The sequence below is a fragment of the Rattus norvegicus genome, chromosome 5 (genome assembly GCF_021556685.1).
Source record: "Rattus norvegicus strain SHRSP/BbbUtx chromosome 5, alternate assembly SHRSP_T2T, whole genome shotgun sequence".
Taxonomy (NCBI): domain Eukaryota; kingdom Metazoa; phylum Chordata; class Mammalia; order Rodentia; family Muridae; genus Rattus; species Rattus norvegicus.
In genome coordinates, this window is record NC_141538.1 from 139945594 (window position 1) to 140230000 (window position 284407).

The following is a 284407-nucleotide window of genomic DNA, read 5'->3' on the forward strand; positions in this document are numbered from 1 at the left end:
TTTTAAAGATTATGGGCCTTGCAAATACATAACATTTTACTGCCTTGCAGACGTAATTCATTGTGTGTGTGGGAGCTCACGTAAATAGATAGGTAAATAGATAACGGAGTAGGAGACAGAGGGCGCTGGAGGGAGAGAGAATCTATGATCCAAAGGCACTCACATCCCAGCTTAAATAATCACCTTCAGGAGGAGGGGCCAGACAGACGCCTGTCTCTTCTGGGGGCAACTGCTATGCCAAATCCTTCATTCCTGGGTAATGTGTTGTAGCCTGTACTGCCTGGGCCTGTTCAGGGCATTAGACCCCGTGTTTCACTCAGGTGACCAGAGGTGCAAACTGGGGCATGATGTGGGAAAGTGTGGGGTAAGGAATCAAGGGTCCATGTTCCAAACCCAGCCTCACCCATCTCTGAGCCACATCTCTTAAGAACAAAGCAAGGGGGTTAAGTGAGCTAAAGCACCAGCGCCTGGGGTCCCCACTCTACCCTATAAATGGTAGGACATTTTGCCTCACATAAATCAGGATCTAGCTCACCAGAGAGAGAAGGGACTTGGGGTTGGGGATTTAGCTCAGTGGTAGAGCGCTTGCCTAGGAAGCGCAAGGCCCTGGGTTCAGTCCCCAGCTCCGGGGAAAAAAAAGAGAGAGAAGGGACTGCTGGCTTCGTATCTACAGCATCTCGCATGAGTGGCAAGATACAAAAATGTCGTCTGGTCCAAGTACACTGTTCCTTCAGCAGCCCTACTGTGTGGACACAGGCCTGCATCACCAAGGGTCTCTCTGCTCTCTTCTCCTTCTTACAAAGTAAATTCATTGCAATAATGGAGACCCCTCCACTCCCACCTCCAAAATACATCCTTACTAGCCCGAGGAAATTAGAAATTGTGACATCAGATAAATTTGAGGATCAGATTTGTGGAGAAAACCTGAGTAATGGCATCAGTGTGGAAGGAACTGGCTAACGAGGTGTATGTTGTCCTTCCAAAAGAACCTTGGAGACACTCCAAGTGCCAGGAACAGAGAGCAGGCCACAGAGCAGACACTGGGTAAAGAACAAGCATGGAGGCAACCCTGCCCCTTCCTGTCCTACAAACACAGAATGCCTGGCTGAGGCTCTTGTCTCTCATGTTGGAAACCAGTGACTGGGCAGGATCACCTCAGAGATGTGGTAAACTGAGGCAATGAGTCACTTCTCTTGCTGTCCACCTGCTTGTGGGTGCCCTGCACCTCAACTCAGTACCATGTTACTTGCTCTAGCCAATGGGTATTGGCAAGGGCAATACAAGCAGAGCCCAGATAAGTACTTAAACCGGGGCTTGTCTGCCCCCTGGAAGTCAGCTGCAGCACTGAAAGAAAGTCCATCCTAGCCTTCCAGAGGAGTCTCTGGAGAACAAAACAATACAAAAACAAACAACAAAACCATGTGGAGAAAGAGGCCAGCTAGTGGGAAAATGAGGTGTCTACGCTGAATGTCAGCCACCAAGACCCCAGACTGTAAGGACACCATCTTGGGACTCGCCATGCAACCTATTCAGCTGCTGACCTGAGTCCATGGAAAGCAAGAAATGGTTGCACATTGATGTAATTCCAGCGCTCCTTCCGTGAAATGGAGAGTGGAGACAGGCAAATCCCCAGAAGCTCATAGTCCAGGTAGCTTTATGTGCACAGTGGCAGATAAGAAGAAACCCTGCTTCAAATGAGATGGGAGGGGAAGACCAACACCTGAGGATGCCCTTTGACCCCCACACAAACACAGTGGCATGGACACATCTGAACTCACTCACATGAATCCATACATACACAGTACACCCACAACCTACACACACGTGCAAGGGATCTGAGTATGAGAAAGACCAAAACCCAAAATGATTCATCCCAGCGTCGGTGGAGATAATGTAGAGAAGAGTGAGGAACATTAAGGAACCCAAAGAGATCCAAAAGCCATTTGCTTTTACAAAATAAGAAGAGATTGCTATTGGGAAGGAACAAAGAGGAAATCATCCTTGAACACTAAAAGCAAGAAAATAAAGTCAAAGAATTCTCCCGGAAGGTACAACGATGGCACAGAAAATTCAAAGTAAGAAAAGATATAAGACCCAATATTTACCTTATAGGAGCTAGCAACAAAAATGACAAAGACTAGAGGTGATGAAATAATTTAAAATATGATTTTAAAGTATTTCCCAAAATCTAGAGAAAGATCTGAGTTCTCAAACTATAAAAAGACCTACCAAATGCTAAGCAGAAAGTACTAAAAAGACACGCATCCTGTGACATTTCTAAGTTACAAAATAAAAACAAAAATTTCAACGCTTCTGGATTTTTTTTGAACGTGCAATTCTACATCAGCCAAGCTATCAAGCATGAAAAACAAATCTGAGATATTTTCAGATAATAAAGGACAAAGAAAATTTACTACCCATTCACTCTTGCTGAAAAAATAATTATGCACTTCAGAAAAACAAAAAAGGAACTCAAGAAAGAGAATGTCACAGGAGCACAAAATTTTAAGAAGCCAATACATACCCAAGAGTCTAAATAATAAATAAAAATGCATCTGTAAGAGTTCACATGGTTTTTAAGAAACGACTTCTTTTGAAAGTATAGAAACAAAGTAAAGCCACAATACTTGGATCTAAAGTTTTAACAGAATGTGGGAGGTGGTAGGAGGTTTAAGACATTATTGGAAGGGAAAAATGTTTAAATAAATTTATCTAAAATGTAAGGAACTAACAAATGGCACGTAAAACTTGCCAATAAATACAAAAAAAAAAAAGGAAAACCTGATCAAACAAGTGAAAAGCAGAGGGAAATGCAAACATCTCAGAAATAATAATAAATATGAATAGATTAGAACAGCCTACTAAACTACAGAGACTATCAGCAACTGTATGCATCCCTACCAACAATGCTATTCTTATGAGATTGACACTCTGCTCACCGTGGTAACAAGGCACCTCATAGAGTCCCATTTAATACAACACAACACAGGAAAGATTAAAAAAAAACAAAACAATGGAAAATTGGTGTGTGATAACAAAACAAAAACGAAGTATACACACATTAGTATCAGATTAAATAGAAATGAAAATAAAAGCATTGCCTGGAACAAACAGAACACTTTATAAAAGGTACAATCCACCAAGAAAATATGAGAATAAAAGTTTTATATTAAACAATGGGATACTAGAATAGACGAGGAAATAGCTTTTAAATGGCAAAGACAAGGATTCAAAGTTGCAATAATACTTAACTTTTACCTACTTCTCCAGCAACTGATAGGTAGAGTGGTCAAAAGTAAGTAAAGCTACAGGATAATTGAGTAATATAAATCAATTTAAGATTTATATAAGAAAGCTTATGGAAATGATGATGCTATGATTTTTTTTTTCTATTGGGGCCTTTCAAAGAAACGTGATTTTACAGGTTCAATGTTGAGTGATGGGACTTTTAAGAAGTGATAAGGTGGGGCTGGAGAGATGGGCTCGGTGGTTAAGAGCACTTGTTACTCTTGAAACAAACCTGAACTTGATTCCCAGCACCCATATAGTGGCTCATAACCACCTGTAACTCGAGTTCTAGGGGATCTGACACCCTTTTCTGATCTCTTCGGGTACAAGGCATGTGTGTGGTGCACACATAGACATGTAGGCGACATTCGTACGCATAAAGTATAGAAATTACAAAACAACAACGATAAAATAAAAAACAGCTGAGAAGAGGAGGACCCAGAGATAAGTCAGCAGCGCGAGGTCCTGTTGACTTGATTTGTTGATTGGTTAGCAAAAGAGTGAGTTTGGCCCCATTGCTCCACCACGCCGTGACACCTCTTGCCATGTAAATTTTGTTTTACATTAGGACATTAATAAAACTTTTTATTGATTCTTTGTGAATTTCCCATCATGCATCCCAGTCCCACTCATCTCCCTGTCCTCTGGTATTCACCCCGTGCCCTTGCGCCTCCCCCCAAAAAGAAAACAAAAAACACTAACGAGAACACAACAAAGCATAGAAAACATTGTGTTGTGGAAGCTGTAGTGTGTCACATCGTGTCCCACAGTATATCCCTCTGTCCACACATCTTTACTTGCAATGAGTCATTGGTCCGATTTGAGGTCTCTGGCTTCTATGACACCATCAATATTAGATCCTCTCTGGGACTCCTTCCAGTTATCCTTTTGCTGCCCTGTGCCTTGGAGATCCTGCAGCTTTGGGACAACAGAAGTGACCCTTTCATGCATTCCAACAGTTCACAAATGATGTAGATTTTGGGGTGGGCCAACTCAAAGCCCTGGATTTGGACCCGCGGGGTAGCTGAGCTGGTCAGCCTGGTGCCCCTTCCCCATTTTGCACCATCAGAGTGAGTTTCCAACGCTGTTCCAGCTGGGACACCCAATGCCACCGCTGACAGGAAGCAGAGTCAGCTCTCTTGTTCTCATGCCCCCAGGGCTGGCTCACCCACACCCATGCCTCCAGAGCCAGCTCCGATGTGCTGCCCAGTCAAGGTGCTGGGCTCTCTCTCCAAGTGTTGCAGCTGGGCCAGCTCTCCTGCTCTTGGGCTGGCTCACCCATGTCCCATTCATCTGGGACAGCTCTCCTGAGTGCTACAGCTAGTGAGGGGGCAGGGCTAGCTCACTGGTTTCCTGATTGCCCCAGGTGGCAAGAGGGAAAGGGCATCACCCCCAATGCCTCAACACTTTAAGGCAGACTGTTAGGGCCAGCCCTCCCTTGCTCTCACCCTCAGGGTCGACTTATCAGTGCCCTACCACCAGGGAAGTTTTCTTTTTCTCTTGTTTTACAGTTATTATTTGCTTGGTTTTTGGGGGGGGCAGATATTGGTGATTTTTTTTTTATTTGAGACAGTTTCCTTATGTAACCCAAGCTGAACATCGACTACATCCTCTTCCCTCCTAAATCCTGGAGTACAGGTTTGTGGCACCATTTTAATGTTTTTTTTTTAAAAGATCTATTAATTTATTTTATATGTGAGTACCCTGTAGCTGTCTTCAGACACACCAGAAGAGGGCATCAGATCTCATTACAGATGGTTGTGAGCCACCATGTTGTTGCTGGGAATTGAACTCAGGACCTCTGGAAGAGCAGTCAGTGCTCTTAACCGTTGGGCCATCTCTCCAGCCCCTTTAATATTTTTTTTAAGCATGAGTGTATGCCTGTTCACATTCAAGGGTGCATGCACATATGTGAATGCACTTGTGTGCAAGTGGAAGGCAGAGGTTGATGGCAGGAATCCTCCTCAGGTACTCTCTGCCTTATATATCAAGGTAGAATCTCCTACTTGAACAGAACTTTCCGATAAGCCAGTCTAGCTAGTCAGCTTGTTCCAGGGATCCTGAGTCCTCTTCCACAACACTGGGATATAAATGGCTGTTGAGCTCCCCTGGCGTTTACATGGATTCCAAGGATTAGAACTCTGTTCCTCACATTTGTATGGTAAGCGCTTTATCATAGCGCCTCCTCCAGCCCCTGCCATGTTTTGATGTGGCAAGAAGGCGTTTACAGATGCAACCTCTTAGTCTCCCATCACCCAGCCTCGAGAACCACGAACCAAATAAATCAGTATATTATAAATTACCCACTCTGCTGTATTCTACTATAGTAACAGAAAATAATGGAGAACACATTTAAAATATACATTTAAAATATGTATGGGTTAGTTACAGAATAGCCAATTCTTAAAGTTGATTACAAGTTTAAAAAAAAAAAAAACAACATTATGATATCCAAAAAAGTAGGAAGCACACAGACTACATTTTCTGACTACAATGTGAAAAGAAATGGTCTCAATGAGAGAAGAGAGACAAAAACCCAGCTCTCAGAAACTTAAAACACTGTAGAACACTCGAGAGTGAAATGACTGATTATTTCAAAAATGAATGGCACTGAGGGCGTCAGGAAATGAAACTGATTGTCAAGGTCGGTGCGGTGCTTATAGAAAAATGTATAGCCTTGAACACGTTTGTTAGAGGGGAAGAGAGAAAACAATGCAAGCGGCTCGGGAAGAGAAAACCTGAGGGTAAAAATTCTAAAAAAGAAGAGATGAATAGACAAAAGCAGAGATTAATAAAACGAGAAGCAAACGTGGATGTGGAAAGCGAAACCAAATGCTAACTGTTCTGTTTACTCATTCACTTACGGGCTCAGGAAGGGGTGAAGACGGTAATCGCCACAGATGATTTAAGATGAGCTTCCGAAAATGGCATCAGGCCTAGAATGAGTTAAAGGAGACATTCAAGGAACAAGTAATTTCTATTCAATTCCATTCTGTTACAATGTTAAAGGTGGGAGCCTTCCCAAGGCCCTGCGCATCTGCTACGCCCTCCTGACTTTGCCTCTACAACTCGCTGTGGCTGCGTCCATCCAGAAATGTGTACACCATCTCTGGTTCCAGCACCAGGCCAGGCTTCCTCAGCCTTCACTTCCTCACACCCACTGTGAATGACTCTAGGAAGAGCGTGGGATTCTAACCAAAGACAGCAAAAAGAAAGACATTTTTCAGGGACTTCTGGAAAGAAGTGGCTGTTGACCTTGAGGCCACAGTACTCTGGGCAGACACTTGCCTGCCACATAGAGTAGGACAGGAGGGTAAACTCAGGGAAGCAAAGCAGGTGATCTCTGGTTACAGAGGCCCTCAGGCAGCCATGCCTCGAATGCGCCTCCCCTCAGCTTACCGAGCCAGTCTTTAAATCAACCAAGGCTGTCATTATCAGCTGAAGCCACTGACCCTGAGATGCCAAAGCCAAACAAAGACAACACACACAAGGGCATTCAGCCCAATCAGTTACTCAGCTGTAAATAAAATAGCAGCCATCTTAACTTCTCTCATAAGCAAATAGGTTTATCTAACCCACTCTCCATTTCAACATCATGAGCTAAATGATGATTTTGTTCACTAGTGACATATTGAAGAACACGTAGGTATCCCCTCTATGGATGACTGAAGATAACATTGTAGGAAACTAACTTAATGGATGGAGGTGTGGCCCATTGCTAGAGGGCTTGCCTACCATGCCCGAGGCCCTGAGCTCTATCCCAGCAATGTTAAAAAATAATAATAGGGGTTGGGGATTTAGCTCAGTGGTGGAGCACTTGCCTAGCAAGCACAAGGCCCTGGGTTCGGTCCCCAGCTCTGAAAAAAAGAAAAAAAAAATAATAATAAAGAAAAGAAAGAGGCCATGTTAACCAGACAAAGGACCAGAGCTAACTGGTTGTGTGTGTCTGGATGGTATGTATGGTCCTAGTTACTCAATCAGACATCATGTGTGATTGTAGGTGTTACTGTGGGTTTTCAGTGGCTGTGATTAGAGTTCATAAGTCCCTTTAATTAAAAGAAACCATACTTAATAATCTGGGAGGACCATGCTCAGTCACTGGCTTTAGGAGCAGAACCAAGACTGTTCAGAGATGCCATCTCCAATGCCAGATTCCAGCTCAGGACTTTTCAGACAGCTGCTCTGTAGGTTTAAATGGGCCTCCCCAGCTCCACAACCACACAAGCCAATTCGTTGTAGGAATCTCCTAGGAGTTTTGTTTCTACAACTGGAACCTGAGTGACACAGGGTTCCAATGGCAGCAAACTCATATACACTTGAGCTCCAGGAAGCATTGCTTCCCAGAAGACTGAAGCATGAGGACTGCTCTGCTCACCCCCTCCACCCCCTTTCTGAGACACTGTAAGGACTACCATCTGGGTTAGCCTGGAACTTATTGTGTAGACCAGGCCGACCTCAAAGTCATACTGATCCTTCTGCCTCTGCCCCCAAGTGTTTGTATTACAAGTGTGAACCACCATGTCGAGCCCATTCCCCACTAAAAGGGTAGTTAGGAAAGTCAATGGCCCTCCCCAGAGCATCCATGTTCTAGTCTCTGGAATCTACGCATGCTGTCCTCACAGGAAAAAGACAATACCCGAGCTGTGCGTTCGCATAGCACATGCTTGGCAATTTTACAAAAATTTTAACGAGAACTAGTACCTGAGGGCTTTCTGCTGTGGGTGTTTCCTTTCAGGTACTGGGGTGACCTGAAGTGTGTGCATGCCAGAGAGGAGGCACCGTTTTGCTTGGGTTCTGGAGAGTATATTAGTGTAGTCCGTGGTTCCTTCCGTGTTATGGGAAGTTATCACCAGCTTTCCTGGAGCAAGAATGGTTTCCAGAAACCCTCCTCCCACCCACTCTGCTGCGGTACCCTAGAACTTGACGTGAGAGATTTAATTGAGTGTTGTCATCTGGCAAAAGTTTTTAAAATTAGTCACTGCCTAAGGAAACTTGAAAAACTCAAGACATCTTACTGCTCCCATATAAAAGACATTTTGACGGATCTTCAGCAAATGAGACGATTCCAAAGTTTCCTCCCCTTGAGTAATAACAAGTGGGGAGGAGACAGGGAGATGTTCTAAAGGGTTAGAAATACTAATGCATTTTAACTAGTCACAGGAGAGGGCATAGTTATATTCTTTCTATTGAAAATGTCATTGCAAACAAAATCCTATAAACAAGTGACCAAAATTATAAAGCCCCCAAAAGATACCACACCCTTTCTGTCCAAGACTCAGCAATCATTGGAGAAGAAGGGATGGGAAAGCATAAGGTGGTGGTAGAGGACACCAAGGAAAGAGTGTCTTCTGGTCACAGCAGGACAGCTGCACCTATGGACTCACACAACTGTGACAGCATACACAGAACCTGTGTGGTCCCAAGCCAGACCAAACCCAAGCTGGGAGAGAGGCGGTGGGCATGAGGAAGTTCCACCCCTAGCCACAGAGATATTGACAACGGTTAGCTGACGGAAGAATGGGAGTCAGTTTTCTCTAAAAGTGCAGCCCCTGGGAATCCGACCTTGTCCCAGTGGAAGGCCATGCCTCTAATAATATTTGGGCAGCACAAACTGGTCTTCATGGCTTAAAAAAAAAAAAGGACATAAAATTGAGTGGCTAGGAGGATCTTGAGTTGGGGAGAGAAGAGGAATATGATCAACTTATAAAATAATTAGGGGTTGGGGATTTAGCTCAGTGGTAGAGCGCTTGCCTAGCAAGCACAAGGCCCTGGGTTCGGAAAAAAAAAAAAGAACCAAAATAATTAAAGAACTTGTAAGTTTTTTAGAAATATTAATTTTGCCAAGGATTGGCAAGCTGCAAAATAAACTACAGCTTCATCAAAAACAAAAGGGAAAAGTAACATGGTGGGCAACTACTGAAAACCACCGCTGGAAGTGAGCTGGAGAAACGGCTCAGGGGTTAAGAGCACCGACTGCTCTCCCAGAGGGCCCAAGCTCACTGCTGGTTCTCCTGGACTCTATTTTAGATGTTTGTTTTGTTTTTGTTTTCCTTGTTGTTGCTGTTTTCCATTTCTTTTGAAAGAGGGTGTCCTGGAACTCACTACTGTAGCTTATGTTGGCCTTGAACTTCCAGCAGTCCTCCTGCCTCAGACTCCCGACTGCTGAGCTTACAGGTGTGAGCCACCACATCCACTTATTTATTTGCTTACAAAATGGTATAATCTGTCACGCCCTCTCATCCTAAATGCTCACATTTATATACTTGATTTCCTGTTTTTAACCCTTCACGTTGTTCTTAATGAGAACCTTTGTAAGCGTCTGTGCTTTAGTTCCTACGAAAACTCAAGTAAGTTCCAGAAGGGAGCAGAACATGGATGAGAACAAGGGTCATTTGCTGTCCTTAGCATTTTCGTTGAGATCCATTGCTCATCCTTCTGCAGGCCACCCTCCGTGGCAGGGGAGTGAGCCTGTGCCCATTTCCCAAGGATCCTGTTAGTTGCCTTCTGACAGGACCTGACCAATGACAGGACAGGGCAGTAAGAGGCAGCCACTCGGGTTGGGGATTTAGCTCAGTGGTAGAGCGCTTGCCTAGCAAGTGCAAGGCCCTGGATTCAGTCCCCAGCTCCGGGGGGGGGGGGGGGGGAAGAAAAGAAAAAAAAAAGAGGCAGCCACTCTACTTCCTCTGCCTGCTGCCCCAGTACCTGCCAAGCAAGCCAGCCTGGGTCCTGGTTTCTTCCCAGGCAGCTGTAGCTCCAGTGTTAATAATGCTACCCGTCACCTCTACAGTCCAGGGGGCTTGTAATGTCCTGTTCCTGATGACTGCTGCACTGCCTTCCTGCTCCCCACTGGCCCCTGGCTTCCCACCTTCCCTTACAGAATGATACTGTCCCAGGGTTGATACCAGTGGAAAGATGAGAGTGAGGTGCCAACAGGACCTGTGTTGGCACCAGTGTGGTACCCAGGTGAAAAAATAAAGGCAGCACATTCCAAAGTAGTGGTACTGATTGTGACGAGAAAAAGTAGAAGCAGAGGTGGATTACACTCTGGGAGGAAGGGGAAGAGACAATGCAAACACACACACACACACACACACACACACACACACACACACACACAAAAAAAAAACAGTTGCAAGGTATGTGGTCCAAGCACCTGAGAACACAGTAAAGAGGTACAGCTTTAAGGAAGCAGGAGGGGACAGGGAGCTTGTTTGGGGACATGTTCAGTTTGAGGTGCTTATTAAACATTCAAACATAGCAAGTTGGCAGTTGGATATAGAGTCCCTGTCAGGAAAGAGCTTTGATATGCAAATATAAATTATCAATGCATGAATAGAAGCTCTGTGAACGTCGATGGGTGCCAGTGGGGTAACTGCAGATGTAGAACAGATGTTTAGAGGCCAGGGGTGTGAGGACTGGTGGGGGAGCCTGAGAACAGGTCCCCCGAGAGATAGAAAGCTAAGGTTTGGCTCTCAGTGTTTCCCCATGGCCTGTGTGTTAATAATGATAAGCTGTCGCAAGGCAGTCGAAACGTTAGGAAGCAGGGCCTGATGGGAGGAAATGAGGTCACTGGCTATGCGCCCTCAAAGAAGATGCTGAAACATTGCACCTTCTCTGTCATCGTTTCCTGCCTGGCACAAGGTCTTCACATGCTCTTGCCCTGATATGTAGTGCCACCCCAGCCCCAAAGCAACATGCAGTGATCACGGACTTCTGAGATCACAAGCCAAAGCAAACCTTTCCTCCCTTTGATTAGATTAGCTCAGGTATGTTGTCAGAGCAACAGAAAGCTGACTAACAAATGGGACGGAAATCACAAATGTCAAGTGAAGGAAGTCTGCCTAAGGGTCCTATATGTCAAACTCTGCTCCTAGATAAAGCCCAATATAAAACTGTTTCCAGCTTGTTGGGTTTTGCTACATGGCTATTGGTGACTCTGACAAGAACAATTTCAGGGGAATATAGGGCTCTAAAAAAAATCTGAGACCAAGACTCTAAACCGCGTTTTGCAATTTTGGTTGTAAAGTAAAAGAGATAAATATGTAAAACCATGAGTAGTTCAGAATGAAAGTAGGATCAAGAGAATATTATATACATATGTGTACATGTACATGTATATACATAGAAAATTACATGCATGTGTACATGTATATATACACACAGATAACTTTTGGTTAGAGTATAACATATATTCAGAGGAGTGCACATATTCTAAATATATGCTCACAGTTTTCAGAAGTGTTTATCTGTCAGTGAGACCACTGTCTGGATGAGGAAAGAGAACATTGCCAGGGCTTAGAGCCCTCTGCCCCCAGCCCCTTCAGTTTCCCCTCTTTTGTCCCCAAGCACAAACTACCCTAAGCAATAAGTTGCCTTTGTCTGTTTCTGGAAATGAGGTAGTAAGCCATTCACTGTGACCTCTTTCACTCCACACCGTGAGCCAATGGCAGCGATGACCTCTTTCTTCCCATTGTCATCTAGAATGTTCTTCTCTGGCCACTTCACAATTGTGTCCATCCTATCCCTGATGGATGGACAGTCAGAGGTTTTTGTTGGTGCCTTTGTATTTACTGTCGCCATGAGCGTGCCTTAATGTGCCTTTGAAATAAAAATGCCTGCATCTCTGTTTGGTGGAAAGAGCATTGGAACTGCTGGGTCCTGGGATGAGTGTTCCTTCATCGTTAGTAGAGATTGTCCAACAGTTTTCCAGAGTGCTGCACCAATCTATGCCACCACTGCCGAGAGGCGCACTTGGCACCACCACAGGCATTTTTAATTTTATCCACTCTGGTGGGTGTGCCATGGTTCCCCACTACAGTTTTCCTTTCTTCCCCCTGGTGCTTGGGAGTGAACTACAACCTAATACACGCTAGGCAAGTGCTGGACCACTGAGCTGTATCCCACCCATGGCTTTAATGCTCGTTCTTTGGACAATGAATAAAGCTCAGTACCTTTTTGTGCTCTTAAAGCCATTTGGATGCTTTCTTTACAAAGTGGCTTGGGTCTTTAGAGGAGTGAGGACAAGGTGTTGAGTGGGAGAGCAGGGTAGTGAGTGGTCAAGAACCATTCTCTTTCCCTGTAACCACCACAGGACCACAGGACCACCTGAGCCTGGAGAAAATTAATTTCATAGGAGACTGGCCAGCTTGCTATGGTTCCCACCCCCTCCGATTCATTTAGCTGCACAACAGTTAATGGGGGGCTAACAGAAAAAAAACAGGGGCCTCTGGACAGCTGGAATGAGCCAAGGATGAGAGTCAATGGGTGAGTATGAAGACATCGTGAGGGGCACAGGAGCTGGGGGGGGGGTGCGAGGAGAGGCACTGATGATGAACCACAGAACGAGAACTGGGCAGGGTGGAAGATAAGGAGGGTGAATCTAGATGGTCACTGGATGGTAGGCCCTGGTGGGTTGGTCACTGGATGGTAGGCCCTGGTGGGTTGGTCACTGGATGGTAGGCCCTGGTGGGTTAGTCACTGGATGGTAGGCCCTGGTGGGTTGGTCACTGGATGGTGGGCCCTGGTGGGGTGGTCACTGGATGATGGGCCCTGGTGGGGTGGTCACTGGATGGTGGGCCCTGGTGGGTTGGTCACTGGATGTTATAAGTCCTTGTGGGTTGGTCACTGGATGGTAGGTCCTGGTGTGTTGGTCACTGGATGGTGGGTCCTGGTGTGTTGGTCACTGGATGGTGGGTCCTGGTGTGTCAGTCACTGGATGATATAGGCCCTGGTGGGTTAGTCACTGGATGGTAGGTCCTGGTGTGTTGGTCACTGGATGGTGGGCCCTGGTGGGTTGGTCACTGGATGTTATAAGTCCTTGTGGGTTGGTCACTGGATGGTAGGTCCTGGTGTGTTGGTCACTGGATGGTGGGTCCTGGTGTGTTGGTCACTGGATGGTGGGTCCTGGTGTGTTGGTCACTGGATGGTAGGCCCTGGTGGGTTGGTCACTGGATGGTAGGTCCTGGTGTGTTAGTCACTGGATGATATAGGTCCTGGTGTGTCAGTCACTGGATGGTATAGGTCCTGGTGAGTTAGTCACTGGATGGTAGGCCCTGGTGTGTCAGTCACTGGATGGTAGGTCCTGGTGTGTTGGTCACTGGATGGTAGGTCCTGGTGTGTTGGTCACTGGATGGTATAGCTCCTGGTGAGTTAGTCACTGGATGGTAGGTCCTGGTGTGTTGGTCACTGGATGGTAGGTCCTGGTGAGTTAGTCACTGGATGGTAGGTCCTGGTGTGTCCGTCACTGGATGGTAGGTCCTCGTGGGTTGAAGGTGTCTCAGAGTAGATGAACAAAAAGAACTGACAGGAAGATGAAAGCTGGTGTCCTAACAGGTGAATTGCTTAAAGAACTCAGAAATGTTGGTTGAGTCAGGTCTATAGTCTGAGGAGAGATTTGAGTGGAGGAAGGGGGGTGAAAGCACAGATTACAGTGGAGAGGAAGTCAAAGGAGCAAAGGGCACAGTGTCTGAATCCATTGTTGTCTGCACAGAGCACCTGTCTCTGAGGGACTTAAAACAGATATTTATTGGTCTATGTTCCGAAGGCTGGGAAGTCCCAGGTGAAGGTACCAGCATTCAGGAGGGGCCTTGCTGCAGCCTCACAGGGCAAAAGGCAAAAGTTCAGCAGAGAGCCCACCCCCTTCTCCAGCCCACATTAACAGCAGTGTCAGTCCATGCAGTGACCTTGTAACGTTTGCTTTTACATTGTAACTTCTTTTTTAATTTTTACACTTATTTATCTTATTAGTTCACATGTATGGGTGTTTGGCCTTCATGCATATGTGTACACCATGTATGTGCCTGGTGCTTGGCAGGCAGAGGAAGTTACTGAATCCCCTGAGTCTGGAGTTAGAAAAGGTTGTGAGCTGCCATGTGGGTACTGGGTATTGAACCCAGGTCCTCTGCAAAAGATAAAAGTGCTCTTAACCACTGAGCCAACTCCCCAGCACTGCTAATTATTACCTTTTAAATGTTCTACCTTCCAACACTTTCACACAGGATTAGTGTGAGGATTCCCAGCTCCACCAATATACTTCAGGAGGTACACAAACTCTCAAACCATCGAGGTGTCCGAAAGAGAATCTATTTGAACATGAAGTCTCCAAGAATTATGACCAGATTAGAATTAACAAAAATCATAATCACTTGCCAGTGGAAAGTAAGAAGGAAGAAAGAAATATTGCAAGGATTTAGCCAAAGTAGAGAAGTACCCCTACATGGGAATTCACTACTTAGAAAAGACAATTCATGAAATTAGAACAGAGAGGGTGGAGTGTTCCATAAATAACATTGAACAACTGTCTATCCATTTGGAAAACAATAAAAGGTGACCCCTGACTCACACTGCCTACATTAACTTTCAAACAAACTGAAAAGAAAAAACTGAACATTAGTTACTTAAAGAAAATGAACTAGAATATTCTGTAATATTGGGGTGACTTTTCCCCCTAAGTTAGAAATAAAATCATGGGCAATTATTAATTTATTGTGTGGGGTCAGATGTAGGTTATCCGTGTAAGAGCTTTTTAATGTGTGTGTATTTGGGCTAAAGAGATGGCGCAGAGGTTAAGAGAACTCACTGCTCTTGCAAAAGACTTGGGTTTGGTTCCTAGGACTTGGGTTCAGTTCCTAGCACCTCCTCACATGATGGCTCACAATCATCTGTAACTCCAGTTCCAACACCCAACACCCTCCTTAGTCTCCGGGCTCCTACACACACATGGGGCACATAAGTTCACATAGGTACGTACACAGAAATTAAATAAATAAATAAATAAATAAATAAATAAATAAATAAATAAATAAATAAAAACTTTTAAATTAAAAATATTTATTTTTATGCATGTCTATGTGTGTGTGCGTGCCTGCATGTGAACCACATACATGTGCTCCCCACTGAAGACGTCTGACCCCTTGGAAATGGAGTTACAGATGATTGTGAGCCATTATTTGGGTGCTGGGAACTGAACTTGGGTCTTTTGAAGAGCAGTAAGTACTTTTGACCACTGAATCCCCAATAAAATTCTTTTTTAAAAAAATACTTAATATATATGTAGCCACTTAATCCACTGGGAAGTTATTCTTCAGTTTTGCATAAGGGAACTGGGCACACAATGATGATGTAGCCTGCTCAGGCCACACAGCTAACTCTAGAACACAAACTGTCAATTGTCACATACGTATAGAACTTCTACATGTCTTTAATAAGGTTTAGGGATGAACAATGTGAGAGGAGATATATGAACTGTAAAATTTTAACTTTTTTTATAAAAAGAACGCCTTTATTGAGGTGTGATTGACATACAATAAACTATACATATTTAAGTACAAAATTTGATGAGTTTTGACATAAGCACACACCTGTGAAACAGCCACAATCAAAAATGAATATCTCCATCATAAAAGTTATTTATAACTCTCCAGCCGACGATTTCCATGTCATACATACACAAGGAGTTCCTACACACCAATAAAGCAAGAATATAAAAGAAAAAAATTGACAGAAAAGTGTGCACACTTTTAATTTTAGCACTAGGGAAGCAGAAGCAAGTGGATCTCTGTGAGTTCAAGGCCAGCCTGGTCTACATAATGAGTTCCAGGACAGCTAGAGTTACATAGTGAGACCTTGAAAAAGAAAAAGAACCTAAAAGTGGGCAGAGGGTAGCACTGTGAGGTCCCAGTTCAAGAGATACAAAAACAGATCATATAATGTGTGCAGTCATAGTGATGGTGTCGGGGAGGCACATCAGCATGATGAGACAGGATATGAGTGTAAGACTTGGGGAGGGATTGCTTTTCCACGGTGAGGGTGTAGACAAACAATTTCTCATACCCTGTGGTAACAGGTATTTCCATGCATCTTTGTTGTTGTTTTGAGACACAGTCTCACTCTGTAGCCCTGGTTTACCTAGATCCCACTATGTAGATCAGGTTGGCCTCCAACTCACAGAGATCTGCCTGCCTCTGCCTCTCAAGTGCTGGGATTAAAGGCTACATTGCCATGCCTAGCCTCTGTGTCTTTTTGGAATATAGTAGATAGACTTTATGTCTAGGATACACAAACTTCCTTCTTAACGGCTCAGTTTTCTAGGCCTCTGTCCAGCAATTATAACACAATTATGCCAATGTCTAGTGCCACATTTTAATTAAGGCAACACTGAAACATTGATGTTGGGGGCTCCCCAAATTTTCATCAAGGACTGATTTATGTTTAAAATGGCGTGAATATATTCTGGGCCATCATCTATTGCTCTAGTTTCATTTCTGTTGCTGTGATAAATTACCCCAATAAAAAGCAACTTAGGGGAGAATAGCTATTTAGCTCACAATTTCAGGTTACAATCCATCATTATAGAGAAGTCAAGGCAGGAGCTTGAGACAGCTGGTCACATCATATTCACATGAAGAATGCATATATAGTCTGTGCTTGATTGCTTGTGCTTGTGTAAATTCAGGACCACCTGCCTAGGGAATGGTGCTGCCCACAGTGGGCTCCCCACATCAGTTAACCTAAGATAATCCCCACAGTTATGCCCATATGTCAATCCAATATAGACAATCTTTCACTGAAACTCTCTTTTCAGTAATGGTAGGTTGTGCCAATTAATGATTAAAGCTTACCCTCACACCTGCCTATTAAAAATAATAAGGAAGATTTTTATGTACTAACAGAGAAAAGCAGAGTCTAGCTTTTATTTTTTTAAACTATGCATGTGAAAGATTTTTTTATCTTTTACTCTTTGAACTTTTGAATTATTTCAATATTAACAAGGAGTTTAAAAATACATGAAAATGAAAGAAATATCGCATGCTTGTGGGTAAACAAATTCATGCAATATAAGACCAAAGAAGCTGTGCACATCCTTGCCTCGTTTACTAATTCATGAAACGAGCTAAGTGCTAATGTGGGCCAGACATGATCAAAATACTGTCTCCATCCCCATAGAGCTTGCCCTCTATTTAAGAAGACAAAGCAAGCCAGGTGTGGTGGTCCATGCCTTTAACCCCAGCACTTGGGAAGCAGAGGCAGGAGGATCTTTGTGAGTCCGAGGCCAGCCTGGTCTAGAGTGAGCTCCAGGACAGCTAGTATTATATAGAGAGAGCCTGTCTCAAAAAAGGAAAAAGAAAAGAAAAGCATTGATGAGGCAGGAGTTGGGAAGTCGTCTGATGGAAAGTGAAGTTTGGAAGGGTTAACAAGGTGGCAGGTACAGCCGAGGTAACAAGGGGAAAGTGTGCTCCTGAAGGCTGTGGTGGGTAGGATAGGTGTGTGGTACACAGGCTATCTAGAAAGAACAACAGGAATGGAATGTGGCTTGGAGATTGGCTATATGTAAGAAGACAAGTGGGGAAAGGAGGTGCCTGGATTTTCAAACTCAGGTAGCCTTAGAGCTGTATGATTTCTGGTCAGGAAAAGTCATCCTTGTTAGGTAGACAGTTTGATGTATTTAAAAAATGTGTAGTTATGAGACCACAACCACTGTCAAGCCATAGGGCATTTCTATGACCCCAGAATGTTTCCTTGCCCTCATCCGTGCCAGTGCTCACAGCCACTGCTCATTACTGCTGCTGCTATAATGTGTGTCATCTACAGCCTTCGAAGATGTTCTCCTCACTCTACAAAAAGAAAGCTTTCGAGATTAACTCAAGCAGATATATCTGTTGGTGTCATAATCAGTGTTCTATTGCTGTGAAGAGACGCCGTGATCAAGGTAACTCTTATAAAAGGAAGCATTTAATTGGGGCTGGCATACAGTTTCAGAAGTTATTGTTCCCACCATTGTTATCATGGTGGGAAGCCTGGCAGCGTGAAGGCAGACATGGTGCTGGGGAAGGAGCTGAGAATTGTATGTCCAGATCCATAGGCAGCAGGAAGAGACGGAGCCTCTAGGCCTGACTTGAGCCCTTAAAACCTCAAAGCCCACACCCACTGACACATTTCTTCTAATAAGGCCATACCTCCTAATCGTTTCAAACAGTGCCATTCCCTGGTGACCAGGCATTCAGTCTAGGAGCCTACTGGACCTTTCTTCAAACCACCACAGTTGGTATCTTTGGTGATTAATGGCAAATTTGACGAGGTGTAGAATAATCATGGAACTATGTCTGGACCTATCTATGAGGTTGCCTCTAGAAAAAAAAACTGAATGGAAAAGGGGAGACCTATCATCGCCTCCTGGACTGGGGTCCTTGGCTGAGTGGGGGAAGAGCAGCTGACAGCAGCCCCCAGCTGTCTGCTTCCTGACCACCTCATGCTCAGGCTGTAAGCCTTCCCCACCACGATGGGCTCTGTCTCTGCTTAACCCGAGTCTCGATAGCCTGGTAGGAAAAACTAAGACCGTGCACGCTGGCTGAGATGTGTTCCCCTGCATCACAAATAATGAAGCCGGTGACACAGCTGGATTTCTTGGTTGGTCTGTTTTCAGTTTGGGACTGTGATGGAAGCTTGTGGGGACATTATGTACCTGTCTTCCTATGAAAGTGTCGTTTCATTTCTCCGGAGCAGATACCTGGCAGAGGAATTGTTAGATCAGATATAAAGTGTGGAAGGAGCTGCCGTGCTGACTTTTTAAGTGATTGGGCCATATTGCACCCCACAGGGCAGAGTGTGCAAATTCCAACTGTTCTTACTCTTACTAGCACTTGATGACATCAGTTTAAAAACCCGATCTTCAGTTTTATTTTGCATTTATTTACTTGTTTGTTTGTTTAGTCTCCGTACATGGGCATGCACGCATATACCATCAAGTGACTCTCGAAGTCAGAGGATAACCTACAGGCTTTAGCTCCCTCCTTTTACCCTGTGAGATTCTAGAATCAAACTCAGACCACCAGGCTTGGTGGCAAGTGCCTTTAGCACTGAGCCAAATCACCAGCCTTAGAACTCATCCTTATTTTAATCATGCTAGCAGGTGTGTAATAATACCTCATTGAGATTGTGTTTGCTTTTCTCTAGTGATTAATGTTGAGCATATTTCTATCTGTAACTCTTCTTTAGTGAGGTGAGCCTTAGGGCTTTTAATTTACATGAAATTATTTGTAAAACTCCCAAATCTTAAGTCATAATCAAGATCTGTTTTTGAAAGTTGGGGACTAATAGTTATAGCTGCTCAGAGCCCTTCATTGGCATCTCCTTTGTGTTCCAAACTCTGACCTTTGAGAAACTGATTAGTCCATGATTTGCTAGTATAACAAGATATCTAAGGCAGTCTACTGTGTATGTATGTGTATATGAGAGAGAAACAGAAAGAGAGAGACTAGTTCATAATTCTGCAAGTTGAAAGGTATCACTCCAGCATCAACATGGCTTCAACGAGAACCTTATGACCTATGATGTCACAACTGCAGGAAATACTTGATAAGGAAGTAGGAGTCCAGTGGGACCAGACACAATCTTCTCCTAGATCTGGTCTCCCACTTCACATCCTCTTTGAAAAATATCCCCCTTAGTCCAGTTTGAGCTATACATGAGTACAGAGCCATCCATTGGTGCATGGTCACCTGACTAGGTCCACACCCTTAAAGGAAAACAATGCTCCTTCTCCTAGTGGCTGTTGGCAGCTTCTTGGGGTGGGGCTCATAAGCCCCTCCCCTCCATGCTAGCTGCCAACTGGCTTGATCTTGTGCAAGCCTCATGCAGGCGATCACAACTGCTGTGAGTTCATGAATGCAATGGTCCTGTTGTATCTGGAAAACACTGTTTTGCTTTGGTCCTTCCTGATCTCTGAATCTTACAATCTTTCTGCCCCCTCATCCATGATGTTCACCAGGCTCAGACTTTTCTAACCTCTCCAGAGAAGCAACCATGGTGCTGTAAGAAATACCTTATTGTCCTTCCAAAGGAACAACCCTCTCTGAACTCTCACTAGCTTTCACCCCCAGAAATCTCTACACCATCTCCTAATCCTAACACCTTGAAACCCATGCCCAAACATCTGAACCTTTGGGTGGCCACACCCAATCATTTCCAAACCCTAGCAAGAGTCCTCTGTGGGATGGTGTTCCGATCGTAGACTACCACTTTGCCGACCACCAGCTGCCAGTCTCCAGGGATAGCACCCACACAGACTCTGGACTGATGCTGGATAAAACACAGCAGGGCTGTGACTTGAACTGAGTCAGGATATACAGAGCTCCCTCTTTGACCCTTAAGCAGGCTCTGGAGCCTAGTTCTCAACCTGTGGGCTGCCTATCAGATATTTACTTTTGGATTCATAACACTAACAAAATTACAGTTATGAAGTAGCAACAGAGTAATTTTATGGTTGGCGGGGGTCGCCATAACACGAGGAACTGTATTAAAGGGTCACAGCATTTGGAAAGTTGAGAACCAATGAGTCTAGGAGAAACCAGCTGCCAGTTAAAAAGCCCAGCTGTGCTAAGACCATTCTGCAATGAAAGAGCCCACACATAGCCTTGCAGAGACATTTCATGGAGAGTTAGCCCATGTTATTCCGACTGTTGCGACCAGCCTCCTGATGTGAGAGAGGGGAAAGAAATGGAAGCCATCTTAACTATCCATTCCCATGCCACCTTTGGAGGTACTAGCTCCAGTTTTTCACAAACCACAGACTTAACAGGGTCCTCAAAATCAACCCCAGAGCCATAATAAATTGTTGTCCTAAATCCCTACATTTAAGAGAGTTCTGTGACATCCCCATAGTAACCAGGACTGAGATGTATAACGGTATGGCTTGGGGCCTTCTGACTTGGGAAGATGGCTGCTCATTCTTGAGATTGAGAACAAGACAGGGGGCTGCTGTATGCTGTCACGTTCCTTCTACATTCAGATTCCCCATCCTTGCATGATCTGTGCCAGAATCGTGGGTGGCTACGAGCAATCGGAGACTGGCAAGAAACAGGAACTGGGAAAGTCAAAGCAGATGCCAGGCCCAGGAATGAGCCCAACTCCAACAAGATAATGAGAACCGTGATTCCTTGCAGCCCACGGTCCTTCGCGGTTTCTAGAGCACCTTAAAAGGCGCTCTCTTATTTGACCTACCAGCCAGATGAGAGGCACATGATGACTCCATTTAACTAGAAAAAGAAGGCCCAGCGAGAGCTTAGGGTAGGACTTGTAGAGAGCCCAGTCCAGGCTCCCAGAGCACTGAGAGGAGAGACTGGCTCAGTCCTGGCTTGGGTCTGGGCTGGGGTTTTAAGTTGCTTTGTGTAAGGAGCTGGTGTGTGACTCAGTATTGGAGGATTTGCCTGGCATATCCAGACCCTGTGTGTGATTCTCAGCACAGATAGTTGGGATTGGTAAAGAAAAGGCCCGAGGCTATTGGCTATGCATCTGATAGTAGACCAAGTCTTTAGACCTGAACCTTTAAGTAGGTTTGATTATTATCATTTTACAACAGGCCTCCATGCCAATATTCATTACATACTGGTACCAATGCTCTGGATGCCGCCTCTGTGGGTAGGCCTAGTGCCTGAAGATGAGCATAAATTCTTAGTTGGCTGTATGAGGCCTGTGCTTCAGGGCAACAGGTCTTGGGCCCACCCACAAGTCTAGATCCCGTAGCAGGTCCTGACCAGCATGCATAGACAGCCTCCTCCCATTCCCCTTTGCCATTTATTAGTTTGGGGATAGGCATGTAGCAAGGAGTTTGTTGGACAAGGCTGTGAGGAGGATTTCTCACTCCAAAAAGATACCTAAAAGGAGTGTGTTTTCTTTCTACTGGATATGTGCTGTTTTTTTGTTTGTTTATTTGTTTTTGTTTTGTTTTTAGATGAGATACTTGGGTCTGAGTACCCTGAAGACAAAGTTAACTGTTGATCAAATCGCTTCCCAGGGGATGACATTAACAATGTATTCCTTTCCTCCTAAGATTTCAATGACAAAACAAGATGAGACTCCAAGAACATTCATTCTGGGGAACCAGTGAATTTATGGGGGAGGGGGGAGGTCGTGTGCTCCTTCCACAAAAAGCTGCACCAGAAAGTCTTTATCCAACAGGGCTGATGGTGTCTCCACAGCTACATTGATGGAGTACACCTATCTCGTGCCACCATTCCAGACCCCTTGCCACCAGAGGACTTGTGTAGGTTTCAAAGTTACTTAGCAAACCGCCTAGTCTCTCACAGGAGTCTTTCTAGCCACGAGTCCAGTCCGTTCCGTTGATTTAAGTAAACTCTATGTGCAGACCCTCTCCTGAGCCCAACACTAGAAATGTCTCCTTGAGACAATGGGCCTACCTTCTGAGAAGAGCAGATTGCCTAGCTATCTGGGCCCCGAGTCTTACAAGACACTGACCCACACCCATCCTGAAAGCCACCACATTGTCTCTGCCCTCTGCATTGTCCTTTCCTTATGACTGCCTTGGGCATTCATGCTCACTAGAAAGTTCTCTCCACTCTCACCATTGGGTACCTTTTAGGCCACTCTAGCTCCCTAGGAAATCCCCCTCACCTCCCTGAATTCTCACTAGCCATAGCTAGCATAACTTCAGACATCTTCTCTACTTTCAGAGGGTGTGTGTGTGTGTGTGTGTGTGTGTGTGTGTGTGTGTGTGTGTGTGGTGTGTGTGGTGTGTGTGTGTGGGTGTGTGTGTGTGTGGTGTGTGTGTGTGGTGTGTGTGTGGTATGTGTGTGTGTGGTATGTGTATGTGGTGTGTGTGTGTGTGGTGTGTGTGTGGTGTGTGTGTGGGTGTGTGTGTGGTGTGTGTGTGTGTGGTGTGTGTGTGTGTGTGTGTGTGTGTGTGTGTGTGTGTGTGTGTGTGTTGCTAAACCCTACCTCTTCCAATGCATTATCCTTTGGTCATGTGGAAGACTGTCTCTACCCAACCCCCAGTCTAGACTTTGCCTTTACTCTCCATCTCTCTCTTTTGACTTGTCTCCTCTTAATGTTCTGTCCAGATCTTAGACTTATACCCCAAACTTTCCTTCTCAAATCTGCTCTTCTTTTTTCCCCCCCTGTTGGAGGATGTAACCAAACCACCCAGACATATAACTTAGGAGCCCACAACAGATTCCCCAGCCAACACATGGAAACTGCAGCCTAGCCACATATAGATTTCACTGATTCCACAGCTCCCACATCTTAATCCCTCGGCAGACACACTAGACACCTATGACCTGATGCTCACACTAGACACCTATGACCTAATGCTCACACTAGACACCGATGACCTGATGCTCACACTAGACACCTATGACCTGATGCTCACACTAGACACCTATGACCTGATGCTCACACTAGACACCGATGACCTGATGCTCACACTAGACACCTATGACCTGATGCTCACACTAGACACCGATGACCTGATGCTCACACTAGACACCGATGACCTGATGCTCACACTAGACACCTATGACCTGATGCTCACACTAGACACCTATGACCTGATGCTCACACTAGACACTGATGACCTGATGCTCACACTAGACACTGATGACCTGATGCTCACACTAGACACCTATGACCTGATGCTCACACTAGACACCTATGACCTGATGCTCACACTAGACACCGATGACCTGATGCTCACACTCCCACAAAGCCCCTGCACAATGCAGAGGATTGCTCAGACGCACAGACCACACAGCCCTAGAGAGGCATACAGAGCCCACGGTCTGCAGCATCCTAGCAAGTCACATGGGATGATAAATGCATGTGTACACTCATGCACACACGGTGCTATGACATGCTCTGAACAAGGGGTGTGTCCTGGGGAAATGAAACATCATAAAATCCAATCATCTCGAACCCAGACCTGAGAGCTGAGCCCATTAATCTTGCTGGGGAGAAAGGCTGGAGTTGCCTCTCCCTATTCCCGATAGCCTGTGATTTGTGCCTGCTCTGTAGGCCCCAGTGCCATAATTTATCCTTGGTGCCCACAGGATGACTGCCCAGCCTGGCATTCTTCCTGACACAGACTCCAGGCTTGTCCACTCCTGTCATTCTAGCTTTCAGGGCGTCCAGCCACTGTACAAAGACTGCATGTGCAAGCTTGTGGTGGACCTCAGAGATGCTCACATCAACTGATACCTCTTCCAGGATCCCCTGTGCTGAGCATTTGTCCAGGGAACTCCTAGATGACCTGCTTTGTAAGTCACTCCATCAAGGTAGAATCCAAGCCACCTTAAACAAACTGGCACAGAGGATCCAGTGGTCACAGCCAGGACACTGATTGTAAGATTCCAGCTGCTCCCAGCACAGGTGACCCAGAATCTAGTGCTGACAAAGCACAGCTTCCTTCCCCACAAGTGCTAACATACTTCATACACACTGGCTGTGGTGGCTCTGGCTGAAGGGCATAGGTCTCCAAACCATGCCTGAGACCAGAGCTTACTCCCAGCAGTAGCAGTATGATTGAGCGTGGCCAGATGGCTCATTTATACGTTATTGTGGTATTATGGAGATCTTGAGGGAGAGTGGCTACCTGAGTAACGATGGTGAGGTCTCAAGTTACAAGGCAATAGGCTCTTGACACCAAAAGCAGACACAGTTGGACCTTGACTGCTAAGACCTAGCTGCAAGGCTCCCACCACACGTAGCTCTTTCTGGGAGGGGCTTTAAAATGATTTATTCTTAAATCTTTATTTAAATTATGTGTATGGATATGTGTGGGGGTATGCACACTTGAATGTAAATGCTGAGAGAAGTCAATGATGTTGGAAGCCACTGGAACTGGAGTTATGGGTGGTTATGAACTGCCTGACGTGGTACTGGGACTTGAACTCCAGTCCTCTAAAAGAGAGGCACATGCATTTAACTGTTGAGCCATCTCTCCAGCCCCTCTGGGAAGGGAGTTTGGCAATAGTACTGGGTGTGGCCCAGTTCCACCAACAACTCTGCACAGGCAGGAGAAGCAGGATCACCAGGAGGAAGGACCCTTGGGGACTCCCATTCAGAACTGCTCTTCTCACCTACGGACTCCCCTTTCTCTCATGGAACAGTACTTATACACCTTTCTCCCCTCTCTGGTCTTCACTGGGGCTCAAGTCCAATGAACAAATGTTCACCTGACCCTTGACAACTTCCATAGTCAACTCTATGCCCCTGGGAATTGAGAAATCACCTTCATCTGGTTAGCACGGGGGTATTTCCAAGATGAATGAGAACCCAGCCCATTTTGGTTGGTTCCATCCCTAGGCATGTGGGCCTGGGCTGTACTTGAAAGGTAGCTGATCTCGTAAGCCTGGAAGCAATGTAGTATCCGCAGTGTTCTCCACTGGTTTCTGCTTCAAGCTCCAGCCTTGAATTCCTGCCTTGGCTTCTCTTGATAACGGACTGTAGTCTGTAAGCCAATTTCCGCCCCAGTTTTCTTTTGGTTGCAGCATTTTCCCCAGAAACAGAAAGCAAACTAGAACACTGACCAATCGTTTGAAAAAACGATAATGCTGGAACCATGCCTTGCTCTTTGCACCAAAATAAGCTCAAAAGGGTAAAAGTGTGGAGTGTAAAAAGCAAAGAGTGACCGTGGACAAGCGCACTAAAGCAAAGTGTGCGTCCACAGTTTAGAAAAGAGGTCTCTCTCTCTCTCTCTCTCTCTCTCTCTCTCTCTCTCTCTCTCTCTCTCTCTAACACAACATGAAATGCAAAAGTTACAAAGAGAAAAAGCCTGGCAGACTTCACCACATAAAAAAATATCAAGTACTTATGAAGGACAAGAAATAAATAAGGTTGAAAGTCAGGATGAAGAAGAAAAAGATTAGAGATATGATCTCTAATATGCAAAACAGCTCCCAGGAATAAGAAAAAAGACAAATGCTCCAGTGGAGAAGTGGGCCAAGCACATGACCAGATGCCTCAGGGATACCATGTGAATGTCTGCTGAGACCTGAGTTCAAGTCCACATGCTGGTTCACTGCTGATCAAAGAAAACAAACAGGAAAGGGAGGTCCACTGTCACCTAACGAATGCAGAAGCCTGCCTTTGTTTTCAAAGGGGCAAGGGTATTTTTTGATCGGCAATAGCACAAAGGAAGAAGCTGTCCCCCACACTGCTGGCACTACGGAGGGAAAGACATATGCAGGTTCGGTGCTTCTGAGGATCAGCCATCCACTCCACCCATGCAGGCAAATACATGCCACCCTCACTATGCAGTGGACAGCTTTCTATATGTTTTGCATGCAGCTGTCTACTTAATCCTAATATTAAACCCACGAATAAGTCTTTATCAGGCACCATGTCACACGTATGTATAGAAGCCAGGACAATTTACAGGAGTTGGTTCTCTCCTGCCATCATGCAGGGTTCCAGGGACCAAACTCTGGTCACCAGTCTTGGTGGCACGTTCCTTTATCTGCTAAGCCATCTCGCCAAGCCCTATATCATCCCCATTTTAGAGATAAGAAAACTGAAACCCACAGACACAATTCACTCGAGACCTTGGCTAAGGAGTGGTAACATTGGCTTTGAAATCTCAGGCACCTGGCTCTATGAGCCTTTTCTATGGCAAAAAATAAACTATGCCAACCCTTTGTCTAGAAATTTTATTTCTGGAAATGAATCTTAAGGAGTTAACTAGGCAAGAGCACAGAGATAAAGATGTGAGAATGTTGCCCTCTGTGTCAAATATGTCCGTGATAAGATGGGAACATTTTCAAAGCTCATCGATAAGAGATCCATTGACTAAATTATGTTATTTCCATAAGACAGAATGCTACGCAACCATTAAAAAGCCTGATGTATATTTATATTCGCTGATATGGAAAGATTTCCACAACATATTGTTGAGTGGAAAAGCAGGTTGCAAAACAGCATGCCTAGTATGATCCCATTTAGGTAAAATTATATATATATCACTCAAGATCGGAGACGATGCTCACCAAAACGCGAAAGGTTATTATCTTGACGGGAATTTCAGGGAATTTGTATTTTTCCTTTTCTTCCTTTCTTATGTTGTTTGGATTTTGTACAGCGAGCATATATTATCTTTGTAAACAGAAAAGGCAATTTTAAAAAATAAGCCTCCTGGGACTGGCGGCTCCTCCCTCGGTTCCCTCCGTGCTTTGTTCTGCAGCCTAGAAGGTGAACCTACTGTGTGTGGGGCCTGCAGTATAGGACAAAAGGAGAAACAGGCACCTAGAAGACATGTGTAGAGGCAAGATCACAGCAGGAAACACAGGGAGAGAGACTGTACATTTGCAGATGTGGGTGGTGACAGGCAATGGGCCCTGGCAGGGAGGCAGGGAGGTAGGGAGGGAGGGAGGGAGTCAGGGAGGGAGTCAGGGAGGGAGTCAGGGAGGCAGGGAGGCAGGGAGGCAGGGATGGAGGCAGGGAGGCAGGGAGGGAGGCAGGGATGGAGGCAGGGAGGCAGGCAGGGAGGCAGGGAGGCAGGCAGGGAGGCAGGGAGGCAGGCAGGGAGGCAGGCAGGGAGGCAGGGAGGCAGGCAGGGAGGCAGGGAGGCAGGCAAGGAGGCAGGGAGGCAGGGAGGCAGGGAGGCAGGCAGGGAGGCAGGGAGGCAGGCAGGGAGGCAGGCAGGGAGGCAGGCAGGGAGGCAGGGAGGCAGGCAGGGAGGCAGGCAGGGAGGCAGGGAGGCAGGCAGGGAGGCAGGGAGGCAGGGAGGCAGGCAGGGAGGCAGGGAGGCAGGGAGGCAGGCAGGGAGGCAGGGAGGCAGGGAGGCAGGGAGACAGGGAGGCAGGGAGACAGGGAGACAGGGAGACAGGGAGACAGGGAGACAGGGAGACAGGGAGACAGGGAGACAAGGAGACAGGGAGGGAGGCAGGGAGGCAGGGAGGCAGGGAGATGAGGGGGGCTGGACTAGCCAGGAGCAAAGACCAGAATGTGCAGACACAGGTACTTGGTATGGGTGCCATGTCCTGGCTCCCAGGTTGGCTAATGCTGTCCTGTTAATGAAGTGAGTGATTAATAGCCAGGGGGATAGAGAGCTGGTGTATGAGATTAATCCCAGCTAATGAATCCATTGTTAACGGCATTAAATAGCAGCAGGGGGGGAGGGGAGGCGGCCTCCTCGCTCTTCTCGGCACTCCAGGCCTCAGGGGGAAGACTGCTCCTGGCAGGAGAAGAGAAAGGGGCATGCAGAGCCTGCCTACGGTGAGCCCCAAAGCTTCCTCACACCCTCACTTGCATCACATCGCTCAGCTTCTGTGTCTGCAGACAAGGCAGCTTGCCCCTGTTCCCAAGGCTGTGCCCCAAGAATGTGATGCCAAGCCAGGCTGAGTGGCTATGCCTCAGGAGATGGGCTTCAGGGCCAGAGTGTACAGGGAAGCTGTCATTGGTCATTGAAGACAAGAGACCAGGGACAAGAACGTGAGTTAGAGGGAAGGTAACAATGACAGCAAAAGAGCTTAGAAGGCCTTGGGGTAGTCACCAGGAATACACTGTCTCTCTTGTGTCCTAATGCCAGGCATCCTGAGGCAAGCAAGGCTCCAGAATGGAGGTCATTTCTATCTTTCTTCCACCTGATCACCTGGAGCCCCGTGAGCCTGAAGAGGACTGGACCATCCCTGCCTGCCCAGAAGTGCTGCAGGCATTCAGCGACATTTTCTTACCCAACCTGTCTGGGAACTTGTCCAGAATGACTGAAGATGTGGCTTACTTGTCTTCATAATGACCTCAGGCACTCAGAGAGACTGTTCCCATTATACAGATAGGGACACTGAGGCTTGAAAGCCATCACTATCTGATCCACGATCACACAGCAAGTTAATGCTTAGACTCGAAGCCAATTTGAGCTGATTCTAAAGTCCAGGGTCTTTTTGCAGATCCTTTCTGCTTCTTACCCTGTAGATGGGGAGAGGGCAATAAAATGTCTGTGTTCACAGTGGCACTACCAGGCAACCTGCTAGATGTGGAACCTTTGTTGTAGAGGGCTCGGTGGTTAAAGCACTTGCCATGTAACTATGAAGAGCAGAGTTCGGATACCCAGAACTCAGGCAAATGTCAGGCGGACGTGGTGACTAGCTTACAACTCCAGCCTTGGAAGGCAAAAACAGGAGCAAGCTGGCCAGTGAGCCTGGCTGCATCAGCATCCTCTAGGTCTGAATAAAAGACACTGCCTCAAAAGAATAAGGTGGAAGAGATAGAGGAAGATTCCTGACAGCAACCTCTGGCTTCCATATGTGTGTGTGCACACACACGCACACACACACTTGCACATACATGTGGGCCCACACACATGTGAACATGCATACATACACACAAACGCATGAGAAGAAGAGGAGAAAAGAAATACAATTCTTACACTAGGAATGTGGCTCAGTTTGTAGGGGTGCTTGCTTAGCACGCACAAAGCTCTGGGTCTGCTCTCTAGACAACACTAGATGGGCCTGGCGGTGCACATCAATAATCTTGATGACACTCAGGAGGTGGAGCAAGGTCAGAAGTTCAAGATCATTCTTGATTACATAGCAGATTTGAGTCCAGCCTGGGGTACTTGATGTTCCATATGTATCTTCCTGTCTCAAGAAGAGAAGGAGGTAGAGATGCAGTGGAGGAGGGGGGGGGAAGGACAGAGAGGAGGAGGGGGAGGAGGGGGAGGAAGGAGAGGAGGGGGAGGAGGGGGAGGAGGGGAAGGAGAGGAAGAAAGGGAGGGAGAGGACAGGGAGGAGGGGGAAGGAGGGGAAGGAGGGGAGGAGGAGGGAAAGGAGGGGAAGGAGAGGAGGAAGGGGAAGGAAAGGAGGAGGGGGAGGGAAAGGAGGGAGAGGAGGGGGAAGAAGAGGAGGAGGAGGGAGAGGAGGGGGAAGGAAAGAAGGAGGGGGAGGAGAGAGAGAAGGGGGAGAGGACGGGGAAGGAGAGAAGGAGGGGGAGGGAAAGGGGGAGGGGGAGGGAGAGGAGGGGGAAGAAGAGGAGGAGGAGGGAGAGGAGGGGGAGGGAAAGGGGTAGGGGGAGGGAGAGGAGGAGGAGGGAGAGGAGGGGGAAGGAGAGGAGGAGGGAGAGGAGGGGGAAGGAGAGGAGGAGGGGAAGGGAAAGGAGGAGGGGGAGGGAAAGGAGGGAGAGGAGGGGAAGGAGAGAAGGAGGGGGAGGAAGAGGAAAGGAATGCATGCAGCTCTGGGGTCTTGCCTAGCCAGCCTGCATTAACAAGCCTGAGTGATTCTGCACTCACCATCACGGTACTTGGTGCTGCCTTCCTCTGGTAGCAGAAGACCTTCCAGGGAAGGCCTCTGGCCCTGCTCACCTACACTACCCAAGCTGAAGCTCTTGTGCAGCCTATCCTGCCTGCAGTGATATCACCCCACCCCGTGGCTTTCAACAACACTTTACACTGACAGCTCCCCAATTTATATCCTCAGTCCTGACATCTCGCCTGAACTCCCATCTCATGCATCCCGCTGCCTGGCTGACACTCCTGCTTAGATGTCTGAAGCCGGCTCAAAATTAAAGTCAACCCTCATTGTCCCCAAACCTGTCCTCCCTTTCAGCTTCGTCTTAGCAAACAGCACCCATAGACACTGTGTCCTGGAGTCACAGAGTCAGCCTTGGCTTCTCTCTTGGTCTCACAGGAAATGCTCTTGTCACTGTCTTTGAAATACACCTCAGTGCTGACTTCTGTTTACAACCCGAGGCTCCCACTGTGCTCCATGCTGCCACTCCCCTCTCACAGGGCTTGTACAGTGGCTTCCCGTTTAACCCTTTACCTCCACTTTTACCACCCATGACTTGATCCACAACTGTGGAACTGAGCTCCTCTCCCAGTCGAGCCAACACCATGTAGAATCACTTTCACAGCTTCCGAAAGCCTTCCAGGCCCTCCCGGCCTCATCCATTCCTCACCCACCACCACAACCATCTTCTTGTCAGTCTTGATCAGAGCAGGCAGCCTCCCACCCCAGGGCCTTTGCTTGCCTCTGCTCGGAATAGGCCCCATCATTTCTCCATTGAATTGTCTGACTAAAAATCAGAGCACCTAGTCTCTTTGTTTGGCTTCTTTTCTGCACAGCATTCGTTACTCAACGTGATTAGGCTTTGAGCATCTCACTTCCAGACTGTGTCCTCCATGAAACCAGGATTTTTCAACCACTTGGCAACTAGAATAGTGTCTACCATGGAAGATGCCCAATAAGTATTCACTGAGGGGATGGATGGGTGGCTGGCTGGCTGGCTGGATGGATGGCTGGATGAATGGATGGATGGCTGGATGGATGGATGGATGGATGGCTGGATGGCTGGATGAATGGATGGATGGATGGATGGATGGATGGATGGACAGATGGATGAATGGATGGATGGATGGATGGATGGATGGATGGATGGACAGATGGATAGGGATATGGATAGAAAGATTGGTGGGTGGTAGATGAGTGAATGATGAATGGAAGGGTGAATGGATGGATGGATGATTAAGTGGATGGGATGGCTGTGTAAGTGGATGAGTGTGTGAATGGATGTATGGATAGATGGCTGAGTGATGAATGGGCGGGCAGGTGGGTGAATGAATTTCCCGAACTTCTCTTTCCTCCCCATAAATGTAGGCATATCTATCTCTTAAAATATCCGTGAAGACTAGATGAACACATTAAAACACCTAGCTCATGACTGGCATAGTATGAGTCGTAGGTAAAGATTTTTGGCTTGTTTTGCTTTTTATAATAGTGTCTCTTGTAGCCGAGGCTAGCCTACATGGCCAACTTGTCGTTTGTTTTTATCTAACTTTCCTTTGCTGTGTCAGAATCTCTCCTCTGTCAGTGTCACCTGCCACCTCACACAGGAGACTTGACCTGGCTTGGCTGACTAGTTTACTAAGGGATGGCGCACAGCAAGACCATTGTCAAATCTGCTGTCTCCTTGTCCCTGTGTCAATGTGCTCTGGCTTCCTCTACATTGCTGTCAGTCTCCACACCCATCCAGTAAGCTATGCATCCTCTGAATGGGACACTAATGATGAATGTGTGCACAGGGCATGCCCATGAAGGGAGTCAGCCACCTGTCCTCTGCTGCCTCTTCTCGGCTCATCCTCCTATGTCGGGACCCTGTTCATGCAGTTCACCTCCTCACTTCTGAACACCCACTTGTGCCCAGTTGCCCATCTCTCCAGTCTGTTCTTCCTTTACTTGGCAATGCGTCTTTGAGGTTATGCATGTGTTCTCCTCTTTACGATCTCCGAGACCATGACTGCATGTTTCCTTTACCTTTCTTGGTGGGTAGCGGGATGAAGCCCAGATGTTCTTTATCAGAGAAAACTTTACAACCACTTCTCCTGTGTGCATGCCTGTGAACATGAGCTTCTACAGGAGAGGACACTTGAGGTGCTGAGGTAGCTTAAGGCTCAAGCATTTGGCTAGTGTGCATTCCCTCCTTAGCACCACAAAATAAGTGGAATCCCAGGGAAGAAAGCTGCTGCAAAAATTGCTGAGCGAATTTATACCCTGCCAGTGGCATGACACATTGATCCTGTATGTCATCTTCATGGGAACCAGAGAGGTGGTGGCACTGGTACCTCTTCCAGGTGACGTCTGGAATTCCACCCATCTTGCCACTGTCTGGGGTCCATGCTCAAGTCTAGCCCTTCCTGTAAGAACAAGACAAGTCCCCAGACCCTACAAATAGCAGAATGGGTACATATATGTTAGGGAGTCTCAGAGGACTTGTGATGATAAAAGGAGACTGGGGGGTCTTCAGGGTGAAGGTGGGGAGTCTAGAGGTCAGAACACCTGGTGGGGCTCAAAAGCCTGAAGAAGGGCTTTCTTCCCACTCCTTCCGTGGCTCAGAGGAGCCTGGGCTCAGGCTGAGAAGCAGGGCTGCTATGTTGCCATGGAAACAGAGGGTTCCTCTCTCCCTCACAGCAGGAATCACGGTGATTGGGGGGTGGGGGGCTGGAGGAGGACGTTTCCCTGGCAGCACCAAGGGTTGGGGGTAGGAGGGGCTGGTCACTCCTCTCCCTCCCCTGTCCCTCTCCTTCTCTTTCAACCCCACCGCTGAGATCAGCAGGTTTATGGTAGTGCTGCTGGTATGGACTGGGGAAGTAAGGAGGCAAAATCGGTGGGGGTAGGACGGGGAGTCAGGGGAGTCTGAAGCTGCAGGTCCATTCTCTTAGATATTCCATGCATCAGGGGCATGTATGTACTCCACGTGCTACCCATGCATCAGGGGCATATATGTACTCCACGTGCTACTCAGACACTATTAGAAGACAGGTCTCCTTTCACTGTCACTCAGAGTCACAGTCAGCCTCACACACAAGCCCACCCAAGATGCATGTGCTCAGGAAGTTCGCACATACATGCAAGCAATGCACACACTCACAAACACACGCACATACATGTGTGCATGCACACACATGCATACACCATACACGCATATGCATTCATGCACTGGCATGCTCAAAGACTGGCAGTTTTCACACTCATTCATACACTGACACACCCACCCCAGACACACACACACACACACACGCGCTGCATACACCTGCTACCTGATGCACACATGCGATTCCACAGTCACGCTCACATGCAAACAAGTACACTCCCTCTGTCTTTGTGAATGACTGTCAGTCTCTGAAAGCACTCTTTCTCCCTCCTCCTATCTCCTCCTACTCCCACACCCTCCTCTGTGTCTCTACCCTCAGTCCTCAGCCTGTCCTTGTTGGGAGTCCTGCCCTCTGGGCTGAGCCCTAGAAGGAGAGGCTGTCATTTCTGAGAGGGCAGATTATCGGGCACAGACAGCATTCGGCCTTGAGGAAGGGCTAAGGTTGGAGATTTTAATGCACCCCCCACCACACACACACACACACACGCACACAGATGAAACACTGTCAGATCTTATGCTGGATTTAACAGCAGCAAAACTTGCCCCCTCCCCAAACAAAAACCTCCTACATGCTTGCCACAGTGAATATCCAACTCAGCCTAATCATAAGCAGCAGCTGAGAGCTGTTTGCTGAGGGTTTGAGCATTAGGTGCTGTGCTGAGTAGCTGTTTGCTGAGAGTTTGAGCACTAGGTGCTGTGCTGAGTAGCTGTTTGCTGAGGGTTTGAGCACTAGGTGCTGTGCTGAGTAGCTGTTTGCTGAGGGTTTGAGCACTAGGTGCTGTGCTGAGTAGCTGTATGCTGAGGGTTTGAGCACTAGGTGCTGTGCTGAGTAGCTGTTTGCTGAGGGTTTGAGCACTAGGTGCTGTGCTGAGTAGCTGTTTGCTGAGGGTTTGAGCACTAGGTGCTGTGCTGAGTAGCTGTTTACTGAGGGTTTGAGAACTAGGTGCTGTGCTGGGTCCTCCAACCCTCTTACTTCCTCTGTCAGCCTCCCACCAGGAAGACCAAATCTGTTCCATAGAAAAGGAAATCAGATCTTGCACAGTGCCAAGACCTCCAAGTGACAGAGCTGGGTCTTGAAGTGAGGTCTGCCAGTTTGCACAGCTAAAGGTACATCCAGAGAGGGCTCACAGACATCCACTGTATCAGCAGATGCTGGAAAAGACACCTGCCAATCATAGCTAGTTACCGGCCATTATTTCCCTTAAAATTCTTGGGTCATTCTCTCTCTGCCTCCCACTTGGGGACCTTTGCAGATAGTCTTTGGGTCTCTAACATTTCTGTTTCCAAATTACCTACCCGCCCATTCTGCCAAGTCCCCTGCTACAAATTAAGTCTGTTAAAGGAACTATTCTGGTTTTGTCTGCCTCTTGCTCACTCCAGCCAGGCCTAGGTATCAAGTGTTTGCTGCAAACACAATGGCTCATTAAGGTGTTGTGTTAGACATGCTTAAAAAAGAGGAATTCTTTTCTTAAATATCGTTGTTTTTTTCTCTCTCTCTCTACTTTATGCTAAAAGTATATCCTTCTACATTTTAGAAGGTAAAATATTCTCTTTTGAGACATAGCTCATGTAGCCCAGGCTGGCTTCAAACTTGCTACGTAGCCCAAGATGACCTTCAACTTCTGATTCTTCACCTCCCATCTCCAAAGTGCTAGCTGGGATTATAGACACGCATCGCCATGATTGGGGATTGAACCCAAGTCTTAGCGGACGATAAGCAAGCACTCCACCAATTGAGCTAGATACCCAGTCCACAAAATGTTCTTTTTAGTAAACTTGAGAAGAAGAGAAAACCTCAAGTTACAGATTCTCTGGTTTCAGTGCCCGTCTCTCCCCATTTCTCAGTAAGAGGGTCTGAGAGCCGCTGGTTACCAATGCAGCTAACCCACCGCTCTCGGCCTGCTCACCGTCACCCCCACAGTGGTCACATATCAGATAGTCTACATATCAGATGTTTACGTTATTATTCACAACACTAGCAAACTAGCAGTTATGAAGTAGCAATGAAAGATTCTATGGCTGTGGGTCACCACAACATGCACTGAATTAAAGAGTTGCAGCATTAGGAAGGTTGAGAACCACTGACCTAATCCTAACCCCCATTGCTACAAGATGAAGAAATAGATGTGAGAGAAGCCTAGCTCGTCCGAGAAGTAGCTTTCCCTATGGAGTGCATAGACTTTGGGATCAAACACTTGCTTCAAAGCCAATCAAGCTACTGTGTGATCGCAAGTAGGTAAATCCCTGGGTTTGTGCGAGCCTCGGTCTCCTCGTTTGACTATTGATTGGTCTGAGAATGAATCAAGACGTTGATTTGATTATCATTTGGAAACTGTAAAGAGTGAGTTGCCACAATCTGTTAGCTGTCTTGGCCCATGACCTGTTATGCCTCCCTGGTTCCTGTGTTCCAAGGGGACAAGAGTGGTCTATGGAACAATCACGGTTACACAATGTGGTCCTTTGAGACTCATCTTCAGAGAGCAAGAGGGCACAGAAGTTCATCTGCGGTTGACAGCAAGCTATGAGCTACTATACAGAGAGGACCGTAGAGTAGTGAGCACGTGGCTGACTGATGAAAAGTGGCCACTCTTTCCCTTCCCTCACATCCTTTTCCTCTGGCACTGTTCTCTGAATTTCTTCAGTGGTAACCGTTTCCTTCTTGAAAGTTTGATTTTGGAAAAAGCCCAAGATCAGAGGGTCAGAGGGTTAGTAGTGGAACCCAAGAAGGATGCCTACAGGGGCACAGAAGGGAGGGCTTCTTTTCTGGTGGCTGCAAGCCTTGCATGGCTTCCTCTGGCGAGGTAGGTTTGCATGTCCCTAAATAGGGTAGTCATTGTGGAAGCTCAGAGAGGAGGACTCGGGCCTTGGTGGCTGCCTATCATCTGCGCCAAGCCAGATGTCAGAAACAGGATGACACAGCACCTATTCCACACCCCCCATTCCTCTAAAGAGAGGGAAGTGGAACCCTGCCTGTCTTCTCCCGATTGCTGATGGACATAGAGGAGTTTCAAGGACAACTCAGAAGGTTCAAACTAGACAGTGACCTTGGTAGTATCTAGCCCAATTCCCTCCTCCTGCACTCCCCCTTATCGAAAAGGAGAAAGAAAGCCAGGGGGAGCAAGCAACACCTAAAGCCTCCTGACCCTCACACCATGTCCTAAAACTGCCCTCAGACACAGCTCTGCATAAGAGGAACAAATAACTCCTCTCACAGGATTTCCTGGGACGGCATGGATAAGAAGGAAAGAGAGTAAGCCTAAGAAGAGATAGAGAGTGGAGGGAAGGCCACCAGCTAAGAGAAATGGGCAAATCAAGGGATGCTACCCCACACTCGGAGCCCAAGGCCCTGCCTGCTATGGAGCCCTTCCAGCTAGACAGCCACTGTGTCTCTGGCTCCCCAGGTGACCAGGCAAGCCCTTCTGTCTTCAGCATCTTCAGCTATGAAAGAGAGCGAGTACTGGTTCATATCATATCATATCATATCATTCACCCTGCCTGTAAGGGCTATAGCCTCCGGGCTCCCACAGCAGGTCCTGAGAGCCCGAGTGGAAGGGGTGCTTTGTGCCACCGGCTTCCACAGGGTACCAGTGAAGGAGCAGCAAGGATCTCTGACTTAGGGTTTTTGCCTCAATCTACCATTCGATTCACTCTCTGGATCATCTTTGCCTTCCCATTTCCCCCAAACCTTCTAGCTTCCTTTCCCAGTTGCTCAGGGACTGAGCCTAGGAAACTGCGCCACCTAGGGGCCCTTGGCTTTCACTCGTAGCGTGAAGGTAGAAGGAAGTAGGAAGGTAGCAGGCAGGGTTGGCTCCGGGTCTCCATCTGACTTCTGGGCAGTTAAGAAAATTCAAGACCGGCAAGTGATAAGTCAGACAGCAATAACACGGCATAATCCAGACCAGATCTCAGGCCTTCTGATCTAGCAAGCTCCTCCTCCTCCTCCTCCTCCTCCTCCTCCTCCTCCTCCTCCTCCTCCTCCTCCTCCTCCTCCTCCTCCTCCTCCTCCTCCTCCTCCTCCTCCTCCTCCTCCTCTTCTTCTTCTTCTTCTTCTTCTTCTTCTTCTTCTTCTTCTTCTTCTTCTTCTTCTTCTTCTTCTTCTTCTGTTTGTTTCCCTGTTCCAAGGACATCTGGGTAGAGGGACATTCACCCATTAAAAGTAAGACTTAACAATACTCTTTGGTGGCACAGAAGTAATTTTAAATCACTAGGAAATGCTTTCTGCTTGTTTCCATGAAAACTTGGAGTGGACTGGAGTCAGCCGTGGGTGGGAATGACCTGATGGAAACCACAGGGCTTGGAAGGGACAAACCAGGGCCTGGCTTCATCAAGGACTTGGCTGTGTGATCCCAGTTGCTGACCAGGAGAAAGTTCCAGAAAAGTAGCAAAGTGGAATCAACTTCCTTCTGTGTTCTCCTGAATAAAATTTGAAAGCAAGCGTGTGACTCACTTACAAGCAAGCACTGGGGCCACCTGCCCTCCCCCACCAGTCTAGGACCACAGACAAAGTTCTTCCTCCCTCCCTCCCCTGACCTTTGTCCTCCTCCATCCATCCTCCCTTCCCACCCACCGTCCCCCATTTATACCCCCAACTGCTACTGGCCACCTCGCCACTCTTCTAGACCCTAGAGGGAGTTTTTGCTTTGCCCTCTGCCTGCAATACCTTCTGTGTAACCCTCCCTCCCGATTGCCTTCAGGGTTTTAATTAAACGGCACCTCTGGACAGGTCTTCCCTACCTGAAGTTCAGCACCCGCCCTGCTTTCTCAGCCTTAGCATTGTTCCGAATGCACTTTTGTTTATGTCCTTCCTCCATTCAGTGTGGCTTTGCTGAGCTCCGAGCACAGAGTAACACCCATTAAGTGTGTGGATGACTATTCAAGTAGTCATTCTAAAAAAGAAAGTAAAAACAGAATGCTGTCCCACCCCACAAACTGCCCTTGGAAACTCAGAAAACAGTTAACATGCAAATGCTTCATTTGTGAAACTCCTGCCTTTGAGCATTCACTGGTCCCCTGGGCACGTGGAGACAAGGGAAGGCATGGCAGTGCCCCTCACCCCTGTAGATAATGAAGTGGAAGCATCACAGGCTCAGGGGCTGGAGTGGGGCCCACAGCTGGTCCCGGTATTGCTGAGAGCCCAGTCTGTAGGCTCAGCCGCTGCAGAGCCATCTCCTTCCCACGCTGTAGCTTCTGTGGAGTGGGGGACCTGGAAGCACTTACGCCGAAGCACTCTGCTGAAGTATTGTTCTTCGCATAAGCACAGCACTTAAGTGGCCACCCAGTCGGCTTTCAGAGGGCCATCTCAGGGGACAGACAGAGCCTTTCCTAACATGCGTGAAAGCTTATTAGGCACCAACTCCATGGCAGGCTAAGAGACCAGTCCAGGGCTGAGAAGACCAGCTGCTCAAAGCACCAGGGCTGGCTTTCCCAGAGCAGAATCTGTCCTATTGGGGGAGCTGAGGTCAGTGAGTGGACTTGGAGAAAAGTGGGGAGGTATGGGCAGGGGAGTACTTGGGCCAGGCGTAGAGTCTAGGACCGAATCCCAGCTTCTCAGGCACGTGAACTCTATCTCCATTGGCTAATTTCGAGGGGCCAATGTTACCCCTCTTACCTACTGCTCCCTATGGGCTCATCTCTGATGCAGACGCTGTATTAGTATGAGTGCCCCAGGGGAGTTTTGCTTCCAGGGAACAGTTGGCAATGTCTGGGGACAGCCATGTTACTATCCGGAGATAGCAGATGTCAGAGATGCTACAACATTACTATGCTGCACAGCGTCCCTCAAGGATGACCTCGCCTGAAACGTCAGTTGCTGCAAAGTAGAAAAAGCCGCCAGACCAATTCCTAGAGAAGCAGGACTAGCGTGCACACTGGAGTCTCCTTTATACACACACAGTGCCCAGTGTGTTGCCTGGAATTATATCCTTGAGTGCTTACTGATGGATGTGGACCAAACCAGAAAGCCTCAGGGTCTGCCTTGCCCTGGGCCTGTGATTTAAAACCCTCTGGTTTTACCCATCAGAGCTCATAGAACCTTCTGCTCATTGACAGGCTGACAGATCCGGGGTTGGAGGCCAGAAGTGTCCTCAGGAAAGGACTCATGTCCTGCTTGTATGTGTTTCCATTTCTCCCTGAAGTTCCCAGCCCCTGCCATGCCTTTACACATCTCCTCTCAGATGCTGTGGGATTGGCCTGACAACGCTGCAAGCTTAGTTCTCCATATACGCCCTCTTTGAAGAGCTTTAGTGAGTCTCTTTATTCTCCCTTCTCATCTGTAAACTGGCACCATGATCCCTGACCTACCCCCAAAGCTTGTGAGCCCACACTGAGGGCTGAATTGATATGGATGCTATACTAAGCAGGACAAGTTGGATGCTTCAGGCCAGAGGGCACCGCTTACATGACCTGGTCAAAGGTACCCCAGACACAGGGTCCAACCCAAGTCAGCAGCAGGTACCCTGATCTGGGACCCAGGCAGATGTTCAAGGTCTCTGAGTGTGGCCTCTGAGCTGGGCAGTGCTTGGCACATTTGCTTTCTTGTCTCCCTGTTGTGAACACTTGTGGGACATGTCATATCCACTGTTGTCCCCAATGGAGCTCCACCAGGTTTGCACCCTGTCCTAATGTCTTCACAGTCCCACTTGACACTTGTAACAGCCCCTCTTGAAGGAGGATACATTCACAAAGGAACTGAGGCATACCAAGGTAAGGCATCACAGGATTGGAGCCTTCCTACTTAACCACCCTCCCCCCTCCTCCAAGGGTTCAAGGCAAAGACCCTGACACCCAAATGAATCCTATAGGAGGGAAGAAGGGAGCCAAGTAGACAGCTTGCTGAGGCTGTAACAACCTGAGGTACTTAACTGCATGATCCACCAGCCCCACAGCTTTAGGCCTAGGGCCGGGAAGTACAGCATGGCAGGGGTGTGTTCCAGAGCAAAACCACTCACCCCACGACCCAGGCAGCCAATGCAGAGGAGAGAAAGGAGCCAGCGCCCCACAATTCCTGGAGTCAGTCTTCCCATGCTCTGAGAAACACCCATTAGGCTACCCCTCCTCAGGGATTCACAGCACAGCCTAATACCACCATGTAAGAGACCAGGGCTCTGACACATGGGCTTTTGGGAAACATTCAATATGCAAGACGTAGCAGAGTCGATAAACACAGTATTTAGTTGGTTTTGTTTTGAGACAGGGTGTTATTATATAGCCTAGGCTGGCCTTGAACTCTGGGTAGCCAAGGCTGAACTTGAAGTTGTTATTTTCCTACCACCCAAGACCCAAAGCTAAAAGGGTATACTACTATGCCTGGACATATATTTTTAAGTGTGTGAGTGAGTGTGTGTGTGTGTGTGTGTATGGGAGTGTGTGTTTGGGTGTGTGTGTATATGTATGTATATGTGTATGTGTATATATGTGTGTGTGTATGGGAGTGTGGGTGTGGGTGTGTGTGAATATGTGTGTATGGGTGTGTGTGTATGAGTGTGTGGGTGTGTGAGTGTATGTGGGGTATGGGTGGGTGTGAGTGTGTGTGTATGTATGGGTGTGTGTGTATGGGTGTGTGTGTATGGATGTGTGTGTATATGTGTGTGTGCGTATGGGTGTGTGTATAAGTATGTGGGTGTGTGAGTGTATGTGGGGGTGTGTGTATGGGGTTGGGTGTGAATGCGAGTGTGTATGTGTGTGTATATATATGTGTGTGTGTGCATATTAGTGTATGTGCTTAAGCTTTGACAGCCTCCACATTCCTAGTAATCCCTTACTCAGAACAACACTACAGAACTACCCTTCTCTTGGTCCCCATCAGCCATCCACTTCTGGGCTTAGCACATGTTGTTAAAAGCATTTGCAGCCTGCTTTCTATTAGATGTCGAGTTTCACAGGAAAGCCCCTACCTCACACATCCCGTGTGTTCAACACCAGGTCAGAGACGGCACCTGGCAGCCACCCAGCAGGTGTTACTAACTCAGCTGATGCCTCCGAACACAAATAAGGAACAGAGGCCTCTCCTCTGCCTCTACCCTGAGCTGTACAGCAATGTACAAGGCAGAGTGGCTTCTCCTCATGCACCCCCTCAGCACGCCCGTCCTGTGCCAGGCTGGGCATTGTCCTAGGCAGCAGGAATGTCAGCATCTTGGAGAGCAAACATGGCCTCTGCCCCCACAGAGCTCATATCTGACACCCCCAGTCTGTGCTTCTCAGGACACTATGATTCCCTTCTCCCACCCGACTAATGTACCCCTCCCCCGCCCCCAATGCCCAGGACTAGAAAGGAAACCCTACGGCCCAACCTCTTCCCACATGCTCCAGCCCCTCAGGCCCCACTATCTCTCCCACAGGGACTTCCCACCTCTTTCACTGCCCTCCTGGAAGGTGACTACTCCAGCTCCCATGTGCTCATTAATTTCATGCTCTGTCTCCTGTGTGACTGACCTACTTTCTGCTCTTTCCCGTGTGACTGCCCGGCAGCTCTGGGTCTCTCACACACCTGGGACCAGGTCTCCCTCCACCTCTCCCTGTTCCCTGCAGCCATAATGTCCCCTCTGAGGCCTCTGGCCTTCCCCAGCCCCACCTCTGCTGGGAAGTGATCCTGCCAAATCAGGAACTAAGAACTTGTAATGCATAGCCTTGGATTCAAATCCCAGACCCCACTCACCGGTCCCAGGTGCAGTCAAGCCCCTGCCCAAGCCAAGCCTGCCTTGCTTTGTTTGTAGACCTACCCTGTAGGTGGTAGAGAAAGCAGCATCTGAGGAAGAGTGGGAATTGCAGGGACAGATTCAAAATTGTCTCTTGCTCTAGTCTCATCATCTATGGACCACCCCCAACCCCAGCTGAGATTTCTCAGTTATTGAAGAAGGTTGCTATAATGCAGCTCCCTCTGTTCCCAGGGGTGCTCACGCTCCCTGCCAGGCCCTTTCGTCTGCCTCCCTGTCCTCTTTCAAGGCGAAGCACAGGCAGTGGGGTGTGGGGGTGGGGAACTCCTGAGGAGTGCCTCTGGCCACTTTCTTCTTTCCAGGCCTCCTTACAGAGCAGCATGCATTTCTTTATACCTTGTCTCGCTAAGAAACAGACTAAACACAGGGCTTTTAATTGGTGATCCTCATTTGGTATTCATCACATCTGGGCTTTTCTGGGAGAGCCCCAGTGTCAGATACCCTGCATTCTCATTCCCATGAACACAGCTCGAAATAATCAGTGCGATGGCTAGCATTTGCTGTGTGCTATGCCTGGACAGGCACTTTGCTCTGGATTCTGTGAGCGGACTCATGAAGACTCTCGCAAGGACCTGACAGAGCAGATCTTATCACCACTCCTCCTTTCTGAAGAGAAATTGAGACACAAAGAGGAAGTAGGAAAATTGTTCAGGTTAGTAGAGGTGGAATCCTAGCCAAGACAGACTGTCTACCCCCAAATCATCATGGACATAGCCTAAACGATACCCAGACATGGCTTTAAAATCCTTTTGTCAAAAACAATTGCCCAGAGATGTAGCTGAGTGGGAGAGCATGTGGCCAGCATCATGCACTGTTTCAGGTGTGCCCTCTAGCACTAAAGAAACAGAAAGTGCTCCCAATAACTCCCCACAGGCAAATGGGATTATTGGTCTCTTCCCTCCAACAGGAGTGGACGGCAGAGTTGAGGCTTCCTGAAGTCTCCATGGGCTGGCAGTTGAGAGTTCTGAGTCCCAACTAGATATGGAAAGCCTGAAAGAGCATCAGCTCGTGTCTCTAGGTTCCTGCCCTGTTTGAGTTCCTGTCCTGCCTTCCTCTGGTGATGAACAGTATTTTGGAAGCAGAGCCAGTGTAAGGCTGCTTTGTATGGTGCCTGCTTCTAGCCATACAAGGGCCATCCGAAGCATCAACTGTCATTTGAAAGCATGCTCAGAGGGCAGAGATAAGCAGCCATTCCATTTCAGAGCAGAGCATGGATCCATCGGCCCAGCCCCACAGCAGAGGCTGAATTCAAAGCCAAGCGTCTGGACACTCACTCTGCCTCCCAGGGAGTTACTGCCCAAGGAGAGGAGTGGGATCTTTGTGACACCACTCAAGCAGAAAACTGCAGAGGTGACTTCTTATATCTCACAGATCTCATTTAGCTTTAATGATGCATATTCGTTTCCAGCTATAGAGGAAAAATGCTTATGCTAAACATTAAGAAAATGTCGTGTGTACACATGTGTATGTGCAGAGGCCGGAGGAGGATGGCAGCATCCTACTCTGTAACTCTCTGCCTTGTGCATCTCAGACAGGCTCTCTCACTGAACCTCAGTGAGAGAGGCTAGTGACCAGCAAGTCCTTGAAGTCCTACTGTCTCAACTCTCCCTACAACTCAGCACCAGGGTTACAAAACCACAGCTGGCTCTTTTACATGGATGCTGGGATTTGAACTCCCGTCCTTATGCCTCTGTACCAAATATTCTCACCCAATGAGCCATTACCCCAGCCTCAAAAACACTTTAAGCAAGTCATTCATAATCCCACCATCCAGAAACAAGAACGGTTAGCACCGTGGGGCTTTCTGAGTCATTTTCCTACAGTTACGTGCTTGTCTATCACCATTAGGAATCTAACAGTATATGATAAATATTGCCTTATCCCCAAAGCTCTCCAACCATGACTTAGCAGCTGTGCAATATCTGATTCTCTAGGACAGCTCACAGAAATTTAGCCATTTTCTTCTTGTTGGATATTTAGATGCAATCTGGCAGACATCTAGGGAAGTATGGCTAAAGACTGGTTAATCTTTTTTTTTTTAATTTTTTTCCATCCTTATTAACTTGAGTATTTCTTCTTTTTTTTTTTTTTTTTTTTTTTTTGGTTCTTTTTTTTTCGGAGCTGGGGACCGAACCCAGGGCCTTGCGCTTCCTAAGCAAGCGCTCTACCACTGAGCTAAATCCCCAACCCCAACTTGAGTATTTCTTATTTACATTTCGATTGTCATTCTCCTTCCCGGTTTCTGGGCCAACATCCCCCAAACCCCTCCCCCTCCCCTTCTATATGGGTGTTCCCCTCCCCATCCTCCCCCCATTACCACCCTCCACCCAACAATCACGTTCACAGGGGGTTCAGTCTTGGCAGGACCAAGGGCTTCCCCTTCCACTGGTGATCTTACTAGGATAGTCATTGCTACCTATGAGGTCAGAGTCCAGGGTCAGTCCATGTATAGTCTTTGGGTAGTGGCTTAGTCCCTGGAAGCTCTGGTTGCTTGGCATTGTTGTTCATAAGGGGTCTCGAGCTCCTTCAAGCTCTTCGAGTTCTTTCTCTGATTCCTTCAACGGGGGTCCCGTTCTCAGTTCAGTGGTTTGCTGCTGGCATTCGCCTCTGTGTTTGCTGTAAGATTGGTTAATCTTTAGACTGCTCTCTCATGTCCATTCCAAAACTTCAGTAGCCATTGGAGCAGTAGGCCATGCCACCCAGTCTGTATGAATGAAAGAAGAGATAGTTGAATGAACTAGGTTGAGAGTCTAAACAGCCTGAGGAGGGAGACTAGACCCAGAGGAGAAGGCCTGAGCTGGCCATCAGAAAGCTCTGTTTCTTTTCAAGGCAGATGCTGTGACCAATGCCCTGGCTATGGGAGTGTGGGCAAGAGGCCCTCCCTCCCAGGACTGGCCTCAAAGAATGAACTCAACAGGAACCCCAGGGAACTTGTCAACCACGCATCCCTGGTGGCTCAGGACTGAAAGAGGCACTCGCTCTACTTTCCAAAGTATTCAAAGGCAGAGCTGTCAAGAGCAGGCCCCTAAATGTTCATATTGTGTGGGAGAAAGTCTTGGGGAAAGAACGTGAAAGAAGGAGAATCGTGCAAGTGGAGACATGTAACAATCCAGACACAAAACTGTACTCCATGGAGACTGCATTCTGCCATGTTTTGTGGTTTGAGAAAAAGGGAGACTCACTCATAGATACAGATAGAAACACACAGAGCAAGAAAAAGCAGGAGAGGCAGACACAAGAGAGGTGGTGGCAGCCACAGGAGTGCCTGTGAGGAGCATGTTAGGCATAGTGGGGCGAGTAGCATAGCTTTGCGTTTGGCCTGTGTCTGCTGCCTCTTGGCCTGGTCTGCAGAGGGTGAGCACAGCAAGCCCAGGGCCAGTCCTGACACAACTTGCCCAAACAGACCATTTCCTCCTCCGATATGAGGGCTTGGAATGGTTTTCTTTCACTGCTCTGTACAGTGTGTGTGTGGGGGGGGGAGGGTAGCACATGGGGGACCTATGCAATACTTTAATAGTTTGTATACTGATTGCAATAAGGTTTGCACACATCTGTACATGTGATCAAATGACATAAGGCACACACATTGTGTTGATGTTGGGATCCTGGTTTTAATTTGGGCCTTTGGGGAACGAAGCGAAGAGTCAAGGGACCTCTTTGTACATGTTTGACAACTTCCTGTGAATGTATAATTATTTTAAACTAAAAAGTTACCCAAAATAGAACATGTCCTATTTTATAATTGGAAAAGTTATCCTATGATCTTAATCATCACCCAGATGAAAGTTAAAGTTTATTGTGTCATGACCTAAGGGTTACAATCCACACAGAGATTCTCACATTAGCAGAAGTTACCTCAGGAAGAGAAGTTGGAACAGAAACCAGTTGGGGGATTGGGAATGAAAGTGGCTGAAAGGGAAGTGCACTCTGCCTCTTGGCTGTGTTTCTCTGGGCAGGTCATTCTGCCTCTCTGGGTCCAGCGTCCTCATCTGTAAAATGGACTGTTATACACATTAGAAGACACAGCACTTGTGAAGTGTGCTGCGCTCGATAGAGATGAGTCCCAACAGGGCTCCAGATAGTCGTCTGTCGTGACAGTTGCCCTGGCCTGAGAGCACCTTATACTGGCAGAAGAGCCACCTGTGAAGATGGGTGGACATGGCGGGCTGAGGACCCTGGGCAGTGGGGAAACCCTACACTGACTGCTCTCCAAGTTCTAACAGGAGACTCTGAACCTCCAAGCTCGAGGGCAACTCTTTTATTCACAGATGAGAACCCCCCCCCCAACGAGAAGTCTGTGCCCGAGTTCTCAGGCCTTGCTTTTGGAAGTCCAACAGCATGGGGAGCGCAGCCAGCTCTGCAGCTGCCCATCAGCAGGGAGAGCATGACCAGCTCTGGGGCTGCATGGTCTCTGGGAACACTAGTGGCATCTGTGATGGCCTGTCCTGCTGCACCACATGCCTTCATGGAGCTGTTCCCTTTGCTTCTCACTCTTGCTTTAAGCCTCCCTCTGCTGAGCCCCCAGGCTGGAGGAAGGTCAGCTGTCCACCGCTTGAGTTCTCCCAGTGACAGCAGCCCACCCTGTGTTGGACAGCTCCTGTTGTCAAAGGCTCGCCCAGCCAGCCAGGTGTGATGGCTTTGACCCAGCTAACCAACCCCACACACACCCTGTCAGCCTGCCGTTTACATTTCATGCCTGCACATTTGAAAGACGGAAACATACTCTAGAGTCCCTTCTTAAATTGCAAATGACAGCCTAAAGCTCCAGTGAGAGGAGACCTTGAGGTGGAGTGCAGGTAAGAACCCCAGGCTAGGAGCACTCTGTGGAGCCAGGATACAATCAACAGCAAGCCTGGGAATCTGGAGGCTCAAATGCATTCCAGACCTGTCTTCTCAGGTACAAAACAGAGACTTCTAGAAGAAAAAAAGGGGGGCCCTTTGTTCCCTGAATTTGCCTGCCAGCTCCTGGGATAATCCTGCCCTTGGCTACTGATATCTTCCCTGTACAGATTAAGGGGTTCATTTGCAAGATGGCATTGCAAATTCATGTTTGCAGTCCTATGCTCCCCACCCCCTGCACTAACCTAGAGCAACAATGTAAACGACAGACTGAGAGAAGGGAGCGCCCTGCTCAGAACTAGGACGAACCTCTCTGTGGACCAGAAACACAGGGAGAAAACCTTAGCTAGGTTTTCAGTAGCAGGGTACCCTCTGGCCTCTGCTCTCTCAGGGCCAGTGAGGCTACATAAGCCACACATAAGGCTGTGCGAAGCTCACACCTGTTCAGGAGCTGCTGTGTGAAATCCTCACTCTTCAGCCAAGACGAGAGTATTGAGTGGTCCGTTTAAAACCTGATTCTGGGAGAGACCGGAAGAGACCCAGGAGTGCAGAAAGGACTCGAAGTCCACAAAACATTAATTCCACCTCAGAACGTCTGCAAAAGAAAGTTCCAGAACAAAGGGGGAAATAAAACCACTGGCTTGGGAATGACTCTATTGCAGAAAAAAAAAAAAAAAAAGGCAAACCATGGGATTGGATGAAAACAACTTCAAAATAAAGCCAAGAACAGGGATTGTGAGGTGGCTCAATGATGGTGTATAGGGGGCTTGCTGCCAAGCCTGATGACCTGAGTTTGGTCCCCAAGCTCACGTGTGGAAGGACAGAATCAATTCCTACAAACTGTCCTCTGACCTCCACAAGTATGCTATGGCAAACACACACAAACACACACACACACACACACACACACACACACACACACACACATCTAAAAAGTCCATAATAGCAGCCATTCATAATAATAATAGTAGATTATAAATTAAAGATGTGTAAACAGCAAGCACAAACCATTTTAAAACCCTGACAATGATAAATAGGACATATGTGTGCACTACTTAGATAACCTCAGGAGACAGAGTAAATCCGATTGAATATGGTAAACGGTAGAATTAAGTATTTGGAGGGAAGAATTGAAGATTTCACTTTGGATGCAAGAGACAAATTGTAGGGCACAGGAAGTAAAGAGTGTTCTGGGGGAGGTTGGTTTGTATGTCAGTGAGCAGCCTACACCTCCCCCCCCCACCTCCCGAGTGACGTAAGCAGTCATTTAGGACAGTATCTCTGACCACAAAGCCATGCTCAGTTTATAAAGGGAAAGGCAGGGTGCTAAAGCAGGTTGCCCCAGAAAAGCTGCTGGGCCAGCAGAAGATATCAGCTCATGGCTAAATGCTTTGACTTCCTTTGAACTGGTGGAATAGGTAGGTACCCCACTTGGCACTGGGTCCTTTAATGGTCTGAATGAAAACGGTCCTCAAAGGCTCATGGGGATTGGCATTACTTGAAAGGATTAGGATGTGAAGCGTTGCTGGGGTGGGTGTGGCATTGTTAGAGGAAGTGTGTCACTGGGGGTGGGCTTTCAGGTTCCAAGTTCTCAAGCCACGCCCAGTGATCACACTGTCTTTCTGCTGCCTGCTGATCCAACTGTAGAACTTTCAGCTACTTCTCCAGCACCATGTCTGCCTGCAGATTGCCATGCTTCCTGTCATAATGATAATGGATTGTATCTCTGAACCTGTAAGCCAGCCCCCATGAAATGCCTTCCTTTATCAGAGTTGCTGTGGTCATGGTGTCTCTTCACAGCTTTATAGAAACCCTAACTAAGGCAGTTCATATCCTTGTCTTGTCAGGATAAGAGTCAGCTGTATCTGGCAATAACTTGCTCATGGCCCAATCTTTTGTTAGACTTTCCGTCCCGTCCCATGGGACTCTTTAGCTGTGTTTCCTGGGCTCATCCCTTGAGTAAACCACTTGTGTGCAAATCCTTGTTCCAGAGTTTGCTTTGGAAACTGAAATGAAATTGAATAGAAAAAGAACCATAGCTTAACCAAGGTGCAACTTTCTTCCAGAGTGGTCCAGCTCTATGTAGTGTAGGACTAAGACCATTGCATAAAGTCATCCAGTGCTACCCCAACTCCAGCCAGCTCACGCATCTTTCAAATAGAAAGAAATAGGCCACGAGCTAGCATACTCCTTTGCATTAAAGACGTTTCCCCAAGGCTCCTTCCTGGTTGCATTCAGTCTAGAACTATTGAAAGTGTGGCTTTCTTCTAAGAGATCATACGCCTAATTAAAGGATAGATTTTATTTGCTAAGGAAAGTAAGGCTAGGTACTGGGAAGCAAGTAGCATTGTATGGCCCTAGCAGCTCAGAGATGCAGGTTGGCAGGTGCCATGGATGGATTCCAGAACCAAGGGATTGCCAGGGAAGCAAAATTAAAGCAGTAAAGACTACGACGTTTCCAGGATTAAAAGGGGATTTGAAATGCATACTCAAGCATGAACGAGAGAAAGAAAAGTAAATCCGCACTTTGCCTGAAGAAGCAGTTCAGGGCCACACGGCTTCATTCTTCCTGTGGACCCCCTATGCTGAGCCCCTCAGACTGTTGAGCTGAGTTCTCAACCCTGAGCTCTGAGATGTCCTACGGAAGCTTGAAATCAGCCACCACAGGGAGAGAATGCACACCATCCCCAAACGCTACAGCGCTCTCCACTTCCAAGAGCACGAGGCTGTGTTGCAAGAATGAGTCACTGGCTGGAAGGCATGAACTCTCTGGAATGAGTGTGGGATTTGGAAGCAGTGGACTTGGTCGGAGCCAACTCTCAACTCTATCCCTTTGGGAAATGATTTAACTTCTTCCACTCGGTGTGATACAGAGATAGGCCTGGGAGGGTGGCTGTGAATACTAAGTCTGCCAAAAGTGTGCTTCCCCCTTCTCAGAAGCAGGGTGACCTGACCCACAGACCCCAGAGCCCCTCCCATCTTAGAAGCAACAAGAGTGAAACCTCTGACTACAGATTTCCCCAGGTTCCTGGTCTCTCCTCTTCCTGGAAGGTCTCTACCGCCACCTACTGTTCATCATCTGTTTCTGCAGGCCAGCCTTTCCGTGGAGAATTGCATAAAGATCCTGAAATGGCCTTAAGAGCACTCAGCTAGATGAAGCCAAAGAGACACATTAGCTGTCTTGACATTCACTGTCTGGTCTGTCAACAAAGCCTGCTCCCTGTTGCCCTCCAGCTCCCGCTGGGTGCCAGCCTTGCTGTGCATCCTGAAGGCAGAGGGCAGAGTGCAGGGACCTGTGTCATCAACATCCACTCCCCTTCTGGTGCGACCATTCTAATTCAGTCCTTAAGAGGCATGTGCCCTTATTCCTTATCTGGAAAATGGAGGCTGAAACCAGAAAGTGACATTCACTTAAGGTTACTAAGATTACTAGGTTAGCAATCCGGGTAAGATTTGGTTTGAGAACCTCTTTCTACAAGTCCAAGGGTCTAAAAACATCATTTCCTTGCTTGTTTTTTTTTAATTATTATTTATCTTTCTATTGAGTCTGTGGAATGTGTGTGCACATGAGCATATGTGAAGTACATACATGGAGGCCAAAGGACAACTTGAAGAAGTCAATTCCCTCCTATCTTGTGGGCTCTGGGGATTGAACTCGGATTGCCAAGCTCATTAGCAAACATCTTTACCCTCTTACCCTGTGAGCCATCTCTCTGGTCCAAGTCCAAGACTGCTCTTTCCCCCACAAACGCATCTATCACAAACTAGGCATTGAGGTGTTCAGTGGGCAGTTCTATGGATTAGGCTCTTTTAAAATAAGGACGCAATGAGGTCACCGGGCAGGGTCAGCAGATCCACACCCAGGGTCACGTTCTCTCATAAGAACTGGCTGAGTAATCTTAGTGACCCTCATTGGCATTCAGCATCACCAGGAAAAAAAGGATTGGATTAGACAGTCGCAAAGGTTACCACGAACACTCGGCCGTGACCTCCAAAGCTACTGCCAGTCTTTGTTATTTCATAGATGCGCCACCATGGGCAAGTTATTAATCTTGGCATATATTTTCCTGTCTTCAAAAATAAGAATATGAAAGTCTTCACCTTTAAGAACCTCTGCAAACTGTTCGGTTCTTAGTAGGTGGTGTTTTGTGTTCAGTTAAAAGAAAAGGACCTTGAGTCCGCATGCTACCTAGCTCCTTTTGTTAAGCCGCCGAGATTGACCGTGTGGAAGCCTGGCACACTGCAGGCAGGACTGTGTTCATTCCTGCAAGGGAAATCTGCAGCGCCGTCACACACGGAGCCTCAGACAAAGCCGCTGTTGAAGTCATTTGCTTGACATGTACATTCCTCATAAGATCGCCAGGATTTATAATGTCAATAAAATCTGACATTCTTAGGACAAAGTGATCACCGAAGAGCATTGTTCTATCCTAAGTGTCCTGGTTTATGATATCTTCGCTATGCGGAGACCCGAATCCTAAACTGGGCTATTGTAGGGTTCAGTTTGTGAAGCTGGGGACTAGACACAAAGACCCTTGTTGTATGCCTGGTCCTAAGTAGGTTTTCACATAGATAAGTCAAAGTACAGTGTGTGATGGCAATGGGACAGGATACTGTCCCCTCCTGGGTCACAAATGACAGGTATCATGCTGGGGAGATGATTTAATAGGCAAAGTACCTATCTTGAATCCACGAAGACCTAAGCTCCATCCCCAGAACCCAGATAAATGAGAGCTGTGTGATGGCATGTGTTTGTGTGTTTGTAATCCCTGATCTGGGGAGCTGAGATAGGTGGGTGGAGCTCTGGAGCTGCTAGAGAGCTAGCCTGGCCTAGTTGGCCAGTTCAGGCCACTGGGAGTCTCAAAGCACCACTACCACTGATAATACAAGATGAAGAATGAAAAATGAACGGCAGCCTGTGCCTGAAGAGAAATACCTCAGGCTGACCTCTGACCTCCGTGCACACACACGCGCACACACACACACACACACGTACTCACACTCACACTCACACATACACATACAAACACTAACACACACTCACACACACATACACACACACTCACACACACATACACACATATATACACACATACACACATACACACACATACACGCATACACACATACACACAGGCATACACACATACACTCACACACACATACACACATACACTCACACACACATACACACACACTCACACACACATACACACATACACACACATACACACAGACACACACATACACACAGACACACACATACACACATACACACACATACACACATATACACACACATACACAGACATACACACACATACACACATATACACACACATACACACACACATACTCACGCACACACATACACAGACGCACACACACAGACACACACACACACAGACACACATACACACAGACACACACACACACACACACACACACACACACACACACACACACGGTCAGTACCAGTGCTGCAGAATGGTGATCCTCTCTTCCCTATTCTTCGGGGTCTTTTCATAAATGCAGAGGGTGTGGTGGACGCCTTGCCGTGTGTAGGGACACAGCCTCTTTCCTCAGAGTTTCAGGCTCCAGAACAGCTCAGACCAGCGGAACCTCCTTGGATGATGCGAGAGCTGGTGGCTATGCCGCACTGTACAGTGGCCAGGAAGCACCATCGTTCTGGAGCACTTCGACTGTGCTCAGTCTGATTCTATTTGCCTTTAGCTGATTTAAATTTGAATAGTCCCTTATACCTGATGGCCACTGAGCTGCGGACAGCAGCTTTGGAGTCATAAGGTAGACGGCCATCTTCCTACAGAAACCAGAAGGCACCTGAGGCGTGATAAGTAAGACTTGGCTTGCTTGTAGGCATTCCGCGACTCCATCTCCATGACTGCCCTCCTCCCAGCATTGCCATTACAAACTTGGAGATTTTGACTCTACTCTAATATTTTCTTTGCTTAGTAGCCGACCTGACACAGTGTTCTTCAGACCCATACCCACACAGTCATGACATCTGAGATTGCATGGTGAACTCATACTTCAGACACCCTGATCCCCTCCCCCAATCTTAGCAGGGTCTTTCTCCCAAACCATCTTCTGGTAGCATTGTCTAACTAGCTAGGTTGACATAAATACAAGTGCAATGTCATTTGTATCTGTTTTTCACCCCCACTTGGTAAGTATCCTCTAAACACAGACAGGGCTCTCTTCCTCTTGTCTCTAGAACCAAGCACAAAAAGCTGCTCAATAAATGTGTACAGAATTAACCATCAAATGTACCAGAAAAGCACAGGCTTTATACAAATCTAGGCTTGTCGGAGTGGGGAGGAAGGCCCAGCTACTAGGATGCCTGGTTTCTGCTTGTGCCTCAGGTAAAGCTGCTGTGTAACTGTGGGGAAATTGTATCCTCTCCCTGGGCCTGAGACAGTTGGACCAGATCATTACTTATGTCCTTGGTTGTGAGCTTACCCTTTAATGGCTGAGTTCTCTCTCCAGCCTGGACCAGATCATTTCTAACGTAAGCCTCAAGCTCCTCTTGGGGCATGGCCTTGAGTAGCCCTTGCCCCAGGTACTTAGTCTGGCAGAGATAGAGGCAATGCTGGGAGCGGTGGCTGAGACTGGCCATCACCCAAGGGCAGAATGGCTAGATATGAGGCTGAGATGATGAGACTGCACTACTGGGAAATGCAGTGTGTCAGCTACTACTACTGCTGGGCAACTGGGCCAGAAGAGCTCCAGGTACCCAGATCCCTAGTCGGGGAAAGGCTGGGAAAACAGAAAAAGCAATATAGTCCTGAGAAAGCCATTTGCACCAGAAAGCCATTCATCCTAAGTACTTCTTCTCAAGTTTCTCCAGTGAAGGGGCTCTGAGAGCATTAGAAGAAACTGAGGGGTTAGGGACATAGCATTTTCCTAGCAAGTTGGAGACCCAACATTTCCATCCTGTAGCAGGGTAGAAGAAACAGAGGAGGAAAAAAAGAAGGGAGGGGAAGGGTGGAAGGCAAGAAACTGAGGCATAAGGGAGGAGATTCACCTGTTCTCAGTCACATTGAAGGGTCACTAACAAGCCTGCAGCTCAAGACCATCACCCTCTCAAACACCAAAGAACTGTGCTGATGAACAGGTAGGCTTCCCTCACTGCTAGGAATCAAGGCCTGGATAGGGTGTACCAGACCAGCCAGCAACAGCAGAACTCCCAAAGAAGATTATGGTGTTCCTGGACTTACTATTGACATGTCCCCTGACACTGTTTTGTTTGTTTGTTTTTAGATAGGGATTTACTATGTAACTGGCCTGGCCTTAGACTCAACAGAGATTCACCTGCTTCTAGAGAGCTGGGACTAAAAGTGTGCATCACCACACCTGACTAGACACTGCCATTTGTGGAACAGTGTGAATTGGAAAAGCAACTAATCTTTTAACACCCTATTCCATAAAACAGAGACCAAGGTGCCTCCCAGAGCCATTGTGGGGCTGAGATGTGGTGAAGTGTGTAATTGTGCTAAGACCTCAGCTGATGCCATGTGAATGTGGAGAGAAAGGCAGCCATGCCAGTGGTTTGCTGGCCCAGCATTCAGCCAGGCTGTGGGATTCTCCTATGGAATATTCAGGAGTTCACAGAACACCAAGCCAGACAAGACTGTTGTCTTTACAATACAGAGACAAAATATACCACCCTGTAACTGACTGAGTACTGACAGCACTGGTCAAGATCATTAAAAGGATCAAACATCTCCCTCCCCTGAGCAAAAGGATTGTCTCCAGTACTCTACCAATGTCAGCTTCAGCCCTGCTCTGGTCTTCCCTCTCTTAGATAAACATTAAAAAGTCCACTAAGTATAGAGTTACCTCTGCACTCTGCCAGCACAAGCTCCCGTGGTGTACCATGTCCTTTGTACAGTGTGGGATCGTGCAGGTTTGAGTATGGGATGCCTCTCTGAGAAGCCTTGTTGTGAAATATTCGAAAAGATTTAAATGGTAGATGCTCCTCCCTGTACCATATAATAATGGAGGAATAGATAGAAACACACACATATATACTTTTTTTGTCATAGACCTTTTCTTTAAATTATTCAGAATGGGTAACTTACTAATTTGGGAATTAGAGAAACAGAGCCCCTGGTCTAACCAGTCTCCAGCCAAATTTGGGCAGTAACTTCCATGAGCAGGAAACAAAATGAGGACAAGGAGAGAGAACTATTTGTAGGAACCTGTCTGTCTGCCAGCCTTTATCACTTATTCCTCTGTGACTACTCTGGAGTTATAGAACTATATCTGTCTCCCAGCTAGAAGACAAGGAAATAAGTCCACAGAATTAAGTGTGGAGGAGGTATCAAGCAGGACTGCCCCCTCATTCCCTGCCTGCTCTATGCAGGCTGTGAGCACCACCACCTTTCCCAGAAGAGAGAGCTGGCCACCTCAGTCCAGGCAACTCTACTGCCTCACTGCAGGCTCCCTCGGCCTGATACATAGCACACAGGCTAACGTGACATCATTCTGAGGGAAGCACACCGTCCTTCAGGAATTCTCACTTTGTAAAGAAACTGGGCCCAGAGTAAGTGAGGCCCTGCTTCTGTCTGGGTTTCCATCAATGGGGGGTGGGGGGAGCCAGTCCCTTCTCTTTTGCAAGGGGCAAGGACTAGCATCTGGTGTTAAGGGAAGGCCTACCAGTAGCTACATCAGCCTTGGTGTATGACTCTCCACTGCAGATGTCAGCAAATGCTACAGACAGGAATTTTTTCCTTTGTTTCACTTTGGGTTGTTAAAGAGGTTTGATTTTCAAACTTTTGCCAGCGCACCATTGGCTTCTCTCCACGAGGAGAAGGGGTGATAAATATGAGTGGGGATGCTTGGGAACAACTCCTGTCGGAGAACAGGTAAAACTGTGATTTTCTATTAATATTCGTGTGATCTATGACTACTGGGATCAGACCAATCAGAAGATCTTATTGAAAATGTTTGCTGAGCTGTTCTGAGTCAGGAGCTTAGAGGGGAAACCCTGGAATCTGCATTTTCTACCAGATCTTCTAAAATGACACTTTGATCTAAGTTTGGTTGTCGCACCTTTTTTATCCTCTCTGTTACATCGAGGGACACCCCAGCTACACACAGCAAAGGAAGATAAAAATTCTGCCTCTATTTCCTGAATGTCTGCCATATGTTAGTTGAAGGTGGGGAAAGCCAGGGTCTCCATCTTGGTTCTACTCCTCTGAGGTACTGTTAGAAACCCAGTGATACACACACATTGGAAACAGACAGACTCGCACCCACATCACCTCTAGAATTTTTGGGGTGAATTTACCTGCTAGATCTTCTGAAAGGATCTATTAACACGTGGGAATGCATGGGGAACTCTTAGTTGGTAAAACAATTTGAAGTTAGAAGAACTAAGTTAGAGCCAGGACAAATTTTATTACACACACATTATGATGTGTGTAATAAAAGATAAGACCCCCCTAACCTCTCCAGGGCTCTGTTGTCCCCTCTGTAAAACTAGCCTCAGAGGTTTGGGGAAACCAAGCAGGATGCCGTGAAAGCTAACTCGTTCACACAGCACTGGATAGATGTCCTTTCCCCAGCTCGCTCACTCTTACAAGTGTTTCTTCTCAGTGTTATGAGAACTGTCTCCGGGTGTGCTGAAAATTATTAAATATTTCTTGTTGAGCATGAATTTTAAATGTGAGCACTGAATATAAACCCTAAGTGACAGGGTTCTCCAGAGAACAGGACCAATAGGAAAGATGGGTAGATGAACAGCAGGACAGACAGACAGACAGACAGGTAGATAGGCTGAAGAGTCCCACACTCCACTGTGTAATATCTGGAGACCCAGGACTCCTACTGATGTAGCCCACAGTCTTGTAAACCTGAACCCTGGGACAGAGATGTCAGTCCAGACCTTACAGTCTGAGGAACGAGAGCACCCAAGGCAGGAGAACATCAGGGTCTCAGCTCAGAGAGCCAAAGTAATCTTCCTCTGTCTCTCTGCTCTCTTCTGACCCTCAGCAGCACGCATGATGCCCAGACTCTCGGGGCGGGGCGGGGATAGGGTCGGGGTGGTTCTGCTTCAGTCAATCCAAATACAGGTCTCCACTGGAAACACCATTGTAGACCAGAAATAATAGTCAGGTATGTGGGCATTTCATAGGCCGTCAAGTTAATACATATCATTGGCTGTCATAGGCCGGCATGAGCCACGCAAAGAAAACAAAAACAACCCCCCCCCAAAAAAAACAAAAGAAAGAAAGGAAGGAAGGAAGGAAGGAAGGAAGGAAGGAAGGAAGGAAGGAAGGAAGGAAAAAAACCAAAAAACAAAACAAACAAACCAAAAATCCAACACACAGAGATACACACAGCTACTGACTAGAGTTTGCCACAGGGAGGCAGCATGGAGTTATAAACAAACCATTAGGTTGCTAATCAGGAACTGAATGTTCTACAGCAAACAAGCTACCAGAAGCTCAGACACTTAACACACAGGCCCGTGACCTGGGTTTTGTGGGTCAGGAACTGATGGAGGCATTTTCCAGGGCTGTAGACTCCTCTGTGCTTGGCTAGGGAGAGATCTGCTTCCATAGAGCTTGTGGTTTGGGTTCCCCCAAACCACAATTCAGTTCCCCCAATCGCAGGGTTGACAGGTCAGGCTTCTTGTTGGCTGACAGACTGGCCACCTGCAGCTCTGTTCCTTGCCTAGGAGGTCTCCATCACAGGCCGCCCAGCACATGGCAGCTGGCTTCTTCAAAGCCAGCAACGGTGTTAGGACTTTGCAAGACAGGCTCCATGCTTTCATGTGAAGTGACTTTTTATCCCTCCATCCTTCCACCTATGCTGAGTCAAATATGCTTAGTAGTTTTGCCCGTGAAATCCCCTAAAAGGTTTACCTCAGCTTCGGCAGTGAGCAGACCGTTGAGTCAATCACCTATCATCTCACTTCTTTGTTCTGCAGTCGTGGCTTCTATCATTCCTTCCGTGTGTGTGTGTGTGTGTGTGTGTGTGTGTGTGTGTGTCACACATATACATGTCCATGCTCATGTACATGTACATATATATGTTAGTTTGCCTTACTTAGGAGAAAGCCTACAGAGAGTCAGTCAATGGTATTAAGTTGTACTGTCAAGATTAGAATCCAGAATTTCAATTTCCACCACATTCCCACTGCTGCTAAGTCCTGCTTAGTGTCAGGACTCTGGGGATGAAAGACATACACTTAGGTGACCCTTAGAAGCTATAGTTCAGAGGGACTCTGGAATGTCTTTCCGGTATCTACAAAAATCTTAATCCTTAGGAATTCAAGACTCTTGGGTTCCCTGGCCTGACTAAACATCCTTTTCTCTCCTTTTTTTTTTTTTTTTTTTTTGGTTCTTTTTTTCGGAGCTGGGAACCGAACCCAGGGCCTTGCGCTTCCTAGGTAAGCGCTCTACCACTGAGCTAAATCCCCAGCCCCCTTTCTCTCCTTTTGCCATTGCCCCTCAGAGTTGATGTGCCATCAAAGAGGACCATTGGTGCCCCTGGGGAACACTCCCCTCCCTTTGCATGCTCTCCCCGGGAATGCCCTTTTCTTTTCTCTCCTTTGAAAATAAACAAAACTGATTGTCCTTTGGGTCTCAGCTCAGATGTCACCTTCCTCCTGAATATTCCCTTAATTCTCTTAAAAACTACAACTGAACCTCTGATTCTTAGGCAGAATGAATCCCTCCCTCCATTCTGCCCTCAGAGTCTTGTACAGTCTCTATCATAGTTCTTTTCAAACGTGTGACACTTGTTTTTGACTCCTGCTTCTCCTATGACACGAGGACCTTAAAGTGGGGTTGTTGGAAAGATGTGAAATTAATTTAGCTTAAACAAGTCTACCGTGCCAGACAGCCCTGTCAAGAGTACCACAGCCTCCCACTGAGCAGAGACACCAACAAGGCTAGTGAGAGCATTTAGTTTGAAACAGACGTCTCTAGCTCACTGCTAGCCAAGGAAAGGTTAGCTCGATCCCCACCAATTACACCCTCCTTTGTAGCTCCCTGAAAGCTTTGCTGGGTTCAGGAAATCTTTATCGACTGATTGAACAGAATGGGGTTGTCATTCAACAATGATAATTGATATCTACCAAAGGCTGGTTCAGGTTACAGAGATGTCAAGAAAACAAGAAAAGGGCATGAATGACCCCAAGCACATTTTGTAACCCAAAACAGCCTAATTCAAAGCCAGACTCAGTTACTTACTGGCCCTTTGACCTTGATCGAGGCATTTAACTTCACTTTTCTAGTTAAACAGGAAATAACAACAGCTACGCCACGTGGATGATGTGAGATGCACACACCTAGCATTCCGCAGAAGGTCATCAAACTTTAGTGGCCTTTTCCTTTCGAGGAGAATGGAAATCACAGGCACTAGCCATCCTGTGCTGTGATCAATGCTATAACATTCAAAAGTACAAGGAAAGCATTGCAAATGGAGATGTTTGTTCTACCAGAGATGGGGAGGGGCAGCTCCCATCAGAGGAGCTGGCAGGAGTATTCCAGAGTAGCAAGGGAAGCGTAGCACAAAAGCCACATTGTCCTATACCTAGTCTGTGTCTTTGTCTGCTTCCAAATGAGGCAGCTTCTGTGCCCCAAGTTAGCTCAGGGATAAAACAATCTCTCCCTCTGTGACAGATGACTGACATTTTTATTTTCATGCCATACTGGAGAAAATGCTTTCTCTCTCAACCAGAAATATGAACTAATCCTATTTGCAGCTAAGTTAACACTGAGAATTGAAATACATCGAATTCCCAAATTGTGATTCTAAGAAGAATGTCAAGCGAGTCTTGCCCCCAGTGTGTGTGTGACACATCTTGGAAATTCGATAGAAATTAATGCTACAAGACTGAGACACACGCATAACCTAGGAGCCATACAGTTGATGTTGGAACATTTGGGATTATCTGATGTTTATATAGCCAGAGTTTCACGATCTTAATAACTTAGATTCCCAGAATCCCACGTGGTTAGTACTAGAAGATCTCAAAGTTGCATTCTGATGGAGAAATCAAGGTCAAGACACAGCCATGACCCCATTCAGGCCCACAGAGCAAAACCCCTAACTTCCAGCTCTGGAGTGCAGCCCTCTAAGCCCAACCCAGCGTTCTTGCTTCTGTACTATAGTTGCTTCCAAGAGATTGGTAAGTTTACAGTGGATCTTTCCAGATTCTACACAGCAATCATGAATGCTCAGCCAAGCTTTGGTCCAAGATCAACATTAAAATCTCCCAGGTCTTGGCAATCTCCCTAGTATTAGGATCCTGAAGGTGGCAGAAATGGACTCTAAGAGCAAGAAATGCATTTCAGAGATTTATCTCATTCGACTCCCTTTCTACAAAATAAGTACCCTTCTTTCTTTCTAATTAAACAAGCCTTTTTTTTTTTTAGATTTATTCATTTATTATATATAAGTACACTGTAGCTGTCTTCAGATACACCAGAAGAGGGCATCAGATCTCTTTACAGATGGTTGTGAGCCACCATGTTATTGCTGGGAATTGAACTCAGGACCTCTGGAAGAGTAGTCGGGTGCTCTTAACCACTGAGCCATCACTCCAGCCCCAATAAGTACCCTTCTTGAATGTATTCATTAGTGTATTCAGCCCTTCCAAGGGAATGCCTGCCATTATTTGGCCACAATTCTAAGCTTCAATGAGCAGAACGGTCTGATCTGTCTTTTAGACAGAAGGGAATGGAGGGATGAGGCTCACTTACTGAGCTCACACTACTCACTTTGGATAAATCATTTCTTGTGTGGTGGCTAGTTGGTCAATTTGACACAACCTCAAATCATCTAGGAAGTAAGCTTCAGTGAGGAACTGCCTGGGGAAAGGCTGGCCTGTGAGTATATCTGGCAGGAATGGAGAGGCTTGTCTATGAGCATGTCTGGCAGGAGTTATCTGGACTGCCTTATTTAATGTGTGAAGACCCAGCCTGAAGTGGGTAGCATCATCCTCTAGTTCTGAGCCCTGAACCACGTAAGAGCAGAGAAAGCTCACTGAGAACCGTACATACACACATTGGCTTCTCTCCACTCTTGCCTGTGTGTGTGCTATGACCAGCTGCTTCAAGTTTGTGCCTTGACTGCCCCCAAGTAATGGAGTGTGACCTGGAATTGTGAGCTAGCATAAGCCCTTTCTCCATTAAGTTGCTTTTTGTCAAGGTCTTTTATCACAGCAACAAAACCAAAACTAGGACCGCTCACATTGCTTTCATAGAGTGCTTTATAAAGCGGGTGTCTTACAGGCTGAATACCTCTATTCTAAAAGACTTGGGGACAGAAGTCTCAGACTTTTTGCATTTTGGAATATTTTCATGGACTTTCCTGGTTGGGCATCCTTAATCCAAAACTCCAGAATGTGAAACTTTTAAAATATCATGTCGGTGTTCAGAAGCCTGTTTCATCGTTTCAGCTGGGGCATGTTCTCCCCCATATCTCAGTTTATAAGCCAAAATCTCAAAGGGTTTTGAGAGTTTAAAGAACAGGCTCAAGTTCACCTGTGACAAGCACAAGCTTCACTGTGTGTGTTCTCTGTCTTTCCTGTCTCTGGTATGCAGCTCTTTTGTGTGGCCCTGATAGCAGTCTGTGCTAAAGCTTCACTTTTAAAATCAAATATCCTGCCAAACACCTCTGACGGCTCTTGAATACCCACTTGAGGTAAACAGCCCAAGCTGTTTAGTTGAACAACCAAGACCTTTGACACTCTGGGCTCTAAGAAGACTTGACGTGCCCACTTCGCTCCACTCTTCCAGCGTCCCCAGGTTTCCCAAAAGGATACTTTTGTGTCCTTGTGTGTATTGTGCTTTCTGCCTAAAGAAATCATGATTTTCCTTTAAGGCTCCTTCAAATGTCACTTTCCCAGTGAAGCTTGCTCATTCTCCTCTAACAAAATACTCTTTTCTCTACTTTCTCTAGTATGTTCTATGGGTTTCTGCAAGAGCCTCTTTGGCCTTGTCTTGGTCCTTGAGGTCTACAAGCCTCAAGGACAGGTATTGTATTTTACTCTTCTTTGAATCCTCAGTTCCCAGAGCCCAATAGCATCAAGATTTATAGAAGTAAACAGGCATAATTTTTTCCCCACATTTGTTTTTAGGTTTCTTTTTCTTTCTTTCTTTCTTTCTTTCTTTCTTTTTTTTTTTTTTTTGAAGACTTAGGGCCTTGCCCTACTACACTCTTGGTTATGCTGGATAAATAGTCTCAGATATTTCATCTATTTCTTAGCAAGTCTCATGTCCAGATTTCTTAGCTGGTTATTTGCTTGCTGGTACCAACTGGTCACTATTCCTCTTTCTATATATGACACCTAGGTTAACACTTGATGACCCACACATAGCACAGCCAGGAAGAGGAGAGTGTGAGGACTCTGATTGTGACCTAGAGGGAGTACTCCTTATACCATGGCCCTATGGGATCCTGCTCCTGCTTTATTTTCTCTCACTCCTCAACGATTTGGTAAGGTGGGTGTTCTTCCCCCGATTTTAAAGCTGAGAATCCTAGCCATCTGGGTAACATCACAATCCCAGAGCATAGTGAGACTTTAGTCCACTGATAACTGTAGATCATTTTAATACCAACTGCTGTCAAGTTATTCTTTTTTTCCAGTTAGCAGCAGACTTCAGGGCAACCAAGGACAAAAGGGATCACTGTCTTTAGAAGGGTACAAAACTAAAGCACAGAGAAAAGGCATGTTGGATTAATGACCAGCTGCCCAACAGTAACAGCCTTGATCTAAGAGCTTAGGCAGAGCCTGGAGTTTCTCAACCACATAGCTTCCTGGAACTATTTTTATTTGGTATTTTATAATAGGAGAGTGAGAGAGAAGTGTTTTAGATAAACAGTGAGGCCCAGGGCTCAGCTTGTCTCTATAAAGCACTCATGTTATCAGAGTCTGCATATCAAATGGGCTGGTGTTACAGGGTGACATTAAGGAAACTGTTTCTCTGGCCTGCAGCTTGGGAGGGAGAGGGTCCTGCTGTGTCCCTCCATTCCTTAAACATCTACTAAGCAACAGTGCTATTTCGGGTGTGAGGTGCTGGGGACAGAGTGAACAGGAAGCTCTTCCCTGTGAGCATAGCAGAAGACAGAAACAGCAACAGACCACACATTTCAGTTAGGCAATGGGAATATGTGTTCAAGCTACCAGAGCAGGAAGAGGAGAGCCATTTGCCCCCGTCCCTAGGTGAGGATGCAGGAGACAGACACTCGACATTTCCAGAGAAGGCACTCCTCATTCATGAGTAGGCGTCAACGCAGTGAAGACAGCTGAAAGAAGAAAAGTTCCGGGGATGGCAAATGCAAAAGAACAGAGTGAAGTTTGCTTAAGTGTGGGAGGAATTGGAAGCAGCCAGAGGTCGATAGTTCAAGAGTCTGGGGAGGTTTCAGGATCTGGTGTGTGTTAGACCTTGTGGCGAACTTTTGACATGCTTCATTTCCGAGCGTTCCCTTACCATATGACCTTACTGCATTTCTCTGGGCCTCACTGGGAAAATGAAGACTAGTGAGTTCTAATGTACCACTTACTGCATGGTACTCTTGAGTAAAGACATTCTAATCTATGACCTACCATGTTTACTGGTTAACTTCAGTGACGTTTGAGCTTCATGATAGTCTTGTACCCGGAAGTTGTAGGCAGAGTATTAAAGAGGACTCTGTTAGGCTTAAAACCACTTAGCTGTGCCTGTAGGATTTGGGAGAGATAGATTATAACCCCCGACTGCCACATTCGCTGTGATAAAAGCCACTGGAAAGAGTCAGATGGTGAGCTGTGGTCCCTGAGAGCTAGGAGAGAGCCTGGCTGGCTTGGAGGACAGGCCAAGGCTTCTTGAAAGTGCATTGTGGTGGGCTGTGGGATGCATGGTTGTCAGGAGAGAATGATCAGGGCCGTTCCAGGCAAAGGCAACAAGGAGAGCCTGACCAAGTTAACCAAACACCATATACATCAGCCCCCTGCATCTGCCCACCCCACCGCTCACTCATTCTACCTTTGGAATTCCCAGCTGACACTTGAGATTCTCCACAACTAGCCCATGGTTCTAGGTCTCCTCTATGTGGAGCCTCTGTTCTGCCCACATAAACCCACTCGTCGCCTTCTGATCGATGCTTTTAGTTTTGCGTTATTATAAACTCTCCACACCAGGCCCCCACTCCTTAACTCCACCCCAAACCCCTGATCACATTTTCCTCCCAATTGTTGAGGGTCCATTTAAAATCCCGTCTTGTCTTTGAAACCCATCTTGGGTCTCTTCCATCCATAACAGCGTTTTGATTACATTCCTGTTGTGGTACTTAACTTTCCTGTCTTACTTCACAGTCTGTCTCCGCTGGATTCTCAACTGCTGGAAAAATACGTGCTACACTGATATCTTCCCCAAGGGTCTTACACCTAGGGCCACTCAGTAGTAACCAAAAGGATCAGCTCCTCAGTAAACGTGTGGGGTCTGAGCTCCCTAAACTCAGGCATGCAAACCACATCCAGTTCCAGCATGGGAACCCGGTTAGCTTTTGACAGAAGATGTTTCTGCCTGTATCTGATGGGAGCCTGAGGATGAAGCTGGCTGAGCGGTATTGATAGAGAAGCAGGGATGAGACTAAAGGATTTAATGAAAAATAAAATTGGGGTTATGGTAGCACAAGCCTGTACTCTCAGTACTAGGAAGACAGACAGAGGCAGGAGGATCGTTAGTTGAAGGCAACCGAGGCTGCACAGAGAGTTCAAGGGCAGCCTACACAGTGAGATTACTTCAAACAAAACAATCCTTCCCAATGGTCCCGCAAAGAATACTTGAGAGCCACTGCTCGGTCACATTTACTAAATTGTGATGTAGGCACACTGTTCTTACTTTATAGATGAGCAGACAGAGAGAAGCTTGGGGCTTGGAGAGGCATTAACAAGGTACTTGTTCTTGTCGTGTGGTATATCACGGAGTCAGCGCTAATGCATTCTCCACTGTGTTGTCCCTGCCAGGTCACAGCACAGTTTTCTGCGAGGAGACAGTGGGTTCAGAGTTCCTAGTAAACCAGATTTTAAAAATGTCCAGCCCTCCTTCAGGTCCAGATCTGGAAAGCAGATGATAGGTCTAAACTGCCCTTGCAATGACCTCAGCCTCAAAGTAGAAAAGCAGTCACAAAAGCCCCCTAGGAAGCTGTGAGGTGGGCATTATCCAAAGGAGACCGCCACGCTCCTGTCCAGGCCTCTCTTTTCCCGCACTCCCTCTCTTTACGGACCAGAACCAGGCTTTTCTGCCTCTTCTGCCAAGAGCACGAGCAGAGTAAAATGCTGACTTTCAGTTGGCAATAACACAACAGTCACTCCTGTTTGCCATTCTTCTAGAAGGCTCTGCCAGGTTTCATTCTTTAATGTAATATATAATATAGCATGGCTTCCTAGTAATCTTTCTTTGAGAGAGAGAGAGAGAGAGAGAGAGAGAGAGAGAGAGAGAGAGAGAGAGAGAGAGAGCTTGCATCTTGATTATTTTCTCTTATTCCCTCATTCCCCATCGCCTCTGTTCTTATTTATGACCCCAAGGTCACAGCATCTGTCCAATTTCACTCTCCAGCTGCTTCCTGAGCTTAAAGCCCATTGATCTCCTTTTTAAAAAAAAAACAAACATTAAACAATTAATGACATCTCTGATAGCTGTGTCCTGGGATACTAAGTGGAGTATAAATGAAACCCGTGTGTCCAAGGAAACCAGCCTCACTTAAAATACTACAATGTAATACATCTCATATGCTGGTTCTTACTAAGTGCCCACTCAGAGAAGGGAGCAGTGAGCCTCTTTTTTACTTTTGTAAAAAGACATGTCAGAGATGTTTTGAGCTGGATCTGAGGGAAAAGCAGGGAGCGGAAAGGACAAGATGCATTTTTTATTTACTTCTTAGCAAAATTGTACGGAGTCCTCCTTGCCGCTCTGTGAGCACTGGAACTGCGGGTGTGAATGAGGGGCCGGCCTCTCAAGCAGCCTTCAGCCTAGAAAGGGAGGCTACAAACATAGCCAGTTACAGGAGATCAGAGAAATCCAAAAGATGCTGTATGTAAATGTGCGAGAGGCTCTGTGGATGAGTTAAGAGAGCTCATGGCAAGGACCTTAAAGCAGTTCTCAGTTAACAGTGAGCAACGACCACAAAGAAATGAACTCCATCAACACCCCAAAGGATGCTGGAAGCAGACCTTTCTCTTACTGAGGCTCCAGATTCCTTGATTTCAGCCTTGGACGCACTGAGCAGAGAACCCAGTCACACTGGCCTGAGTTCTGACTTCCAGAGCTGATCAGTAGGTTTGAAGTATTGTTTGAAGCTGCTAAGTTTGTGTTCGCTGCTCATGCAGCAACAGCGCTTACACATTTGTTTCCTGACAAGGAGAGCCTCAGATTCAGGCTGTAACTATCCCTTGTAACCTAGGCGCTAGGTACTAACTAAATTTCCACTGACTGAAAGAGTATGTAAGACCCAGAGATGCAGATCAATACCCAGACATATCGTGTCCACTCTGCTTTCCTGAGGATGAGGGTTACTGACACAGAAGGATCCTTGGACAGAGGACAGCACCCGTCCTCCCTCCAGGAGGGTATTCCAGGGCCTGGCCCCAGAGTTAGACAAGTAATCAGCTTTGAGTGCCTCAAGCAGGGGTTAGATGGACCTTTTCCAAGACGCTCTGCTCGGGGAGGCGCCACCTCCCCTGCACGTCTTACGGTACGAGCGAGAGCAGCATGTTTTTAAACCTTTTCTACTTGCAACCTGTTCTTGCCTGAAAAATCTTTATGTGACCTTGGATAAGTCTATAAAATAGGCATATAAACCAAACATCTACATGTAAATAAATTTGTTTTATAGCAATTCTTTGCTAAACATCATTTCATCATTTATCAGAGACAAAAGCAAAATTTGCATGCTAGCAAGGCAGATGTGCTCCTTTTTGGAGAAATAGTTAAATCTCGGCTGAGTATTTGAAGCTCTGTAAAGGTGGGAAGAGAACCAACCCCACCAAGCTGTCTTCTAGCCTCCTCATGCACACTGTTGAACATGTGCGCCACACCCGTCCCACATGCACACCCCGCCCACCCCAGCAGTGCACAACAAAATTGGTTCTGAATGATATTTATGGTGATCTTGGTGGAGCGAGAGCCTCGGGATTTTTATTTCTCCGCAGCACACTGCCTATACATGAAGTCTTTTGTGGTGGCTAAAGCAGAGTCTTTCATTCAAAAGTCGAACTGCATTTATTGATCTCTAGAAATGTGCTATACTGTTTTAACATGAAAAGTATAACTAGACTATTGAAAAAATTCCATCACACGAGCTTCCCAAGTTGTAAAGTTTTACTCTTCCCTTGATTCATTCTGTCTGTCCAGTTGGTTTTTTGAGGCAGACTGGCCTTGACCCAGACAGACAGCCTTGCATCAGATCCTCCTGCCTTTACCTCCCAAGTGTTGGGATAACAGGGCTGTGCCATCGTACCCAAATCTTTTTCCTTTCAACAATTCAAAGTGTAAAAACAAAGCTGGGGGCGTGGTGAACAGGTGGAAGCGTTTCCTGTGCAAGCCTGACAACCTGAATTAATCCCCCCACACCAACGCCCAGTGCTGGATGTGCTGGTGACCTCAGAGAGGCAGGGACGGGGGAGCGAGCTGAAAGTTCTCAAGCCAGCTAGTCTGCAGAATTTTGCAACTGTAACAATAGAAACAAGAGGGCCTGCCTCAAATAGGGTGGAGGGAGAGAACTCCCTAAAAATTGACCTCTGACCTCTACATGTATACTGTGGCACATGTGTACATGTGTGTCTACTCTCTCCTCCTCCTCTTCCTCGCTCACTGCTTCTTCCTCCCGAATAAAGAATGAATAAATAAATAAATAAATGACAAAGTTTCGAAATTTTAAAAGTCAAGCCATCATTTTGAGTTTCTGTCTAAACAGGGGTCAGATTAGGCCCAAGGACAATTGCTCAGAGGTCCTGCTCCAGACCACTTGTTTCTCCTTACTCGTCTTCTACTGTTAGTCATTCATTTAGGAATATTTATGAACTGTCTACCAGCTTCTGTTGCAGATTAGGCACTGGTTAAAAGCATTCTTCTAAGACACTGAATTATGTAGGAAAAAATAAATCATGTGACCCAGAAACGAGACAAAAAGTATTAAACGCCCTTTGAGAAGATCAGAAGACCATGTGGCAGGCCGTGAGAGGAGAGGAGAAAATCATCCAGAATTCAAACAGTGCTTGAGAAAGGATGCTCTAAAACAAGACTGCTCAGGGTCCTTTGTGCGGCCACCACTTACCGGTGTGACCCTGGCACTGGCAGACCCTGGGACTCCTCACTTATTTTGTGCCTCGGTTTTCTTGCCTACGAGGTGTGAATCGTTACACTACTTACAGCACAGGTTTGCTGTGAGAAGCCGACACCCCACAGATGAGTGAGGACAGTTCACGTGAAGCGCCTAATGAGTGCCTGGCTTAGAGTCAGCAATGGAAAATGCTTTGACATTTAACATCATGGAGGACTGCGTGAAGGCAGTATTGAGGTGTTTGAAAGACAGGGGGGACTTAGACACATGGTGATGGACAGAAAAGCATTTTAAGATGGAAAGTTTATGGGGAAGCCTGGAGTACACAGAGGACAGATTAGAAATAAGCAAATCGAAGAAGAAGAAAGAAGGATTGTGGGAAAAAAAAACTTAGAAAGTTATACCATAGAGAGCCTTGAATGCCAGGCTGAGAAGTTTGGGTTGTGGCCCATTGCTAATGAGGGCTTATTAAGTTTTATGAACTAGGACTCATGCTGCCAGGATCTGGCAGCTGTGGGCGGCAAGTTGGAGAGAACACAGTCTGGGTTTAGGTTACATCCCCTATAGCTACTTTATTGGACTAGGATAACGACAGGAAGTCATCTCAAAACCACCACTAGGGTTTGCATCTTAAACATGTCCTAAAAGTTAATGCGCTGAAGGCTTGGTCCTCCGAGTAGCAATGAGGTGGGACATTTTGGAAAGTGACTGGATCATGAAGGATTTAACCTCACAGATAGCTAAATCAACTGACAGATTCATAACTCAGTGGGCCTTTGCTATAAAAATGAGCTCTCTTATTGCTTCCTTACCACACACGTAAAAGTGAATGGGTAGGGACTAGGAAGACGGCCCAGTGGGTAAAGTGCCGGCTGTGAAATCATGGAGCACCTTGGCACAGTTGTTGGCATACATCTCTAGTCCCAACATGGGGATGGGGGAGTGAGGATAGGCAGGTCTCGCAGACTAGCCAGCCGAGCTAATTAGTGAGTTCTAGGCTCAACAGATGAGATGGAAAGCAATAAAGACATTGGATGTCAACCTCTGGCCTCTACAGATTGCTCACAGGCATGTACACATACCTATGAGCACATACATGCATAGAACACACAGTTAGCCAGGGGAAGGGACAGTGCGTGGGAACCTCTGAAAAGACCAAGGGTTCCTTTGATTTCTCTGAGGCCCGCTGTCACTGTGGCAGAAAGGAGACTAACACAGCTTCTATAGTTTTACCCCTCGATGGCTGTCAGTCTGGCAGTGCCCTTGCCCGAAGTGCTGAACTAAGACAGAGAAGGTTTAGGGAAGTTGCTCCTTTTCTTCTTGACCCGTGAGGTGGATGGGCTCGGTACGGAGCTGTGTGGTAGAAGTGGAGCTGAAAATGAACAACAAGTCTGAGCAGAGGGCTGGTGAGAGAAGCCAATGCTTTGAGGTAAGCCTTTCAACAACTGAGAGAGGCATCTGATACTCCCAGAGGGCTCTCTTTGTCTCACTGTTTCATTCTCTCTCTTTTTTTTTTTGTTTTGGTTTTTTTGTTTGTTTGTTTGTTTATTTGTTTGGTGGTTTTTGCTTTTTTTTTTTTGTTTTTTTTTTATGAAGCAGGGTCTATGTAGCCCAGGCTGGATTTGAGCTGGAGATTTTCTGTCTCAAGCTCTCAAGTGTTGGGAACGGAAGGCAGAGATGGCAAGGTCAGCCCCATAGTTTATAACTACCCACTCTGCTTCACTGCTACCATGGCTAGCCTTCTTAGCATTCCAACACAAATAGTCCCCTCAGAATTTTGATCGCAGACTACTCAGTGGGATCCTGGTAAACTTGGATACTGTCCTGCGATGAAATACCATGGTTGAAACAACTTGGGGAGAAAGAGGTTTTCTTTTGCTGTACTTCCAGGTAACAGCCCATTACTGAGGGAGATCAGGGCAGGAACTCAAGCAAGAAAGGGACCAGGAGGCAGGAGCCGATAGAGAGGCCACAGAGGGATGCTGCTTAATGGCTTAACATTTCTGGTTTTCCTGGAGAGCTGTGGGCACAAGAATCTTCACACTGAGCTCCCAACAAAGCATTATTAAGAAAAAGACACCTCAGTTCACTGACCCCTGAAAGGATCTTAGGGAACCTTGAGTCTCAAGGTGCATATTATCATGGACTCAAACCAATTCGAAGCTCTAATCTAGAGTGCAGGGAACTCCTATGCTTTGCCTTCTCTTCCTTCTCCACCATATTCCCAGAGCCTCTCAGACTCCTGGTAGCCATCTCTGCTACATCTTTCCTCTAAGCCTTCCCTTACCCTGAGATGCCTTCCCTTGCAGCTTCCTATTGAATGAGCCTAGGGCCAAGGGCTGCTTTTCCTGGATCCCTCCCGTTCTGGTTTGGGTTCTATACCCGTGATAAAGACCACTACTAAAAGCAACTTGGGAGAGGAAACGGATTATTTGGTTCACACTTTCACAACATTGCCCATCTGAGGGAGGTCAGAGCAGCAACATGGAGACGGAACTGAAGTAGAGGCTGTGGAGGAACACTGCTTTGGGGACTTGCTCTTCTTGGTCTGCTTTCTTTATGCCACCTCGGACCACCTCGGGGTAGCACCTCCCACATCAATCATTAATCATGAAAATGCCCACACAGACTTTGCCTACAGGCCAATCTGATGGAGACAATTCCGCAACTGAGATTCCGTCTTCCGAGATAAGTGTAGATTTGTTTCAAGTTGATAAAAATCAACCAGTTCTTCCCCTAACACCTGACCCTCTGGCTAGAGCACAGCCATCGAAATCGTGTGACCTTGGAGAAGTAACTCTATCTCCTTGTACTTCAGTTTCCGCGAGCTAAAACCTCACGTTCCTGAAACGCAATTGTGTGTGGAGTGGGGGTGCATCACTGGAAGAACCCAGGGTCACCATACCTAGCACACTAAGGTTCAAAGCCCACGCGGGGCAAAAGAGAAGGGCTGCTTTCTTTAGTGCTGTTGTACCCTTTTGGGGCACACTCATTTTCTCCTCAGAGTATTTCTCCTCCCGCCTGCGCACTGGAAAGAGAAAAGGTGCGAAGGAACTCTTTTTAAGGTCACTCACAGTCGGCCACTAGCCGGGTGGGGGCTGAGTGGCCGACGGGATTCGAACTTGGGACCTCAAAGGACGTCACTCGCTTGTGTGGGAGACGCGAGCAATACTGTGGGTCCGGCGCTTAGGGTTGGCGGTCGCGAGGCGGCGGGAAGACGCGAGGGGGGTCGCCCCTTCCCGCCGCCCCGCGCGCGCCAGAGCCCAACCGCCGCGGTGCGCGCCACCTCGCGGCAGGAGTCTCTGACGGGCGGGGCTGGGCAGCTCTCGCCCCCTCTCCCCGCCCCTCGGCCGCCACCTCGGTGGAGCCCCCCGCCGCCCGCCGCCCGCCGCCGCCGCCTCAGCCAAGCCGCTCTCCTTAGCCGCCGCCCGCCCCTGCCGGCGTCCTCGCTCGCTCCCTGCGCAGCGGAAACATGGCGGCTAGAAGGGAGTGAGTGAGCCGCCCGAGCCCCGCGCAGCTGTCGCCCTCAGGTAAGCGCCTCGCTGCCGCCGCCAGCGGGGCCGGTTTCCTGAGGGGCCCGCCCTAGGGTAACGGGCCGGAGCGAGTCCCCGCCCGGTGACCCCGGGGTCTGTGTCCGCGGCCCTCGGCCGCCGTGTCAACCCGGCCCGAACCCCGGCGGCCTGCGTCGCATCCACTCGGGCCCAGTGTCCGGCGGCGGCCTGACGCGCCCGAGTCGGCCGGGGGCGCGGCGCGCGAGTCCCCGCTCAGGGCCCCTTCGGAGCGGGCAGCAGGGCTTGGGGCGGAACCGCGAAGCCTGGCTCGGGCCCAGTGCGGAGGCTCTTTCGGGCTGGGGGGACGCGTCGCCAGCGAGATTCTCCTGGGTCCCAGCAGCGGAGGACCGGGGGTCGTGGGCGCCGTGGGCTTGGAGCTGTCTGCCGGCGTCCCGCGGCTGGGGGGAATTCACGTGTGCCACCTGCCTGGAACCCGGCCAGCACCCGGCCGCTACAGCAGGTTTCGAACCTCAGTTGGGGACGGAGGGCAACCTTGGAGCACAGCAGGGAAAGGGGTTCCCAGGTAGATGGGTGACCCCCCACCCCCCAAATCTCCAGAAGCGAAGAGAACCGAGAGACATCCAGTTTACTCTACTCTCATCCTATTCGGAATGAAAGTATCTTGAAAGATCCCAAATAATATCCCAGTAATTTGGCGAACCTTTTAGGACGGCTCTTCGTTCTAATAAAGTAACCCAGTCCGATCCTGGATGGATTTGGTTATAGGTAGAAAGAAAGAAACGGCTGTCTCCCGTCTTTCTGCTTCGTTTCCCTCGTGGGCAGCTGTTCGGAGTGAAGATAGTAATCGTGTCCCCTGAGTCTTATTTTGGCTAACTCCCAATTCCTTTAGTCTTTCTCTTTACTCTGGTCTTTGACCCGCTCCTTTGATGAGCACTAGTGTGCCCATATTGCCCCCACAGAAGAGGCTATTCTGAACAGAGTGACCAAACTCTATCGTTTCTGAGGGAAGAGCTTTGACCCTAAACGGCTGACCTTAAATAAAAAGTGCTCTCTCTTCCTCATTTTCGTACTGCGTTGAATTAGGGGGTGGGGGTGGGGAGCGGTGAGGGAAAGCTGTCTAGTAGCATGTGTTCACCCAAGTTGAAAGAGATCATCCTGTTTTGTGGTTTCTCGTCCTTTGAAAAATTGAACACTTCATCAAGTGAGGGAATGTATATCAGAAGGTTGTACAGTGTAATATATCATGCAAATAAAAGAGCTTATTATTTTTGCTCTAAAAAGGACTGAGACCTAGATTGGTGCCAAACTGCAATTTAATATTTGTTTGGAGAGAGAACTGCTTTATTACAATGAACTCTGCTTTTTTTCCCTGCCAACAGAAGGCCTCAACTTGTGAAAAACAACACTTTTTGTTGCTCATTAAAAAGCATTCTTTTTTTTTTTTTTTTGGTAGTTTAATTTCTTTTAAGTCACTTAGCCTTGGTGGTACATAGGGTCACAGTACTTAAAAGGATCTTTTATCGGTTTCTTAGACCCTTGCCTAAGCGTCCCTGCAAAGAAGTAATTTCTTAAGCCCATTAGAGAAGTGATGGCCTTGTAGATAAAATGCTAAACTCTGTGTCTGGGACCTTGTTCAAGATCTAGGGAAGTTTCACTGTTTTTATAGTTAAAGCCAACGCATACCAGCAGTCGGAACTGTGTTTATCTTTGCCCTATGTCTTTGTTTCTTGAATAGTTAGTGGTTTTAAAGTTTGTAGCATATATGTAAAAATTTTTTTAAAGGTATTTATTTTTAATTGTGTGTGTGTGTGTGTGTGTGTGTGTGTGTGTGCACTTGAGTGTAGTTACCCCTGGAGGCCAGTGGAATACGCCCTACAGCTGGAGTTACAGGCAGTTGTAAGGTAACAGTTGGGTGCTAAGAGCTGAGCTTGGTTCCTCTGGAGGAGAGATACATGATCTTAAACACTGAGCTATCTCTTCAGCCCCACGAATGTCAGATTTTAATTTCTGGTGTGTTTGTACAAATGTTTCACTTTTGTGTAACTTGTTAAAAGCTTTCTGTGGTACCATTCTGTATAGAACTGTATAGGTACAGAAGTCTCTGAACCCTCCAGTGTAAGAATTCAAACCTGGGAAAACATTGGCATGAACATGAGAATGAAATTTAAACTTGTTGTATTGTACCTTTATACTTATATACTACCATGTGTTAGATATTGTGTTATATATGGTGCTAAGCTGCACACATTTCTTTGGACACAGAGAAGTGAGACATTTCTAATCATTGTGGAGCTGGATCAATGTGGCATGTACACAGGTTATCGTAATAAAAGTTAGATACTGCACATAAAGTGCTCTGGTTGCCTAAGTAAGGGTTTTTGAACAAGCCAGGCTTTGAGGGAAGGCTTTGGGAGGGATGAGCCCAGGCTACCGTGATAAGGGGGCCAAGAGGAGTTGAATATGCCTTAGAGAAAATAGAACAAATGAAAGTGTGAGAAAAGGAGCCGCCCCCACAAAACCCACAGCATTTGTGACTGCCAGTAATGGGACAGTAAAGATAAAATGTAAATTATGATGCTCCAGTCAGGCAGAGGTTGTGTTATGGTGGGCATTATATATATGTAAACAAATGTGAAATTAATTCAGTGGGGGATGTTCTTTAATCACTGAAAGGCTTACTAAAAAAACATAGATATGATTGATGTAACATTAAAAATGGTCACAGAGATGAAAAAGAAATGAATTTGAGAAAGCTTATGAGGTCTTATGTTTATGAGGGAATAATTCCTGTTGTACTCAGGACCTTAGGCTTGGATGAGCATGGGAGGATGGTGTTGTTAATTGAAACAGGAAACACTTGAAGATGGGTTTATTTTATTTCTTATTTTTAGATTTAGGAATTTTTTGAGTTAGACCAGGGGACAAATATAGTGGAAGTAATGTGGAAGAAAACAGGTTGTGGTCAGAACATAAAATATTAGTTTACTATTATAAATAATGAAGTTGTCTGATGTGGAACTGTTCTAGGTGACAACTAGATGTGTATGTAGACATGTGTGTGCGGGGTTGGCTAACTAAAACAACAGAAGCGAAGGTCATGGAAGTGAAGTATGACGGCGCTGTGAGGATAGCAGAGTGATTTAGGATGACGGGATGAGGAAAAGAGGAGGAGTGCGACCCAGGTGCAACAAAGATAAAGGAGTAATTGAGGTGGTAGATGACACAGGAGGCAGTGGGGCAGAGAGTGGTACTGCCAGATGGCACAGACCTCAGAGGGGGACTTTCAAATGCAGGAGTGGGTAAGTCAGGGTTCTTACCTCTTCCCTCTTATAGGCAGGGTTCTGATCTCTTCAGTTTTATTCAGGACTCACATCAATTATTGTTTGCACCAAAGAGTCATTTTTGAGTCTTGACAATAAGGGCAAATACCATATATTGAATCTTTTCTGCCCATATATAACGACAAAGGGATTTTCCTCTGATGCTTATAGGTAGTAAGTAGGGAAACAATTAGATAAAGCAGTGAGTCTAACCTGTGGTTTAGAAAGAGCCTAGGTTTGGATTTAGAAACACCAGGGTTTACATCTAGGCTCTGTTACTTTCCAGCCTTGTGACTGTAAATACCCTGATAAATATAAAATAAATAAATAAAATAAATTCTTATTCCATAGAATTTCACAACGTTTACATAAAACCACAAGAGGCACTAGAAAAGCAATTGGCTCTTTATATAAGTAAAGTAAATGTTAATTTTCTTGTCTCTACTTTTAATGGGCTTATACTCTGCCTACAGAAATGAAGCCCCCCCCAAACACACACACACTTACCAAATTATTAGGCAGAATACAGCAACTGCTCTTTGACCTAAGGGAAGCGAAGGCACAGCAGGGAAGAGCAATCACTTTCAACATTTGGAAATAAGTTTAGTCTTCACATCCAAGATATCTCAGCAGATTAAGTAATAATTATGCCTAGCTACCAAGTGTACTCTATCAAGTATAGAGTATTTTGCTCAAATTATTAGCTTTGACACAAATTCGGGTACTGTGTAGCTAGAGAAATGGACTTGAGCTGTTCTGTGAGAGCCTCGACACTATCACATTTGGGATTGGTTGCAGATATATCAATAATAGTAGGTTGTACCCCAGTTTACCATGTGCTTGTTTATACACATTAATTTAAGTTCAGATTTTTGTTTGAAGTAAATAGATTCCTCTTTGAAAATAAGTCCCTCTGTAGGCCAATCTCAGATTAACAAAGTAACCGTTATGGTTTGTTTTGAAGCTCTAGTTTAATCCTTGCAAGGATCTTATTTGGGAGATAGGCTCAGTCAAATTCTGTATTTTATCAGGAAAAGATCCTCTTTCCCACCATACTAACTTAGAGTTAAGATGAAGCCTAGCTCTCTCAGTGTTGCTGAATGTTAACTGCATGGAGAGCAGTCACTTTGATTCTCAGACACTCCACATCTTTATAAAATGAGGGAAGGGATAGCTGTAAGGTTGAAGAACATTTGAGTAAGTTCTTGGTAGTTATTGGTCACACAAGACACTGGATATTGGGTTCCTTTTTCCTTATCTGAAATTGATACCTTGGTCAAAGTTTTAATGCTACCTCTAGCTATCAAGGACCTTGTACAGCTAGTGTCCAGTTTGGCTTGGAGGTGCTACAGGTCACAGTAGAGAGGTGGAAGCTGTGGGGAAGGGCAGACAATTTTAGCTGCAGAATATTGACAGATGTTGTGTACATCTTTTAAATCTGAAGTCTGTACTAATCCTAATAATGAGATGCCAGGCATTGTCAACAGGATTTTCTGATCAGAAACTGAAGTGCAGTTGGAGAAAACGGTGTGCCCAATTGTGAACAGCTAGGAAGTATCAGGGTGACTCCTCAAAACCAGGACTTACTACACCCTGCTTTGTTCAGCGTGGCTCACTGCCTCTTTTGACCTCTTTCTAAAAACTTGGTATTATTGAACCGCATGGTTGTTCTCCTGATAATCATCATGAATTAATTTTCCTAATTTTTGATGCTTATAAGTGCTGCTGTATTATTTACCCTTGTTATTGATTCTAAGTATTATTCACTTTTTAAAACAGAAGCATATACATGTATTTTCATTTTATCTGCAGTGGGCTTTGTTGCTTGACTTATAGCCACATTCCCAGAAACTTTCTTAGAGTGTTTTATTAGAGTTGCTTTACTCTGTCCTTACTGTACTAGACAGTTTTATGCTCGCTTGACACAACCTAGAGAAAGTCATTTGGGAAGAGGGAACCTCGGTGGAGAAAGTGCTCCCACCAGATTGGCCTGTGAGCAAGCTGATGTTGCATTTTCTTGATTGATGAGCAGTGCCACCCCTGGGTGGGTGGACCTGAGTGGTAAAAGACAGCAGGCTGAACAAACCATAGTGAACAGGCCAACAAGCAGCACCCTCCGTGGCTTTCCATCAGTTCCTGCCTCCAGGTTCCTGCCCTGACTTCCTTTGATAATGGCCCATGATAAGGAAGTGTAGGATGAACTAAACCCTGCCATCCCCAAGTTGCTTTTGATCAGCATATTATCACAGCAGTTGAAATCCTAAGACACACAACCATTGCTCTGGGGCACTCTAACATGGTGGAAATGAGACTGTTTTAACCACTGTGCCCTGTGAAGTATGAGAGAAAACAGAGAGGTCAGTATATTCATTGATAACAAATAATTTAGAGGTTTAGACTTCCAATTCTGATTTTGTAGTATTCCACTGTGCCAGAAAGTTTCCAAATCACATTACATTTGCTTCTTCAAAAATAAAGCAAATTCCAGATCAACCAGGGTTATGTAGAAAATCTCATCCCCCAAAATAAAGTAAAATAAAAAAATTAGGAGTATAAACACTTACATAAAGGCTCATAATACCAAAGTAAGAGAATATGTATTTGAGGTTAGACAAGTTGTTGCTGTTGTTTGCATTTTTACAGACTTTGATTTGTTCATCAGTTCAACAAATATTTATTTGTGTCTAATCAATGTTTGTGTCCAGACTCTGCTATGATCTATTCCCTGTGTCTCAGTCATGGTTACTATTGCTGTGATGAAATGGCATGACCTAATGCAATGTGACGATTATTTTACTCACAGTTCCACATAACAGGAAGTCATCAAAAGCATTGAGGGCAGCGACTCACACCAGTCAGAACAGGGAAGCAGGGACCATAGAGGGGTGCTGCTGACTGGTTTGCTTAACCTGCCTTTTTTTTTTTTTCTTTTTTTTTCTTTTTTTTTAAGAACTCAGGACTACCAGCCTTGGAGTAGTACCACTCACAAAATAAACTGTGTCCTCCTCCATTGATCACTAATTTAAAAAATGCCTTACAGCTGGATCTTAAGGATCCTCTCTGCTAACTCTAGCTTGTGTCAAATTGACATAAAACTAGTAGTATACTATGATAAAGATGGATACTGTAAAAAAATTAAAAGATAAGTCATAGAGTTGAAAAAATATTTGTGGTACACCTAATAGCCAATATTAATACAATAATAAAAATCCCTTTAAGTGAATTAAACCAGACAAATCATTAGACAGATAAGACAGACAAAATGTTTATTAACCATTCGGACAAATTAAATTCTTACAAGATGTCATTTTATACCTATCAAATTGGCAAAAACAAAGCCTTGCAATATCAAAAGTTAGTGGAGATGAAGAGCTAAAGAGCTCTTGGGTACTGTTAGTAAGACTAGTAATTACACAACCACAGCAGAAAAAACAATTTGGCTATACCTGTTGACAGTAAACTGTTACACCCATAAGGCCTCACCAGCATGGCTACCTAAACATGAGTTAAACAAGGGCAACAAGAGACATGCTAAAGTGGCCAGAGGGGTAAGATGGGAAATGAAAGAGTGGGGAAATCCCAAAGACCTCCACCCTACTCAGAGAACTACAGACAATTAAGGAATGCTGAGAATGGAGAAATAGTCTTTCCCAAGGAAGAGGACATCAATTGGCTATCCAATACCGACTGGTTAGCCCTGAAAACATACATATGTGTAACATACAGATTGAGCAGTTGTGTTTATGTGTACATATACATATATGTATGTAGCAAGAATTAATGGAGAATGGATAAGAATTTGAAAGGGAATAAGGAAGGGTAAGTGAGAGGAAAGGGGAAATAATGCAATATTATAACCTCAAAAAATAAATAATTAAAAAAAGAAACATACAAAAATATTCACACATGATTATAACAAAATAATACGACTAAGATCGGGCATGGTGGCACATGCCTTTAATCCTAGCACACAGGAGGCAGAGAGGTAAGTGGATTTCTGTGAGTTTGAGGCCAGCCTGGTCTACATATTGAGCTCCATGACAGCCAGGGCTACAAAGAGAGATCCTGTCTCAAAAAAACAAAGAAAAAACCAACCAACAAAAAAACTGGTTCAAATATCTTTTAACAAAAGGATGAAAATACTGACACTTTACCTAATATAATGACATATGATATTGAAAATGAACTTGTAAATCTCACAAACATTTGACTACAGAGTAAATTTCAAAAAATAGGTATATAAAGCTTAAATTGGATTTCAACTGTGTAGTGAATATATGTATCCACTATACTTAAAAATATGGTCTCACCAGTTGTGTTTTAAATATCAATATAGAGTCCTTTTTATGAGTGTAGTATGGGAAGAAGATAGCAGAAGTATAAAGAGATATAATTAAGTTGAATCATGTAAAATTTCTGGTTTTGTAGGTCTGAAATAGCCTAATACATGGTGTATTAAATTACCTAAACTCCTTGAATCTAGCATAACAAGTGTTTTGGTTGGAATACATTAAAATTACTATCAGAACACAAAGGTGAGAAGAGCAGTCTGCCAAGGCAGAAGAGGAAGAGACCTTTGGTAGCCTCTGTAGTGAGAATGGCATATAAACTCTGAGGAAGAGATGATGAAAAAACAGCTTTCCATAGGAAGAGATAAAGACCCCTTTGAATGGAATAGTGTCAGCCAAAGAAATGCCTTGGAAGAAGGGATTAAGAGGAAGAACAGTACAGCATCGTTTATCTGTATAGCACCAAACAACATAGAACTTAAACAGACTGCTCAAAGTCACGAGGTTGGCTAATTGTAAAACTAAGATTTGAACTCTGGCAGCCTGGGACCAGAGTCTATGTATATAATCAATAAACATATAAACAAATTTGGTAAGAAATAGTGTTTTGAGTAATATTGTTATTGTGTGTCAAGGAGGCAACAATAAGTTAAAAAAGAATAGTCATAGTATGAAAAACAAAAGTAGTCAAAACAAAGATTAAAAAAAAACCAGCATTCACTTAAAGTCATTTGCTTTAAATACAAGACACCAAGACAATAGAGGAACAGGTCTCAGAATACTAATTATTCAACCTACTACCTATTCTCTGGGCTGGTGATTATAACCCCATTAGTTTGAGAAGATGATAGAGTAAGATATAACTCAAAAGAGCTTGGTGTATCAACATGAAGAAAGGAATTTTATCCTTTGAAGACTATAATCGTAGTTTCTCTTAGCTAATCGGGATTGATATTGACAATTTTGTTTACTCTGTATCTGCTGATTTTTAACAAAAATAGAACTTATCCTTATGATTTTAGTGGATTTCAAGACAAAGTAAAGGGCTTCTGGATACTCTAAAGAAACACTTAAACACTTTACAACTGAGAGGATGGAAGAGAACTTTTAAGTAGAATTTAACAATCTGGAAATTGGGGTCAGGAGAAATGGTTCAGTGACTAAGAGTGGGTTTTGCTCTTACAGAGGATCTGAATTCAGTTCCCATCACCTACACACCTACACTGGGTAGATCATAACCTTCTGTAACTTCAGCTCTAGGGGGTTCCATTGCCTTTGATTTCTGAGGGCACCTGCACTTGTGTGCACACCCCCCCCCCCAATCCCACAGATACGTCTAATTAAAAAAAAAGAAAAAGAAAAACCTCAACAATCTGGACATAGTTGTATAACTTGGTGGTTAGAAAGTCCCTCTTCAATCCTAGTCTTCCATTTGCTGGTTTTGTGATTTAGGCAAGGACATTGCAATAGTGATATCTAAGATCTCTTCTAACTCAAGTTCTGGAACTGCTAGATGTTCAGTGACAAAACTTGAGGTCCACTGAAAGAAATAGCTTGGCAAAGGCATGAAAGCTGGAATCTAGCTAGCTCTATTGACTCTTGGCTCACATATCATCAGGTATTTGATTAGCTGCTGTATATCAGGCATGAACTAGTTATATGAGGTAGGGGAGGGGGAAGCATGGGAAATTGCTTCAGAGTTTATCCAGTGTATCAAGGTGGCAACCAGATCTTCTTTATGTGTGTTTATACATATCTTGTCTTATTCTAGAATGTAGCTATATATACCTTTTCCACATAAGGTATTAAACTAAGCAGGAGGGTAACCTTTCTTGAGTAGCTTGGGTATTTTCTAGATACACTGAAACATTAAAACATTTTTGATAACTGCATATAAGTATTATTAATTCTATTTGATATGTTAAAAATAGATGGTGGGACTCAAATATTTGGCCACAATTAAGTAATGCATGTTAGGACACAGTTCCAAACACAGGCCAGCCTAACTTAATGGCATTGCCTTTTCTATTTACTGTGTACACTGTCCCAGGAGTTTCCTATAATTTTAGGACTTTATAAGTTGATTTATGACAGTTAACACATATGTTTACTGAGTATATTTTATTTCATCAAACAGTATAGGCAAACTAGAATCCTGATGCTATAGTTTGAGTCTTAAGTGTCCCTGTAAAAGGCCCATTTGTTAAAGACTTGGTCCCCAGGTTGGTGCTTTTAGATGCTATTGAACCCTTTAAAATATGGGCCTAACAGGAGGTCTCCGGGCTATTAGGGGATGCTCTCAAAAGCAACGTTGGGACATCAGTATCTTCTTTCATTTTTTCCCTGCTTTCTACCAATAGTTAGACAGCTTTGCACTGCTACAATGCTGATCTGCCACAGGCCCAGAATGACAGGGCCAATTGAATATGGGTTGAATTCTCTAAACTTGAGCCAAAATAAATGTTTTCTCTTCATTAGTAGGTTGTCCCAGGTATTTGTTAGACTGACAGAAAATTCATTAGTATCTAAGTAGAAGAATGAAATGCTTCAGTAAATCAATCAAGATCCTTACTGCACGTGGTGGTGCCCATGCAGGTGATATGCATGCGTATGGCGGCCAGAGGAAAACCTCAGGAATACTGCCCACCTTATTTCTGAGACAGGTTTTCATTGATCTGGACCTCCCATGTTAGGCTAGACTGCTGGCACCCTGTGGATCCTCATCTGGTCTTAGCCTTCCAGTGTTAAGGTTACAAGTTCATATTACCATATCTGGTCTTTTTTTTTTTTTTTTTCTTTAAATTGGGTTCTGGGGACTACAGCATGCTTCATGGCAAGCATTCTACCAATAAAGTCATTTCCTCAGCCTGGGGTTGATTTTGAATTTGAGAAAATGTATTTTCCTTTTTTTTTAAAGAGTTAATGCCCATGTTTTAATAAGCTCCAAAATTTCTATACTCTCGCAACCTTTGGTTTGCATCTGCTTTCCCAGCTCAGCCAGTCTCTTACAAACTCTCTAATGACACAAAGAAGGATGAGATGGTTTTTTTCCTTGCTGACTTTATTACCAGTACCCTGGCTGGGGTTCTTTTGGTCTACTAGGTTAGAAACAGTAGTTAGGCAAAACAAAGCCCAAGGGCTAGGCTTTGGCATGGTGCCAGTTAGCATTTGACCCCAGAAGCCATGGCAGTAGGCAGGTGGAGAAGCAGCAGACAGAAAGTACCTTCTAGTGTTACAGTTTTCCTGCAGGCTTCAGGAAGCCAGGCCCTTAGCGCTACAGTATTCCAGCTCCCTCATTGGCCTGAAAAATTGAGATTCCCTAGCCCTTGGCAGTTGTCAATTTTACAGCTCCTGGTCTTGAGTGTCTGAGACCTCTGGTGTGTTCCTAAGAGCTTGTCAGCTCTCAGGAACTCTTCAAGTGATAGGGGGCTGCAGCTTCTCTTCTCAGGTTCCTTATAGTCTTCAGTTCTTTGTCAGACTCAGCTCTCTGTTCTCTTCCTACTTCTGCCATTCTCCTTGTTTCTGCCCTAGATGGCCTCTTGAATTGTTCAGTTCCCTCTTACTACTATGACCTCTTTTCCTAGTTGCTACTGTTCAAGAGGTGACCACTGATGCGTTTCTTTTTTTTTCTTTCTTTTCTTTTTTTCCGGAGCTGGAGACCAAACCCAGGGCCTTGCGCTTGCTAGGCAAGCGCTCTACCACTGAGCTAAATCCCCAACCCCCACTGATGCTCTTCAACCACTATTGTTGCCATCGCTGAGTGTGCTGCATTTGACCACCCGTCTTGTGTATATACAGACAGATCTGCTTCTGCAGCTCTGAGTCCTGGCTGCTCCTCTGTCTGCCTTTCTGCTGTCTTGCTGTCACTGCTATTTTCTCTGCTGCTTCTCTCTTTCTGATACTAGCTCAGTTCCCAACACTAGAAGTAGACAAGAAAAGACCACCCAAGAAGCTTTTACTTGTGCCTAATTTTGCAATGGCAGAGGAGTTGTCTCTCAGCCAAATAACCAAACTCCTTGCTCATAGAGCCAGAAAATGGGTGTTTGCACCAATCATAGCAAACCTGTCATTCAGATGAAGGTTTGTTTTGCACCAATTGCATCAATGTCTTTTTAGTACCTGCCACAGTAGTCCCACCAGGAAAAATGCTCCTTTTACCTTTGTTGGGAATGGTTACAGGGTCATCTGGAGTGTACTGAGGCTTGTAATAGCAAAAAGACAGGTACAAACTGTTGCAAACAGTCCTGGCTAAGGCTGTACCTTCAGGAGCCAGAGCAATCGGCTTTAGTCATTATGAAGTTCTTTCAAAGTATCTATGGAGTGTTGGAAACAGCTAGTGTTCCTTTAAGAGTCCTCTTTCAAACACTCCTCCATTGTTGGTGGGATTGCAGACTGGTAAAACCATTCTGGAAATCAGTCTGGAGGTTCCTCAGAAAATTGGACATTGAATTGCCTGAGGATCCAGCTATACCTCTCTTGGGCATATACCCAAAAGATGCCTCAACATATAAAAGAGACACGTGCTCCACTATGTTCATCGCAGCCTTATTTATAATAGCCAGAAACTGGAAAGAACCCAGATGCCCTTCAACAGAGGAATGGATACAGAAAATGTGGTACATCTACACAATGGAATATTACTCAGCTATCAAAAACAACGAGTTTATGAAATTCGTAGGCAAATGGTTGGAACTGGAAAATATCATCCTGAGTGAGCTAACCCAGTCACAGAAAGACATACATGGTATGCACTCATTGATAAGTGGCTATTAGCCCAAATGCTTGAATTACCCTAGATCCCTAGAACAAACGAAACTCAAGACGGATGATCAAAATGGGAATGCTTCACTCCTTCTTTAAATGAGGAAAAAGAATACCCTTGGCAGGGAAGGGAGAGGCAAAGATTAAAACAGAGACTGAAGGAACACCCATTCAGAGCCTGCCCCACATGTGGCCCATACATATACAGCCACCCAATTAGACAAGATGGATGAAGCAAAGAAGTGCAGACCGACAGGAGCCGGATGTAGATCGCTCCTGAGAGACACAGCCAGAATACAGCAAATACAGAGGCGAATGCCAGCAGCAAACCACTGAACTGGTCCCCTATTGAAGGAATCAGAGAAAGAACTGGAAGAGCTTGAAGGGGCTCGAGACCCCAAAAGTACAACAATGCCAAGCAACCAGAGCTTCCAGGGACTAAGCCACTACCTAAAGACTATACATGGACTGACCCTGGACTCTGACCCCATAGGTAGCAATGAATATCCTAGTAAGAGCACCAGTGGAAGGGGAAGCCCTGGGTCCTGCTAAGACTGAACCCCCAGTGAACTAGTCTATGGGGGGAGGGTGGCAATGGGGGGAGGGTTGGGAGGGGAACACCCATAAGGAAGGGGAGGGGGGAGGGGGATGTTTGCCCGGAAACCGGGAAAGGGAATAACACTCGAAATGTATATAAGAAATACTCAAGTTAATTAAAAAAAAAAAAAAAGGAGAGGGGGGTACAGGAGAGGTGGTAAAGTATATAACATCTGAAATGTAAATACATAACATATCCAAGTAAAATAAAATTTAAAAAAATACAAAAACCTTAACAAAACAAAAATTTTCCTCTTAATAAATGTAAAATGCCAAATTAAAAAAAAAAAAAAGAGTCCTCTTTCAGCAGCCGAAGAAGCAAGAGAGAATTTAACTATAGGGTCACATTGCCCCACCCTTAATATCTTTGTTCATTTACAGTAAAGTGAACATCCATTGGGTATGCTTACAAGATCCTTTTTTAAAATTAATTTTATGTGCGTGGATGTTTCATCTGTGTGTATGTATGTATGTCTGTACCACTTGTGTGCTTGATACCTGCAGATACCAAAGGCATTGGATCCCTTGGAACTAGAGTAGTAGTCCATATGGTTTCTGCGAACTGAACTCCGGTCATCTGGAAAAGCAATTGGTATTCTTAACCACCGGACTTTAGCCCCTGCAGTAAAATCAGAAAGAACTTACCAACACTGATTGTGACTTTAGTAGATATTTTTATGTGTATACCTGTTTAAGTATATGTATTGGAAGATGTGTGTATGTATATAAGTCAGATATTAATTTGTGTGTGTTCTTCAATTGGCCCTTCACCGTATTTTTTGAGACAGTCTCTCACTGAATCTGAAACTTACAGATTTGACTAGACTGGCTTGTCAGCACGCTCTAAGGATTCTCCCCTCTCTATTTTCTCAGCACTGGGATAATAGGTACATGCCACACACACACAGCTTTTACATGTTTGCTGGGCTCAAAGTCAAGAGTCATGCTTCTACAGTAATCACTTTATAGTCTAGGCCATCTTCTTAGTTCCCAGATTTAACAGTACTTTAACAATGCCTGGTATTTTAACAGTTCTTTAACCACACTCTCCTGGTGCTCCAGAGGGAGATGGAGTTTTTTATCTAGGTGAGAGGAATTTTACTTCAGTGTCTTTCCTTAACAAGCCTATAACCCTACTCTCCTCATGACAAGAGCATCAAACAAATACTAGCTGAAGACCAGTCTGAAAAATAGCTATACTCCTCAAAACTTTGTACATGAGTAAGAGGAAAAAAGTCTGAGAGACTTTTCAAGCCAAGCTTAAGCGTAAGAAGATAAGACAACTAAATATATTGTAATCACTTGATCACTTGGGGGTCATCATGGAACAAAGAGTGTGTTAGGTAAAATTGAGAAAACATGTCTCAAGTATTGTCTTTATAATTGATAGGGCATTTGCATTGGTTTATTAACTATAACTGATAATATGCATGTTATTATGATACAAAATATTATAGCCAGCAAAATGAATGAAAAGTACAAAATATCTATGCAATTTCCCATAAATCTAAAACTGTTCAAATAAAGGATTAGATGCTATTTATTTGAAATTTAATTAAAACATATTTCTTCATAATGATATGCCAAATGGTTGACTCATTTTATGGGTCTGACAAACTGCAATCTATAGATAGACTTATGTGCCAGAGTATATGCTAACTGGATGTCAAATAAATTTTTTCATATATATGTCATACATGTAGCTGTCAAAACTGTGCCAAGTGCAGGTCAACAGAAAGCATTCAGACAAATGTAAACAATTCTTACCATATAATATTGTTTCTTAATTGAAAACACAGTGCCATTATTTGACAGAATTGTGAATATGTCCTCACATTGGCTTGTGAACAAAAATGATTTCATATATATATGTGCATTTTTATTTGAATTGTTTGTGTGATGTTTAAAATGTTTTAATAGTTATTACCTTTGTATGTCAATGAGAGTTGAGTAGTTATGATTTTGTCTGTATGAAAAGCATGGGATAAACTTAAAAGACCTATAATTCTTTCAAAAATAAAACCTTTTCAGGGGCTAGGGAGATGCTCAGAAGGTAAAATGCTTTCAATGTAAGCGTGAGGACCTGAGTTTAGATTCACAACACCCATAGGAAAAGCTGGGTGTGGTGGTGCACACTTGTAATCCTGGTCCTGGGAGTCAGAGACAGAGGACTCCAGGGGCTTGCCCAGGTGCAGCCCAATTGATGAGTTCTAGGTCAGTGAGAAACTCTTTGTGAAAAAATGAAGGGGAGCACCGTAGGATAAGGTGTTTGACATCTACCTTTGGCTTGTGCACATACAGGTGCACACATTCCAGTTCACATGTGCACACACATGTGTGCAACCAACCACACATCTCAATAGAGTTTGTAGTTCTACTAAAAGTATTTTCATTGTTAGTTATGATTATATAATAAAAACCACTCATAGAAATTATCTTTCAGGGTATATTCTGTAAATACTTTTAATGACATCAGATGTCCACTTGTTGTAGAAAACAGAAACTGTTGCTAAACAAATATCTATAGAACTAGAAATTATCTTGTCTTTCTTGTTCAAGGACCCATTCACCAAATCCTCCAACTCTGAATTCTCAGATTTCCACCACACCTGCAGCTGACTTAAAGCAAATATGCTGAACAGGGCAAACCCAACTGTTGAACCAATGGGTGGGTGGTGTTGTTTTTTGGTTGACCTTCATACTTAATTGTTACACTAATTTCTTGAGAACTACTAGTTGAATTGTTGAAATGTTTTGTCTTTGCTCTTCTAACTTTATTTTATTTCACTTGTTTAATTTAAAACAAGACAGGGACTATATAGCTTAGTGGTAGAACACTTGTTTAGGATGTATGAGGCCCTGAGTTTGATTTCTAGAATGAATGAATGAATGAATGAATGAATGAATGAATGAAATGAATGGTTGAAATAATATACTAAGTTCAGTGAAAGTTTTGGATACATTTATTTTGAAATGTAAATGTAAAGTAAATCATTTTATTTATTAGCATGCATTTATTTTACACATTGGTGTTTAATGTGATATTTCAATACTGTAACAGTATATAATCAAGTTTAGTCTGCTTCTTTTGTCTAGCTATTCCCCTTCCTCACCCTCTAAAAATCACTATTCTATAATCAAGACTACCATATTTCCTTTTTCTCTTTTTAACCTCGCATAGATGAGAGAGAACATGTGATACTCAAACAGAGAGACCATGAAGGAGTTCTGCTTACTGGCCAGCTTGCTTTCTTACATATTCCAAGACCACTAGCCCAAGGATAGCATTATCCTTCCTGGGCTGGACCCTTAGCATTAACCATCAATCAAGACCCCGACTATCCCCCTCAGCCCCCAGACTTGCCTGCAGACCAAATTGGATAGAGCCAATTCCTTAGTTAAGCTTCCTTCTTCCCAGGTTATGCAATGTAAAATTGATTAAAAACTAGCCAGCACAGATACCATGTTTTCTTGACTCATTCATCTGATGGGCACCCAGCTTGATTCTCCGTCTCTGCTCTTGTGAACAGTACTTCAGTGAGCATAGACATGGAAGTCTCTCTGTGGTATGCTAATCACATTTCTTTGAAATGTTTATTCAGAATTGGGGCAGATGTCTCATATCCCCTCCCTCTGCCCAAATAGAGCTGCTCATATGTTCAGTCCTACCTTTTAAAACTCTAGATTCTGTGAATGAGAGAGAATATGTGATATTTGTCGTTCAGTATCTAGCTTATTTCACTTAGCATGATGAGAGTTTCAGGCTAACCAGGGTGAAATAGTGAGACTCTGTTTCCAAACAAAACAACATAACACAACACAAAACAATCAAACAAACAAACAAACAAACAAAAAACCTGTCCACACATGGAAGAATGAAACTAGATTCCCATTTCTCAACTTCAGATGAATTAAAGACCTTAATATAAGCCCCAAAACTTTGAAACTGTTAGAAGAAAAAGTATAGAAAATATTTCAAGATATTGGCTACAATGTCTGTCAACAGAGGAATGAATAAAGAAAATGTAATATTTAATACATAGTGGAAGTTTTCATCTGTGAAGAATAAGGAAGTTATGTCATTTGACTGTACTCATTTACAACTCATAATGGTTGTGCTTATTTATGTTCCCACCAACAGTGTGCAGTTCCCTTTTCTCCATGTGTGTATGTATGCATGTGCCATAAGTGTGTGTAAGTCAGAAGATAACCTCACATGTTGTTTCTCAGGAACTGTCTGTCCTCCTCTATCCTTTTTGTTTTTGTTTTTGAGACATTCTTTCCTAAATAAAATTCCAAATTTCTACTTCTCATTATTTGAATCTGGGACGAGTAAGCCCCTGGATATGGCCCATCCTGAGACAGTCGACTCTGTGAAACCTAGAAGGCAGGTTACCTGCTTCCAAGACACAGTGACAGGGCAGTCACAGGAGGAGTTCCATCAAAAGGGAGACATAGTTTTAATTGATTCTTTGGGAATTTCACATCATGTAGCTTAGTCCCCCACTCATTTCCCAGTCCTTCCATATCCTCCCTCCATCCTTGTAACCCCCCTCCCATCAAAAGAAAATAAAAATTAAAGAAAAAATTCACCTACTCCTCTAGGCATGACCCCAGGACCTTGGGGATAAAAGTATCACTGGTCTAGAGTAAGTTCACAATTCTGTAGGAGACATTATATTCAATTCTAAGATAATAGTATTTTATGGTTAAATTGTGCCTTCTGAGCTGCTAAAATGCCACTATCCTTTCACCCCAAGATCCACTGGCCTATGTTTCTGTGTCTGTGACTCTGCCTTTGGAATCTATTTATCTTTATAGTGCTCTATTTCTGCTCCTTTGATCCAGTCTGAAGACATTTCTGCTAGTATGAAATTCTCAAAACCTGGTCAGTCTTTCCATGTAATGTACCGGTATCTGAGCCATCCAGTAAGAGACTTTGTGTATTTTTCCTGTCATATATACCTGGCTCTTGCTAAGATGCTTAACTGACCCACACAAATGATTGGCTAGCCTCATTTTTTACCTTGTTTGCAGAGCACACTCTCTAGATGAGCAGAGAATTTTCCAAGTCATCAATTAATGGTTCCTTTTTGCTTTTTCTTGGTTCGTCTTCTACATTTTACTTTTAAGCATCAAGAAGACTCCAGGCCCTTCTACACTTTAATTAGTAATATGAGATAAGCATCCCAGGTAATTACTTTTACTCTCTAGAAAAACCCAGCTGCCAAATACAATTCAAAGTTTTCTGCCACTTTATTATAACAGAGATTTCTCAAAGATGTCCAATAACTTGTATTTTATTTTCTCCCAAGGTCCCACCGGAAATACCTTTAGTGCTCACATTTTATAACCATGTGTCCCATCAAGCCAAGGTTTTTCTTTTTCTTTTTAGGACATTAAGCCTCTTTCAGCTCCTCCTCCTAACTTAATTCCAGGATTAAGTCCTCATTTTTAACTGTTAGAGAGCATTCCGTTTTAGGTATGATCATTCTGCATTTCCTAGGGCTGCTAGAGACAGGCCTGTGTACAGCTTGATCTCAAACATCAGCCTTGTGTCATGATACACTCTAGAGCTGTTACAGAGGATAGCAGCCCTAGGAAAGGCAAATCAGAGTGTCGTCTGGGGTTCTGTACTCACCAGGGCAAGCCAGTGAGCACCACATAGCTGTGTGTTTAGAGGGCTTTCAGCCTTGCAAGTCCTATGATGACAGCCAGGTGCCACTGTGCCTGCTTCCTTTGTCTGTCTTCATGAGGACCTATAGTTTTTGTACTCTTTAAAAAAATTTTTACTACTAACATCAATGTTGAAGATCTCAGACTATTATATAAAAATGATTTTGCATTAAGAAGACTTACCCATGGCACTACTGGTGAGAGGAAGCTCTTAGTAATATGAAATGTTGGTTGCCAGGACTGTCATTTCAATTTATTTTACTTGCATTGAGCACATTAATAAATTGCCACGGTGGTAATATGAAAGTAATGAGCTTTCTAAAGGCCAGCTGGGGTACAGAAGGCTGACAGGGACCTTCAGGGCAACTGCCATTGTTGTCAGGTTTCTGTTTATTCCCTTTGAAACATATGCTTTGCAAAATCCAAATTCTGTCTTAGTATTACGTGCTTTCTAACTTGATAAGAGTGTGCTTTAATTTTACCTAGTTTAAAATTTTATTTTAAAAATTATAATGTGATTTAAATGTTTTAAGTATGAACCAGCTATAAATGTCATATAGAAGAGGAATTGTTTACCAAGAGAAAAGAGTCAGGAAGGCTCAAAGATTTTTAAGTTAAATTGTAAAGAATTTGTAGTTGGCAAGATGTGTTTGGTGTATGAGTCAAAGTGTTATGAATCTTGTAGGGACAACTTGGAGGAAAAAAGGAAAGAGAAGATGAGCTGGAGAAGTATCCTGAAGCAAATTTTAAAACTTTAAGTTTGATGTCCACAAATATACAAATAACTAATACAGATAAGTTAATATGCAAATCTGATGATTGAAAGTTACAAAGGATTTTGAAAATGGATGAGATCTTTATATAGTTGGATTTTGTAAAATGATTTTAGTATCTTTATTATTTAAAGTGCCTCTCAAATATAGTAACTGAGATAGTAACTGTTAGATGCCTTTCAACAGTAAGTGACACAGGAGCTGGAGAGACGGCCCAGCCACCTGAGGCCGGGCTCACAACCAGCGTCACAGAGTAAATGGTAGAGATGGCCGAGGAGCTCATGCTTTCATGCCTGTGTGTAGATTTTGATCTCAAACTTGGCTGACCTTATATTAATTGATATCTGAATAATTTGCCTAAGTTATTCTAAGCCTCAGATGTGTATGTAGGCATGCACAGATGTGCATATATCTGTAGTTGAGATAATATCTAACTTTTAAGGTTTTTGAGAGAGATGGTCATTCTTTATAAATCATGCTCAAGCAAGTGCCCATTCTCTCCTTCAATCTCTGCTTATCCTGAAGACCATTGCATTGTTGATGTCCTTCATTAAGCCTTACAGTGGCAGCTTCAGCAAAACATTTAAACTATTTCTAATGGACACACCATAAGGGAGGAAACTGTCCTCTCCTTGTCATATGTTCACTGCATATTTCCACATAATGAAAGACATTAAGGGCATGGTGCTCAATGGTTTGTGTATTTTTATGCCAGCTTTGATGAAGTAGTCAGGGAGAAATAAAATTAAACAAAGGGGATGAAGTATAATGGTCAGAACTTGGGGGCTTCAGCAGTTAGGGCCAGAAGTTTGTTAGATTTTTCCAGGATTGCTTACCTCCTGGTATAGGAGGTAACTTTTACTATGAGGGTCTTAGGACAGGACTTGTGTTGAGGGAAAGTGAGAAAACCTTCCTTGTTTTTTATGACCAGCTCTGAGGAGAATAGGAAATGTGAGAGTGACTTCTGCTACTTTACTATTCCTATTTTACCTTAAAATATCTTTGGAGCCTGGTGGTGGTGGCACATGCCTTTAATCCCAATACTTGGAAGGCAGAAGCAGGAGGATCTCTGAGTTCAAGACCAGGCCGGTTTACAGAGCTAGTTCTAGGACAGCCAAGGCTACACAGAGAAGTCCTGTCTCAAAAAACAAAAAAAATTTTTTTTTGGAGTCTTGGGTAACTGAAATGATTGTACTTTCTGTAGAACACTTTTAGCTGGTCTTTCGGGGATGTCTCTTTTAGAGTGGGTGTTTTAAATTCTAGTCTTTTCCTTTCTCACTTTAAAGAACTTTTAAAATGGGCTGGAGAGATGGCTCAGCGGTTAAGAGCACTGACTGCTCTTGAGTTCAAATCCCAGCAACCACATGGTGGCTCACAACCATCTGTAACAAGATCTGATGCCCTCTTCTGGTGTGTCTGAAGACAGTGACAGTGTACTCATCATATATAAAATGAATAAATAAAATCTAAAAAAAAAAAAGAACTTTTAAAATGAATAAAAACAGCACTGCACAACTTGGACCTAGTAGCCTAAAGCTCATCTCTGCAGCTATAACTTTCATGCACATGGGTGGGGTGTGAACATGGAGTTGGGAGTCTTAGTTCTTCTCAGCCTCTCTCAGGAAAATTAGACCTTGTAGTGTATCAAGAGATAAACAGGTGGGTTGCTTGGTTATTTGTTTACTGTGTTTGTTCAGAGAGATGCTCAGCTTTGAATGGTTTTCTCCTAAAAGCTATTTATGTTTTATATTACAAAAATCCTTTCAAGTTTCTGGTTCTTTCTCTATTTCCGGTGCTATAAGTAGCTGTAGAATGTATTTTAAAAATCTTTTGTCATTTGAATGCACGGCTTTTAAATGGCTTTTAATGAGCTAGGATTTGCCTTTGTGTCAGGTTGTATAAACCGTATTCAGAAGCCCTGTAAAGCTGAATTATAATCCTTGTTACTCAATTCCTTCTATCATGAAGGTGCCTTTAAACAGTGATCCTATCGAGTTACAGTGCCTTACAGAGAAATGTAAAAGTGTTCATCTTGGTTTTGTTTAATTTTAGGAGGTTTTCTGTAATTGGCTAAACTGCTTTGTGTAACAACAAATTGCATGTGCGCATCTGCCCAAGAGCTATCTGGATCCATGAAAGAAAGAAGCACACACACACACACACACAAACACACACACACACACACACACACACACACACACACACACACACACACGCGCGCGCGCGCGCGCGCGTGCCCTGCACCAGTTAATTTTAATATGCTTTGGCTAGCTCATAGGCTGGGCAGTTCTAATCCTCCCCACAGCTAGCACACATTTCCATCCTGCAATCCTGGCTAATTCTAATCCTCTAATGCTGTATTTTATCTTTGTTGCCCTGGCTTCTTCTGGGTGTCCCCCAGTCTTTGCTGCCCAGACACTTCATGGGCCTCATTTCTCCTCACCTACATTTCGGATGATTTTCCTTCTGCAGCTCTAAGTCTGATGTCTCCCTCTGAATCATGGCAATTCTCACTTTTCCCTCCCTTCTAGTTCCTAGCCCTTGAAAATCTAAAAGTTCCACCTCTCTCTCACCGCCCAGCCATTGGCCATTGGCTCTTTATTAATTGATCTAAAGCCAACTGGGGACAAGGACTTCAGTGTTTGGAAACACAGATTCCCACAGATTTGGGGGGCTGGATTAATTCAAAGCATTAGAACCAATCTTCAACAATTTTCATTAATTATTTTTCTCTCAGAAATCTACTCATGGGTTTTAATTACAATCTTTCCAAGAAAAAACTTAAAAATTCAATCGTGACTACTGTGTTCTTGTCCAATTTTTTAAAAAATTGTACTGTTTTTCCAAGCTATTAGAATACTTTCATTTGACCCCTAAATACTGTTTCCTCTATGCTAGGCATATTCCAGGTGTTGAGATCTAGGGCTAAGTAAATAACAAAGACAAGGCTGTGTTGGGAGAGATACATAAATAGATGTAGAAAATATTAACAGTGTTAATTACTTTGTAGAGAACTAAAGAATAATATAATAGAGATTTGAATGACAGACAACTTTTTTATTGGCTATTTTATTTGTTTACATTTCAAATGTTGTCCCCCCTTCCTGGTTTCTCCTCAGCAAGACTCCTATCCCATCCCTTTCCCCCTGCCTTCTGTGAGGGTGCTCTACCCACCTCCCACCCTAGATCCCCCTATACTGGGGCATTGAGCCTCCACAGGACTAAGGGCCTCCCCTTCCACTGATGCCAGAGAAGGCAATCCTTTGATCCAGCTGTGGGGTTCTTCCGTGTGCACTCTTTGGTTGGTGGCTTAGTCCCTGGGAGCTCTGGGGGATCTGGTTAGTTGATATCATTCTTCCTATGGGGTTGCAATCCCCTTCATCTCCTCAGTCTTTGACCTAACTCTTCCATTAGGGTCCCCATGCTCAGTTTGATAGCTGTCTGCGAGCATCCACATCTATATTTGTCAGGCTCTGGCAGAGCCTCTTGGGACAGCTATACCAGGCTCCAGTCAGTAAGTGCTTCTTAGCATCAGCAATAATGTCGGGGTTTGGTATCTGAAGATGGGATGAATCCCTAGGTCGGGTAGTTTTTTTTTTTTTTTTTTTTTTTTTGGTTCTTTTTTTCCGGAGATGGGGACCGAACCCAGGGCCTTGCGCTTCCTAGGTAAGCGCTCTACCACTGAGCTAAATCCCCAGCCCCAGTCGGGCAGTTTTTGAATGGCCTTTCCTTCAGTCTCTGTTCCATTCTTAGTCCTTGTATTTTCTGTAGACAGGAACAATTCTGGGTTAGAATTTTCGAGATGGGTGGGTGGCACTGTCCCTCTACTGGGGGCTGTGCCTATCCACTGGATGTCAACTTTTGAGAGGTCAGGGAAGGTTTCTTTGAGGAGCTTACATTTAAAGTGAGGCCTGGAAAAAGAAAAGGTTGGCCAAGTGAATAGAGGATGAAACAGTCCTGTAATGCAGAGATTCCTGGCCTCTCAATAGAGACTGGAGCATGGAGTGGATGGTGAGAGCGAGGGGAGGGGTTAAGAGAGGCAGGTAGCTCAGGGCCAGATCACACTGTACTGTGTAGGCCATGGGAAGGTACTTTCATTCAAAATGAAAGGGGTATCATCAAATTACATTAATATAATCCAGACAGGATCTATGAAAAGGTTAATACTGAGAACCTCTCATATGCAAAAGATTGGATTTTCTGTTAAGTAAAACCAAGTATTCTGGTTTTCTTTAAAAACCTTAGAGGTATTTGACCAGATTCTGTTGCTTTTAAGTAAATTAAATTCACCATTAACTGAATGTGTAAACAAATTTTCAGACCTTTTCTACTGTGAAAATAATAGCTCTTGCCTTGTAAAATAGAGATAATTGAACATTTTAATACATGTGAAATGGTTAGATAAAATTTAGTACATGATATATCCTTAATATTTATCCTTTCAAGCTTGAGTGTGATTTCAACTACTGTTTTTTAAACTTAATATAACTTTAAATTAGAAACTAACCTTCATTTAGGTTCTTGGAAAAATTTAAGCATGTTTTGAACAACTTGATATGAGATGTTTTTCAATTATCTTTTTTTTAAAAGATTTATTCATTTATTATATATAAGTACACTGTAGCTGTCTCAGACACACCAGAAGAGGGCATTGGATCTCTTTACAGATGGTTGTGAGCCACCATGTGGTTGCTGGGAATTGAACTCAGGACCTCTGGAAGAGTAGTCAGTGCCCTTAACCACTGAGCCATCTCTCCAGCCCCTTCAATTATCTTAAAAACCAAAATACAGGTCATGATTTTCTGATGAAAATTTTTATTTAAATTGATATGAGCTATATTTATAACCACATACCAAATTTTGAAGACTTATTATGAAAAAGAATGAGTTTTATTAATGATACTTATGTTTACATAAATATTTACTTACGACTGACTGTTGTGGTGGACACCTTTAATCCCAGCACTTGGGAGTTATAGGCAGGCAGAGCTCTCTGAGTTCAAGACCTGCCTGGTCTGCAGAGTGAGTTATAGGACAGCCAGGGCTGCACAGTAAAACCCTGTCTTAAAATTAAAAAAAAAAAATCAGAAATAGAGTTGGAGAGATGGCTCAGCGGTTAGGAGCACTGACTGCTCTTCCAGAGGTCCAGAGTTCAATTCCCAGCAACCACATGGTGGCTCACAACCATCTGTAATGGGATCTGATGCTCTCTTCTGGTGTGGCTGAAGTCAGCTATATAAAATAAATAAGTAAATCTTTTAAAAAATAAGACAATAAAATATTTCCTAAATTTTTATGTGTATGTATGTGAGCCTGTGTAAGTTCAGGTACACTGTGAGTGTGGTGCACAGAGGTCAGAAGAGGACATCAGATCCTTTGGAACTGGAATTACAGGTGGTTTTATGCCACCATATGGGTTCTGGGAGTTCCTAACCACTGAGCCACTTCAGTGATATGTAAAACCACTGACAAGTTAAATGTAGCAAAGACTCTCCCTGGCTTTTCTCCTAACAATTTTACATTTTAGCTCTTAATGAATTTTGAGTTAATTAGCATGTGTGTGTGTGTATGTATGTATGTATGTATGTATGTATGTATGTATGTATGTAATATATGACATAGGTTCAATTTTGCTCTATGGCATTAATTAAAATATTTTTAAATATTCTTTTAGCTGCTTGGGATTTTTAAAAAGATTTCATATACATTAAAAGTCAATATATATTTCTGAGAATCTCATATTTGCATACTCATCACTCACTCATATTGTCCACTATATACATTTTGAAGACTGTGTGTGTGCAAGTGTGTGAAAAGGCCAGAGAGATAAGCATTGGGTATCTTCCTCAATTGTTCTCCATCTTGTCTTTTGAGACAGGCTCTCTCACTCACTTCACCTGGAGCTCACAATTGAGCTAGACTGGCTGGCGCAAGTCTCAGAAACCCTTCACTCTCTGTCTCCCCAGCATTGGGATTATAGACACAGCCATTCACCTGGCTTTGTACATGGGTTCTAGGCTTTGAACTCAGATCTTCATGTGTGAAGACAAACATTTCACTGAGCCCTCCCTCTTGCACTTCCATGTAAATTTTAAGACCACTTTCTCTAGCCGCATGGAAGGCAAAGGAGAAAGATTGAGGTTTTCATAGGAATTTCACTTTGACTGTACATTACCTGGGTAGGATCATAATCCTAACAATACTAGTCTTAGAATTCATGAACACTGATTGTGGCTTCTCTTCCAGAGGTCCTGAGTTCAATTCTCAGCACCCACATGGCAGCTCACAACTGTCTTTAACTTAAGTTCCATATAACCTGGCACCCTCTCACAGACATGCAGGCAGAACACCAACGGGCATAAAAATACATTTTAAAAAGATTCCTATTTTTTATTTTTCATATTATTTTAATCTCCTTTTCAGATTACCCATCATTTACATCCTGAAACTATGCTGAGTTTATTAGTTCCTGTAACTCTTCCATGTGTTCACAGGTGCCCTCGTGTGTGTGTGTGTGTGTGTGTGTGTGTGTGTGTGTGTGTGTGTGTGTGTGTGTGTGTATGTACTTACTAAGGTTTACTATATTGCTCTATCAGCTGCAAAGATTGTTTTGCTGCTTCCTTTCATGTCTGGATGCCTTTAATTACTTTTTCCTACCTAATTGCTCTGGCTAGACTTCAGCACAGTCAGCCCTTATTGTGGGCTCCACATAGGAGTGCTCTATACCTGTCGTATCCAGCCGGTCATAGATTGAAGTTTTTCTTAAAGCCTACCTGTACAGATGTGATAGATGAACTTTTTCCTCTTATTATTTCCTAAGTAGTAAAAAGCAACTATTTAGAAATGGCGTATGGGACATAGATTCTGTCTTTTTCCTAATTTTAAGGGAAATTTTTTTCAAATTTTTTATTTATCCTATTAGCTATGAGTTTTTCATATGTGATGTTTATTATGTTAAAGATATTATTGTTGAGTGCTTTATTATGAAAGTATTGAATTTTGTCAAATGCTTTTTTAACATCAATTGAGATTTTTCAAATTTCTGCCTTTTAAAAATCTTTTTCTGTTTATGGCCTACATTGCATTGTTTGGTTTTCATATGGTGAACCATCTTTGCATTCTGGAAGTATTTTTTTCTGATATTTTGTATGTAATAATCCTTAGACCATGTGGCTGAATTTTGTTTGCTAGTGTTTTGTTGATGATTTTTCTATTAATAGGTATATGGTCTGTTACCTGTTTTTGAATTAAAATATTGGAACACAACCTTGCCCATTAATTTTTGTGCTACTTGTGGCTGCTCTTATACTACAATAGAAGAACTGATGTGTTTGAGCAGATACTACATGGCTCATCTAATTGAAAATATTGAGATTTTTAAAAGATTTTTATTTTATGTATCTGCATATTTTGCTAGCAGTGTAGGCAGTGCCCTTGAAGACCAGAAGAGGGCTTCAGATCCACCATGTAGGTACTGGGAACCAAACTCAGGGTCTCTGCAAAAGCAGCCAGTGTTCCTAACCATTGAGCCATTTCTCCAGATCCCACTACCGTTTTACAGGAAAGCTTTGTCACTGTCTCAACTGCTTCTACTCTCCCGACTCTTCTGGTTTTCATGTTGATTTGGCAGAGGTGTATTGTTAAATTGAACAGTGCTGGTCACTGAAAATTTTAGGATGGTTGGCTTTTAAAAAAATAGTATTATTATTATTGTGGGCAAACATATGTTTTTATTCATAAAAAAATCTACTTTTAACAGCATTAATATTTAGAGTCCGCAAAACTAAGAAGAAAATCCTAGAAACTGGAAACTTAACCAAAATGCTGCTCTTGGGAACGTCTGTCTGGATACCCAGTCTGATGACTTCTGTGAGTTAGAAACCCAGTTTCACCACAAGTCTCTTTTAATCTACATTACTTCACTTTTCTATTTTTTCTCTATGTATGTTTTTGCTTCCAGATTCTTCACAGCTTTCTAAGGAAAATGATTTTCTATTTGGTATAGCTGATGGTGCTATGCAAAATGAGATCCTTGAAAAGGTCAGAGTCTGTATGCATAGGATGGATATAGACTTATTCTCTGTTTAGCTGTGCATGAATGTTTTCTGTTACAAAAACATACTGAATAAAGATTATTCCCTTCTTGCCAGCTCGTTCTGTAGCTTTAACAAAGCCTGTGGACAAACTACATAGGTCTTCATAGTTTGAAAAGTGCTTTCTACATGGTTATCTCCTGTAGTCTTTACACTTTATCCTTCATACAGAATTTCATAAAGTAAATTGTATTTGTTAACCCTGAGTGGTAACAGTGGTGGGCTAAGAGACTTAGACTCTTAATTACAAGGCTTTATCACAGATAGTTTTGCCTCTAAATCTGACCATTCCCAAAACATTGCAAACCATAATCAACATGATTGAGCAAATATTTTTCCAGCTTAATGGACATTAGAAAATGTACATATAAGCTCTATAAAAAGCACTACAACTTTTTTGTAGCTGTAAGATATCACCAACAAATCAGATAGGAACAGAAAAGGCCTGCTTAAAAAGATAGCACAATCTATGAGATGATACTGAAATCCTCCATAAATAACATCTTAATATTTGATGCAAATTAATCTGTTGGTGTCTCCAAGATACACTTCATTCTTTTTTTTTTTTTTGGTTCTTTTTTTTTCGGAGCTGGGGACCGAACCCAGGGCCTTGCGCTTCCTAGGTAAGTGCTCTACCACTGAGCTAAATCCCCAGCCCCTGATACACTTCATTCTTAATAAAAATATTTATTAATTAATATTTAATAAAAGTATCTTCAGTACTATGCATACTATGTAGAGCAAAATAGGCTCACAGTCTCCACTATTTTTTTCTAAACATATGAAGTTATATTGTGGTAGATAAAGGGCATAAAATTGAGCTATGTCCTGCTGCTATTGCTCCTGAGGCTCGTAGGCCCTAAGATAAAGTATGTAAATGCCAGTAAATGAGAGATAAATAAGCAGGAAGCAAAGATGCTGCTGCTGTGTTTGCTGCCCCTGTGTCACATTTCAATAAGCCAACTGAGAAAGCTGCTATTGTGTGTGCATATATAATATGTATTATGCATGTGTGTGCATGTTTAATGTGTATAGACAAGTCCTAATCAGTAGCCTTAAAAATTGATTATAAGTTGAAAATCATTAGTCAAAAATACATTGAAGTATACCTGGCCTACCAAACATATATAGCCTACGTTAGATACACATAGGACACTTTACATTTAACCAACAGTTGAACAGTCATCAAACATAAAACCCAAATTGCGATAAGGCTTAATATCTTGTGTTATTTGTTAAATACTATACTGTGAGTGAAAGTATGGTTGCATTGGGTACTGTGGGTTTGAATAAGAATGGCTCCCATAGGCTCAAATAACTGATACTTGATCTCAGTTGGTAGAAATATTTGGGAAGGGTTCAGAGGTCTGGCCTTGTTAGAGGAGGTATGTCTTGTGGGTGGGCTTTGAGTTTCTCTGCCTCCTTATTTTATCTTAAGATTGGAGCTCTCAGCTATTGCTTCAGTGCCATGCTTGTTTGCCTGCTGCTAAATTTCTCACTATGATGGTTATGGACTCTAATTCTCTGAAACTGGAAGCCTTAAATAAATTCTTTCTTCTATAAACTGGAAGCCCCAAATAAATTCTTTCTTCTGTAATTTGGGTCATGATGTTTTATCATACTAACAGAAAAGTAACTAAGATAAGTGCCCTTTGCATTACTGTAAAAATGAAAAGTCTTAAGTCACCCCCAAAAAAATCACAAATCTACACACAAATATGTGCAAAACTTTAAGTTGTACAGTTATTACTTATAGTCGAAACCAGGACTTAGGTTTAGATTTAGAAAAGACTTTAAAAGCGGTAAGTGTAGTTCCTTTTGAAGTGGAAACTTAAGGTTTCTTGGAAAGTCAGTTGTGTCAGATGGTGTTTTGCCTGGGACAAATGTGAAGGAACATTTCACTGAAGTGGACACAGGTAAATGGCTAAGGCAGACTCATAAAGGAATGTTCCTTTAAAGCAGACACAGGGGAACGATGTTCTGCTAAAGCAAGTACATTGGAGGACATGTGATGAAGGATTCTTTGCTAACAACGACAGGCATGTATTGGTTCATCTTACATTGTGTAGTTGAGCTCCATTTGTTGGGATGCCATAGAGAGAAACACATGGAAAAACTTCTGGTGGTGTGCTGTGGCTTCTTTGGGCTGATTGGCAGAGTGATGTCAGCTGAGACAGACTCACCTTCTGAGGCAAGACACTTGATGTACTGAGGACACTTATGTTTGGACCCAACAGACTGTGACAGAGGCTTGGCCGAGCTTGGCTTGGTTGCATAGCTAAATGCTTCTTGGTCTCCTGTCTTCACTGATCTTCAATTTGCTGAGAGAGGCACAGCTGAGAACTGTTCCTGACGTTTGTTCCTGTTGGCCCTGGTCCTTCTGCTGACTCCTGTGGATTCAGCTGAGGCCTGGGCATTCCTGCTAGGTCATGCCGCCATGTTGTTATCCTGATACTTACCCAACTGGACTGCTGGTATATCTGTGAAGTGTTTGCGAGTGGATTGAGCTGCCACTGGTGACCTGTGAACTGAACTGCTGATTTCCTGACAAGGCAGATGGGATTTGCTCCAAAGAACCATTTCTAAACAGGTCCACTTGTCCTATATCCTTTCTTTCCCACTACCTCTGGTGGGAAAGAAGGGAGGTTAAAGCATTTAAGAACCATGATTAAAAGTAGACTTTGAAAAATTTAGCGTTATACCCTCTTTTATCCAATGAATTAAAACGTCTTGACCAAGAGATTATCTGACTTCTGGGTCTGAACCTTCTGTAATGCTAAATTCATCCTTTCCTTTATAGTGAGCTTATCTCATTTTTGGATACCTTTGACTGCCAAAATTTCTAAGTAATGTGTTCACATCTTCCTATCTGGAACTTCCACCCTCTAGTTGGCAGTTTTCCCCCTGGAGTAATTATTGAACAAGAAAAGGAAACCTCATCCTCCTCTGAATAAGAGTCCTCCACAGAGTTACAAACAGGTTGTGTATTTCTCCCAAGTCTTTTCCTTCCTAACCATCCATAGTTCACAGCCCAGGCTGGAGAGATGGTTCAGGGTTAAAAACCACAGGCTGCTTTCCAGAGGACCCAGATTTTATTTCCAGCACCAACATACTGGCTCATAACCATCTAAAAATCCAGTTTCAGAGGATCCAATGCCATCTTCTGACTTCCAAGGATATTATACACACAGTAGTACATGGATGGGTATGCATGTGGCCAAAGCACCTACACACACACACACACACACACACACACACACACACACACACACACACACACATTCTTAAATCTTAAAAGGAAAACCCTTTTCTGGTTGCTTTGAAATAAGATTATGTGCTTGTAGCACATTCAGGCTTACAGATCTAGATTTGACCGTAAGGGCCTATCTCTGATGTATTCTGACTGACATAGAGTAGAGCATATGGAACTATCATTTCTTTTATTCCAAATAGTAACAAGGTTGAGCTTAGTGATACTCTAAACTGGAGATACTTCAGAAAATTGAACATTTGAAGCTAGTTTGGACTGCATGGTGAGACTTCATGACATCGGGTTCACATTTGTATTCCTGGAAATATAACATGGTAACATTGGAACCACTAACCTTCTGTTCAAGAAGCACGAGCCAGAAGCATTCTAAAGAATATCATGGGAAACCGGGAAGGGAGCTAACATTTGAAATGTGAATAAAATAACCAATAAAAATTATATGTCTGTCTGTCTATCTATCTATCTATCTATCTATCTATCTATCTATCTATCTATCTATCTATCTATCTTTAGGCATATTGATAGGACAAAGAGCATTATTGCCTCTCAGCATTTCCATGAACCCTCCATTGCTAGCTGCCTTTGGTTGTTGAAGAAAATGTTGATGTTCTCTGGGATTCTTGTATGTACACACAGAGATGCATGATTTGTTACAAAGCAAGTGGCAGAAATCTCTTCTTGTTTGCACACATCTGCTATGTAGAGGGAACAGGATTGCCAGGTTTGCCGCCCTTCCTTCTCTTAGAGCACGCCCCAGAGGAACATTAATCTCACTCTTGTCTCCAAATGAAGTATATAAATTAAGAGGCTCTGGAGGCAGACAGTTGCCTGAGAAGCACTAAGAACATCAGCTAGTGGAAGTGACATCAGTCGGATGTCCCATACCAGTTGTCTGTCTATTTCAAACACGTGCTCTATTTCCAGTTCTTACACTCTGAGCTCTGTACATACTGGCACGGAATTATGTTTTATCCCAAACCAAAGGAGTTGTCTTTTCGTAGTGGGTCTTCAGAGGTATATTTGATGCGTCTTTGTTTTCCAGGCTCCTTTTTAGGGGAACGTCCCTCCTTTCCTATTCCTTTGCTCCACTTCCTCACCTCTTTACATTTGTATGTTCTTTCAAACCTATTGTCCTTTTATAGTTTTCAAACTTTATGAGCATTTGAAACATAGTACCATACCTATGAGCATTCTACATTTAATCTAGCATTACATTTTAAAAAGTAATTCACGGGGTTGGGGATTTAGCTCAGTGGTAGAGCGCTTGCCTAGCAAGCACAAGGCCCTGGGTTCGGTCCCCAGCTCCGAAAAAAAAAAAAAAAAAAAAAAGTAATTCACTATGCCACTCTTATTCAGTATCCAGATTGAGGTAACAATAAGCATGTGAGAAGCATTCAAAGGTTTCCTTGTGTCATTTTTGTTGGGTGAGACAGCACAGAGATGGGAGATACTAGAGTCAAACATGGAGGAGTACTGAACTATAACTAAGTGGTCAAGAGCACTGACTACTTTTGCAGAGGACATGAATTTGGCCCCCAGTACTTATATCAGCTCCAAAGTTCCAACACCCTCTTTTGACCTCTACAGGTACCCACACACATATTCATAACACAAACACAGATATACTAAATCAATAAAAATAAAAGCCAGGGCTGGAGAGACTGGCCCAGTGGTTAAGAGCACATACTATTTATTCTTGGAGAGGGCCCAAGTTTACTTCCTGGAATCCATGTTAGGTAGCTCAGACCTCCCTGTAATTCCAGCTCCAGGGACTCTCATGGGTTCTGGCCATTGCAGGCATTTGCACTCTCATATGAATGTAATCCCCCCCAACACACACATAATTGAAGATAAACATTAAAGAAATAAATGGGTTAAGCACCACTTCTTATGATAATGAGATTTTTAAAATAAAAAATTTAAGTTTTTTTAAAGGAAGAATATTGTTTGGGTTCAAATGATTTTTCTAATGAAAGAAAGTTAATTAATCTTTTTTGGTATCATTTCCTTACTAGTAAAGGAGATAGTAATATTTCCCACATGGTGAGTACTCACAAGATCGTGTCTGTTAGTGAGATACTTAGTATACTACCTGGCATATGGTAGACACTTTATGATAGCGATACAGTGCTAAGAATTAATAGTAATATATGTTACAGTTTACAGCTGATTTTAAAATAGTATCATATGCTGAATCTGTCCAAGGTTTCCTGGCTTCATGGGTGGACAGGGTGATATTTTATCCCATTTATAAGGAATGTTTCCATACCTGTTGATATTTCAACCACATATCTTTCTTTTAAAAATTTCCAGAAATACATGCAAATGTAGTGGAACGTGAAAATAATTCTAGCACTTAGGGGCCTAGAAAGTGGATTGTGGATTCAAGGCAAGCCTGGGCTACATATCAAGTTTGAGGTTATATAGTGAAGCTTTTATCATAGAGATATATGATCAAATATGTTCATTGAAGTTATATTCATAATACCCTCAATTTGGAAACAATCTTTATGATCCTTAAGAAAAGAATGGATAAAGAAAATGTGTTATATTTATATTGTGAAACATTAATCCTTCTTTAAAAACAATAAAATCATAAAACTTGTAAATAAGTAGATGAAATTTGAAAAAAATCCTGAGTGAGGTTACCCATACCCAGAAGGACGAATATGATCAGTCCCTAGCTCAGCCATCATCAGAGAATCCTAGTCTAGTATCAGAACAAATACAGAGACCCACAGCGAGATAGTATGCAGAGATGGAGAGGCCTTTCGTTCAGCCCTTTGTGCACCAAATCTTGTACCTCAAGGAACAGGAAACACTGCGGAAGAGGAGGATGGAACAACATAAGAGCCAGAGGAGATGGTGCACACCAAGACAGCCAGGCCTTCTAAGTCACTGTGATGGATGCATGTATGAACTCAGACTGGGCCAGCATGCCCAGGAAGAGACAGCCAACGGAAAATGAGCGTACTTACATCTCCTCCCCCCATCTTTATTAAATTGCGTATTTCTTATTTACATTTCAAGTATTATTCCCTTTCGTGGTTTCTAGGCCAACATCCCCCTAACCTGTCCCCCTCCCCTTCTTTATGGGTATCCCCTTCCCCATCCTCCCCCCATTACCACCCTCCCCCCAAGAATCCCATTCACTGGGGGAGTCTAGCCTTGGCAGGACCAAGGGCTTCCCCTTCCACTGGTGCTCTTACTAGGCTATTCAATGCTACCTATGAGGTTGGAGCCCAGGGTCAGTCCATGTATAGTCTTTAGGTAGTGGCTTAGTCCCTGGAATCTCTGGTTGGTTGGCATTGGTGTTCATATGGGGTCTCAAGCCCCTTCAGTTCTTTAAGTCATTTCTCGGATTCCTTCAACGGGAGTCCCGTTCTCAGTTCAGTGGTTTGCTGCTGGCATTCGCCTATGTATTTGCTGTATTCTGGGTGTGTCTCTCAGGAGAGATCTACATCCGGTTCCTGTCAGCCTGCACTTCTTTGCTTCATCTATCTTATCTAGTTTGGTGGCTGTATACGTATGGGCCACATGTGGGGCAGGCTCTGAATGGGTGTTCCTTCAGCCTCTGTTTTAAACTTTGCCACCCTATCCCCTCCTAAGAGTATTCTTGTTCCCCTTTTAAAGAAGGAGTGAAGCATCTGCATTTTGGTCATCATTCTTGAGTTTCATGTGTTCTGTGTATCTAGGGTAATTCAAGCATTTGGGCTAATAGCCACTTATCAATGAGTGCATACCATGTGTGCTTTTCTGTGATTGGGTTACCTCACACAGGATGATATTTTCCAGTTCCATCCATTTGCCTATGAATTTCATAAAGTCATTGTTTTTGATAGCTGAGTAATATTCCATTGTGTAGATGTACCACATTTTCTGTATCCATTCCTCTGTCGAAGGGCATCTGGGTTCTTTCCAGCTTCTGGCTATTATAAATAAGGCTGCTATGAACATAGTGGAGCATGTCTCTTTGTTATATGTTGGAGCATCTTTTGGGTATATGCCCAAGAGAGGTATAGCTGGGTCCTCACGGAGTGCAATGTCCAATTTTCTGAGGAACCTCCAGACTGATTTCCAGAATGGTTGTACCAGTCTGCAATCCCACCAACAATGGAGAAGTGTTCCTCTTTCTCCACATCCTTGCCAACATCTGCTGCTGCCGGAGTTTTTGATCTTAGCCATTCTGACTGGTGTGAGGTAGAATCTCAAGGTTGTTTTGATTTGCATTTCTCTTATGACTAAAGATGTTGAACCTTTCTTTAGGTGCTTCTCAGCCATTCAGCATTCCTCAGCTGTGAATTCTTTGTTTAACTCTGAACTCCATTTTTAATAGGGTTATTTGTCTCCGTGCAGTCTAACTTCATGAGTTCTTTGTATATTTTGGATATAAGTCCTCTATCAGCTGTAGGATTGGTAAAGGTCTTTCCCCAATGTGTTGGTTACTGTTTTGTCCTAATGACAGTGTCCTTTGCCTTACAGAAGCTTTGTAGTTTTATGAGATCCCATTTGTCGATTCTTGATCTTATAGCATAAGCCATTGGTGTGAAGTCCTAGCCAGAGTAATCAGACAACAAAAGGAGATCAAAGGGATACAGATTGGAAAGGAAGAAGTCAAAATATCACTATTTGCAGATGATATGATAGTATATTTAAGTGATCCCAAAAGTTCCACCAGAGAACTACTAAACCTGATAAACACCTTCAGCAAAGTGACTTGGTTATAAAATTAACTCAAACAAATCAGTAGCCTTCCTCTACACAAAAGAGAAACAAGCTGAGAAAGAAATTAGGGAAACGACACCCTTCATAATTGTCCCAAACAATATAAAGTACCTCGGTGTGACTTTAACCAAGCAAGTGGAAGATCTGTATGATAAGAACTTCAAGCCTCTGAAGAAAGAAATTAAAGAAGATCTCAGAAGATGGAAAGATCTCCCATGCTCATGGATTGGCAGGATTAATATAGTAAAAATGGCCATTTTACCAAAAGCGATCTACAGATTCAATGCAATCCCCATCAAAATTCCAATCCAATTTTTCATAGAGTTAGAAAAATTTGCAAATTCATCTGGAATAGCAAAAATCCCAGGATAGCTAAAACTATCCTCAACAATAAAAGGACTTCAGGGGGAATCACTATCCCTGAACTCAAGCAGTATAACAGAGCAATGGTGATAAAAACTGCATGGTATTGGTACAGAGACAGACAGATAGACCAATGGAACAGAATTGAAGACCCAGAAACGAACCCACACACCTGTGGTCACTTGATTTTTGACAAAGGAGCCAAAACCATCCAATGGAAAAAAGACAGCATTTTCAGCAAATGGTGCTGGTTCAACTGGAGGTCAGCATGTAGAAGAATGCAGATCGATCCATGCTTATCACCCTGTACAAAGCTTAAGGCCAAGTGGATATAGGACCTCCACATCAAACCAGATGCACTGAAACTAATGGAAGAAAAACTAGGGCAGCATCTCAAACACATGGTCACTGGAGAAAATTTCCTAAACAAAACATAGTTACATCTTTAGAGGTTCCTTGTCTTATTATATCATGTCGGGGCTCTTCTTATTTTAATTCTGTCCTTTAAAAATTTAGGGGGGTAAGGGCAACCTCTAGAAAGTCTCAGAGTCTTGGGATGTAAGAGGCTCCCAGGAGTCAGTGGGGGTGACCTTAGCAGAAATGACCAATGGTGGGGAGATGGAACCTGAAGAAACTTCCTTTAGTAGACAGACAGGACCCCCAGTGGACATGGGGTCACCAACCCAACTTCAAACTTTTGATCTAGAATTGTTTCTATCTAAAGGAAATACAGGGACAAAAGCGGAGCAGAGATGGCAGGAAAGGTCATCCAGTGACCAGCACAACTTGGGATCCATCCCACGGGCAGGCCCCAAGACCTGATACTATATTACTGATACTATGCTGTGCTTGCACACAGGAGCCTAGTGAGGCTGTCCTTTGAGAGAGTCTACTAGCAGCTGACTGAAAGATGCTGACACTTACAGCCAACCATTGGAATGAAGGCAGGGACCCCTATGGAAGAGTTGGGGAAAGGATTGAGGAAAATGAAGGGGATAGCCACCCCATGGAAAGACTAACAGTGTCAAGTAACCTGGAGCCCTAGGATCTCGCAGGGACTAAGCCACCAATCAAAGAGCATACATGGGCTGGTCTATGGACCCCAGAACATATGTAGCAGAAAATTGCCTTGAGTGGCCTCAGTGGGAGAGGATGCGCCTAATCCTGTAGATACTTGATGACCCAGGGAAGGGGGATGGATGCCTGGGTGGGGGCGGTGTGGTGTGGTGAGGTGGAGTAGGTGAGAGAACACACTCTTAGAGGCAAAGGGGAAGGGAATGGGCCGAATAACTCTTGGAGGGGGGACAGGAAGGAGTAACAACATTTGGAATATAAATAAATAAATTAATTAATTAAAAATAAACCAAACCAAAAACTTTAAAAAATATCAAAATTTTTATATGCTATATATCCGCAATTTTCAATACAGTGGCCACTCTATCAGTGTGATTTCATTTTATAGTAATTACCACCTGCTAAAACCTATCTCCAAATATGTTCAAATCGTAGGGCTAAGGTTTCAAAATTCATAATCCTTATTAATAGGTTTTTGTGACTTTTGGATTTTCTGGCTTTAACTGGTTAGTTGGAAGCTATGTTTATTTTCAATATTTGCATAGAAACAAATATAAAAATATTTGTATTTATTTCTATAAGTGTAAAGAGCTCAATTGTACCTGTTGTATTGTTGTAGGGTACCTTCTAATTCCGAGATATTCTAATAGCAAAAAATATGTACTGATATACATTTTTCTTAACAGTGCAGCCTAGTATTAGTACTTAGAGGTCTCACTGTAGGATTTTAACCATTCTCTTTCTGTCCATTCCCTTTCTTTACAGATGGAGAGATTAATACACAGAGAACCTAACTTGTCAGAGTCAGAGCAAGGCAGAGGTGGATCCAGGAATAAGTCCTAAACTTCGTCACTCCTTGCTTAGTTTTAGTTCATTGACTATGCAGCCTAGTGGTAAGTACCCACTCATACCCTCTGTAAGTAGAACTAAGGAGCCCTAACGAATTTATTGTTACTAATTAAATTTATTATCCTTTTTGTTTTAGTTAGGGTTTTATTGCTGTGAAGAGATACCATGACCAAGGCAGCTCTTATAAAGACAAACATTTAGTTGGGGTTGGCTTACAGTTCAGAGATTCAGTTCAGTATCATCATGGTGGGAAGCATGGCAGCAGACATGGTGCTGGAGGAGCAGAGAGTGCGACGTCTTCATCTGCAGGCAGCAAAAGGAAATTGTATGACCAGGGGTAGCTTGAGCATATATAACCTCAAAGCCTGTTCCCACAGTGACACAGTTCCTCCAAGGCCACACCTCCCTGTAGTGCCACTCCCTGTGACCACCATTCAAACATGAGTCTATGGGGGCCAAACTATTCAAACTACCACACTTTCCTGTTTAGTTTATTTTTAAATTTGGTGTATGCATCTGTATGTATGCATGTAGGTTTGTGCAAATGAGTGCAGGTGCTTAGAGAAGTCAGACAGGGCATTGGATCCCCTGAAACCGGAGTTAACAGGAGTTACAGTCACCTGACATGGGCATTGGGAACCAGACTCTGATCCTCTACAAGAGCAGTAAATGCTTTTAATGGCTGAGCCATCTTTCGAAGCCCCTTTCCTTTTCTTTATACCTATAATTCCTTGTGGTTGTTGTTATTAACGTGAATTTTCCAAGTTGGGAAAGGAGATTGGAAGTTTTACTTCTCAAATAGCTAAAATTATTTTCCTGTTTGGCCAGGCTAGAAATTATTAAGAATGGGAAAAGAAAGAAACAAAGAAAAGAAAAACCTGAAATTTAATGAATTTCTTGTCTCTGTGAGCACCACAATCTAAGCACTTTTTGTTGTTGGATTTTTTGTTGTCATTGTTGTTTGTTTTTTAATTTTTGAGACAAGGTTTTACTATGTAGCACCAGCTGACCTAGAGCTTGTTCTGTAGACCAGATTGGCCTCAAACTCACAGATTCCTCTGCCTCTGCCTCCCGAGTGCTAGGGTTAGAGGCGCCCTCCATCATTCCAAGCTCTTCATGCTAGGCACTTATTTCCTTCTTATTTAAGTATAGTGAAGTAGCCATTGCCTCACCACGCTGAAGCACAGTTGTCCAACTTGGTGTTCTCCAGTAGAGACCACCGTACGTAATTTAAATTTTTACATTAAAAAGATAAAAAACAGAAATTAACAATAACATTGTTAATTACATAAAACATATGTAATTTTATGTAAAATATATGTAATTTTTATATCTAAAAATTATTTTGACATGTGACCAACATAAAAGTCTAATTAAAGGTGTTTAGAATCTATTTAGCACATCTTGACTCAGGTCCTAGGTTTATCAGAAATACCTAATTTGTATTTAGATTTAAAAAAAATTGTAGGCTGGAGAGATCGCTCACCAGTTGGGTGCACTGGCTGTTCTTGCAGAGGACACAGGCTGGGTAAGCACAGAGTGGCTCACAACCATCTCTAGACACACACTGTAAAAACATGCTGGCCAACACGCACAGTTACAGGTGACTGTTTTATCCCAAATATATTTAAAAGTTTTCTCAAATAAACGTAAAAGTCTTCTCAGTAGCTGCAGTCAGTTTTTTTTCCCTGAAATTAATGAAAATACACAGAGCTGCATGCAGACTCACCTCTTGCGGGACTGCAGCACATTGCAGGCACTCGCTCAGCTGCTGGTGTGGCTGGCCGCTGCCATGTCAGCGTGGGCAGCAGACGCAGCACTTCCGCTCGTCACTTCCCGCACTTCACAGCTCTACTCTGCTGCCAGGATTGCGGCCCCAAGACTCCCCGGAACACTGTCTTCCCTTCCGTTGTCACCCTTCAAACCTTCCGTTATAGACCTGCCTCGCCCCTCATGTCCTCCTCTTGCCACCGTGCTTTGTTTAGGATAATGTCTACAACACTCTAATGTGTGGATTCATGTGTTGCTCCTCTTTTTCTAGACCCAAACAGTGGCTGTCTTTGTTATTTTTTTCAGTTCTTATTACCTAGCACAAGGCTGGGACCTATATGTTGTCAGTGAATTTTCATTCTAAGCATGAATGAGTAGAATTTCAATAAGTAAGTAGCAGACCGTTTAGAGATTTATTTTGAAAATAGTATGTTTGAAATTTAATGTACATATCAAATTGAATGACATAGAATATGAAGATTTTACTGCTTTTCTCTCCATTCATCTCTTTGAATCTGATGTCTGAGATACGACAGAGGATATGGCATAATCTGTTCAGATTAGTAGCTCATAAGCAGGGTGGGTGCATTCTTAGACACAAATACATACAAAAATGTGTCCATTTGCTGCTTTGTCAGTACCCAAGTGTTCTTTGGTGCTTAACGAGAGAGAACTCAAGTGTTTACTAGGATCTTAGAGTTTATTTGGTTACTTCTCTTGTCCAACCTATACATCCTTCTCAGCTTGGAAAGTTTTCCTAATCCTTGGTAATAAGTGTTAATCCAGCCTTTCTATTTGCTCATTTTAGGGTCTGAGTAGCCACAAGGCAAGCATTATTATCTAAAAATTTCTGACATGAACCTCCTTGCAAAGAATATCCTTTAAGATCCCTCAAATAAGAGTCTGGGGAAAGGCTCAGCAGCTAAGAGAACTTGCTGCTCCTCCAAAGAACTGGAGTTTGAATCCCAAGCCCATGACATGTGGCTCTCAGCCACCTGTAACTTTAGATGCAGGGGATCTGATGCCCTCTTTTTTTTTATTAATTTATTTATTCATTTTACATCCCAATCAGAGAATGCCCCCCTCCTCACAGTCCCACTCTTACACTCCCCCTCTTTCCATTCTCCCCTTTTCCTCAGAGAAGGTACATTTGATTCCCTCTTTTGACCTTTATAGGCACCCGCATACACATGTGCACAGACACTGCACGCATGTACACACATGCACACACACATGTACACATATACACACGTATTTGTGAAACCCTGCATGAGCAAGCACACACACGTACATCTGAATAAATAGTAAAACAAATCTTTTAAGAAAAGATTCCTCTAATTAATAAAAAAGCTATTTTTAAAATCCCTGCTGAGCACACCATAGAGTATAAGCTGGGGCAAGGGTTTATCTGCTTTATTCCGTGATTTTACTATTTAGGGTAGGGAGTGCTAAATAGCAGACGATAACTGTTGTTGAATGAATAGACCTACATAAGCATGTTCACAGATGTTAATTTTATTTTTCTCATTCTTTGACAGCTTCATCCATGTGTAGAATTAATTTTAGTCATTTTACCCCTGTTTCCCTGCATATTCCGTCTCCCTCTTCTGCTGAATCCTTTTTTCTCCTAAGAAGTTGCCCGCCTACTTTCATGTTTTTGTGCTTGCTTGAGCATAAGTAGGAGGTTATTTACTGTAGTATGGGCAACTCTCCAGTGAAGAAAATGATACTTCTCTCACTAGCAGCTATTAACTGGCAATGGTCCCTTAGGTGGAGGGTGAGACCTCATGAATCTGTCCTCCATCCATGATGAAATGTTGGCTGGCCCAGTCTTGGCTGGTCTTGCTCAGATAACCACAGCTGCTGGGGTTCACTGGGGCAATGGCCATGTTGTGTCCTTAAGACATTTTCACAGCATACCTCCTCATCCTCTGGCCCTTACATTCTGTCTGTTCCCTGAGTCTTGGAAGGAGTGATGTAAATGTCCTGTTGAGAGTAGTAGAAGACGACTGCTTATTCTTGGCATGTTGGCTGTTTTTGAATCTCTGCATTAACTGCTTCCAGCACCAATTAGAAGCTCCTCTGACCAAAGCTGAGAACAATACCAAGCTGTGGGTGTAAACACTAGTAGTTAGAAGGCAATTTGACAACTTGTCCATTTAGCAAAGACAACTTATAAGTTCTCCTTTAGGGACTATGGTCATCCAGTCATGGACTTGTTAGTAGGTCTACAGTACCAGGCACGGGTTGCCCTCTGTGGATGTGCCTCAAATCAGAAAGCTGCTGCACAACTATCCTGGTAGGACACTACTGTGCCTTGCAGGGTTCACAGCTGGGTAAGACGCGTCAATTGCTCTTTCCCTCAGCAGCCTGCACGTCACTTTCTAACACACTGAGAGCTAGCCAGCAGGAAGGAAGCCTCCAGCTCAGGTCCAGCTTGAGTGCTCTGTGCTCTGCAACTGTGTGGTTACATTTACAGGGTTTTCCCATCAAATTCTGATGGGCATCCAAGAACAGTGGCAAAACTCTGTATTTGTTGTTCTAAGGACTTTAGAAATCCCCTAACCAAGAGGGAGGTATCCCACTAAGTATTATTTCCATTTATTTGTTGTTTAACTTTTTTGTAGAATGTTATTTTTTATTTTTCTTTCCTTGCTCTTGTCCCAACTAATTCTTACTGCATCCTAATTTCTCACCTTAAAAAGATACTGATAATGCCTGATATGATATATATGAGACAGTTTTGCATTGACTAGTACACGGGTATAGTCGAAGTTAGTTGAATCTGAAATGAAATTAATACATAAATGCCTAAGCCTTCCTTCATCTAGATATGTGCCCTGTCTTCTTGCCAAGCAAGCAAGTTAACAGTCTTTGGTCATTAGATAATGATTTGAGGAACAACTTGCCATAGGTAGGGCTTTCTGTGACAGAATGTGGAAAGCTAGCCCATCTCAGTGTTTTTGTATGTTTTCAGAGTACTGTGTTAGGTCCTACAGCATACCTGATAGACCCTGCATAGCTTGTGTTTTGAAAAGGGTGGTGGGGAAAGTTTGTCTCCTGGCTGCTGTCTCAGGTTCTTGTTCATAGTCTGCATCCTCTCTCTAGAACTCCTATGCTGCTCCTGCAGGAGTCTCCTGGCAGTTACTCTGATCAGTGGGGTGGCTTTGCAGCCTACTTGCTGCAGGAACAGGCAAGGTCCATTCACAGACCTTTGCTGGTATGTACAGAAAGCACCCTCTGTCGGTGAGTAAGGGAGTTAGCAGGACCATCTTAAAGAATAGCACAGCAACCCTGGTTAATCTCTGTCAGCTATATCTTCTATCCACCCACTCGTGCAAATGCAGCTTCTAATCTGCCATCTTACCTGGAAGTTCTTAATTTGAACTTTTAACTCATCATAGGAAACTGATCCTATTTTCTTCTTTCCATGCAGTCTAGGACACCAGCCTAAGGAATGGTACCACCTACATTTATTGGTGGTGATGGAGAATCTTCTCACTCTAACCCAATCTAGAAGCTAAAAAGATATTCCTAGAAATTTTAAGTGATCCTAGATCTAGTCAAGTTGACAATGATAACCATAAAAGGCTATTTCTCACCAACTTAACATCCAAATATATCACTTTAAGCCTGTCCCATAGATTTATGGAAATCTGATAAGGCAGAATGCATTTACTCCAATTTTAAAAAAATCCCCTAGTCTTGAACAGGTCTAAGGTGTAAATGCAGTCTTTTCTAAAACTCATGCAGTCTCTTAACTGTGAACACCTGTAAGCAGCTTCTACACTTCCTATGTACATTGGTGCAGAATAAACACTCCCTTTCCAGAGGGAGGCAATGGGAGCATACCAGGGAAAGAGCCAGCTAGAGCAAGCCTGACCCACGGAAGGTACCAAATCCTGAAACACTTGCCTTTTTCTTTTACTATATAGAAAAACTGAACCTTTTCAAATAAAACCCTCTTCTCTATTTATATCATTTCCTTAGATGAAGTCTCTGAGGTGCGCTTCTTTATTAAGAACTACTAATGCATGCTGCCACAAATACTGAATTATATTTTCTTTCCTTATGACATCCTTTTCTCTTTCTGTAAAATAGACTGGAATGATGTGAAAAAACCTAAGTATGGTCACTTGTCAGAATCTGCATCTCAATACCAAGGTAAGAAAATACTATTTAGCATGAAAAATTATATTCAATATTTCTCACCATAAAAGTTGTTCTTAGAAGTCTGTGTTTACAACTAACTGGCTCTTTAATTCAAAAGCATATATTACCATTTATAGACATGTCTGTCAAAGGAAATTTATTTTCCTTTGATCTGGAACCCTAGATACTGAGTATAAATAATCCAGCTTAGTGTTATTGCTCTAGGCAGAGTTGCTTGGCCTCCGCATTTCCATTTTATTTATTTAGGCTTAGAAGGGAGGCAAAATTGAAAGTTATGCCTCTGCAGTTATTTTTTTTTCTTTTTTTCGGAGCTGGGGACCGAACCCAGGGCCTTGCGCTCGCTAGGCAAGCGCTCTACCACTGAGCTAAGTCCCCAACCCCGCCTCTGCAGTTATTAATAAGCCCTTTTAAACTGAGATAGTTGTAGTAGTTACATTTTGAAGCCCCCATTTAGCTGCAGAACTTTACCTTTCTATCGTTCTGTTTCAGCCTGTTACCTAGTGACCCATGGTTAACATTTGTTTTCTTTAATAGAGCCTGTGGACATCCTGGAGCTAGGTAAGATTGTTTCTCTTGCTGTTCAATAAGGGGTAACTTATGAGACCAGGGACTTGATTGTAAGCAGTTTTAATCCACTAGGAAAAGAACTCCATGAGTCTTTGTTTCATAATCCAGGAATCACTGTTTGCCTAATTGGCATGTAAATAATTTAGGAGTCATATCAAGTCCTACTTATCAGGAGGCTACAGACCAAGATAGCAAAAAGGGAAGGAGTGTGTAGTTACTTACATAGCACACAGCTAAGACAGGAAACCAAAACAAACTGGAAGCAGATCCTCAGTCTACCAGTCCACACTAAAGCAAACCTCCATTGCTCATAGTACATTTAGTGCAATTTTTCTAAAGGAAATTATTAATAGGGTATGTTGAACCAAAATTAAACTCTTTTTAAAAATAAACTTTCATTTGTAAACTACAGAAAAAAACAGATACATCTGTTATAGTAACAAGTCAGACTGATACTGCATTTAGTTTTTATTTTGCATAGTATATTTCAGGACTAAGATTTGAGGAATAAAATTAATGCTTAAGATTCTCAGTTAGCTTTTAAGGTTTCTACATAAACACCAGTCAGTTTCTTAGGGTCCTGTGATGTCCTGTGTCCCACATAAGCGTTGATATTTACTCAAGTATTTTGATATATTTTGTTACTATAATTCTATGTGTTCAGCAGTATTATAGTGATTATCCATTCTCTTCTTGTCTTTCCTTCCTGTAAGATATTTTTTTTTCTGTCAATCCTGATGTAGAAAACAGCAACTAGAGGAGTAGAGGAGGAGTCCAGCAGAATTCCCCGGGTTGTTGAGAGCTGGCTCTGCCATGTAGCCACTTTGTGACTCTGGTCCTTAGTTTTAGCATTAGTTAAGTGGGAATAATAACCTGTCTTGTCCGAGTCTCAGGACTGGAAGATCACCTGAGCTAGTGAATGTGAACGTCATAGCCTGTTCCTTTACACTGGAGAATTGTAATGCGTTTCCTTCTTCTCAGAAGCTGAGCTCACACTTTAAGTACAATCTGACATTCTTGGAAATGAAGCATTATGATCAAATGAGTGAAGTGAAATGATGAAGGGCAAAGTACCTGAGATTTGGTAAACAAATAATAGATAGGCCTTGATTCTTTAGATTTTTCCTCAAGCGTTATGGCACTAATATGTAAGTAAGAAAACCATGAGCATGGAGTTGGACAGGCTTGACTCAATTCCTCTTCTCTACTCCAAGCAAATTAATCTTTCTGACATACTCCCTCATCTTTAAAATGAACATGAAACAAAGATGCTGAGCTAATGTGATGTGAGCAGGCCAAGGGAGCACAGTCATAGCTGCTGCTGGTTTTGGTCTTGTTGCTAATTTCAGTCATGGTAACAGTTGTAGCTCAGCTCACTACCTGGGCGTGTTGTAAACTGCATGTTTACAGTGAGTTTTGTTACACATGGTACATGAAGAACATCAGTTGGCAAAGGAGTTTATAACTTGGAAGTACGATTTTCCTTAGAGTGATTGGTGACACAGATGTATTCTCTGATATACATTAAGGCTTCATGATCTATTTTTCCGATGAGAATTGAGAGTCAAAGACTTCCAAAGCCTTCACTCTGAAGAAGACCCTAAAATAATCTGCTTTGGAGGGCTGCCTGGCATGTTCAAAGCCCTGGTTTGATAATAAGAGTAATAATTATTATTTGCTTTGGTACAGCATTTGAAAATTTGACCCTTTAGATTGCTTATTGAATATCTTGAGTACCTCACCTTGTTAGGAATTTAATTGTCTCTCCAGGTAAATTGTTTCATATTAGACAGGTATCCATTGAGCCAAATATGTTTTCTCATAATTTCTGTTAACCGTGTTCTAACTTTGGGCCGTACAGAAGAAAGTCCGCTTTCTGCTTATTAGGTGGCAGTTCCAGGGACTGGCTGCTCTCTGCCTCCCTGCCACTTTTACAGTGCAGCCATTGTCACCTCACACCAAGGTAACAGTGCAGCTTGAGCGACTGTCCCCTAAACATATGAGTATTCTATTTCTCCTTAACATATGCATTAGTTCCTTGTCTTGATGTTATAGCAGAATACTTAACAAAAGCAAGTTAGGAAGAAGGGTTTCTTTAGTTTGAGTTCATACTCATGGACAGTGGTGTCAGGAGCTTCAGACAGCTAGCCATCCATATCCACAAGCAGGAAGCAGAGGGAGATGAGTGCCTCTACTCAGCTAAATCTCAACATCTTATCTATTCTGGAACCCATTGAGTGGTGGTGTTTACAGTCCCTGTGATTCTTTCCACTTCGGTTAACCCGCTCATAAATTTGTTTCTAGCTCCTATTGTGTTGACTGTATTAACCATGTGGTATAAAGAATCCTTTAATACCCACACTCTGTCTATATCTCTTTTTGAAACTTTTCTCTGAAACAGTTTGCTCTTGCTTTGACTCCTGCTTATCTTATCCTTTTATACTTAGGAGCCCGAATGCTATTGCCTCTGGGAAGCCTTCCACAAACCTTCTGCGTGCTCCTACAGCACCCTCCACCTCTCCAAGTGCAGCTCTCACCACACCTTTCTGCCATGGATCACTTAGTTTCTGTCCTTCACTAGACTGAAGCTCACAGGAACGAGGGCAATATTTTGATCATGGTTGTATCTGCAGTGCCCAGCACAATACTGTAAATAAGTCTTGGAAGAATGGGTGAGGAAATGACTCTGAGAACTTGCTTTCTTACTTGTGACTAATGTTAATGGATTATTTCTTTCGTTGGTTCACAGGTGACATATTTTCAGAACTCTAACACAAAGTCACCATTTTTATTTTGTGTGCTATCTCTCTCAGAGTCAGGCCAAAGTTAATGCCTACATGTGATGTTACTAGTCCAGGACAGAAGTAGGACTTGTGTGCTTCTTTCTTGCTTTCATTTACCAAAACGTTGGCTAAGCTGCACTAAACTTCAAGGCACTGTGTTCAACAGTAAGGGTTGAATAAACAGTCCCCATCCATAAAGACTTTAACTAGCTCACCACAGCGATATGACGGGATGAGTATGGAAGGAGCTGAAAGGGGATGAGGAAAATCAGAAAGCTTTGCACATAAAATAGTGGTTTTGTTGAGTGCTTTCAGTGTGCAGAGGTGGGATGGTATGAGGTGCTAAGGTAGGAGGCCAAGCAAAGTATCCGAAGTTTGTTTGAGGAAAGCCTTTGCTTCCATCCAGAATAAGCTGCATGATTCTGGGCCTGTGAAGCCTCTTGAACCCAAACCTTCAGAAAGCACAGCTTTTCTTCATTGACTGGAAAGATGAGCTTATTTCTATTTCATAACAACCTCAAGTAACCTTTCTTTTTCTTTTTTTCCTCAGTGAAGAAACTACATGAAAATGTTATTCAGTGTCACAGCTGAAACTTTTTTTGTTTGGTTTATTTGGGATGGTGTTGTTTTGTTGTTGTTATTTTGGGGTTTTGTTTGGATGTGTGGTTTTTGTTTTACCCAACCTTCTGCTCTAGTCTCAAGGCATTTGATAAAAGACGGTACATACTAAATCACTCATACTTCTCTGCATGAATGTTTTAAAACCCCAAACCAGACAGTTGGAATGTATATTAATGAGCTCCTAGCACACTGAGTCTGGGGGCTAAGCTGCCACTTGAAACTCCCTCCCCTTGTTAGCCAGGTATTTGAGGAGCACCTGGCTTTTAGCTAAGAGGTTTCTTTGTGGTATATTTGAGAAACACTAATAATACAATTATGTTCCTGTTATTTATTTTCAAAAGTTAATTTTTGGTTAGATGTTTTACTGTTATCTGATCCATTAAAATGTCAACCTAACAGTTTCAAAGGGTTCTGGATGATATTTTGTGAGTTCAACTTAACGTTAGATATTTTAGAACAACTGGAATTATTGGGGCTATATATGCTACCATGTATTAATCATCTGGAAAATGCCAAGAACACAGTGCGAAAGGTATGCGTTATTAAGAGAACCCACTCAGGCAAATTATTTAAATTGATTGTAAAATTACTTGGAGCAGTGCTCCTGATGCTGGGATAGACAGATTAATGAGAAGAACAGAACAGCATCCAGAGATAGATCTAATAATATATAAAACAAAATAGAAAAGCAAAGTGATTTCAAATCCATGGAGAAAAAAATAGTTTATTCAGTAGATGACATTGGAGCACATTTACTAGGGAAAAAAGTAAGAAAGGAAAGCTAGATGCTTGCCTCATTTATTTTATAAACTAAATTACAAGAAGACCAAATGCTTACATATGAAAAAACAAACTGGAGACATTCTTGAAGAAAAAATGAATTAATATTTTTTATAATATCGGTGAGGAAAATGTGATATGAAATCCAAGAAGCCATAAAAGGGATGGTGGAGAAACATAAGGGCAAACCCTTCCGAATGAGACAAGCATTTTAATGATATAGATGAAGGGCTAATGTTTGCAAAGACCTTAAACTCTGTGAGAAATGGAAGTTTGTTACAGAAAGATAGCTAAAAATAAAAACTAGTTACTAAGCCTCCAAAGGTCTTCAACCTTTTCAATAATCAAAGAACAGTCCAAAAAGTATACTTGCATTTCATTTTGTTTTGTTATGTTTACTGTTAAGATTTATCAAATTTCCTAGCACATGAGAAGCTAGGGCAGTAGCACTGCTAGTTTGAGGTCAGCCTAGGGTAAGTACCAAGTTTCATGCCAGACTGGGCTGTATAAGTGAGACCCTGTCTTTAAAAAAAATCAAAAGCTAGAAATTGTCAAAACATAATTTTAGCAAAGGCATGAAATATATATTTATAATGCTTATTTATCTATTCTTTGAGAATTGTAGATGTGCACAGAGTGTGGCTTGGTCATGCCTACCCTCTCTTCACTCATGTCTTGTGATTTAACAGAGATAGAAATACTCTTTGCAGAGGATGTTTCTTTGGGTCAAAGCCTAAAATACCCAGTTTGTCGGTTAATCCTCCTCTTGGGTATTCCCCTAGGAAGACCATCTTAGTCAGACTTCCATCACTAACTCAGACCTGAGAGTAGGAGGAAGCAAGAGAGGGTGGTGGTGTGAATATGACCAAAGTGCTTTATATGCTGTACAAAGTATCCTAATGAAACACATGGTGTATAATTAATGTATGTTAATAACAGCATAAGAAGCTCAATGCAAGAGAATTAAGGGAGGAGAGATTTATTTTAGGTTGTTGTTTCAGAAGTTTTGGTCATGGTCAGCCAGCCTTGTTGCTTTTAGGTCTATAGGAAAGCAGATGTATCAGGGAAGAAGGAAGGAGGGAGGGATGGAGGGAGGGAGGGACGGAGGGAAGGAAGGGAAGAAGGAAGGAAGGAAGGAAGGAAGGAAGGAAGGAAGGAAGGAAGAAAGGTGATTGTCTTATTGTAAAGAAGGTAAAGAAGAGTAACAGAAAGAGATTAGATAAACCCTTCAAAGGCACACACCAAGCAACCAGCCTCTGAATTAGATTCCATCTTCTACCATGTGACCACCTCCCAGGAATCTGCTGACTGCTGACAGTCTGAATCTTTGAATAGGTGAAGCCATTGATAAGGTCAGAGCCCTCATGATGTATTCATCTGTGAGAACACCTCCTCAGAGGCCCAGGAAGAGGCCTTAATAAGCTCCTAAGGGTCTTTCAGTCCAACCAAGTTAACAGTTAAGACTATCAGAAAGATCATTTTAAAAGTACAGGTGGGTACACAGAGATATGGACTAAGAAATCAGGTAGCACTTAGATGACCATCACACGTTGCTAGGATCTGTTAGGTTACAGGGCATACGCACAACTAAACAGTGCTTTGACAGTGATCAAAGACGTTGATCATTATTATTGCTCTTAAGGACTTTCCTTTGCACATCTAAGTAGAATGAAGTGGATCCCTAAGGGGAAAAACCAGTCAGAGTAGGCTTGCTTCAATAGGCTTGCTTCTTTGTAGCTTGCATCAGCTTTCACACCGCTCGATCCCTTTCAGATGTTTAGCCCATTTCATGTGCTAGGTGTGTCTTATACAGCAGAATGCAAGGTAAATTCCATAAGGTAGGGATTTTGGTTAAAGTGCCTACTCTATGAAAGTGCAGTAAACATGTGTTGAATAAGTAATTGAAAACTCAAATTATAACATTTGAATGCTTTAAATAACACGGACACTTTTAAACACTTGTTTTATATGTGCTTAAATTATAAAATATTATATGTTTGTTAGTAATATTAGTCAAGTGATTGTAGATCCCAAGTATGAACTAAATTTCCCTTTACTGGGTTTGGAGAGGTGGTTTAACAATTAAGATCACTTGCTGCTCCTGAAGAGGACCTCAGTTTGGTTCCCAGCACCTAGGTCAGGTGGCTCATCTCTAACTCTAAGGAGATCTGAGGCCCTTTTTTTTGGGACTCTGTGGACACCCACACACATGTGTACATGCTCAAACATTGACATAACATACATAATTAAATTAGCAAAAATAAAATATAAAATTTTCCTATACTACGTTCTCACGGCGATCTGTTTTACCTTGTTAAACTTACCTCATTACAGTATTACTTGTGCAAGTAAGTTTAATATTCTGCTCATCTGAAAGTGTCGGAACATATAACACAGTTCTTCATACTTGAAAGGATATTATGTATTTATCAGATGAATTTATATACAATTGTATGCATCATATATGCAACTATCTCTGTCTTTCAGATGAGTAAACGGAGGCTTGGAAGGTTAAATTTGCCCAAGATATTTGCTATAAAAGCAACATTTTTTGACTTATACTTAAACTAAATCTTAACATATACCTTGTTTACTGTCATTTCTTTTGTGATTATTTTAATGCTTGCAGATTCAGAATCATATAATAGTTTACTTTATGATAAACATGAAAGAATGTGTTTAAATAGTCTGATAGGTTAGTTTTTCCTGTCTCTTCTCTTCCTTTTCCTCCCTCCCTCCCTCCCTCCCTCCCTCCCTCCCTCCCTCTCTTCTCTCCTGAAAACCAAGGGGCAGTCAAATAGAAGGAAAAAATTATGGTTCAAATCAATTAGCCATCATGGTGGGTGGGCTGCCCTGAACAAATTCCTCTTTACTCAGTAATAGGAGATTTTCTACATGGTATATGCCTGGGGCTTCTGGCCTTTTACCTTATAGCATGGGAATTGATTAGCATGGTTGATAGGTATAATAGGCAACTGTAACTAATACTATCATAATTCCTAAAACCAGAGTCTCTTGGGTACTTTTGATCAGAACTCAAGCTAATAAAAGCAATTGCCCAGAATTGGCCATACCTTTAACCTGTGCTGCTTCCTATCACATTAGGCATGAGCCATATATACATTTTAAAATTATTTGAAGTCAAATAAAATTTAGAATTTAGTTCCCTACACTAGTCACGTTTAAAATATTCAGAAGTTATATGTATCTAGTGTTATCTTACTGGATACATAGTTCATTTCTGTCAGCATAGAAAAGTTGAACTGGAGTTGCTGCTCTTGATGGTGGAGAGCTTAAGGGTCACAGTTCAGTGAAATCCAAGATTTAAAGTTTGATTTAAGTCTTTCATTTGTAAGGATGTAATAATAATTTGCAATGTTTTCTTTTTCTAATAGCAAGTAATGATAACATTATTCAGTCTTTAACTTAAGACCTTCTCGGCTAATAGTTATAATACTATCAAAATTAAATTTTGGTAACCTCTTTAAATCTTCATTCCAGGAAGTTACCCTTTCATTTACTGTATGGACTGTCTAGTCATGTTGTGTAATCATTGACTGGTTTGTGAGAAATTTCAGAACCCTGGCCAGACTTAGTTGCTTAGTTATGGACGGTGGGAAAGGGACAAAACAGCAGGTATAAAGTCATAGAGTGTGAAGTCTTGGCATCGTCTTTGTAGTGATTTAGATATCATTATTCAGTGACTCATTTTTATTCCCAGCATCTAGTGCTTTTTGTATGGGCCAAAGGGGCCTTGTGCTGCTCCACCTCAGAGGAAACTTCAAGAAATGCTGGTTTGCTACAGTGTTTTAGCTTGTGAGAGTCTCTGGGACCTTCCCTGCTCCATCATGGGGTCACCTCTAGGTGGGTATTAGGGGGAAACTGTACATTGCTTTAATTTTGAAATAAAGAATTGGTAATCTTTTCGTCATTCAATGCTATTCGTATATAATAGCCTATGCCTTTCTATGTTGTCCTGGCCTCTGTCAACCTTAAGAATTGCTTCTCTTGTTCAACCGCTCTTTACACTTTCTAGAGTTCCTTAAGGCAGTATGAAGAGATGATTCTGTAGACAGCCAGTCTCCCCTTCCTTACTGCCATCAGGATTGCTTCCCAAGCCCTACTTGGGTTAGATTATCACATACTCTCCATTCTGTACGTAGCACAGTACAGCATTCTGTGCTGGGAGTGGCGATTTAAAAGGTGAGGGCTAGAGTGTATTTATCTCACTCATGTTGCTTTCCCTCCCCTGAAATCTTCTTGCTCATATCTCTAGGTAGTCTTCGCTTTATACCTGCTAAGCTGTGACGTGGGGTTAAGCCATATTGGGTGCTAAGTCATGCTACCTGACAGCGTTTCAGGGCCTCTTTAGGAGTCAGATTGTGCAAAGCAAACAATTCTCCTACCACCTTCTGCCTTTTCTGCTTTCTGTGGACTTCTTGATACTTCTTTACTACCCTATATAGGGAATACTAATATACCCTACTTCAGAATTTTTGGTCAGTATAGGAACTAACATGAAAAACAGTGAAAGTCATCTTAAGCCTGATTTTCAAGTGTTAATTTAAAAAGACTCACCCAGGGCACTTGGATTCTTCCCTCTAAGATCATTTTTGATTAAGATCAAATAGGAAAGCAAACGTTTAAATTAGTCTGCTAAAGGTTTACTTACTGTTCGTGTAAAGCGCATCCTGAAAGCATCTTTTTAGGAAGTTATCTGTGATGGGGATTTCTGTTTCCTTTACAGGTCATTTTACCTGGGACAAATACCTAAAAGAAACAAGTTCAGTCCCAGCACCTGTCCATTGCTTCAAGCAGGTAATTGATTTTCAACATCATTAGTAGGTGGGAGACAGTGTTTTCTGGTGCTTGAGTAATCTGATCATGAGGTAGGAGCCCTTTGACTTCTTACCTGAGGATTCCAACGTAAAATTTTATTAGAAGGACCCAAGTAAAAGTTGGTCACTGAGTTTAATTTAGCACCAGGCATTTCCCTGACTTCATTCCAAGTAACACCTTCTTTCCTCCAAGGTAATTCTGTTACTAATTATACTGAGTCTTTTTTCCCCTGTAGCTCTTAATTCAGAGAGACAGAAAAGAGGATTGTGGATTTTAGCTAGTTCTTGAATATAGAGCAGTATTTTCCTGTGTTCAACACCTCTGTCACAATCTTACCTTTCTTTAAAAACACAGAACCCAGCCTTAATAAGTGACATTTTTGGAGTAATTTAGAGCCTCCCACATTAAATTAAGTGTTCCAGACAATGTGTGGGTGTTGTTGCCATGTCTGTGTAATAAGGTTGGTGAGTACAGTAGTGCACTGTTGCTAAACAGCAAGATGTCACCAGTTCTCCACATGACCCTCCTTTAGTCCTCAAGCGTTTCCTCATCAATGCTTCACTTGTCTACGAAAACAGACATAATTCTGGTTAACTGAGATAGTATAGTCTAAACATATTTTTACCTAAAACATTCTTCAGTCAAAATACACTAAGCAGTAGCTTTCGAGACACCAAAGATCCAGCAACTGAACAGTGATGTGAGAAATGGGAACAAATGAGCTCGGCCTGTGTGATCTGTCTTCTCACTGCCTGGACCAGATCGTCTTCACCATCAGACGCCCTAATTCAAGCATACGGAACCAAGAGTCCAGGCACATTGAAGTAGCTAGAATTTACAGGGAAGTGTGTCGGAGAAGACGGGTGTTTAACATAACAAAGCCGAACAGGCCTACAGGGGCTCATCTTTAATTACACAGGAAAGCAATGCTGCTGAGTAACAGGAACCTACTTCAGACAATGCAAAGTCAATCTGAATATTAGAAGACAGCTGATACCCACATAAGACTGAGCATAGTTCCTGGAAAACTCTTTTATTAATTGGGCATTGGGAGAATACTCAGAAAGTCCTTTTAAAATAAGTCATACCCTGAACAGTGCTCTATACTCTCATAAAAAAAATCATAAAAACAACACTTAAAGGGCTCAATCTGCCCTTAGGAAACTTTATCTAGAAACAAATCATAAGAGATCTATAGAAAAATAAAATATCTAATACTCAGTGATAGAACCCACAGTACCTAAATCCAGTCAAAGATCACTGGGCGTGCAGAGGCAGAGGAGTGCAGTCAGTAGTGAAGAGAATAATTGATTGGTTCAAACGACTCAGGACTATACAGAGCACAGAACAGCAGGTAAAACCTTAAACTATTAGTTTAATTATTTAATAGGTTCAAAATGTAAGTAGAGAAATGAGATGTATCAAAACTCAACTATGTGTAAAATTAAAAATACTCTGGTTAGTATTAATGTTAGAAGAAAATATTAAGCTTTGAGACACAGAAACAGAAATTATCCAAAGTGAACCACAGAGAGAAAGCAGTTCAGATATAAATGAAAAGAGAGCAGCAAGCCATGGCTTCTGCTCGCCACATAGATGTGTAATCGGAGTTCCCAAAGAGAAGGGAAAGAGAAAAGAGTGTGTGAGGCTAAGATAGCCCCATACATTTTTTAAATGGTTGTGTTTTAAAAGAAGACATCGATGAGTAAAAGATAACAGAGCAAAAGGGATTCTCATATGCTGTTAGCAAAAATACAGTGTCTTACTATTGACAGAAAACATACTACTGAAGGGGAAAAAGCCCTTAGAATTGAATAATTTAACTAAAAAAATTACCTCTGTATTAAGTTAGTATTCTAGTTAATGATTTAAAATAATCCAGCAAGATATATAACACAAGAGAAACTTCCACTTAAAAATAGCAGCCAAAGGGTTGTGGTGGACTTACAAATATCCACCTAAGATATAGAAAATATCTCACTAAAATAAGCTCTGTGATAATTAAAAATCATAAAAGGAGGCGCTGAGGAGATGGCTCAGTCAGTAAAAGGCTTGTTGCTCAGACTCCCTAGCACCCAGATGAGAACACAGTGTGACAGCCTGCACCTGTAGACAGACATCACCAACCTCTGACTGCCACACACACACATGCACACACACACACATACACATGCACACGTACACACACACACACACACACACACACACACACGCGCGCGCGCGAGATAAGAAAGAACAACTGAGGAAATCATCTGACTTTGACCTCCAGCATACATATGCATACATATACATGTGCAGACACATAAATATGTACACATAGAGTATACCACAAAATACATAAAGGAACATTTTCAGAATTATAAACTTCTGTTCTTCAAAATCCATACCCAAAATTTGTAGAAGAATCAGAAGAGAAATGAACTAGAGGAGAAATGAACACAATGGATAAAAGAAATAATCTTTTGAAAAGATAAACAAAATCAACAAGCCTTAACTAAAGGAAGAGTGAGGGCCCAGATAAAATTCCAGATGAAAGTAGAAACATCACAACTTAGAGTAGAAATGATTTTTGAAAAAAAATAGGAAATGCTAATAAAATAGAAAAATTTTAAGACCTGTATAACCTATCAAAGTTGAACCAAGAAGATATGAAAACCAGAACGGGGCTCTAGAAAGATGGCTGCGTGGACCAGAGCACATGTATGTATGTATGTATGTATGTATGTATGTATGTATGTATGTATGTATGTATGTATGTATGTGATGTACGGCCTCAGACACCCTATACAGTGGAGTATGAACTTGAACTTCTGATCCTCCTGCATCTGCATCCTAGTTTGTGCAGTGTTGGGAGTTGAATCCCAGGCTTTTTACACAGTGGGCAAGCACTCTACCCACTGAACCACACCCCAAGCTCCTGAATTTATCCAAACTTAAAGATCTAACACTAATGCATCTCAAATCATGAAAGAAAAGGATCATTGTATGTGTCTGCAACAGGGAAACAAGGATGAGGTGTAAAAAGTAGCAAGTCATACTCTGTTTGAAAATGTTAGAATGTTATTTAGCACCTGTGTGCTGAGTTTTAAAGATTAGAAATCAACTGAAATGGGAAGGGGGACCCTTCTCCACCTATTCTGTTGAGCTTGAAATACCTGTTGCCAAAGGCTGAAAACAACATAAGAAAACCCTAGAACAATAAACCCTGATAGACAAAAATGCAAATATCCTCAAGAAAATACTTGCAAATTAAAACCAAAAGCTTGCCAGATCATATACCATGTTCAGGTTGGTTTGTTTCCAGACATGTAAGAATGCTTCAGAATACGCAAGTCAAATACTTATTATATAATGTATACATAATACATGCAATGAATTATAAAATTCACATGATCATCTTAATAGGTGCAGAAACAGCAGCATAGCTTTTAGTGTTCTTCATGATAGAAGTCCTGAATATATTAGGTATAGAAGGATTGTACCTTAACGTGATAAAGCTTGTGTCTGACAGACATTTAGGCAGCATCTTACTGAATAGAGAAAACTGAAAGCATTTTCTCCCAGGTAATATTAGAAACTATCCTGCTGTTGTGGTTTACATGGCCCTTAAAATTTAGTATTGCCACAGCTCTTCTGTAGTATAATACTAGAAACTTTAACCAGAGCACTTAGGCAAGAGATAGAAGGAAAAGCCAATTAGCCTACTCTTGTCAGATGATACAGTTGTGCCGGAGGTGAGGGGATAGAGGCATGAGTCCACACTGTTGCTCTTAGCAGCCTGAGCAGTTCCCTGATCTTTTACAGACCTTGACTCAAAAAATACTTACATTCCTGGCTTTGATGCAGAAAAGAACTTCATAATGGAGCATTATGAAACAATTGTTCATTTTTATTATTAACTGTGGTTCAATCTATACCTTATTATGAGACAAACATAGGTATGGACTTGTGAAGGGAAAGTTGTAATTACTTTTCAACATTAGTTATATGTACTACCAACAATGCAAATATCCATCAATAAGTGAGCGAAATGGAGTATGTCCATCCAAGGTTAATTAATAACTTTTGGGCTCTCTGCAGAGAGGGAAATGGAAAAAGCTCCTAACAATAGGGTTTCTTTAGGATGATGAAGATATTACAAAAATAGGTGTGGTGTTTGTACAACCATGAATATGCTAAAAAGCATTGAGTCATATGCTATAAAGGAGTTAGCTTTTGATGTATGTATGGGTCACACATAAACCTATCATCATTCAGCCATTCTTTTAGAAGTTTTTGCAAGAGAAAAGAAAGTGACCCTCCATCTATCTGAAGATGTAGTAAATAGCAGATCTGAAATATTTGGGGAAAGCCAGGTGTAGTGTTGTACATCTATAATCCTAGTACTTAGGAGGCTGAGGTAGCAGGAGCACAGTAATTAGAGGCCTGCCTGAGCAGTATAGTGAGATCCAGGTACAGCTGGACTATGGTTGAGACACCTCAAAAAAATGGGGGTGGGTGGGTAAAAGGGTTTCTGTACTGACATATATAGATAATATTTTTGTTGTTGCTACCTAGACAATACAATAACAGCATTTATATTAGTTATTAATACAGATGCCGAGATTATCCCAGCATTCAAGAGGATTATGAATTCTAGAACAGACTGAACTACAGAGTAAGGCTGAATCAAGAAAAACAAAAAGTCTCTGGGAGGATGTTCATAGGCTACACACAGACACCACACTGTTTTATCTATGTGGTTTAAACACCTGCTTGAATATAAAGTGACAGCCTGGAATTAATCCCTCATAGACATTAATGAACTATTATATATTTTCATATAAGAATTTGTTTATGAACATACATTGCCACATGTTTGTAAGAGCCAAAAGCTAGAACTAAACTAAATGGCCTCTTATTCAGCAACAAAAGAAAATGTATATCAGATTCACAGTCACTAAATTTTAGAAATCATAAATGTTTTAAGTTTTCAAATTTTGGAATATTTTCTTATGGATGTAACCCATCTAAGCACACTATTATTGTTTCTTACATACCTAATGCCTATGATCTAAAGGTAATTACTATACAATATTTTAATAGTCTGTACTTTAACTTCAAGATATCATATAATACCAAGTACAGACTTTTCTTGTACCAGCATGTCAGTGACAAAGGTTCTCAGTTTGAATCTTATAATTTCAGATTAGGTATACTTCACTTATATTGATATATTCAGTAATACTGAGGACCCCAGAATAGTTATACTGACTGAAAAATGAATAATAAAAACAGTACTCCTTCAGGATTCCCTCTAAGACTAGAAGGGGAGGGGCTAGAGAAGGCAGTTCCAGTGAAGCAGGTGAGAAGATAGTGCACATTCATTATGTTGATCATAATGGTGCTTTCAGAGGTAGACGTGTACATGTGAGGCCATGTCACAACTCACCAGTGTACAGCTTACTGTATGTCAGTTATGTTAATTGATTTAATATTAAAATAAGAAAAAATAACCTCTAATGGTCTGTATGGTCGATGCAGAAAAAGCAAAAGGTTAGCAGGCGTCATCAGACACTTCTACCATTTCCTGTACTGGTAATGAGCCAATATTTGATAGGAAAGTAACATTTCCCTTCATTGTACTTTGTCATGCCTCAATTATATAAAGCCTTTCCTAAATGTTAGCGAATAAGCAAGGCTGGCTGTCCTTGACCCACCTATAACCAGTTTGAACCCAAATGCCTGTATTTTCAAGTGCCATCTCCTAGCATGCCTGTTGACACACAGTTCATCCGCAGTCTGCCTACATCTCCTGCCTTGTTCTCCTCAGTCCTACACACCTCCAAGCAATGAGTTCAAGATTAGCATGAAATTGGAAGCACAGGACCCCAGGAACACCACGTCCACCTGTATTGCCACAGTAGTTGGACTGACAGGTGCCCGACTCCGTCTGCGCCTTGATGGCAGTGACAACAAGAATGACTTCTGGAGACTGGTTGACTCCTCCGAAATCCAACCAATTGGAAACTGTGAGAAGAATGGCGGTATGCTGCAGCCACCTCTAGGTGAGTAACTAGAGCCTGGTTCTCCCTGGCCAATGGGCTAGATCCAAAAAGTATGCATTACATTATGGAAAAGTCTGGAGCACATACCTACTCTCTCATAGGATAGTTCCCCTGAAAGGCCCACCTAAAATAAAGAGACTTGTCTTTACCTTAGTGTAGGGTGTAAGTCCTCACCCTTTGTAACCTAACAATAGGCCATACTCCTCCCCATCTGTGTCAGTGCTCATTTATCCTGAAAGAGAAAAATGGAAGGGGATTGCTCCATTTAACCTACTTCAAAAAACATGGAGGGAGAGAGGGAGGGAAGGAGGGAGGGAAGGGGGGGGCAGAGATCATGACCGCATAAAGCTCTTATCAACCCCAAAAAACACAAAAGAGAGAATTCACCTGGAGGAAAGGATACTATTTTTTTTCCTTTTTTTGTTGGATATTTTATGTATTTACATTTCAAATGTTATCCCCTTTTCCTACTCTTCCCCCCTACCCCCTGCTTCTATGAAGATCCTCCCACTGCCACCTACCCACTCCCACCTTAACACCCTGGCATTCCCTTACACTGGGGAAACAAGCCTTCATAGGACCAAGGGCTTTTCCTCCTACTGATGCCAGACAATGCCATCCTCTGCTACATATGCAGCTGGAGCTATGATATCTCCATGTGTGCTCTTTGGTTGGTGGTTTAGACCCTGGGAGCTCTGGGGTGTCTGGTTGGTTGATATTTTTGTTCTTTCAATGGGGTTGCAAACCCCTTCAGCTCCTTCAGTCTTTTTCCTAACTCCTCCACTGGGGTCCCTGTGCTCGGTCTGATGGTTGGCTGCAAGCATCCTCATCTGTATCAGTAAGGCTTTGGCAGAGCTTCGCAGGAGACAGCTATCTCAGGCTCCACTCAGCAAGACTTTCTTGGCATCAGCAATAGTGTCTGGGTTTGGTGGTTGCATATGGGATGAATCCCTAGGTGGGGCAGTCTCTGGATGACCTTTCCTTCAGTCCCTGCTTTACTCTTTGTCCCTGTATTTCCTCCTGTGAGTATTTTGTTTCCCCTTCTAAGAAGGATTGAAGCATCCACACTTTGGTCTTCCTTCTTCTTGAGCTTCATGTGGTCTGTGAATTGTTTCTTGGGTATTCTGAGCTTTTGGGCTAATATCCACTTAACTAGTGAGTGCATACCATGTGTGTTCTTTTGTGACTGGGTTACCTCACTCAGGATGATATTTTCTAGTTCCATCCATTTGCCTGCAAATTTCATGAAGTCATTGTTTTTAATAGCTGAATAGTATTAATAGTACTACTCCATTGTATAAATGTACCACGTTTTCTGTGTCCATTCCTCTGTTGAAGGGCATCTGGGTTCTTTCCAGCTTCTGGCTATTATAAATAAGGCTGCTGTGAACATAGTGGAGCATGTGTCCTTGTTATATGTTGGAGCATCTTTTTGGGTATATGCCCAGGAGTGGTCTAGCTGGGTCCTCAGGTAGTGCTATCTCCAGTTTTCTAAGGAACTGTTAGGCTGATTTCCAGAATGGTTGTACCAGTTTGCAATTCCACCAACAATGGAGGAGTATTCCTCTTTCCCCACATCCTTGCCAGCATCTGCTGTCACCTGAGTTATCTCAGGGGTCCAGGTTAATTGAGACCACTGGTCCTCCTACTGGGTTGCCCTCCTCCTTAGCTTCCTCCAGCTTTTCCCTAATTCAACCACAGGGGTCAGCAGCTTCTGTTCGTTGGTTGGGTGCACATATCTGCATCTGACTCTTTCAGCTGCTTGTTGGGTCTTTTGGAGGGAAGTCATGGTAGGTCCTTTTTTGTGAACGTCCCATAGCTTCAGTAATGGTGTCAGGTCTTGGGGCCTCCCCTTGAGCTGGATCACACTTTGTGCCTGTAGCTGGACCTTCTTTTCCTCAGGCTCTTCTTCATTTCCATCTCTGCCGTTCTTTCAGACAGGGAGAATTGTGGGACAGAGCTTTGGCTGTGGGTTAGCAACCCCATCCCTCACTTGATGTCCTGTCTTTCTGCTGGAGGTGGATTCAATAAGTTCCCTCTCCCCATTATAGGGCATTTCATCTAGGGTCTCCTTACAGGAGCTTTCTAGTTTCATGGGGTCACATTTATCAATACTTGATCTTAGAGTGTGTGCCACTGGAGTTCTGTTCAAGAAATTTCTGCCTGTGCCAATGAGTTCAAGGCTCTTCCCCACTTTCTCTTCTATTAGATTCAGTGTATCTGGTTTTCTGTTGAGGTCCTTGATTCACTTGGACTTGAGCTTTGTGCATGGTTACAAATATGGTTCCATTTTCATTTTTCTACATACAGACAGCCAGTTAGACCAGCAACATTCATTAAAGATGTTTTTTTTTTCCATTGTATATTTGTGGCTTCTTTGTCAAAGATCAAGTGTGCATAAATATGTGGTTTTATTTCTGGGTCTTCAATTTTATTCCATTGATCAACCTGTCTGTCTCTGTACCACTGCCATGTAGTTTTTTGTTTGTTTGTTTGTTTTTTGTTCTTTTTTTTTTTATCACTATTGCTCTATGGTGGAGCTTGAGATCAGGGATGGTGATTCCCCCAGCCGTTCTTTTATTGTTAAGAATGTTTTAGGTTGGGGATTTAGCTCAGTGGTAGAGTGCTTGCCTAGAAAGCGCAAGGCCCTGGGTTCGGTCCTCAGCTCCGGGAAAAAAGAAAGAAAAAAAAAAGAATTATTTTAAGAATGTTTTAGCTATTCTTTTTTTTTTTGTTTTTGTTTTTGTTTTTGTTTTTGTTTTTTGCCTTTCCAGGTGTTTTAATAGGGTTTTATGTCCTCTCCCCCAGTTCTCTCCCAGTTCTTACTTGGCCCTTGGAATTTTCTCTTTAAGGATCCATCTATTCTTTTAGTTAAACTAATAATCATACTTCTCTTTCAGATCACAGTCATTCTTTTTTTTTTCTTAATGGCTGAGAAAATGAGGCCACCTCATGAGTTACTAATACAGTTACTATTGACTGTGGTGGGTTTTCATGAGTGATAAGTTACAGAACATGTTCCGTTCAGGATGCTGAGCTATGTTAACTGCACTCAGGAATATGTATCATTTAAAAGAGTCTAACATTTTCTTCCTTGTGAAAAGAGTTACACTGGAAAATTTCAAGTATGTACAAAAGTAAACAACACAATTGTGTCAGTCTGTCTTCTACCGTTATAATTGACACTGTGTACTCAAGTATCTGAGTATCTGTACTTGATTGTTTCTGTCCTAAAGTACAAATATAGTACCACCTTTTCATGAAACAGTGTCTCTTTTATAGGCAAGACTATTCTTAAAACATAACTGCACCCTATTATCACATGAATAATTAAATTCACTTATTTTTGTTTTTTGAGACAGGGTTTCTCTCTGTGGCCGTGGCTATTCTGGAACTCACTCTGTAGACCAGGCTGGCCTCAAATTCAGAGCTCCACCTGCCTCTGCCTCCTAAGTGCTGGGATTAAAGGCATGAAACAGGCTAGGCTTATTTCTTAATACCATTAAATATTTAGCATTTAGAATTTGCTATTGTCACACCACCTTTACTTTTTCTGTCTTCCCTGGTCTGTTTCTTATTTCACATGTCTTTGATCTCCTCGCCTCTTCTGCTTGTCTTTTCCTCCTTCTCTGCTTAATTCTTCTCTTTCCCTCCTTCTCATTCCACCTCCCCCTCTCATATCCTTCCCTCTCTTTTCATATCCTCTTTATATTTCTTCCTTCTCCTCTCTCCCTCTTCTCCTCTGTCCTTTCTCATCTTGAATTTCCTTGAATAAAGTTGGATGGTATAAAGATAGTATGGTTTTTTGGATTAATTTTTTTTTCTGGGTGACTCTATCACTAACAAGAATTGGGCTGGAGAGATGGCTCAGTGGTTAAGAGCACTGACTGCTCTTCCAGAGGTCCTGAATTCAAATCTCAGCAACCACATGGTGATTCACAACCATCTGTAATGGGACCCGATGCCCTCTTCTGGTGTGTCTGAGGACAGCTACAGTGTACTTATAATAAATAAATAAATGAATAAATAAATAAATAAATAAATAATTCTATCTTTAAAAAAATAATTAAGGTTTATTTATGTGGATTTTTGGACTTGCTTTCTAATTAATTGTGTTTGCAAATATGTAAGTAATGCATTTTAAAGTAAAGCTTATGAAACAAAGTATCAAGAATTCTCTCGGTGTAGTTTTTCCTGTTTGAATAGGTTACCTCTTTAACTTAATTGTCTATTTTTCATTCAAAAAATATAACCATAGACTTTGGATATAATTCAGAGATAGAGCACTTTCATAGTATGTATAATATCCTGGATATAATACCTAATACTGAAAAAGTAATATAAAAGCAAACAAAACATTTAGATAAATATATGTGTGTATACACACATTTACATATATATAACTATTATATGTTAATATGAATATATTTGTGCCAGAAGATTAATTATTAATAGTTATATCAAAGCATGCATACATGTACATATTTGAATGTGTATAATGCATGTGCATTACATGTATGCCTATGAAAGATAGCATACTTTACATACTTGTCTTAGCTTTGTCTTTTTTGTTTACTGGTATGTCCTAAAGATGATTTTACAGTGAAATAGAATTATTCCTACTGCCTTTTCAGGTTGCACAGTGCTATTTTATTGTGCTACTTTTGGACAGCCATTTAGAAGCACCTTGGTAGCAATAGTTGGTAGAATGCTTGTTTTGCATGCATGAATCTCCAGCATTTCAAAACAGTTACAACAAACCAGCAGCAACCAAAGGAAGCTAGTGTGTGAAGTGGGAATGTAACTCAGTGGTAGGTAACTTCTCATTTGCCCATCCTAGGGTATGAAGCCCTAGGGTTCAGTTCTCAACACAACAAAAAAGAAGAAACTCTTTAGTACTGAGAATGTAGCTTAGTTGGTAGAGATTAACTAGCATGTGTGAGACTGAGAACCTTGGGTTCAACCCCAAGAACTAAATAAACTGAGTGTAGTGGTTCATGGTTATAATCCCAGCACGCAGGAAATGGAGGTAAAAGACCAGAAGTTCAAGGTCATCCTTGTCTGTATAATGACTTCAAGGCCACCCTAGAATTCATGAGGGTTTGTCTCAAAACAAATAGAATAGAAACAATTTCAGAGATTACTAAAACTATACACTCAGTGATAATAATGAGTATCTAAATAAAGTCATGAAAATTTCTCTAAAAGCCTATATATCATAAAAAAACAAATCAAACCATTGGCTACTCATACTTAAATATAATTTTGAGTTAAGAAATATCACAAATTAAACTACATTTTCATGATAATATGAAGCTCTGATACCAGCAGAAACCAGAATAAACAGTTTATGCAGGCAGAAACTGTACAAAAAGGAAGAGCACTGGAGATCTAACACAGCTTAGAAAGAAATAGACTCATATAGAGCAGGAGATACTCAAAACGAAGCCGAGACCCAGTGGATTCAGATTTATGCTATTATGTAATAAAGCAGAAGGGTCTGAACTGAGAGTGTGAAGGACTAGAAAAAGAAGAACAATATTGAAAAAGCACTGTTGTGGGAAAGGAGACTTAGTGTTGAAACAGGGAAAAGGGATGCAAAGAGTGGAATTTAAGTCTATGTAGAACCTAAGAGAATAAAAATCAAAAGGCATCCCAGCCTCTTCATCCCTTTTCAAAGAAATCTGTTTTCTGAAGAAACTACATTTCATTTAGGCAACTCAGAAACTAAGTTCTCTGCCAAAATAGAACCTCTGGATTCTATTGGTCTAGGAAAAATAGACACTTTAAAATAATCAGTCAACATCCATAAAAAGGAAGAAAAGCAGATGAGGATAAAACTGCTTCAGTTACTGAAAATCTTGTTGCTAAAACCAATGACTAACCAGAAAGAAACTTACACAGCAACCTAACGAGCTAAACAAGTACAGACAGGTGGAGAAAAACACCTTGACTCACAGTGAAAATCACACTAGAAATGTGTGCTAGAAGATGTGAAATGGAATTGTCCAAACTCAGGAAACACTGATGAGCCAATCAGCTCAATTAAAAATTCAGTTCCAAGATGACCAATGAGACAACAGATCCAAATGAAAATACTATAAGAAAAGTCAAAGAAGTAAAAACATCCAAGATAGACTAGAAAGATAAAATCTCATAGAAAGGACATACTGGAATATAGAACATGGTCCAAAAGATCACCCTGTACAGGTGGGTTTGTTTGACAAACAAAACAGAACAAAATAAAGTTTTTAAAGTAAAAAAAAAAAAAGGACGTAAATCTATGTTTAAGGGGCTACTTTTTACTTCCTGGGAAGTGTACTTCAGATTAGTCAACCCTGAAACATTAAATTCTAAAAAGAAGAGGAAAAAGCAGTGGCAGTCAAGTCTTTTTTGTTTCTTTTTTTAAATTATTTTACTTATTTACATTCCAGTCATTGCCGCCCTCAGTTCCCCCTCCCACAGTTCCTCATCCCATTCCTCCTTCCCCTCGCCTCTAAGAGGGTCTCTCCCCCAACCCCCTAAGGCCTCCCCCTTCCCTGAGCCTCAAGTCTCTTGGGATTAAGTACATCTTCTTCCACTGCAGCCAGACCAGGCAGACCCCTGCTACATATGTGCCCGGGGGCCTGGAACTAACCCTTCTATGCTCCAGGTTGGTGGCTCAGTCTCTTGGAGCTCCCAAGGGTCTGGATTGGATGAGAATATTGGTCTTTCTATGGGGTGAGTCTCCCTTTCAGCTTCTTCAATCCTTCTATTCAACCATAGGGGTCTCCGACTTCAGTCCAATGGTTGGGTGTAAGTATCTGTGTCTGTTTCAGTCTCAGCAGCTGGTGGGGCCTCTCTGAGGACAGCTATGCTAGGCTCCTGTAAGCACATCATAGCATAGTGGTGTCAAGCCTTAATGCCCCTCTCCCTATGAGATGGATCCCAAGTTGGACTTCCTTTCCTTCAGGCTCTTCTCCATTTTTTTCCCCCTGCGGTTCTTTTAGACAAAATCAATTCTGGGTCAGGAATTTTGACTGAATTAGTAAACCTGTCCCTCCATTTCAGGCCCTATCTACTGGAGGTGGACTCTTAAGTACCCTCCCCCCAATGTTGGACATTTTGGCTAGGGTCACCACCAATGAGTCTGTAGACTGTCTCACCTCCCCGGTCTCTGGTACTTTCTAGAGGGTCCTCCCACCTCCCACTCCCCATGGCTGCCTATTTCCATTCATTCTTTTGGTCCTCTGGACTTCTCTCCTGCCCCCCTTTTCCCCTCCTCTCCACTCTTCCACCCAGGTCCCTCTCTCCCTCTGCCTCCCGTGATTATTTCCTTCCCCCTTCTAAGTGGGATTGAACCTTTTTCACTTGGGCATTTCTGCTTGTTACACTTCTTATGGTCTGTAGATTGTATCCTAGGTGTTCTGTATTTTTTGGCTAATAACCACTCATCAGTGAATGCATACATACATTTCTTGTTTGGGTCTGAGTTACCTCATTCAGGATGATATTTTCTAGTTCCATCCATTTGCCTACAAACGTCATGATCTCATTTTAATAGCTGACTAGTATACCATTGTGTAAATGAACCACATTTACTAAAACCAACCTTACTAAAGCTCAAAACACACATTGCACCTCACACAATAATAGTGGGAGATTTCAACACCCCACTCTCATCAATGGACAGATCATGGAAACAGAAATTGAACAGAGATGTAGACAGACTAAGAGAAGTCATGAGCCAAATGGACTTAACGGATATTTATAGAACATTCTATCCTAAAGCAAAAGGATATACCTTCTTCTCAGCTCCTCATGGTACTTTCTCCAAAATCGACCATATAATTGGTCAAAAAACAGGCCTCAACAGGTACAGAAAGATAGAAATAATCCCATGCGTGCTATCAGACCACCACGGCCTAAAACTGGTCTTCAATAACAATCAAGGAAGAATGCCCACATATACTTGGAAATTGAACAATGCTCTACTCAATGATAACCTGGTCAAGGAAGAAATAAAGAGAGAAATTAAAAACTTTTTAGAATTTAATGAAAATGAAGGTACAACATACCCAAACTTATGGGACACAATGAAAGCTGTGCTAAGAGGAAAACTCATAGCGCTGAGTGCCTGCAGAAAGAAACAGGAAAGAGCATATGTCAGCAGCTTGACAGCACACCTAAAAGCTCTAGAACAAAAAGCACATACACCCAGGAGGAGTAGAAGGCAGGAAATAATCAAACTCAGAGCGGAAATCAACCAAGTAGAAACAAAAAGGACCATAGAAAGAATCAACAGAACCAAAAGTTGGTTCTTTGAGAAAATCAACAAGATAGATAAACCCTTAGCCAGACTAACGAGAGGACACAGAGAGTGCGTCCAAATTAACAAAATCAGAAATGAAAAGGGAGACATAACAACAGATTCAGAGGAAATTCAAAAAATCATCAGATCTTACTATAAAAACCTATATTCAACAAAACTTGAAAATCTTCAGGAAATGGACAATTTCCTAGACAGATACCAGGTACCGAAGTTAAATCAGGAACAGATAAATCAGTTAAACAACCCCATAACTCCTAAGGAAATAGAAGCAGTCATTAAAGGTCTCCCAACCAAAAAGAGCCCAGGTCCAGACGGGTTTAGTGCAGAATTCTACCAAACCTTCAGAGAAGACCTCATACCAATATTATCCAAACTATTCCACAAAATTGAAACAGATGGATCACTACCGAATACCTTCTACGAAGCCACAATTACTCTTATACCTAAACCACACAAAGACACAACAAAGAAAGAGAACTTCAGACCAATTTCCCTTATGAATATCGACGCAAAAATACTCAACAAAATTCTGGCAAACCGAATCCAAGAGCACATCAAAACAATCATCCACCATGACCAAGTAGGCTTCATCCCAGGCATGCAGGGATGGTTTAATATACGGAAAACCATCAACGTGATCCATTATATAAACAAACTGAAAGAACAAAACCACATGATCATTTCACTAGATGCTGAGAAAGCATTTGACAAAATTCAACACCCCTTCATGATAAAAGTCCTGGAAAGAATAGGAATTCAAGGCCCATACCTGAACATAGTAAAAGCCATATACAGCAAACCAGTTGCTAACATTAAACTAAATGGAGAGAAACTCGAAGCAATCCCACTAAAATCAGGGACTAGACAAGGCTGCCCACTCTCTCCCTACTTATTCAATATAGTTCTTGAAGTTCTAGCCAGAGCAATCAGACAACAAAAGGAGGTCAAGGGGATACAGATCGGAAAAGAAGAAGTCAAAATATCACTGTTTGCAGATGATATGATAGTATATTTAAGTGATCCCAAAAGTTCCACCAGAGAACTACTAAAGCTGATAAACAACTTCAGCAAAGTGGCTGGGTATAAAATTAACTCAAATAAATCAGTAGCCTTCCTCTACACAAAAGAGAAACAAGCCGAGAAAGAAATTAGGGAAACGACACCCTTCATAATAGACCCAAATAATATAAAGTACCTCGGTGTGACTTTAACCAAGCAAGTAAAAGATCTGTACAATAAGAACTTCAAGACACTGAAGAAGGAAATTGAAGAAGACCTCAGAAGATGGAAAGACCTCCCATGCTCATGGATTGGCAGGATTAATATAGTAAACATGGCCATTTTACCAAAAGCAGTCTACAGATTCAATGCAATCCCCATCAAAATACCAATCCAATTCTTCAAAGAGTTAGACAGAACAATTTGCAAATTCATCTGGAATAACAAAAAACCCAGGATAGCTAAAGCTATCCTCAACAATAAAAGGACTTCAGGGGGAATCACTATCCCTGAACTCAAGCAGTATTACAGAGCAATAGTGATAAAAACTGCATGGTATTGGTACAGAGACAGACAGATAGACCAATGGAATAGAATTGAAGACCCAGAAATGAACCCACACACCTATGGTCACTTGATTTTTGACAAAGGAGCCAAAACCATCCAATGGAAAAAAGATAGCATTTTCAGCAAAAGGTGCTGGTTCAACTGGAGGTCAACATGTAGAAGAATGCAGATCGATCCATCCTTATCACCCTGTACAAAGCTTAAGTCCAAGTGGATCAAGGACCTCCACATCAAACCAGACACACTCAAACTAAGAGAAGAAAAACTAGGGAAGCATCTGGAACACATGGGCACTGGAAAAAATTTCCTGAACAAAACACCAATGGCTTATGCTCTAAGATCAAGAATCGACAAATGGGATCTCATAAAACTGCAAAGCTTCTGTAAGGCAAAGGACACTGTGGTTAGGACAAAATGGCAACCAACAGATTGGGAAAAGATCTTTACCAATCCTACAACAGATAGAGGCCTTATATCCAAAATATACAAAGAACTCAAGAAGTTAGACCGCAGGGAAACAAATAACCCTATTAAAAAATGGGGTTCAGAGCTAAACAAAGAATTCACAGCTGAGGAATGCCGAATGGCTGAGAAACACCTAAAAAAAATGTTCAACATCTTTAGTCATAAGGGAAATGCAAATCAAAACAACCCTGAGATTTCACCTCACACCAGTGAGAATGGCTAAGATCAAAAACTCAGGTGACAGCAGATGCTGGCGAGGATGTGGAGAAAGAGGAACACTCCTCCATTGTTGGTGGGATTGCAGACTGGTACAACCATTCTGGAAATCAGTCTGGAGATTCCTCAGAAAATTGGACATTGAACTGCCTGAGGATCCAGCTATACCTCTCTTGGGCATATACCCAAAAGATGCTTCAACATATAAAAGAGACACGTGCTCCACTATGTTCATCGCAGCCTTATTTATAATAGCCAGAAAATGGAAAGAACCCAGATGCCCTTCAACAGAGGAATGGATACAGAAAATGTGGTACATCTACACAATGGAATATTACTCCACTATCAAAAACAACGAGTTTATGAAATTCGTAGGCAAATGGTTGGAACTGGAAAATATCATCCTGAGTGAGCTAACCCAATCACAGAAAGACATACATGGTATGCACTCATTGATAAGTGGCTATTAGCCCAAATGCTTGAATTACCCTAGATCCCTAGAACAAACGAAACTCAAGACGGATGATCAAAATGGGAATGCTTCACTCCTTCTTTAAATGAGGAAAAAGAATACCCTTGGCAGGGAAGGGAGAGGCAAAGATTAAAACAGAGACTGAAGGAACACCCATTCAGAGCCTGCCCCACATGTGGCCCATACATATACAGCCACCCAATTAGACAAGATGGATGAAGCAAAGAAGTGCAGACCGACAGGAGCCGGATGTAGATCGCTCCTGAGAGACACAGCCAGAATACAGCAAATACAGAGGCGAATGCCAGCAGCAAACCACTGAACTGAGAATAGGTCCCCTATTGAAGGAATCAGAGAAAGAACTGGAAGAGCTTGAAGGGGCTCGAGACCCCATATGTACAACAATGCCAAGCAACCAGAGCTTCCAGGGACTAAGCCACTACCTAAAGACTATACATGGACTGACCCTGGACTCTGACCCCATAGGTAGCAATGAATATCCTAGTAAGAGCACCAGTGGAAGGGGAAGCCCTGGGTCCTGCTAAGACTGAACCCCCAGTGAACTAGTCTATGGGGGGAGGGCGGCAATGGGGGGAGGGTTGGGAGGGGAACACCCATAAGGAAGGGGAGGGGGGAGGGGGATGTTTGCCCGGAAACCGGGAAAGGGAATAACACTTGAAATGTATATAAGAAATACTCAAGTTAATAAAAAAAAAAAAACAATCTGAGTCAGTGCGCACAAGGCAGGCCGTCCGTGCAGGGCTGACTGAGCATTGTGTGGCCACGGATAATTTGCTTTACCTTAACTTTAACCTTGAGTTGTTTCACCCGAAACATCCATTAGTAAGTTTTTGAACATATGGTGTGTCAATTAAATGGAATTACCATTGAACCAGCCTTTAATTTATAACACCCAAGCTCCTTTTCAGTGTAAAACTCAGATCTGTGACTGTAAGAGTATTAAAACAAATTTCCGATTCTCTTGAATTTGGATGGGGAGAGATCCACATCACTTGGGAAGTCGTGGAGTAAGATATTACCTTGTCAACATGTGTATCTTGCCCTTCTACCCCTAAAGATGTTTGCTAGGAGGTAGTAAAATAAAGAACTGTAAGGTATAGGTCTAACAAACATTAGGCAGAGAGAGCTTGGTGGAATGGTGGAGGGAAGATTGGAGGAGATTGGTGCAGGTCAAGGAAACCACAAGAAAACCCACAGAATCCCCTCACATGAGCTCATAGGGACTCACAGAGACTGAACTGCAGAGTCTGACGTAGGCCCTCTGCATAGATGTAGCTTGGCCTTCTTTCAGGACTCCTAATAGTGGTATCAGGGTCTATCTCTGACTCTTGCCTGCTTTTGGAATCCCTTTCTTCCTACTGGGTTGCCTCATCCAGCATTAATATGAGGGGGAAGTACCTAGTCTTATTGCAACTTGACATGCCATGTTTGGTTGATAACCCTGGGAGGCCTACCCTTTTCTGAAGGGAAACAGAAGAGGAGTGGATTGGGCGGCGGGGGGCAGTAGGAATGAGGACAGATGACAGGATCATAGTTTTTGATATTTTTTTCTTCATCAAAGTCCTCCAGAAATTCAGACTGGGTTCTCTCTCTCTCTCTCTCTCTCTCTCTCTCTCTCTCTCTCTCTCTCTCTCTCTGTGTGTGTGTGTGTGTGTGTGTGTGTGTGTGTGTGTGTGGTAACAAGGAACCATATTCAATTAGGAAATTTAGGTTTTATGCCCTCAGTTTCTAATGAATAGTATGTCTGCCAGATATTTCAACTCCATTGCAGTGGGATGTAATACTGTAATAATAAATAAATTATTTTAAAGATAGGGCAAACCATCATGTATAGAAATTGTCCCACTATACTAATGTGATCTTGAACAGCCTACCAGTCTATCTCCGTTTCATCTTCTATAAACTGGTAATAAATCATTTTGTCTTCCTTATGGAATTTTTTGTATGTTTAATGTCATGTGAAGTGGATAATACATTTGGTACACATTGGCTGTTGTGCTGATACCCTTAAATGGCTGAAAGGGTTTTTGCTTTTGTTTGTTTTGTTTTGTTCTTTTACTCCTCAAGTTTCCAATGAGATGGAAGACCCTCAGTGACCTTTCTTTAAAATGGAGTTGAATATTGACAGACACATTGCTCATTAAAAACTCAGGGCATCATAGGAAGAACAACAATATCAACCAACCAGACCCCCCAGAGCTCCCAGGGACTAAACCACCAACCAAAGAGTGCACATGGAGGGACCCATGGCTCCAGCTGCATATGTAACAGAGGATGACCTTGTCGGGCATAAAGGGGAGGAGAGGCCCTTGGTCCTGGGCTCATGCCCCAGTGTAGAGGAATGCTAGGGCGGGGAGAGCACCCTCATGGAAGCAGGGAGAGGGGGATGATTTTCAGAGGGGAAATCAGGAAAGGGGATAACATTTGAAATGTAAATACCTAAAGTATCCAATAAAATGAAAAAAACTCAGGGCGTGAAACCTAAATTTTCTAATTGTGCAGACATCTAATTAAATATGCCTCCATGTTATCTCTTACACACACCAGTCCCAACTTCTGGTGGACTTTGATTTAAAAGAAAAAGAAAAAACTGATCAAGGCAAAAGTAGCAGTCAAAAACCAAGCTCAACCCAGATTAGAGAAAGAAAAAAGGAGGCAAGTATTATATAATTTTATACCCAAGATGGCCAAGAAATTACCTGGTTTTCTGTCTGAACAGATTGTTTTAATGCTATTATTAAATCTGTCCATCGAAGGCCTACTTTGGTCTTATTTGGGTATGTTATTCTATGCAGCAATGCTGACTCTATATATCCTTACAGTGTGATCTTTTCTAGCAGAGCCCAGACTGTATTATTTGCATATTGTGAAACCGTAAGTGGTTTACCATTGCCTCCTTCCTCATCTATAAAGTGAAGATGTTATCTATGTTTTGAGGCTGTCTTAAGGATTCAGCAGTCAGTAGAAAGTGATTGGCACAGAACCTCACACTCAATTGCAGTTTCTGTCGTTAGTTCCATATTTTCAATGTTACACAGACTGACTTGTCCTCTGCCTATGATGAGAAGGCCAGACTTGGGAAACAGTTTTAAAACCATCTCAGGATAGGGAATTGAAGCCAAATTGAAAGGAGGACTTGGGGATCAAATTGGAAGACCAAGTCTAATAATGATCTTAATTTTTACAACCTACTCATTAATGGTCCATGGACTGTGTAGAGTTCACTGGGCATTTGAATTTTTAGGCTTACTTTTTGGAAATTGAGTAATTTGGTGTAGAATGATCATTAGTTTCATCATTTATTGTTCTTGTTATTTAAGGAAGTTAAAAAGTATGTATGTATGCGTGACTCTTCAGAGAGCCATAGGAAAATGGGGTGTTAATTTATACTGAGTGATTTACTAATGTATTATATTTATAATAATTTGTAAATTGACTTGATTAGCATTTTTTCTTAAGAGACTATTAGATTGTCTTTTATAATCTACTATCTAGATCACTTCCAAGTATCTATCCATTCTATCTTATATCTGTCTTGGATTTATGAAGGAGAATGTTTAAGGAATTACAGTAGTATTTGTCTTAGAGTCAGAACGTTGTTTTTGGAGACCCCGTTGTACACTTGCTGCATTACCTAGGATAAATTTGCGTTCCCTCCAAAGGGCCTCCTTTCCTTCATGTCTGAGCCATTTCTTCTGTCCAGCTTTTAAACCCTTTTCTAGGGCCTCTAATTCTGTGACTGTCACAGCATAGGTCTAGCAGGAAGAGCTAGATTCCAAAGGGAGAACTTGATATCACACTGCATTTGAGAACATTTTTTAAACCAGTTCTCCATTGTATTTACTGCAGGATTTCGGCTGAATGCCTCCTCTTGGCCCATGTTCCTTTTGAAGACGCTAAATGGAGCAGAGATGGCTCCCATCAAGATTTTCCATAAGGTATGCTTCCCTCAGCTCTCACCATCTGCAAGCTTTTTAAGATCAAATACTTGCCTCCCACCAATTACTGAGTCTCTGCTGTCTCTTTTGTTTCTGTGGCGTGACAGTGCTTCTCAAAAACTAGTTCAGTAGAAGATTTTTTAAAACACCTGTGAAGTGGATGTTATCTTGAGAGAATTATATTAGACTGTAATAATGAGACAGGATTCCTTGTTTGTGGGGTTCTAGCGCCCAATAACAAGCAAATCAAATAATATCTTTTTGTTGTTGGTTTGGTTTTTCAAGAACTAGAGATCCACCTATTTCTGCCTTCTGAGTGCTGGGATTAAAAGCATGTACCACCACCACTCAACTGAGAGATATATTTTTTTTACTTATCCGCAAAGTGAACTCTTCAGGATTGTTAAGAAATTAAGAATGTTTATTAGAACTATAAAATATAATACAATCCAAAAGCAATTTTTCCAGAGTTCTGTAGTCTGTGTTCTAAGTAAGGAGACATGAAGGAAACTGTTAACTCTAATAATATGTTTGTAGTCTTCTCATTATCACATTTAATACCCATCTAGCCTATATATACTAAGAATTATTAAACTCAACAATTAAGGAAGCATACTTTAAAATTTTTAACTGCCTTTATTTTTTTGTTTGTTTATGTGTATGGGTGTTTGCCTGTATTAATGCATTTATACCACTTACATGCCTGGTGCCCCCAAAGGCCAGAGTTATAAATGTTTGTGAACCACCATGTGGGTGCTAGAAGCCAAACCTGGGTCCTCTGAAAGAGCAACCAGTGTTTTTACCTGCTCAGCCAGCGCTCCAGACCCCTCCATGCTTCTGAGTAAGGAACTGCTCAGGATCACTAGATAGTAAGGGACAGAACAGAGATGGGTAACCTGTGTTTATTCTTTCTGTGCTGCAAAAGGAGAAAATGTTAGCCTGCTGATAGTTGACTTCTCAGTGCAGTGAGAGTCCCTGTAGAGATGACTGAGTTAGGCTTACCTGTGTTGCTAGTTAAAGCTAAATCATGGGAGCACCCTGATTTTCAGATATAATATATTAGGCCACTTGAAACCTCTTTCAGTGATACATACCTTAAACTGTGAGGTAGTTATATATGGAAGAGCCACTCTCTCAGTGCTTTGTGGCACTCCCTAGAAAATAAGAGAAGCAACTGTGTTAAATGTAAGTAACAAGTGCACAGCTGTCCTGGGGGCTCTGCCAGTCTTTATAGGACCATGTTCTTATATACCCACGGTAAAACACGGACTGCCAGTCTTTATAGGACCATGTTCTTATATATCCACGGTAAAATACAAGACTGCCAGTCTGTATAGGACCATGTTCTTATATACCCATGGTAAAACACAAGACTGCCAGTCTGTATAGGACCATGTTCTTATATACCCATGGTAAAACACAAGATTGGGATGAACCCATGCCAGAAGAACATAGATCTGAGAGCCTGGCCGGATCTGCTAAATTTTTCTCTCTTAAGTGAAACAGAGGATGGCATTTCTAAGGAAGAGACTCTGGGAAGGGGTGGTGCAGCCCTTGATGAGTCTTCTCCCCTGTGGTTGGGTTGTCTAGGGACTTCAGAGTTATATGAACAATTGCTAGGTGCCTGGCAGAAGCAAATGCAAAACTCTGTAGATGGTTCGATGTCACAGTAATTCAGTGAAGGACAGCCAGAGTGATCACTGGGTCCTGCCTTACAAAGACCTCAGAAACTTCGAAAACACATCTCACATGGTACAGATGTAACAAACACCACACACCCAAGTAGTCTCAGACAGTACAACTATCAGCTCACGGGTATAAGGTAAGTATTTTGCCTGAAGAACTGGAAGAAGAAATAAAAACATATATATATATATATGGAGGTTCTTTGGGTTCTGGGGGTGAAACTCAGGTTACAGATAGGACTTGAATTGTCAGGCTTGTTAGCAAGTGTCTGTAACCACCGAGCCATCTCACTGGCTCAAAATACCACTTTTTAAATGCCACAATTTTAAAAGTACAAAATCATACATCTGAAAATAAAACTGAGAAATTTCAAACCTTTGAAATTAAGGATTATTAGTGTTTATGTAACTTAAAAGATATCCACCATAATGTGTGTGTATGTATGTATGTATGTATGTATGTATGTATGTATGTATGTATATATCTATATATGTATATATGGAGTTTCCCCCTCAGACTATAACATTGAGAAATAAAAAAATGGAAATACATACTAAGAAAAAAAACAGAAAGAATATAAGGAGGTTTCATATATGGAAATCATGAAACCCAGAAAGACTAGTTAGAGTAAAAGGGAAGTAATATTTGAAAAGATAATAAGTTTTCCAGCATGTGTAATAGAAACAAATACACACTGTAAGAATGAGGCATTATTATAACTGTAGAAAATGAAGGTCTGAGCTGGTAATCAGCAGGATGTCTTTAGAGTTAGCTGCAGCACGTTTCTCCACAGCAGCAGTTCAAGCCAAAGGCAATGTCTGTGTTTCAGTGTTCTACGTCATTGCCCTTGAAGTTGATATCCAACTACACTGTCATTTCAGAATGGAGGTTAAATCAGACTGTCAAACAAGCCAGTGCAGGTAGGGCCTAGCATAGCCATTGAGTATGTTTCAGGAAGAAAACAATTGAACCACAAAGTAAAAATGAGACTCAAGAACATTTGGTGAGGAAATGGGTTTGTTTTCATGTAGATTATATACACTCTAAGTATAATAACAAAGTGGTTAACTGGGAGTAAAGCAATATGGAAATTAATTATGTGTCCCTGTATAACCCAGAAGTAGTTAAACAGCTCTTCCATCGCCCAGGACTATATCTAAAGATGGGGTAGACTTTTATGTCGTTTACACAGTTAAATTCTTAAGGGAATCCACAAAAGACTAGAAATAGAATAACTTCTGAGTTGGTAGAGGAGAAAAGGGGGAGAAGTTTTAGTAGAGATGCTTTAAAATTTTTGAATTAGCTGTACGGTTAAAATCTTAAAGGAATTCAAACAGCTATAAATAGAATGTTAACTTCTCAGCCAGTGAAGAGAAAATGAAGGAAATGTAGTTCATTGACAAAAGTAAAAGAACCATAAATAAAATTAAATAGAAACATAGGCAGTAAGATAACTGTAATAACTTCAGATGAGCTTAGTGGAACCTGCTTGTAGTTGAAGTTTTCAGCTTTTGCTTGTAGTTGAAGTTTTCAGAGAGCTGAGACGGGAGAACCCCTTGAGCCCATGAGTTTGGGTCAAACTTGAGAAACATATCAAGACATCCTCTCAAAAACCAATTTAAGGAAATAAATATTCTGTTGCCAGTCATCATGAGAACTTTTTAATTACAACATACTATTTGCAATAGACATGTTTAAACATAATAACATAAAAATATTGGTAGTAGCCATTACACATGATAGCACACACCTTTAATCCCAGCATCCGGGAGGCAGACATAGGTGGTTCTCTATGAGTACAGCCTTCTTCTGCCTTCCTTCTCTGAGGGAACATCAAGAGGCCGCTAGTGGCGGTCTATTGTAAGCAGATGCAGCTTCTCTGATCAAGATAGTAGCTGTTTTGCTCAGAGATCCTCATTCTACCACACACAACAAAACTGGAAAACCTGCAATCAGCAAGAAATTGTTCCACGTATATCTCTCAGTGGTTGATAACTAAAGCAGGCAAAAATTCATATACCAATCAAGATCACTGATCAACTTTTAAAGCATCATTCATTCCTATAACTGTTTGATAATAAAAAAATTAAAATAACATTCATGGTAACAACGAGACCTAGAACAAGTATCCGTCAATAGCACGAGGGGCTGTTAAGATGGCTGAGCAGGTAAAGGCACTTGCTGCCAACCCTGCCAATCCGACTCTCATCCCTGGGACTCATGCGGTAGAAGAGATCAACTCTCATAATTTGTGCTTTAACGTCTGTACCATAGCAATACACTGTCACACATAGCCACACACAAAATAAATAAATGTAACAAAAAGTAAAGTATGATGCATTTATAGGGGAGATTTGAATTTTGTATAAAGGAGAAGTGGAAAGAGGTAATCATGTGCATAGATAAGGTTTAATGTTGTCAGTAAATAAGGGCTATTTCTTCCCAAATCAATCTATCAATGCATTGCAGTTCCTGTCAAAATCCAAGTAAGGGTTTCTTATCTTAACTTCAAAAGCCAATTAATTAATTTGAAAGATGAAGGAGAAAGAACAGCTGAAGATAATGCTGAAGACAAAGTAGAGGGCGCATCCAGCCAGGTACAGAGGAGGAGGAGGGAGAACAGAGTGGACAAAGAATTTATTTGTAGTTTGATCTGTGTAACTACCTCACAAATTAGAGATAGGGCTGAATATTTCCGTTTCTCATCTAGGAGCCACCATCACCTTCCCACAACTTCTTCAAAATGGGAATGAAGTTGGAAGCTGTGGACAGAAAGAACCCTCATTTCATCTGCCCAGCCACTATTGGAGAGGTCCGAGGCTCAGAGGTGCTGGTCACCTTTGATGGGTGGCGAGGCGCATTTGACTACTGGTGCCGCTTTGACTCCCGGGACATCTTTCCTGTGGGCTGGTGTTCTTTGACTGGAGATAACCTGCAGCCGCCTGGCACCAAAGGTAAAGAGCGACCTGTAGTTCCCTGAAACCAGACCTCAGATAATAAGGAAACCGCCCGGGTTTATTGTGCCAGTGTGTCTTTACTAGCATACTTCCCCGTAGGCTCCTTAGACAGACCAACGGCTTCCAGAGAATAATCACTAACAGTTCCAGAGCACGGTCAAATGCAGTCAGACATGAAATCTGGGGAAAAGTAAAAAATTCTCTCTTCTAAACATCCCAATTTATTCTCAGGCAACTCCTGCCTTTGCCCCTAACTCATTTAAAAGTTTGGAAGCATCATTCTCAGAACAAATATTCCCTCCAAGTCAGAATTGTGTAATGAGCCGGGAAACACTGTTGACAAAGTAGAACCTTTGGAATAAGGGAATCGAAGATAGGCCATACCTCTGCCTGTCACTAGCAGTTAACTCACCTCTAATCTCAAATTCTCACTTCTAAAAGAACACCTGCTTCAGAAAATTCTTGAGAAACACAAGTGAAAGCACATGAACAATATGCCAGCATCTGGTATAAAAGCAAGCTTCCAGACAATTTCTATCTTATTTCTGTGGCTGTTATGGCTATTGTCAGCTGTCCTTATTATCATTATTATTCTATTACCCGTGTTGTACTACTGCATCAGCAGTGTAATAACACCATCACTATCAAATCAACCACCACAAGCTCGGGAGTATATGTACCATATTACTAAGTGAGACATAGCAATGCTTCTGATAACAATAGTGGAGACCACTGACCCAAATCAACTACAGCAAGCCTTTGGTTATCCACGCACACAGGCTACCTCCCCTTAAAAGCGGGGTTCAAGAGATCAGCGTTGGACATGGGCGAGATGAGACTTTTTATGGCTGAGGAGTGGGGTGTTTGCAGTGGGGGATCTGGCAGGCAGGTAAATAGGAAGGGTTGCAAAGCAGAACATAAGCATGACAAGGTACCCGTGAGGCTCTGCCTCCTGAGACAGCGCCACAGCTGCCATTTCCTGGGACAGGCAGTGCAGAGCCCAATCCTCGAGAAACAGATTTAATCGTTAGCAGGAGTGAGCCTGGTTTGTCTTTACTATAAGATGGCGTCAAGCCCAAGATGGAGGCAGGCTGGTTCATCATATCCAAGAGAGATTTGGAGATAGATACTCAGCAGCAAAAATAATAACCCCATCATCTTAATTCTAAAGCATATTAGTGAGTCTGAAAGAATGGGAAACTACCCTATTGTTTCAGAATTTCTTTTCTAAACATTTATATAAAACATTCATTAGTTATCTATTTATTAGATGCCTAACTGTAAGCCAAGATGAGGATTCAGCAGTGATGCAAATGGATAGTCTTCCTACTTCATGGCATTTTTATTCTAGTTATGTGAGACAGATGTAAATATTTGTAATAAATGAGAGAATACGGTTATTTCAGTGGCTAGAGCTGTCACAAGTTCAGTGTTAGAAGTACCATAGCATGAGCAAGGTCCTGGCTTCAGTCTTCAACCCAGACAAAGAAGGTCCTATTTTAAATGTATATTTTGAAAAAAATCTTAACATAAATATACATTCGTGGTACCATTGCTGTCATTGAAACAATGTATACGTCTATCATCCCCCAAATTTATTTGTGGAGATTTTTTTTCAGGAATGTTTGTAAAGTTTTCAATTGCTACCTGGGGGGATAAGAAGAAGCCACATAGGGAAAGAGAATACAAGCATACAGACAGAACCACTGACACGGTGCTGTAATAACATACATGGGCCAGATGAAGATGTTCTTAATAGAGTGTGTAGGCTGAGGGGGAAGGGTGAGTACAAAGGTACTGTAGAGTATGTAGGCAGTCAGTGGCCTGATCATGTGGGCTTTATAAGCCTGAGGGGCAATTTCGCACTTTGTTCTAAATTAATTGGGGAACCACATAGGGATATCAATGTTTTCAAATTGTTGTCTAAAACTATTCTAGGTTGCATTCATAACCACCGTGGGATACATGCAGCCTGGCTACAGGTCAGATGTGCCTACAAGGAATACAGAGATTTGAGCCATTGTTTGAAATTACTTTCTGAAATATAAAAGAACACTAACAGCTCAGCAATAGAAAAGATAAATAACCCGATTTTAATATAGGCAGGGTGTCCATTAGCAAATGGACACACACACACACATATAATATATATTTTGGGGGTGTCAGATGAGGAAAATTCGAGGGGAGGTAATAAGGAAAATGTGGCAATAATGTAATACCTGCAACACAAAAACAGAAGGTGTGGCTATCTGTAAGGGATAAGGAAACCGGCAGGAGGGGATGTGGGAATGCTGTGGGGGACGGGATGAATAAAAACAAAGTATAATTACAGACATGAATGAAAATGCTATACTTGAACGATTACTGTGTGTGCTGACTATAATTATAAACAGGCACATTATTCGGGTAGCTGTTCCCCCAGAGAATATATGCAAATGGCCAGTCAGACCTAGGAAGGTGCTTGGCCTCACTCATCCTTAGGGAATGCGAACCACTGTGCAGGGCCCTCACACCCACTCATAGTTGTAATCAGCACATGCATGGGGTGAGGATTGTAGAAGAAGTACAACTGGACTCTTCATTCATACCCTGCTGGCAGGGTTGTAAAATGCTGCCAACACACTAGAAAACAAGCTCCAGCAGCTGAATGGAGTTACTGTACCACCCAGAAGTCCACTCACAGGTATATACTCCCCAAACAGAAAAGACCTTTCTGTAAAACGTGAGTGTCTTAGCAGCACCGTTCATTACAGCCCAAAAGTTGAAACAACTTTAATGTTCACCAGCCAAGGAACAGGTACATTTCAGTACATTCACTTAATAAAATATTACTTGGCAACAAAGAAGGGATGAGTGGCTGACTGCTACAGCACACTGTGCCGTATAGTTGTGTTAAGTGAAATGAGAATGCCTGAGTCTCAATTAGTGGTGCTGAAGTAGAGAGATCTTGAACCAAGGTGAGGAGAAACAGGCTTTTTAATCCCAGGAAAGTGCCACTCTTCTATGTGCTGCAAGAAACACATGTCCTAGATCAGTGTAAGAAATTTATTGCCATCCCCCAGCTTACAAGGCTCTGGGAAACAGCAAATGCCTTGGCACTGGTAGTGGAATCATTTTTGTTTACTTAAAGCTAAAACCAGACACGTGCTGTTCTCCAGGCACTGTTCAGAAGTAGGGAGACTGATTTCATACCTTCTTGTCTAGAAAGTTCTGTCTGTTACTGGAAAATCTAGACCTGTCAGGCAGGCCACTGAGCCAAAAGAGCTGGAAGGCTGTATTTAGCCATTACCAGCCACACATCCTTTCTGACTGCATCCTTGCTGAGAAGCATGACTTACTGTGGCTGGTGCTTCCAGAGGAGCAGGCTGGCAGCTGGCTGCTCTCAGGCGTCTTTCAGAAAGCCATAGACTTTATGTCAATGGCAGGTGACCAGAAAGACCAGCTCAGAGCAGAGACCTTCTTCCACAGCATTTCCAACATTATCATTCCTCTTCCTCCAATAATGCTTCTGTCCCCTCCCTCCACATGCCTCAGTAGGTCCCAGAGTGAGAGATTTCTTGAGCTTCCTGCCCTGGCTAGGAAGCAGCTGACACGATATGGAAGGAATGTGATTATGCAATCCATTCACAGAACAAGGTGTTTTCTGTCAGTTCTGTCTGTTCCCTTTCTGATTATAATGTCTCTTCCATCTTTCTGCCTTCTGCTTATTAGAATGCAATGTTTAGAAATTGAAAGTAAAATAGGAATGATTCTTGTTGTGGTAAGAGAAAGTTATGTTTATTTAATGTTCTTTCACACATACTGTTTCATTGTATTTCCCTTTAACTCTAAATTAGGCATAAGTATTTTCAGGTACATTTTACTTATGAGAAAACTGAAGCTTAAAATAACGTGGTATGTGATGTATGAGGCTACAGGGAGAGACAGCTATCAGGCCAGTACACTGAGCCACACTGCCCTTATACATCATCCCCACACATCACCCCATACTCTGAATTCTTCTCCACAGGCCTGTACCGTTCAAAGCGCCATTTGAGATCCTAGATTTGAGCTTCCAGGTCCTGGTAGGAAATAGGAAAGAGACAGTATTTATACTAACAGAACTCTAAAGTAGGTTCTAAGCTCAGTGAGACCACACACCTACTTTGTCTTTAAGCAAATAATTCTGAATGAGAGAGGCTTCACTAGAGCTTTGAAGAGCCTTAGTCTCTAGACGTCCCATGTGTTACTGATCTGGGAACAGGTAGCAAGTGAATCATGACTTTGTCCCTTTGATTCTAGACAGTCAGCTCCCCTACTGCTCATCTCTGCCTGTGCAGAAAGAATCCCACACGCTGTCCACAGCCTCTCCTGTCCGTCACTAAGCAGGCATAAACCTGTTAGCTCCGAAACTTGCGGCACCAGCTCCCACATAGGCAACTCATTCAGGTTTCTTGATTATTGGAGGCAATGACTTTTTTTTTTTTTTTAGCTTATCATTTTTAAGTAACACAAAACTAAAATAGTGCATGCTTTATTTTTTTAACATAAAAAGTAATAGAAAGAATTCATTCCACATGACATACTATGATGGTAATCAGGCCTTGAGTCATCGTAAGTCATGTAACTTCCCCTTGCTTTGATTTGATACGAATTTAAATATTAAGAGGAAGAAAACAAATATACCCTACATTATACTCACTTTTATTTAAAAATCAGTATATTGCTATCCTGGATTATACCACATATTATTCTGTTAATTGGGATGGTCTGCTCCAGTCCAGTGTCCAGTAGAGATAGCAGCCTGGAGCACACCTGATGACATCCACGGTTAGCAAGACTTCTTTTCATACCTCAAAACCCATTCCCTGTGACACACTTCCTCCAGCAAGGCAACACCTACCTCAACAGGACCACACCTAATCTTTGCAATCCTTTCAAATAGCACCACTCCCTAATGAGTAAGCATTCAAATATATAAGCCTATTAGTTAGGGCCATTCTTAGTCAAACCATCAGACAATACCACACTCTCTTCCAGATTCTGAGACACAAATGGAGTTGACTAAAATATAATCCTAGACTACAGATAAGAAAGAATAGAGATAAGACCCGGACAGCTGAAGTAAACTTCAGGTCATGACTAACTTGTTCTTATTTGCTGGATTAAGGGGACCCTGTCTTTAAAGGTCACAGTTTTGAGAGTAGGAAGACTAGTTATAACTTCAGAGGACCAAATGTGCCAAGGAACCTTAACCTAGGTAAGAGAGAGGATATGGAAAGATGTAAATTAAGGAACAACTAAAGAACACCTGAAGAATAGAAGAGAGGGGAAACAGATGAGCAGAGGTGCAGAATTTTGTTGTTGGTGGTGGTTTCTTATTTTATTTTCTGTGTTTGAGTAGTTTGTATATATGTATGTCTGCGCACCATGTGCATGCCTAGTGCCAGTCAGGGCCAGAAGACAGCATCAGATATCAAGAACTGGTATTACAGATAGCTGTGAGCCTCTGTGTAGGTGCTGGGACATGAACCTGGGTCTTGCAGAAGAGCAACCAGTGCTCTTAACCACTGAGCTAGTGTGGTAGCTTTGTAAGACAGGGTCTCACTCTATAGCCCCAGCTGGCCTGTAACCCACTACGCAGACCGGGGTGTCCCCAGAACTTGCAACCATTTTCTTGCTTCCTATGGGCAAGATACAGATTACACCATTCTACCTGGCTCCCAGGGTTTAAAACAATTAAAAGAGGAGGAGGAGGAGGAAGGAGAGTGAGAAGGACGAGAAGACGGGAGAAGACAGAAAAAAGATTGACTATCTAAATTTTAAGGGGAAGAATAGAGATGAGATTAAAGAAGAGAAAGGCACATGTAGTGCAAAGCTTCCTTCCCTTAGTGGCCATTTGACAGACCTGGGTCTTTACCCTATAAGCCTGTTGAATGATTGTAAATGGCAAAGTTACAGGTGAGATTCATTTTCAGGAGAACCATCCTGGTAGCACAAGATGATGTTCAGAACTGTCACATGAATAACCATGGTTATTGAGTGATTTTGTTGGTGAGATAGATTGTACTACTATTTGATTCCATTTCAGTTTATGCTCATGTGATATCATTATTCTAAGATTATTCACTGGATTAAAAATGGCAGTACTAATATTTACTAAAGTTGTATGAGCAGATTAAAAGCTATTTTAACTAGTTTTCTTTTCTAATTTTGGAAACTTGATGGGCCAGCACTTAGAATGGCACACACCACCTCTGTGTTCATAAATACTTGTACACCTCCATACCTGGACCACATCCTGCTTCTGCTCAGCTTCCATTTCTAAAAAGTTACAAGGTACTGTCTCTTTGGGAAGCTTCCGATAGCTAGGATGCTTCTCTGGGTCTCATAAGGAAGCATTCAGTAGCCATGCCAAAAAGAAAAAAAAAAGGTATGTGAATTTTGATTAATGAGTAAATTCATTGATACCCTCGATGAGAACATTTGTTTTTCTCTTTTTCTCTTTTTTTATCCCTCATTTTTTATAGTTCCAACACCTGGCACATCATAGCTAATAAACTAGTGTCTTCACCATTTCCCTAAACTGATTTACTATTTTCTTGTTCAGTTCACACAAAACACATGTCTCAGTTAGGATTTTGCTGCTGTGATCAGACACCAGGACCAAGGGAACTCTTAGGAGGACAACATTTAACTGGGGCTGGCTTACAGGTTTAGAGGTTCAGTCCACTATCATCAGAGTAGGCATGTGGCAGCATCCAGGCAGGCAGGGTGCAAGAGGAGCTGAGGTCTACATCTTCATCTGAAGGAAGCCAGGAACAGACTCAGCATCCTAGGAGGAGCTAGGAGGGTCTCCAAGCCCACCGCACAGTGACGTACTTCCTCCAACAAGGCCACACCTTCTAATAGCGCCACTCCCTGTACCAAGCATTCACTAACCATACACTGTAGTCATTATTCCATCTCTGGTCTTGTGATCGCTTCACACCTTGACCTTTATTCATACATCTCCCCAACATGTGTAGAGCATCTCCTGTTAGCAGTGTGAGGCTCAGTGGAGGTTTTCGAAAGTGTCTACTCTAAAGGTAGATTGGAATTTGAAATGAAAATGTAGGTTTGTAGGTTCAAAACACTATAATAAGTGGCCTACTATGTGATACTTTGACCTAAATTAAAATGCCCAGGCATCGCGGCACATTCAGTCATGAAGTATTCAAATTTGATCAGGATGCTTCACCACAGTGTTCTATCATGATGCCTCTCAGAGTAGCCTGGATGGACTTGGCCAAATAGGCTAGCAGACCAACAGATCTCTTTCTGGGCTGCTCATTCTAATGTATATAACTTCAGTCAGCTAAGTCTGTCATATCTTTGAGGTTGTAAGCTAGAGGCTTTAAAGTTGACTTATGACGCCATCATGTATGATTTTTAGTTATCTTTCTACGTCCTCACTTAGAAGTCTCTGGGAAAACATGGTGTCTTTGTAGTTGTAAAGAACCTTTCCCCAGGCAACAGAGATGAGAGTTGGTAGTACAAAAAGATGCATGCATAGAGTGCTGACTGGTGAGCTGACTGGAAGCAGCGAACATCCGGGCTTTATTAAGAAAACTAAAGCAAGAGTAATAGAGTTTCAGCTTTGGTAACACAGGTAAGCTGAGCAAAGCTAATAGAGAATATAGCTTCTATAGCACTGTCTCCAGAGCAGTGAGAGGCAACTGTCGGCCAGATAGCTTTTCCCCACTTCAGTCGTTCCCATTACATGCATGCACACACACACAACCAAATTGTGTTACATTTTATTTATCTGTTTCTAGTTCCATATGCTCTGTTATTACTGTAGAGAAGATAAAATTAGCAATAACTCATAAATCATTTATTACTGTATAGAGGCATGCTTAATTTCTTATCATCATGCTTCACTTTTATGCTCCATTGTTTCTTTTTAAAAATGGTATGTTAAACACATTTAGACATGCTCTTCTATGCTGCATATTAGAGCCTTAAGTTAGGGTCACAAAAATATAAGACTGTCAAAGAAACAGAATATTTTTAAGAATCTTGGCTGCATACAGGCCAAATATTCTTACTTTTAAAAACGTATCTTTTATGTTTAGCAAAAAATCTTGTTATTAAAACCAACCAGAAAACAGTATCCAAGTGGCATTTTGGCTGCTTTTAACATGTAGGTCTAAGAGGTCAGCATTATATACAGCATACAGATACAATGTTCATAACTCCAATTATTGCAAGCCAGAATCAAAATGGGTTGGGTTTTTTTTTTGCCTGTTTTCTACTATTCTTATATGTATGCTATTGTTCTAAAACAGGATTATCTGGAGTTGTGACTATGAAGTTCAAGAGTATTCCCTTGGGAAGAAAATGTGCCTAAATGTGTGCTTAGCTTCTATATTCACTCTTCTATATTATATTCTAAATGTCACTTTATGAAGCTTATTAAGACATTTAGGGTTACTGTTGAGAGGCAGTCACAGAGTCCTGTAATTTTGTTGGTTTGAATGTTTGTCCTTCTCTTTCTTCCCTTTTCACCTTGAAGTTTGCTGATTAACTGAGCAGGCCAAGTTTAATTTTTTTTCCTACTTCTCAAATGATGATCTATTTCTGTTCATATTCTCAGTACTATTGAATTTTCAAACTAAAAATATTTTAACTTAATTCTACCATAACAAAAATTTGCAGAAATACAAAGAATTTCCCTACATCCTTAAACAGGATTTCCCCAGAGTTAGTGTTGCAGCCATGTTGCATCAGAGTCTGAGTATATAATGAACATTTTTCTTGATACCTCCGTCTCATCACTGAATATGGTAATTTTAATTATTTGATTCAGGCTATGCCTACCATGTTCCTTTACCACAGAGTTTTTTTCCTCTTGTAATTAATTGTCTTGTGGGGAAATACCGAGAGATTATAAATGTCCTGCTTTTCTTTTTTCATTATTTTTTCTTAATTTTTTAGTTAGCATACAGACATTGGGTTCCATTATGACATTTTTATGTGTATACATTATGGTACTTTAAACCTTAAGTTTAAATCTAGATGCCCACATGCAAAGGGAATATGCAATATTTGTTTTTCTCCAAATATCTCATTTTTAATCAAATTTTTATCCTATAATACCAGCATATTTGGTAATCTTGACTGAATCAATTATTTCCTAATTTAGTTTTCAGATTTTCTAATTTTATTCATATTCATTAACTGAAACGATCCCCACAGGAAAGTTAAGTTATTGACAACTATGCTGAGCCAATTAAAGGTTTTCAGCTCTCTATCAATGGCCAGACGAAGAGCCGGCTCAGACTCTGGAAAGTCTTGTGCTGCCCAAGCTTAGGGGTTCACAGCTTTCAACATCCGTGCTGAAGGGGAATTAGGGGATGGACTTGCAGGGGTGGGGGTGGCTGGTAACATATAATTCTTTTGTAAAGGTCAGCGGCTACCTCCTAGTCCCTATGTAATACATTTGGGCTATGGCCAAGATCATGGACAATCCCAGGAGCATGGCCAAGGCAAATGTGGCTGTTAGGGGTAGAAGCTGACCAGTGACCAAGCAGACAGGAATAAGGTTAGGATAGTATGGTGTCACTTTAGTTATTTCATTAACCTGGACTATGTACCCTAGTCCACCTTCACCTTAGTTAGTTAGTTGGTTACATCAGTGTGAACTCATGGGTTCTTACTTTATTTAACTAGTTATACTTTGCAACTTTCATCTGTTGAGATGTTCAGACTGTCCACTGTTGGTAAGTGAAAGCCTCTTATAATGTCCGATGTGTTCTTGGAGCATGGCTCCATCCTTCTTCCAGTAATCTCATTACTTTCTGACCAAGGCGTCCAGGCCGCCTGATATTCTCCACACCCACTGGATTGTTGTGCAAAATTCTACCGGTAGTTTTGAGGCTGCTCCTCTAGAGTCACACTGGGTTGTTTTATATTGTATTGTTCCAATGTAGATCCTTGACAGCTTTAATACCACTTACCACATTCTCAAAAATTAATAAGGCCACGTTAATTAGCACACAATTGCTGCCCCCAGGGCTTCCATGCTGAGGAAGTTGTGATGGTGAGAGCAGTCCTAGCTGTTGGCACAAGTATGGGGTGCACTGCCTCAGCAGTCAGGAGCAGAAGATCAAGCTGGTGCTCACTGGCTCTCTCCCTTCTGTTCAGAGAAAGATCTCTTCTATGCTGTGCTATGAACAGAGTACTAAAGAACCATGTCCAGCTCTACCACCTTAACTCTGATGAAGCTGGCCCTCTTCATTTGTTCGAGGAGACACTGCCAGTCTTCACAAGAGTTGCTTTAAGGCCAAGTGAAAGCCCAGGCGTATAAGACTTACATACTGTGGACTAAGGGTTGGATTCTTTCCACCTTAGTAGCACTGCAGTGTGTTGGAATATACTTATGTCCTTCATCCTTCTCTGATATAAGACAATCATTAAAGTGGTTAATCATCTACATCTAGAAAAGTGAGAAAAGATTGTGTTTAAATGACAAATTCAAGGTCATATCATAAGGGACAAAACTAGAATTAGGTCTCTGGCCCCTTGATATCATCTTTTTTTGTCAACCAGGATAATTAAGTTAGAACGTGCAAGGCAGATTGGGGCTTTCTAATGAGAAGAACCTCCAGATCTCTCCCCAGGTTAGCTTCTGTGGATGCAGTTATTACGAAGCTGTTAAATTAGACTGAAACCTCATCTCATTATTGCTCACAAAAGACACACACAGTCTGGTTTTTAAGAACTGGTCAATAGAATTGTATGCTTCCCTCCCTTTCAGTCCAGTGAAGGCAGTTTCAGTTCAGAACTGTGCACTATGTGCGCAGGCTTCAGGGAAAGGAGAAACAGAACTGTTAGAATTGCTGAAAAGAGCTGGGACAGAGGACTGTTCTCTTTTATCCAGCTTCATTTCAGTTCTGCAGACATGTACTAAGTACCAACTCAGAGCCCTGTTTGTCATATGACTCCTTTTACACAACTTAGGTTCATAGTCTATCACTATCTGGAGACCTATAATAATCAGTTTAAAGCGAGGCAGGCCATTTGGCTTAGGCATAAAATAAGAACACTGAATTTAATGAGTTAAGGTTTTTTCTATACAAGAAAGAGAAGAACTTTCTCACAGTATTGCTGTAGATAGCGAGCTCTAACACTGTCAACCTTAGTAGTATTGTATGTGACCAAATACCTAAGAAAAATGATGCAAGGAAGGGAGGCTTTCTGTGCCTCACAGTTTGAAGGCCCACCATGGCAAGGCAAGTTGTGGTGACAGAGGGCAGGTTCTAGCTTGTGGCAGGAATGGGAGGCATATTGTAGTCAGAAGCAGACAAAAACGAATGCTGGCATCCACTGGGTTTTCTGCTTTCTATTTGGCCTAAGACCCCACCCATGGAACAGGATTGCCTACATTTGAGGTAGATCTTCCCATCTCCGTAAAACTTTCTAGAAATACCATTACAGACACACCTAGAAATTTTCCACTAAATGATTCTAAATCTCACCAAGTAGACAAGATTAACTGTCAAATATATTCTTAAAGTCTTCAAAGAAATTTTATATATCTTCGTATTGCTGCAGAAGAAATTAAAACACAGAACTTTAAAAATATTTTCTCTGATTTATTTTTTTATTTTATGTGTGAATGTTTTGCCTGCATTTATGTCTGTGAACCATGTGTGTGTCTGATGCCCAAGGAAGCCAAGAAAGGATCTAGATCCCTTGGGACTAGAGTTACAGACACTTGTGAACTGGTATGTGGGTGCAGGAACAATTTCCAGCAGATCTTCTGGAAGGGCAGCCAGTGTTTTTATCTGTTGAGTCATTTTTCCAGTCCAGACAGAACTTTTAAAAACAGGAATATACAAGAACATATTCCATAGAAACAAACTAGGTGTCCATGAACAGATAAACAGAAATTGTGGCTTATGAAACTCAGTGTTAGAAAAAAAAGAAGAGAGGGAGAGAAAGAATTAAAAAGAATATGCCCTCTATAATAATATGGACAAGCCCAAACATAAAAGGGTAATTCTACATAATTCTACTCATAGGAAGTATCTAAAATAGTCAAATGTATAGAAACAGACTAGAAGGGCAGTTGCCAAAGGAAACACAAGTTGTTACTCAGTGGGTATAAAGTTTCAGTGATGTATGGTAAGTTCCAGAGACCTACTGTACAACATAATGCCTATCCATGTGTGCTTAAGACATTGTTAGAAGTAGAGTTCTGGGGCTGGGGATTTAGCTTAGTGGTAGAGCGCTTACCTAGGAAGCGCAAGGCCCTGGGTTCGGTCCCCAGCTCCGAAAAAAAGAACCAAAAAAAAAAAAAAAAAAAAAGAAGTAGAGTTCCTGTGCTAAATGTTCTTATCACACACACAAAAGGAACTCATAATGAACAGAAAAAAAATTTGGAGCTGGTGACTATGGTTTTTACCTTGATTATGGTACCATAAGTATGTGCATGTAGCCATACTCATCAAATGATGTGCATTAAATTTGTGCATTCTTATATACAAATGAAACTTTTTATTTTTATGTGTGTATATGTTTTGCATGCATGTATTTCTATGTCCATAGGCCAGAGGAGGACATTGAAACTAAAGTATGGTCGTGAGCTGCCACATAGCTTCTAGTAATCAAACCTGAGATCTCTGGAAGAGCAGCCAGTGCTCTTTTTTTTTTTTTTTTTTTCTTTTTCTTTTTTTTGGAGCTGGGGACCGAACCCAGGGCCTTGCGCTTACTAGGCAAGCGCTCTACCACTGAGCTAAATCCCCAACCCCGCAGCCAGTGCTCTTAACCACTAAGCCATCTTTCTAGCCTCAAGAAAGCCACCCCTGAAAGCTAGGTTTTTAAAAGTATTTAGGCGGACATAGAAAGCTTCTCTGACAACTCCCACCACCCCAAGAGTAACAATCTAGATAGAAAGCCACTGAACAGAACTCTTAATAATGGTGATAGAGTGGTGCTGAAGTGTAGCTCTCCACAATTGATATCATCTGTAGGGGTCAGGTGGGAAGGACTCAGATTTCTTTAAGAGGCTGACCACTGGGAGTTATGGTGCTCCAGTGGATATATGGGCAACACATATTGGATGTTGCTGCTGCTTCTCTTTTTCCTCTTCCTCCCCGCCTCCTCTTCCTCCTCCTTCCTCTTTCCCCTCCTCCCCGCCTCCTCTTCCTCCTCCTTCCTCTTTCCCCTCCTCCCCTCCTCCTCTTCCTCTTTCCCTTCCTCCTCTTCCTCCTCCTCCTTCTTCTTCCCCCCTTCCTCCTCCTCTTTCTCCTCCTCCTTCCTCTTTCCCTTCCTCCCCTCCTCTTCCTCCTCCTCCCCCTCCTCCTCCTCCTCTTCCTTTTCCTCCTCTTCCTCCTCCTCCTGTTCTTTTTCAGGGGGTTGTCACAAGGGTGGGAGGCAGACCTGGGAGGACTGGGAAGTGAGTATGATCAGGGTGTGTGATGTGAAATTCCCAAATAATAAATAAAAATATTATATTGGAAAAGATACTACTACTCTGAGCACTTTAAGATATATGCTGAGATGTGTGTGCAAGAGTCTCCCTGGAGTTTATACCTCTGATTATAATTGCTAAATCACAGGGTAAATACATCCTCTGATCTATTCAGAATTCATATGATGCCCTACCCTAGTGTGACTCAGCAAGCCACACTTGGTATCAGATGTTGCCAGAGTAAGTATGCGAATCTTATCAATTGATCTATTATTATCATCCCTTTCAAATGTATATTCCTCTAGGCTCTAAACCAAACTATACCATTGCTTTAACTGTATGTCACTTTCACCTTTAGAATATAGAATAATTCCTGTATTTTTCTCTCTGTAACATTGACAAGGCCAGTCATTTTGTTAACTGAGACTCAGTTTTGGTATGTTTGACCTCAAAAATAACTGATTTGAAGGAAAGATGGTGCGTATGCAATGCTCTTGGCCCATCACGTTATAAATAGACTGGGTGTGTTCTAGTTGGAGTGATGTGAGCTTTGATCACTAGGTTGAGGTGCTGCCTTTTCCAGTTTCCTGGCCCTTCACACTCATTTTCTTTTGGATTCATTTTTAGGCCACTCTTTAGTCTCCTTTGCTAGATCCTCTTCTCTCTAACTGATGCACACTAATGCGTTTTAGAAGTGATCTTTCTTCTCTTTTCTTGATTATGCATTCATAGTCAACAATATCTCATTTCATCTAATGGTTTTACATATCAGTAAACACACTGATGAGTCTCAAATTTTTATCTTCAAATCCAGCATCTTCTTTGGATTCCAGGTTCAGATATATAACTCCCTAATTAACATTTCCATATTTTAACATCTGGTAGGCCACTCATAAGAAACAAGTTTAGAAGCTCAATTCCAGGTCTCTTTCTCCAGTGTGTTCCAAATCAATAAAAGGTGTCCTTATTCTCCCAGCTGGCCCAGCTAACAACACTGCATCAGGTAGGACTCCTCTCTTTCATTAGGTACGGTTGTGATTGAATGTGTTTGATATATTTTTCTGGTTTGTTTGCTAATCTTTGGCTATATCTAATCAAGTAGATGTAACTTTTATGTGAATACTGGGATCTGAACTTGGACCCTCATTCTTGTGTGGCAAGCACTGAGCCTTCTCCTCAGCCATATTTTGTCTTCTCTGTTTGTTTCTTTTATTCTGATACAGTTCATTTGAAGCATTTCAAACTCTTCCTCATGGTATCCAGTTCCTTCAAATTGATCCACCTTGTCAATCTAGATTATTTTTTCTGTTTTTAAACTTCACAAATTGTATATATATTCTGGCTTTTTCTTATTTATTTGGCTTATTTCACACAGCACATTTCTATGAGATTGAGCTGTGTCGTTGCAAATAAAAATGGTTAGCTGTAGTTCCTTTGTGTTTCTTGTGATGTTCCTCTGTATGCATATACTATATTTTTCAGAAATCTGTTCTACTGTTTGTCATTTGGATTCTTCCCATCATTTACCTCACAAAAAATGGGATAAATACCCAGCAGACGTCTGCTGGTGGCCATATCTTTTGTTGGGTCATAAGGCATACAACTAAATAATTTTCCAAAATGATGTACAGACGAGCAGTGTTGAATTCAATTGCTTCACATCCTTCACCACTGTTAGGGATGGGTTTTAATCCTTTTGATTTTGGAAACTTTGATGGAATGTAGTAATTTCAAGTGCTTTGTATGTTTTGTGTATTGTATTTATGTTGGTGTATGTGAGTGCTGGAGATCAGAGTTCAGATGAGCGTGCTTGTGCGACAAGCGCTTTACTGACTGTACCATCCCCTTAGCAACCCCCAACCTGTTTTTGCTTTTTGAGATGGGGTCTCATTGACCCACTGTACCAGGTAAATCTGGCAGTGAGCCCCAGGTGTCTTCCTGTGCCTTTCCAGAGCTAAGATTAAAAGCACACACTTCAGGGTTGGGGATTTAGCTCAGTGGTAGAGCACTTGCCTAGCAAGCTCAAGGCCCTGAGTTCGGTCCCCAGCTCAAAAAAAAAAAAGAAAGAAAAGAAAAAAGAAAAAAGAAAAAAAAAAAGCACACACTTCCACAGCCAGCGTTTTTTAGATGGATTCTGGGTTCAGACTTAAGTCTTTGTGCTTGCATAGCAAGCAGTTTAGTGGCTGAGCTATCTACCTAACTTGATCTACTCAGCCTTAGTGCCACTCTTCTCTAACCTATTCTCCACATTGCTCCTCATGTCCAGCTATTCTAACCTTCTAACCTCAGACACACTAACATGTTCCCTTGAGTGGAAACCGTGTCTGTTCTGTTCACTGTTCTACCTATTCCCCAGGACTCAAAACAGTATATAACTGATAGAAAGTGCTCAGAAGCTATTTGTGTGATGAATTAAGTATTCCTTATCTCTAAATATTCTCAATTTAAGGAGGAGATGGATGATTGACATAAAACTAAGGAGCCCTATAACACAGATTGCACAGAATACTTTGTAAGTGCTCACTCAGTGGTGTCCTGGTCAGAGAGGACTTCAGAGAAAATGGGGCCCTGTATTAAGCTTTGAGAACTAAGTATTGATACATGTATAACCAAAAACAATAAAAAGCTCAATAGATAGGACAAGAGGGATATAAAAGTAGATGACTCAGTGTGACACCAGGTATAGCTGGAGCACGAAGCAGAGGCTAAAGCTCACACTTTTGGAAATCACAATAAATAACTGTAAATTAATAAAGAGCAAACAAACATTTCAGGTTAAGGAGAAATGATTTTCATATTATTTTCACTCCCCTCACTGCAGTTTACGTGCTAAAACCTCAACCATGGTGATATGGCCTTGGCTGTCCCATCTCAGTTGAAAACAAAAGTTCTTTCCTCACTGAGTAACCTGGGAGAGACATTACTTCCTCTTTAATTAGTGTCTTTATCTCATCAGAAGAAGGGTGTAGACTCCTGAGCTCTGTCCCAGTTCTGAGCCTTTAGGACAGAAATGCAAGTTATTTTCCCTCTGGCTGGCTGGCAGGCTGGCGGGCTGGCTGATCTCAGGTCAATTTACACAATCTAGAGTTATCTGAAAGGAGGGAACCTCAATTGAGAAAATGTGTCCATAAGATCCAGCCGAAAGACATTTTCTTTTTAAGATTTATTTTATGTATGTGAGTACACTGCAGCTGTCTTCAGACACAGCAGAAGAGGGCATCTGATCCCATTACAGATGGTTGTGAGCCACCATGTGGTTGCTGGGGTTTGAACTCAGGTCCTCTGGAAGAGCAGTCAGTGCTCTTAACCTCAGAGCCATCTCTCCAGCTCCGAAAGACATTTTCTTAATTAGTGATTGATGGGGGAGGTCCCAGCCCATTTTGGGTGGCATCATCCTAAGGCTGGTGGTCCCGGGTTCTATAAGAAGGCAGGCTGAGCAAGGCATGCAGAGCAGACCAATAAGCAGCACCCCTCCAAGGCCTCTCCAGCAGGTCCTGCCTTCAGTGTCCTACCCTGTTTTGAGTTCCTGTCCTGACTTCCTTCAGTGATGGACTCAGATGTGGAAGTAGTGTGATCCCAGTTCACTTTCTTCCCGACTTGCTTTCTGGTCATGGTGTTTCACTGTAGTAATAGAAACTGTAAGACAAATGGAAATGTGGGTGGAAAGATGATGGAATGAATCTTTTTTCTTACAGTTGTGATTCCAAAGAATCCTTCCCCTTCGTCTGATGTGAGCACTGAGAAGCCCAGCATCAACAGCACCAAAACTGTCTTGGAGCCTCAGCCAGGGCAGAGAGGGCGCAAACCAGGAAAGAAGCGGGGCCGAACGCCCAAGATCCTTATTCCCCATCCCACCTCTACCCCATCCAAGTCAGCTGAACCTTTGAAATTTCCAAAGAAGAGAGGCCCCAAGCCTGGCAGTAAGGTAGGTAAAACGTTGGTTTCCCAGAAAGAGATACAGGAGAGCCAAGAGGCAACTCATTCATACGTTTCGCCTTGAAAAAGAGCACACCTAGCCATCTTGTCCATCTAGTGGATGGTTTTTTAAGGGGAAATCCTATGTTATTCCTATTTAGCACTTATCTGGAATTTGCTAATGTTAGAGTAGGAAACAAATTTTGATTTTTGAGAGGATCTATCTAATGTCTTCAACAGATAACAGTTCTGCCCCTCACTATCCTTCACAAAACAGAGATCTAACATGTAAACAGAGTATATTAATTCGGTCAATGTATTTCTTTTGTTATTCCTTCCATTTCTTTTTTTTTAAACTTCACTTAATCACTTAATGTCAGGCTATAATAGATGCTACCACACCCATATTGTGATACCTCAAAGCTCTGCGTGATACTACTAGCATTATTCTATTATGGAGTAAGTTAGAGCTTAGACATGTGAAATGGTTTAAGAGTGCAGTGATAAGTTCCTAGATCTAGTTCCAAGATTGCCACAACATACACACCTTCTACACCTAAGAGACATACATTTTCTTCTAATGTGGGAAAAGACCAAGTCCAGCTTTACTGATTTGTTACTGAAAGGACTACCTCTTGAGCCATCCCACCTATTCGTGGGTATCTTCCCTAGCAAAAGCAATGGTGTGAAAAGGCTTCTCTGTGGTCTCTGTCAGCATAGCATCTCATCTCCACTTGACGCCCAGTAATCAGCGACTTTTCAGACCCTCCCTCCTGAGTTGGATTGAGTCATCCTATGGAAATTTAACCCTGTTCACACTGGTTCTCCATCGCAGTTCCCATATTTCCCAGAGTTAGTTATTTGGCTGACTTATTTGCTATGTCTGTAAGTCACTCTAGCTAACCTGTGTCCTTACAGAATATGAGCTCCTCAGGGTCAATTACCTAATCTTTTCTCTTTTCTTCCTATGGTGCCTTATATCTTAGTCTCTTGGGAGATATTCTGTATATGGAGGATGGGTGGATGGATGGGTGGGTGGAAGATGGGTGGATGGGTGGATAGATGGATGATTTTAGTCGTAATGTTACTACTCTTAGTTATCTATTTTTTGATTGGATATGAATTCTCAATGTCACCACTTAATCTTTCTGTATAACATAGAATGCTATTTCTGATCTGTTGCCACTAATACCTAGCCCTGGTCCTTCCTTTTATCTACTAGTATACTTACTTTTACTCTTACTAGTATTACTATTACCATTACCACCACCACCACTACTACCTCTACCTATTACACAATTACTTTATTATACTCGTCTCTTTTTCATGTGTGGAGGAGAGGCTGCAGGCCTTAAGGATGCCAAGGCCAGAGAGGCATGTGGGTATGTCTTGAGGGTAATCAAAAGAGTGAATATGTATCTGAGAGATTCCAAAGATAAAACAAGGGCCTCCGTAAGTAGGAAATCACACAGAAGGCCTTTGTTTCAAATACAAGAACTATCTCAAAATAGTAGTAAGACCTATGGTTGCCAGTGTTTCTCATTTCCATTTAGAGAAAGAAAAAAGTAATAACATTAAACCATAAACATTAAACTTTCTTCTGCCTTTAGCTGCCCCATTTACAAAGGATTTGGAGTCCGTATGGTACGGAATTTAACATGGAAGCACATTAAGCTCTTTCTTTTGGGAAGATCAAAATTATATACATACATTCAGAAAATGTTCACTGAGGACTTTCAATACGTACAACTTTGGGGCCAATTACTAAGCAGAGAATAAAGATCACATGTGGTTCCACTGATAAACACGCTGGCCTCATGAGTACGCTGCGTGATAGGGAGAGAGGAGGAGGAGAGAAGTCACCTTTATGGTAGCAAACTTTTCCTCATCCGTTTTAACAGAGGAGACCTCGGACTTTGCTGAGCCCACCACCCACCTCACCAACAACCAGCACTCCTGAACCGGACACCAGCACTGTTCCCCAAGATGCTGCCACCATCCCAAGTTCAGCCATGCAGGCCCCCACAGGTAGGAGGATGGAACCAACTGCAGTTGCACTTGGGGCATGGTATCTACATTTCCTCTAGTCTTCTACCAGTAACCAGCCCTGTCCACTTGTAAATCTAGGTAGAATTTAAAAAAAAAAAAGCAAACTCCTTGGCATTTGAAATTGTCTTAGAGAAACTTTCATTTTGTCAGAGGGGGAAAACTGGGGCAACTGTCCTGTGAACTCAGAGCTGGGGCATCAGGGCTGATCGCAGATGGAGCACTCCCTTCTTAATGGCCCCTTAGAGCAGTCCAGGGAGGCTGCACCATTCAAATTTGGATGAAAAGCTTCCAAGTTTTTCCCCCCTCATTTTTTTTATTTTCTTTTTTTTATTGGCTAGATTTCTTTATTTACATTTCAAATGTTATCCTTTTCCAGGTTTCCTGTCCATAAGCCCCTTATCCCCTCCTCCTCCCCCATAAGGGTGTTCCCCCCCATCCACCCTCCCTTACCCACCCCCTGACATTCCCCTGCACTGGAGGTCCAACCTTGGTAGGACCAAGAGTTTCTCCTTCCATTGGTGCCCAACAAGGCTATCCTCTGCTACATATGCAGTTGGAGCCCTGGGTCAGTCCATGTATAGTCTCCATCATTAATGAAGACAAACCTTTTTACACAGTGAAAATGAATTTTACTTTGGAGACTAGTCAACAAATGATTGGCTAAAAGCAAAATCTCATAGTTGATGAGGATGAAAATCAACCTGGGGGTAGGGGTGGGGGTGTGAGTACAGGTGCACATGCAAAAGTCACACCTATCTGTCCCCATTTTATAAAATATCTGTAAGGGTAACCGTAAAATACCTGTACCTTTAAAACTTCAGTTACTGTGTAGTTACATCTGTGTGGATGGCGAAGAAATCAGAATGATCTCACAGCTGTTAGGGTAATCTTCCTCTTAGCATGAGTTAGTGTATCTCTGTCCAAACCCCAAAATGCCAAGAAACAGAAGGGTACTCAGCCACCGCTTTCCCTCCAGATAGCTTCAAAATGCAGTGCCTTCCTGGAGCATGCACAAGGTCTGTGTCTAGGTGCCTGGTTATTGTTTGACTTTTGGTTGGGGAAGGGTTCATACGAATTTTCTGTTGTTCCAAAACAATTCATTGAAGAAACTATCTTTACTCCTTTGTCAAAAACAAGGTGAATTCCTGTGAGTTTATTTCTGGGCTCTGTAATGTCCTGTTCTGTTTGCCCACTTGCCAGTATACACTCTATGGGTGCAATGACTGTATGCTAAGTTTTAAGGTCACGAAGTTTCAGCCCCCAACTTTACCTTCACCTTTAATACTCTATGGGATAGTCTGGGTCTTTCGCCTCTCTAAGTAAAACTCAGGTTCCACTTATTGCTCTTCCAAAAACAAAAACCAAAACCAAACTTCTGGGAGTTGCTTAGGTGTACATGTGTAGCACATGTATGCAGGTGCCCGTGGGAGCTGTAAGTGGACATCAGATACTAGCAACTGGAGTTACAGGCAGTTGTAAGCCATGCAGTGTGGGTGCTAGGAACGGAACCCATGGTCTTCCTGTAAGAGAACCACCGAGCCATCTCTCAGGCCGACTTTCTGGGGTTATGATTGGCATTAGAACCTCTAGATCACGTTAGGAAAGACTGATTTCTTAACAGTGAGTTGTATTATATTCTCTATTAATTTGGAATTTTTATTTCTTGGTTTTTTTTTCAGAATAACAATTTTAATAATAAAAATCTCATGCACGTTTATTATGTTTATACCTTTGTTGCTATTAAAACATTGTTAATACTGAGTGAAATGATTGACTTTTAAATATTAACCTTATATTCTGCAGCCTTTTATAATTACTTTTTAGTTCCAAGTTTTTGTTTGCTTGCTTTTTTAAAATCAGTTTTTTCACATTCTATATGTAGATAATCATGCGTGATCCAGGACAGGTTGTTTATGTCCTTGTATGTTTACTTTTATTATTTCTTCATATCATAGTCCGCTATCTAGAACTCCCAGTAAGATGTTGAAGAGATGAGAGAGGGCTTTCCTCCTCATCCCAATGAGAATTTCCTTAGTTCCTCACCACTCAATGTGCCAACTGGAGGAGTTTTATAAAAGTTATTTAACAAGTTAAAGAAATTCCCAATTTATGTTCTGAGATACTTTATTGTGAAGGAGTGTTGTATTTCTGAATATATTGATGTGTTTTTAAATTTAACTTGTAAATATGATGATTAAGAAGATGTTTAAAATATTTTGAGGTAAGGCCTTGCTATATATAGCCATGGCTGGCCTACAACCCAGCACATATCCAGCTCACAGTTACCATTCTTTAATGTTAGCTCCCCCTGCCATACTTGGATAAATCCTGTTTGTTTGTGTCACTCGATCCTTTCTGTATGATATTGGATACTTTCAAATGTTTCATTGAAGATTTTGACATCTGTGTTCCTGAGAGGTGTTTTGGCCTACAATTTGTTTTTATTGTTCTATCTTTGGTTTGGGTGTTAAAATAATGCTGACCTCATGAGTTTGATAAGCACTTCATCTGTTTTTATCTTCTAAAGGAGATTGTGTGGAATTGGTATAATTTGTTGCTTAAATATTTGGTAGAACTTGCCAGTATTTGATTTGTTTTATATGTATGTATGTATGTATGTATGTATGTATGTATGTATGTATGTGTATGTATATACGTGTGTGTGTGTGTGTGTGTGTGTGTGTGTGTGTGTGTGTGTGCCTATTCTGATTGTATTTTCCTTTTTGTTGGGGAAAATTTCTCATTATTCTGCTCAGACTGGACCTGAACTCCTGCTGAGCTCGCACAGTCAGAGCTTCGTTTCCTGAGAAGCTGCAGTTACAACTGCATAGCCCTGTGCTCAGCCTCTGTCTTCCTACCTGCCTGAGTCTCAGGAGATGGTCTCTTATCCAGCTGGTCTATTCATCTAGGTCAGTTAATTTTTGGACAAATAAAATTGTATTACTAATATTCTCTTTTTTTTCAGTTTCAATATACTTTGACCATACTCTTTCCCCCTCCCCCAGTTGCCCCCAGATCCTCCCCTCCTTCCTAACCACTAAATTCATGTTCTTCTCTCGATATCAAAAAGAAAAAACAAAACAAAAAATCAAAAGAAAAAACACAAGTATGTGACAAAAAAAGTCAAAGAAAAACAAAAACTTTGGAGACCTTTTTATGTTAGCCAGCTACTCTTTGTTATGGATCAGATCCTGGAGTATGTGTGGTTGATATACTCAGTATCCCTCCATCAAAGAAAACTGAGTTTCCCTTTCACAGCTGGTAGCAATTACAAACAGGTTCTTGGTGTCCCCTCGAATGATTTGAACTTGTGTGGGCCACAGTCTCTGAGCTTAGATGTTTATCAGCTCTGTTGTGCCTGGAAGACACTATTTCCTTAAAGTCATCCACCACCTTGACTCTTACAGGGTCTCTCCTTTTCCACTTAGATCTTTGAGCCATTAAGGGGTGAGTGCTTAAAACTTTCTCACTTTGCACATTATCCAGTTGTATCTTTGTTAGTTTTCATCTACTACAAGAAGACGCTTCTCTAATGAGAGCTGAACTACAGGCGTGCTAGTGTGTCATTAGGAGTCAGTTTATTAGCAAAGTAATAGTAGGTTTTCCCTCGGGCCCATGACATCTAGTCCCAGGTTCTTAGCCACTTCATCCACGTCAGGCATGGGTTCCATCTCATAGAATGGGCCTTCAATTTTTTTTAAAAAAAGGAAATGTAGTTGGTTACTCCCATAATGCTTGTGCCACTATTTCACCAGTCTGTCTTGTAGGCCGGTTGCTGTGATAGGTCATAGAGTTTGTACCTGGTGAGAATGATGATTACAGTAGCCTGGACAAGAGGCTGTAATATTTAGGAGACAGCCCATGGGATCCATTTGATCAGCAGCTCAACAGTATGTAACCCATCCTGGCACAGGAGGCTTTAACTTAATGGCTTAAGATGTCTAGCTGGGGCATTATCTCCTCCATGGTGACTCCACTTAAATTCCTTTCACATGTGTGTATATTTTGGGAAGCTTCTAGAGTAGGTTTCATTTAGCTTCTCAAAAGGCCTTTAGTATTAGTGTCTCTTCCCATAGTCTCTCCTTTACCCTGCTCTCCCGCCCCCTCCCCATTTAATCTTCCTATTCTTGTTCCCCTTTATCTCTTTATAACACTATATTCTATTTCCCTCTCCTTGGAAGATCCACTCTTTTTCCTTATTATCTGCTTAATCTCTGTAGTTACTAGAAGCACATATATCTAAAGTTACAAGCTAAATAAGAGAAAACATGGAACATTTATCTTTTGGGGTCTGGGATATCTCTCTCAAGATGATTATTTCTAGCTCCATCCATTTACCTGTAAATTTTATAATTTCATCATTTTTAACAGCTGAATAATACTCTTTTGTGTACATGTACATTTTCCTTCTCTCTGCCCATCAGCTGATGGACATCTAGACTCTTTCTAGTTCCTGGATGTTATGAATAGAGCAGCGATGAGCATGGATGAGGAAGTGTCTCTGTAGTAAGATATCAAGTCCTTAGGGCCAGTGTGTGACCTTAGCTGTATGTAGGAATGTTTCTTTATGATATTTGGTGCCCTTGTATTTGGTGCATAAATGTTTAGAACTGTAATATCTTCCTGGGGTGGTTTTTTTTCCATTTCATAAAAATGTAGTATACCTTCCCTATCTCTTCTGATTAATTTTTGTTTTAAAATCTATTTGGTCAGATTATAGTCTGCTTGTTTATTGGCTCCATTCACTTGGATACTGTTTTCCATTCCTTTACCCTAAGGTGATAACTGTCTTTGATAGTGAAGTATGTTTTTGGATATAGCAGAAAAATGGATCCTGTTTCCTTATCCAAACTTTTTATTTAGAAAATGAGAGTATTGATATTGAGTGATACTATTAAGCAATGTTTACTAATTCTTATTTTTTGTTGTTATGATATGGTATTATTCTTTTTATTGTCTGTTTTGACATTTAATCTTTATGTCCTTATTGGTCTAGCTAACCTTCCTTTCAGACTAGAAGTTTTTCTTCTAGTGCCTTCTGTAAAGCTAGATTATAGACAAAAATTGTTTGTTTTTATCCTGAAATGTTTCTTTCTCAATCTGTTGTAATTGGTAGTTTTGCTGGGTATAGTAGTCTGAGCTAGCATCTATAGTCTTTCAGTTTGTAAAACATCTGTCCAGGCTCCTCTGCAGGTGTTATTCTAATGGACCTTCCTTCATATGTGACCTGGTCTTCTTCCTGTGCTGCTTTCAATAGCCTTTCTTTGTTCTGTGCATTCAGTGTTTTGATTATCCTGTGGTGTGAGGGTTTTCTTTTCTGGTCCTGTCTATTTGGTGTTCTGTATGCCTCTTGTACCTTGATAAACACCTCTTTCTTTAGATTGGGGAATTTTCTTCTATGATTTTGTTAAAACTACTTTCTGTGCCTTTGACCTCGGTTTCTTCTTTATACTCCTTTATACCTATTATTCTTACATTTGGTCTTTTAATAGTACCCCAGGTTTCCTGGATGTTTTGTACCTGGATTTTATATCTAACATTTTCTTTGACTGTGGTATTCATTTCTTCTGCCATCCCATGAAGACCTGAAATCCCCTCATCTATGTCTGTTGATATGTTGGTGAGGCTTTTCTTTTGACTTCCTAAGGTTTTCATTTTGAGTTTTATTTTGACTTAACTGTTTCTTAGCAATTCTATTTGCTAAATTCTTCTTTCGTGTCTTAAATTGTTTTCATTATTTCATTCAACTACTTCTGTTTTCATGGTCTTCATTAGGCATTTATTAATATCCACTCAAAGGTCCTCAGAGTCTACTACAGTAGGGTTGCTGGCTTTCTGCTGGAGACATATTATCTTGGTTGTTCATGTCTGTGTTTTCGCTGGGATCTAGGCATCTGGAGTTGTTACTTTTTTTAGATGTCTCTTGGTATAACTATCTAGTCTTGCCTTTGATGGATAGTTCTGTCCTTTCATTGCTATTGTCCCATTCTGGGTTCTAGCCAAGGGTGGCGGCTGTGGGGTTCCTGATAGAGAGTGGTTCTGAAGGTCAGCAGAGAGTCACAAAGATGGAGATAGGCTAGATGAAAAGACCAAAAATGGCAACAGAAAACTGGGGTCTTCCTCAGCCCACACCAAAGCCCGGTTCCAAGGAGATCCATAGCGGTGTTATCCTTATATGACATGTAGCATCGTGTCCTTCATCATTCTCACGTAAGTGACTGTGTCATCTCTGTCTTTTCCCAAAACCAACCTTTGATTTCATTGTGATTTTTTCTTTAAATTTCATTAATTTCTTCTCTCATTGTTATTATCTTCTAAGACTGGGTTTAACATTCTCCTTTTTGAGTTTCTTTGGGTGTAAACTTGTATTTTTGACTTTAATTTTTCCTAAATCTGTGTTCATTGTTATGCTTTTTCCTCTCAACACTGTTTCTGTTGTATTTCACAAGTTTCAGTAAGATTTTTTTACATTTTAATTTAGGAAAAAGTATTTGAGGTGGGTGCTAGAGATGGCTCATCAATTAAGAGCACTGGCTTCTCTTCCAGAGGACTAGGGTTCAATTCCCAAAACCCACATGGCAGCTCACAACTGTCTGTAACTCCAGTTCGGGATCCAACATCCTCACACAGACACATATGCAGTCAAAATACCAATGCAAATGAAATTTTTAAAAAACAATTTTTAGTATATTTTTAATTTGTCATACTGTTTACTTGACTATTTTAGAAACACTGGTTTCTATTTTGAATTTGTTCAGGTGTCCATTCAGGCCCTGGGTGGAGGTGGTCTCTCCCTCTCTCCCTCCCTCCCTCCCTCCCTCCCTCCCTCCCTCCCTCCCTCCCCACCCCCTCTCTCTCTCACTCACTCATAGCCTCTCTACCTGTGGATTAGGATGTAGTTCTCAGTTCTAGCACCATGTATGCTGCCATGATGAAAATGGACTAAACCTCCTTGGAATACTCATGGTACCAATTAAATGGGGTTTGTTTGTTTGTTTGTTTTCTAAGAGTTGCCTTGGTCACACACATGAGTAGTGGTCTTTAATCCCAGCACTCAGGAAGCAAGCAGGCAGATCTCTGTGAGTTTGAGGCCAGCATTACCTACATAGTGAGTTCCAGGATAGCCAGGGCTCTGAAGGGAAACCCTGTCTCAAGAAAAAACAAAACAAATAAACAAAAAAGGAGTTGCTTTGGTCATGGTGCCTCTTCACAACAGTAGAACAATGAGTTACTAAGACATTGGTATTATTTCATGTATATTTAAGCATACAAATATTCACATATAAGCCCAGGTAATCAAATATGTTATTGATAATTATTTAGAATAAATTTTAATAATTAAAAATAAAAATGTCTGTCTTCATTTAGTCTTTCTTACTTTTCTATTTATTTAGTTGCTCTGGGAATCCAGGCTAGTGCCTTGTACATACTAGGCAAGTGTTGTATCACTGAGCTGTACTCCTTAGCCCTGCCTTTCTTAGAAATTTTCTCTTTGCATGATTTCTGAGATGTTATCCTATAGGTGAGATGATTTTTCCCACCTGACTTTTTTTTTTTGGTGGGGGGGAGTCTGGTGTTTGTTGATGAGCTTTTGTTTTGATTTTTTGGTATTTTATTTTGAGACAGTCTTTCAACATTGACCTTGAATTCTTTGGACAACTGATTCCTTGTTCATCTTATCTTAGAGTTTCTTATTGCTGTGATAAAACAGCATGACAAAAAACAATTTGCCACATCAATCATCTGTCAAGAAAATGACCAACAGATTTGCCTGTAGACCAATGAAATAGAGGCATTTTTTTTCAACTGAAATACCTCTTCCCAGACACTAATGCCCAAGCCCCAAACTTAGCATAGGCATTATTTCAACTATATTGTATTGGTCAGTGAACCATGCAACCTAAATTCAAGAATAGGGAATCCCTAAGGGGACCTCACCTCTCAGTGGAGGAGGATTAAAGAATCATGAGCTATATTTTAAAACCACCTCAGACAACTCCCTAAATATAAGTTACTTATATTTTCCTACTTGAGAAATTAACTCTCAGTCCTTCACATGACTCTTCATCTAAAGTGTCATGCCTTTGCAATGTCAGGCAGCAGGTCCTCTGAACGAGGTGCAGGAACATGAGTCCTCTTAAGTGAAACTCAGCAGCCACAGGCCTTGGATGTGATTCTTCATCAGAAGACCCGTGAAGTAAAGACTCCCATGGTGCTCGTGTGACCCTGGACAGGGTTGGGATGAGTGTGTCGCAATCACTAATTGCAGAAATTGTGACGCTCAAGTGAGCACATGTGGCCGTCCCTTAGCTAGGTTGTGTTGTTTCTTAGACATCGTGTCTTCTGTTCTGTCCTTTGCCATTGGACAAGTAGGTGTTCTCCTTGCTCCCTGCCTATGAAAAGTTGAGACTCTAAGAAGATGAAGAGATGGGGCTAGGAGAACGGGGTTTTCCATTTGTACTGCCGCTGAACCTTCTAAGTCCACACTGGCAACCATTCTAACAAAGGACTATCTTAACAGTTTGAGGAGTTTTTCTGAGTAGCATCAAGGTTCAAGACAAGAGCCACAACAGGTCTCTGAAGATGAACTCTTCTCTACTTTGTGCCTCTTCTGCAGCTACAGCTAAAAGACAGCACCCTGGAGAATCTTAATAATTAAAGAAAAAGAGGCCATGAATCTGAGAAGGAATGGAAGGAGGAGTGAAATTTATGTAATTTTAATTAAAATGTTTTTAAATTGTTATGTGACAAAGAATCTGCCAGGATTTTCCTTAACAAATTCCTATGGAAATCTTTGGTCTGAAACAAATCTGTGAAGCATGTTCTTGTATCTTTCTGACTTTGGTCTGGTTTGGATTTTTGAGACAGGATGTCGCTATATAGTCCTGGTTGGCCTGGTATTCATGATGTAGACCAACCTGTCCCTGATATAAATGCTGGGATTAAAGACATGTGTCACCATGCTCCTACCTTCTTTCTTACCTCTTAAAAAGGGATTTTCTCTCTCATCTTACATTTTATTTTAAGCAGTAAGAAGGCAGGCAACACTCTGATGGCTTTAAAGAACCTTAGCTATTTCATTGAGCTCATCAAGTACAGTCCTGTTTTGTTGTTATGGTCCACAGTCATACCAAACCTTCAGTCCCTTCTTGGCACGTCCCCCATCCCCATCCTCCACCTTCCAGTCACATTGTCTTCACCTTCCTTTAAACTCACACTGATAACTTTCTGGGCAACGTTAGGCTTCCACTGAAACTCTTTTAGAGGAGCTAGGAATGTAGCCCAGTGGTAACCAACCATTTGCTTGGCTTGGATGAGGTCCTGGATTTGAGCTCCAACACCAAAGAGAAAAACAGACCAGTGGTGTGAGTTTGCAGTACTTTGCTTCTGGTACTTTCACCTCTGGGTCCAAAGCTAGTGCCATATGCTTGGTATTCGTTACTGGAGCAGCGTGTATTGGAATTTATTCTGATAAGCTTTTGCTGTGTGACAAACTACTACAGAACTAAATTTTGAAACACTAAAAGGTGGCAGGGTAGAGACAGCCCATCTATTGTATACAGTGACAGATTGGGCCGGGGGAGGGGGACTGACTAGGTTTGGGGATTCACTTTTACTCATAGCTTGCATATTGGTTCTGCCTGTTTCTCCATGTGAACCTCTCCACAAAACAATGTTTTCTCACACATAGTACTTTGGGACCAAAGAGTAAATATCTCAAGAAGTAGGAAGTAGAGGCTGCTGGTTTTTTAATCCTAGGTCCAGACCTGCTGCTGTGTATTGGTCAAGTGTGACAGCAATCAGTATGAGTATGTCAAAGACTTTCAGAGCCATGCTCTAAGACATCTTCTAGAGGTTGCATAGTTTGGTCTTTGGTATTTACATCAATGAAGTAAATCTTAGTTGCCAGTCTGTTGTACACTCATATGGTTTGCTGAGTTTTAATAAATCTCTCCACCCCCACTGCAATGAAGACACAGGACATTCTGCTGCCCCAGAAGTTCCCTCAGGCTCCTTGCAGTCAGTGTCTGCCTCCACTCTGATTGCAGAATTTCTACCATAAATTAGAGCTCCAGACCTTGAATTCGATATAAATTAGTCATGCCGTCTGTATGTACTCTTGCATCTCATTTCTTTTACTCAAAAACATTTTTGAGAGTCACCTATGTTGCTGCTGTCCATAGTTCAGGGTTTTCTTGTATCCTTTAGACGCATAGTTTGTGTGTTTCATGCTCCTGGTGATGGTTTTAATTTGAGTTTATTATAAATAAACTACCATGGATATTTATATTCTTATTAGAAGTGTCTTGTCTCTGATGTCCTCCATTTTTAGTGATTTTAGAACAAAGGCTACACTGCCAAACATGAAAATCCTCTCTTTTTCTTTTTCATTTCTTTTCTTTTTACTTTTTGCTTTTTGCTATTTGTTCTTGTTTGTTCTCTTAAATTTGGGAAGGTTTCGAGTCTACTTATTTTATCTCTCTCTCTCTCTCTCTCTCTCTCTCTCTCTCTCTCTCTCTCTCTCTCTCTGTGTGTTTTGATGGTGGTGTAGTCTGTACTTATATGTGTGTGCATGTAGAAGCCAATAGTTTTCTCAATCTCTTTCTACCTTATTCACTGAGGCAAGGTCTCTCAGTTGAACCCAAAGCTCACCAATATGAGATAGTCTAGGTAGCTAGACTGAGCCTTCTTTTCAGAGATTGACCCTTATACCCACCCTTGTGAGTACTGTTTTCCTGCCGAGTCAGCTATCTTAAGTTAGGAGATGAGGCAGTTTGATTGAGAGTCTTCTTCAGAGTTTACATTTTCTTTTCAGGAACCAGAAAACAAAACACAAGGTCTTTGCCTTGATTTCTTGTCTATGTTGTTCTTCTAATAGGCTATGTTCCCAGAGCTCTTGGTGGTGCAGCTTGGGCTAGTGGTAACTAGGCACAGGATTTTCCAAACCTTCTTCTTTACCATCCACAGTGTTCTGCAGCATAGCTGGGAGAATCCCAGTGGAGCCAAGTCCAGAGGTTAGCAGCTGGAAGAGAGCTGCTCTGACTTGTCTCTGCCAGGCACACTGTAAGGTTCTTGGGTTCTTTGTTTCCCGTAGTTTGTATCTACTTGAACAAGAGCGGCAGCACGGGCCCCCACTTGGATAAAAAGAAGATCCAACAACTCCCTGACCATTTTGGGCCAGCCCGTGCCTCTGTGGTGTTGCAGCAGGCTGTCCAGGCTTGCATTGACTGTGCTTATCACCAGAAAACTGTCTTCAGCTTCCTCAAACAGGGCCATGGCGGTGAAGTCATCTCAGGTAAACACTTTTGGGATAGTTTGGCCTCCTAACCAGAGTGGCAGACCTGCACTATGATGAGAGATCCTAATACTGAGTCACACTCATAGCCTCTGGAGAATGCAAAAGTATCCCCTTCATTAAGAGTCCTCACTGCTAGCCCCCAGACTCTGCTGAACCATGTGCCATATAGTTAGTATATCCCATATACCTCTGCCAAAAATAGCCAGACAGACTGCCTAGCATCGCTTCCAAACTTTGGTCCACACACAGAAAATATGAGTGTGGCTTAAAGCCATTTCATGGGTAAAATACATAGAGACTATGTTGCTGCAACAAGAGAATTTCCTCAACTGGCTTCAGAGGACCTCTGATCTCCTTTCACCCTGCCTCCTAAGCTTCTGGGCCTATAGGACCCATACAGGGGAGCTGAATCCAGGATAGAGGGTGGTTCTTTTTTTCACAGTAACTACTATTCCTGCTATGCCCTGTTTCCGTTTCAGTTTTCTTAAGTCCAAAATCTAATTTTTACCTGCCAAGCCTACAATGGCCTGACCTACCTTACACCGTCCAGTCTTTACTGTGATGCTGCTTTACAGCCCCTCCCTTTCCTCTATAGCAAGCTGCTGTGGTGTTAAGGAGCCAGCTGACAGGGAGCATAAACAACCCAGTCGTCTCTTCAGCAAATACCTGCTGGTCAAGAAAAGGGAAAACAGACTATGACAGGCTCATATCTGCAATGGTGGAAAAGAAAATCTATGTAATCTGTGGAAGGGTGACAACAGAAATGTTATGGAGCCAAGTGTAGGTAGCCACTGGATGCATGGAGGATGGGAGCTGCTGAGACATTCAGACCCAGTCCCCTGAGGCCCCAACCACTCTGCCCTCTGCAATGTCTGTCTTCCTAACTGCCTGCAATTGCTCTTCACCTCTACTGCCTAGAGTTCTTCTCTTTAAAACTTTGCTGAGACTGATTTCTCTCCCCAGATTTCCCTTTCCTCACTTCCCTCAGAGACAGTCACATGAGCCTTTTGCTTTTTAAAAATTATGACAATATCTTGATAGAAATAGATAGTACATAAAAATAAAAACAAGCATGAAACATTTCCCAGTGTTGCCCAAATCCAGTATCCTGATATAAATTGGAAAGTGTATGCTTAGGCTGCTGCTAGCAATAGCAGTATTATCTCCAACATAGCTTCCCTACTGTTGGGCAGTGTTCTTGTGAACACAGCACCCTAGGTGAGCACACTTCCTGAAAGAGGCCCAGCTAGGTGATGGAGCAGATAGCTTTATGTTCATAGTTGTTTGCACAGGTTGAGTCAAATCATACCAGAGCCCTGAGGGTGCAACAGCCTGGCACTCCCTTGATTGCACACCCTTTGGAGTTGAGGCAAAAATCAATGCCCTGGAGCAAGGGAAAGCAGCAGGAAGAAGAGCAGCGGGCAAGCAGCCTGGCGCTGCCTTTTTGTAACCTGCCAAGCCCAGGACACACGGTGAGCTGAGCTTCTCCAGCCAACACTACACTGCACTGTACAACTTACTTGCTTTGTTTACTTAACTCCACAGCCGTGTTCGACCGGGAACAGCACACACTCAACCTCCCAGCCGTCAACAGCATCACCTATGTCCTCCGTTTCCTGGAGAAGCTCTGCCACAACCTTCGGAGTGACAATCTGTTTGGCAACCAGCCCTTTACACAGACTCACGTGTCACTCACTGCCACAGAGTACAGCCACGGCCACGACAGGTACCTACCAGGTAGGAGCTGGGATGGGGCCTGGGCAGCCCTCAGATCTGGAAGCCTAGCACCCACTGTCCAGAGATCTGGTTTCCTGCCCTTTACCCTTGCCACAACCGGGTTACATCTGGCGGTTTTGCTTTTCTGCCACTTTAACTCTTCAGAATTTCCGTCCCTTTGTACTCTCTCTTTCCTCTGGACCTGTCTCTAGAAGTTGTCCTGTGATTTCCTTGTGTGCAGCCCATGAACCCGGCATCAAAGGCCTCATGTAGCCCTCCTTTGCTAGCTACAAGGTTCAGTCTTAGGCTAGAGATTGAGAAAGTTGTTCCTTGTTGATTAGCTGTCCATTCTTTTCTTTGGCACGTGGCCCTAACTTCTAGCATTGCCAGTCTAACAAGTCCATTCAAGTTCCTGCTGTTTCCAACTAGGCTGGAAAATAACTTTTTTGTTAATATACCACAATGAGAAAGCGGATGCCACGTGGCTAGGTCAGTGACTAAGCACTTCCTAACCGAGCTTGAAGAATGAGAGGAGCTCAGCATCTCTGATCTGGAATACTGGACACAGAACGAGGGAGGGAAGAAAGCTTGGTCCAAACATAGAGAGGTAGGTGGCTGTTAAGGAGGAGGATTGTTCTTTAAAAGACACCTGTGATGCTCTTTAGTAGAGAGGAGGTGCTGTCAACCTGGGGCTACTCTGTCTATCTTGGGGTGCAGGAATCTGAAAGGTGCTCTGGGGGCCTCTGCAGGAGTCTCATTCCCACACTCCCTTTCCTGTTGCCTTTTCATCGAAGTCTTAATGAAAAGACTTCTGACGGAAGTATTACTTATGGAGAATGTACCCAGGGAAGAGAGCACACACCAGTCTCTTCTGACCCCTCTATACTTCTGCAACAAATGAGAATTGCTTATGTAATTTGGGGTGAAAAGATACCTACACTACTCATTTGCCTGCATGTTAACCAAACATCTGGTCCCTGCAGCTGTACCAGGCCTCTCAGGTTGTTCTTTTCTTCAGAGGATACTTCTTAAACTACCTATTCTAAATTGCTTTTTATTTGTATTTTTTTTAACATCAGAACCTATAAGAACAGTCATTCAGTTAGAACGTTGTATTGGATAGACTGGAGTTGGTACAAAGACAAAGTGTTAAATATTCCCAGCCATTGCCATGTGGGAGCCCTGGGCTGTTTCCCTAACTAGAGGCCTAACTGGAAATCTGAAGAGGATGTGCATGAGAGGGAGCGGCATGTTCAGAAGGGCAGCTGCTCAAAGGAAAGAAACTCAGAATGTTTCCATAGAACACTGCCCCTCATGAACTGGGAAAGTACAGCAGCAGTAGTACTCAGAGGCTGCGGGGGACACGCCCACAATGGGCCTCTAGTCGTGACAAAGAGCAGGGGTGTCCTTTCCAGCTGTTACTGTGTCCTCCCTCGACCCCATGTGAGACAGGCTGCACCAACTCTGAGCCTCTCTGCTCACCAAGCTGTTCCTCGTGGAAGGTTTTCAGTGTGCTGTCTAGTTGCATCCTGCCTTCTGTTTGCTTCTTAGAAGCAGCTTTAACTGTGCCCAGACAAGCCAGGGCTTTGTCTAGACTTCTGACTCCTCACTCTGTAGCTTGTCTTCTCTGCCTCTGATACCTCGTTGGCACCTATATTTTTCTGGTTACTTACCCACCCTCTTCAGAGAGCTCCATCAGTACCCATAGCTTTCTTTTGCTTTTCCCTTGAACCTGTTTGGCTTTTTTTATTCTGTTTTGTTCCATTCCTGCAACCCTGCCTAATCATACATTTCTACCAGTGTGGTGCCCCTGGTGCCCATCTGTGTACCATCATAGTGCCCTACCTCTCTGGACTTGGCTTGGCTAACCACGTACTTATTATGTAACAGCAAGCCATGGAAAGTCCATCTCCTTTTAAGCTTCCCTACCTAAACTGAGACTGACTGTTTTCACTGCTATTATTTTGGAAACTTGCAAACCTACAGAAAAGTTACAACAACAAAAGTAAAATGAGTCCTTCACCAAGAGTTACTTCTAACTTTTGCAGTATTTACTGTTTCGCTGTTCACACATATATTTGTATCTATGTATTTAATACATATCCATGATATGTCTTCTGTTTATTTAACACACAAGAATTAACTGCAAGTGAAATTTTTGTCTTGTTTGTTTTGGTTTTTCAAGATAGGATTCCTTTGTGTAACCCTGGCTGTACTGGAACTAACTGTAGACCAGGCTTCCCTTGAACTCACAGATCCACCTGACTCTGCCTCCCCGAGTGCCACCACAGCCCAGCTAACAAGTGAAATATTTTTCTGCATACCTCTTTTAAGGAGCATAGAACTTAGGCACATACCTGTAATCCCAGCCTGCAGGAATTTGAGGCAAAAGGTTCACAAGTTAAAGGGTAGCCTGGTACACAGTAAAACCCTACATTGGAAAGAGAGAGAAGAGGGAAGAAGAGAAAGACAAGAAGGTGGTAGAAGGGCAAAAGGAAGGACATTAATTTTTGTGTTTAAGAAATTTAATGCAGGAACCAGAGAAATGGCTAAGCAGTTAATAACACTCACTAGCTGCTCTTCCAAAGGTCCTGAGTTCAATTCCTACCAACTACATCATGGTTCACAACCATCTGTAATGGGATCTGATGCCCTCTTTTGGTGTGTCTGAAGACAGCTACAGTGAATGCACATATATAAATAAAATAAATAAATACAGCTTTAAAAAGAAAATAAATTTAATATAAATAAAATATTCCTGGGCTACTATACCATCCAGATCAGAATTTCCCCAGTTGTCTCAATGATGTCTTGTGTAGCTGTTTTTGTTTGTTTTGTTTTGTTTTCTATAATCCAGGATCCAGTAAGAGCTCATGCGGTGCCTTTTACTGTCCTGTCTCTTAAACTTCCCTTACATAGAGCTCTTCTCTACTCTTTCTGCCTCCTCTGATTGCATTGGCATTTTGAAGGACCCAGTCCATGTGTTTTAGCTTTAGGTCATCAAACATTTATTAAATCCTCACTCTTTGCCCGATTCTATGCTGGATTTTGGGAGACAGCGGTAAGACAGACTGAGCCCCTGCATTCTGAAGCTGAGAGGGAAAGGCATGTGGCTAAGAGCACGGATCTGAGATGCTCCAGCCCAGCCACTTCTGATCAGCAAAGAGCATAAAAGACAGCGGCTGAGAGGTCTCGTGGGTGAGGGCAGATTAGCAGCTGAGTCCCTTCTGCAGAGTCAATGGGTTCTGTCGAGTACCAGGCATGTGGGAGCTAAAGGAAGGAGTTCCTTTGGATCCCTTACAAAAATGGCAATATGAGTCAGGAAATTTATTTTAATTCAGCTAGTTATTATGGATAGACACACTGGCTATGATTGGAATCTACCTTGCATTAACTTCTAGATCTGCTGTTTTGAGATTTGCTGGCTGCTACGTGTTAGGGGAATTTGTGCATTTGTTCTAGGACTCAAAGACTTGGGTTGTTTCTGCAGGATCATCCATCCATCCTCAGTGCCCTTGTTCCTGGGAGTCAGCTTGCTTATCTATTCAGACAGAGATAGAAAATCTCTAACTATAAAGCTTTAATGTAAATTGGCTTTCCTGCTGTGATGTTGGAGAAATGAGGGTGTGCCACTGCTCTTTGTATGTTAGTGGGCAGAGGCGAGGCCCTTGCTCTCTGCACACACCATCAATAAAAGGCAGCTCTTCTCCCAATCTTACTGCAAAAAGGTTGCTATGAGCATTCCTGGTGGAAGGTAGCCAGCAAGGGAGTGAGGAAAGGTGAAAGGGTGGAGAAGGAGTATGGAGAAAAGTCACAGGTAATAAATACTCCTAGGGGAGCCTGGAAAGGCAGGGAGGACTCAGAGTACAGAGAGTAGAACGTAGGGGAGGATTTGTAAGAAGACAGATTTCAGCTTTAAAGGAAGGGAGGGCATTTTAGCCATTAGTACTCTCAACAGTGACATGATTGCCAAAAATCCTCTAAGAGAATAGCAGCCAGTCGTGGGGTAGGGGAGGGTGTTCTTTGTCAAGCAGAAGTCACTGAACCTAGAGAGCATTGCATGGCTTGTTCAGCCTGCTTTATAGAACCCAGGACCACCAGCCCAGGAGTGGCACCACCCACAGCTAGATCTTATGGAGGCATTTCAACTGAAAGTCTGTCGTGTATCAAGCTGGCATGAGACTAGCCAGCACACCATCCTAAGCTTTAGGTCTGGTCTCAGCTTTAGGTTCCAGGGCCTGGTGACAGGACTCCACTGCCTGATATTGGCCATAGAGGTGCAGAATTGTCAAGAGATTCCCTTCGCAAAGACTTTCAGATGTGGGGTTGGGGATTTAGCTCAGCGGTAGAGCGCCTGCCTGGGGAGCACAAGGCCCTTGGTTCGGTCCCCAGCTCCTGGAAAAAAAAAAAAAAAAAAAAAAGACTTTCAGATGTCCCCTTGGAAGGCTCCCTGTGTATGGATAAACTTCTTCAGGGTTTCCTACGATGTAGTGAGAAGCATTCTGCTAAGTGTCAGAGTCGAGTTCTTACCCTGATCCTGGTCCCAGTGCCTGAGCTCCCCAGATTCCTTGGAATGTTTCTGTAGAACAGGGTCAGGACAGTAAGTCAGAGGCATTGAAGGAACAGGGTCTCTGCAAACAGGCCTTTAATCAGGTGTCATGGAGCATTTCTGAGGTGTCTTGCTGATCAGCACCTGCTTCTAAAGAATCCTCACATGAGGATTTACTGACTTGGTAATTAAAAGCACTTGCTCTGAAATTGTGAGGATTTGAATTTGAATCCCTACTACCCACATTAAAAAGTGGTTGTGGTTGTATGTCCTTGTAACTCCAACACTGGGGACCAAGGACAGGCAGATCTTGGGATCTCACTAGCCAGCCAGTTTAGTCCAAAAAACAGTGAACTCTGGGCTCAGTGACAAATCCTATGACAAGGGAACCAAGCAGAAAATGCCAGAGGAAGACATTGAGTGTCCTCTGACCTCCACACGTGTGTGAATGGGCACACGCGCGCGACACACACACACACACACACACACACACACACACACCCCTCCTCTGAGCATTCACATCCTTCCCACAGCCCTTACCCTATGGCTAGATCTTAGGACCAAGGAATTGCCTCCCACCTAAAGTAACTCTACTTCCTTTTAAGTTGTCCTTATCCAGAAAAGGCCAACTACTATCTCAGGCCAAGAGGAATAGTCTAGAGAGAACAGAGTCCAGAAAGGAATCTAAGTCCTGTGCTCCTGAGCCAGGAGCCATGATTGATACCCAGGCCCCCTGAGTCCTTGTAGAGCTTTATGTCTTGCTGCCTCTTGTTCCCTCGGGAAGGAATCTGGAGCCAGCACTCTGCCAGTCCCTCCAAGCCACTTCCTACTTTACCTCTGGTTTTATTACTTTCCAGGTGAAACCTTTGTCCTGGGCAATAGCCTGACGAGGTCCTTGGAGACACACTCAGACCTGATGGACTCTGCCTTGAAGCCTGCCAACCTCGTCAGCACGTCCCAGACCCTCCGGACTCCTGGCTATCGGCCCTTGCTTCCCTCCTGTGGCCTTCCATTGAGCACTGTCTCTGCTGTGCGCAGGCTCTGCTCTCGGGGTAAGCTGACCAGGGGCTCTCTGGCCCTCGTGACTCCTTGCCCTTTCTTCTTCCCTTGTTCCTGGGATCAAAGAGTACTAAGAGAAACTAGTTTTGCTGCCCTACTGGGTGTTAGGACTGGGGACTCACTTTTGTACCTTGCCCAGACACCTGGGATATTATTGGTGTTCTGGGCTTGGTTTTAAAAAAAAAAAACAAAGCCATAAATTGGGAGCCAAAGACCTAGAACTAAAAGGGACAGGGGGAAGGGATTGTTCTTCCAGCTTTTAACTGTTTATTGGATACATCTGTCTTTTGTAATACAAATTACTTTTTTTCAAATGTATACAGGAGATACACTTTAAAAAGATACATGCAAAGCAATAAAGATATATAATTGATAGTGTGAAATTGCAGAAAGGGACAGCTAATCCCAACTGTGCCTTCAAGGCCCACTTCTTTGGAGGGTGGCATCTTGTTTGAGACTAGATGGATGGCCATGTCTCATCTGGGGAACAGAGACAACTTTCCAGGAAGAACAGAATGGGGCTAAAGGTAGAGGAGAATGGGTCGTATCAGAGCTGTATGGCTTTGGTATTGCTGAAACATAATGTCAAAGGTCAGGGCTTTTATTGTGGGAAAACTTCAAACTAAAAAGTTTGGAGTTGATCAGCCTAGCAGAGCTAGGCCACCAGTGGTAGCTGATCAGAGGCAAGACACAAACAGAATTCTGTCTGAATAATGGAGTGCTGGCCTGAACCTGAACTGGAGGGACAAGACTAGAAAGAATGGGCCAGAACAGAAGTGAGAAAGGCCTAAAAATTAGGGCATTGTTAGATGTGAAACTACTCACTAGATCAATTTAGAAAAGCCTGAAGATAGTGAGGAAGGAGGGAGTGGGAACTGTCCCCTAGGTTGAGATATCTAGATGCAGTTTGCTGAATGGTGTGCCATTCACTACAGAAGACCAAGAGATGGAAGGGAGGGGAGCTTTAGTCATCTTGGAGATGCACAGCAGACAGCAGCTAGTGCAGGTCAGATTTACAGGAAGAGTGCAGTGCTGGAGTTGAGTGTTTGGGAGTCACGGGGACATCAGTTACTGTTGAAACTTTATACGTAAATGAGTTCCCAGAAGGAAAAGTGGGAAGAAAGGAACAGCTTACCAAAATGGGTGCCTAGTAGGCAAAGTTGGAAAAGTGGGAGCAGGAGCAGGGGCTTACACAGGAGGAAAGGTACCCAGTGGGAGGAGAAGGGGGGAACTGGTTGGGTGGTGGTTGGACACTCCAAGAATGTTTAGTGGCAGACCTGAGGAATATCTGCACAACTCGGTAACTGGTAGGTAGTTGGTGATCTTATCAAGAGACATGGGGAGGGTACTGCCATGAGTTGAGCAAATATGAAGGGAGAATTTGATCAAAATAAAGACAGATGAAAGATCCTGTGAGTGTAAAGGAATTGTTCCCGAGTCGAGCACTGAGCATAGCTGTCCAGAGACGACTGGGACTGGGGGGGGGGGGGTTAAGACTGTAGCCAAGAAGAAAGGAATGGTGGGAAGTAGTCAGCGTCCAGAGCACAGGCAGATGGGTTAGAGGATACAGGAAGAAGACTGCCAGCAGTGAACAGAGACAGGACTGAACAGGGAGGGCTTTAGGAGTACTGAAAGATGAGACCATTCATACAGACAATGAGACACAGTGGGTAAAGAATAGAATGTCTGCCAGAAATTCAGGAGGCCAGCTGTGGTGGAGATTAGCTTGTGAGAGCTGTGGATTTCTTTTGTTTCTTAGAGTCTCCTGTAGGAGGTAAGACAAGACAGTTTGGAAGTCAACTGTCTTTTTATGGTGTACTAGTAAGACAAGGAGCAGGAAGGAGGACAACGTGTAGAGTTCAGCAGAGCTGGAAGAAGCGCTGTGGGGATCATTGGAAGCTAAGCATTATAGCATAACAGCTCTGGGATCCATCTCGACAGAGCTCAAAAGATGAGCAGTTGGTATCACAGAAGGCCATGGTTAAAATCCTGACGCAATTTGTTCCAAATGCTGATAAGCATCTTAGCGCAGTAGGTATGTGAAGTAGAAGAGAGGTGACCGTCACTGGAGGTGTGAGAGTTTAGTGGATTGCCCCCAGAAGGAACTGGGGTGGAACAGAAAGTAGTGAGTCATGCACCAAAAATGGGAATGTAACACAGCTTTGTTGATAAATAGTAGTGCTCAGAAAGAAGAGATGGTCGGATATGTAAGTTTAGCTTCGAAACACAGGCGTTTCATAGGAAGGTGATCTAGAAATACCAACAAGAAGCCAAGCAGATGTACTATGCTCAAACCCTAGCCTCCCTGAGCCCAGAGTATGCAAAGTGTAGAAAAACAAAACGATCCCAGTAACAAAAAGTAAAAGATGCCTTTATGTGAGAGACGTCATGAAGACTGAGACAGAAGCAGCAGCCCGTGTTATACCCCAGCCTAGCAAGGGGAAATGAAGCAGAAAGAGATGCCAAGCAGAGATGGAGCAGAGACATGGCTCCCTCAATTCCCTTGCCTTGAGACATGGATAAGTTGTCTCTCTCACCTCAGGTCTCTTATGTGCAAAGTGCTCCCCATGAAGAATGGAAATTCTCATATCAACCTGGTCTTTCCACAGGAGTGTTAAAAGGAACAAGGGAAAGAAGGGATGTGGAATCATTTTGGAAACTAAATCATTCCCCAGGTATGTGGGGAGCTACTGTGATTTTCATCTCCACCAAGGCAGGGTCTGGTCCTGGTAGGGATGCATTGTGATGGCTCTCTCTTCTTAGCCCAGATGGTACTGTGGTATCAGCTCTCCCCTCTTTAAACATATCATGAGTCCTTGTGCCAGGTTATACTCAACTCTTTTGTCCATGAAGAACCTCTAAGGCTGGAGGAGTTTACCTGATGAGCTGTAGATTGCTTGTGTCAAAAAGGAATTCGAGTTTTATTTCATTAATTCAGAAGATCAGACATATGTATGCTACCCTGCTCCCTTATAGATGTGCTCTACCTGATCCTGTCATCCTCGCACTGGTATAGTCTGCCTTCTCTAAGTGTGGAGGTGAGGACACTGAGCTCAGCTCTCTACAGAAAAAGGAACAGGGCAAGTCAAGGATAAGGCACTAACTCGTCTCCTCCTTAGCTAGGTAGTCTTAAGCTAGTCACTTCACCTCACTGGCCTCTGACCCTCCTTTCTATGCTGAAGATGGGGTTAACACCTCCTTCAAGTGCTGTTTTAGAGGTCACAGGAGCTGAGAACAGTAGGTCTCCTAACTTGTAGACTGCTGTTCTTAGATCCAGCTGCTCTCCTGACTATCTCTGCAGTGTACTATGTGGTGTCTGTCACCTAGACTATCACCAAGACTCCCCTTGCCCTGAACACCTATTCTCAGCAGACTGTAAGTGAGCCTTCTCCCGGGTTAGTACCTCACTCATCTAGCAAAGCTACCTGAGCAGTCAGCAGTTGTCAGTGATACACATGGTTCTCTATCTTCACCACCCTGCCCTCTTCCCCTCAGTAAGCAAACACGTGGCCTCATGAGTCACCTCACAGGCATCACCTCACATGTCACCTCACATGTTGCCTCCCATTGTTTCTGCCTTGTTCCCTTCCTGCTAATCTTAAACATGCCAACTGTTCTGCTGCTTCAGGTCTGTGCTCAGATGTCATTTCATGAGTGCCTCTCTGGCTGTCACACAGATTAAAACTTCTGCCACCCACCCTGTTGAATTTATATTCTAATGGAGGTTGGCTGACAAACATAAGTGCATAATAGTATTCAATATGTGAATTATTAGTGCCTTTGTTCTGCTGTAGCAATTACTATAAAGTAAACTGCTTACCAACAACAGAAATGTATTTCTCCCAGTTCTAAAAGCTGGAAAACCAAGACGAAGGTGTCAGCATGTCCTACAGACTTGGGTGGGTGTTCCCCCTTGGGATTCCTTCATAAAAGGCACACTGATCTTTTTATTAAATTTGAGCTTTGCCCTAACTCCTAATATAGTCACTGTTGAGGGTTAGAAATGTCAACATAGGAATTTGAGGAAAACACAATACAGTTAACAGTATGTTGTATAATGTGTATGTGTATAAACCTGCATGTGTATTTATATGTGAATAAACACACAGACCTCCTAGCCCTCATTAAAGGCATTAGCTGGATGGCCCCAAAGGGCATATTTGCACACAGACGGCTCAACCACACCTCCTCTCTCCAGAGTATGTGAGCTGCTTCCATTTTTGCCATCGCAAAGGACTTGTAGTGAGAGGGACAATTACTAACTAGCTTGCAGAGACCCCTCCTCCTTGCAGTCCTTAGCACCTTAAAAACCCCTGAAGGTATCTATCCTCTAATCATCTGCTCTCTTAGCACTTCTGCTCTTGTCTGCTCAGTGCCTGACCACAAGCAGGAAGGGTTTGCTAAAGCTCTACTAGCCTTAAACTTAACATCAGGAAAGGTCAGACTGGCCAGCTAGTGTGCTTTCAGTCCTAAGACCCATAGGGCAGGCAGGCAGGCAGGCAGGAGGAAGTAGGGCAAGAATACCATTCTTAGCTCTGCCCCCAGGTCGTGTGTGACGTAGGGTGTCTACAGGTGCAAAGATACATGGGATAGGGCAACTGTCTGGAGAACAGGTTGTAACCAACACAGGAGATACTTTGAGGGCTGTTTATTTCAGCATTGAAACTGATGTGGTCCTAGGAGCCAAGACCTCCTTAAATAAGCTGGAGTTTGCCTGAAGAGCTGCAGAGACTGAAGGAAGAGGGGAAGACATGCGGCAGAGGGGCTATATATACAACAGTGGATGACCAAAATAATCAGATCCCAAATCACACAGGGAAAAAGAAGAGCTATGTTTCAGCCACACTGAGATAAAAGCTGTAAACAGGGTCCTAAATTAATAGAGATTCCTGGCAGCCAAGGCAGCAATCATGTTTTGTTTTGTTTGTTTTGTTTTGTTTTGTTTTGTTTTGTTTTGTTTCATTCTACCCTAGTTCATGAGACTGTAGGGAAGCCACCTGTTCTTCAGCCCTTGGGAAAGGCCCCAGAGTATGCTGCACAGTTTATCTGCAGGCCCAAGGAATTGGCTCCCCAAAGCCAAAGCAAAAATAAGTACCCACTTCTTCCTGTCCCACCACCAAACTAGGAAGTGGTCCCCTTACATTGATACCTACGTCAGATTTAATGTGAGTCACTGCCCCAGTGTAAAATTTCCAAAAGCTGGACCTGCATTACAGAATGAAGTGGTGACTTCTCTTCTTGAACATTCTGCATTCCCTGGGCCACCTCCTATCGTCTGCTCGCACCTCCAAGGCCATGGACGTGAAGTTGTTTCATGCACTGTGCTAAGTGCCCTTCTGTCCTTCAGGGTCAGATCGACACCTGGAGAGCCGAGATCCCCCTCGCCTAAGTGGCCGGGACCCCTCCTCATGGACAGTGGAGGATGTGATGCAGTTTGTCCGGGAGGCTGATCCTCAGCTTGGATCCCATGCTGACCTCTTCCGAAAACATGTAAGTGCCTCTGTCTTACTTCCTGTGTGTGCTGTAACCAACAGATCTTAGCGGGCATGGCTGTCTGCTCTGCGCCCATTGGAACATAATGCACAATGCCTTCTTAAGCAGACCCCACTGGGCACTGAGCTTACCTCCATCTCCGCACAGGCTCGCATTGAGCCGCTTCCCCGGGTTTGTGGCCTGGGGTTCAGTTCCAGGTTACAGGGCTCTTTCTCTAGGGAGCTTTACCCCTGTCTGCATTGGTATGAGATTCAAGGACTTTAGCCAAGGTAAAGAATCCTAAGCAAGTGGCCCCTGCTTCCTTCTTTATGGGCCCCCGTCCTCTGCTGAACTGTGAGCCCAGTGGTCCCTTAGAGAGACCACTTGGGTCCATGCTAGGCATTGCTCTTGCCCTCCTTCTCTGACCACACCCCAATTATAGGGCTCAACGCCATTTCCCTACCTCCACTGCTGCTTGATGCCATTCTTCCTGTGGTCATAGAGACAAAGTCTACCCCCTGTCACTAACCATCTAGTCTTTTAGGTAGGTGGGTTAGCAGGGGCTCCAGAGCAGGCCTGGACTCAGTGTCTATAGAGCCTGCATAGATGCACTGACTGAAAGCAGCCCCCAGCAGCAGAGAAGAAAAGGTGCAAGTAGCCTGTCCTCTAGTGCCTGCCTGGGAGAGGCGCTCAGAGTGACAGGGAGGGAGCAGGCAAGCCTGACTGCACCATGTGCCTAACACTGCTCTGGATGGTCTTTGATTGGCACTTGAGGCAGTCAGAGCAAGCAGACCTCTGACGGTGGCTCTTCCCCACCCCAGGAAATCGATGGCAAGGCCCTGCTCCTGCTGCGCAGTGACATGATGATGAAGTACATGGGCCTGAAGCTGGGGCCTGCCCTCAAGCTCTCCTTTCACATTGACCGGCTGAAGCAGGGCAAGTTCTGAACAGGAGGCACTCTTCTCCCAGGAAGCCGCCAGCCAGCTCCCAGGCACCGTAGTAGGGCTCTGGGTGACCTCAGGACTCTAGGAGGCTGGAAAGCCACCACTGCTACCCTTCCTGCCCTGATGCGTCCTTCCATGAAGGACTGAGGAGGGAACAGTGGGTAGGGCTGGTGCTGCTCTTCCCATTAGCCTGCTGTGGCTCCCGGGCCCTTCTATTTATTTCTCAAGGCTAGCCAGCCTCTCACCACAAGTTTAGACTGAGCACCTTTCAAGAGATGAGGAAGACGCCAACCCTAGGACCTTGAAAGGCCCTGGTACCCAGGCCCCTTACCACCTCCTGGGCTTGGCATAGTGTCCCATGGCCCCCAGCTCATGCCTTCTCACTGGATCCCCAGACTCTGAACTTATGGTGCAGACCTTTTTAAAGAAATCTTTTCTTATTGCTAATTTATTGCTTCTCGCATTTGGACTTAATGCTTCTCTTGCACCAAACATTTTTTTTGGAAGAGGGAGACCATCCTCTGTGGTCCAGAGAGGGCCTCTCCAGAGAAGCGTGGCCCTATTTCAGAAGACACTGCCCTAGGGCCCTTCTTCTCTGGAATGGACAAAGTATATGGCTCACTGAGCATAAGGTGAAGGTCCCTCTTCCTACACTGGGTCCTCTGTAGCCCCAGCCTTCATCTCTGATGGAGTTTTCCCCTCACCCTGCCCACAGCTCCCTGCCCTGGTCAGAATTGCTGCAAAAGATGGGGCCTGATGCTATTAGGTCACGGGGCCCCAATGGTGGGATGGAGGACCTCAAGGCTGGAGGTTGTCCTCGCTCCTGTACTTCCTCCTAAGCAAGTCAGCAGCACTGCTGCCCCCACTGCCATCTGAACTATTTTATGTCAGTTTGTTTATAAATAAAGACCAATACAAATGCCTATGTCTTCTTAACCAGTTGACATCCAAAGCACTCAGCAAGCGGGTTGGTTACCCCTTCACTTTGTCTTGGCTCTGACACATGTAGAACAAGGAGCCTCAGCCAGATTATCCCTAGGAACTCTTCTTGACTCACAGTCCAAAAGAACAGGCTACGTCCAAGTGCTCACAGCACCTTGCAGGCCCCAGGCTCTCCCCTAGTTGCTTCCCTCTGTCAGGTTGACAATTGTTAGTACTACAGTTTCATCAAGCCAATAAGCAGTCCAAGGGCTAGCAAGTCCCAGAAGCCTCAGTAGGCTGCTTTATCCTCCTCTTCATGGGGTGAGCAAAGAGGCAATACAAACAGGCCTTCATAGCATCCACTGCACGGACCAGGGCCTGGCACTCAAGGACCATACAGCCCATGGGCTTACAGTGGGAACAGATTTACAGAAGGTGGAGAAAACTGTCTGCAGCCAGTGTAGGACAAGGCAGCCTGACATACTAGCCAGGGAACATACCAGGCTTCACTGTTGCGGTGTGAGTGGGAGCTGTGGGACTGCTGTGACAGGTGTGGCTACAGGGGTGACCCATTTAGCACCTGCCAAGTCTTCATAGAGCCTCATTTGACCATCTTGTGGAGCTAAGCCTCTTCTTGCCTAGGCACCATTGCCTTTCTCTTTCCCTGAAGCTCCCTGCCCAAGCCTCTGCCTCCAACCCCACATGCCACAAAAGTTCAGGCATGCCTTCAAAATGGCTGCCCATAGGAAGGCAAACAGCTACTCGATTGAACTAGTCACTGTGGCCTCCCCCTTGTTCCCAGTAATCAGGGATACTAGGAGTAGGAAGTGTGTAATGAAGTATTTATCTGGGAGCTAACAGGACTTGGTGTTTGCTGTGTCAAGCCTGGGGACCTGTGTTTGATCCCCGAAATTCAAAGGGAGGAAGGAGAGAACCAACTCCAGAATTGTCCTTTGACAGCCACGTGTGCCATGATTCGTGCACTGATTCTTTCCCATTATAGACAGTAATAAATCAGTTTTCTTTTGGGTTCTCTTTTTTTTCTTTTTTTTTTCGGAGCTGGGGACCGAACCCAGGGCCTTGCGTTTGCTAGGCAAGCGCTCTACCACTGAGCTAAATCCCCAGCCCAAATCAGTTTTCTAATAATCATAAAAAGCGCTTTCCTAAACTAAGCCCCTCTAAGGCAGAGGCTGCATGTCACTCAAGCAGTAGATAGCTCTATTCCTCAAGATGGCTGGCTGATTTTCAGTTCCTTCTAGATAGCAATAACAAGAAATGTCTGTTTGACACAGAGAGGAGCCTTGTATCAGGGGAGCCCTGGACCACACCATGTACATTTTGGTGCATCCTGGGAGCAGCTAGATCCTGTCAGCAGTGTTCAGTGGGGATTAGGGACCAAGGAAGGAAGTGGAGACTTTAGACAGCAGAACCAAAAGAGATGGTAACAGGTGGCTTGTGTTAGCACTGAAGGCTGGAGGGGTGGCGTAGAGGGAAGAAGTGTCTTCAGGTCCTCAATTCTAGATTCTACTCCAAGGGCCCCCATGGCCAACCTGTGTCCTGGGTGAGTAGCTGTGTCTGGTTACATTGTCTAGCAGACACTCTAGCACTCAGTCCTGTTTGTCTGAACCAGAAGGCATTGTTGGCCTTCATGAGATCACAGAAGCTGTTACACAGGCCCCGCCCACTCCCTAGACCCTGATTCTCTCTGTCTCCATGCCAAGTCCTAAGTGTCCTGGGTCAAGGAGTTATGGGAACTCAGGGTTGACACCTCCTATGCCCCTACAGGAGCCAGCAGGACATGAAGATCATAGGCCTCCTCTTTCCTCCTCCTCCTCCTGCTTGCCCTGAATGCCCCCACTGCAGCAGCTGTGGTGGCTCTTGGACTCCGACTACCTCAAGGATCCAGTCTGGAAAGATGCAGGCTGCTGGTGCCTGCCACCTAAGTTGGAGGCTGGGGGTGTGGGGGTGAGTGCAAGGTTCATTTTGCACGTGTGTGTGTGTGTGTGTGTGTGTGTGTGTGTGTGTGTGTGTGTGTGTGTGTGTGTGTGTGTAAGCTTCCAAGCCTAGGTAAGGTGCAAGGAACTATCTCTAATTCCTGAGCTACCTCAAGTTTTATGTATATATACAAAGGCCCTTTTTATGGGGAGGGACCATAGTTGTTGTCTGTATGCCAGAACCCCCAAACCTGCCAATCCAATCCTAAATAGTTTCAGTGACCCACACTAGCCTCCTAGCAGGTTAGAGTCGGTGGGAAAGGCAGCCCTTAGTTTGGAACTATGGCCACTACTCTGAGGCCCATTTTAACCATCTTGCTAGGGTTCTTAGGCTTTTAAGAACCTTCTGGAAATCAAGAAATCCCAGAGGCAGCCAGAAGGTCCTAGATACAGACTGAGGCATATTTAGAGGGTAGAAACCTCAAAGATTCCTCCTAACCCTTCAGCAAATCCCTTCTCTGCCCACAGGCCCAGAGGCCTGGCTCAGCACCGCCTGGCTCTTTCCTAGGCACCCAAGGGGGTTACTTGGTTACTTGCCCTCTGCCCTTTCTTTCTGACCCTGCCTAGCCTCTGCCCGTCTACAAGTTTCCAGAAGCCTCAGCACCTGTGAGTCCATTGGGAAGCCCTGGCCAGTCTGAGAGCCAAGCCCAGGAACAATCAGCAGTGAAGACGACCAGATTCCCTTCTGAGGACGACCACCATGACCCTCAGGAAGAGATCAGCGCAGACAAAGATGTGGGAGTCTCCTGTGGTGTCCCAGGGGAAACCGTCCCTGCTAGAGCTGCCTCTGAAAGAGTCCCTGCCCAAGGACTCCGGCCTCAAGGCAGTTCCCAGCACACATACTCTTTACGTGGGCCACCTCAACCCCCAGTTCTCTGTGCCTGTGCTTGCCTGCTTGCTGCGAGACACCCTAGAGAGGCTGGAGCTGCCAGTGGCCCGGGAGCAAATCGAGGTAGTGAGGCGGCCACGGAACACTTATGCACTGGTACAGGTGGCTGCCCCCAAGGCAGTGCTGGCCTCCCTCCCCTGGCGCCTGCAGATGGCCTTGGAGGAGCAACTAATCCTCAAAGAGCTCACAGCCCGTGGCAAGGAGCTGGTACTGAGTGAGGGCTTGGAGTCCCTACACCACAGGGAGGTAAGTGCAGTTTACCCAAGTGAGCCCTGAAGTGCATGAAGAGACCTGAGTGTGGATGCATGAGGAACTGTGCATACCCAAGGGATCTGACCCTTTTGCTAAAAGGGAGACTAACTCTTAGGGACCCTTTTGCATTCCAGTCAGGTTTGGGCCTGGAACATAGCAAGTCCTGATTTTCTCCTTGGTCTACCTCATTTGTTCATTGACAAACACTAAGCAAGGCTGAGGCAGACAACCTATGCTCTGTCCTTGTCAAGCCCTCCCAAGAACAGAACCAACTCTGCCAGCCCCAGAATTGAGGTGGCTGTATAAGGACAGGCAAGTCCTCACTGCCCACTGGAGGCAAATTTATAGGGGACGTAAGAATCACAGAAGGCAGAGGAAAGATGTTGAGGTGGTGATGTAGGACAGGTAATCTCTGGTACTCAGGCTGGAGGCCACCAAGGCAACTGAGGGAAGGAGGCTGGGCCAGATCTACAGGGGAAAGCAGGGTGCAGGCCAGTTTTGTCGGGGGTGAAAGGTTATGCTACCAGTACCAAGGTCTTCTGTTCCAAGGACAATCCATGGACTTGAATAGTGGAACTAAGCGGTTCTGGGATAACCTTTTGATACATGTGCACCTATTATGTTCATCTTCTCATGGGAGTTGCTGGGCTACTGGGGCTCTGTCCGTCTCCACGCACCAGCCCAGCTGAGAGTCAAGCCTTGTAGAGGTGAAGGCACGGAGACCTGGGAAGTGGGAGTGGCCACCGAACTGGCTTTTATTGATGCTGAGAATAGGAAGAGGAAGCTGATAGGCTGTGGAGACCCTATGGAGGTGGCTATGCAGAAACAAACTGCCAGAGCCCTAGAGACAAAGCAGAAGCCACAAAGGGACTCAGGAGGGGCAGAAAGAGCTAAGATTCAGAGGACTTCATTAGCCAGGAAGTAGCTGGCAGACAGACATTCAGGGACAACAAAGGAAGGGTCCCTCAATTCAGGGACCTGCATCTCTGCCCAGAGGACTGCAGGGCTACCAAATGCCTCCTAGGAACATCTGGGCCTGGGACCCTATTACACATTCCAAGTAGAGAAAGACTGGCCCATGGGCGTGCTGGCTACCAACTTCAAAGTGACAATCTTCTTACCCACCCAAGCATCCTACAGCAGGTGCCAAGGAAGAACCAAACCCAAGAGCTGGCTTGAGCCCTTGGGCCAGCATTAGCTTTTGCACATATATGGAATTGGGCTCTCAGCCTGGAAGACTGCTAGGGAAAATGTGATGGGGGTCCAGATGGCAGTCCTTTAAGGTAGGGTCACCTGTTTTCTGCCTTTGCCTATACACCCAATCTTGCCCTCACCCCAGCAGGACGACAGCGGTCCAAGCCCAAGCCACAGCCCTGGCCCAAGCCCTGGCCCAAGCCCTGGCCCAAGCCCAGGCTTCAGGCGCCCACCACTGCCCCAACTGGCAGACCCTCCCCCTAACTGGGGCTCAGCTGGGCGTCGGCAGATCTCTCAGAACCGACCCAGTGGCGTGCGCTCTGACAGTGCCATTGTACACCAGAAGATCCTGGGCCAGGAGCAGCTATTCCAGGGAGCCTTCCTTGGCAGCGAGACACGGAACATGGAGTTTAAGCGAGGTGGTGGTGAGTACCTGAGCCTGGCTTTCAAGCACCATGTGCGGCGCTACGTATGTGCCTTTCTCAACAGTGAAGGGGGCAGCCTGCTCGTAGGTGTCGAGGACAGTGGCCTGGTGCAGGGCATCCACTGCAGCCACCGTGATGAGGACCGCACACGCCTGCTGGTAGACTCCATCCTGCAGGGCTTCAAACCCCAGGTCTTTCCCGATGCCTACACCCTTACTTTCATCCCTGTCATAAGCACAACCATGACCAGCGTGCCTCTCAAGGTGAGCTACAGGTCATCACGTAGGACTGTGACGCTGCTGAGCAGCACGGGGTGGGAAGCAGCAACGGGAGCGAGCTTAAGGGAAGGAGCCTACCAGGCTGCCTTCAGGAGCCAAAGCATGGGACTGCCCCAGTGGAGCTGGGACTACCACCACCAGATGTGGCACCTCTGAGCCTCCATTGCCCCTGCCAAGGTACTCCGCCTGACGGTGCACACCCCCAAGGCCCAGGGTGAACCACAGCTATACGAGACGGACCAGGGGGAGGTTTTTCTAAGGCGTGATGGGAGCATCCAGGGCCCACTGTCAGTTGGCGCCATCCAGGACTGGTGCAGGCAGGTGAGGAGGATCTGGCCAAGGTGGGCTGGCGTCAAGCTGACTCAGACACCACCAACCATTAACCCCAAAGTGTTAGGCAAGCCTAGAGAAGGGAGGACTTGGATAGAAGGAACTCTGCCACCTCCTCCCACAATTCACTGCTCAGTGGTTAAAGGAACAGTGCCAGCAGTCATTTTAAAATTGGTACCCAATTCCATAGCACAAAGCCCCACCTACCCGAAAGGCCAAGGGATCAGAGATCAAGGGACTAGGCTGCTGAGATCCCATAAGGAAACTAGAAAGGGGTGTGCACTTACTGAAGGAGAGCCTGGTGAGGAGGTAGGGAGGGCTGAGTCCCAAGGAGAAGCCTTTCTATAAGTGAACCACCAGATGGTAGAAGGCAGAGGGTAAGGGAGCTACACTGGGGCAGTAGTCAGGTGGTGATCAGGTCCCTACACCAGCCCTTGAAAGGCTGCAAACCAGTGGATGGCATACAGGCAACCTCAAGACCCTTGTCAGAGGCAGCAGCATGGTCAGGGCCCCCAGGCTGCATCCCATCCCTGGAGGGAGCACGGCCTAAGACAATGGTAGCCTAACTGTCCACTGCCACGCTGCTGACCTCAGAAGTGGACGGCCGAGCTGAGCAAGCTGGAGGAGAAGGTGGATGTGTTAACGCTGGAAAAGGAGCAGCTTCAGGAGCAGCTGAGGCAGCGCCAGACACTGTCCTGCAGCTGTTGTGTCCTGTGAGGATATGAGGAGGATGGGGGCTAAGACTTGGAACAAAACATACCTGGGCCATCTCCTCTCTCAGCATTGCACACACAGGAGCCATGTGGGTTCACCTCAGAGTGGGCACAGTAACATAGCTAATAAACAGCTCTTGGCACATCCTCAAGGAGCCCTGCTTTCAGAAAACTTGGCTCGTCTTCTAGAGCTGAGCTCTAAGGGGCTGTAACTCTAACTCCAACTCAGTGCACCTTTTGCCTAAGCCAATTACAGTGGGCTAGGAAATCTGTCACCCTGGAAAGGCCACTTGCAGCCAGCAGGACCTACTTGGTAACCAGTTACTGGGCATGAATGGGCACCCTGCAGCTCTCACCCAACCTGCTAAAACTTTCGTGCCGTCACTCCTTAAGCTGCATGCACAGGAATCCCTGGTCATCTCTTGGTCAGCCGCCAGAGGCTACTGCATCACAAATCTCATACCCAGCCCATGTCTGCTCAGGAGCCAGAGCCCACGCCCTCAGCACTGTAACCCCCAGCACCCACCACAGCTCTGCCCTCAGACCAAGCACATAGGGCAACAGTGCCTAACTGCCTCAGTCTTGATACCTGTGAGACAGTGACAGTGGGTAGGGGGCATTATGTCACCATCATATAGTATCTGGTATCTTGCTGGCTGTGGCAGAACAGTCATTCACAGGAGGGGTCTAGCCAGACAAGACCACTGCCTCACCACTGACACAAAAGCCAGAGCTAGATCCTGCCACACCTGTCCTGTCCACACACATTTCCTAAGAAAGCCACCTATGCTAGATCCTCCTGCTGCCCCTTACACCAGCCATGTGTGCCACGGCAACCAACCCACTCCCACCTCTGCACGGGGTGGTCTGTGCCTAGAACCCTCTTGCTTCAGAGCTGCAGGACTTTAGCTTCCCCTCCAGGCTGGCCTTGAACTTGTGTCACTCCTGCTTCAGCACTCCACCCCCCCAAATCACACCAAGATGCTAGGATTCTAGGCAAGAGCAACTCCCCCACCCCCACCCCTGCCAGCTTCCTTCTTTTTCTTTCCATAGCCATGCCATGGTTTCTCCCATTAAAATACACGCTGCAGTTAGGCAGTCTGTGTCCAGAACACATGCGGGCTTGTGGTGGGTGCCTAACAATTACCTAATAAGACAATCGTGACATTTGCCCTCTGAGCTACCAGATAATCATGGGAATATTGACCTTTTTCAAGAGAAGGGTTTCCATGAAACCCTTCAGTTATCAGCTCTCTCTTCCTTGAGGTTGTTGGCCTCATTCAGAGTGGGGGCCAGAAAAGAAAAAAAAAGATGGTGAGTGCTGCATTGGATCCTCTTTGATACATGTGCACACATAAACTGGCTTTGAAAACCCATGCCCCACTCACCAGACACTGGACACCCCCTGGACCATTCACTACTCTAGACCGGATTTTCCTGGGTAACAAGGTAAAAACCCAACCCTTGCCAGTACTCAGAATGCATCCAGGAACCAGACATGATCATAAATGTTCATGACAGATCCTGAAACTCCCTTTACCCACACACTGTTGTCCCCAGTGCTACATAAAGAATGCACTCCTGGACTGGAGAGATGGCTCAGTGGTTAAGAGCTCCAACTGCTCTTCCAGAGGTCCTGAGTTCAAATCTCAGAAACCACATGGTGGCTCACAACCATCTGTAATGAGTTCTGATGTCCTCTTCTGGTGTGTCTGAAGACAGCTACAGTGTACTCACATACATAAATAAATCTTAAAAAAAAAAAAAATGCACTCCCGAGGCTGAGTTTTGGCTCAGTGATAGAGCTCTTCATTCACTAGCGTGAGTAAAGTCATGGGTTCTAGCCCCAGGATAATCAAAACAAAAATGAAAAAATAAAGCCATTACTCAAAGTGAGAGAAGAATGTTTCTGGGCACCACATATACATATGTGCCAAGCGCCATGCTGGATTCTGGTCCAGGTAGCACCACCCTCAGAAGTACTTCTCTGGAAGCTGCTTTTTGCAAAAGCAGATGGTCACAGGGATCACAGCTGCTACCTGCCCTTGGCCCCAAAGTCTGAGGTAAGCACTAAGGGCGTGAGGGAGAAGCCAACTATGCACTAGTAGTCACTAATCATGGAGGGCTGCCTTCTAGCACCATCAAGCATCAGTCTGTCAGGAAAGTCAGCAGAATGGCAAACTCTGGGGAGCCAAGTAGGCTTCCTTTTGCTGACAGCTAGCATGTGGCAATCAGTCAAAAGTGAGGCCACCTTATTCAGGAGAGAAACAGAGATGGCACTTCCAAAGCACTCTACGCCCAGCCAAAGCCCTCACTATTTCGGCAACAGCAGTTGACTCTCTGAGTGGGAAGAGAGAATCATCCCAAAGCCAGACAGGATCCACACAGAAGTAAGCTTGTGAGCGCACAGAAATGAAGGCAAATCAGGATGCTTTTGAACAGGAATTAGAAGGGTAGGGCTTTGGGTCTCAAGGGTAACAGTGACATTGGACCAGGGAATGAGAGGAATCTGAAGTAGGATTAGGCAAATAGGCGAGACACATTTTCCTCTCCAATGCCCCTCAACTTGTAGCAAGTGAATGATGTTTTCCACCTATACACAACCAGGCCTGTAGCCCAAGTAAGTAGACACCAATGTCACCAACACTGCATAATTCACTTTGGAAAGAGCCCTGCCTTGTGACCTTAAACTTCTGAGCCTGAACTCTAGAATAGTCAAGAATGAGTACAGAGTGGGGGAGAAAACAGCTGGTTAGGACAGCCATGGTCACCTGCCTGGCTCCTTGTATGATTTACTTATCTACAGTACACAAAGGACCCTGCTCAGGCAGCCCACGGTTCCCTCCCTGCTAAGTAGCGCACAGCACCAACTGGCTTTTAATCCCGTGGCGCACATGTCATGACAACTCAACTGACTTGCTGAGAATCCTACTTGCTACTAAGGCTTGCATCTTCGTTTGATACTCAGACTACTCTCTGAGGCTGGCCCAGCAGAAGCCCTGGCATTATGAAGCTCAGTGCCCATGGAAAAGGACCCCAGCCAGTGAAAGGAGAAAACACACCGATGGTTGCACATTATTTATTAAGTTAGGAGTATACATCAAGTCAGCCACCATATTGTACGCACATGGCCATGCCCATGGCTATGTCACATTAAGAAAATAACTTCAAATTGCATCTCAACTGCACTAACACCATTCTGAAGAAAACATACCCTCAAATCAATGTGCACACACAAGAGAGGGCTTTAGAACCAGTTACCCTAAAATTCCTTGTTTCTTGACCCCTTGATGCAAGGAGTTTTCTCAGCCCCAGGAACTGAAAGTGTAGCCAGAGACCCAGGGTTTTTATGTGACACTTTATACAGACACAGCTTGCCTGATGTGCCAAAGAACCAAACAGCCCTCTGGATGGTGAGGGCAACCATGGCTGGCATCTAGTCCCCTAAAGCTCAGCAGCACTGAGACCCCAGCAACACCCAGTTACAGCCCAGCACTGGAGTCCTGGCACCCCAGGGAAATAACAGCAATTCATTCCAATGACCGTGACCCAAGTGGTTGGAAAAGCAAGGTTGATATCCAGCCAGTGGCCACCATCAGGTCCCCTCCAGAGTCCTGCTTCCTATCGTAGAAGCACACAAACTGCAAAGGTATTGTGGCACAAATACATGTGTTGCAGGATCCAGTATAAATGACGGAACATGCAAGTGACAAAGTTTTCCAAATGCCTTTCCCCCATAATAAAATAATCTTAATAAAAACATAATTTAAAAGAAGTGTCAAAAGCCAGGGTGTAAAATCATAGTTATAAACTATCAAAAGTTGAAAGCTTTCTTGAAGAATCATCCTGTTTTAAAAAAAAAAGTTAGAATTACATAATTACATGATGTTTATTAAAATGTCAGACATAGTTGCCAGCCCGCATAGGGAACAAGACCTGTTCCTGTAGGAGAATGACAGGAGCCTGTTTGCAAATCCACAGACCTTCAAGGCCTTAAAGCAACCTGCATCTCAGCCAGATACAAACACTGTGGACAGCATTGGCCTGGTTCAAGGCTGCTGACGGGCAGGAAACTCCCAACGACTGACAATGGAGACATGTGGTGTATGCACCTGTGGGTGCGCTTACACAGAGTGTGGAAGACAGAGGTTGACAGTGGAGACATCTTCCTGTCAGTCTCCAGCTTTCTCTGTGAGATGACAATTTGTGAATTGCAGCTCACAGTCAGAGCTAAGCTGGCTGGCCTGTGAGCTCTTAGGGAGTCTGTAACCACTTTTTCTATTTTTTACTAAACATTAAAAATGTCACTTACTGGGGCTGGAGAGATGGCTCAGCAGTTAAGATAACTGACTGCTCTTCCAGAGGTCCTGAGTTCAATTCCCAGCAACCACATGGTGGCTCACAACCATCTGTAGCGGGATCTGATGCCCTCTTCTGGTGTGTCTGAAGATAGCTACAGTGTACTCATATAAGTAATTAAAAAAAAAAAAAAAGAAAAAGCCACTTACTTACCAGATCAGTCCTGACTTATTGATGGAAACTTCAGTTCAGTGATTTCAGAGTCAGGGGAGCTGCTCCCACTTCTGTCACTGTAAGTGTCCCTGTAGAATTGAGAAGTTTACTCCTCTCCCATCTAAGACTGACTTACTTCCCCATCTTTGTAGCCACTGTTATACACAGCACGTGCCCACATGCGGCAACCATCTCTACCACATACGTGAGGCTGTGGAGGGAATTCCTTCCTCTAGTTGCAAGAGATGCAGCCCTTCCTCAGTAGTTCAACACTGATATGCTAGCCACCGAGAGAAGCCAGTTTCAGAGAGGAATAGAGCCTATGCCTACTTGGTTGTGACCCACTTGCCATGGACAGGATATGCTCAGCAGTAATAACAGAACCCAGAAACTACAAAGATGAGACCTGGCCACTAAGACGGGCAGCCTAACAAAATCCCGGAAAAGAATGGGAACCTTCAGCATAACGAGGAGTATGTGGTCACCTACACAAGGACCAGGCCCTGACACCTATGGCTTTTTCTTAGGACTGTGTAGAACCTCACTGTGATGACTTAGCGTCCCACCTGGGTGACAGCCGGCAACCTTTCTGAAGGTAATGTGGGAGCCGCCCCACAGAGGCCAGGAGGAGGCCAAAGTAGGGTGGGGAGGGCTTGATTGGCCTGGACAGGAACTCGGGGTGATACTGCACTCCAACGAAAAACGGATGGTCTGCAACACAAATTCAGAAGGAACAATTAGCATTCTGTGCATCAAGTGAAAAGATGAGATGTTAAAAAATGAGTATTAGAAAAAGCCTATCATCAAAATGTAGGAAAAGGGAACCCCAAAGCAGCAGTCACACTGTTACACACTGTGAAACTCAAAGCTTGGCCCCTTCTCTCCAGAGCCCCATCTGAGTATCCTGTGACTGGCACAGGCTAAACTACACTGTTCACAAGAAACCTAAAAAGGATGTGGTGCTGAGTCAGCTAGCTCTTCATGCTTCATGGCTGCTGTGGATACTGTATGCAGGTATGCAGGTATACAGGTATGCAGGTATACAGGTATGCAGGTATACAGGTATGCAGGTATATAGGTATACAGGTATGCAGGTATGCACCTCCCACCTCTGGAACCTTGTCAGAAGCTCCTCCCCTGATGCTGCAGCCTCCTCAAACCAGATCAGGAGAAAGCACAGCACACTTTCCTTTTTCTTGAGATGGTGTCTGGCTCTGTACCCCTGGCTGACCTAGAATTTATGATTCTCCTCTCTCAGCTCTCCAAGTGCTGGGACTGCTGGTGTGTATGATACCAGCACATGGGGACATACATTTTTCTGTTTTCCCACACCAAGAAAACCTCACTGCACTTTGACCACTGAGTTATCACTCCCCAGACAGTCACCTTCCAGCTCCACGATCTCCATCCTCTCGCCTTCAACATCCTGGCCAACAAACTTCAAGCCTTGCTCTTCCAAGCACTTTTTCAGGACTGGATTCACCTGGTGGGACAAGAAAACTTACTGTTCTGGCCTCTCTGTTACCTTCTTTGCAAAGTAACGAAAGGAACAGGCTCACATCCTCACCTCAAATCGGTGGCGGTGCCTTTCTTCCAAGTAGTCTGTGTCTCCATAGAGTTTCCCTGCAGAAAACCAAACCATTTATATGACCTCTACCTGTGCAAAAGTCTATGCAAACTATAACTATTGCTCTGATATAATTCAGAGAAATGATTCCTGGGCCCTGTGCTGTTGACAAAAGCCAAAGGGGGACGGGGCAGACCTTCCTAGAAAGCCAGGTCCCTGAGAGCAGTGTGGGGGAGGGGAAATGAAAAGCGGGTTGGCGCGTGGTGACTGCAGATGGCCAAGTGCAGCTTGTGCAAACGGGATGCTTACTGACTCACCCCTCATTCACTCCTACTGAGACCCCAAACCCACAGGACAGAATAGTTGAAGGCTCCTCCAAGTGGTACTGACATGATTCTCAAACTAGTCTGACTGGAATCCCCAGACAGACATCGGTACTTCTACCAATGGGTAAAAGAACAATGCTCCCATTGGGCAAGTCCTGTAGGGACATTTTCCTCTTCCAATTTCCCTACGTTTTAACCATGATCGCGATTTGTTAGACTAAAACGTATTTAGATTAAACTATGTGAAACTGACTTTTTTTAAAATCACCAAATTCCACACTGTTCTATTTACTAGTTTAAGAAAGTAACCACAGATTTAATGGATTAACCACAGATTGCAATGGATTTAACCTAATGGCCTGTTTTGTTAAGGTGGCCACACCCAAGGGCCCAGATGCGTAACCAGAGACCATCTACCTAACACCATACATCCTAAACAAGCATGAGATGAGAAGAAGGAAAGAAATCCAAAAGTAGCAAAACAGCCCAGGAAAAGGCTGGCCTGGCTCTTTGGAGCCACAGAACCGCTAGCCCACAGGTGCTGCACAGACCAGGACAAAAGCCAGACTCATGTGAAACAACTTACTCATGACTGAGTTCTTGGTCTGGAACAGGGTTCTCCTCTTGCCCAGCCTCATGGTTCCTCCCATTTGCCCAGGGTTATGCTCTGGCATGTCTATGACCTAGAGATGTTCAGAAAACAAGTCTGACTACCATACTCTGCTTCTGTTAGAGCCAGACCGCCTTCCCCAAGTGGAGCCCTCCAGGGCAGGAACTCAATGCTTCAGCCTGCCTCATGGTGCCCCTGCCCTAGCACTTGGGATGTCAAAGGCTCTGTGCTGTGGCATAGGAACAGACACGGGACTAAACTAGTCATAACACAGCCATCCTCTGGAGCAGCAGCTACTAGCACGTCTGAGCAGGTAGCCTGGCACCTCAGAGGTGCTAGTACATACAGTCATCTATTGGCCCAGGGTACTTGAGCACCTTATAAACCCCTCCAGGCTTCCCTGCGTTCCAGTCCCTCACCCCATCATTGTTCCTACATCAACAAAACTTCAACTTTAGAACAAATATGCAAAAGCTAAGAAAATAAGATGGAAACTTTGTTCAGTTTTACAGTGTCCTCAGTATATCCTCGGTGCCTTATATACACAACCAATGCTCAGCACGTGCTCAGTACAGACACAGCAAATGCCTAAGCATGCCTGTCATTCACGGGCTAGGGATTCACAACGACACTGCCCATCCCCAGTGAGCCTTAGTACCCCACAGGCTGACTGGGCCACATGCCCCAGGTGACCAGCAACAGCAGGAGTACAGCCTGGAAAGCTTCACTTACCACTAAAGAATCACCACCCCGTAGCTCCTGAACCCTGAGCCTGTCTACCCTCCAGGACTGGCACTGGCAAGAACATGAACTGTTAAAATATGGAGCTCTGAGAACAGTGGCTACCAGGAAACAAGCCTCGACACGTGCTTCCCACCAGGAGCTGAGGGGATGTGAGGATATTTCACTTGGGAACCTCCCCTTGATATTAGGAAGTACACCTGTCATTTAAAGACTTTCCATGGTAACCTGGAAAGACTGGTGAGGAATTAGGTGAAACCCATAAGGTCATTGTCAGGAGGTCTAATGGGGGTCATTGGAACACAGTGAGTGGCCCACCCCCTGCTTCACTGATAGCCTTCTACCCCTTCTAAGCCCCAGAGAGGTTCGAATGGTTGACTCACCACAGGATGACTAGTCTTAGGGTCAAACTCTGTAGAATTGGCATCTGAAAAGTTAAAATAAAAAGTTAGTTATGAAAATAGCTATAAATAAAACCTGAGTTACTAGTTTCCTGCTAGTCATCAAATCATGAGCACTCTGACTTAAAAGTTGATGATTACAGGCTGCGGAGAACAACCAAGGACTTAGAGCAGCCACTGCTCTTACAAAGGACTCAGGTGTGGTTTCCAGTACCCACGTGGCAATTTACAGCCATCTAGAACTCCACCTCCAAGGGTCCAGTGCTTTCTGGCCTTCATGGACACCGGGCAGGCACAGTGCACTTATAGACATGCAGGTCAAATAAAGAAAAATAAATGATTAGAAAATTATGGGACACCAATAGCCAGGTGTGATGGCACATTCCTTTAATCCCAGCACTCAGGTAGATGGAGCTCTGAGAGTTCAAGACTACATAGGGCTCTAAGCCAACTAAGGCTACACAGTGAGACTGTCTCAAAAGAAAAGATAAAGAAGGAAAGAGAGAAAACTTGAAAATTTAAAATATCATTACATTGTTTTCCCCTTCAGGAAAGAGCATTTTTATGATAAGACAACAAACACAGGTGAATTTTCCCTACCAAATCTTCGGCTTTCTGGGAAGTCAAGCTACACACAGTAGATTAAAATCATCTCACCATGTTTCTGTAATAGTTCTTACATTAAATCTTCAGTTTGTTATAGATTCTCAGAGATGAACAAGAACTGCTCTTTCTACCTTTCATCCTGAGCATTTAATATGCTGTCATCCTCGGCTAAGTTAGGAATTAACTGGTTTGTTATTTTTCTTTGCAGTACTGATCTGAATCCAGGGGCTTACACATGCCCAGCCCTTTTTCCTTTTAGTTTGAGACAGGGTCTTGCTGTAGTCAAGACTGTCATGAAACTCACTCTGTAGACAGGTTTATATCTGTGTTCCTCCTGCCCCTGAAATAGCTGGGAAGTTGACTGACCTCAACAACCTTCTGTATTTTTTTTTCCTTTTTTTCGGAGCTGGGGACCGAACCCAGGGCCTTGCGCTTCCTAGGTAAGCGCTCTACCACTGAGCTAAATCCTGTTTCCTGCCTGGATCCAAACTACGATAACCACAGCATCAGGCCACATGCCCAACTGGGAACCCTGAAGAGGCAGGAGCATGAGATGAGCTATGAAAGCACTTCAGTAATCCTAGACCAGTGCAGCTTCCCAGACTCTCTTACACTATCTAAGCCAAACAGCCTTTCCATACCTGCATACTGCTTCATTCTGTAGCAGTCTCAAAAATGGCTGTGTGAAGAAGCCAGTGACCTTTGGATGTGCTCCCGTGGTCAATCCAGTAAGAGGTAGATATTATTACACTGTTTCTATCTGCCAGGGACTGCTAGGGACCATTTGCTTATACCATTTCTCCTACTTTTTGTTTGTTTTTCCAAGACAATGTTTCTCTGTGTAGCCCTGGCTATCCTGGAACTCAATTTGTACACCACTGGCCTTGAACGCAGAGATCAGCCTGCCACTGCTTCCTGAGTGTTGGTCTTTTTTTTAATGTGTATTAATGTTTTGCCTGCATGTATGTCTATGTGAGAGTATCAGATCTTGGAGTTACAGACAGGTGTAAGCTGCCATGCTGGTGCTGGGATTTGAACCTGGGTCCTCTGGAAGAACAGTTCTTAACCGCTGAGTCATCTCTCCAGAACCTTCACCTGCTTTCTACAACTGTGTGAAGTAGGGATCACTTTGATGCCCATTCTAGAGGCAACAAAAGCCAGAAAGTTGCCTAAAACCACCCACAATTAGTAATAAAGCCAGAACTTGAGCCCAAGTCTATCACTGCACAGCCCTTCAGTAGGTCAGAGGCTTCTTGCTGGGTACCATCTGGGTATTGGACACTATGTTAAAGTGAGGATCTTAAAACAAGAAAGGCAGGGTCAGTAGCCAAAGGCCTGCTTGCTTGCTCCCTCAGACATGCAGTGATTCACTGTGAACAAGGTGCCCACTCCACTGAACGCTGAGAAAGCAGGCATCATGCTCACAGCTCCCAACCACCAGCACACCATGGCTGTCGGACCCTCCAGAAATCAGTTGATAAACATACACTTACCTTGCCATCCCAGCACATTTCTTGAAAATTCTACCACTGCTAGCTGCATTCCTAAGCACACACCTTCCAAGGAAAGGAAAAATGTCACTCTCCAATGAGAAGGCAACTCCCACATTTCCCAGCCTGTCAGTGTCTGTGTCCTGAGTGAAATCACACAATATAAGAAACACCCAAAAGTGTGACCTGTACTGAATTAACACCAGGACTATATACATGTGTATGTGTGCATACACACATACATGAAGATTCAGGGCTCTGCAGAGCTACCCAGCTAAAGATTCTATATGCAGTACCTTAATCCAAGTTATTAATCCTCTCTCATTAAGTTCTCCATTTATAAACTGATCAAGGTGAAAACTGCCTAAATCTGCAGCAACAGGAAGGATCGGAAATCACTTGGCCCAGTTACTGGCTGGATTGCCAAGTGAGGAGAACACAAAGTCTAGCCTTACATGTCCTGCAAACAGTCATTTCTTGAGAGTTCACTTGGTTAAAACTCTTGTCATCTGCACCCACCTCTTAAAACTTTCCATATTGCCAATCTAAGGGCCAATGAGATGGCTCAGTAGGTAAAGGCGCTTGCCACCAAGCCTGATAACCTGAGTTCAATTCCTGGGACACAAATGGTAGAAGGAGAAAACAGACCTTGGCAAGTTGTCCTCTAACCCCGTGTGTGCCATGGCATGGCCTATGCACAAATGGACAAATAAATGTAACTGAATTTCGCCCAGAAAATTCCTTTCCTCTCATTCTTCTTTGTCAGAGTGAATAGGGCACAGAACTCCTTACCCAAAAAAGGCTTCTTCTGTTTCCGAGCCCAGGCAATTGCTTGAATTTTCCCTTCTGTTCCCCGAACACCAAATCCTCCTGGAACCAGCACTCCACTGCAGAGAACAGACCACAGAGCAGCTTCCCTTTCCAACTAATCCAGCCCTCAGTCATCAAAGAAGTCACTGTCAGGACACCGAGGCCCTGAACTTACTTCCCATCTAGCTCAGCCCCCAGGAACTGAGCCTGTAACTAAGACTGTGGATGCACTTTCTGTGCTTATGAAGACACGAGCACCATCACATGAACAGAGAATTGTCGGTCTGTAATGAGAACCTTGCTACTGCCCTTCCCCCAAATTCTTTACTCATACTTCTTTTCTGAGACGGGTCTTTCAGCATAGCACAGGCTGGCTTCAAACTCACAATCTGAGCCTCCTAAGTACCAGACTACGGGTGTGTTCGATATGTAATCAGTTCACTTTTCCTCCTGATTCCAACACTCCTCTTAGACTCTGTGAGGGGACTTTCCTCAGCAGTGTGTAACACTGACCAAGCATCTAAGCAGAAACTTCATTAGTTGTTACTATTTAAAAAAATAAAAAAAAAAAAAAAACCCTCTAACTGGACATGGTAGCACACTCATTTAATCCCAGCACTTGGAGAGCAGAGGCTGACAGATATCTGAGTTTAAGGCCAGAGTAGAATTATGGGTCAGTCAGGGCTAAACAAAGAAACCACATCTCAAAAATAAAAAAAAAAAAAAAGAAGAAGAAGAAGAAAAGACAGACCTGGGGATGTGGTACAGCATTTGCCTAGCACATGGCCCTGGATTTGATCCTCAGCATCTCAAAATAGTAATAGTGGTAACAGCAACAGCCACCATAAACAATTTATAAGACCCAACTGACGGCAACTCATCAATGACCTGGATTAAAATAAATCCTAAGTCTCATGATGAAATACACATAGCAAGAATCAATATAATGAGAATGTTTTCTTCAACTATAATGGTGAGCTGCACTTTTCTACAACTCAGGCAATTGCTAGGCAGTCTAATCATTAAAGACATTTTCACAGGCCATGGCCTCCCGCAGCACTAGAAGCCCAGGTCCAGGTTCACTGGCACGAGCCATGGCAGAGAAGGCTACTTACTGAGCACTGCAGAGCTTCTGCCAGGCCTCATGGTAGCGCACAGGCTCTTCCTGCAGGGTGCTCGGCTCCAGGTCTGTGGAATCGATGTACTAGTGCACCAAGGCAGGCAGAGAAACAGCAGCTTATGAATCCAACCATACTCTCAACTTTCAAATAATGTTATCAATGTTCCATCTCCCTTCATTTCAGTTTTAAAATGACAACATAATCAAATTTCCTTTCCAACTATTTAACCTTTAATTCCAGTTCTACCTGTTCCACTCAGTTTAGATCCTCTTGCAAGTAAGCCACTGGAGGACACAATGACACTCTTCCCAGGCCACCTCCACTTAAGTGTTTGGTTGGTATGTTAGCTGGTTTTCTTTTTTTTGTTACTGTTTTCTATCTGAACAATGACATGACTTATGAACAATAAGATAAACATTTTATTAGTATTTGTCCAATGTACCCTATACCAGCTAGTTTTATATCAACTTGGCACAAGCTAGAGTCAGAGAGGAAGAAGCTTCAGTTGAGAAAATGCTTCCTTAAGATCAGGCTATAGGGCTGGAGAGATGGCTTAGCAGTTAAAGAGCACTGGCTGTTCTTCCAGAGGTCCTGAGTTCAATTCTCAGCAACCACATGGTGGCTCACAACCATCTGTAATGAGATCTGACGCCCTCTTCTGGTGTGTCTGAAGACAGTGTAACTCACATACATAAAATAAATAATTCTTGGGTTGGGGATTTAGCTCAGTGGTAGAGCGCTTGCCTAGCAAGCGCAAGGCCCTGGGTTCGGTCCTCAGCTCCGAAAAAAAAAGAAAAGAAAAAAAAAATAATAATTCTTAAAAAAAAATAATGCTGCCTGTGGAACATTCCCATGATTGATGAGATTGGCGGGAGAAAGCAGAGCCCATGTGGGTTCTACAGACAAAAGCGGGATGAACAAGCCAGTAAACAGCACCCTCCATGGCCTCTGCATCACTACTACTAGCTCGTTTCCTGCCCTGCTCAAGTTCCCGTCTTGGCTTCCTTTGATGATAAACTGATAAACTGTGATGTGACAGTGCAAGCCAAACGAACCCTCCCCAAGTTGCTCTGGTCATGGTGTCATCACAGCAATAGTGACCCTGACGTAAGACATATCTGTACCCCATGAAGGCAGAAGGTACCCAGTCAAAGTCATAATACCATTGTCCCAAAATACCTTTTCAGCCTAGGGACAGCTGTTCCCTGCTTCTCAGTTTTGTACAACCACAGGGCTGATTCTGCCACCAGACTGGCCTTGCCTCTTCTACAACTCCATGTCGCTTCTAGAACTCCATGTAAATGGAGTCACACAGCTGTAGTCTTCAGCTTGGCTTCTTTTGTTCAGGCTGTCTGATATCCACACGTGCTGCTGCACTATGACACGTCTCTCTATATTGCTGAGTCAATTTCTACTACAAACACATCACATTCTACACTGACCTTCCATAGACATTTAGGTTGTCTCCAAACTTGAGGTGGTATGCCTGTGTCCACTTGTATAAAATCTTTTTGTGTTTTTTTGTTTTGTTGTTTGTTTAAACAGGGTCTCATACAGCCCACCTGTCTTATGTAGCTGAGAATGACCCTGATTTCCTGATCCTCCCTCCTGTCTCTGCCTCCCGAGTGCTGAGATTACAAGTAGGCAGCACCATGCCCGGTTTATGTGGTGCAGAGATTAAGCTCTCTACCCACCACGCTACCTCCACAGCCCCAAACATTTCCACTCCTCGGGAGTAAATGCCTGTTGTGAAAGCAAAGGCCACGCCATTCTACTTTTACAGGAAACTGTCGAATGCCTTCTCAAGCAGTGCATCTTTAACGGCCCTCCTGGCAGCAGAGCACGAGGTCCCTGTCCTCTCAGTCACCTTATGGGTATGTGCCACCCACCCAGCTGAATTCATGTGCAATTAATTATTCCTGTGAAAACCAAGTGCCAAGCATCTCTTCACAAGCATCTTATTTAACAACTTCTTTCCTTCCCTGTCCCCTTCCTTTCTGAGACAGGTCTCATATATTCCAAGCTGGATTCAAACTTAAACAAAGTATGATGTATTGTTGCTAATACAGATAATATAATTTTTTAATAAGATATGAGCACTTAGCAGTATTTGATTCTTAATACAATGAAGATAAAAATGACCTTGAAGTTCTGATCCTACCTTGATCACAACTGCTTGACCTAAAACCTGCTCAGATTATACCTGGTTTATTTCTTGTAGCATTCTCTTTTAAAGTCTTCTGATTATTTTTAAAATAAGGTTCTTTTCTGCTACTGTTCCTAATCTCCCCTGTCTAATACCTTGAAGTTATTCCCTAAACCCCAGGGTAAATCTATGCTGACACAGTTCATGTCCTCAACACTACCTGCAGACCCTCTCCAATTCATACTGAATTCCCAAATATTCTTCATCCCCAGGCCCTTGGACAATCTTCTTTCCCTCTGCCTTCTCAACACTTTTCAACCTCCTCAGGACCTCCCTTGAGAAATCTACCCCTCTCATATATCCAGCAAGGCAGGTGATTCTCTTTCCTAGGTGTGCTCTCTATGTCTGAGAGCCTCAATATTCCTGAAAAGCCTTTTTATTCTTCTTTATTCTTCTCTCAACTTCTACCAGTGAACACGTGGCGGTCACCAGCTAACCTCAAACAGATAAAATAAATCAATTACGGAAAGAACTACCCCCCCCCCAAAAAAAAAAAAAAGAGTCAAGGTAGTAAACTGAGGTCTTCCATTTCTTAACCCATATACCAAGTCACTCTATAAGAACCTATGTCCCAGCACACTTGATTATCATAGAACTATGTGGAGAAGCGGGCAGCAAACCTTAACACCAACTGTGGGCACAGCTACATGAGCCCCTGGGCACCAAACTCCCACTCTCCTGTCCTCCATCTCCCGAAAAGCTCCAGCCAGTGCAATAGAACAAAATCTCTAAAGGAACCAACCAGCTAACTTCCCAGGGCAATGAATATATCCAGCAGTTACTATATGGAAGACTCAGTATCAGCAGTTCCCAGTAAACAATTAGTTCTTAACCACAGGAGGAAGGGCTATCATAATCCCCTTTTAAAGGGAACTGAGATATCCAAGATCAGGCTGGAAGCATGACTCAGTGGTTAAGGGAACTGACTGCTCTTCCAGAAGTCCTGTGGTCAATTCCCAGCAACCACATGGTAGCTCACAACCATCTCTAATGGGATCTGGTGCCCTCTTCTGGTGTGTCTAAGGAGAATTACAGTGTACTCATATATAATAAATAAATAAACATAAAAAAAATCTAAGATCACAGAGCACTTGGGCACCAAAGCCACCACCCAAGGCCTGGCTACCTGCTCTGTAGTCTTGTGTTCTTAACCATGAACCTTGCTAGGACACTGTACTGATATCTCATCAGAGCATCTACTGGGAAAGGAATCTTAGGCAGTGCCCTCAGCTGTGCACTGTACCTATGTCCGCAAAGCCCTCCTATTCCACAGGGACTGACACTCAGACCCATGCACTAAGGCCCTTTCATAACTTCTGAAAAATATTCTAGTGTCTTCTTGGAGCCAGCAGCCAATATAAATCTTTCTTATCCCTAAAAATGAACACAGAGCTCCATCCAAAAGCTATAAATCAGGTAAGCTTGAGTCTCTGAAATGATTCATCAGTCCTGACAACCTAGTTTAGTCCCTAAAACCAACACTGTGGAAGAAAAGAACTGACTTTACAAACTGTCTACTCCATATTTATACCACGGTACACACCACGGACCCACATGTACCTACATCTCCCCCACCAAAACCATCTTAAATGGTTAACACACAGGCGCACGCTGTCTCCATTCACTCCTCAGCTGCACCTACACACCCCTTCCTTACCTTGATCTCCAACTTGTGGTTAATAGCCAATGCAGAGTGCTCTAGAGCTTTAATGACAGAGGCATACGAATCTGAGAATTTGGTGTATTTGCCCACAAGAGCGATAGAGCAGGTCTCCAGCAAGCGATCATATCTGGCAAACGAAGGTCACAACAGTTACTTGTAATGTCCACACCATCATGGGACTAAAATTACATAAAACAGGAAACATGCCTGGGAAAATGATAACCAGAGAGCATCACCTCAATACTGTGCACTGAACAGTAAAGATGACCCTCAGATCAACTGGGCAGACTTGGCAAAGAGTAGGATTGGAGCTTATGAGATGGCTCAGTGGTTAGAAGCACTTGCCATAGAGGCGTGAAGATCTGAGCCCCAGAACCCATGATGGAAAGAAAAACAAAAAACAAAAAAACAGATCCCCACAAGCTGTCCTCTAACCTCCACATACACTCTGTGGCATGCACAAATAATTAAAATAAATAAAAATAAATGTCATTTTTAAAAACATCCCAAAGGGGGGGGGGCTAAACAAACAGTTCATAAGAGTTAATGTGGTAAGTCAAATTATGATACAGTCATAGAAGAAATGGCCACACTCATTAAAATGTTTCATTTTGAAATAAGACTGACAGTGTTTCATGTTTTATCAAAACAACCATTTAAAAACTATAGGCTGTTTTTTGTAGCTACATACAAATGGACACAAAACACACCATATAAATGGCCAAAACCGAAGTCAGAGACCGACAAAGTGAAGCAGTTACCACAGGCAAGAGAACAAGGACCTGCTTGCTGTGTGTGCTTACACCACCACCACAGTGACTTCCCACGTCCACTTGGTTCACCTTACTCTACACTGCGACTAAGTACCTTAGAAATGAGACAATCTCAGGGCTTCAGGACAAGGTGGCAGCAGCCTTCCCCTGTTCAGCCCTTTCCTGTAGATGGAATGGAGTGCTTAGATAACAGAAACACAACAAGAGCACTGCAGCTAAGGCCAGCACTCACAGGGGCTCTAGGAATATGTGTGTCCTCTGCCACTAGGCTGCTGTTGGTGCTGCTAAGCTGTTAGTGTTGTCATCTGAACTCTGCCGAGAGGCCTGGGAAGAGGCCGCACCCGGCCAGGTCTCCTCCTCTGTGCTGTGCTGACTAGAAAGCCCTTACTGCCTTCTGAGCCTCTTCTATGAGCATCTTTACTCTCAGAAGTGCTAACACATTTTTACAGCACGGTGGAGCCTCAGCAAAGGTGACGTCATGCACGCCCAACCGCGTATGAGGGGGCCAACCTGTCTGCCATCTCCTTCCACTTCATCAGCATCTTCCGTGACTGTCTCTCAACGGGAAGGTCGAGTCTCCGAAGAAAGTAGTCCACCACCCCTTGCTCTTCTAACAGCAAGGGCACCCGGTAGATGGATGAGACGTCGTGAACGCAGATCACCTGTTTAAAAAAGTGACTTAACAGGTGCTTAGATAAAAGCAAATAGCTTTGGTTATATCTATATGACCTTGGGGGTGGAGGGACACTTTATTTTGGAACAAAAAAAGGTAATTTTCTAGAACTATGCACGTGTCTCTACTGCCCGTATGTACCCATAAAAGACAAGGAATTACAATTATCTGTGTCTAACAGAATTTTAGTAGGATGCTAGGCCATGAATCAAAAGAAATCACTAAGGTGCCTCATGTGTGGTCCTTTTCTAGTCAAGAATACAATTTCTAAAAATATCATTTACTATAGTTAACAAAAATTATGAAGATATACATATATGTGTGTAAAGTTGATGAAACAAATCTTATATACAGTGCAAAAAAAATGATTATCACAAAGTAGTCCTTTCAACAAACAGAGTTGCATACCTGGATATACATACACAAAACAATGTTTTTTTACTCTTTTATTGAACACAAACACCAACTCAAAATATGTCTTTTCTAAACTAAAACTTTTGCAAAAATTGAGGAAACGCTTCATGATTGTGATTAAGCAGAGTTCTCAAACAGCCAGAAAGGAGCACAACCCACAAAAGACACTGAACATTTAAAAGCTTCTGTGGGACACTAAGAGCTTAAAAGCAAACTAGAGGCCCATTGCACATCACACACATAACAAAATGATCACATTCAAATAAGCTCTCAGAAACTGACAAAACAAGCCAATGTTACAATAGGCAAAAGATTTGAAATTCAACTCTGTTACGAGGGAGCACTCATTTCAGCTGTGGGGTTTTCCACATTCTCTGGTTTTGTTTTGTGTTGGCTGTTCTGACACTAGCTTTGTAGACAAGGGGGCCTCAAGCTGACAGAGCTCCACCTGTCTCTGCCTCCCAAATGCAGGGATTACAGTGCTAACACGCCCTGAGCAGAATTCTTCTCAAAGTCAATTCTGCTAAAGAAAGGAATCTCCTCTCTTCACTTGTAAAGACAGAAATAGGGCCACTGTGGAAAAGTGAAAGCCATTCTATGCTCAGTGGTTTGAGTATAAAGCAGAACCTGAGAAGGAACCCCTGACTCAGGAGTCATGCAACGAACCCGACCCCAGCCCCAGATGCCTTTATCCCAAGGCCCGAGTCCTCCTGGGAGAAGACCTCTGTAAAGGTCAAGGAACTTTCCCCTTGCTCCATGCAGGCCAATGATCTGAACTGCCCTTCTGACCAGTGCCCCTCGAGTTTCACTAAGTGGACTGCTCTCACTTTAAGGCCCCTGCTTTGCTGTTCTCACGAGGTTAGCTGGGCTCTCCTGCTGTCTCCTGACCCTCAGTCATGGAGCAGTAAAACAAATTCTACATACTCTCATCTGGAAACTCCTTGACTGCACCTTTCTTTTCATCTCCTTCAGGCAATTCCTAGTACTACGGTTTCTACATGGTTTGGAGCCCCTCCAGTGCCCACGTGGCTGAAGAGTCAAGCCCAAGCTGACATAACTGAAAGGTGCTGGGGAACTCTTAAGACCAAGCCTAGGAGGTTCTTGAGACGTTGGGAATCCTGCCCTTAGCAGGAATTATGATACTCTTTCTCTAACTCCTGAATTTCCATAAGGAATCTGGTCCCTCAATCTCTCTGCAGCTGGAATGGAAAGTAGATCTTTCCAACTCCTGCACTCTCCCAGCTGCCACCACAGGTCCATCCCAGAGTCTGAACTATGCTTTAGACTTTCAGTTTCCAACTATAATAAACCTTTCTTTATTAAATTAGTTGCCTCAAGCATTTTGCTGTAAGAATGAAGAGATGAGGCTAAAGAGATGGTTTAGCTGTTAGGAACACTGGCTGTTCACCCGAGACCTCGGTTTAAGTCCCAGCACCCACAAGGTAGGTCACAACCATCTGCGACTCTAATTCCAGATGCAGTCCCTCTCCTGACCTCTACAGACACTAGGCATGCACACCGTGCAGAGACATGCACGCAAATAAAACACTCAAACACAAAACTTTAAAGAGATACTCTTAACACACTGACCAATGCCTTAAGCTCGATTCACATCCACTAGTGTTTCCATAAATAAGCACCACACTTAGATATCACAGGATCTATTAACGCTGCCACAGACAAAAATATGTGGGAGCTAAAACATCCAGGACACCAGGCTGCAGAAACATTAAAATGGATTATACATGCATGTGTATATATGTATCACGGGGCATAAAACAGGTTCATGACCAGCATATCTGAGACATGCAAGCAACCCAGAAAGGGAAGTGATTAGTTCTGAGGGTTAAAGACAGTGTGGCAGGCAAACAGGGGACAGTCTAGCTTGGGGCCCACGTTTGGTTTTGGGTTATATAGCCTCCCTTTAAAAATGTACGTAACAGGGGCTGGGGATTTAGCTCAGTGGTAGAGCACTTGCCTAGCAAGCACAAGGCCCTGGGTTCAGTCCCCAGCTCTGGAAAAAAAAAAAAAATGTACATAACAACCTCGTTCCTTCACTTGCACATATTATGCAAGCACACCCATCTTCAAACAATGCACCTAGCAACCTCAGATTCCCTCAGCCTCCAACCTGCACCAAACTACATGTACTGCCATCTCTGAACAACAGTGTAAATCTCCCTGCTGGTGACACGACAATCAAGTTTAGGCAGTGTGTAGCTAAGGAAACTCCCAACATAGCTGGGTATGAAAAATAGAAGGGTTGATCTGGCCTGAACTGGTTTGGGGTATACACACTTAAGTAAGGCAAAACTGCATTCTCTGGCGATCTTTTTGGAGATTCCCTATTTACCATGTTAACAGAGTGTAACTGGTTGGATTCACCAAAATCACAAAAGCAAAGCAATAGGTAGGTTGGGGACACACACCTGTAACCTCAGCTCTTGAGAGACTAAGACTAGACAAGCATAAAGACAAGGCAAGAGTGAACTACAAAGTAAAACTACAGGCCTGAGGGGCTAGGGATTTAGCTCAGTGGTAGAGCGCTTACCTAGGGAGCGCAAGGCCCTGGGTTCGGTCCCCAGCTTCGGAAAAAAAAAGAACCAAAAAAAAAAAAAAAAAAAAAACTACAGGCCTGAGACAGCTCAATCATAAGAGAACTTGACTAGCATGCACAAGGTTCTGGGGTACAAAGAAATAAGGTGAGACCCTAGAGACATTCACCCCAAACAGCATAAATAGCAGGGGATGGGAGGAGAGGAAAAGTGTTAAGCCCTAGGGGACAGTTTTCTGTCTCTTTCCTACGACATAGCAAGTCTTGAGAAGTGGATCACGGTCTAGCTTTAGACAAGCAGAAGTAAAAAGCCATTTCCAGAGCTGAAATCTTACTCACTTGTTCAGGTTCCACATGGCAGAACATTGATATTTTCTCTTTCACAGATGTGTCAAGAGGATTTGAGCATCTGCACACCACCTAGCAATTAAGACAACAAGGGACTCTGGGTAGAAAGAAGGGTCAAAGTAGGGCTTAGTCACAACTGGAATTAAAATAGAGATGAAAATGTCAGTTCCAAGCACAGTGCACATGATCCACAAACACACGCTATCTGCTCTTTTCACCGAAGCTCCTACATCCCGAGGAGAGTATGAGAGACAGCAAAGGAGAAATGAGTGAACTTCAGGAGCTGACTGACTGCTTTTCCTCCTTAATGTTCTCAGGAGGAATGGAAGACAGCAAGAAGCAAGACCCAGGAAGTCCACACAAGCTCCAGCCCCACTCGGTGCACTATCTCCTCCATCAAACATGCTGACAAACTTCCATCCCACCATCTAGGCCAGAGTTTATCAGAATTGGGAGATGACATCTTAGGAAATCTTACTAAGTCTGGAGACAGCCCGAGTCCTCTAAGTTCCCGAACACTGTTCTGAGTGGGTTTTGTCTTCTGTTCCCCTGTTGAACTTGGCTGTTTTACAAAAGGGAAAAAAAGAAGTGGTTCATTTCTCTATGGAAAATTCTTAGTATGACTTTTCCTTAAACCTCTGAGTGAAGAATTTATACGATTCAGCCTAGATTTTTATTGAACTTATACATGCCTATGTTTTAGAGTCTTCTGGTTCTATGGGGTTTGGTATAGACTATTTCATGGCCCTGTCCTCCCACTCTCCAAACCCTCCAAATAATGGCTCTGCTTATATGTATATCTTGGGCACAAGTGAACCAGGGCTCTGCGCACACTCAGGACAAGGGCTGCCTCCGAGCTGACCCCATGTTAACTTGAGTCTTCAACTTCATTCCCTGCACTTCTCAGCTCTCGTCTGAGGCACGCTCTAATGAGCTCTCTGTCCTGTGCCATGACACCACCCTCTTCAGCCGTGCACACTTTTGAGCATGTAAAGACCTGTCCAGGTAAGACATGTGTCATACTTCTGTGTATAGTAAAGTATCTCTATGATCTTCCCACACTTAAGGCAAATCCGCTGGGTTACAGTTCTCAGGTAAAAAGAACCTTCCCTTAGAACAGCTACTCTCAAGCTGTGTCTTATTCATAGGGGTCACCTAAGACCATCAGAAACCAGACATTTACATAACAATTCCTAACTGTAACAAAACTAGTTAGAAAGTAGCAAGAAAAATAATTTTATGGGGGGTTGGGGATTTAGCTCACAAGGTTGGGGATTTAGCTCAGTGGTAGAGCGCTTGCCTGGCATGCGCAAGGCCCTGGGTTCGGTCCCCAGCTCCGGAAAAAAAAGACAAAATAATAATAATAATAATAATAATAATAATAATAATAATAATAATAATAATTTTATGGGGTTTGGGGATTTAGCTCAGTGGTAGAGCACTTGCCTAGCAAGCGCAAGTTCCTGGGTTCGGTCCCCAGCTCCAGAAAAAATAAATAAATAATTTTATGGCTGGGGTTACTACGAGTGTAGTAAAGGGGTTGCAGCATTCCTTTAGAAGGTTGAGAAACACTGCCTCAGAATGTTTGAATGCCACGGCTCCACTTCCTTCTGGCTCCTAGTTTTGCCATACTAACTTTTGATTTTTTTCCTATGAGCCTTTGAGGCCTTCTGCTCCATTATTCTGTACTCTCCTAGCTAATAATCTTAGTGCTGGCCATTTTACAAACAATATAGTGAGCATTCCCTGGGCTTTTTCAATCTAGAAACTGTATCTTGAAGTTTCCTTGTTCAGAGCAGCGGTCAGAAAACTCTGAAAAGTTTTAATGGTATTTTAGGTTTCAGCTTGCATTGTGGCTCATGCACATTGTCTAAACAGTTAGGATGCCAAATGTTCAAGGCCAGCAGCCTCGACTACACAGTGAGTCCAGACCACTGTGAGGTACGTTATGACACGCTGTCTATCTCAAAACCCACTACTATTATTTTGAGCTTTATGAACCATATGGCTTTTCATAAATATCCAACTCTGTTGTTTCAGGATAAAGCAGCCGAGATGACACGTTCACTAAGGAATATGGCTCTATTTCCATAGCCCAGCAGTAACCCTTGGCCCCCAGCCACAGCATGACAACCTGCCTCAGGCTATATTTCCTTCTTCGTTTCTGTGTTGTGATTTTCAGGATGTGCTCTTATATATAACACATCTGGACCAGTGCTCTAATGTCTGTCTCCTCTGTCTCTGCCCTACTTCCTGGGAATCCCTTCACCCTCCCTCCTTCAAACTTTCATCGTCGTTTACCCAGTTCCTGACTTCGATCTCTGCCTGCTTATGTTCCTGTCTTACGCAGCTCCTGCTGAGCACATGCAGGCACACTGGCTGCTGACTCTTATCTGAAAGCAAACCACGAGTTCCCTATAAGTGACAAGTTCCCAGGCTGGTGACTGGGGAACCTTAGGGTTAGTGTCTTCTCCTAGGCTACGCATACAGAAGTCTCAGATTTCCCATGGGGAGGAGCCCACCCTGGCTCTGAAGACTCTGAAACCCAGCAGGTAGAAGACCGCAAGGCATCTCAGTGACACGGCAGGTTTATGGTCAGCATCACTGTTCTCAACTGTCTACAGTGTCTGCTTGTCAGGAAACCCTCCCCAGGGCCATCTTACAGCAAGGAAGAAACACAGGTGCCTGACGGAACACACAAGCACGTAAATAGGTAGTTCACCTCTCCTAAAGCAACAGGTAGGTATCCCTCATTCCTATCTGCTCCCAGAAGAGCCTGAAAGCCTCTCACTGCCCATCCCCAGCCTCTGGGTAGTCCCCGGGAAAAGGACGACTTCTCAACACCCTCTGCTGCAAGGCTGCTCCTTCAGCAGCCTGGGAATTCCTTATTTTTATTACCACATCTTCTCCATGCTGTCTATCTTTTTTGAATCTCTGCCTTAAGAAATTATTTTACTTTAACAGATAGTAAAGACGAGTATACATGTTCAATCTAACATCTTTTTTTTTAAAAGATTTATTTATTTATTATATTTAAGTACAGTGTAGCTGTCTTCAGACACACCAGAAGAGGGCATCAGATCACATTAAAGATTGTTGTGAGCCACCATGTGGTTGCTGGGAATTGAACTCAGGACCTCTGGAAGAGCAGTCTGTGCTCTTAACCACTGAGCCATCTCTCCAGCCCTCAAACTACCATCTTTAATTACTACTGTCCTGATTTATTTTTTAAATGTTTTCTATTTAAACTTTTAGCAGGTATGAGCATGTATGCCCTCCCCCAACCAATACACACACCAAATAAGTAAATATAAGAATGCGACTGTAATAAACTCACAGGGAGTTCCAGCACCTCCAGTATTGAAAGCTATTAGAGTAGAACTGCATGCCTTACCTGAGGAACCAGACTGACATGGATATTACAAAAGTTCTCCTTCTTGACCTTGAACTGGAACTGGCGGAAGGCCTCAATGAAGGGCATGCTTTCAATGTCTCCCACTGTGCCACCAAGCTGAAAGCACACAAGTCAGAAGTTAACACCGACTCTCTAACATGTGCTATCTCAATTCAGACAGAACTCTAAGTTCAAAGCTAGCCTGGTCTACAGAGCTAGTTTAAGGACAGCCAAGGCTACACACAGAAACCCTGCCTCAAACCTAACCCCCAAAAAGAAATGTTCCAGGAACTAAACTGTAATTCTTAGGTACCTTTAATTCACTTGAGAGCCATAAAGAATAGACAGACAGAGTGAAACCTAGGTGTGTCTCCTTAATTAATTATAAATAACTTTTCTAGTAAAACCGTTATATAGCAAAACCGTTAGGACTTTTGAGTTCCAGCCCTGGAATGAACAGACAGTAGAATAGAAATAAAGCAGAGGAGGCTAACAGGGTCAGCTCTGCCAGAGGTAAGCAAAGGGCTGCCAACAGCAAGGGAGGGACAAAAATGTGTCCTGCCACCACGAGGCAAGTGTTAGATTGTCCAGCACACACAGAAGGGAGCATGGGTGAAGACAGCAGTGCTGTGCACTGCATGGACAGGAATGGAAGGGTGGGATCTCACTGGTCATGGGTCTATTGGTGGCTAAGGACAGGATGACTGAATTAGTTCACAGAGACAAGAGTCATACAAACCTCAATAACACACACTTGAGGTTCTAAGCCATCTTCGTCTACAGGTATTAACGCCTGTCTCATCACCCACTCTTGAATTGCATCTGTGATGTGAGGGACAACTGAGAAAGAGAAAAGAAACCTGTGACTTGCACCAAACAAGTAGTAGGATCATAAATATACTTAATGAAACCAAGAGTGGCTTCCTACTCTCTTTTCTCTGCTGCTTCTTCCCCCGACCCCCATGGTGACTTCCCTGGCCTCAGTCCTTGAGACTAGTGAATTCACCCGAGAGCAGCTTCCCAATAAACCTGTCTTTAATACAGTCTTTTAAAAAATAAAATAAAAGAGGAGCGGTGGCTCCCTAAGGACCTCAGAACACCTGCCCTATGCAGTCTACTCTTCTAGACACACATGGACACAAGGCCATGTGACCACCCTGACTGCTCCCAGCGGAGGCTGCACCTCACACCTCACACCTGAGTGGGTTTCCAGGAGGAGGCAGTCTACCAGAACCCTGTGCCATTTGTTTCCAGTTTACCAAAGAACAGACAATCTACTGCAAAAGACATAACAACACAGCAGAGTGTGAAAGGTACAACATCCAGAGTCAAATCTCAGGTCACCACTCACTAGATGTGGCTCACTGACTTAAATAAAATATAAAAATAAACGGTTCCACAGTTGTTGAACTCAAGAATGCAAATCCCTAAAGTACAAAGGTGACTGTTTAGAATGGTCTGGGATTGAGCAGCATTATCTATGTCTCATTGAGCGGCCAAGTGATCTATAATCAGAACTCGCCATTTAAACTCAATGAAAGCACCCCAAGATCCACTGAGTGACTGCCCCACTGCTCCAGACTGTAGTGTCTCAGCCACAGCAGTCTCCCCTCTAGTCCCTGCCCTAACCTCCCAGTGGTCTGAGGCTGCGTGCCTGTGCCTCCTCCTTCACTCCTCTTGACTGGCTCCTACGCTCAAGCTCTCCTGGAGCCCCAAGCACCTGTCTGGAGTGGCTTTCCCAGTCATGTTTTCTGGCCCTACTCTTTATTTCCCTCACATCTTCTATCAGACATCTCATGTAATTTGTTTTCTGCCTGTCCCATGACCAACTAACATGAGGACAGTGACCTCATTGATCTCTTAATCACGTATACTGAGCTGGACCAGTAAGGATCTAACCACAATTGATCATTCAGTAAACATTTCATGATGATAAAGAGAAAAACAAGTACACCAGAACAACAAACTGTACATCTGACATAGCCTTAATTCTCGACAGTCCCTTTCTATGTGTCAGAAAGGTGGAGCACCATACTGACACAGTCCTTTAACTATTAATAGCCCAAGTAGCAGAAGCCTTGGCCACCTCCATTTTACAGAAAAGGTGTTCATAGGGCTATTAAGTAATAGAGCTGAGCCCCAAATTAACAAATGATTAAGCCCTGATCTGGCAAGGGCAGCCCCATGCCAGAACCAGGTGTCAGGCTGAACCTCAGCTCTCAATGCAGCCAAGGCAAAAAAATCAAATGCAAATCTGTTCTCATAACTCAGTTTGGGCAATGGCCCAAACTGGCATACTGTCATTCCACTCGACCAATGGTGTCCCAATGCCACCTTTTCAAATGAGAATACTTTTCCCAAATGACTACTTACAGAAAATCTCAGAATAGTTCAACAGATGTCGGTGTGCTGGTGAAAGCTCAAGAGGGCCCCAAGAGCCCACTTCTCAGACTCCCCTAGCCCACATGACAGATGAAAACTCTGAAAACCAACACACGCAGCAGAAGCTCATTTCCTCCTCACTTACACAAGCCACTTGGCATTAGGCCCCAGTCAAGCTGCCTTCACTGCTCAGCATGGAAAGTAATAGCTCACTGGACTCCAACCAAACCGCCATGCTAGACAGACACCACCAATGCCATTACTACAACAGCTTCCTCAAATTATGTTTTGAATGAACAACCATACAATTCTGAATTTTCAACTGAAAGGATATTTTGGTAATAATGCCTTGACAAAATAGTAAAATCACTTAAAAGATTTTGAACTGAAAAGAAATTAAATTCAAAAGGCTAATAATTTATGCCTTAAAGGTAAATTCAGTCTTACCCTGAACAGTTTTCCCTAAGTAATCTCCTTTGCGCTCCTTGTTAATGACGTACTGGTATATCTTCCCTGTGGTCAGGTTATTGTCCTTGGTGAGGCGGATATCAAGGAACCGCTCATAGTTTCCCAAGTCAAGGTCAACTTCTCCACCATCATCCAGCACAAAGACTTCTCCTGCAGTGAAAAGTGACCATGTTCAAGGAAATGAAAAGCACATTTGCCATGGCACAATTTCAACCTTGAAATATAAACACTCAGAACAAATTCTACATAACCTGATTACAAAAGGACATCATTTCTAGAAAGTTAAATATGTCACAAAAAGAAAAATTACCAATTATTCTTCAAGAGAGAACTTCATACTTCCAGCCTGAACTCACCCTACATTGGGAACAGTTAAACAGCGAGAAACAGGGAAAGGCCTGCCATGAAGGCTGTGGGTGAAAGGGCTTTATCATAATGTAGCATCCTGAGCAAAAGACATGCTCCAGCAGAAAATGTCCAAGCACAGGGGATGTTTCGAAAACCCCTAGGCATATGTGCAGAAAGGGGGTATTGAGTTTACAAGGCAGCCTGAGCTACCCTTTAGTTCTGAATAGTTATTCAACCAGCCCAAGTTGCTCCATCCTTTGTTTCACATTTATGCTTTATAACTTCCTGATGGAAATGCTAACTAAAATGACTCATCCCTACCACCAACATAGAACAAGCTCAAAAACAGGGAAGGAAACAGTCTTCCATCATCACCCTTTTAGAAAAGGAACCCATCCTCTGCTCAAGAACTTTATATTAAAATCCCTCCAAAGGTGACATATACCTATACTATAGATAGATAGATAGACAGACAGACAGACAGACAGATATTGCTAGCATACACAAAGCCGTGGGTGGGTTCAATCCCCTAGAAGTGAGAACAGCAACAACAAAACCCCTTTAGTATATGGGTCTTCTGAAACTACTTATTACTAATGATAGTATATATCCTTACAGATTCTTACTTCAAAACCAGAAAACAAATTTATAGAATTCTAAAACTTGAAGGCATGGAAACTTAAAGAGTGCTACTGTTTTATGACAGGATCTTGCTATGTAGCCCAAGCTGGTCTTGAACTCACTATGTAGCCCAGGTTGGCCTTGAGATCACTATGTAGTTAGTCCTGTCTCAGCTTCCTAATGCTAAGATGACTACTACAGGACTTGCCACCACACTCAGCTTTAAGGTTTGTTCCAACACTGCTTTTCCAACTTTAAACAAAGAATGCTGGATATGCCACTCATTCACCACACTACAAATAAGACGGAAAAAAAAAAAAGAATTCAATAACAAAGTAAAATGCTATCTTCCACTCTTCTTCATGGTTTCAAAAGATCCTCACTACAAGTTCTACTGAACTCCTGCAGGACTACAGAATCCCAAGCTTACCTTCAAGTCCAGTATCTACCTGTGCTATAGAATGACATTCACTGTTTGAAAGACACTCATCATGACAGGACCAGAAACTAGTCTCTTACAGCGTCTACTCACCCATGTACTTTCTAAAGATTGGGGCCACAAAGCGGCATATTCTATCTTCTCAAATGTTTCATTTTTCAAGTGGAATGATAATTTATTCAGCTGCTACCACCCCATCTCACCCCATATTTCACATGTATTATAGAAACTCTTGGATTATCTATTAGGATAGCAGTTTCCTCTTTTTTTTTTTTTTTGGAGCTGGGGACCGAACCCAGGGCCTTGCGCTTCCTAGGTAAGCGCTCTACCACTGAGCTAAATCCCCAGCCCCTAGCAGTTTCCTCTTAATCCAAGAGAGAAAAGGCATTCTGTTGCACTAAGGATCATTCTAGAAGGTAGGAAATGTAAATTCTACAAGATGTACACCTCATGCCCCAAACTAGCATGTTCTCCCACAGACATAATTACTATTAAAATGAGAGCGAGAACAAAATGCAGTTTTCTTACCATGTTCATAAGGAGAGAATGTTCCTGCATCGATGTTAATATAGGGGTCAATTTTAATTGACGTTACATGTAAACCGCATGACTTGAGTATTGTGCCCACACTGCTGGCGATAACTCCTTTTCCAATTCCTGATATAACACCACCAGTAACTAGAATGTACTTCATTTTTCTTTTAACCTGGATGAAAAATTTACATATAATTACACACGTTTATATGCATATATCTTACAAATAAAACTTTGTAGCTCATTCGAGATTGTGATTTTTATTCCCCACACAAGGTAAATACTGAGACACTTACATGGTATGGGAGGTGGGACAACATAATCTTGAATGAGCATTCAAATTCTCCTTGAAAGAATGTTTTTGGCTAAACTCTAGTGTATCACAGTGAGAGAACAAATCTCCTCTAAGTTCTGAAAGACTAGCCTACAGGAAAGAACTGTGGAGTGTTTAAAAGAAGTCTACAAAACCTCCAGTTCCTTCAATTACATGTAGTTCTCATCTGTACTTTAATAAGTTGCTTCTTGGCAGCAATCTCTCCCAGGTATGCCCTACAGAGATGATACAGGCTGCAGGAAATGGAACTCGTGAAATAACCCAGTTGGAAGTATACACTGAACAGAGAAGATCACATTAAACCCAGAGAGTGATAACGTAGTGACAGGAAGTAAAAGAAGCATGTGAGACAAGCAGAATGGATGCAAGGCCAGCAGAGTTGAGTGTCAAGTGAAAAGAGCATCAACAAGCAATGAGATAGTAGCTTCCAGCTTGGAAGGCCACCAATTGGTCAGCAAACCCAAATGTGACCAAAAAGAGAAAATGGAGCCACCAAGTAGCAATGTGCTTGCTTTAGCACGGAGAAGACACTTTCCTCCTCTAGAAACCCTCTGTGTAAAGCCAAATTAAAGTAAAAATAAGCTAAGGAACGAGAAAAGGGGAATTCAGCTGGATGCGTTGACCAGCTCCACTCCTCCCAGGAGCAAGAATGAACATACTTGGCAAGGAAATCTTAATGCCTGAAATATCTTCCCCTCCAACAGTGAGGAATGTTATCCTGCTTCTTCTACCCTCTGCTGCAGTCGCTTCAAAAGTATATTTCTGCAAAATACAACTGGGTTTTCCAGAAAGAGTTTGACTGGGTGTGTACTGAGTGCCTGTAAAGAAAGGGGCACTTGGAAAAAGGAGGGTTTCCCCAAGTTCCAAGACACCCTCATCTACATACATATGGAGATCCTATGTCAAAGAGGGGAAGGTGACTTTATAGGCAGAAAAAAAAAAAAATCAAAAGAAATGATGACTAATCTTTAACCAAGACCTTCAGGAGTGTTCAGTATGTTAATGCAGATTGTGACCCCCAAAAGGGTAGACAATACCCTTGAGAGATCTGTCACCTCATAATCAAATGGTTCCTTACTAACACATTTATCAAACTTGGCTATATTTTAGCTATGCCCTAACCTGGCATACCTTACGAAGACTACAGCCTAGACTCACTGAGTCAATTTCTGACGTTCCTACAGATTCCTCAGCCAACTCTTGATGAGTTCAGAACAGGTTGCCACCATAAGAATCACCTCATCTTGCCCCAACTTTACTCAATGAGGATGGAGATCTTTCTCTCTCTCTCTCTCTCTCTCTCTCTCTCTCTCTCTCTCTCCCTCTCCCTCTCCCTCTCCCTCTCCCTCTCCCTCTCTCTCTCTGATTCTGGCAGTCTCCCACGGTGACTGGCAAAAGAATATTCAAAAAGTCACAAAGAGCCAGTTGGAGAGGTCCCATCCCCTAACATTTACAGACCACCTATTATGGGAGAGCTACTCACAAGCTGGGGACACCATAAACATGTCAAATTTCGGTCCATACTTAAATAACTAGCAGTTCAGTACTGAAAAATAAATCAGTAGAGGGTTTGATGGAAGGAAACAGACAGACATGCCAAGACTATATATAATAGGGAAGTAAGAAAGCCCATCATTTAGAGCCAAGAGCAAGGAAACAGGGAGGGAGACTGAGGAAGGATCCAAGAGCACCTTTTGAAAACATGCCTTGTAATGGGCCCCAAAGATTGATTGACTGAAATGACCTAAGAATCAGGCAAAGCATAAACAAGCAGGTGAACCCACAGTATGCTTGAAGAAAAGAGGATGAGGGCAAAAGGATTGGCCAGGGGTCAACTCATGGGCAAAGTTGAATGTCCACGCAGCACTTTTTTCTGAAGATGACAAGACACGTTTTTCAGATACAGGCGCAATATTGATCAAGAGGCACCAGAGAAATTCACGAATGAAAAACTTGAAAGCTTTTGTTAAAAAAAAACTGATGTCGGGTTGGGGATTTAGCTCAGCGGTAGAGCGCTTGCCTAGCGAGCGCAAGGCCCTGGGTTCGGTCCCCAGCCCCCCCCCCAAAAAAAAAGAAAAAAAAAAAAACTGATGTCGGTGAAATCAGGCTCAGGATACACCGCCGATGTGCTAAGATCTAAATCTACTCCCAAAGCGCCTGATGCACGGGTTCGCACCGCCGTAAAAAGTGGGACGAAAACCTCAGCAGCACCTCGAGTCACCCGGCTGCTGAGGATTTAAAGTCAGTGTGGACGTAAGGGTGCCACGCTGACGTAGTGAGCTCAAGAACGCCAGCATCTTCACTCTGGATTGGAAAGAGCGACAGCGGCCGGGCAGCCTGGGCCGTGAGGCCCAGCAAACCTACAAGCCCCCTCCTCCCGCGGGGAAGGGCCGAGAGGATCACTAAGCCGTCAGTCGGGCCCCATCACAGGCTGGGGCTCTGGGAGGACCTCCTCCGCGGCGGCACTCACCAAGTCCGGCTGCCGGCGCCGCCCGACTCGGCCCCTCTCCTCAGCCGGGCCACGCGGCCGGCGCGCGGGAGCCGGCACCTCGCGTTCCGGGACTGCCCGCCCCACTCCCGTTAGAGATGCAGCCCATTGGGCAGAACGCTGGGCCAACTCTCCCCTGATTGGTGAGAGGAGGCGTTTATCGCCCTGGCGGCGTGGCCGTCCGCGCCGGGCTCTGTCGGCGCCTCTGGATCCTGCACCCGGGAGCCGTTCCTCCGGGATCCCTGAAATCAGCCTACCTGGAGCCGGCTTCAGAGTCTCGTGTCAGCCACAGCAAGGCCGACGCGCGCGCGGTGAGGCTCGCGGAGCCAGTGCTCAGCCGGGCCGCATGCGCCAGCCGTCTTTCTGAGAGGCGGGCTCTAGGCGGTGCGCACGCAGAGGGCGGGGACGGGCGGGCCCGGGGAAGGGTAGGGCTAGGGCGCGCATGCGCTGGACGCCTGGTAGCGGAATGTGGAGTGGTTGTTGCGGGTGCGACTCAGGAGTTGCGGGTTCTATGGGCCTCCTGGCCTGAGGTATAGAGGCTGCTGGTGACTCACATCAAACCGAAACACTGAGGGCCTTCTCCTCGTCCCGCAATAGCCGATAGACACTCGCTTCCCTTTCGCCTTCCCTCGGGCTGCGTGCCAAACCATCTGATAGCCTCGTCCTGTATAGCCTTCTCCCTGTGCCTGATCCTTCTAAAGCCTGGCCGCTGGGCTTCACCTCCTAGCCTGCTAGCTACCTTTGCACACAATGAGCCTTGATGGTGCCTGCATTAGAACAAAGGTCGCGAGACTAGCTCCATCCGGCACTAAATGTAGAGAGGCAAATTAGCTCACTTCTAACAATTAATCGGGATTTTCGCAGATCCATGGGACTTAGGGAGTTTAGTGTCCAGTGGGTTGTGAACACGTGTGTGGGATTGGGTCAGAAGCAGGAACCTTTACTGGCAAGGACTGAGGGGGGGAAATAGGGATAGAAAATTAGGCAGAAGAAAAAGCCTGTGTGCACACTCCAAGTGAGCCCCAGAAAAGCCTAGCAGAGTGGACAGTGCAAGCTGGAGAGGTTGGAAGGCAGCCCAATGCATGCAGAGCATTGTAAGCAAAAGTTTTTCGGTTCCCCAGAGGAGAGTGGAAAGCTATAGAAACTTATAAGGTGATGATTTTGTCTTTTGAATAGTACTTAAATTCTTGTAATACCCTCCACCCCGCAAATACTACACAAAGGTTTCCATGGAAATTATCTTGTACCTTGAACATCCAGTGGGCTTGTTTGCTTCCTTAGGAGCAATTTCCAGCATTTTTTTTTTCTGTCTTTGCCGGAAAGAGTTAAAGAGAAGGTCTGCCCTCCATGACCACACTGGTTTTTCAGGAAAATGACTCAAGTGGAATTCCAAGAAACCAGTTAGGAGACCAGTTAGGAGCTGCTCTCAGAGACTTCCGGATTCTTCCAAATCCCAAACAACAGCGTGCTCTGAGTCTGCCAGCACAATCAAACTGCTCTGTTCCAAGAAATTTCTGTAAGAAGCTTCTGTAAGAGGCTCACCCAACCACTCTTCTGGGGGACCCCTTCACTCCCTCACCCTCCCATATTGTGTCATTGATGGTCTTGCTTTTCATTTCACCAAGAAAATGGAAGCCAACGAGAGAACTGTCTATCAGCCTGCTTTCACGTATGCAGGCTGCATTGTCTTTCATCCTGGTACTTCAGACAAGTGGCTGCAGTGCGAGGGCAGCCTCTCCCCACTGCTTCCGGCACCATACAAGCTTGTCGACTCTGGAATGCCTCTCCCACATCACCAGTTTTCTCCTACTACCCCAATGCAGAGTTACATGTTCTCCCGTGTTTGCCCAGGGCCCTCGTTTGGGTGTCTACATCCACCTCCCATTCCGCCACTTTTCAGCAAAACTCAAGGAAAAGCGTTGGCACCATCTCTGGGTTTTGTTTTCTGTCCCCCTCCTGTATGAGTTCTAGTCAGCCATTGTCCATGCTCTTACTAACTGAACTTTTGATGTGTTTTGGTAATGAGTCATAGTCGTTAAAGCCTGAACTGTCTCCAGCCCAGTTCATGTTCTGTGATTCCACCGAAAACATTTTGGTCAAAAATCAAGTTCATGTTCCCAAACCTTTTCTCTGATCATAGGATGCAGATTCAAATCTCACGTCTGTTCTCAGGCCCCGAAGGAAGACAATATGTACTTGATGTGAATGCATTTGTGTGTGTACATGTACTTGGACTGTTTGTTTTCCTAACCTTAGATTTAATCTTCCTGTAAGCTTCTAGGTACAGCCACAGTGTGTCCCAAAGCAGCCCCCTAAGCTGACATCTTATGCCCCAGCTTGTCATTCCCTCCCTGAAATGCTCTTCTTTTGGCTTCTAGGAAACCACATTCATTTTTTTCCTAATTGTATAGGCCTCTCCTTCTGCATCTGTCTAGATCCTTTTCTTGACCTGTAAATATTATTCTGCCTCAGGTCTTATTTTAAAAATCTCCACTTAGAATCATCTTCTAAATCGTCACGTTTGAAATGACAACTCTGGGATTTATATCCCGGGCCTGAACTTGTTCTGAACCTCATGAGTAATCTCTCTCCTAGCACAGTCCTTAGTCAGCTGGGCATCACGGCTTTCTGTGAGGCCTTTCATGATCAACAGCTCCTCAGAGAATGAGGTCAAGGCAAACTTTCTGTAAAGGGCAGGTAACCCATACTTGATACTACACAAACACCTGAGCTCTGTCTTCATAGCACAGAAGTAGAAACAGTTGCCACATCATGAAGTGAGTGTGGTTCATCCCAAGACAACTGTGTTTCAACCAAGCTTTCTTTTCAGGAATACAAATGGTACGAAGGCCAAACCTTGCAAGTCCCTCAATCAAACATATCGCCTAGCTTCTTCCTTGTCCTGTGTTCTTCCCCTCGTTCTATCATGGGCTTTAGCCTAGAATAGGAAGCATTCTCCACCCATAGCCCCTTTTCACCCAAGAAGTAACCCTGGATATATAGGGATATACATCAAACACCTGCTGTAAGAGATCGTGTTTAAAATAACTCTTTGGTATATAATATATTGAAGATGAAAGCGATTTGCATACTATGGAACTAGAGCTTATTTTACCTAAACCTCTGGGAAGATGGTCCAGTGAATAAAGTACTCTCTGCACAAGCATGAGGGCCAACTTGAATTTGAATCCCAGCACCCACATGAAAAGGTTGGCAAGGCAGCTCACACCAACAGCCCCAGCACCGGGAGGCAGAAACGGGGCTTATTGGCCAGACCAGCAAAAAGGCCAGCTTCAGATCCAATGAGAGACCCTGTCTCAAAAACGAAGCCGGAGAAACACGAGGAAGACATTCTAATGTCATCCTCAGGCCTCTTAGCCTCAACATGTCTCCATACGAATGAGTACACACATACACACACACACACACACACACACACACACACACACCACTAAATCTTAGTTAAGTATGTGATACTACAGGACATAGGGTATCTTCAAGGTTTTCTAGAGACGATGGATCTTATAATCAGTGATGAGAAGACCAAATAAATGTGTAAAACTGAATGTAAAATGTCAGAACTATGCTTACAGCCATTTCAGAAGTCGCCAGAAGTTCTGTTCTAATCCGAAGCCAAAATTCATTTAGTGATTCTTTAAAAAAATTAAAATCAAGTCAGCAAGTTTTAAAGCAAACATTCTTTTCCTTTCTTTTTTTAAATGCAAGGACAACCTTGAACGTCTGGACAACCTTCTACCTCCATTTATGAAATTCAAGGATTACAGACATGGACCACCAAGCTGTTTTTGCCTGATACTGTGCACTGAACCAGGGCTTGCTGTGATAGTTACTTGCAGAATGATGGCAGGAAAACATTGAAAGTCTCTGTTTTCTGTCACTTAGCCACTAGGCTTCTATCCGAGCATGTCTATTCGATCACGTCTTCTGCAGTTTATAGCATGTGACAGCTTTAAATCTGAACAGAGCTGTTTCAGGCAATGGTTGCTGGCTTTGTATGAATAGTGCAATGTGAGTACACATGTTGCATGCCTAGAACATGTTGCATGGCCGTGGTAAAAATCACATGCTATACAGGTGAGCACAGCCAAAAGACATCTTGGATTCCTCACACATTTGCTTTCGAGTTCTTTTGGTGGTTTTGCATTCAGAAAGTTTACAAACGTTACTCCATCTTTGAGTCACGGTTTAAAGGAGCCGAGCCCTCCACACTTCAGTCATCCACCGACTCAAGAGCCTACCTTGGGCCATGCTCCCAAGGGACTCTAAGATAGCACCCCTCCCACACACCCTCAGCTTACTGGATGCTGCCTGAGGTGTTTGTCACAGTAGGCTGGCCTAGCCTATTTACTCGTCTGTCTCCTCTACTACAGATTGGAATCTCTTTGAGGTTACTTAACTTCTCTCTGCCTCCGTTTCTTGGCCAGGTTCACCTTTTAATAAACAGGATCTACCATCTTTCTCACTAGAACCTTCTAATGAAAACACCCCCATTATCACTATCTGATAGATGACAAAGAACAGGTGGCAGTGAATGCAAATGAGAACATTCCCATCACCTCTATCTTACAGATCAGAGGTTCTCAATCCGTAGATCTCAACCCCTTTGGATCGAGTGGCACTTTCACAGGGGTTACCTGAAAACACAGACGTTTATGTTATGATTCCTAGCAATAGCAAAACTACATTTATAAAATAGCAATGAAAGTAAGTGTGTGGCTGGGGTCACCACAACATAAATAACTGAATTAAAGGATTGCAGCGTTAGGAAGGTCGAGAGTCCCTGCTACAGTTGATGAAGACCAGACCACGCAGTGAATACAAATGGTTTCCCAAGCAAGCGTGAAGTTCGCTCCGAATCATCCTTATGTGCCGTGTCCCTCACTCTGCCCAACATGGAACCTTTCCCTGACTTTTCTATCACTGTATCCTCAATTTCATAGATTACCTCCGAGAGAGATGGGGCAAGAGAGAGAAAGACAACTATTAACCAATCTATTAACAAATGAATGTGTCATCAGTTTTCATAGATTGACAATATTCTAAAATTGTAGTTTACTTTTTTAAAGATTTATTTATTTACTTATTTATTTATTTATTATAAGTACACCATAGCTGTCTTCAGACACATCAGAAGAGCACATCAGATCTCATTACAGATGATTGTGAGCCACCATGTGGTTGCTGGGATTTGAACTCAGGACCTTTGGAAGAGCAGTCAGTGCTCTTAACCACTGAGCCATCTCTCCAGCCCTAATTTACTTCTTTGAAAAAGCATATACATGACACAAATTTCAGGAGACCAAAAGGAAGGCCATGCCTGTGCCCCTGTTCCCAGTTTTTGCTCAGAGTCAACCACTATTCCCAGTTCCTTTTTTATCCATGAAAGGAATACTTTGTGCATGCATGTATAGCCTTTCTTATTGGCTGCATATTGTCATAATATGACTGTCAAACTAGGTCTCCTCAACTAAGTTCACTTTTTAATTATGTTTTTTAGTAAAATCATGATTCATAATCTTTGATCACAAAGAACTTAAAGTGTTCTGTATGTGTACATATATGCATGCATATATTTATGGGTGCATGAGTGTGTATGTGTGTGTCTTTATAAAATATGAGAAAATTAAGTAGAAACAATCATACGATGCTGGACAGTAAAAGTTGCGATTTCATTAAGAATTAAACCATAGAAAAGGAAGCTTTGCAGCTTCTGGACTGACTCAGAAGGTCTTGTACACTGTAGCCTGTATAAACTACTTTGTGGGTTCTTCTTTTTCCCACCATTTACTCCCCCCAGGAGAGAAAGAAGGATAGAAGGAGAGAGAGAGAGAGAGAGAGAGAGAGAGAGAGAGAGATCTTAGAATCTAATTTCTTTCTTGTTTCTTTTTTAAGCACAACTACTAACAACCCACAGCCAAACCACCTGAATGACCAACAGCCCCCAGCCTGCCTCTTGGGGTCCTAGCATTTATATACTCTCTGAAAAGTTGCCAGAATTCCAAACGTCATACAATCATAGAAACTATCTGCAGTTGGCAAAAGCACCCCTCTTCTAGAGCACGAGGCAGATCATAGTCAGCTGCTGCAGACAGTCTGAAGTAGCCCCACGCCCTACACCTTGAATTAAAACGAAAAGAAAACATTCTTATAATATTTCTGTGTTTTTTTAAAGAACCCCTAAATCTAGAATTCTCACTATATCTACCTGGCATGAGGGTTCTGGGCCATAACACCAGTGCCAAGGGGCTTAAGGTTCTAGTGAGCCCTAAGAGCGGTGAGATAAATAAGAAGATTCTGGACTTTGAACCCTAGTGCCCATGCTGCAGACTGTGACCAAGAATAAGGGGTTCCTGGGAACCTATGAAGATTATATTGTAGGCCTTCAGTATTTGACAGGAAAGGGAATGATACTGTCATGAGAGCTGAAGTCTGTCATATCCTTGGCACACTTTGTATAAGATAAAAGAAGTAAATGGAGATGTGTCCAGTATGAGGACTGCAGTGGATGCATCCACCATGGCAAGCTTACCCGGATGGTGATGAATGGCTGAGAATGTTGCCACTATTCCAGAGCCCGTGCCTTGCCCAGTGTGGCCCCAGAAATTTCCCAGGTTCCCCTTTCACAACACCTTTCCCGTCTGGTCTCTTGACAGGTATTTGCCATCGGCATTCAATCAGTCCCCACAAAGGGTGGTAAGAATGCATGTGGATAAGAAAGACAGACAGTCAGACAGACAGATTCTATTGTGTAGCTCTGGCTGTCCTAGAACTTGCTGAGTAGATCAGCTTGGCCTCAAAATCAGAGACCTGCTTTCCTCTGCCTTCCAAAGAACTTCACTTTTTTAATGTCATTGCCTTCAAGATAAAATTACACACACACACAAACACACACACACACACACACACACACACATGCCCACAAGCCCCCCCACACACACACACACCACTAGGGCTGAAGAGAAAATAGATCAGTTGGTAAAAATGCTTGCCTTGCAAACATGAGGACCCAAGTTCAATCCCCAGAATAATACACATAAAAACGCCCCATGTGGTGGTGATAATGGATGTGTAATCCCAGCACTGCAGAGACAGAGACAAAAAAACCCTGGACTCACTAGCCAGCCAGTCTACTCTAACTGATAAACTCTAGGCCAAAGAGAAGCTGCTTTAGAGGACATGGATAGTGCTTCTGAGGAAGATACCTGCTTTTTTCTGACCTCTGCATATGGGTTTAAAAGTTCTTTAATCTCTTAGAAGCATATCTTGTGCCTGAATTTCCTTGGTGCGTTCAAGGCAAGTACTCTACCAACTAAGCTGTCTTTCAGTCTTAGAAACAGCATTCTGTCCACCATTCCCAGCACAGAGCTGGGCACATATCAGCCCCTTAATTATGAACTAAATTAAAGCTCTGAAATTAACCTCATGACTGCAAACTTCTCCATGGTCTGGCTTTTATCCATCTATCCGACCAAGACAAAGAAGCATTCTTGAAAGCAAACCAATGATTGTATTTCAGTTGGTTGGAAAACACCGCAAAAACCCATCTTTGCATCAGCTCAGGTCAATAATTGGAGGGTCAGTCCTGGATCAGTGTGTTGATATGCTCTGGGTACCCACACTACACACCCAGCGTTCTCCCAGCACCTAGTGAGCTAACCTAATGACATAAAGTGGAGAGGAAAATCAAGAGATTTTACATTCCCTCACTGGAGCACTCACTGGAGCCATTATATGTATATAAAACTCAATAGTTATAATTTCAAATTCTGGGCCAGGCTCCAGACATCTGTACCCAAGATCTATCTAAGAGATGTGTTCTATTGACTGGAGAGATGGCTCAGTGGTTAGGAGATGCCTTCTGTCTCCATGAGCAATAGCTCTTACTCCTGTCATTAACGCAATGAAAGGCTTGAAACCTGGTGGAAAACAGGGCATCCAACATCCCTCATATTCACCTAATGAGCACTTGAACTCCCATTGCACGTGAGAGGTTTAAGTGAGTCAACCTTTTCAAATAACAGCATTCAACATGTATTTAACTGATGTGAGCTCAAAGAGACAGAAAAACTCCCATCTGTTTGTGAGTTCGAATTACTTTGCACACTAAAGGCAAGCTGAAGAAGTCTGGAACTGGTAGTTTTTATATTTATAATTATATATATATATTTATTTATAATTATATTCAAAGGGTTAGTGAGATGGCTTAGCAGGTAAAGGACATATGTACCATGGCCTGGGTGAGTCCACACATGACCAATACATAATAAGTAAATACGTGTCAAAAGATGAAAATATGTTTAAATATTACAGTCTGAAAAGTATTTGTTAGGAAGTTTTTAGAAAGGTGTAAAGATCTGTAGAACACAACTTGATAAATTCTCCATGTTTGTCCCACCTACAAAGCTTGAACACCAGACCCCCGAAACAACACTAACAGAAGCCTAGAAGCTCCCTTGGTCTCATTAAGTTGCCATTCTAGCATAACCACAACCTTGACCTCTAACGCCATTGGCTTGGTCTCTCAGTGCTCTTTGCAGGGGTGGGGGGTATGGGCATGGAGGGGAGTTCCAGTGGGTTCAGATACATGAGTATGTGGTGTGTCCTTTTAAGGTTAACGAAGAATAATGTTATCAAACCTCTGAGGATCCTTGTCTAAATGCGCCAATATTCCCATTTTATAAGGCTCCTGTGAATTTTACCTGTTCACTCGCTCTCAGACCCCCATGTTCTCTCTCTCCCTTTCTCTTTTATTTACTAGTTTGTTAGGCTTTTTCCCCCCAAGCTGCCCTCCAACTTGCTATGTAGCCGAGGCTAGCCCCGAGGTCCTGATCCTCTTGCCTCTGCCTCCCAAGTACTGAGATTACAAAAATGTACCACTAGGCCCTGCTTTCCCTTCCTTTGTCACTATGTAAGCAATTCAAAGGAGTCCGTTAGATGGGTGTTTTGTTTATTGGTTGGCCATGCATTCATTGGTGTCTTCCTCGAGCCAGACACTGCCTGAGTCACCAATGTTACAGATAGTTTGGGATCCAGGGGTCAGGGCACTAGTGGGAGAGGTGCTAAGATGCCTTCCTTGGAAGGTACAGGAACGCACATCACCTATCCATACACCCAAAAAACCTTTCCAGAGCAGAGTCTCCAAGGATGGGCAGATGTCATCCCAGAGAGGAAGTCAGGTGAGGCCAGGGTAGTGAGGAGTAAGGGGTGTGATGGAGGGAGGTGGGCTGTGGGTGCCAGCAGGTGGCAGGAGGCTCGGGTACTGAGGGAACAGAACACTCATTCCACATGAACGAGGGCAGTCAACTAAACAAACACATCAAAACCTCATTTTCACAGTGAGAGCCACACAGTCAGGCAAATCAGGGAAGCATATAAGAGAAAATTTCAAGAAGCTACAAATCAAACGGAAAACTGAGGAAATTTGTCTTAAAACAACACAAAACAAAATGAAACAAAAAGAATCGAGGGACGTGAAATCATTTTGATTTGTACAGATAGGCGCAGAGTAGTATAGGAATTAGGCCCCTCACAGCGAAGGGGGAGATGAGGAAAGGAAGAGGGGGCTGGCTACAGTCAGTACTGAGGAGCTGTTGCAGAGGACCACAGCTGGAGCTGGTGGGGAGCCCTGACAGCTGAGCACAGCCAGACTCTGGGAAGGGCACCGGGGCGGGGAAGACTGTATGGCTGCAGCTTCTAGGAGACTGTGCCTGGTTGGTACCTCTGTGACCAACAGAGCCAGAATGTGGGGAGAGTTCTTTGTGTGACAGAGAAAGGACCGGTTGGAGCTGCCGTACACCAGCAGCCACTCCCTCTCTGTCCTCACATCTGCTCCTCGTCCAGCTAGACACACCAGGACTGCTCATGCTTGGACAAGTGGCCAGAGAGAAAGAGATTCTGCTTTGCTTAAGCTGTGGAAACTCGAGGTTGGTTTCTTCGGCTGAACGAATACCCCTTATCATAGCTCAGCTTCAGGGGAGACTGGAAATAGAGTTCCAGGCCCGGCAACCAAGTCTCAGATAAACTATTTCTAATACTGCAGCTCACGGCAGCCTGGCTACCATTTCCGGTCTAGAAGCAAGTACTGCTTAGTAAATGCTCTTTCTACCCCACTTCCTTCCACACCTCAGGCTCCCGTACGAGCCCCCTGCCCCCAGGTGTTTATGATGTGAACAAATTACATTAGTAAGTGTGGCAGATCCTGTGAGTTCCCTGTCCAGGTCCTTAGTCCTCCAGGTCATGTGACAATGTCCAAATCGGTATCTAAACCACTCACCTGGGAAGGGTGGGGGATGGGACGATTGTTTTGCTTTGTTTGTTAGTTTGTTTTGTGTGGTGATGTTGCTGTTCTGTTTTGTTGTTTGGTGTGTGTGTGTGTGTGTGTGTGTGTGTGTGTGTGTGTGTGTGTGTGTGTGTGCTGATTACTAGATCGGCTGTGCCCAAGAGACCTCTGGGTCAGAGACTAACATCTCATTAATTTCTCCTGTCCACTGACACTAATGCTGTCCCCCTGGTACGGACACTGCAGTAGACAATGAAGGAAAGTCTGAGCACCCTTCAGCTCACGCTTTCCCTGCCATCCTCATCGGTTCTCACAGGTGCCTTCTAAGTCATTGACCCTCTTCTCCCAATCTCACAGATGTGGAAACTGAGGCTCAGAAAGGATAGGCACTTGTCCTGATCCCCAGCCTTAATCAACAGGGATGGGAGGCCCAACACAAACTTGTTTGACTCTAAGAGTGCTGCTCTTTTAGGAAGCATAGAAAACAGGCCGCTGAGAAAATAACTCATGATGCATGCTGGACACAATGAGTACAGAAGGTGTTTGTTCTGCTGCCTCCCCGCTGCCGGGGATCTAAGGAGTCCCTTGGCCATCCTGGGATGGTTGTCCGTGGAGGGGGAAATACAATTCTGTATTTTAAGCCGTCATGACTTTGCAGCTGGACAGGTATTTTAACTGGGAGGTCCCCAGTGTTTCTCATGTCATGAGTGGGACTTGTGGAATATGGAGGTATTTCAAGATACATTAAAGAAACTCTGGAGTTGTCATAGTCTGTTCCAGCACTTTCCCGGTCACATTTTCTTTCATAGTGCCCATAAAAAGAAACAAAGCACAAAGTATTTCAGAAGGCAGTAAATATCTAACTGGGATAAAATGTCCAAGGAATATAGTTTCAGAGTTTTTATGGAAAAAAAATCAGCTTTCTTCTCCAAATACATTTTCTATATTAGATTTTATGCTTGAGGTGGCTACAAAACCCTTGGGTTTGTTTTTCTAATTATCCTTTCTTTAAATTCCTGGACATCATGAGCACTCACAAGAAACTGCACAATGTGGAGCCTGCAATGGCAGCCACATCCACCCTCTCCCGCCCACCACTGTCAGAAATGGCTTTCTTGTCCTTAATACAATTAGGGTCTTTGGAGTGCTCCTTCCTGGTGCAATTGTTCTCTGACCTCACAGCTCTGCGTCTTCTTTCATGAACAACGAGCAGTGCTGGCTTGGTTGAAACAATACAAGAGGGACTGGGACACAATGGCACTGTGGTTCATTGTCTTCAAGTCATGCTGAAATTTTCTTCACATGCAGACACAGCTCTCTGAAGTTGCAATAATTTTTCTTTCCATCTCACATAACTCCAACTGATTCCCAGATAAACACTTGTAATCTCATCCTTATAAAAGCATCTTTTCTTTGAATCTGTAGGGGTTGCTAACCCATATTAATATTGGGGGGCGGGGGTTCCAAAGATGTCTCTGGATTCTATGGTTGGCTGAGTAGCACAGCGTTCAGAATGGCTTCGATACCCAAGGATTTAATTATCATATAGAATAGATATGGGTTAAAATCAGAAAAGGAGAAATCCTGGATAAATCCAGTGCAGAGCCAGTGTTTTCAGCCCAGGTGTCATGAACCCTTGGGAGTGCTGAACGACCCTTCCACGGGGTTCCCATATCAGATATTTACGTTACAATTCATAACAGAAAATTACAGTTATGAAGTAACAATGAAAATAATTTTATGGTTGGGGGTCAACACAGCTTGAGGAACTGTACTAAAGGGCTGCACTATCAAGAGAGTTATGAGCCATTGGTCCATGGAAAACCAGTCTTACGCTCCCGCTGTCCTTCGGTGGGGCCACTGAATTCTCCCCAGAGGGATGCGAAAACTTGGATGAAATGCTGCAAACCAGAGGAGCACCCCTGACCTCGGTGCCCGAGTGTTTAATCAAGGGTTGTCACATAGGAATTTGTGTCATTCAGCCCAACCCAGCACCACCCACAGAAGTTGGTGACTCGGCCGCCATCTAATGCTTCAGGCACGGGAAAGGCCTTCATCCTTCAGGAGATCCCACAGGCACCAGGGTTGTTTTCCAGAAACTGATCAAGGGCTAGGTCATCTGGAGGAAGCAAAGATCCAACCCCTCCCCACCCCGCAACCCTCCCCCCTCCCAGGTCACCTTTCACTCATCACATCCAATTGCATGGCTTTTGGAATTGTTTTTAATCAGAGATTCGAGCATGTCCTAAGTGAGATTTCGAAACCTCAAAACACTGTGAAGTGACAGTGGTTCCTGATTTTCAACTTTTTCTTATTTTTTAAGCTTATGATAGATGGCAAAACTGTTCTTTAGGTCAGGGGGCAGTGTCACACGCCTGCCGGGCAGTGGACTGCGCCACCAGACAGAAAACTTGGTAAGGTCGAACAGACTCACAAACCCCGGTAAATCTTGTATCTGAGAACGTTAGGTGTTGGTCTACCTCAGACCAGTTTCCCGTCCTGGAGTATGGGATCACAACAACCCACTTGAGGACTGTGACAGTCAAGCAGATAGGGGCAACACCTAAAGTCCCTTCACATGCAGATGAGGCATCCCTAATGTCTCATACCAAGCCAATAGAAAGCAGCCACCATTAGAGCTCAACCCACCCCAAAATGTAAATAAGACCTGTCCACAGGAATAAAGAGCACGAGTTCTTTCATCAAAGACGAGAGCCTCTCTTATCAAGTTGAAACACTTTGGGGAAGAGAATTCTCTCTGGAAGCTTTCCTTGATGGGAGCTGCTCTGGCCTACTGCAGTCACTTCCATTGTGGTGACCTGACCTTGTCTCTTAGCCACCAGCTGCGCCCTGCCTTCCGGCTGTGCTGTGCCCAGTCAGCCTGTCACCTGCCACTGACTCCTCCAGAGCCTTATCCAACTCCCCCTCCCCTTTGGAGAGTGCAGCTCCTCTGCCCCTGAAAATCCCCACAGATAACAAGGACCAGCTGGGATACCTTTAATCCCAGTGCTGGAGGGGGGCCGGGGAGGTGGGGGTGGGCAGAGGCAGGCAGAGCTCTCTGAGTTTGAAGCCAGCCTGGTCTACAGAACAAGTTCCAGAACAGCCAGGGCTACACAGAGAAACCCTGTCTCAAAGGAAAAAAAACCACCAACAACAAACAAACAACAAAATCCCCCAAAACTGTTCTGTGGACAGTCCACCCGCTCTGGAATGAAACAGAGGAGGGCAGCCCTGTCCTGCCTCTTCACCACACTCTGCTGAAGCTGACAACAAACAGAGGCTTGCTTTGGTTTAAGCAAAGTCTTTCCAACTTGTCAAAATTCCAGCAAAGTATCACACCACATTCAAAAGGCAGACAGGCATACTATTACAGACTATAAAGTAACAGAAGAGACGTCTGTAGTTAATTAAATTCTATTGTACTTCTAGAATAACCGTAAAGAAGAAAAAGGAGGAGGAGGAAGAGGAGGAGGAGGAGGAGGAAGAGGAGGAGGAGGAGGAGGAAGAGGAGGAGGAGGAAGAGGAAGAAGAGGAGGAGGAGGAGGAGGAGGAAGAAGAGGAGGAGGAGGAGGAAGAGGAAGAAGAGGAGGAGGAAGAGGAGGAAGAGGAAGAAGAGGAGGAGGAAGGGGAAGAGGAGGAGGAGGAGGAGGAGGAAGAGGAAGAAGAGGAGGAGGAAGAGGAAGAAGAGGAGGAGGAAGAGGAGGAAGAGGAAGAAGAGGAGGAGGAAGAGGAAGAAGAGGAGGAGGAGGAGGAGGAGGAGGAGGAGGAGGAGGAGGAGGAGGAGAAAATTAAATCCAAAAAGATTAAACCCAGTATTGGCAAAATCTCTGAAAGCTGAACTTTTTGTTGCTGTTGTTATTTTGAGACGGTATTTCTCTTTGTAGCCCTGGCTGACCTGGAACTCTCTGTGTGAGCCACCATGCCCAGCTTGAAATGCCAGTGACTTACATTAGCTTACAAACTGTTGCAGGGGACCCTCCCGCCAGCCTGTCTGCTGCTTGTCAGAGCTGTAACCCTGTGCTCATGATCATGACAAAGGCCTCCCAGAAGCAGACTTTGAGTCAAACCAAAATGCTGAAGTGACTATCTAGAGGGAGCCATCCTGTACTACTTAAATATATTCTCAGCCGTGGCGGGTCTCTAGGAGTTGAACAGGCCAGTGTGCCTCTGGCTCATTCATGGCCCACTCAGTAGAAAGCTGTGTCCTCATTAATGGAAACTGGGATTCCAGAACAAAGCAAGCACTGTAGCCAAATGACTAGAGAAACTGGGCCAAGTTAAACTGCAGGTCCCATAACTGCACGAATGTCCACGGCCTTGTTTTTTGACCTCCACATAATAATAGATGGGGCCCAGAAACACATAGATCACATAAACAGATACCCAACAAGCTTTCCAATTTTCAAGGAGCAAGGGGTAGAGACGAACACTTGTAACTCTGATAGTCTGGAGGCTGAAGCAGGAGAGTCGCCAGTTTGAAGCCAGCTTGGGCCGCCATTGTAAGTTCAAACTTAGCAAGATGCTATCTTTAGTTTGTTTTGAAACAAGGTCTCTCTCTGTGTAGCCCTGGCTAGCCTGGAACTCACTCTGTGGACCAACTTGGCCTTGAACTTGTAGAGTTCAAGGGTACCTGCCTGTGCCTCCCCAGTGCTGGGACTAAAGGTGTGTGCCACCACACTTAGCCCCACAAATTAATTACTGAATTAATGAATGAATAAAATTCAGTGGGAGGCTGAGAATGCGGCTCAGTTTGTAGAGTGAACGTCCTACATGCAACCAGAACCCAAAGCTCTGGGTTTGACCCACCCTGGCCTCTCCCAACCCTGGCATCATATAAACACAGGGTGGTGATGTATAGTCCCCAAAACATGAGAGATAGAGACAGGAAGATCGGAAGTCCAAAGTTATCCTTGCATAAGTCAGTCTCTCTCTCTCTCTCTCTCTCTCTCTCTCTCTCTCTCTCTCTCTCTCTCACACACACACACACACACACACACACACACACACACTACCACCACCAACAACAACAACAACAACGACAGCAACAACAAACCCTTCATAACTAAACAATTGCCCAGTAAAGCAAAATAGACCTTTCCACATAGAGGATGGGCAAACTTGAGGAGGCTTATGCTATCCAATGGCTAACATTTGAACAGGTCCTCATTTCAGGTGGGAAGACTGCAGACTCTTAGGAGGGAATATACCCAAAAGCCAATAACTTCATCGAATAGGTGGATATTACTTTTACACACACACACACACACACACACACACACACACACACACACGTCTAGAGCTAGGCACTCCAGACTGATGCTGCCACAGAACTCCATGAGAGGCTTGGACCTCCTGTGTCTCTCGGCTTTGCCAGGCTTAACAGAAAATTCTTCTTTTCAAATTCACCTCCCCACGACCTCCTGGCTATATTATCTAAGGTCCCAGGCAAGAAAGGAACAGCAAGACGGAAGGGTCAATGCCTCCAGTGCCTGCTTTTGGAGGCCTCGGGCAGATCTCCCCTAAAGGCCTGTCTGCAGCTCTGCCTGTTGCCTCTTGGAGAGAAGTCACACTTTGGCCCCTGAGCTGCTTCTGAGGCCTCTGATCTCCCCTCCCTGTGGTAAGTTGACCTCTGAGTCCCCCTCATTAACTAGAGTGGATGTGTTCATCGGGAACCTCCAGTTCCCCTCTCCCTCATTCTGTGTGTGTCTTTTCTGACCATTGCCAGCGCCCAAGGCTCTTGAGGGAGCCATCATTCTTGTTAGCTGCAGCCCTGGAGCCTACTCTCCCCACACATGCTCCCAAGGGGTCTTAAGTCCTGGGATGGCGGACACCGGGGGTGGGCAGATAGACAGGAGTTAGTGATTCTCTTAACCCTGCTGTGCAGCACAACAAACCTTGTCTAAACTTAAACTCTCAAGCTACCCTTTGGGATCAGCCCTAGAGAACTCTCAGCAGGATTTTGTCTTCCATTACATGGCAGTTTGCTTGCCTTCCTCAAAGCCCCCACTACCATCCCTGAAGGAGCATTCGCTTTAGATTCCTCACCAAGAATCCTCACTTCAGCACCTGCCTTTAAGCTGCCGGCCTTCTTGCTGTCCCTTGAGTAAGTGACACTTGTGGGGTCTTTGCAATGGCTTCCCCAGATGCCCATGTGAGGCTCATCTTTGTTCCGGTCTTTGCTCAAACATCACTTCACCGGTGAGGATTCCCTAACAGCACTGCCTGGGATGGATTCATCCTCTGGCCTCTGTTCCTTGACTGCACTTACCACTGCTTACCAGAATGTAATGTAGCCCGCTTATTACCTTCCTGCCCACCAGAGCGGGCATTCAGAGGCTAAAGCCTTTGTCTCCTTTATCCTCCTCCCCTGTACACCCTGCACTGGGGTTGGTGTCTAGTGAATAGTATTGTAGACTCTAGTTTGTTTTACCGAGGATAAATAGCCTTTTTAGATTCTGTAAGCCATGTATAGAGACACCTAAATTGAGTCAGGACCTCCAAAAATCTCATGGTCTCAGGGAGGATCAGACTCTTCAAGCGGGTACTTTTGTGTCACTGAGGCAGAAAACTAAAGTGTCTCCAGCCAGTAAATAGCTAGGGACATTGACAGATGCCCTTCGTCTCAGAGGAAAGCCACAGGTAGGGCTTAAGCTAAGGGAGGGGCAGATGGAGAGTAGCCAAGGCTGGGTGGTAACATAGGTGAGGTCAAGAGGGAAAAGCCAGAGGCTGGGAGGTCAACTAGGGGCTCCCTTACCAACCCTCACTCACCTGCCTTATGAGTGCCAAGTGCTGACCTGAGCTCTTGGCACCAGAGGGTGCTCTAACCTAGGACACAAGCATCTCCCAGACACTCTTGAACTCCTGCTTCTAGCTGGTCATAATTACCAGTTTAGTATGCCTCCCCGGAGACCTGAACAAGCCAGGCAGCTTCTTGGTCTCTCTCTGCTCTAAGAGGAAGCAGAGAATACCCTTGGAAACTCTTTAGGGGCCAGGAGAGGGAACGGGGGAGCCAACAGGAACTCAGCGCACAAGCCCTTGGGCAATCTTTGTACAGATTTGCATGGGCTCAGCTGAATCTCGTTTTCTATGTAATAACCACTGAGGCGTGGAGTTCTTGGAGCTGGGCAGATGGGTGCAAGGGGAAGCATAGGGGACTGATGGTTGCCAGTGGGTTTCAAAGTGAGTTTCTGGAGCCAGCAGCATCAGGGATCCTTAAGAGTATGAGAGAAATACAGACCCAGAACCCAGTCTTATCTACTGATCTGGGGGCAGGGGTGGGCTGAGGCCTCACAGTGATGTACACGCAGGAGAGATTGTGAGACACTGCTTCAAAACCTCACGTATCAAGAGCTGCAACAGGATCTTCCAAGGCCGGTGGAGCAGAGCAAAGGCCAGGGAAAGTTTCCTAGGAACCAACAAAAAGGCAAGAGATGGGTCTTCAAGCTTAGAAGATATAGTTCCAAGATGGAGAGAGAGAGAGAGAGAGAGAGAGAGAGAGAGAGAGAGAGAGAGAGAGAGAGAGAGAGGTTAGATCCTGGCAAACACCAGCTCCAGAGGTCCTCACAAAACAAAAGGCTTAGCCTTCTTCCTGCCAGCTCTGGACTTTTCTCTAGGCAGCTCTCTGGCTTTGAAAGCTGTCTTCCAAACAAGCTGTCCATAATTAATAATTCATTCATTTCCACTACTTATTAATCAATACCTGTGGAGCTCCAATCAGAGTTTTTGATTAGCACGGGATGTCCAGACTTCCTACTCTGAATTAATAATGACAGTCACTACTAGCTTCTCTGGCCTATCGGGCTCACTGCCAAGCACTCCATCTGGACAAGTTGTTCCAGTGACCACCATAAATGGGGTGCTCTTATGGCCCTCATTTTACTGAAGAAACTTTCACCAAAAGAGGCTAAGTCCATTCCCCAAAAGCACATCTTCAGATGATGTCTACCCTCCGCTAGTCCTCCCTGCCAACAAACATGAGCCACATGCTGTCCTGTGTCCCAGGAATGATGGAATTCTGGCCTCAAAGATACCCAGCCTACCATCCCCTGAGCAAATGCTAGCTTCATTCCATGCATTTAGAAATACTGAAATAGCTCCTGGTACATGTTTCTATCTTGGGAGTTCCCTAGAGTTCTGGGGCTCCAGGTCTGAACCACTGAACTGGTACAGCCTTCTTTCTGCACCCCTCCCCAACCTGCTGTACACATAGGAGAGTGGAAACCTGAAGGAACAGCCCCCTAAAGGCCTTCCTCAAAGCATCCTGACACCGCAGTCCTTGAGCCATCATCCCTGCCTTTCTGCTCTCTCCTCTGCCTTCTTGCTTCTTGCCTTTTCAAGTATTCACTGAGCTCCTGCTCTGTGCCAGACCTCTTGTGCTGGGGACAGAAGAACACAGGAGGTCCTCACGGTATGATTTCTGACTCTCCACCACGAAGCAAATTCTGGCAGATGTCAGCAGCAACACTAACCAGGATGAAATATGGGATCATGGAGTGCCCAGCACCCACCTACCCTGCACCCACTTCCCCCATGCATCCACCTCTCCCTGCACCCACCTCCCCCTTCACCTACCTCCCCTTCACCTACCTCCCCTTCACCTATCTTCCCCTGCACCCACCTCCCCCTGCACCCACTTCCCCTCTGCATCTATCTCCCCATAGGAAGACTCTGGCCCCTCTAGTCCTTCTCTTCCTCAAATAAATACTCTAATAAGGAGGCTGGAGGGATGGCTCAATGGTTCTGAGAACTCACTGCTCTTCCATAGGACTGGGGTTCAAGTCCCAACACCCTCATCGTATCTAATAGCTATCGATAACTCCAGTCTTACGGAGTTAGACTTTTGTCCCCTTTTGGCCTTCATGGGCACCAGGCAAGCACACAGTACACAGATGACATGCATGTAACAAATCACCCGTACAGAAGGCAGGAGGTGGTGTCACACACTTTTAATTCTACCAGTCAGAGGTCAGGAACAGGCAGCTCTCTGAATTTGAGGCCAGCCTGGTCTACAGAGCAAGTTTCAGAACAGCCAGGGCTACACGGAGAAACCCTGTCTCAATGAATAAATAAATGCCCACAAACCACACATATAGAATAAATTAATTAAAGGAGAAAGAGACTGTTTGGTAAGCTGATGTGCTGAATCTACCCTTTCTCCTGCCAACTCTCCACTAACTATTGCTAGCCAGCTTTCTGTCTTCCTTGAATCAATTTCCTAGCCAGGTTCTCCATCAACCCAGTGGGCAAGCTCACTTAGTCTATGCTTGTGTTCATAAACTAGTTTTCCTGGAGGTCATGTGTGTGTGTGTGTGTGTGTGTGTGTGTTTGAGCCTGTGTTTGTTTCGTACAAAGGCCAGAAGATAGCCTTGGGTCCCTGCTCTGTTTCTCTCTGCACTCACTATTCCTTCAGGCAGGATCTCTCACTCAGCTTGGAACTTACTGATGGCCAGCAAGCTTTAGCAATCCTCTTGCCTGTGCCCCACCCCAGCCCCGCTAATGCTGGGGTTCAGGAGCACACAGCCACATTATGCTTTTATTCCCACATGAGTGCTGGGACCCTGACTTGGGACCTTATACTTGCACAGCAGTTATAGTTACCTGCTGGGCCATCTCTCCAGACCCCTGTTATCACCTTCAGAATGAGGTCAGAATGTCTCCTCACAGTGAGCTGCATCTCTCTGACCATGCTTGTTCGTTCATTCAGTAACTCTTTACTGTTAAGCTGCCCTGACTCAGGGCCATGTGGGATCTGAAGAGGCATGGCCCTGCCTCACATGCTGAATTCAGAAATTAACTCTCAAGGCTACTCTGAGTTCCAAGAATCCCACATTCCAGGAACAATTCCCCATCACTCCCTGGAGCTGTTCTGGAATCCATGTTCAGATCCAGTCGCTCTTGGATTTCCTTCATCTATAGGTTGGCCAATGCCAGGGATAGCAGCCAAAAGAAGATGAATTTTAAATAAACCTGACTTCAACTCCAACAGTATTGGAGAGACCCTTGTCTCATCTTGTTCCCATCAGATTGGAGAAATTCAAAGCAAAAAGAACTTCAGGAAACAGAAAAACTGAGAAGGCTAACATTTAGAAGTTCTCTGAATTCCAGCAGCAAAGGGCAGCCAGATGTGTAGCCTTGGTCATGTGGCAAAATGTCTCCAGGTCCCATTCCACGGGCACAGATTAAACAGATAGGTGTGGCACCAGGAGCATCTCTTACAGACCATTTTATTTGAACCTCAAAAGGTTCTTGCCAGGTTTTATTATTCCTCCTTGCTTATACACAAGAGCCAAGATGCCAAGAGGAAAGTGTGGTGCCCAAAGGCACTCATTTGGAAGGGGCAGAGCTGGCAAGCAATAAGGATCTCCAATCCCTCACCGTCCCCTCCCTACAGGTGTTTGTGTGTGAACTACCAGCCCTGCCATGGATTAGGGGACCTGGCTCATTCTAGGCATGTTTGAGCCACTATGAGGCTGGAGAAATGGTTCAGTTTTAAAGAACACTTACTGCTCTTACAGAGACCTGGGTTCAGTTCCCAGCAACTACATGGTGGCTCACAACCGTCTGTAACTCCAGTCCTAGGAGATCTGATGTCCTCTGCAGACACCAGGCACATGCATGGTGCACAGACATACTACATAAACAAGAACAAGAATTAGATATACATATCTGGTGCTTTAAGGTGTTAAAATAGTGAGATTGTTTTTCCTGATACAAAAGAATGAAAAATATCTTTAATAGGAGCTTGATTCACAGGCTGTGATGTGCTCACAAGTGCAGTTCTGTAGACAGATGTATCAACTGAGGAGATGTGCCTCAGGTTTTAATCAATCACACACACACACACACACACACACACACACACACACACACACGAGAGAGAGAGAGAGAGAGAGAGAGAGAGAGAGAGAGAGAGAGAGAGAGAGAAGAAAATTGGAAGGAACTTGTTTGTTGGTAAAACAAGGTATTGAATGGAAGTGAGAAGGATTGAGAAAGATAATGGGGGTGAAAATTACCAAAATACATTATATACATTATATATACATACAAATTGGTCAAAGAATTAAAAAGATGTGACTTTATCTAACCAATCAAATACTGATTGAGGAAGATTATATGCCGACGGATTCTAGAAGTTCGAAATGACTAACTTTGGATATAACCTTCTCTAAGGGACACATATGGCTTAATAAACTGTGACAAAGAGGAAGGTGAGATCCGGAACAGTGGTTGCTCGTGTGGAGGATGGAAAGGCTGATCCATCCACAGGGCACGGGGGGCCACAGTAGGGCCCCCATGCTTTCAAGCACCTACAAAGATGTTTTAATTTCTTTACAATAAGAAGGAAAGAATAAACTTTTAGATTAAAGGATATGTTTTAATCTATAAATACATATTTTGCATAACACTGATTAAGTACTATGATATAAATATACGTACACACACATATTTGTTAGTGTGGGTGTGTACACACAATGGCAGAAAAGTCTTATAAAGGTGAAAGGGTCTGGTATTCATAAAATCAGAATAGGGGGCTGGAAAGATGGTTCAGTTGTTAAAGAGCACTGGCTGCTCTTCCACCGGACTACTGTTCGATTTCCAGCACCCACATGGTGGATCACAACTGTCTGGAATGCCAGGTCCAGGGAATCTGACACCCTCTTCTGGCCTCCATAGGAACTGCATGGTCATGGTGCAGGCAAATACCCATACTGAGAGAGAGAGAGAGAGAGAGAGAGAGAGAGAGAGACAGAGAGGGAGAGAGAGACAGACAGACAGACACAGAGACAGAGATAGACACAGACAGAGACACAGACACACAGACACACAGAGATAGAGACACAGAGACTCAGAGACAGAAACAGACAGAGAGACAGAGAGACAGAGACAGAGACAGAGACAGACAGACACAGACAGACACATACAGACACATACAGACACAGAGACAGAGACACAGAGACTCAGAGACAGAGATAGAGAGACAGAGATAGACACAGACAGAGACACAGAGAGAGACAGAGAGGGAGAGAGAGAGACAGACAGACAGACACAGAAACAGAGATAGACACAGACAGAGACACAGACACACAGACACACAGAGATAGAGACACAGAGACTCAGAGACAGAAACAGACAGAGAGACAGAGAGACAGAGACAGAGACAGAGACAGAGACAGAGACAGACAGACACAGACAGACACATACAGACACATACAGACACAGAGACAGAGACACAGAGACTCAGAGACAGAGATAGAGACAGAGATAGACACAGACAGAGACACAGAGACACACAGAGACAGAGACACAGAGACAGAAACAGACAGAGAGACAGAAAGAAAGAAAGAAATGGAAGGAAGGAAAGAAGGAAAGTAGGAAGGAATGAAGGAAATTAAATAAAAATGTGGTATTGGAGTTGCATGGTATGGTTATGATCAAGGTTCTAGCTTTGGTTTGGGGGTATGTTACAAACAATAGCCACAGGGTAGATATGCAGACTGTACCGTAAAACACCCGTCATGCTGATGTGGTTGTGTCTACCTTCAGCTGGGTCCTACGGCCACACACTTTCAGACCAGATTCTGTGTCTGAAATGGTTGCAAAAATTCTTCACCAAATTTACTTTTTTTTTTCAAATCTACTTTTATTTATTTACTCTCTATTAGTTTAAATCCGGGATGGGTACAGCATCACATGGATTCTGTGTCCAATGGCCTTTGCAGGAAGGTTGCTTCGGAATTTGGCACAAACCCTGCCACTGTTTCCATGGGCCCGAGTTACTTTCCCCCAGATCACTCTGGTTTTGTTTGGTTCGCCTCCAGGAGTCACTGTATTGTTTTTTGCTTTGTACACATAAGCACACCTCTTGCCTAAGTAGAACTCAGTTTCATCTCGGGCATAAACACCTTCAATCTTAAGAAGAGCCATGCGCTCTCTTTGGTTCCGGAGGCCTCGCTTGTAGCCAGCAAAAATGGCCTTGCACCACAGCCTTCCAGACATACTTGTTTTTTTAGAAGTCCTGTTCCCAGCAGGCCTCCAAAGGCGCCAAGATGGCGGAAAGAGACCAAATTTACTTTAAAAAGTAGTTTACCCTACAAATGACTATCATATTTTTGCAACCATGAAAGCGATTAAGACAACTAAGGTTTTTCTCCAAGACTCCAATAGCACTTCCCTTTCTGCTATAAATGAATAAAATCGCTTGAAACAATATAAGCAAATGTTAAGTTCAATGAAGTATTTCAAAATACTAATAAATGAAGTGCATATTTGAGAAACATTCATTGTTAGAGAAGTCAGCCTTCAGCTACCTTAGGTACAATCCATTGAAAGAACAGAGCTCCCAGGCAGACCCAAGTGGTGTGGAAGCCGGGGGTTTATATGATTTTGAGAGTCGAGTGGCGCTTTGAGAAAAGGATTTCAGAGGGGGAGTGGTGGTCTGCACCACCCAGGAGACTAAAGCAGGAGGATTGTGAGTTGGAGACCAGCATAGCTTATAGCAAAATCTAAATCTTATTACACACACACACACACACACACACACACGAAGGAAGGAAGGAAGAAAGGAAGGAAAGAATGGGGGACTTTATGTTTCTAGAGAAGAAACTATATCTTCTTTACAGCAGTTTATTCAAAATATTTTTCTGGGTAATTTTTGGAAAGTTTCTCCTCCTTTCACAACATTCTATTGGTCATATTGTATAAAAGAAGGAAAAGGGGGAGGGAAGGAAAGAGGGAGAGAAGGGGCTTCAAAAATATCTCCTCCTTCCCCAAGGTCTTCAGTCTCCTGTCTGTCTTTGCTATAGATCTGGCAGTTATGGCCACTAGAGAGTCAAGAGTTCAGTTCCACCTTAACAACTCTGGGCTTGGCCATTGCCTTACTCTGGGCAATGGAATTGAGCAGAAGGGATAGCTTGTGCCTAGGTGTTAACCTCTACCTATTAAGTACACTGGTCCCCGCAGGACACTGCATAACACTTGGAGGAGAGCCATCCAGTGACCTGGCCCTGATAACCTAACGCTGCCGCTCCCACCCCAACACACACACACACACACGGACCCACACACACACTCACACACACACACACACAAACTCACACAGACCCCTCACACACACACACACAAACTCACACAGACCCCTCACACACACACACACAAACTCACACAGACCCCTCACACACACACACACACAGACCCCTCCTACACACACACACACTCTCTCTCTCTCACACACACACACACACACACACTCATACACACACAGACCCACAAGATCCCTCATACACACACACACACTCACACACACACACAGACCCACACCGACCCACACAGACCTCTCCCACACACACCCTACTGTAGCCTACTGGGCTGGATCTGCAGCTTTATGCAAATCCTCCACTGTGGTTAGGGGTTAGGAGCCCCTGTGCCCTGGGGCAGTGTGTTAAGGAGTGGAATTGCAGAGTGGGTTGGATCTGTAGATCTATGCAAATCCTTCACTGATTAAGAGTCCCTGTACCCTGGGGCAGTGTGTTACACAGCAGTATTGTGCAAAACGTGAAGACCTGTGAGCAAAGAGGGAATAAATCACAATGAGATAAAACACATTTTCTAACAGTTGACCAATATGGTAACCATGATGGGCTTTAGAGAATGCAATGTTTTCTGGTTAACTGCTTGTCTCTTTTGCCTCTTTGGTTTCTTACATTTTTTACTCCTTTGTCATTTATTGCCTCTTCATCTATAGCAATTTTGTAATTTTTTATTTCTGAAGACAGAAGAGACAGTTCTGCCTTTTCTACAGGATAACTTTTTTTCCTTGGTATTTTCCAGAAGTTTCTTCTAGCTTCATGGCACATTCTGGTCATGCTGCAAAATAGTTAGGGTTGCCGTTGATGTTGGGAAAACCTCTAAGCTGCTTTCAGGACATTCCCAGTGCCGTTGAATGACTAAGCCTGAATCCTTTTATTGAGCTCATTATCCAGTTTCTCAGCAGCGGCCTTCTGAAGTTCTGTATCTGTGCCGCCTTAAGAGTTTGGCAATTTGCGTAAACTAGAAAGGAAAAATTTGTTTTACCAAAGTCAGTGTGCCTTTTACTAAGGGACCCTGAAGCTCCGAGTACTTGTTTTCAAATGTACCATTCCCTTTTTTCCTGATGTGTATGTGTGTACATGTGTGTTCACGTGTGTGCCAGTGCATTTGGCAGACAAGGGACAGCCTTGAATGTCAGCCTCAGGAACAGTGCCCACCTTCGTTGAACCAGGCCTCTCTGGACTGGAGAGCACCCCAGTGGCTAGACTGAGTGGTGAGCAAACTCCGGTTATCCTCCTGGTCTTTGCCTCCCCAGAGTCAGGATTATGACACAGACAACACGTGAGTCTCACATGGGTGCTGGGGATTGACATGGGACCCCATGCTCCTGCCACAAGCACTTCCCCCACTGAGCTGTCTCCAGCCCTCCCACACTCTCAGCGAGCTTCAGCCACCAGGCTGCACAGAGATGTTTTCGATGCCATTTGCTTTTCTTTTTACCTCACTTGATTTCTCTGGGTTTCACTGTTCATCTCCATGGGTTTTTTTTTTCATATTCTGCTACTTTAAATATTTTTATGTCAAATATTTAACAGATAAACACCAAAACAGAAAGGTGGAGTCAATGAGTTGGATCAACAGGTAAAAGCTATTGCTACTCAAGATGACCTGAATTTGATCCCCAGAACCCAGGGTGAAAGGAAAGAGCTGACTCCTAAAGATGGCCTCTGACCACCACAACACACACACACACACACACACACGCACGCACGCACGCACGCACGCACGCACGCACCAATCGCTACTCCTTCAGAGGACCACTCAGAACAGAGCCACCCTATCACTGTCCAGTTTAGACTCTTTCATGGTTTCCTAAACCCATCGGCTCTCAAATTTCATGCTGACACATTTGCTGCCTGTGTCTTCCAGAAAAGGCCGAAGGCCTTGGATTCACACCACTATTGAGCCCCCAAGACTGGGAAATCTTGGTTTATTTTTGCATGGATGGATGAATCTCCTGAGAGGCATGCACAGGAGATGTCTGGACTGTGACTTCTGTCAACTGTCTTGCTGCCTGCCAGGACAGCAAGAAGGGCAGTGTAGGAGTTCGCTGTAGGCTTTGTCTCCTTTGTACCAAAGCTGGTCTCCACTTGAATCTCTTCTTTACAAAAAAGGAATGAACCGTCCTCCACGCCAACCCTTTTTGATGTGTCTCAGGTGATGTGTGCCCCTTCCCCCAACTCAAAATCTCTGTTCAACCTATAATTACCTCGCCTACTTTTGCATCCTTAATATAGTATGATCTGACTCTCGTTATTTTTACTTCCCTTAAATGATTAACCCCATCTGCAACCTCAGGCTCAGCCTGTCCCAAACGGAAAATAACACACCTGCTGTGTGGAGCAACTGCCACTGCCAGACTCCAATTCTGAGGTGTGTGCTGGATACATCTCCACGGCTGCTCCTTTCTCACCTACACACGCTCCAGTAGTCACCCCATCCCGGACCTCCTGGTCTCTTCTCACAGTGGGGTCAGAGCCCAGTCCTTGCCTCTCCCGGGCTGCCTTCCTACAGAGGCAGTCACAGTCACCTGCTGCCCTTCTCTCTCCCTCTCTCTCTCTCTCTCTCTCTCTCTCTCTCTCTCTCTCTCTCTCTCCCTCTCTCTCTCTCTCTCTCTCTCTCTCTCTCTCTGATTCCTGTTATGCCCCAATCTCTCAGCACAGGACCATGACAGTGGTTCTGTATTCAGGCAGGGGCTTGGCACGGGCTGCATTCATGAATCTGTCTCCTTGTATTTAGCAGTCAGTGCCTTCAAAGAAACTGATGCCACAGAGTGGGAAGAGTTGGGTCCTGCCCTCCACCGCTAAGATTTCTCTCAAAGGAAATCTGAGGGTGCAGAAAAGGGCTTTCTTTTTCTGCATTGGTATTGGTGTTTTGCCCATATGTATATCTGTGTGAGGGTGTCAGATCTTGGAGTTACAGACAGCCGTGAGCTGCTGTATGATTGCTGGGAATTGAACCTGGGTCCTCTGGAAGAACAATTAGTACTCCTAACTGCTGAGCCATCTTCCCAACACCACGGAAAAGGTTCTTAGGGACAGTGCTCTTTGATGTAGCCCAGGAAGAGAAGGAGCTAAAGTGGGTGAGAAGAGGGTTCAGGGTAAGCAGGATGCTCATGCTGCTGGGACTGACTGGACACATGAGCACCACTGAGGGAGCCTGGGAGTCTGAACTCTGAGGCTTGTATGGTGAGGAAGCCCAGGCCATGAAGAAAGGGTCTGTGCATGGAGCAGGGCAGGGAACGACGAAGGCCCAGGATGAGAGCAGTACCACGAGCTGGATCTGAAAATCAGGCGCTACGGTGAAAGCCATTTGGGAAATCCTGGCTTGAAAGGACTAACCAGGCTGTTTTCCTGGATAGTTCCTTAGAGCCCTGGCATGGTGAGGTGTCTCATGTCCCAAGTCAGGGATTTATGAGCCTCATTTCCGACATGGCTTATTAACCCAACAGCACATTCGACATAAAGGGGAAAGAAAGAAGGTAGGCCAATGGCTTGGAGCAGAGGAGTCTCAGTGCTGAAGAGTCCCAATGCTCTCCTGGGGAGCAGCTGGAGGGCTGAAGGGTCCTTAAGCAAGGTAGTGACAGGGCTGAGCCTGCACATACACGCGCATGTGCCCTTCAGGGCTGATCGTGGTTGTCAACTTGACTGGATTCGGAATCAACTAAAATACAACCCACTGGACACTCCTATGAGGCTTTTCTTGATCGGATTATTTGAAGCAGGAAGCGCCACACTAATTGTAGGTGGCAGTGTCTGGTTGCAGGCTAGGTGAAAGGGAATGGAAGAAAGAAACGTTGCTTTTTGCCTGCTTGTTTTCACTCTTGCTTGCAAGTCCACCTATCCTGATGCTGTATAGACTAGTTATGCTGCATCCAGTAAGCCCACCTAATAAATTCCCTTTTAATAACATCTCTGCTCTTTTAAAGACTGACTAATACAGGGGTTCTGCAACACCCATGTGGTTTCCCCTACACTAAAGTGGGCAGACTGGAGACTCATTGAGGCTGATGACTGCTGCTCTCCTCCTTGAAAGTGACAGCCAATTATTAGATTTGGCTAAAGAGCTCAGGGTGGCCTGTTTGGGTCAGGGACCCAGATAAAGAGAAGCTCTTGGTGCTATACCCTAACCAAGCAGCTTCCAGAGCTCTCCACAGAGAATGAGAGGCCATCAGTGAGCAGCACAGACTTCTCCCCATCAACATATCCCCAGGAGACTAGAACTGGGCTGCCGTGGTGAGGGAGGAGGGTGGCTTCGGACTACCCATCTCTTCCTTCCCAACTTTGCCCCCTTAGTGTGAATGACAGTCATTCAGAGTGCCAGCCATCTCTGCCACTTTCTGCTGGGTCAACTGAGCAGGTCCCCTCCCGTCCCATCTCTGAGTTTCAGTATCACATGTATCAAGATGGCTGCTCCTGTTCCTCCTGCTCTATCAGGCAGAGAGGCTTGGAGAGCCCTTGTCTAGCACACATGAGGCCCTGGGTTCAATCCCCAGCACCACAGAAATCTAGGTCTGATGGCAGGTATCTGTAATCTCAGCCCTGGGGAGGGAAACACATTGGAAGTTTTTAAGACTCACCTAAGCTACACAGTGAGAGTTCTAAGCCAGCCTGAGCTACAGAGACCTTGTCTCAAAACAAAAGCAACAAAAGAAATAATTCACGAAGAGGAGAGAACTGTCGTGTAGGGTAATAATGAAGTCTACCATTGCCTGAGATCTAATATGCCCAGGAACCTTTCTGAGTGTCACATGCAAAGCTGTGAGAGTTACCAGAGCTGGGATGTGTGCCCAGGGCCAATGCCTTCAGTTACTCCTTCATCTTCTACATCAAGTACCACATAAAACTCTGTGTGGTAGACTATGAGAGCCTGAGTCACCAACAAGCAGTTACCCGGGCTCCTTCTGAGGCAAGGCCAACAAAAAGGCCCATTCATCACCTCTGACTCCCTTTACTCTTTCCAAAGAGTCTCTGAAGGGCTGAGGAGGTGGCTACACAAGCATGAGGACCTGAGTTCAAGTCCCAACACTGACACCTTGCTATAGAACAAAAGGCTGGGTACAGTGGTGCTCCCTTGTATTCCCACCACTAGGGAGCTGGAGACAGATCCTGATGCTTGCTGGCTATCCAGCCCAGCATGTGTAGCAAGCTCCATGCCAATAAAGGGCCTTGTAGGGGCAACACTCAAGGTTGACCTTTTGTGGGGCCGGGGGAGTTGTGAAGAAGCCATGGGGAGGCAGGCCTGCAGCAAGAGTGGGGTTGAGGCATGTCAAAATCCCGGAAATCTCCTGATACTGACAGGAGTGAGACTCCTCCCTCCCTGCCCTGGGCCTGTAAGTTCCAGCTTGCATAGACCCACCCACCTCCACCTTTTCCCCATCAGAGGAGGCCACATAGCTGGTAGCCAGGTTAAACTTCCTTTCCCCAGCAGTACATGGAATTCTTCCTTATACAAATGAGACGTACCCAGAACCTTGGCCTGGACCAATGATGTATGCTTATCTCATAGCCTCTACCCACTGCCTAAAGGTTTTTATAGCTTTTGTTCCCCACAATTAAATGAGCTGCTCAGTGAGGCCTGCCTGCCTCCTGGGACCTCTGTTTCTCTAGGTCTGAGGTCATGCCAGAAAGCAGGAGCAGGAGAGGAAGCAGGGTGGGAACGACAACCTCTGATCTACACACACACACACACACACACACACACACACACACACACACACACACACACACCTGCACACTTATGAACACACACAGTATCTATTTAAGTAACACGGAACTATCAGGCATTGTTCTGGAAGCTAGAGCCGGTAACAAGATGGCAGTGAAGACCCCGTTTCCATAGCAACATCACTGCGATGTAGGGTATTCCACAACCAAGAAAAGTAGCAACAGTGGCTCGTGCACCAGTTCAGACAGGTTTGTACAGCAAGGAGTGGCTTGGGGTAAAGGGGCAGCTGTTGGTCAGTAGTCAGGGGTGTCCTGAAGTCAATAGCTACCTGAAGGAAGTGCCCTGGCCGAGTCAACAGTTATGCAGAGACCTAAGGAACAAAGTAGGAACCAAAGGATTCCTAGTGTGGAGCCACACGCAGGCTTCCTGACAGTAGGTGGGTGGGAAGCAGGGAGCGTTTCCAGAGAAATGTGATCGGGCACTTGTTAGACTCCATTTCCAGGGAAGCTTTACGTTTGTGGAAAATTTAATGTGGAATACAGAGTTCCCTTTCACACCTAACCATCCACTTTCTCTTACACACATACTCTCATATTTGTTTCTGTCTGTCTTCACTATATTTGTCTTTTATACACACACACACACACACACACACACACGCATGCACGCACGCACGCACACACGCACGCGCACGCACGCGCGCGCACGCGCAATTTCAACACCTTACATTGATGTGGCACTTTACTCCCAACAGGATCTAACTGACCGAAGTCCACAGTTTGCAGCACAGTCTGCTCTTTGTGCTGTACATGGGTTCTGAGGCCATAGGACATGGGTCCCCAAGCCACAGGTGAGACAGGAAGTTTCACTGCCCTGCATCCCTCCTCCAGCTCCCTGACAAGTGCTGATCCTTTAACCGGCTCCGTCATCTTTTGCTTTTTCTAGAACACCCAATAGTTGGAACTACAGAGGGAATGTACTGGTTTGAATGAAAAACAAGCCCCACCCCATAGACTCAGGCATTTGAATGCTTCATCCGAGGTCCTGGCCCTACTTGGGCAAGCTTAGGAGGTGCAGCCGTGCTGGAGGAAGCCATATCACCGAGGATGAAAGTTTACAGCCGGTCTCACTTCCAGTTCGTGTGCTTGCTCTCTCTGTGTCGTATCTGAAGTAAAAGATGTGATTGATCTCCCAGCTTCCTCCTCCTACCTTGATGCCAGCCTCTCACGTGTTATGAGTTTTCCTAAGGTCATGCTGTCTGTTCTGCAGCTAACAAGTGGAAGAAGGCAGAAATAATGGCTAGAAAGCTGGTGAGAAAAGTGAGGCGGCCTCCAGGAGCTCAGTGTTGTGCTTGGCCAGGCGAGTGGGAGAAAATGAGAACACAGATGTCCTTCTGGGAACCTCTGGAAGCTGCTGGTAGACAGATTACAGAGAAATCATGATAGAGTAGGGGTCAATGTGACATGGGCTTGAGGCAGGTCTGGAGAGAGCAGCATATTAAAATTTCTTTAAGTAAGATCTTCCTAAAGTTTGCTTTGTTTAAAGTATGTTTTTGTTTGTTTGTTTGTTTGTTTGTTTGTTTGTTTGTTTTTCTCAGTACAGAGGCTCCCTATGCAACCCTGGCTAGCCTGGAACTCACTATGTAGATCAGGTTGACTTTGAACTCACAGAGCTCTGCTTTCTTTTTGCCTCCCAAGTGCTGAGATCAAAGGTGTGCACCTGGTGGTGGTGATGTCGATGCTCATGTGTTGGGGGTGGGGGGGGGTGTTGTTTTGCTGTTTGTGTCAGACAAAGTCTCATATAACCCAAGCTGTCTTGGAACTCAATAGCCAAAGATAACTTTCAGCTCCCGATTCTCCAGCCTGTACCTCTCGAGTGTTGAGATTATAGATGTGCGCTGCTACGTCTAGCTGTGGTTTTTAATTCACTTACATTTTCTCATTGAACTGAAGACACAGGTCCAGAGAGGTTGCTGTTGTGCCCAGGACCACGCAGCCAAGCCTCTTCCTGGATGGCAGGCCTCCAAGCCCTTCCCCCAGGAGCCATCATCAGCCTCCAGCTCCCTTCCCTCTAATGCCTTGTTAAGTATTTTCTCCTCTTGGTGGTCATTTTTGTTGTACAATCAATAAACCACTCACAGAAATAAAAGATTTCCAGATTTATACACTGCTGACTTCCTGCCTGGAAACCGTGCCCTGTCCTCCTTCAAACCCTCCTGGCTTCTCATCACACTGGGAAAATCGAAGCTATGGGTCTTGAACGTACCTCAACCCTTAAATTAGCTCAGTTTATTTTGGTCTCACTAGCTACCTTAAGCCAAAAATAGATGGTGGAGAGTGGAATGCTAGCCATGGGTTTCTTAGAACACAACAGGTAGACGGAAGGCGGGAGTTGGATCGACAGTCAGTGTGATGGCCCAGTCAGCAAATGGCTGTAGAAGCTGCCACTCCATTCAGCTCCCAGAAGCACTGGGCAGTCCCAGCTTGAGTCCAGAGGACCCCTCACCCCTGCCTGCATGAGGTCCTATAAAGAGCATGGTCCCTCCCGGTAGGAGCAGGGTAGGAAAGGCTCAGTCATGGTAACCCTCCTTAGAGGCAGAATCTCCCCCAGAGGTGGAGAGGCTAGACCCTCCAGGCAGAGTTCATTATCCCATACCTTGGGGTCCCACAGTACCACCATAGTGCTCCAGAGGGTCCACAGTTACTCCTTGACATAAAAAGTCTCTCCTCCGTGCTAGGCTCTTGTGTTGTATAGTTCCAAACTGATAAACTTATTCTTGGAGGGAGAGGGAGCATCATAATTGAGCTAACTTGGGCTTAGTGGGTAAGAAGAACTCATAAAGCTAATGACTTGGAGCCCACCGTGGAATGAGAGAACTGACTTCTCAAACCAACTCCCAAAATTATCCTCTGACTTCCAAACACATATTATGCTACTCCCATGCCTGTAGCACACACTCACATTCACACACACACATGCACATACACACACACACACATGCATTCACGAACACACACACCAAAATAATTTTTATTTTTGAGACAGAGTTTCTCTGTGTAAGAGCTCTAGCTATTCAGGAACTTGACGTTTGGACCAGGCTGGTCTCAAATTCACAAAGATCTGCCTGCCTCTGCCTCTTGAATGCTGGGATTAATGGCGTGCACCACTACCGTCCGGCCATAATAATTTTTTAAAAAACCTCATAAAACTTGTCAGGCCAAGGAAACTCAGGGTCTTGCCAGCTATCTATCTGCACTAGGCATCTGCAGCTGTATGCATGTGGTTATATTAGGCGGCTCTGAGGGGCAGGAGGAGGCTGTCTTTGGTGGAGTTGTATATAAGTTAGGCAGGGAGCTGCACCCATGCTCGGGTGGGCTTCAGTTGTCCATGCTCCCATAAGTAAGCTCTCCCTCAAGCTCCCATACCAAACCCCAGTGGACTCAACACTTCAAGTCTGACTTGAGTGAAAGGCATTCTATGTATGATGTTCTGTCCGTCCCGTGAACAGACTGTTGTTCACTTCTCTCCCAGGAAGTCACACAACGATGTGGTACTGCATTGCTATCCTCTTCTCCCTTTATTAGTAAAGCCCTATTTGTTAGCTAAAGACATGAGACAGCCTGGCCTCCCTTGCAGCAGGGGTGACTACATAACAAAGATCTGACTGGGGCATTGGTATTCAGGCGTCACCACACATATAACCTTCCCTTAGACTTTCCCTGGGAAGGGGTATGCTCTGCCCATCAGGAATGTGGCTGTAGCACCCAGAAGAGAGCACAGGGCCTTGCTACCCTAAAGATGTCCTATCAGTTTGGAGCTGCTTTCAAGAGGCAATAAAGCCTTCTTTTCTCTCCAAGTTTTCCTGCAGCCTAGTATAACCCACACTAATAATTATTCCCGACTTGATGGCTGACACTTAGTAAGTTCACAATAAATTACGGTTGAATTATTGAATCAATTACAAAAAGGAGAAAGCCTCGATTCCAGCATTTAACACACCAACTGTCTACCTATTCCCTCTCAGCTCTTCGTGACATGCCGATGATGTTTTTAATAGAGGTGTAATTAGAACAAAAATAGGAGTTTTATACCCAGCGTCTTTCCTGAATAGTAATTATATAATAAACATTTTCCATGTTAAGTCATATTATTGTTGTTCTAAGTAGGTGTGTAATTTTCCAGTAAAGAAATCAACTATAATTTTTTTTCTCTTTTCTTTTTTTTTGGAGCTGGGGACCGAACCCAGGGCCTTGCGCTTGCTAGGCAAGCGCTCTACCACTGAGCTAAATCCCCAACCCCTCAACTATAATTTATATATAACCACTGCCTTATGGTTTGAGATAAGCTTTCATAGTTGCGAGGAATTCTATCGGGAACCAGCTATGATCTCAGGTGCTAGCCTCCTCTTTCTGAAAGTTCACTTGGGAATGAGATTGTTGCCTTTGTCTAGTGTCTTAGAAAACTCTCTGCTTTTATGAGACATGCTGAATGTTTATCATTTCCAGCTAAATTCCGAGTGATGTGTGTGATAATAACGGGACAGCAGAAGCAGCAGCTGCTCCCCATCAACTATGTAACATGCTGTGCCCAGGACTCGTCATGTATCTGCATGTGACAGCACATACGTGTGACTGGCACACACACACACACACACACACACACACACACACACACACACACACACCAGGCATAACGAGTAGGGGTTAAAACAACAAACCTTAGCATCAAATTGGGCTTAACCCTCAGTAAAATTGCTTCTCGCCTAAGAGACCATGAATACATTTCTTCGCCTGCTGAGCTTTCATTTTCTTGTCTATAAAATGGGTCCTAGCGTTTTCCATCACGGGGTTGCTGTTAGGATTAAATATGGTAACGATAATAGCTCCATCAGGTATGGAGTTCATTGTCTCACTTCTCACTGGAGCTTTGTGCAGACACAGCACCCGAGGCCACCTGCCAGCAGGAGTGTGGAGGAGCTGAGCTAGTCTCCTGTGGTCAGACTGACCTCAAGGTCACAGTGTGCCTGAAGGGATGTTGATCTGTTTTGTTTGTGTTCTGAGAATACCTCTCACTCTCGGCAGTTTCCTGTCTCCGCTCTCAGTGGAGAGGGTAGGGGGTGAGGGAGGGGGAAGGAGGGGGAGGCCACAGATGTGTCCAGTCCTGCCCAGATGAGACAGTCTTCTCAGTACTTTTCACCAGGCTAAACCCAGCTATCCCAGTGAAGCCCATTCTGCCAGGCTGTGCTACCCTACAGGTCCTAGAAGCTTAGGTGGGAACAGGGGTCGCTGAACACTTGCCTGGACCAGACCACAGCATGGTACCATCAATACCTCATGGATCCTAAAACACCACTAGGATGTGGTGGTGCATGCTTTTAATCTGAGCCCTAGGGAGGCAGAGGCAGGCAGACCTCTGTGAGTTCAGGGTCAGCTTGATCTACATGGTGGATTCCAGACCTACCACAGTTACACAGTGAAACCTTGTCTCAAAATAAGAAAGTAAATGAAACCCTGCTAGAATACAAGCACTGTCACGTGACACATACATATTACACACACATACACACACACCCAAAATATACTACACACATACACAATACACACACTATATTGACATATGTACATATCATACACCACATACATATCACATCATACACACATGTCATCATATATAAATACACTATGTATGGACATATATGATATATCATACACATATTACATACATATCATATATACACAATGCTCCATACACACATACCATCTACATGCCCTATACGCATATACCATATATATATATACATATCTACACACTCATAAGTCCATATACACAGTATACCATATATACACACTATACACACATACTATACACACATACACCATGCACACACATTCACATACCATATCGCATATGCAAGTATGTGTGTATGTACACACACACACACACACACACACACACACACACACACACACACACTTTACAAGAGGAAGCCAGGCCTATGCAAGCAGTCGCTGGGTTGTAGGGCAGTCAGTCATTCAGCCTCCCATCAGTGGGAAATGCAAGCCTAGAACCTTGCTGCCCTTCCCCACAGCTCTTGGACAGTAGTACCTAGGAGACAGAAAGCTATGCAGAGGTGCTCCTAATGTCCACACCTCTATCCTAGAGAACCCAAGAGCACTGGCCCTGAGTTCATGAGGGCCTTCTGGCCTCTCAGGCCCAAGCCACAAAGGCAGGGCCAGAATCCAAGAGAAAGCCGTTGAGCATTGTTCTCTGGCGGCCCTGAAATAGCCAGGCTTTGCTCCCAGCCTGTACTGCGCTGACAGGCAGATCCCAGAATAGCTCTTCCTGCCGCAAGCTGACCTACTTAGCAGGTCTCCTGTCATGTGAGCTCGGCTAGGCAATAGCTTCACTTGCCTCTCTCTACCTAGAGCAAGCCCATCCCAGCATTCCCCCACCACATGGTTTCTGATTCTCCCGCTGTTCCAGGAATAGATAATAAGATACTGCAGGTTCAAAGCATGCACACAAACATTACTGTGTATCCTTGTCGGGGCAGGCCCAAGAGAGGGGACTTATCACTTCATTACACAGTTGATGCTATAGCACAGAGAGGGCAAGCAATGTGAGCAGAGATGCACAGCAGACCCAGCATTGTTCCCTCTCTAAGGGGCTGGGGTTCCTAAGTCTCCCTACTCACCTGCCGCCTGTGATCAAGCAGCCCAGCACCTGGTGGCAGAGCTAGTAGAGATCCAGACCTTGGGTGTCCACAAGCCTGGGAACTAGGGCTTGCCAGGCATGGAGAACCATCTGGGTGACCTCTAGCACACTGTTCCACCTGTCTTAGACACACAATGGCATCCTCAGGGTGTTAGCAGAAAGACAAGCGATGGTCTCAGTTTGCTAGATGATAAAGCAGGCACAGTTGGCTGTTATTACCACTGACATCCCAAATTAAACCCAAAAGAAAACGTTTAAAACTGACTGGTGTGGGGTTGGGGATTTAGCTCAGTGGTAGAGCACTTGCCTAGCAAGCGCAAGGCCCTGAGTTCGGTCCCCAGCTCTGAAAAAAAGAAAAAAAAACTGACTGGTGCAAGTGAGGAGTCACTGCAGCCAAGGCCTTTGTGACACTTCTCACTCCATGACATCATTCACCCAGGGAGACAGCGGGAGTTACGGTGCGCAACTCTGATGAGAGCTGGGCCCTGGTTCTTTCTGCTCGATGACTCTTGGCTCTCTGGAGTTAGTGTCACAGCAGCATCCTTCTGCATTCTCATGGCAGGAACCCATGGTGAGAGGGGAAGGCAGTGTCCGCTCTTGCATGTCCTTGTCCCAGACTGGCTCCCATGGGTGTGCTCATTTACCCTGGTTGTAAGGCACAGGCAGGAAGGACAGAGGGCAGACTGTCTGCTTTGATGATGTGTAAAAGCAGAGTGTCCTATAGAAGAGAAGGTAAGGAAGGAGATTAGGGTCAAGCTGTGGCATCTGAAGACCAGAATCCCATGCCTAAAGTAAGAAGTGACGCCAGGTCATTAACGTTGGGCTGGCAGGCCGGGGACGTAGCTCATGTGGTAGAGTGTCTACTTTTAACATGCATGAAATGCTGTGTTCAGTCCCCAGCACTGAATAACCTGGGCATGATGGGGCACATCTGTGTGTGTAAGTGTGTGTGTGTGTGTGTGTGTGTGTGTGTGTGTGCGTGCATATGCATATCAATAATTAAAGATAAAGAAGCCATTAATTTTAGAGAGAACAAGAGGGAAGCGTTGAAGGGAGCAAATGGAAGGGGAAAATGTTATAATTCTTTTATTTAAAAAATTTTAATGGTGCTAGGCGCCAGGGTCATACAATTTCTACTCAAATGCCACCCCCACAAATCCATAGACATGAAGTCACTCTGAGTCTCAGAATACCAGTTTGTAAAAGTGGCCATAAACCAAACCTCGTGGAAAGGCGCTGAGGACCAATCTGTTCGCCTCTGTCTGGCATACATGCTGAGCAAGCCTGAGGAATCTGAACCGGAACCCTCTAAGTGACAAAGTCCACCACCAGAGATAGCGTCTAAGCATTTGGAAGGAGACAGCTGTGGTCAGTAAATAAGGAAGGCTGCAGGGCGACCCTGGAGAGGACAGGGAAAGATGGATACCCGTGGAGAAGGCTTCACTGAGCTGGGGACCGGGCAGGGGGTGCAGGGTCTGGAGGTGGGAGGGGCAAGCAGACAAAACACTTAGGCTAGGAGGCTCCTGTCACTCAGCAGAGGAGGCAAACTTCACCATGCCCTTTCTTCCCTGCTTTGGTTCTCAGCTCTTCCTGTCCCTGCACCACCTCACACAGTGTCCCCTCCATGATCCCTACATATGTACGTATATACTGCTCACTACCTGATCCCCGGGCTGGGGGATTTTCCTCCCAGCACCCTGCACACTCCGCTACTACATTACTCAGTCTGTTTTGGAGTTGCCTGGTCCCCAGAAGCAGCTCTAGTCCTTGAGCAATGACGGTACAAAGTGCAAGTTTGGTGAGTAGGGGTAAAGCAGATGGTGGCTGTGCAGTGGAGTGTCAAGGCCAGCAGGAGGGAGCATATGAGAGATGGTTTATGCCCAAATTAGGGAGTGTTGCTCTGTCCAGCTAAAGAGCTTGAGTGCCAGAGAACCAACAGCCAATGAGACGGTTCAGAGCGTAAAAGGGCTTTCCGGGAAGCTTGATGCCCTGTGTTTGGTCCCCAAAACTGACATAGAGGTAGAAGGAAAGAGCTGACTAATAAAGTTGTCTCTGACTTTCACACGCAGGTGCACACACACCCTCTAAAATAAAATTTAAAAAAAGTTAAAAATTCTAAAAACCCAGGCATGGTGGTTTGGGTCTAAAATCCCAGCATTTGAGAGGACAGGATTTCCAGGGCAGCCTGGGCTACACAGTGAGAGAGCAAGTGGGGGTTGGGAGGTGGTGAACAGACCAGGTTAGCTTTCAAGGTCTAAGTGGACTTGGCTCTCCTAGACTGCTCTGTGTCTCTGGACCGAGTTCCAGGCTGGGCACAGGACTGTTGACAAGGATAAACAGTGCTTCCCCACCACATGAGCTTCTGTCCACATACAACCTGGTGGACAGCAGGCTTTCAAGCTGTGGGGAGGGTTTTAACACACAGCCTGGGCCTCCACTGCCCACGAGAAGGGTGCAGAAGGGTGCCAGGACTGAACAATGACAGCTGAGAAAAGGACAGAGATGTCATAGAGGTGTGGGGTTTGCAGGGGGGCACCTTCTGCCCTTTGCTTCCCTTTTGGGTACCTAGGAAAGGCTCTTGGCCTGGCTGCCTCTTAACCTGAACACCTGTCCTGTGGGCACGGACACTAAAGGGAAGAGGTGTGGAGCTCAATAAAGGAGCATTCTCCCAGCCATGACAGGGATCAATAGAAGCTTGTTTGCCTTGCTTCCTGGGGAGCAGCCAGGCATGCTGGGGTGGAGACCTGGGCAGCAGGTGGGAACACAGAGTCCTGGGCTAGGCAAACCTGAAGCATTGTTTTGGCTCCAGGGGAGCCACACCTGTGTCCTGAGCACCCAAGCTGGTGGCTGCAGGCTGCTGAAGAAAAACCAGCCAGCGTGCTCCTCTCTGCTTCAGGGCCTTCCTTAGAGCTTTGTGCATGACTGACAATATCGCTTTCAATTTGCCCCTAGCTGGGGTATGAAATGCCACATTGTCACTCTACAATCCTTTTTGTTTGTTTGTTTGGTTTGATTTGGTTTGGTTTTTTTGAGAGGGTTTCTTTGTATAGCTTTAGCTGTCCTAGAACTTGCTCTGTAGACCAGGCTGTCCTCGAGCTCAGAGATCCCTCTACCTCCCCCGATTGCAGGGATTAAATGTGTGTGCTACCACTGCCAGGCCCAACATCTGATTTTTTTTAAAGATTTATTTATTTTATGTATATAAGTACATTGTCACTATCTTAAGACACATCAGAAGAGAGCATAAGATCCCATTACAGATGGTTGTGAGCCACCATGTGGTTGCTGGGAATTGAACTCAGGACCTCAGGAAGAGCAGTCAGTGCTCTTAATCACTGAGCCATCCCTCCAGCCTGCAACATCTGATTTTTAAAAGGCGTGTGCTCAGGAGAGAGGGATCAGTGGTTAGCTGGCGAGGCTCTTCCAGAGGACAGGCTCTCAGTTCCCAGCACCCACATTGACTCACAACTTTCTGTAACCCCAGCTCCATGAGATCCAGCACCCTCTTCTGACCTCTGCAGGCCCCTGAGTCTGGGAGCACACACAGTGTGCATGCATACATATGCAGAGGGGGAGGCAATATTTAAATAAAAAAATAACCGGAACCTTCAGAGAGCACTGGCAGGTGAGTCCTCTGGGACTTGGGAGTGAGGATTTGTCTATAGTGGCTTGTGGGTGGCTGTCCGGCCTGGCTTACCATCAAGCATAGCTTTGAAGGAGTCCTGGATGCAGCAGATAAACACTGGAACCTGAGTTGCACCCTGAGCTGATGTTCTATTCCCTCATCTGAAGCAAGAGGAATTGAACATTGCAGGCAGGAGTCTGGTCAGTGTGTGCATGCATGTGTGCGTGTGTGTGTGTGTGTGTGTGTGTGTGTGTGTGTGTGTGTGTACGTGCATGCGTGTGCGTGTGTGTGCATCTGCATGCAGACAGCTTGTTTTCCATGCGTGCCTGGGATATAAGAAAGATATTCTTCATCACCTACTGTACAGAGAGGGTGAGTGCCTTGCCCCATGGGTCAGGGCAGGACCACAGGCAGATGGCCACAGGGAGAGGCCAGCAGCTAGGAAAGGGGGTCTTACCTTCATCTCCCCAACTGAGCTCCTGTTGCTTTCCCTGCTTCCTTCCCCTATCATGTGCTCTAATCTGAGATATCAAAGGGCTTCAGAGACACAGCAATGCTTCTCCGCCATGAACTCTCTGTGCTGATTACAGCACACATAGGATCCCAGCAACCACTTTACAGATCAGGAAACTGAGGATCAAAAACACAGGTGCCCACTTGACTGAGCCCCAAGTCCCTCAGGGATGTGCAGACTCCACAATGAAAAACAGTACGAAACGTGGTCCTCTCTCCCACACCCCATCCCAGCAGCTGCTAATCCTCTGAGGGCATAGGTCCCGCACCTCTAGGGAGAGAAGATGGCTCATCTCCAGGGCAGCTTGCTTTAGCTTTTTTTCTGAATTAGAGCCAAAATTGGCCTCTTGAAAGCAGATGTGGCTGGGTTTTTGGTGGGACAGGCAGGGAGTTAGACGAAAGGATAGTAGCCCCAGTTATCAGACCTGCAGAGAGGCCAGGGAGGAGCTGAAGAAGGACTTGCCTGAGCCTCTGCGTGCTGCAGCTGCCTTTCCCAGTGGCATTCTCTCCCCTTCCCTGATGGAGGGGTCCAAAGTGAGGCTGGACTCCCTGTGCTGTTGGATCTCACTGTAATCCATAACTACACTGTCCAGCATGCCCTGGTGGGCCTGGCAATGTATACCTGGCCCAATCACCCTCCCAGACAACCATTTCCTATCTATTGTCCAAAAGTCTAGGCCAGTGGTTGGTTCTTACCCTGTGGGTCATGACCCTCTTGGAGCGGGGGAGGGGAGTGTGTGTGTGTGTGTGTGTGTGTGTGTGTGTGAAACAACCCTTTCACAGAGGTCACAAATCAAATATTTACATTTTAATTCATAACAGTAGAAAAATTGCAGTTAAGAAGTAGGAAGGAAAATAATTTTATAGATGAGACACCACAGCATGAGGAAACACAGCATTAGGAAGGTGGAGAACTACTGCTCTAGGCCATGTGAATGGCCTCCCTTGCCCACTGATTAACTATGAACACAGCAGCTAACAGAGCCCTTCCATGCCAGTGCCCTGAAGCCTCAGGTTCACACCCACCTGAGGCTATCCTCCTTGTTCCTGGGGTTGAGCCATCGGAACAGCTGCAAAGCGCAACCCCCACATAAGTCATGCAACCCACCGCTCAGAAATCTACCCAGAAAACCCCTCCTCCACGGTCTTCCTCTTTCCCTCTTCCATGGCCATGCTCACTGATGCAAAAGACGCTGCCAGTTCATTCGTCTTTAAACTGAACAGAAAACCCTCTGGTACCCCATCGGCATTTAGTCCACAGTCCTGCTTGTCCTACCCTCACTGCCACAGTGAGGTCTGCACTGGCCATTTCTGGCTCTTTTCTCTCCAGCCCCCTCCCAACAGGCTTCTACCCTCATCCGGTCGCATCCAATGCGGTTCACGTGATCAGGTGCACCGGTCCTCCCCAGCGCTGACCTTCTGGGTCCACTTCCTTCTCTGTGTCTTTTGTTTCTCTTGTGCTTCTCACATTCTGGGGACGTGACCACCAAGTCACTTGGAGTTCCGATATAACATAGTTCCACAGTCACGGAGGACTTTTCATCTCCTGTAGAGAGCTCGAAGTAAGGTACATCGGGCTAGGGGCCAACTGTGCACCAAACATCGTGCTGGGGACTGAGCCGAGTGGCATGTATGTAACAGATGGAGTCACGTGTTAGTCCGTCTGCCCAGGCAGCAGTCTCTGGTGCCTACTATAGCGACCTCTGCAAGAACAGAACTGGCTCCTGGCCCAGAAAGTGAATGGGAGCAATGAGATGGGTGGGAACAGATGTGACAGACTCCTTGGGGAATGAGGAGCTCCCATCACATACTTCTCAACAGTGTCTGACCAGACTAGAACAGCTAAGGGGAAAGGAGGACCCAGGAAGCTCTGCCAGAGCTCCAGCCCAATGAGCAGCCACCCAGTATAGAGAGACACTGGCCTGGGCACTGGCCCCAGGTTCTCCTCTGCCACTGTCACTTGGAGAAACTTGAGACCAGTCACTCAGCCTTTGGAGACTTCCTCTGTCCCCTACATGGACAGGATTTAGAAAGGGTTGGGATGGAGGTCTTTGTGACAATGAAATCAAAGATCCTATCTTTGGATAAAAACAGCAGTTTTCCCTGCCACTTAATGGAGTCCCTTCCAGAGAAGACAGGACCTCCGCACCAAACAAGTTCACTGGGATCCCCTGTTTGTTTCTCTGCATTACCCACCCATCACTTCTTAAAGCTCCCAGCTCTAGAAGGCAGTGTTCTCCTAAGCTCCATGATCAGAGCCCCTAAACCCCAATTCCCTGTTTGTTTTGAAAGACTGATTTCTAATCTTTGACACAACTTAAAAGTCCAGTATGGAACCTGCCATCTGGAGGCTGCCATCTGAAGTACTGGGCTCATGACCACAAAGCCATTCCACCATCCCACCAGTCAGAGACAAGAGGGAGGGACTGAGGCTGGGGGTGGGGTTGTAGAGGTGGGGTTTAGGGAACTAAGGGGGGGGGTAGGATAGGGGGGGTGGAGGTAGGGTTTAAATTCACACTCAGGTGTAAATGACTGCCAAGTTGTCCTTTACCAAAACAGGTCTCCTTAGGGAAAGTTGAAGGAGGACAGAAAAGATAAACAACTAGGAAAAATTACTTGAGAAATGGGTATGTAATATACAGCTATTATCAAATCCAGAAAGACTGAGACAGGAAGCTTGTGTTTGAGGGCTACACAGAAGACCCTGTCTCAAAACACATACATACATGCATGGATATATACATACATATATTCATACATTCATGCATACATATGTGCATACATACCCATCTCAAGACACGTATAATGCATACATAGATACATACTCATGCATATATGCATACACACATGTATACATACATACAATGCATGCATGGATACATACATATACCTGCATATATACATACATGCAAACATGCATGCATACATGCATGCATGCAAACATACACACATACATACAGACAGACTGACTGACTGACTGACTGACTGACTTTGAAGGAAAGAAAGGGGGAAGGTAGTTACATCCAAGCTGGCTAACTTTCGCTCCAGCCTTGCCAGGACTGTGTAAGAGTTGTGCTTCTTCACACTGCCTGCCTAACTGATTCCACCTAAGGCTCAAGAGCTGAGAGGAAAAGGAGTATTGTCCCCATTCCGCAAGTGGAGAAACCAAGGCTGAGAGGCAGCCAGTTGGGCATCCCGGGGACATTCTCACCAGACCTGAGACAAGAGCTAACTAACTCCTCTGTAACACCCTTCAAACACTGTCCAGAGTCCTGTCTATCCCTGCCTTATCCCACTAGATACCAATCAATTTCCAGGCTTGTCTTTTTATTCATTTTCTGTCTTCAAATCCTAGAGACGGAGTTTATGCTGGATGACTTTGAGAACAAATATGAGAGAGCCACTAACCTCCACAGGCCCAGGCATGGTGGGTCATACCTGTCATCCTAGGGTTTGGCAGGTAGAGGTAGAATGAGCTCAGAAGTCATCCTCATCTATGTAGTAAGCTCAAGGGCAGCCTGGGCTCCCTGGGATCCTGTCACAAACAATAACAACAGCAGCAGCAGCAGCAGCAGCAACAGCAAAAACAACAACAGCACCTCCACGGGAGCCATATTCAATTCCATCTCCAGAGACAAACCAAAGGGAGGTGTGTCTCCTTGAGAAGAGCTTGGAATTGTGGGAGGAGCAGGACAGCATGTGAGGTCGTAGGGGCACAGATGTGGACATGGGAAGGGAAGGTCTCCACAGATATTGAGAGAAGAAAGGCTCAAGGAAAGGGGGAGAAAACAGCGCTTTTGTTCAGCTTTGGTCTGTGGGCGTACAATGCACCCCAACTTCCACCTGCCCCGGGAGCATCTGTGAAGTGCGATTTGCTCTAGGATTCCTCCTGGCCTCCATTGGCACCTGGAGCCTGGAATGAAGGACTAGGTCCCCTGTCAGGTGGGTGTTGGTGGCTGACAGAGCTTGGGGCTCTCGACTTGGTTTCCATCCCCAGGTGGTGTACAACAGCCGGGGGTAAGATGGAAACAGAAGGCCCTTTTGTCTGAAACACAATGAATAATGGACACCCCGTTGTGTGGCACGAGTGATGGTCAGGTATGACGCTGCTTTTCCAAAAGACTAAAGCTTTGTGATGGCCAGGTTATTTTTCCTCCCAGCTCTGTTTTTCCTGGCTCTTACCTCATCGATGGAAGTAGTTCTCACTGGGCTCTCCAAGGACAACGGCAGCCCTTCCTAGGTCCTTCCGACCATCAAGGGCCAAGTGGCTCCAACCTGGCACACACAAAGGGGCTTTGTGGGTTCCTCATGGAGAGGTGATGGAGGGGACATTGTATATGAGTCCCCATTCCAGCAACCACTGTCCCCTGCAGTACATGATATGACAAGGAACCACTGTTAATGTCTGTAATAAGAGAGAATCTCAGGAGCAGAAGATTCCATAGAAATCATTGACTCAACTGTCAAAGATAATGTAAAGCAGAAAAAGCTACTGGTCCAAAACATACAGGAAATCCAGGACTCAATGCGAAGATCAAACCTAAGGATAATAGGTATAGAAGAGAGTGAAGACTCCCAGCTCAAAGGACCAGTAAATATCTTCAACAAAATCATAGAAGAAAACTTCCCTAACCTAAAAAAAGAGATACCCATAGGCATACAAGAAGCCTACAGAACTCCAAATAGATTGGACCAGAAAAGAAACACCTCCCGTCACATAATTGTCAAAACACCAAACGCACAAAATAAAGAATATTAAAAGCAGTAAGGGAAAAAGGTCAAGTAACATATAAAGGCAGACCTATCAGAATCACACCAGACTTCTCGCCAGAAACTATGAAGGCCAGAAGATCCTGGACTGATGTAATACAGACCCTAAGAGAACACAAATGCCAGCCCAGGTTACTGTATCCTGCAAAACTCTCAATTAACATAGATGGAGAAACCAAGATATTCCATGACAAAACCAAATTTACACAATATCTTTCTACAAATCCAGCACTACAAAGGATAATAAAGGGTAAAGCCCAACATAAGGAGGCAAGCTATACCCTAGAAGAAGCAAGAAACTAATCGTCTTGGCAACAAAACAAAGAGAATGAAAGCACACAAACATAACCTCACATCCAAATATGAATATAACGGGAAGCAATAATCACTATTCCTTAATATCTCTCAACATCAATGGCCTCAACTCCCCAATAAAAAGACATAGATTAACAAACTGGATAAGCAACGAGGACCCTGCATTCTGCTGCCTACAGGAAACACACCTCAAAGACAAAGACAGACATTACCTCAGAGTGAAAGGCTGGAAAACAATTTTCCAAGCAAATGGTCAGAAGAAGCAAGCTGGAGTAGCCATTCTAATATCAAATAAAATCAATTTTCAATTAAAAGTCATCAAAAAAGATAAGGAAGGACACTTCATATTCATCAAAGGAAAAATCCACCAAGATGAACTCTCAATCCTAAATATCTATGCCCCAAATACAAGGGCACCTACATATGTAAAAGAAACCTTACTAAAGCTCAAAACACACATTGCACCTCACACAATAATAGTGGGAGATTTCAACACCCCACTCTCATCAATGGACAGATCATGGAAACAGAAATTAAACAGAGATGTAGACAGACTAAGAGAAGTCATGAGCCAAATGGACTTAACGGATATTTATAGAACATTCTATCCTAAAGCAAAAGGATATACCTTCTTCTCAGCTCCTCATGGTACTTTCTCCAAAATTGACCATATAATTGGTCAAAAAACGGGCCTCAACAGGTACAGAAAGATAGAAATGATCCCATGCGTGCTATCGGACCACCACGGCCTAAAACTGGTCTTCAATAACAATCAAGGAAGAATGCCCACATATACGTGGAAATTGAACAATGCTCTACTCAATGATAACCTGGTCAAGGAAGAAATAAAGAAAGAAATTAAAAACTTTTTAGAATTTAATGAAAATGAAGGTACAACATACCCAAACTTATGGGACACAATGAAAGCTGTGCTAAGAGGAAAACTCAGCGCTGAGTGCCTGCAGAAAGAAACAGGAGAGAGCATATGTCAGCAGCTTGACAGCACACCTAAAAGCTCTAGAACAAAAAAGAAGCAAATACACCCAGGAGGAGTAGAAGGCAGGAAATAATCAAACTCAGAGCTGAAATCAACCAAGTAGAAACAAAAAGGACCATAGAAAGAATCAACAGAACCAAAAGTTGGTTCTTTGAGAAAATCAACAAGATAGATAAACCCTTAGCCAGACTAACGAGAGGACACAGAGAATGCGTCCAAATTAACAAAATCAGAAATGAAAAGGGAGACATAACAACAGATTCAGAGGAAATTCAAAAAATCATCAGATCTTACTATAAAAACCTATATTCAACAAAACTTGAAAATCTTCAGGAAATGGACAATTTCCTAGACAGATACCAGGTACCGAAGTTAAATCAGGAACAGATAAACCAGTTAAACAACCCCATAACTCCTAAGGAAATAGAAGCAGTCATTAAAGGTCTCCCAACCAAAAAGAGCCCAGGTCCAGATGGGTTTAGTGCAGAATTCTATCAGACCTTCATAGAAGACCTCATACCAATACTATCCAAACTATTCCACAACATTGAAACAGATGGAGCCCTACCGAATTTCTTCTATGAAGCCACAATTATTCTTATACCTAAACCACACAAAGACACAACAAAGAAAGAGAACTTCAGACCAATTTCCCTTATGAATATCGACGCAAAAATACTCAATAAAATTCTGGCAAACCGAATCCAAGAGCACATCAAAACAATCATCCACCATGATCAAGTAGGCTTCATCCCAGGCATGCAGGGATGGTTTAATATACGGAAAACCATCAACGTGATCCATTATATAAACAAACTGAAAGAACAAAACCACATGATCATTTCATTAGACGCTGAGAAAGCATTTGACAAAATTCAACACCCCTTCATGATAAAAGTCCTGGAAAGAATAGGAATTCAAGGCCCATACCTGAACATAGTAAAAGCCATATACAGCAAACCAGTTGCTAACATTAAACTAAATGGAGAGAAACTTGAAGCAATCCCACTAAAATCAGGGACTAGACAAGGCAGCCCACTCTCTCCCTACTTATTCAATATAGTTCTTGAAGTTCTAGCCAGAGCAATCAGACAACAAAAGGAGGTCAAGGGGATACAGATCAGAAAAGAAGAAGTCAAAATATCACTATTTGCAGATGATATGATAGTATATTTAAGTGATCCCAAAAGTTCCACCAGAAAACTACTAAAGCTGATAAACAACTTCAGCAAAGTGGCTGGGTATAAAATTAACTCAAATAAATCAGTAGCCTTCCTCTACACAAAAGAGAAACAAGCCGAGAAAGAAATTAGGGAAACGACACCCTTCATAATAGACCCAAATAATATAAAATACCTCGGTGTGACTTTAACCAAGCAAGTAAAAGATCTGTACAATAAGAACTTCAAGACACTGAAGAAGGAAATTGAAGAAGACCTCAGAAGATGGAAAGATCTCCCATGCTCATGGATTGGCAGGATTAATATAGTAAAAATGGCCATTTTACCAAAAGCAATCTACAGATTCAATGCAATCCCCATCAAAATACCAATCCAATTCTTCAAAGAGTTAGACAGAACAATTTGCAAATTCATCTGGAATAACAAAAAACCCAGGATAGCTAAAGCTATCCTCAACAATAAAAGGACTTCAGGGGGAATCACTATCCCTGAACTCAAGCAGTATTACAGAGCAATAGTGATAAAAACTGCATGGTATTGGTACAGAGACAGACAGATAGACCAATGGAATAGAATTGAAGACCCAGAAATAAACCCACACACCTATGGTCACTTGATTTTTGACAAAGGAGCCAAAACCATCAAATGGGAAAAAGATAGCATTTTCAGCAAATGGTGCTGGTTCAACTGGAGGTCAACATGTAGAAGAATGCAGATCGATCCATGCTTATCACCCTGTACAAAGCTTAAGTCCAAGTGGATCAAGGACCTCCACATCAAACCAGACACACTCAAACTAATAGAAGAAAAACTAGGGAAGCATCTGGAACACATGGGCACTGGAAAAAATTTCCTAAACAAAACACCAATGGCTTACGCTCTAAGATCAAGAATCGACAAATGGGATCTCATAAAACTGCAAAGCTTCTGTAAGGCAAAGGACACTGTGGTTAGGACAAAACGGCAACCAACAGATTGGGAAAAGATCTTTACCAATCCTACCACAGATAGAGGCCTTATATCCAAAATATACAAAGAACTCAAGAAGTTAGACCGCAGGGAAACAAATAACCCTATTAAAAAATGGGGTTCAGAGCTAAACAAAGAATTCACAGCTGAGGAATGCCGAATGGCTGAGCAACACCTAAAGAAATGTTCAACATCTTTAGTCATAAGGGAAATGCAAATCAAAACAACCCTGAGATTTCACCTCACACCAGTGAGAATGGCTAAGATCAAAAACTCAGGGGACAACAGATGCTGGCGAGGATGTGGAGGAAGAGGAACACTCCTCCATTGTTGGTGGGATTGCAAACTGGTACAACCATTCTGGAAATCAGTCTGGAGGATCCTCAGAAAATTGGACATTGAACTGCCTGAGGATCCAGCTATACCTCTCTTGGGCATATACCCAAAAGATGCCCCAACATATAAAAAAGACACGTGCTCCACTATGTTCATTGCAGCCTTATTTGTAATAGCCAGAAGCTGGAAAGAACCCAGATGCCCTTCAACAGAGGAATGGATACAGAAAATGTGGTACATCTACACAATGGAATATTACTCAGCTATCAAAAACAACGACTTTATGAAATTCGTAGGCAAATGGTTGGAACTGGAAAACATCATCCTGAGTGAGCTAACCCAATCACAGAAAGACATACATGGTATGCACTCATTGATAAGTGGCTATTAGCCCAAATGCTTGAATTACCCTAGATGCCTAGAACAAATGAAACTCAAGACGGATGATCAAAATGTGAATGCTTCACTCCTTCTTTAAAAGGGGAACAAGAATACCCTTGGCAGGGAAGAGAGAGGCAAAGATTAAAACAGAGACTGAAGGAACACCCATTCAGAGTCTGCCCCACATGTGGCCCATACATATACAGCCACCCAATTAGACAAGATGGATGAAGCAAAGAAGTGCAGACCGACAGGAGCCGGATGTAGATTGCTCCTGAGAGACACAGCCAGAATACAGCAAATACATAGGCGAATGCCAGCAGCAAACCACTGAACTGAGAATAGGACCCCCGTTGAAGGAATCAGAGAAAGAACTGGAAGAGCTTGAAGGGGCTCGAGACCTCATATGAACAACAATGCCAAGCAACCAGAGCTTCCAGGGACCAAGCCACTACCCAAAGACTATACATGGACTGACCCTGGAC

The 284407-nt window shown here is 44.1% G+C and overlaps 3 protein-coding genes, 1 long non-coding RNA gene and 1 pseudogene across 58 annotated transcripts; 2 read left to right on the forward strand and 3 right to left on the reverse strand.

Moving 5' to 3' along the window:
* The first annotated feature begins 71552 nt into the window (after window positions 1–71552).
* Window positions 71553–196173, forward strand: Scmh1 (Scm polycomb group protein homolog 1). Of its 45 annotated transcripts, none has more exons than XM_087549916.1 (19): window positions 71553–71824; window positions 109514–109641; window positions 114476–114613; window positions 115469–115531; window positions 116075–116098; window positions 118555–118779; window positions 124013–124155; window positions 125039–125109; window positions 130943–131177; window positions 146078–146166; window positions 150563–150806; window positions 167943–168172; window positions 170064–170190; window positions 181307–181507; window positions 183056–183247; window positions 188633–188827; window positions 191444–191509; window positions 194182–194324; window positions 195128–196173. In XM_087549916.1, the coding sequence occupies exons 7-19, from the start codon at window positions 124080–124082 to the stop codon at window positions 195251–195253; spliced, it is 1995 nt and encodes a 664-aa protein (XP_087406042.1). In that variant the 5' UTR covers window positions 71553–71824; window positions 109514–109641; window positions 114476–114613; window positions 115469–115531; window positions 116075–116098; window positions 118555–118779; window positions 124013–124079; the 3' UTR covers window positions 195254–196173. The 45 variants fall into 45 exon arrangements, 32 of the variants coding, with proteins under 32 accessions (XP_087406042.1, XP_087406036.1, XP_087406054.1 ...); XM_087549910.1 differs by having other exon boundaries at window positions 114476–114587; XR_015619867.1 differs by lacking the exon at window positions 114476–114613 and having other exon boundaries at window positions 183056–183236.
* On the reverse strand, window positions 149500–234442 carry Ctps1 (CTP synthase 1). 8 transcript variants are annotated; one of them, XR_015619741.1, is made up of 20 exons: window positions 234327–234400; window positions 231242–231419; window positions 229285–229455; window positions 227195–227295; window positions 226456–226572; window positions 223540–223623; window positions 223053–223133; window positions 219583–219734; window positions 218294–218426; window positions 214425–214513; window positions 213292–213386; window positions 212503–212565; window positions 210386–210429; window positions 209238–209334; window positions 208326–208381; window positions 208145–208241; window positions 207325–207469; window positions 206759–206847; window positions 167760–167883; window positions 149500–149798 (listed from the first exon to the last, which is right to left on the reverse strand). XR_015619741.1 is itself a non-coding variant. In XM_087549285.1 (19 exons), the coding sequence occupies exons 2-18, from the start codon at window positions 231405–231407 to the stop codon at window positions 206763–206765; spliced, it is 1776 nt and encodes a 591-aa protein (XP_087405411.1). In that variant the 5' UTR covers window positions 231408–231419; window positions 234327–234400; the 3' UTR covers window positions 154563–154870; window positions 206759–206762. The 8 variants fall into 8 exon arrangements, 6 of the variants coding, with proteins under 6 accessions (XP_087405411.1, XP_087405409.1, XP_087405410.1 ...); XR_015619740.1 differs by lacking the exons at window positions 149500–149798; window positions 234327–234400 and adding exons at window positions 157501–157593; window positions 234052–234145; XM_087549285.1 differs by lacking the exons at window positions 149500–149798; window positions 167760–167883 and adding an exon at window positions 154563–154870.
* Slfnl1 (schlafen-like 1) lies at window positions 197820–202393 on the forward strand. Of its 4 annotated transcripts, none has more exons than XM_087550615.1 (5): window positions 197820–198136; window positions 198733–199300; window positions 200649–201188; window positions 201381–201524; window positions 202128–202393. In XM_087550615.1, the coding sequence occupies exons 2-5, from the start codon at window positions 198866–198868 to the stop codon at window positions 202248–202250; spliced, it is 1242 nt and encodes a 413-aa protein (XP_087406741.1). In that variant the 5' UTR covers window positions 197820–198136; window positions 198733–198865; the 3' UTR covers window positions 202251–202393. The 4 variants fall into 4 exon arrangements, with proteins under 4 accessions (XP_087406741.1, XP_087406742.1, XP_087406743.1 ...); NM_001024347.1 differs by having other exon boundaries at window positions 197916–198136; window positions 200646–201188; XM_087550616.1 differs by lacking the exon at window positions 201381–201524 and having other exon boundaries at window positions 197862–198136; window positions 200646–201188.
* A 22590-nt stretch (window positions 234443–257032) lies between the features above and the next one.
* Window positions 257033–257430, reverse strand: LOC148006022 (large ribosomal subunit protein eL33 pseudogene; annotated as a pseudogene).
* Window positions 257431–270632: 13202 nt separating this feature from the next.
* LOC148006023 (uncharacterized) lies at window positions 270633–272673 on the reverse strand. Its single transcript, XR_015621102.1, has 3 exons — window positions 272557–272673; window positions 272058–272234; window positions 270633–271553 (listed from the first exon to the last, which is right to left on the reverse strand). It is a non-coding gene; the product is annotated as an uncharacterized LOC148006023 (long non-coding RNA).
* Between the last annotated feature and the right edge of the window lie 11734 nt (window positions 272674–284407).

Excerpts from the sequence above, each read along its gene's own strand:
- Ctps1 (XM_087549285.1), bottom strand. The coding sequence starts at position 231,407 with ATGAAGTACATTCTAGTTACTGGTGGTGTTATATCAGGAATTGGAAAA. Across the intron at positions 227,296-229,284 it reads CTTAGGGAAAACTGTTCAGG|TTGTCCCTCACATCACAGAT; the intron begins GTAAGACTGAAT and ends TCTCTTTCTCAG. Across the intron at positions 219,735-223,052 it reads GCCATGTGGAACCTGAACAA|GTGATCTGCGTTCACGACGT; the intron begins GTGAGTAAGATT and ends TTTTTTAAACAG.
- Scmh1 (XM_087549902.1), top strand. Across the intron at positions 131,178-146,077 it reads TATGCTGCAGCCACCTCTAG|GATTTCGGCTGAATGCCTCC; the intron begins GTGAGTAACTAG and ends TATTTACTGCAG. Across the intron at positions 168,173-170,063 it reads GCCCCAAGCCTGGCAGTAAG|AGGAGACCTCGGACTTTGCT; the intron begins GTAGGTAAAACG and ends CCGTTTTAACAG.
- Slfnl1 (NM_001024347.1), top strand. The coding sequence starts at position 198,866 with ATGACCCTCAGGAAGAGATCAGCGCAGACAAAGATGTGGGAGTCTCCT. Across the intron at positions 199,301-200,645 it reads AGTCCCTACACCACAGGGAG|CAGGACGACAGCGGTCCAAG; the intron begins GTAAGTGCAGTT and ends CCCTCACCCCAG. Across the intron at positions 201,525-202,127 it reads TCCAGGACTGGTGCAGGCAG|AAGTGGACGGCCGAGCTGAG; the intron begins GTGAGGAGGATC and ends TGCTGACCTCAG.